General features: G+C 40.4%; 12 protein-coding genes and 2 long non-coding RNA genes across 29 annotated transcripts; 5 read left to right on the top strand and 9 right to left on the bottom strand.

Annotated features, from left to right (window-relative positions):
* Nucleotides 1-130,692: 130,692 nt before the first annotated feature.
* rspo3 (R-spondin 3) lies at nt 130,693-147,076 on the top strand. Its single transcript, XM_044206719.1, has 6 exons — nt 130,693-131,631; nt 136,910-137,104; nt 137,731-137,874; nt 138,086-138,232; nt 138,511-138,696; nt 145,995-147,076. Exons 1-6 carry the CDS (start codon nt 131,532-131,534, stop codon nt 146,216-146,218), a joined length of 996 nt encoding a protein of 331 aa, XP_044062654.1. The 5' UTR covers nt 130,693-131,531; the 3' UTR covers nt 146,219-147,076.
* A 777-nt stretch (nt 147,077-147,853) lies between these two features.
* On the bottom strand, nt 147,854-149,430 carry mdh2 (malate dehydrogenase 2, NAD (mitochondrial)). The gene has a single exon (XM_044206718.1). It carries the CDS (start codon nt 149,300-149,302, stop codon nt 148,289-148,291), a length of 1,014 nt encoding a protein of 337 aa, XP_044062653.1. The 5' UTR covers nt 149,303-149,430; the 3' UTR covers nt 147,854-148,288.
* Nucleotides 149,431-149,469: 39 nt separating this feature from the next.
* On the top strand, nt 149,470-153,692 carry LOC122881051 (E3 ubiquitin-protein ligase rnf146-like). 3 transcript variants are annotated; one of them, XM_044206709.1, is made up of 3 exons: nt 149,470-149,616; nt 150,329-150,389; nt 150,766-153,692. In XM_044206709.1, the coding sequence occupies exon 3, from the start codon at nt 150,778-150,780 to the stop codon at nt 151,939-151,941; it is 1,164 nt and encodes a 387-aa protein (XP_044062644.1). In that variant the 5' UTR covers nt 149,470-149,616; nt 150,329-150,389; nt 150,766-150,777; the 3' UTR covers nt 151,942-153,692. The 3 variants fall into 3 exon arrangements, with proteins under 3 accessions (XP_044062644.1, XP_044062645.1, XP_044062646.1); XM_044206710.1 differs by having other exon boundaries at nt 149,488-149,621; XM_044206711.1 differs by lacking the exon at nt 149,470-149,616 and adding an exon at nt 149,740-149,821.
* Nucleotides 153,693-154,958: 1,266 nt separating this feature from the next.
* echdc1 (enoyl CoA hydratase domain containing 1) lies at nt 154,959-159,106 on the bottom strand. 5 transcript variants are annotated; one of them, XM_044206715.1, is made up of 7 exons: nt 159,018-159,106; nt 157,898-157,963; nt 156,951-157,126; nt 156,653-156,795; nt 156,498-156,550; nt 156,268-156,348; nt 154,959-156,155 (listed from the first exon to the last, which is right to left on the bottom strand). In XM_044206715.1, exons 2-7 carry the CDS (start codon nt 157,960-157,962, stop codon nt 155,738-155,740), a joined length of 936 nt encoding a protein of 311 aa, XP_044062650.1. In that variant the 5' UTR covers nt 157,963; nt 159,018-159,106; the 3' UTR covers nt 154,959-155,737. The 5 variants fall into 5 exon arrangements, with proteins under 5 accessions (XP_044062650.1, XP_044062651.1, XP_044062652.1 ...); XM_044206716.1 differs by having other exon boundaries at nt 157,898-158,013; nt 159,018-159,036; XM_044206717.1 differs by lacking the exon at nt 159,018-159,106 and adding an exon at nt 158,228-158,897.
* Nucleotides 159,107-164,216: 5,110 nt separating this feature from the next.
* Nucleotides 164,217-189,139, bottom strand: LOC122881567 (protein SOGA3-like). 5 transcript variants are annotated; one of them, XM_044207895.1, is made up of 12 exons: nt 188,972-189,139; nt 187,072-187,881; nt 186,608-186,832; nt 186,344-186,502; nt 185,488-185,559; nt 184,789-185,108; nt 184,371-184,530; nt 183,839-183,908; nt 183,074-183,620; nt 182,812-182,941; nt 182,355-182,471; nt 178,816-178,951 (listed from the first exon to the last, which is right to left on the bottom strand). In XM_044207895.1, exons 2-11 carry the CDS (start codon nt 187,819-187,821, stop codon nt 182,355-182,357), a joined length of 2,550 nt encoding a protein of 849 aa, XP_044063830.1. In that variant the 5' UTR covers nt 187,822-187,881; nt 188,972-189,139; the 3' UTR covers nt 178,816-178,951. The 5 variants fall into 5 exon arrangements, with proteins under 5 accessions (XP_044063829.1, XP_044063826.1, XP_044063827.1 ...); XM_044207896.1 differs by having other exon boundaries at nt 178,920-178,951; nt 182,355-182,677; nt 188,972-189,135; XM_044207892.1 differs by lacking the exons at nt 182,355-182,471; nt 182,812-182,941; nt 183,074-183,620; ... (6 more) ...; nt 187,072-187,881; nt 188,972-189,139 and adding exons at nt 165,420-165,561; nt 165,645-165,680; nt 166,571-168,416; ... (2 more) ...; nt 171,290-171,592; nt 179,283-180,293 and having other exon boundaries at nt 178,784-178,951.
* On the top strand, nt 180,464-183,241 carry LOC122881568. Its single transcript, XR_006379180.1, has 4 exons — nt 180,464-180,599; nt 181,274-181,354; nt 182,814-183,019; nt 183,100-183,241. It is a non-coding gene; the product is annotated as an uncharacterized LOC122881568 (long non-coding RNA).
* Nucleotides 189,140-194,702: 5,563 nt separating the features above from the next.
* elovl4a (ELOVL fatty acid elongase 4a) lies at nt 194,703-201,257 on the bottom strand. 2 transcript variants are annotated; one of them, XM_044206569.1, is made up of 7 exons: nt 200,997-201,257; nt 199,923-200,005; nt 199,187-199,374; nt 198,814-198,894; nt 197,945-198,116; nt 197,023-197,150; nt 194,703-196,835 (listed from the first exon to the last, which is right to left on the bottom strand). In XM_044206569.1, exons 2-7 carry the CDS (start codon nt 199,987-199,989, stop codon nt 196,521-196,523), a joined length of 951 nt encoding a protein of 316 aa, XP_044062504.1. In that variant the 5' UTR covers nt 199,990-200,005; nt 200,997-201,257; the 3' UTR covers nt 194,703-196,520. The 2 variants fall into 2 exon arrangements, with proteins under 2 accessions (XP_044062504.1, XP_044062503.1); XM_044206568.1 differs by having other exon boundaries at nt 201,002-201,257.
* Nucleotides 201,258-201,987: 730 nt separating this feature from the next.
* Nucleotides 201,988-205,910, top strand: prelid3a (PRELI domain containing 3A). 3 transcript variants are annotated; one of them, XM_044206573.1, is made up of 7 exons: nt 201,989-202,366; nt 202,843-203,011; nt 203,221-203,310; nt 203,631-203,701; nt 203,831-203,933; nt 204,214-204,288; nt 204,453-204,593. In XM_044206573.1, the coding sequence occupies exons 1-6, from the start codon at nt 202,335-202,337 to the stop codon at nt 204,271-204,273; spliced, it is 525 nt and encodes a 174-aa protein (XP_044062508.1). In that variant the 5' UTR covers nt 201,989-202,334; the 3' UTR covers nt 204,274-204,288; nt 204,453-204,593. The 3 variants fall into 3 exon arrangements, with proteins under 3 accessions (XP_044062506.1, XP_044062507.1, XP_044062508.1); XM_044206571.1 differs by lacking the exon at nt 204,214-204,288 and having other exon boundaries at nt 201,988-202,366; nt 204,453-205,910; XM_044206572.1 differs by having other exon boundaries at nt 201,988-202,366; nt 204,214-205,910.
* A 575-nt stretch (nt 205,911-206,485) lies between these two features.
* Nucleotides 206,486-214,077, bottom strand: fbxo32 (F-box protein 32). Its single transcript, XM_044206567.1, has 9 exons — nt 213,829-214,077; nt 213,117-213,235; nt 212,702-212,751; nt 212,483-212,575; nt 209,793-209,886; nt 208,953-209,137; nt 208,673-208,855; nt 207,991-208,134; nt 206,486-207,852 (listed from the first exon to the last, which is right to left on the bottom strand). Exons 1-9 carry the CDS (start codon nt 213,939-213,941, stop codon nt 207,763-207,765), a joined length of 1,071 nt encoding a protein of 356 aa, XP_044062502.1. The 5' UTR covers nt 213,942-214,077; the 3' UTR covers nt 206,486-207,762.
* Nucleotides 214,078-214,098: 21 nt separating this feature from the next.
* Nucleotides 214,099-241,256, top strand: LOC122880985. Its single transcript, XR_006379079.1, has 2 exons — nt 214,099-214,228; nt 236,958-241,256. It is a non-coding gene; the product is annotated as an uncharacterized LOC122880985 (long non-coding RNA).
* On the bottom strand, nt 218,844-223,418 carry LOC122880981 (kelch-like protein 38). 2 transcript variants are annotated; one of them, XM_044206565.1, is made up of 5 exons: nt 223,070-223,418; nt 220,709-222,785; nt 220,484-220,625; nt 220,269-220,374; nt 218,844-220,077 (listed from the first exon to the last, which is right to left on the bottom strand). In XM_044206565.1, exons 2-5 carry the CDS (start codon nt 221,950-221,952, stop codon nt 219,788-219,790), a joined length of 1,782 nt encoding a protein of 593 aa, XP_044062500.1. In that variant the 5' UTR covers nt 221,953-222,785; nt 223,070-223,418; the 3' UTR covers nt 218,844-219,787. The 2 variants fall into 2 exon arrangements, with proteins under 2 accessions (XP_044062500.1, XP_044062501.1); XM_044206566.1 differs by having other exon boundaries at nt 220,709-221,935; nt 223,070-223,417.
* Nucleotides 241,257-248,588: 7,332 nt separating the features above from the next.
* lratd2b (LRAT domain containing 2b) lies at nt 248,589-250,999 on the bottom strand. Of its 2 annotated transcripts, none has more exons than XM_044206562.1 (2): nt 250,814-250,999; nt 248,589-250,488 (listed from the first exon to the last, which is right to left on the bottom strand). In XM_044206562.1, exon 2 carries the CDS (start codon nt 250,274-250,276, stop codon nt 249,449-249,451), a length of 828 nt encoding a protein of 275 aa, XP_044062497.1. In that variant the 5' UTR covers nt 250,277-250,488; nt 250,814-250,999; the 3' UTR covers nt 248,589-249,448. The 2 variants fall into 2 exon arrangements, with proteins under 2 accessions (XP_044062497.1, XP_044062498.1); XM_044206563.1 differs by having other exon boundaries at nt 250,708-250,842.
* A 2,645-nt stretch (nt 251,000-253,644) lies between these two features.
* Nucleotides 253,645-257,898, bottom strand: nsmce2 (NSE2 (MMS21) homolog, SMC5-SMC6 complex SUMO ligase). The gene is made up of 6 exons (XM_044206564.1): nt 257,476-257,898; nt 256,661-256,773; nt 256,195-256,348; nt 254,879-254,970; nt 254,555-254,661; nt 253,645-254,037 (listed from the first exon to the last, which is right to left on the bottom strand). Exons 1-6 carry the CDS (start codon nt 257,588-257,590, stop codon nt 253,926-253,928), a joined length of 693 nt encoding a protein of 230 aa, XP_044062499.1. The 5' UTR covers nt 257,591-257,898; the 3' UTR covers nt 253,645-253,925.
* Nucleotides 257,899-257,954: 56 nt separating this feature from the next.
* washc5 (WASH complex subunit 5) lies at nt 257,955-271,309 on the bottom strand. Its single transcript, XM_044206560.1, has 29 exons — nt 271,162-271,309; nt 269,718-269,995; nt 269,127-269,272; nt 268,800-268,884; nt 268,480-268,580; nt 267,728-267,920; nt 267,397-267,549; nt 267,085-267,198; nt 266,507-266,678; nt 266,159-266,286; nt 265,731-265,860; nt 265,241-265,353; nt 264,522-264,688; nt 264,045-264,120; nt 263,773-263,883; nt 263,179-263,319; nt 262,489-262,569; nt 262,215-262,316; nt 261,826-262,005; nt 261,575-261,699; nt 261,221-261,383; nt 260,939-261,041; nt 260,776-260,855; nt 260,439-260,542; nt 259,898-260,027; nt 259,632-259,728; nt 258,975-259,128; nt 258,702-258,789; nt 257,955-258,398 (listed from the first exon to the last, which is right to left on the bottom strand). Exons 1-29 carry the CDS (start codon nt 271,241-271,243, stop codon nt 258,342-258,344), a joined length of 3,654 nt encoding a protein of 1,217 aa, XP_044062495.1. The 5' UTR covers nt 271,244-271,309; the 3' UTR covers nt 257,955-258,341.
* Between the last annotated feature and the right edge of the window lie 5,093 nt (nt 271,310-276,402).

Below are 276,402 nucleotides of genomic sequence, written 5' to 3'. Positions count from 1 at the left end.
CTCCTGATTAAACTCCCCTCTGTCTGAAAGTGACCTTTAGACTGCTGAATCAGCTGGTACACTATAGCATCCTTAGGACACACACACACACATATACACACAACCAAGATGTAACTTAAAACTAAACCTAAACCTAATTTTAACCTTAAACTAAAATCATCTACTAGCCTTAAAACAGCTCCTTGAAGAAGAGGACCAGTCAAAATGTCTGCACTTTGCAAATATGTCCTTACGCTGAAGATCTCAAACTCATTTGTTTTTAGATCGAAGCACAAGATACATGCACACACATCACTACTGACATCTTTTACAGGCCAGAGGATTTGGAGAACAGGGCAAGAAACAAACACAAAACCACACCACAACTGGTAAAGGAATAGTTCAGCATTTTGGGAAATGAGATTATTCGCTTTCTTGCTGAGAATTAGATGAGAAGACAGATCCCACTCTCATGTCTGTATGCTTAATGTAAAACTACCACCAGCAGACAATTAGCAAAGCTTAGCATAAAGACTGGAAGCAGGTACTAAAAACAAAGTGTATAAACAATTGCAGTCAGAGGGGGAGGTGTATCTATCATGATGTCCTTTTCAGATCTGATGAAAAGACACTCCACACATCTGTTAGCCACTGACAGATAGCAAGTGATTAGACACCTATTGACCCATAACACTACCTGACACACTGATTCATTTTCACAGAAGTGTGTGTGGCACTTGATGGACTATATATGTAAGAGTGTGTGTTGCAGGGAGATTGTATGTGAAGGCTGTGTGGGTGTTTTAGGAGGCAGGGTGGTAAGTGTGTGAAGGCGAGAGAGAGAAACTTCATAGTGCACAGCTGGTATTCAGGAGTGTCCAAGCTTCACACACACACACGCACACACACACGCACACACACATGTGATTAACTGAACATATGTGGCACAGGTGCAGTGCACCTGTACATAGCCAGGGGAGTTTGGACACCTGCAAGTCCTCCACCCCTTCTCGCCTTGCCTCCCCCGCCCTCAGGTCACCCCGGTGCCCTCATCCACCCCGGGAAGCCCTCCGCAGCCCTTCAGTTGTTGATCGAGGTAAGGTGAGAGCTGTTATCTCAATGTCTGGGAGGAGAAGCACAGCAGAGGAAGAGCCATTATAGTGCTACAAATCACCACAGGACTCCCAACAGCTGTGTGTAACTCTAACCATGCTCAGAATAAAGTAGAAGAGGAATACAAGGAATGAAGAGGGAGCAGTCAGAGAAGAGAGGAGAGCAGAATAGCTTAAGATTATTGGTTTTCCTATTATTTTACAATCAGGAATACAGCAATGTCAGTGCATCTTTTTCCAGCATTGTTGAATTCAGTGCCACTAGATGACAGCCTTGAGCAGAGAAAGCATTCAAAGTGACAGCCAGAGTTCCTGCGTGAGCTGTGTGTACTTTACTCCAGCCTACAGACTGTTTGCCATACAATCAATGCTGTGCAGCTTGTAAACAAACAGTTCAGAGGCTAAGCTTTTGAAGTGATGGAGCTGTGGTTGAGAAAGTGCAGAGCAGTTCCGAACACACAACATCCTCTTTAAATATACTCATCTATAAGTGGTGAGGGTTGTTGGCCCAGGAAGTAAAGGGGGTGACTGAACGACTTGTCACACAACTTCCTCATCCTTCTTTCACCTATCCACGGCCCCAATCACAATGACCATATTTGAGTGTTGTATTGTGGTTTGTGCAGCTCCTTGTTTTCCCGTTATTTTTCTAACATGTGACCCTAAAGTCCTCCAGAGCACTTCACACATGCATTGTTGATTTTGTAAAATGACGTGTTTGTCTGTGTGTGGATGTATTTATGTGTGTTTATGGGGTCATCACACTTAATACGACCGGAAAGAAGAAGAAAAAAAGTGTTTGTAGCAGAGAGCAGCAGGGAGCAAAAAGCCAGAGACGAGAAGACAAACAGTCAATGGGTGTATTTGGATGTGCGCATTTGTGCCTTATTTTGTGTTTAGTGTTTGTGTGTATGTGTGGGTTTTTGCGGTTGCCAGTGCTGTTCTTCATTAATGACAAGAAACCGCTGGATGGCTCCCTCACGCCCTTTTTTAATGACTCTTAACTGCCAAGTGGGTACACACACATTCAATCACACACACACACACACACACACACACACAGCCAAGATGGCAAACTGCGGTTGTGACACATTTCCTCTTTTACTCTTGCATGTAAGCACTAATCTATCTAACTGGAACTAATATAAGACACCAGTGAGGATGTAGCCATTAGGAGAACATTTTTCATCCATTCCTACATTTTCCGTAGCTTCCTCTTCAGGGATACTGGGAGCCTATCCCAGCATGCATTGGACTGAAGGCTTGGAAACAGCCTGGACAGGTTACTAGTCTGTCATAGAGCAAATACAGACACACCCCCTCACACTGAAATTCAAACTAATGAGCAAATTTGAGTCTCCAGTCTCACCAGACTTGCATTTGCAAAGTGGGAGGAAACTGGAGCTGCCAAAGGAAATATCTGAACACAGGAAGAACACCACAGAAAGGAAAAATCAATATCCTCTGTGCTTTACATGATATATCTAGTTTGTGGCTGTTTTAAAAATGACTCTTTCATGCACTACATGGCAAGTACCTCTTTCTAGAACCTCCCTTCTACATTATAAGACTAAATCGTTCACACTCTAATATTCAAAAGTACCAGCAGATGCCCATTCCTCTATTTCTTTTTATTCCTGAAGTGCCCTCATTATCTCTTCCACCTCCAACCCACGTTCCATGGTCCCTGCATCCCCCACATCTTCCCTCTCCCTGAGAAATTACATCTTTCAGGATGAGCTGCTCTGCCTCTCAGCAGTGAAGAGTGCTGGTCCGTGCTGGGTTTGAATTTCAGCGATGCACCTCAGTGCCTCTTGAGAGGGTCTGACTGAGGTGTAGGGGTACCGTGTGTGTGTGTGTGTGTGTACTATAGGCAGTTGTGTGTCCGTGAGCATCCCTGGCTGCGTAGATACGTACTTTGCCGATCACACCGACCGCTCTCACGGCTGTTTAGCTGAGTGGAATGTGTTATCCATGGGGGTGTGCGTTAGTCAGGGCCAGGATACATGCATGGTGCTCAAATGTTTTCTGCTCTGGGACCCACGGAGACTATCATACCCCTATCACTGCTGGGTGAATTTGTGAGGTGCCTCCTGGCTACCAACACACTCACACCTGTCCTTTCTGAGGTGAGCCTGCTAAGGACCGGCTAAGTCCTGCTCACCTGCATGCCTGCCTGGCTGTGTTTTTCTGAGTCAATGTATGTCAGTCTGTATCTGTATTGTGTCTATTTTGCTTTGTCTTTGTCTAACCACACTTTCTCTGTCACTTTGACGTTTTCCTTTTTCTCTCGCATTGTTCTGTGTGAATCTTGAACCTTATTTACATTGAACTGTCCAGTGATATTTGAAATCTTACACAAAATGCAAGTTCTGTTATCTAGGTTGACATTAGAGGAGTAGTTCAACATTCTAGAAAATTTGCGTATTTGCTTTCAGAATAAGATGGAACGATCAATGCCACTCTCATATCTGTCCATTAAAAGAAGTTACGGGCAGGAGGTTTATAGGAGATGGTTTATAGGCAGCTGTGTGCTGAACAATTTCTTGGTCAGGCGCAGTGACTTCCGGGAGTCTGTGCTGGTTGCTTGGCAATGTCACAGTCACAACAAGACTTGTTTTTATTCTTCTGTTGTTGTGCAGATTAAACTAACAAAACAGAACGTGTTAATTAGTGAGCTTTAGAGCTGCTGGTATAAGCAGATGTTTTTAACCTTTGGACAGAGCCAGGCTAACTGTCCTATTTCTGGTTTTTATGCAAAGCTAAGCTAACCAGCTGCTGGCTAGCTTCATATTTAAGGGACAGAAATGAGAAATACACTTATTTGGAAAGAAAGCACATTTCACAAAATGTTGAACTACTAAACAATATTCTGAATATTGAAGGTAGTTACATCAGGGAATGCATGCACAATAAAATGGAAAATATTCACAGAGTCAATCATATTTCATGCTCTCTAAATACACAAAAAAGGAAATACAACACATTTATAAGAAGACAACTTTAGACATCTTAATCATATTTTTTCCATTCAGCTTTTCTGATCTGATAAATTAGCTCATATAAAAGTGCTTGGATGAAGCACTTTTCTAACTTCATTTTCCTTTCTGCTGTGTGGCCAAAAACGACCTCGCCAGTATCTGACAGTGTGGAACTCAAACCAAATAAACCCTGTAGATTTGAGTTAGTGCTTGTTCTTGTTGTTACAGCTTTTTGGCTTGGCGCAGGCCAGGACCAACACTGACTTTCATCCATGTAGCATTCAGAGCTGCCCAGAGCTGTAACGACTTTGTTTTATATTGCAAGGCAGCGAGGGAAATTACAGTATAATGCTGGTAAAATGTAAAAGCTGTCTATAAGTTGTCTGTCTAAACAGACAATAAACAATAAAGGGCATCTCAAGTTTCAATTGTCTGTTAAGTATAATTGTCTATACTCAAATCCAATGCAAGTATTTTGTGAAATGTGTTTAGGTTCTTTAATTTCCCCTCTGAGCAACGATAGGAGCAGTGCTGAAGGAAGAAGATTCGTGAGGTATTTTAAATGGTTGATATAAAATTAAGTGTTACGTGCACATTAACACAAAAAAAAAAACATTTTCAAACAAACCACAAGAAATGCTGTTTATTTTTTTCCTTTTCTTACTGTTTTTAAACAGTGTTGCTATGCTACATGTACCTCTTCTTGCCGTTACACCATAAACAATTTGCAGACCGCAAAAGACCCTGCTGATGGCTCAGGGCTTGTTTGTTGGGCTGCCAGGTTGCTGGGATATACAGTACATATAAAATGCATATGTTTCTTGAGTTTCTGGTTCTACAGACTTAGTACACACTTGGTAAATGTGGATGAGACAGGGAACAACAGAAAACCTTATGAACAAAGCCTAACTCACTCTTTCACCTGGAAACCAAGACATGGGCTTTGATGTGAATGTAGGTGGCATGTTACAATCTATAGTTTGTAATATGAAGCTGGTGGGAAGTTGATTTCAATTGTTTACTGTGTGTGTTTGGATATTGCATGATGAAAAGTTTGTTGCTGTTGTTTTTTATTTCATTCTTGCATAGCTTTTGTTGAACATTTTGAGGTTTTATGAATCTAAATAAATAAAATGTGTGTTTGTGTAAGCTTCTGCGTGTGCATGCAGAAGCATGTTAGTGTGTGTAGGTGTATGCACACCCATGACTGTGTTTGTGTGCCTGTGTATGTGTGAGTGCTTTTGACTATCTGTGCAATTTGTATCGTAGGGGCTTTCCAGAACATCTCTCTCTTCGCTCGCAAATTTTCCTTCCAGCTACTGCCATTGAAATCTGCACTCTTCTTGTTTTCCTCCCCCTCTGATGCTTTTTACCTCCCACCTGCCAGACTCATGCAATGATTCAACATCTGCCATAAAACAGCAACCAGCCCTGGTAGTCTAAAAACCACCACTCTGTTTTATTTGGATTTGATTTGAATCAAGGTGTAACATGTTCATTCTTTGTGGCCCAGGGTTTTTCCACATGCAAAGCAAAAATGTTTCATATTTATGAAAAAATGTCACACATTGGATCATGCATGGCACGAATCTGGTCTTTTACCATTATTCCTTTCAAAATATTGTAACTGTATGCATTGTGTTAGAGTTTATAGCAGTTTTGTGTTTAAAATGAAAAGGTACATTTCTTTATTCTGTAATTGCTATGTATTCTTATGGCAAATATCCAAACAGAAATGGCCTGGACACTAACCTCTTGCTTTCTGTAGGCAGGCTCCAGACATCTATACACTTCAAAGTTGGTGATGGTTCCTCTGAGAATTGAGCCAGATGGTTCTTGATTCCAGCAACACAGCAGGATGTTGAGAGAGACATCATGAAGGACCGGTCCAAAGGCGGGTGACAGGTGTTCAGATGAAAGCACATCATTGTGACGGGTTCTCGGAACGATCATTTGATAAAATATATATTTTTTGCTGTAAACTTCGAACTAATATGTTAATTTTTGTGGTTATGTGTGTGTGTGTCGGTGAGTGAAAAGCCTGAAGTATCTATGAAGTAACAAACGAAGCCCCTCTATTAAATCTAGAAATTGGACCACCATTGAGCTCTCCATTTTCTCATATACTGTACCACAAGCACAGGATCCAGTAGTGCAAACAACAATAGGAGGTGAATGGCTTTCCTCAGTTGTACTTTCTGGACTATTCTGGCAATGCAGTTGACCATAGTCATTAAGTGAGCAAATAACAAATGTGACTTTTTACTCACCAACCTCTCTTGCCTGCAGAGAGGGGAAAGCTGATGGTTTAGTTGCTTAAAAACACAGAAATTTAAGTGGGTCTAGTGAGCATCTGTGCCGCCAGTTAGAACTGGACACATTCCTTGGCAAATGATAAAGAGATTGTTAAATAGAATGGAAGGAGTCGTGTCCTGATTTAAGGAGTTTAATCTCACCCTTTATTAGACACTTAGCACCTCATCAGAGCTTTCCAGACAGAGTTGTTGTGAAAAAGGATGATTGGAGACTTGCCAAACTGCAGCCGTGAGCATGACTGGCAGGTGTTGGTGGGTGTTTCCACTGATGGCATTTCCCGGTATGGTCCACACTGGGAACCGGCTGCATCTGTTTTAAAAGTGGCTATACCATGATCTGAGCGGTCAACACAAAGGCTTTCTGAAAGGTTTTGTACTTTCATGAGGCATAACGGATTTTAATGATGATGGCAGCCATGCTCTTTTTTGTCTTTCAAGTTATCAGATATTTGATGTTTGTCTGAAAAACTCTAAGAAACAAAACTAATCAGTCCAGGTCTACAACACACTGCTTCACACATTTAGACCAACACCACATGCAAAGCACACAGTTGTGTTAACAGGAGGGAGTAGGGTGAGATATTCCTCTCTGACTTCATAAACATTGAAGTAATTTTTCTTGAAATCTGATGTCATTCAGTCAAATAAACTGAACAATTAACCTTTCGTCTTGAAGGAACTTTTATTTTTAAGGGCGAAAAATAGGACTTCATCCCTCTTCCACCTCACCAGCCTCATACCTCTCAACCCTCCCTCCATTCCTCATCAAAGGTGCATGTGCCCGCAGTATAACACTATGTGTGCCTCCAACAGTCATTTATCATCATATACTTATTTCCAAAAAAGAACCATTTGTGCAATGAAAGCTTAGAGGGAAAAATCTTTTAACCTGTAATAAAAAACAGACATGCCATGTAGGAGGCGAGGAGGTGACGTCTCATTTGCTGCCAGCACTCCCCAAGGTGGTGGTGGGGGAAATGTCCCATTATAAGGAATGAATTAAGGCTTGGATGCAAAGAGGGAGCTTTAGATGCTCTTCGCTTTTATGAGGCTGCAAGCAGAACCGAACGCACCGTTAATGGGTTGGCTCTTAATAGCTGAATGCTCTTGTGGCATCACCACCGACTGCCATGTTCCCAGAACTGAGGTACATTTTTCCACTGTTAAGATGTCACCAAACAAATGTTGAGAATGTATGCCTAGCAGAAGGCAGATGTCTCTGGAAAGACCGTTAAGAAGAGGCAGAAAGGGTCAGTGAGGGAACATCTGCAAGGAAACAATGTTTAAACATGTTTAAATTTTGCAGATTTGGACAAATAATGATTTTTAATCCTTTTTTTCTATTACAGCACATTATGTTAGAAACTCATTAAAAAGTATGGGGAACAAACAAATGGCTACTATTTAATTATTGCAATAGTTTATCTGTGTCAATATGCATTTCTTTTAACATAGCAAAGCATTTTTTTTAAGTGAAAGTGGCACAAAATACATTACGCTTTCATAATTATAATAACACCATGTGGGGGTGGTAGGGAGTGGGACATAATTTTTGTACTTTGTTGTTCTGTTCTTACTTTTTTTGTTTATTGTGTCTTTGAGTCTACAGCCATGCAAACATGCTCACAGTGACAGTGCTAACATGCTGATGCAACTGTAAGCAGGAATAATGTTTACCATGTTCACCATCTTAGTTTAGCATGTTAGCATGCTAACATTTGTTAATTAGCACTAAACAAAAAGTAGAGCTGCGGCTGATGGGAAGGTCATTAGTTCTGAAGACATTTAGTCATAAACCAAAGTTTTGGAGAAACAGATATTTTGACTTGATGATGGCGCTAGAGGTTAAGAGCACAAATCATTCTGAAGAGGACATGAATGACTGTACCAAATTTCATGTCAATCCATCCAGTAGTTGTCAAGTCATATCACCAGGGAGAGTACTCAAATATATTATTCAAGTAAAACTGAAATTACTTGTGTAAAATTTACTAAAAAAGTACAAAGCAATGCAGTGGTTGTATGATCTGGAGAGAGAGTTAACATCCGTCAGTGAATTTGTAGCCTAATCACCTCTCTGAACAACATTCTCCGAGAAGCGTGAAGTCCTCCAGAATCTACTTTTCTGCTTGTTCATTCTCAAAGCTTATTACAACCGGTCCACTCAGCCTCTCTGTCCCACTCTGCTCCTCAAAGTTTTCAAAAACTTTTGAGCTGAATGAGGCTCTGCAGCCACAACTGTGACTAGGATTAACAGTCAAAATCAGCAGAAAGGCCTCACACACCGCACTGAAGGTAAAAGTTCCAAAGTAAACGTAGAACTCACTGCTAGAGGATCCACTATGAGCATGTTAGCATTCAGCAGAATGACTTCAAAAATGACTTTGTTACAGTAACGAGAGTAATTTGTTACTTTCACCCCTGCATGTCTATAATAGCTAGCCAAAAAAGGTTAATCTCATGGTGGCACTAGAGGAAAAGTCAGGGGATCACCAAAGTCAGTAGGCTTCATCATCTGGGGACCATGAATGTTTGCACATAATTTCATGGCAATTCATCCTGTAGTTGTTGAGATCTTTCAGAAGTGTTGGACCAACGGGCCGACATTAAGCTGGTGCAATGCCGCTAGCCTGGCTAAAAATGCTTTCATAATCACATTACTATCTTTGAGAGAAGTGTGTAAAAAAGTGTATAATCATCACTGGATTCTAACGTAAAGGTTACATTGTCCATTACTAACATTATTCATCTATAATGCAGACATGCATATAATCCTTGTTAATGCTTGCATCTTGCATGGTGGAGAAGTGTGAAATTCTAAAAACCTGAGGAGTGCTGGTCCAGGATGTGAAGCAGACAGGAGTGGAAGAGCAGGTCATTCTCATAAAAGTGACTTATACATGGTTAGGTCAATGCAAACAGATGGATTTTTAACTCTATTACCTTGGATAATCCTGAACAGGTGAGCAGTGGGTTCTCCTCAAGTGTTGCAAAGTTTGAGCAGCAGTCACGGGGGATCGTGGTCCTGTTTACGCAGGGACCCCCATGATGGACTACAGTATTTTAAAAAAAGAGAGAGATCGTAGCAGTTAAGATGAAAACATTTGATAAACCTGGTTCAATCAAATGTTAATCTCACTCAAACAGCAAAATTAAATGCCATTATTGTGAATTCAGATTTTTACCTGTAACCATTCACCCTGGCAACTAGACAAAGTTGGCTTTGTGAATACCTTCAGTAATTGGCACAAAATACCCTCTAAAATCCACATTGTGCCTATTATTATACAGCAAAAGCTTTGAAGCCATGAGGTAATGGACTACTGTGCTGTATTTCTTCTTGACACCCTATTTAGCAGGGAATCAGATCCAGCACATGTGCTGGCAATGAAAGCTCTGTGATTTAACGTTCAGTTAACTGACAGTAATGGTTGGTAATTGATCGTTTGCGTTATTTATCGAGCGTAACAAATTAACAGTTTGCAAATTCATCCACACCTTGTTTTCTTATCTCTGCAGAGGGCATTGACCCATGAATGTGCATGAGTAGGGGTAACACTTATTAGACTGAAACATACACACACTCATGCACGCATAATGTGCACAGCAAAATCGGTATTTAACTCTTGAAACTGAACTCAGGCAAGGCTTTTGGATTACTGGTGAGGGGAAAAAAGAAGAAAACATTAACTTGGAAAGAACTGTTTGTCTTTTGCAAGTGTGAGGTGTTCTCTTCAGCTCCTGTGAGCTGATCCGAGGGGCAACAGACCATCTCTGGAAGAGTCGAAGAACTTTTACAGTGGTTTATGGAGTCAACATAAACATAAGCTTGTATATGGTAGATATATGCAGAGGCTTCATTTTGTTTACGATCCATCCATAACTTCTAAACTTCCCTTGTTTAGTTTTATGTTCCAACTTGCAGATGATAGTAACTTTATTCTCTATTTAAAACCTCTTGGTCTGTCCAATCTCCGTCTCATTTTATCCCCCAATATTTTCCTGCTTCTTCGCTTGGATTTTTCCCCTCTCCTCTCACCACAAGACTGGCTACTGCTGTCACTAAGGATAACCAGAGAAAGTTATGAGATGGAGAAGAGTGCTACTGTGAGACTGGGGCTGGTCATGGTTCCCTTCAAGCAGCAGGTCCTGGATCATTTCAGCAGTTGTCCCTAAATGTTGAGTGTACAGTATGGTATGTTTGGGGGTGAAGTAAGCTGATCCCAGTACAGCACTCAGCTGAGTGATAGTAGCCAAGACACCAACACTGGCATCAGCTACACATTTGTGTTTGCAGAAACGCACACACAAACACACCATATCAGGACATTCGTGTGTAGCCGACCTCATTAGGGAAAAACAATCAGAGATGACATCCCTTCTTGGGCTCAGAAGAAGGACTTGTGGTGAAGGTGTCTGTGAAAAGAAACAATGAAAATAAATAATTGAAGCTTCCTCTGCATTAGATTATTTTCTTCTCTTTTTTTTTTTTACTTGTGCTGTTGATGCAATGACATAATGAGGCAAAAATTATTATAGTGTCGAGGTTAGAGGATATACAGATGGGTGACAAATTAAAGGAAAAACCAACATGAAGTGTCTTAGTATGGAGTCAGGCCACCACAAGCCTCCAGAACAGCTTCAGTGCTCCTCGCCAAGTCTGTGGAACTCTATTGGAGGGATGAACACCATTCCCATTAATCCCATTGATATCAAGATCTCTTTTGCAATAGAGGCCTGAGTCCAGCAGATCGAAAGAAAAACAAACATAGCCAGACAAAAGGACATATGGCATCAGAGACAGCCACAGACATCACTGAATAGATTTGAAGATGAAAGATTATATTATATCATTTGGTTTTATGGAGATGGTGGTGGAGAGCATTGTCACGTTGAGATCTGGTGACTGTAAAGGCTGTAGCATTTTATTCACATCATTTTCATACTCAAACCATTCACTGAGCCCTCTTGCATGGAAGCATTTACATTTGATATGTTTCTCATCTCTTTTACTCAGGTTTTTCCTTTAATTTGGGTTATCATTAGACAAAATAGAGAACTTATCATTCTGTTGTTGAAACTTCTGAGGTTTGTGAGAGACTTGATCTCCTTTACATCTGATCCACACTGAGGACTAACAATCAGCACTGATATGCACAGATACTACTGTGCATCTGTGTCAGCAGTTCTAACAGAATCGTTACATGCGGAATTCTGCAGATACATTTTACACATACACAGAAAACACCAACAAATGCATTTAGAGCAGAATTAGGCAGATTCCCATTAATAATCAACGTTGTGCTAAAAATGTTTAATCACCTTAAATCCAGCCCCCTAGACACCCTCCATTCCAAAGCCCTCCAAACCCAAGAGCTGAGCCCAGAAAAGAGTCCCCTATGTCAGTTGGTGCTGAGACTAACTGCCCCTCTCAGACACACTCTGACCAGTCTCACAACAACACTGCTTTCCAAACACCAATCAGAGTAAACCAAATTATTATGTAAAGAGACCTATTTGGAACACTGGAAAGAAGAAACTAAAAGCCAAAGTAGATCAGAATGTTATCTGACCCTAAAAGGAGATTATGAATTTGCAGAATATCTCTCTACTGTCAGAGACAGAAAGCAGAGACAGATCCTAACCGAGTACAGGCTCAGTGACCACAAACTGGCAATCGAAAAAGGAAGACCAACCAAAAGAAAACTGAATTATGTGGCCACTGTTCGACAGGTGAGTTTGAGACAGAGATGCACTTCCTACTACAATGTAAAACTTTAACAAGTTCAACTCTGTAATTTCAAATTTCAAAGAACTTATACTAGAATACTCCTAGGAGGAGTGCTGCCCAATATGTATCAACATGCCACAACCTGAGAGACAATGCAGTGAGCCTCAGCGACACACAGCACACGCATGTGTTCACATGCATGCACACACAAATACATGCATAGGATATACTATATATATAATTAATATATATCAATATGTATGTTGTGTTAATGGTCACATTACTGTTATTGGGTGCTGTCCAAATATTTGGACAAATTATATTTTGATGCTTTGGGAACATTGTTCATACGAATAAATCCATTTGAATTGAATTGATTTATTTTGCATCTAATGTGTCATCTGCTATGTCTTAGAGGGGACAGAGGCTACATATGGCATCTTGAGACATGTTTTCTTTGAGATTTATAGAAGTACAATAACTGTAGGGTTGAAACATTTATGATGAATGGCAGAACACATTTTTAATGGCTATGTACTTTTCTCATTAGCTGTATCATTGCTTTTATTAAACTATTGGTCATATCAACATGATATACTTGGATTTTATTACTGAAAATTAACATTTATGTTGTGTTAGCAGGATACAATACATAGATCCATACAGCAAATATGTGTACATGCATGCATGCTCTTGGAAAATATTCCCTCAAGACCTCAAAAGAGAGGACAGTTAATACATTTTAACAATAAATGGCTCCTTGTTTTTATTTTAGAATATATAGAAATCTTCTTCAACAGGATGAATCCACAGTTTGGATTTGGTTCATATCATTCTAAATGTGTATTTGAGAGCTGAGGATTCCACAGATAGTGTCTCAGAAACTAAAGCAGACGTTGGATCAGATGAGGATCTGACTTCAAAGTTATATTATGTGCCGAGCTCTGTCATGATCTGCTTCACAACCAAGTGGAAAACATTACCTCAGTTACTTAAGAGTGTTTCACAACATAGCAAGCAACAATGTTTATATAAAAAAAGACAAACCACAAAGAGCACATCAGGCTTGCAACACAGGTGCTCACATGTGGGAGAAACACAGAAAAAAGTAGTAAATGCCTCTTTCTAAGAGTATAGAGATACATTTTGACCTTATCAATGTATTTTATATGTAACATGTCCTTAGTAAAGAGGGCAAATGAAAAATAAAAACTATTATTCATCTTGATCTGTGACATGTGTTACAGATCACGAAGAAAACAGGCTTTATATAGACCACACCTACAAGGGCAAACAAGTGCAATCAAATTAATAGATCACAGATGATGTTCACTTTACCTTATCAAAGTTTGCCCCAAACTATACATACTTTATTTTGAAGACTCACACAGATTCACCCGCTAACCCCCTTTCTGTACCCCTTTGCAACTACATATCATTATTTGATCTAGATGTAGATGTTTTTTCATGTTTTTTTCCCATTGGATGCACAAAAAGAGGCTAAGAGACATCTAAAGAAAACAAATACAGAATTCAAACCAAGAATTTTGCAAACTTGATGGTTAAAAATTGTCCCCATCATGAAATGCTGATCTACTGTACTGACGCTGAAATTGGATGTATTTATTTATTTATATATTTATTATTTCTTTCTTCCTTCGTCTGCAGCCATGAGGTTATATGGCATAGAGGGTAAGGGGTTACCGACATTGGGTCTGTATCTATGTTGATCATTTGCTGCAAATTAGGTTTTCCATATTTCCATATTGTAAAGATCTAGGACAGAGATGATTGTACATTTTGTCTAGGTTTTTGGTGAGAATGTACTGTATGAATGTATTTAAATATGCAGTTTATGCTGTCTGTATGAGTGCCTACAAATCTCCTTTATGTCATGTCCCTAAACAACATGCGAAAATGAGAATGATCAAAATTAATAAATTAAAATCACAACAAAGATAAAGTAGCTGTCATTTTAATGAGAAAGTATGTTTTCATTCATGAGGTTATTTCATGTCCAGTTTCAGCCTCTTGCAGGAAGTGCACACCTATTGTTTCCCTAATTGCAAGTGTTCGCCTCTGTAGGTGTGGCCTATAAAAGGCCTGTTTGCCTGCTGTTCCGTGACACCCTGATGAAAGCACACAACAGAAACATGCTGGTAGTTTTTAGGCTTCCTTTTCCCTCTCTAAGACTTTTTACTTGCTTGAATCTATTGTGTGTGCTTAAGGGCTTATTGGCTTTTCTGCAAATATGCCAAAATTGCTAATAAACCCATGCAGAATGATAGCAAAGATAATATATTTTTCAGCCATAACAAATGAAAAAAGCTTGCTAGATTTGCAAAAATGTATATCAGTCATTATGCTTTTTTATTGTCATCATCCACATGAACACCATATTAGCTTTAATATAGGGTCTTGAAAGGATAGTCATGAAGTATCATTGCAACCTGCTGTGTGTTACAAACTGGTGTTTTCACTGACATGAGGGCAGGGAGATAATGATAATTTTTTCCTTTCTGAGATGGAGTCCTTTTAACAATCAATACAAAGAGTTTTGGGTGAACTACCCCTTTAGCATAAAAAAGAACAACACATACAGATACTTCACATGCACTGATGGTTACTCTTACCCATGGATTTGTAGGGGAGTTTGAGGTTGGAGCACAAATTGGAAACAAACGGCAAGAAAAATGATCTTGGTAAATTCAGTTTTAGTTTGGATGTTCACATGAGGTCTCAAATTACACAAGGTTCATTGGGTTCAGCTTTATGATACAGTGTGAGAAAACCTAAAATGGGAAAAAGCATAATGTTAGCACTGAGTTGCTTTTGGGAAAGCGGGATGAGGCATGGTTTGTTTTCATTTGCACACACTGAGGTATCGCAAGCACATAAACACATCTGACCTCTATCACTCAATCTCTCTGACATATTGATCTCTAAAAAGCACAGAGGCTCTCTGCCTTTTCAAGCTCTGTTGCAGTGTTATGATTCACTGTCTTCATCCATATGCCAGACAGAACCAAATGAAAAACTATCACATTTAGAAAATGTCATCTACTTGGCTCATTTTCAAATTGAAGTCAGCACCATGCTTTTGCCTTGCAACCTTTTATTTCTTTGTGTTGAACGCTTCCTTCAAGTTGAAGAAGTTTAACATTTTTGCTGTTTTAGAGCAGCAAAATGCATTTACTTTGCTATAGATTAAAGGTTAGACATGCAGATATTTGTGCTTGTGAGTGAGCTTTGGTATGTCTATTTGCGTGTGTGTTGTGGCTGCAAATGGTGTGTTAAGTATGCATTGGCTGCTGCTATGAAGCACCTGGCATACCCCCACTGTCTTGCTAACAGGGCCTGACAGGTCTGCTTCATGCAGGTCCAGAAGAGGAAAACACTTTAAGATGGGTCTTAAATTATGATGAGTAGGCAAGTCATTACTAGTATCTCCATGGGATCCCTACATCAGCCAGATGAGCTATGAGCAAGGGCAGAACTTAAGCATTTTGGGCACTTAAAATATTATAATAATAATATTTTTCTAAGCCCACATTCATGTTATGGCTAATGAGGACAAGTTTGCACTAGTGTCTAAATTACAAGGCTGTGATGCACAAAGAATGATTGACGTATAAACTGGATCACTACATGACAGTATGAGGTTTGAATGATAGAGAAAGACCAATTTGTTCAAAGTAGTACTGGGGACAAAAAGGGGACGAGTTGCATAATTTATGCTTATACCACTTATTCTTTTTGTGTGTGCTTGAATGCATGCATCCTCCTACCCGTAATGCTACATGTTGGTGTGTTCCTGACTCTGTGTGTTTGTGTGTGTCTGTAATGTATCGTGTGCACATATGTTCTTGCATATTTTATGATTTTGTGTGTGCATGTATTTTTTACGATCTAAGCCCCCGTCTTTGATGTGCCCTACCTGAGTTGAAAGGGTAACATGAGAACTCAGGAGCCACAATGCTGCTCTCACCTGTGTCCTTTGATGATAGGACAGAGGCTAAGTAGACCAAACCGTGGATGTCTCTGTCATGAAACACACTCATGCACATACACACAGATATTATCCCAGACCTTTTTATTGTGGTGAGTGCGCAACTCAAACCAGTCCAGCTGCCTTTGTTGGCCGTCGCTCTGATGCGCTCCTGTTACGATGGTGGATGGATGGGTGTCATACAGAGGTGAAGGCTGTGCTCTCCTCTGTCCATCACTCAGCCCTCGCTGTAGGAGCCACTGAAAACTCTGGACAACACTATTACTTCCAGACCACTGCTCCTTCTCCATACATCATCCTACATACTCTTCATGCCTCTCTGTTTACTTAAAGTGTTACTCTTTTTCACCTCCTGCTCCCTTTCACTCCAAGCTTTGCTTGAGAAATGATTGCTACAACCAGACACATTTGCTGTAGTTTCACTGAGAAACATGGTTCTATACTACATTCATATCAAAACACTTTTCTACTACCAGGACATTCTTTCTTTGATTTTAGGATTTGCTTGAGCATCAATTTATTAACTCAAGACTTTTTACAGCAAATACAACAAAAAACACAACATTCTCATTCTCAAACAGATGTTGAATGCATTAACTTAACAGAAGTGCTCAAGTCTGTACTGTATACTGTAGGTTGTGAACAAATTAAAACAACTGAAACAAACCTTACCTTGTTCAGTACAGATTCACTCTCACAATTTCTTTATATGCACAAGTAAATTGGAGATGAGATTGACACTGTCATATGTGAGTGCTTTGCCCACAGGAGGGAGTAAAAGGGCCATTTCCATTATCAACCTAGCATCATTAGAGGTTCCATATCTATCTATCTGGCTCTACTGGGCATAAATTCATTATCTAAATCCTTCTACACATACCGTATTTATGTTAATCTCGCTTATTTCAAAGTTGTTGCAAACAATAGCTAATAGTCCCATTTTTCTGTCCAGTCAGCAGCCACAAAGGTATAATGGTTGGACAGAGAGTGATGAGTTGACAGCAGCATGAGGAGATCCCCTGTGGACAGGTAAACCAGATACTGGCTCAGGTCAGTACAAGGTCAAAGCACAGAGCGAGAGAAGGGATCTGTGTGTGTCTGTGCATGTGTGTATGTGGAGGATAGTGCTTCCATGAGGTAACAACTCTTCCTTCCTCCTGACCCCTCCCTCCACACACAAACCCACCGTTTAGTCAGGCAGAAGCAACCCATTGTCAAACCAAAGAGGCGCTGAAGGGTCCTGTCCTCCGGTCACTTCATCCCTCCCTTCATCCCTCCACCCCTCCGTGGGGGTGACAATGACCTCTGTCTGAAACAGAATAGGTGCTGCACCTGTGGAGAGAGGAGGTCCCGTGCGGGCTGGTTTGATTCACTTCTTTTCTTTTAGCCTCATTATCAGTGTCACACAGCACCAGGTCTCAAACGCTAAGTCCAGAATAGATCACAGACGTTCCTGTGTTGGGTCTTTTGCATAAGTGAAGCACTTTCCTGTTCTTTTCAGATGATCTTTGGTCCCATACTGAGTGTAAATACTCAGTCTGAGTATCAGCCAAGTTGAAAAGGGTTAAAAAGTTTGAATTGAATGAAAGGTTAAAAATCCCTGTGGGATAAAAGGTCATTGCAGCAAAATGACAGTGATACATTAAATAAAATTGTGTCTTTTTAGCAAAGTAGTAGTAGTAGTAGATGCCAATTTCTCCTACTTCTGTGTCAGTGTTATGGATGCAACAAGGCTGGGCACTGCAGGAAATGTAGAAAAGAACTAGGGTTCAAATCAAAGGGTAATGCGGTGAAAGTTACCTCTCCTGAGAAAGACTAACTATTGGAATGGATTGAGCAATGCCGATTGATGGACAGAAATTGAAAGGTGGAATTTTCCTTTAATAGTCTGTATATCACAAGATCTAAACAGATGTATTGGCCTATCACTCGCCATATACTGTCAAGCAAACAGCATGCATAGACAGTGCACACTTGCAAAGTGACTTCTGCTCGAGTCAAAAGTCATGATAACCAAATCAAATCAAATCAACCACCTTTCATTTCTCATCAAGACAACCTCACTTCTGTTATATATCTGTTTGCATATCCTCATCTCTTTCTCCTCCCTCTTGTCCCTCCTTTAACCAGTCCCCTTCTTCCTAACCTTCATACTTCCTTTCTTTTTACCTATCTCCCTCCTGCCCCCTCCCTCACTCCCACTGCTGTCTCCATGCCAGCCCCAGTCTGTCTCCAGTGACCTAGCCTGAACCAACAGAGCTCTAATCCCAGGATCACCTCTCATCGCTGGGTGACAGAGAGCGGGATCAGCCTTCCTCCCACCTCCAGGAATCTCTAGTCCAACTCCCATGGCTGTACACTGACACATGCGTCATATATTGTCTATGTAATTAGAATCAAAGTAGTGGCTGCTATTTATTGACACAACTGAGCCTTTGTGTATTGTGTGTGTAATTGTCAGTCTGGTACTTTGGGGGTACAAGGTGAACAAGGCTTGTGGCAGCATTTCCCTCATAGCTGCTGTCTGTGGCTTCTCCTCTGTAATGGTGAGCTATACTTCACACATGCACTTTAATACAGCAGATCAGCCTGCAACAACAGATGGAGGCTTAACATGATGGATCACATCAGACACACACATCAGCTTAAAAGGCTAACATGGGTCAAGCACTGACCATAGTCCATAGTCTGTATTTGATTTTGGGATGCTTTTATTATTATTTTGTAGTAATGACAAGCAAAAATCATAGTGTAGGTTTTTGTGGTATTACATGCTGGACATTCACACATACTTAAACATACGGTCCTATATACACACAGCATGAGAGCACACACAAAGATCATGCAGCTCTAGTGCAAACTTGACACATGCTATTAGATTTCCAATATTAAGCAATCCAGTTCTCTTTAAACGGCCCTACAAGAAAGAGTTAATAGTTAATAATGAGTCTGGTCATCCCCGCTATTGCACTGACAGCTGCTGTTACTGAGGGGTTGACTTTGGTAGCACTGTATAGTCCACTGAATAGTCCAAGAATGGCATTTTGTTTTAAGGTATCATCAGTAACACATAGATTGTTTAATTGTCTATGACAGAATAGTCTGGCAACATTGTTAAGTATTCTATGATGTGGCAAACAGGCTTATCTTGCTGCATGAGTGTGTATCAGTGGTGGGATTCTAACCAAAAACACCAAGCCTGAATCTGATTTCCTGTAGGCCAGACCCCGAGGAAACTGAGTCATTAAGCCTACCTCCAATAGGCATCTGCTCAACGTCAAAGCTCAGACATTTTGTCATCAGGTTATTATATTACCATTACACAAAATCCTGCAGTTAATGAGGTATCAAGTAGTATTGAAAATCAAATTCAGGCTGAACCTCTGAGTCCTGTGGGTTTCCAGTAGCTCTGTGTCATGACAAGATAAAATGCAGCACATCTGCTTAGTGTCAGCGATCTGCCACGACAGAGGGTTGGAGGGATGAACTAGTTGAGGGGAGTGTGTGACAGTGGTGGGTGATTTAAACTCATAAGCTTATGGCTCTGCTCTTCCTCTTTTGGAAAAGTGGGGCGGCTAAAAACACAGCAGGCTGAATGTACACCTCAGATTTTGAGTGCGGAATGGAGTACTTGTAATGGCATTACATAATATAGTATTCTGTTATTGATCAGATTCTTCGATTACTTTGGAGGTGCTTTGATTTGCACATGCTTTCCATTAATGGCGCCCAACTACACTGGAAAGTTCCACATCATCCAGAAATCTTGTGCTATGACCGCCCGCTCTGCTTGGGACAGGAAGGCAACAAACTCACACGTTGCTACAGCCCAATCTGTAACTTGCCGCTGTACTTTACTGCAAAGATCCAAAAGCGTGGAATGCTAGACCAATGCGGACCCTCATTGCAGTATGAATGGAACCGTGTGCGTATCTGCGCAACCAGTACAAGTCTGCAGCTGTCCGCAGATGCAGAATGTGGAAAGTATGTTCGAGCCTTAATAGGTTTAGGTTTATCACCATGTCATTAGCACTTCTCACCACTGGATGTTTTACACAGTCAAATTAAGTCTCTCTGGAACTGAACATTGTTGGTTTCAAACCACAGACCTGTTTGGGGAAAAAAAGACGGAAAGTGAGTGCGTTTTCCCTCTTACCTCCGCACCCACAATGGTGCCCATGAGCAAGGCACTTTATCCATTGCTTCTAATTTGCTTGTCAACATAGATGAAAATAAATGTGTTCATCTGTCACTGTCAACAGGTCATAAAAATATAAGGGGACAATTTGGAGAGGCTAAGTTGTATTAATCATAGAATCACTTGTTCTGCTTGAAGAAACCAGACTCATTGTGTGTGTGTGTGTGTGTGTGTGTGTGTTTATGGGGGTATACACCACGTAATCTATGGTATATAAAGTAGAAGCTGCTAAGGAGTTTCATTTTATCACAGGATCTAAGAAAAGAGCAGACTGCTTACCAACATGATACATATACTATAACAGAGTGTGTAATAAAGTATAAATATAGAAGAGTGTGGGCAATTACAGAACAGGATAAATGAGACTGAAGAACGACCACATCATTTGTTTCAGTGCCCCAAACAACATATGTTTACGTTAAGCTGACAAAACCCTCTAGTGGCAGGACAAATGATGTTGTCCTGCCGATAGGGACATCAGAACAGAAAACACTTCTGTCTGTTGTTCTAGAGGGCATAGACAAACAAAAAATTATGTTGTTTAATTTTGTTGTTAACCTGATGCTCCTTTAGTAAAGTTAGTGTAGCACACTATTATTTGCTACAACTGTGTGATAGATTATACAATAGATAGGCAATTACATTACATCAAAGTTATTACAACAGGGATATAAAATCCAGAATGTTGAGTTATATCATGAAGCTTTGTGACATGTGCCATATGACACATTGTGTACCTTCATAACCACATTTATATTTGAATATTTTTTTACATTAGGAATGTAGCTGAAAGCAAAATCAAAGACAGTCAACACCCACTTTTTCAGCTGCCATAAAATTTCATTATGACAACTGCAAAGTCGACATAATTATCAATCATAAGTTAGAAGAAGAACAAGGAAGGGAGAACAAACCATTATGCCATACCTTTTTGAAAACTGAATCATGTTTCATTCATATATCTGGTTGCTTATGTTATTACCAATAGGGGGTCCTAGTTTAACTACTTTTCAACCACATTTTTTATTGTAATTTCATTTTTTTATGAATGTACTGTATGCCTTCTGTATATTGTTGCCCCCTCATCAATGCGGGATGAAATGATAAAGAGGAGGTCAGGCTGGGTGCAGTTTAAGATTACTCATAGTGTGATGAAACACTGAAATGAGAAAAAGCTTTACAAAATATCTCCCCCATGTTACTCTTTCTATCTTTGCTCGCTCCCTTTCTACCAAAGGCCAGTCCCCTCTCACTCCCAACGTGTCAAATACGCCTGTTTGGTCAGTGGCCATATGCGTTAAACTATTACGCTGTAGGTATCCATTAGCGTAATTTCTGGATATGCCTGTCTAGCATAATATTTTCATGTGCCGTCAAAGTCAGATGAGCGAGAAAAGTCCATGTAGGGAGGTGGTCGTGGTTGGATGGGTCAAACACAAGATTTTCACCCAGTAGACCGCTGTTCGTTTCCCGTGTAATACCAATAGTCAACGTTGACTACTTTTTAACTTAAGTACATAACATAAGTTGCATACCTTAACTTAAGTAACTAACGTACTTATTTTAATCCAAGCCATGATCTTTTCCAAAACCTAACCAAGTAGTTTTGGTGCCTAAGCCTAACCAAACTGCGACTGTTTCACAACGTTAACCACGTGTGACAAAATGTTTCTCAGCAAGCTTTATTTTGAAAGTCTAACTGAACATATTTATTATTGCTAACTTGACCGCAGAGCCCTGCACATGCAAAACTGATGCTAAGGGGTACCTACAGCGGCATAGCTTGAAGCATATGGGCAGTGACCAAGCAGCTGCATTTGACAGGTTGGGAGTGAGAACGTGTTGCAAAGGCAGGACCTCTGCATTGCACAACATCCCTGGAACATGGCACTGCCAAGCAGGCGAAACTCACATGTGAACATGCGAGCACACTGAGGGATTTTTTCTGTCTCATTCTCCGCATCTCCTTTTATTGCATTTGCCCCCTCTGTCACGCAAGCCCTTTCTCATATGTTTCATTAACACAGCTAAATTACTTGAAAAATTATCTTAGAAATTGGGAGGATTTATGGAAAAGTTGAATACAAACCTTCCTTAAGAACATGGGCTCACTTGTTTAAGTCATATTTTTGGTCTTAAAAACCAAAATTGTCATTTTATGAATATCCTTTTCTGTGTGTCTGTGTTAAAGTAACTGCTTGCATGTACAACCCCATGGGTCTACTTCAGATTTCCCATCCATCTTTCAATGTGTGTGTGTGTGTGTGTGTGTGTGTGTGTGTGTGTGTGTGTGTGCATGCGTTCAAGAACTGGATGTATGCATCTGTATGTGTGTGTTTATATGTGCCTGTGAGCGTGTGTCTATGTATGTGTTACCTGGGGTCATAACTCTGCCCAGGACAGTTTTATAAAGTGCGGTACAGCCAGCAAAGCAGCAGTAAATCAGTTTTATTTGCTGTGTGTTTGGGGGTCAGCTCTCTTGACACCCCTGGACCATGACACTACAGGAATGGACTGGTTGGATTTTGCTATTGCAGCTGTGTTGTTGTAGGCTGGTAGTTAAGGGGGATTTATTCTTGTATGGACGCGATTCACCTGAGGAAAAAGAGTGGTTGCCATTGCTTTTTGCAATATTTAGTTTGGTTTGGACCAGACGCAGCGGCAGAAGCAAATTAGGGGATGGGTATTTCATTTTCATGGTGGGGGCTATTTGTGACATCCAACATAAACTATTGCTAAAACAGTTTCACTGCATTTCCAATAGCCTACCTACTATTAATTTATTGTTTAGGCTAAGGAGGATATTCTATGTTACAGCCATACAGCGGTGGTCTAACATGTTAATTATTGAGCTTTAGAGGTGCTGGTAGATACATTTTGTTACCTTTGGACAGAGCCAAAGCTGTTTCCCCTTGTTTCCAGTCTTTATACTAAGCTAACTAGCTGCTGGCTGTAGCTTCATATTGAAGGGGAAGAAAGTGAATTAGCATATTTCCCCAAATGTCAAACTATTCCTTTAAGGCACAGTATAAGTTTACTCAAAACTTGCAGAATTTCATATTTTAACACATGCACACATGGATTTTTTTTTGTCAAGCCAAAAAACATTACTTATACTAACAAAACTCTTCTGAGACAACAGTGATGATCTGCAAAACACAACCAACTGAAATAGACCAAAAGGGCATATCGGTAGAGGTTTGTGACAAGACAGACTTAGCACTTTCATATATCTATCCTTTCTATGGAGTCGGTCTACCACAAACAGTTGAAATTATTTACTACAAGACATAAACTTTTTTTTAAAAATCAGACAAAATGAATAAAGTAGATTATGTTATTACTTTTTGGTAAACATGTTTCCCATAACTGAATATGGAATAAAAGTTTGTTGTTCAGAAAAGTAAACTGTATTGAATTTTGTGAATGAAATATCTTTGGGCCACATCATGTCAGGTCTAATGGTTTCACTTTGCTGTCAGAGACTCGCCCCAAGTCCTAGAGATCATGATTCTCACACACACTCTCTTGCACACACACACACACACACACACAGACACAGTCCTAGAGAGCAGGGTTGTGCTGTGTGGCACACCAATGATATAAACACTATGTGGGAATGCAAACAAACTCCCTCACTAGTTCTCTCTTTCTCTTTCAGCAAACCTCTTCTCAAAAGGTAATTTTCTTGGAGTTCTAGGTTCTAACTTCTCCATTTCAAACTTACCAGATCTAACAAAAACTTCTTAGCAATTCAACACTCAAATAAGCAAACTACTGATTAATTGAATTATACAATTAAAAGAATTTACGATGAAGTATGCTAATGGCATGCCAGGCGGGAAAAAATAAATGCATGTATGACCATATGTAAATCAATAGGAGACAAGAATGATCTGATTTTGGAAATGTTCTTGAGCTGTATGAAGCAAGACTGGACAATGCTCCATGACCCTCAAAATAGAGATCTGCATCAAAATTGACACCAAGATTTCTATCAGCCTGCTTAATATTTGTAGTCAGTGTAGTCATTACCTCAGATTTACCATCATTCAGTTTTAAAAAGTTTTGGGAAATCCAACATTTAATAGCGCTAAGACACACATGGAGATTATCCAAATTGCTGGAGTTAATAGATTGGAGAGGGACATATAGTTGTGTGTCATCTGCATAACAGTGATGAGAAACACCATGCTTCTGCATGATCTGGCTGAGAGGAACCATGTAGTGGGCCAAGAATGGACCCTTGAGGAACACCACAGTTATAATGAGCAACAGAGGAACTGGCATTTGCTATAACAGAAAAAGTTTGATTAGACAGGTATGAACGTAGCAGATGTAAAACAGTTCCTTTAAGACCAACCCAGGTTTCTAGAAGGTGCAGGAAAACAGTGTGGTCATTCGTGTCTATCTGCTGTTAAAAGTAGGTCATTAGAAACCTTTGTGTGCTCTCTGTTATGGCGAGCTCTAAAACCTGACTGAAAACTATTGATCTATTGAACTATTGGTGAGCAGTGATCTGTTGATATTGACCGATCATAAAATCCAACATGAAATCGTTATTTGTTTTCCTTAAATAGCTTTTGCAAAGACACATCTTGTGTTGTGACAACTTGTTTGATTATACATCAGAAATGTCTGTGTGAGATGAGGAGTCAAATTCTTACTCTGAGCACCAATGCGGGGTCCTTCTTCTCTGTCCATTTTAGCTAAAAAGATACAACAAATAAAATAATATCTTAAATCCACATTACCATATTGTCTATACTCATTATTTACGTTTCATATTTTCAATACATTACAGTATTGTCTACTCTACCTCAGTAAAAAAAGATAATAATTCTATCACTACAAACCCTCACATTATGCGTTTGGCACATTAAATGGAGCTATCTAGCAGAGTTTCAGGAGCAGGACCACACCTCAGTTGCGCCACTTTCAGCGTTCCTATAAATACCCACCTAACCCTTTCCTCCTCTTTCGCTCTCGTATTCTGCACCAGAGCTGAGACCAGGCAATATCGCCTTTTGCACACTCAGAAAAGTAAGCTACTGTTCCATCCTACGAGCAACTTCATCTGAAATCAGAACAACCACGTTCAAAGTTTCCATCAACCCACGGCAGCAGACCCAAACACAACTTCTCTGCTGCCTCTGTGCCTGAGACCCCGCTTTCTGTAATTATAGGCCTATAGACTTACCTAAACTCAAGGAAACTGGTCAGTAAAACACAAATTACAGACCTGTCAAAGTATTTGGTTGCAGAAATACAAATATTTCTTAAGAATTGTTTGCCTCCGTAGAAAATGTGGAGTGATACAATGTCGTATCTGTTTGCAATATCTTATGATATTGTGATATATGTTCACTGTGAAACATCAGTGTCATAAGATGACATCACAATACATGTGAGTTCCAGAGCTTTTAACTGCTTAATTTCTTTGCATGTGGACCTTTTCATAAGAAAACAACATATAAACATAAACACATTTAGAATGTATATGTTTACAAAGTTTTGCTTTTCTATTTTGAGTTAACTCAGTTCTAAGTTCTTATTTTATCTTAGTTAGGCCTTTTTTAAGGGAGCAGTGTGTAGAATTTAGTGGCATCTAGCAGGAAAATTGTAGATTACAACCATTTGAATACTGCTCGCCTCACCCTCCCCTTCCAAGTGTGTAGGAGAAACTACGATGGCTGTGAAAGGCCCTATCTAGAGCCAGTGTTTGGTTTGTCTGTTCTGGGCTACTGTAGAAACATTGCAGTGCAACATAGCTACTCCATGGAAGGGGACCCACTCACTCAAATTCCACAAACCAATATGTAATCACTCCTTTTTTCAAGTCCTTTAACAGTCCATGAGTCCCACTGCATGTTGCAGCAAAGCACTGAGGAATAATGGTTTAGTCCTACCACGAATCACATGAACAAAGGAATGTCCTTATCCTTGGAGAGCAGGTAGCAGAAGTAGGTAGATGTCTATCCATCGTGATTCCTCCTATGGGAGGGTGATTTTGCAGCGATGGCGTGTAAAGCCCAGATGATTGTCACAACTAAAAAAACTGGCCTGTTGTGCAGCAATGTACAGAGCCCGGGATATGTCATGGAGAATAAAAAAACAAATTTGTGCTCTTGAATTTAATCATTTGTGCTCTTGATGCAATCATTTGTGTTCTCATTGTGTTCTAAGAACCTTACAGTCGTTTGTTGCAGTTCATACCCTCTCTTTCCTGTCTTTCTTTGATATATGTTATCTAATAAATAAGAAAGATGAAGAAATTATTTTTCACACCAGACAAGTGGAATCATTAGACCCCCTGCTGTTTCTAAAACCATGACAAATGGCTCTCCCTGCATCTGCCTACTATAGAAATTCATACATGTATACTCAACTGGGGGTAGACTGACTCTCTGATGCTGTAGGCTTTGTGAGATAAGATTAATGAAACACCAGTTTATAAGTTCATCCGGTTGCCAAAAAAGAAGATAAAATGCTATACAGTGCTTTGACTGATCTCACATTTAATCTGAGCCTGAAATACAATGTACTATATGTTGTAAAGTGATCTGAGATATACCCGTGAGGAAATTTCATGATAAAATGAAAGAAGTAACAATAATGTGTACTTTACACTTTGGCCTCCTGCTGAGAAAAGAGTATTGGATTAATAAAGTATATATTACATAAATAAATTATTCCTGTAGCATCCTATTTCCTTTATGTTTTTATCCACGTTTGCCATGGGACAGCATAGAAAGTCACATCTAAATAGTGATCAACTGGACAAAATGAAGAGCACTTTCAATTTTTCAATTCAATGTTATTTATATAGCGCCAATTTGTAACAGAAGTTATCTCATTGAACTTTTCCTATAGAGCAGGTCTAGACCGTACTCTTTATAATAACTAAAATTTCACAGGTTGATTCATTCAGAGTTCCATATATTAGTCTCATCCCACAAGCAGCACTGGCTAAGAACACTTCTAACCAATATCAACATTGTTCACCAACAGTGGTTCAAACGATGCCCACACACCTCTGCACATGTGCTTTGGTGTTTAGAATAAGATGCATTGATATTCAACAGTGCCTGGAAAAATCCCCCTTCACACATTCTCTGTAAGAATCTGGGGGCCATTTCCTCTCTCTGTGTGTGTGTGTGTGTGTGTGTGTGTGTGTGTGTGTGTGTGTGTGTGTGTGTGTTTGCATCCACCTGTTTTATGTTTCTTAGCTATCAACTCTGGAGGTCTTTCGAAGCAGGTTGCAGAATCCAATAGTCAACAGATGCCTTCTCACAGGGTCAAGATAAGCCTACAGGCTGTGTGTGTAAGAGAGACAACAGCCTTTTCATGTGTACATCTGACCCTAATTTAACTTTTCTCCATGATAGGCTCAGAAATGAAATACAATAAACTTAAAACACAAGATTCATCACACACGTACATGTGGACAAATACAGTACAGGTGGTCTGTTTGTTTGATTTAGTTGTTGTTTTTGTGCTTAATTAGGATGTATGTACATATTTTGGTAATCATGAGTGTAGGTGAGTGAGTTGCACTTTCATCTGCTGGAGGGCCCTAATTGGAGTAGACACAGCACTTGTCACACATTTAACCAATCAGTTTGTGAAGCCCTCTGGCAAGGAAGAATCGTGTGTGTGTGTGTGTGTGGTATGACCTCAGGTTGCCAATTCTTGGACCCAAATGACATCCAGAAGCACTCAATCAGGCCTCTCACAGAGGACTGGAAACCATTTCACCTCAATAGGCCCAAAGTAAGAGCAAGGGGTTTTAACACCTGAGAGCGAGAGCGCAAGAGAGAGAGGAAAGGTATATATGGATATATTGAAAACCAAGTCAAGTCATGTTTGGACTCAGAAATGCTCCCTCTAGACTTTTGTGTAACACTTGGGTGACAAAGGACATATGTAAGTGTTAATTAATGTATGGTATTTGTCAACAGTTCTTATGAAGACATTTATTATGTATTATATTATTATCCGCTTACAGCTACATTATATTGTGTTAAAGTTTTTAAAATACTTTTTTTTAAATGGTGAACTGAGATCACACAGCACAGTGATGCTTGTAAAACAAACAAAAGATGACAACACAAACATATTAACTCACAACACAACAACATTAAGCCACAACGCTGGGGACACAGCAAGAGCAAGAGGTTCATTTATTTTCTGGCTTGTTTAGCCTTCAAAATAAAAGAGCAAAAGGTTAAACAGGAAAAATACTGAATCAACCATTATCTCCAAATAATCAAAACAACATCCAAGAGCCCAAACTGCTGTTTGTTGTCATGGTATATGGTATCTTTCCAAAAATGAAAATTAACAATAACAGAAAATATCACAGACTTACATTGTCCAAATTCCCCCCAAAATACCAACCAATATGCATCATTTTATGCAAGTTAACATTTCAGCATAAAATTCCATTTTTCATAATGTTATGGTTATCAAGTATGATATCAAACAGTTCTCACTTTTTTGAGATATTATTTTTACCTTCAGATGGATAAATTAAGTGCAATAATTGACTTTGTTTCCAAAATATTAACTTTTAGGTAAGAGATGACAAACTTGACATTCTACAGTCTAATCAAAACTGTAGGAGACATGCGTTCATGTATCATCTATAGCAACACTATTCAGCATCCCTTATGCATGGTGGGCTGACAGAAGTTTCCACAAGTACTGTGAGTATGGACAGACTACCAGAACAATGCTCATAACAAAATGCTGCTATTAAGCAGCTAAGGGAAAAGTTAGTGTTTGCTTCAGATTGAGCTCCTAACCTCAGGGTTAGCCAATGGCATCACTAGCCAAGCCCACTTATAAACTGGTTACTTAAAGTATGTGATTGAATTACCACAAACCCAGAAATCCCACTATAGTACAGTAGACCAAAACTAGTACATTTGTATTTCTACCGTGATATCTATTTATAATATATGATTATTGTTATGATTTACATAATCATAAGAGAATAAAATATGTGAAAGAATAGTAGTACAAAAAGTGTGACCATATAACATGTAATGTCATTAAAATAGTATACACATGTGAAAGAGCATGTGATTGAACACCATTAAAGGATTTATTAGATTACACTGTTTATAAATATGGAAGGAGCAGTTGAACTATTGAAATACAGAGTTTGTTCCATTGTTCCACTCCAGGTATACTGTTATCATTCATTATATCTATGAGGAAGAGATTGGGTGTTCTCTTAACTGAAAGAAGTTATTCTGGGTGAGTGCAAAAATCCAGGAGAATTCAGGAAGGGTGTCAAAACTGGCAACAGCCAGTTGTTATGGCAACACTTCCTGGTTAATGGTGTATGAAGAACCTTTGATCGCTTTTCAGAGCCTTAAGCCACCATCACTGCAAAGCAGAAAGTAGAAAATGTATTGAGGCCAGCAAATGACTTGCTAATTATCAAAAATACCCTTTTTTGTATAGCGGTTATCTACAAAATAAGTTTAAAATAGTTTCCTTAGGCTGTCCAAACACATGCAATGTGAATGAATTAAACTCTAACAATCTCTTAAGAACATGCACGCCTGTCTGAGTGTTTTTGATCATTAGTACATTTTCATTTTCAGCATCACAGTTTACTGTGCCATTGGCTTTGAGTGACTATTTGATTTATGTTAAAGATAAAACACGACGAGCAGCTGCTACCAAGCTGCTCTTTTCTCAACCAAACTGAGAAACTATATTTGAACATTTCCATAACCTTTCATCAGGAATACGGTATGTGATACCATCTGTGGTGTATAAATGGCCTTTATTAAAGGTCAGATTCCTTTTTTCTGCCTGCTTATAAAAGTTGCATCTATATAAAAGCAATGAAAAAAGCAATGAAATGTGAAATCTGTTCACTACACACAGTACACTCAGATATTGGATGATATCACTAATAAGTTCAAAAACACTACAGCAAATATCAATTGTAGGCTGAATTACAAATTATGTATGAAATATACGATATCAATTGGAAAGCTTTAGAAGTACCAAGTGTTGGTATCAGTAAATCTTAACAGCAGTGTTGGAAGTTTGAGTTTTCATGCTTGAGTTGTGTTTCCGTAAGAGCATTAATGTCTTATCAGGCTTCTTATCATCCACTGCTGGTATGCATAGCTGGAACATTAAATTCACACTTAATTTAACCTCTTACCAGACACGGACACATTTGCACTTCAAGCTCAGTAATTTAGGACGGAAAAAGTGAGGCAGAAAAAACCTCCGGCTCCAATATGTATTTTTATTAGTAAATATGATGTATTTTGCCCAGGGCTAGTCTCTTTCATTTCAGCCTGCTGCCAAACGCCAAAGTCCAGGGTAAATTAATACAAACCATGAAGCCATGTGCCATTAAACTGGACTCAAAATACTGGCAGAGCACCAGATGCCCATTATTATTTATTAATTTATTTTTAATTCTGCAAATGCTTTGCAGATGTTTCACATACCTCATGTTTTTTGGGAGACGATGTGAAAGAATAGTAGTGGTACCTAACATGTGCTGAATGTTTTTTTTTCCTATCACTTACTTGCAGCAGAGAAAAATGGTGCAGCTTTTAAAATGTAGTCTGTTTTAGTTTATTTTCAGGTGCATGTCTATCTGGAATTCTCCTGTACCATCTGTGGTTGTGTGAGATAGAATTTGTACTGATCTAAGTAAGAAACCATGAATCATTCTGGCTTTTGTTTTTCCTCCGTTACTTTGTATTTTGGACATGGAAGATGATATTAGGATTAAATGAGAGTTCAGGAGAATGTAACTATAAGGAAGCTTATATTCAGTGTGTTAGAATCCTGGTTTAAATACATTTTAACCCTGTGCTTTTAGGGTTAAAAAAGCCTGCCAACATAGTATAAAACATTGTGTTGTGTGACTAAATGTTATGTCACCACTTTGTTCTATAGGTCTGAAAACCATCTTTCCTCTGAAAAGGTTGGATTGGGTCATTAATTCCGTGATGCAGTGCATCTATGTACTTACATATGAGAATAAAAACACATTAAAGACATGTGCCTACACAAACACACAGTGATCCAGTCAAAGTACAGTACAATCATAATGCCTAACTTTGACCACATTAATACTGTAGAACACCAATCAGACCACAACAGTCCAAACCAGAACTGTTTATAGAGACCATACTGTTTTCTCCTAAACCATAGCAGAAGACCGCTTCTGTAATGGATGCTTTTTGAAGTCCTTAATCACTTTTTAATGGTATGGAGTGAGGTGGATATTAACTACTACATGTGTGGTTTTATGGTTACTTGCCATTGCAGTAGTTTGCGTGCTATATTAAGCCATGCCAGATGCACTTAACCCACAGCCTGTTCAGATAGCTGGCTAATGATAGTAATAAGCAGGTGCTCTGCAAAATATTTTCTCTTTTCTAAAGCAGAATCTGACATTTAGTTCCTCCAAATGGCTGCAACTGTTGGCCCGTTATTTTGGAAGAAGAATTAGAGAATGCTGTCTGTTACCATGTGCGGCCATTAGAGAGGTCAGTGACGGTTTGTGGATGAATTTTTGTATTTTACTTTGTACATATAGCCTGAATGATTGGAAGGGCAGTGATGACTCAAGTTACGAGACACACACACACACACACATATATATATATAATGTGGTAAATGTGGTTTTTGTTCTGCATGTATATGTAGATGTGTATCCACTTTTTGGCAGTGTCTAAGTCAGTCTTACTGGAACTTGGCAGCCTCGGTGGTTAGCGGTTCACTCGTATGCACAACGACAGAAAGTTGTTTGAAAAGGGGGCACAACAAAACTAAAACACTAAAGCCATGCTATCAGCTCTGAAAGGCTGTGCATAGGCACAGCTGTGCTTTGAGCTACAGCAAATGCTAATGTCAACATGCAAACATAGTAAACAGAAAGTATAGCTGATGCTGATGGGAATGTCATTAGTCTGTAGGCATTTGTTCATAAACCAATTTAAGTCATTAGGATACATCCCCATGGGACCATGAATGTCTGTTAAAAAGTTCACAGCAATCCATCCAATAGTTGTTGAGATGTTTCAATCTGGACCAAAGTGGTGGACCGCCGGATGGCCTGACATTGCCATCCGTACAGCCCCACTACTAACAAGGTTAATAAGGTTACCAAAGATGCCTCGTTACCTGTCGGCCTTACAGGCTTGCTTATTTACCAGCTTTCTGATGTGTTGTTTCACCTGCTTATAATTTTCTCTGTGTCTAAGAGCTCTGTCTTTCTGACTTCCTTTCTCTCTCTGTAATGTAATGAGTTAAATTCATCTGTCTAGGGCCAGCTGGCTGGACTTTATAGGCCTTGAGGTGGAGACCCCTGTTGCATGTAAAAGGAGACCCTGTCTGCAAGGTGCAGTGCTGTACAGGGGTCTAATCCAGCAATAAAGTTATAGAAGAGAGAAAAACAGTTAATGTTCTTTTACATCAGCCCACTCTTTCCTTCACACTGGTTTGATCTAGCCTCCGGTGCCATAAGGTTTAACATATTTTTCCATGATTTAATTGGCATTTGTTTGCCTCCAGTTTTTACACTCAGGGTCATGGGGTTCGTTAAAAATTAGCAACTGTTCCGTCCTATTTATACCTCTGTAAGTACCTACCTAGTGAGACCTAGCTCTTTTCTGGCCATAAGTCTCCCCCCAAAAATATTAATTGTATGCCTGGACATATGATTTTATGGATAATGGTAGCAGGTAATAGCCATTCACTCTAATCTTATGTCACTGCTGTCAGTCCAGCATTTGTGTTCATATTTCTGCTGTTACTAGAAAGCAAGTACTAAAAAACTTTTGTGGTACTGGGTTTAAAAATGAACACAATGTTCAAAATGAATGCAGTTTGTTCATTTAGATACTAAACCTGAAAGTCCAGTCCCTTTCTCACAAAAGGCTTATAGCAGTTTCATTTCCAGTTTAATAATTTAGCAGATTTCCCTCAGCATCTACAAAATAAATTGCCGTAATCTTGTACATTATAAATACACAATACAATGATCACAAAAGACCTAAAACAGTGGACGCTTCAGATGTGAAGTGAAAAGGTGCTGACTTCTACAAATGAGCAAATGTCACGATGTAGTCTCCCACAGCATACTTTCATCTGAGTCCTGCTGCTGAGGCCTGTCCTGTGTTTATACGTGCTGAGCTTTCAGGGTGGTTGCAGTGGCTTTGGGCTCGTTCTGTTGTTTTCCCTCTGCACTGGCATGGCTTCGGCCACGTTTGATGGTTGATTGAACACGAAAACAATTGGCTGCATTCTGCGAGGAAGCCGTGAAACTGTCAGCCTCCCTTCCTTCTGTGTAGTCGAGTCAAGACTGACAGTGGTGGACAGATGGATGATCCTCTAGACCTCAACACTCTAAACTTAACAATCCCATGTTGACAACCAGTAGAGAAGTGCTGAGTAGTAATTGGATGAGTTTTGGGAAATGAGAGTCGGTCTACTTCTCAGGGTTCTTCACATTCAGCCCTCCCTCTCTCTCTCTGCAGGTCATCAGTCACACCCAGGTTAATGAGAGTTTACGGAGCCCTGTGTGCTTGTTTACTCTCTCAAAACAGAGCTCTTAATGGAAAGCAGTGGTGTGCTTAGGTGGTTCTACCATTTCTAGGTGTGAATTTATTTTTAATACATTATGCTTCTTCTGCTTGTGGGGAATCATCTGAGAATCTTGAGGAAAAACATAGCAAATATATATAATAATAATAATAAATATAAAATTATTTCTGTAAATTAAGTCAGATTGCTCCAAGTTATGAAAAGAGGGCACAAGGAGGTGAGAAATGCTTCTTTTGCATACTGAAAATCAACAGGATGGAAATTACTTAATCAGGAAATTAATCAGTCTAAGGCTGCTGTTTGATTTTAGCTGACATGTTTTAATGCTTTATGGTTGATGTTGATTGTGTTTCCTCTAGAATTTATATATATTTGTATTGTTATATGTAGTCTGATTATTCAGTTTTAAATGACAATAAAAACTACATTCTCTGCTACACTGATATAACTGATACAACTTCTGACTCTAAACAAACAGGCTTAGTTTACATAGATCACAGCTATTCTTGTCACTCTCATCTTGCCTGTCAGTCTTCATTGTATACTTTGATAAAACAAGTGCCAAAAAATCACCTTTGATTTGATGGTGTAACTCTAACCAGACTCCAAGCTTTGATTATCTCCCAGGCCAGACTAAACTCTGCTTTGCAGCCAGCTGTTGGGGAAATATCCAGACACCCCAGAGATGACCCCACAATTATGAAAATGAAGTATTAATAGCTTGAAATTGCACCCAAATGGCTATCATGCAGGCACACAAGAAAAACCTGTTTGTTTTTTCTTTCCATTGAAATCATTAGCAGAGTTTGGAAAATTTTCTTGGATGAGGTTCAGAGGTATTCTGGACATTTGCAATGTGTTAAACCGGGTAATGTGTGTGTGTGCATGTAAACCTGCCCATATTTTTTCAGTATCTAACATCTCAAACCTTAAAGCTCAATCTGACAAATATCTGGCAAATATGCTGCTGCCAAGTTAATGTCAAATTTGGGCAATCTATGGTTGTGTGTGTGTATGTGTGTGTGTGTGTGTACGCACGCTCAGAGCAGGGGGAGACCTCAGCTCATGTTGAGGGCTTTATCTACATATTTTCTCTGTCCATTCCATCAAACAAGCATCAAGGCTAATGCATTTGACCAATCAATGAAAAAGTATTTCCAAAGCAAAAAAGACAATGTTGGGCTGTGTTGTCTAAAAGCCTCAAAAGAAGCAATGTATGTGATGCTTCTTGTTTCCCCAGTTGTAGAATGAAAGGGCCTTGTTATATTTCTACAATGTTTCAACTCAGTTTCAATTAGCTTTGCAGGGCTTCAAAGTGAAGTAATAGAAGGGAAACTAAGAGAGTCAGTGCACTGAAGAAACACTGAATGGGCAGGGGAGCAGGCTTTCATAATTTAATAGATAGCAATTAGAGAAAAACTTTCTTAGACATTGCATGCCTTTGGAATGCATTCTCTCTTGGCTGAGAGAGAGATATTTATTACTGATTTAAGTTAAAACCTGCTTTGTTTCTTCATTCTTAGAATAAAAGAGTCAGAGAGATGTACTCCTCAGCATGACTAAGCAGCCTTATCAATCTGATTTTTATTCAACTGAAATGTTAAATAAAACAAAGGTCACACATGCACCTTTTTTATAATTACCTCAGTGCTGTCCTCTTTTGTACACAAGGGTCAAGATACCGAGGACTGTTTGGTTCATGAGTTGAATGACCAGATCAATCCAGATAGTTTGATTAAGGAAGTCACTCGTGTTTCTGTTGTAAACATGTATTTGAGTGGACCTGTCTTAGTCCGGGCCCTGTGCAGCTCCTGTGTGGAACCCCAGCTCAGCCTCTCGTGTGGAGCCGGGGTAAGATGGATGAGAGCCTGAAAACAAGACAATTTCCTGGTCAAATCCCAGGTGGAGGCAAAGAATGGTGAGACTGGAGGAGATCCAGCAGTGTGCGTGTGTTTACTAGTGTCTTTATGTGTGGCATAGTTTTTAGCATTCATAGTATTAATGCAGACCACCCAAGGATTCCCAGTCCCTTACAAACCAGTGGCTGTATTCTTACACATTTTAATGAAAAATGTTAAGGCTTAAAGGGGTGGTTTGACATTTTGGGAAATAGACTTATTTACTTACTTACTTGCTGGACTTTTTCTTGGCCGGATGATGTGCCTGTTTTTTAAGCAGTGCCTTACTTTCTGATTTAAGAGAAAATCCTAAAAATGAAAGGACAATCATCCTTAATTATAAGACTCATAAGTTTTTGGTCTAAAAGTAAATCACAAAGCTCTCAGCAGCTTAACTGTTTTGGTGCCATTTAGAGGAAATTCTAGTGGTAAGTTAGAATACTTACCCCCAACCATAAGTTTAAAGCTAATAAAACTTATTTGATTCATACAAAATGATATGTTCACAACAGCTAATAAGGGAGTCAGCTTTACAGGCACTAGATGCTTGGTCATTATTACTGTAGACTGAACATGCTTTGAAACTTAACAAGATTGATGCTGTATCCAATGTGTATTAGTATTCTTTCTTACTTTGAACTTTTTTTCTTCTTTCCAAAAAAACCCCACTGTGGCTACATAATGTGAGGTTACTATAGCTGATTTTATGGCCCATTTCCTCTTCTTTCTCACTCTCTATTTCACTTATTACTCCAGCGCTCATGAGGAACATGTTGCATCTTGACAGGGACAGGCAGCATTACCTTCTTTTCGATGGGAGCTACCTCCAGCATGAGTGGCCAAAGAGAGAGAGTGAGATTGAGTTTCCAAGTCACATATTAATTTAAACATGCAGCATTGTTAACAGATGTCACTGTAGGGCGCCTGGCCCATTGATCCTTCATCAGCATGTGTTACTGCAATCAATACCCTCATTAGTGAGCTGTCAGGGCCAAGGAAATGCTTAGAGAGAAGGCCTTTTTCATGTTCGATTACACTGCGAGCACTGAGCCGCTGTCCAACTTTGGTGCTGGCTGAGCTTTCAGTGAGCTCTGGGAGTGTTTCACGTCACACGAGGGATTTCAGACTGAAACAAGAAACATTATTTTATATTTGTTGGAGAGTCTGAGAAAAGAACAATGCCTACGCCCATGCTGTGGGCTGATTGTAATGGAGTCTCTGATGATTCCTGAGACAGATGCATTTGCACACATACACACTAAACTGCTTCTGTCGTGCACAGTACACACATTAAAACATGCATAGTTGGTGTTTTGGTGCAGACGCAGGCTCTAGCAGACTGTGATATATTTAAATAGAGTAATGTACATGTGGAACACATACAAACACATTTCACAAGAAATGTTTCATAGCAGAAATACTGTACTTAGAATGGCTTTTGGAAAAAGGTGCTTTTCATGTGTAGTTTAATTTATCACTTGCTACTGATAACACATCCATCACCCTATAAGCCTGTACACCTGACGCTCATTATCTCTGGTTTTTTTTTATCTCACTCTGATCAGCGGTTCACTGAATCCTTTTATCTCAGTCAAAAAAAATTTTTATTGAATGCCTTTAGTTTTTGGACTTTATACATGAGGACTTCTACTGTGTTCTACTGTGTGAACAGCAATCTGATCGGTTGCCTGGAGCAGATGTGTGAGTTGGCCTGGTCCTTTCTTGATGTTTGACTTCACACGAGGATTCTGTGATTCTGGTTATTGTGAATTTAGTTTAAAGCAATGCTACTGCAAAACCACTTACATTTGTATTACCACAGACAAAACGAGAGTGTCAAACACCTGTATCCTCATGTGTCTCTAGACACGTAAGAAATGTTGGTGCATGTACATGTGCATGCCCTCTTGCCTACTGACGGACATTATCAGATTTGTGTATCTGCAGGCAGCCCTCTCTGGCCTAATGTATTTGGATTTCACTATTACTTAATAGCTGCTAATAAACAATTTATGCCACTTAACTGGGATAATACATTATATCCTGACACACGGTTGAGTAACCATCTTGACTTTCTCTCCCTTTCCTCTTCCATTTGTGGAAAACAAAATACTTGGCGCTTGTCCACAGACAACACTGAGGCCCATTATCTTCTGCATGCTCGCTAAGGCAGCTTTGAAACGAGAAAAGTTCAGTGAGGCCTTTCTTGCTGACCAGGTATTAGGTATTGAATAACTGACCACCATGGTAATGAAATATGGATAGTGTATTGCTAATGAAACATGGATACTGTGAGGCTGTGAGGCTGCAGGCACAATCACCACATTTTGTAGATTTGTAACAGACTTTGCAGCAATTGCAGAAATGTAATATCAGTCCAGATCATTTGTCAGCGTGTAATGCAAATCTTAAACATTATTATAGCTCGATAAAATAGACATAACTTATATGTGACTTGCATATGAGAACATGTCTCTGGGCGTCCAGAAGTTCCAGATGATAGAAAGTTATAATGATCGATTGTAATGATATGATGATGGATTATATGGTAATTCAATACACCTGAAGAGGTCCAGAGGATTTAGTAGAGAGGGTAACATATGCGTGTTTTCTGCTTGCACCAGTGCACATGTATGAACAAGCGTGCCTGCACAGACACACGTTGCACACACAAATGCCCCATCCGGCCCTCACACATGTCTAAGGAAAACAAATGATTTTTCCCTGTACTCCCCTTCTACACACACATGTACATGTTCACACGCACTCCTCTATGTGCTATCAGTCCTGTGTGTGTCTCCAGAGGGAAACTGTATCAGACAACAGAGTTCACGTGACCTGGGGAGTCAGCCTTCCTTAATCCTACTGTCAGCCCTAATTGGGCAGTAGGGGATTGATCTAGTATGCCTTCTGCGTGTGTGTGTGTGTGCCCTAAATGGCCTCATAGCTGAAGTTCATTCACAGATAGACTCCTGATTCCACAGTCTATAGAAGCTATACAGGAGTAAAAGAAAGACAAAGAAGTGCCTTTTTGTCATTTGGTCATATTTATTAATAATTGAGTGATAAGTTCAGTTGGTATTTAGAGTCTAATTTTTTCTATCTGTCTAACTGATGGTTACCACCATCATACAGCACATCATATCTAAAATCAAATGTCTATTGCACTTCACCAGTAGAGGGCAATACTGTTAAAACTAAGGTGACCAATGTCCAACTCCCTCTCAAACACACAAATCACATCTATTATCTGTGTTGTTTCAGGAAGGTTGAAAGCGTTGCTTTCAGAGAAGACATATATTTGTTGAACAAAGACGGAAACTATAACAAATGATGCTGTGATGTGTCTTGTAACAGCAGAGATACAGGGGAGGCGGCCATAAATCATGACACACATGACCCGTCATTGCATTCAAGGCCAAAGGAATTCAAAATTCCAGCTAAGATCTTCCCCATCCCCATTGCCTGGACCACCATTCATCTATGTGCTCTTTACTTTGTGACGGAAGTGGCTGTGTCTCAGCCTGAATTATGCATTTTTAGAGAGCTAGAGGTGAGAAGCTTAAAGCAAGACACAAGATGCAAGAAAAAATAAATGGATGAAAAAGTGACCAGCTGGGTAAAACTAACCAGACTTGGCACTGCAAATCGCCAAAGACATCCATCAAAACCAGCAAACTCCAACACATATGTTTTTACTGCTATTCTTTCTCCTCTTTCAACATTTGGAAGGTTTTATTCTGTCTGTGGATTCTTTTTCACAATTTGGCTGAAGGACAACAACTGTAGTCACACAGTAAACGTCAGGAACACTGTGCTTACCACTAAAACTGGATACCCCCACTTCATGTTAGTTAGTTTAATCATTCTCTTGCTAATACATTTTAAGAGAAATTAATTTCCTTTGCTTTTTTATTTGATGCCTGCTGAGGTTCCATTGTAAACCCTGCAAAAAGCAACTCAACCTTTGTATGACATCATGGGTACAATTACACATTTTGATTGGCTATTAGAGACCTATTCCAGTCATCATGATGACCAGGAAAAATGAGGCATATCCAACACTTTGGAAATAATTAGTTTTTGCAGAGACCAACAAAATAATCTTGCAAGGCGTAAGAATGTGGGATGACACTTGTACTCTCCGCAGCTGTCCAACAATGAAACAAAAACCCAAACTAAACTAATATATAATCAGTAAATTAAATTGTTTCCAACTCTAAAATAAAGTGAACATCATAAACTAGACACAACACTCTGCCATTTGTGACAAATTACTTCAAGTGTCTTCTTCAGATACCCTGCAGTCTTCTCTTCTATTATCCAATGTTTTTGTCTGTGAGTGTCCTCTCATCTAATCTAATACAGGCCATTCACATGGTATTGTTCATAACATTTAGTGAAAGAGTTGTTATGTTGCACATGATCTAATGATCTGCACTTTGAAGACTCTACACTATAACGTCCCCTGAAACCTCTTTTGTTTTTTTTTATTTCCTGTTTCAACCATCACACAACACAGATCAGTTTTGTCATTTCTTTTACCCACAACCAGAGATTATGTACCCAAGAAACATCACTTTATAGATGTCAGACAGATATTTTGCTTCATTAACCTTTACATTTAGTTGCATTAATGTACATGTTGTTAAAAGTATGCTCATTATTAAATCAATTACTATCACCTTATTGGGATGAGCAGACATCCAACTACCATTACTTCCAATTTTTCAAAGTTGAAAGTTCATAAAAATATGAAATATTTACCTAAATTACAATCAAATTTGTTTTTGAGAAGAAGAAGAAGAAGAAAAAAAAATTCTTGATATGCACTTGCAGTTTTTGCCATGAATGAATGAACCCCAGCGTTGTACATAGAGCTGTTGTTTAGACAGGTAATGGTCTGAGAGAAACACGACAGCAGAAACCACTGTTGCGCCTGATCTGGTTACATACCAGTGTGTGTGTGTGTGTGTGTGTGTGTTTGCATCTGCCTCTGTGCATGTGTGCAGGCATGTGTGTAAGCATCAATGTGTCCGTGCATGTTATTCTGTGTATGTGTGTAAGTGCTGGTATGATTGTTCACATAGCTCATATGTGTGCAAATTGTGTGTGTGTGTGTGTGTGTGTGTGTGTGTGTGTGTGTGTAAGTAAGTAAGTCTGTGTGCCCTCACCATAACATTACAGCAGGTTATGAGGTGCCTGTGTTTATTTGTTTGCCTAGCAGATGCCCTTATGCAGGGCACACAGCTTGTGGTTCATTTAACACATCCACATATTTACACAGCTGGATATGAACTGATAGGGAGAGGCTTATGGTCAAGAAGTTTAATGTTAAAGGGAAGGCAGAAAAGAGGTTTGACACATTTTCTTTCTTTCTTTCTTTCTTTCTTTCTTTCTTTCTTTCTTTCTTTCTTTCTTTCTTTCTTTCTTTCTTTCTTTCTTTCAACTTCTTGACATATGACAACTCTGCAGTGTGAGAGTCAAGAAGCTATGACTTCAGTTCCACATGGACTCCACTGTCTCTCCCATCATCCGTCCCTCCTTTTCCCCGAACAATCTAGCACCAGGTGCTTTTCTCCACCACCTCTATGCCCAGATGCACTGCTCCACATTTCCTTCCCATATAGCCATCTCCTTCTTCCTCTTCTGCACTTCAATTCCCACCTCTCTCTCCATGGTCTGTCGCTCAATTCTTTCTCCTTCACTCTCCCACCTCTATGCCCACTACATCCACCTTACACTCCTCTGTTCTACCTTTCCCAATTTTTCCACCTCCTATATCCCTCTCTCCTCCTCCCAGTTTCACCCTCCCTCTTGCTTTTTTCTCCATACTTACAAAAGCCACATGGAGGGCCTGCTTCTAATCTTCACATGCTGGGTCTCCATTTGTTTAGCTTGTCCAGGGACCCCACAATGCAGTTTCCAGGGCCCGGGACCCACTGATTGCAGATTTAATTAGATAAGGCGAATGGTGGAAGGAGCTGGAGAATTGAAATTGGACATGGGGGTTTTACAAGGAGGGCTGGTTGGTCTTTGGCACTGCATGAGCCCAGCACAACAATGCACTTCACACTGAGAGGGGCAATGAGAAAGTAGAAAGCAAGGGGGAATGAGAATGAAGAATGGAGATGGCATACTTAACTCTACCCTGGTAGTCTCTAAGGGTGTGTTTGGCTATTGTGCAGCCAGTCTATAGGCTGCTGGTGCCACACCACCTCATGCCACTGAGCTTGTCAGTCTCAAAAATTGTGAAAAATGCAGACTGTGTGTTATGCGTAATGAATGATGTGACATTAAGTACATTCCAACACCACACAAGTAATATGTGCCGCAGTCATTACAAAATGTTTCACAAGCATTGTTTACAACAGCCAGATTTGGAGACACTGCTTTTACATGCACAAAGCTTGGTTAGTTATTTGTTTTAAGGCAAGTTAAGTTATCACTCAAAGTTAAATAAGAAGAAAACCTTAAGGAGAATGAGAAGAATTTTATCCAGATTCTCAGAGATTAAGGCCTGTAAGAACTGTAGACACTAAAGCAGACACCAGCCAACTGTATAGGACTGGTTTCTTGCATTTGCTGCTTTTTGTTATTTAAGTGCTGCCGATATGGTTTGTGCAGTTTTTTTTTCCTTTACAGGTGTTTGTCTTAATGTACATGAAAGACATGGGTTGCAGTTTGTATCAACCTATTGTAGGGGTTATGAAGAGGTCTGTTTAGTGTGTGATTGGGTATTAAACAATTACTAAAGACCAGATCATGCAGAGATAATTGTGTGTGTTTTAGAGTGTACTTAACTTCAGTAAAAGTGGAAGTCCAGTGGCACAGTGTGTCTTTATAGATACTTGCAGAATTGGACTGAATATAATGTCACCCCGGATGTCCACTGGTTACATTCCGGTTGTCACGTCTCAGTCGCAGTTCTAATGTCCACTGAAAGCATTTTACAAGTTGAGTGTATTGAAGCAGTCTGTTGCTTCGCAGGTACATTTCTAATATTGTTTTAATAATAATAATAATGATAATAATGATCTTAATGTATTTATCTAACCTCTCTGTCCATGATTCACTTGTTAATAGTTTAATATTTTTTTAATCTAATGCTCATGCCATAACCCTACTGTGACCAAGAGTCCAACAAACATAAACAAAATCAATGAGCTCTGCAGGAAACTACTGTAAGTGATAAAGAAAAGTTTTGTTTGAGACCCTATAAGCCTAAATATTTTGGCCCTGAATCTGTTTTGGCTGGTGTTTTCCTTTGTATAAAACAACATATTTGTTGTGGGTTGTTTGTGTTTTTTACCTTCTGTGACACTATACAGGTCCTTGGTCATGTAGATTTTAAAAAATACACAAAAACAATTGCAAAAATGCATATCAGCCAGCTCAAAATCAGTGCAGTTTTCTGCAAAGTTGGCTCTTGGTAGGTACAACATCTTTAATGAATGAAACAATATGTCTTCGTAGAGCTTGATTCGTCAGTACTGCACTCAGGTCACAAACTCAAGTTATTTGCTGTGTGTGATGTCAAAATATTATGATGTTGACATCCAAGGGTACTCATTCTCCTGCCTGTCATCACAGATTCACATTTATGTCTAGACAACAAAATAACAAATAGACATGGGAGAGTGGACGAAAAGCAGAGATGCATGGATAGAGGGAGTCTAGAGTGAATGAGGGACACAGGGTTATGTATGTGTGAGGAGGAAGACAGAATGGAGATGTGAAAACATTGGATAGAGAAAAAAAGTGTTTTGTATCTTTGATGGGGAATGAAGGTCTGCACGAAAATGAGCATAATGAGTGTTTAGTGGCTGTTGTGACCCTGGGCAAAAACCCTGCCATCATGTAACTGCAGCTGCTGCATTTCTTAGCCAGACTACGACTATTAGCAGCACGATTCAGCTGGGTTTGATTACAGAGCACGGGCTGTACCAGATAGTCACTTAGATTATTGGTTTTCAGTTGGCAGGTAGAGGATGTTTTGATATCATTGCTGTTGATTCTTAATGAACATAATTGTTTTTCCCGATTTTAACCATGACTAATTTAGAAAAAGAAAGAGTCTTCCTGCACATGCCTGCACTTTTTCATTATCAGTCTATTATACACACTTGCAGCAGCACACTGCCACAGTAGTGAGATGAAGACTGTAAAGTGACATGTTTGACATTATTTGTGGTTCCAATTAGTTCAAGGTCTTTCTTGAAAGTATTATTGGCAGCACATGTAGTTTCAGGCAGGTCTGCCGAACGATCCACCTCACTTAACCAATATACTGAACTCTCTGTGCCATTGTAGCTGTTGTGATGTACTGCTCCTTGTTGTTCATCCCCTGCCAGGCTTAATGGTGAATTACGGCGGTTTTGACTAAACAAGAGACAATCGCACTACAAGGGCTGCAGCATAATTATGGAGCATCCTGTGCCCTGTGGTCTGAAACAGGGTATGCCATTGTCTTTCCTTCACTGCCCTAAAGCCCCCCATGTCCATGTGTTACAAAGTGTTTTATCTTTCTTTTCTGTTGAGGAACTCTCCCTGTTGATTCTCCTCTCCTCCTTACTCTTCCCTGTGTTTTCTCCCTCCTCCTCTTTAGCAGTTTACCTCAATGTTGATCCATCCGTCAGCCAGACTCTACGGGGCCCCCATCAGTTAGCTTCCTATCAAAACTTTTCCAACCATGTACACACACACACACACACACACACACACACACAGAGAGAGAGAGAGAGAGAGAGAGAGAGAGAGAGAGAGAGAGAGAGCTTCAAAACACAGATGCTATCTTTTATACACTTTGCAATTTTATTTGCATTGTCTTTCTTTGGGAGTATAAAGTGTCATGTGGTCATTTGTGGGTTTTTTTTAAACTGTGACATTTACCGCTTACTGTGCTGAATGTGTGTTTGTGTGTAATGCGTACAAATCCTTTGGGCACCAATGAGAACTAAAGACCAGGGATTCCCCCCCGGGGGGTCCAGCTGGTCAATACGAACTTTTAACTACTCAATGCAGACTCTATTTGGTGAAATGCGTGTCCAATCTTCAGCCTGGTGTCTGACCTGCAGTGCAGCCACACATTAGCACCTGATTGTGACTGACTGAGCTGTTTGTCTCTACTTTTCCCAACTTGTAAAAACTCAGAATGTTAGGGCTGCTGGCATGAATAACTGTGAAGCAAACGTACGATGTGATCGATCAATCACCTGCTGAACTAAATTAGTCAGATTCTGATGCATCTTACCTCATTATCAGAGTAGTTACTTGAAGTCACTCCTTAAATGCATGGCTTTTGCTGTGTGATGTACTACCACTGCTCGTTTTCCCTAAAGCTTAAAGTCACAGTGAAACGGAAGCAAGAGTCTTTAGCTTCAGTAATGGGACAAATTTCCAAGTGAAATTAAATCCTACAGATTTGATTGGATTGCTCGGATATAAATTAGACCTCCTACTAAAATATATCAGAAAGTCAGTTCTACTTCTTTGAGTGCATTATAACAGCAATAACTTGTCAGTACAGTATATGGATGATTTCCCTTTGTCTTGTATTTCTTAGTCAAACATCCATCTGAGTATCACATATTCCAGGAATAGAACAGGAAGCGTCTTCTAATGATAAAAGTAGTTGTCTCACACTTTGAAAGCCCAATACACAAGTATCACTTTTCCGCCGTCAGACATCACAGACTTGTTGTTTTGTGTGAACTGTTCTCTCTGTTTATCTTTACAGATTCCAGACGAACTCTTGCTGAAACGACAGTGGCCAAACATCTGTGTGCTGGCACTGAGCAGCGACAGGTCTGCTGCAGTTTGGTAATGTGCATGGAAAAACATGCGGGCACACTCACATACACACACTTCTGTATACAGACAAATGCTTCACGCACACATATTCACGTACAGGGTCATATACCCTAAATACACATTCATAATCACACCCAAAAACCCTATTTAGCAGGTGCTCAATAGGCCAGCTTTCAGCACAGACATGGAGAGGTGCAGCTGGAGACACATAGTAAGAGTCATGCTCACCTTCCATCAACTGAAAGATAAAAATTAGGCAAAGCACGACAAATCCTAGCTACTATGTCCTTGAAACTAGAACCTCAAGATGTGAAAGTAAAATTAGGTTAGAAAGACTACAAAAGCAGGAAAAAGGTTATCGCCTAATTTCCAGGACACAGATGTGATTGTTTTAGCTGTGATACTGTTCCAGTTGGCAGCTGTTCTCAGGACTAAAGATGTTATTAAGCCTCTCCCCCTCATGTTTTCCTTTTCAAACCATGCTTTTCTTTTATGAAGGTTGTATATCTACGACTGAAACCATTTTCCACTGTTTGGGATGACATGGAACACCTGCTGTTCATGCACTGTGCTGAACTCCATTCCAACATAAAGATTTTTCTTGTTCTCACTGTTTCAAAGTCAAGGACACTGAAAGACAGACCGTGATAGTGATGATGTTAACCAAACTCAAATCTTTTCATACTTCTGTCGTTTTCTGCCGACTTCTCTCTCCTTTTTGGCTGCAGTAAAACACATCATGTCAAGAAACTAGATGTGATGACTATTCAGAGCCAAGGTAAAAACACTGAGGACAAGCCATGGTAGTTGATATTCACAGACCGCTGCATAATCATATTCTTAAAGAGCCCAAGTAACGTTGATCTGACAGCATTGTTTTGATGTTCTCTTTTTTCCCCCTTGAAAAACAGCAGGTTTGTGTTTGGGCAGATGGACGGGAGTTGGCTGATGCTCCCTGGGGATGAAATCAACTCTGCCGTAGACCGAGGTCCATGTTTATCTTTGGGCTTTATTAGATGTTGATGTTGGCCGTGTGAGAGAACCACTTGTATAAAAAAAAACTATTTTTAAGGGAAAAGGGGAAAGAGAAAGAAGCGGGCTCTGGAGAGGGAGGGAGAGAGAGACAGCAAGAGTACGTTTTTAGATTTCATCAAGTGTACATGTAGATAAAAAGACAAAGATGAACATAGGAATATAGTGTCTTGTTTTACACATATAGTGCATGTTGTATCACATGTTGTATAAAGGAATGTAGCTGAGAGATAGGATTTGTATATGAAAGGAAGACTATGTCTGAGGCTATGTTCCACAACCTGAGAAACCAGGTTTAACCCAGCCTCAAGTCACTTGTGACCTACTGGACTGGTGTCTTAAGCTATATGTCTGATTAAAGTTGATGAAGTCTATTATATTCTCATCTCCGGGAGACGTGCTATCCTTGGAAGGCTCAGCCAGTGGTGCAGCTGTCGGTCACACTGCTGGAGACACGACTTATGAACTTGGGCCTTAACACTCAATGCAGTGCTTAATTTGACCCAGTGTTGGCCCTGTGTGTGTAAGTGTATTACACTATGTGTGCTTTGTCAGCACTTGGAAAACACACTGGTCTGAACTACACCTACAGCGGGACCGTGAGAGATGTTTTTGGTTGCCTTCCATTTAAACAAGCATTAGTCATGTTTGTTCAAACCACGTGTAGAAAGCAGCCTTCTCGCAGCACGCCAGGGCATTTTTGACCTTGCAGCATGCAATAGCAAAACATAAGGACTCTGATATTTAATAGTGGATTTTTTTTTTTAAATAACTCATATCTTTTGCTCATAATGACATTGTTTATTGTGAAGGACTTGTTTTTACCCAACCAAACACCAACCAGCGGTGCTGTTTCTGAGGACAGGAATTTCCATACACAGTTGAAAAAGAGCTGCCTAAGGATTTTTAGGGGTATCATTATACAAATCACCTGCGTGACTTGGACACAGAGGTCTGGTTGTGCAAGATTGCCACTATCCTGGATATATAAAGTAAAAGCTAGGGTTAAAGATGAAGAAGAGCAAAAAAAAAAATGAAATTATTAAATTGGATGAGAGATGGGACAAGCAGAAAAGAAGACGAGAGGGAAAAAAAATAGGTGAAGGGGGTGGGGTGTATTTCTGTTTGCCAGAGGTGCACCTGAACACGGTTTAATGATGAGTCATGGGAAAACAAACTGTGGATCCAATGGGCTGGGGCCACAGCTGGCAGACCTTTGGCTGCTGCTGCCATGTTGTGTCAAACTGCAGTGATGTGGGGAGACACCAGAGGAGGGAGCATTACTTACTCTTCTCTCTGTTGCAGGCATTACATGTTGATACAAAAAGCTGCAATTAGTGCACCAAAATGTTGCCCATAGCTGCCACCAGTACTATTTTATGACCACACTAAATAAATGCTTATTTCTGTGGCCACTGTGACAGAGAGACAGAGAGTCAAATGGATGGAGAGAGAAGCAGGTGGCTGACAAACATGCAAATTAATTTTCAGATGGACAGAGAGACAAACAGGAAGACAGGCAGGCACACAGACAGACAAGCTGATGGGAAGTCTGTGAGAGGGGCAAGTACAAACACACACGCAAAATAACAAAGTGAAAAATCGCAGGGTGAATGGATGGATGGAGAGCTGAGTGAGGAATGTGGAAATGATGGATCAACTGATGGATGTGAGAAGACAGATTAACACGCCAAATGAAAGACGAATGGAGTTTAATGGCAGGATGCAGTGGCACACTAACACACTGACAGACAAACGGGGACCTACTCTACACACACAGGTGCACCAAAAATGTAATTATCCCATCATTTTACATGCAGTGAAAATGCTGTTGATGTTCTCTGACAAGTGATGGTGTTTGGCCTGACCAGAAAGACATGCATTTTTAGAAGCAACTCTCTGATTCTCTTGAGAGAAAGCTCTTGTGCATTGTGGGTTTGTCCACATGGTCAACAGTGAATATGTCACCTGCCCAGCAGCTGGTGTTAGGATACAGTGTGCCAAAATGCAGAATTAGGAGAGAGTGTGTGTTTGCACTTATGCCTGCTGCCTTGTGTATGTATGTGTGTGGATAGACACATGAGCTTGTGCAAAATACATCTATGTCATTGTGTGTACAAGCTGGTTTTCATGCTTGTTCAGTCCAAGACAGAACATGTTTGGCCATGACTAGAGGTCAAGTCTGGTGCCAAACTAAATAAAGAAGTGTATCTGCTTTCCCTGCAAAAAAAAAAAAAAAAAAAAAACTGGCAGCACTCTGGTGTCCATTGGATTTAGTTCAAACTTGCTCTGTTTTTTCACAGTGGATCCTGTTGTTAGCGCCTTGCAGAAATTGGATCAATTAGCTCTCAGTTCTAACAATGGGATTGTTGAGTTTGAATATAAATATTTGTCATTCAGAAAGTTTACACTGTACACTAGCTTACTAGCATATCCAATCACCAGAACACTTTATGACTTAATGCAGAATATAAAATGCTAGAATTTCAAGTTTTGGGTTACATCCATTTCTCACAGCTATTAAACAAACACAGTTTTCAATATTCTGTTTCAGAGGCCACCGTGCTGGGAAAATATGCTTCTCATACTGCTGGTGCTCAAGCTGAAAGCTCTGCAACTTGATGGAAATGACATAAGATGTTTTTGTGATATATTATAAGTGGTAGTAATGGGTGACCACAGTTTAAGAGGAAGGAGGGGTAAAAGAAGATGTATTGGTCCATGAGGTCATTACTGATGGTTGCTAAAATGAACATCTCTGTTTTCCTTCTCACCCTCTCCCCCTGTCCATCTGTCCACCCCCACCTTCCATATCTGTCATCCTGGTGTTATTTATTGCCTCTGTCCTCAATCCCCAGGGTTTATTTACCTGCTTTGAAACCCCTGTACCAAATGTGTGTGTGTGTGTGCGAGGTGGTGTATTAATGGGGTGTCGAAGGCAAAAGGATAGCCGAGGGGAGTCGATGTACATGAGGTTAGAGTTCCTGTTTGTCTCTTTACTGTTTGTTAACATGTTCCTCATGTCTCTCCATCACCACCCCAAACTGCCCACACAGAGACACACCCAGTCCATCAGATCAGGATTGTGATGTGAGGTACTATGAGTAAATTCCTGTATATTATGGTGTAATAAGAGATCTTCTTAAAGAATTAATTGCAACCTTCTTGCCGGACAAGATTAATAGGGTTGCAAAAGACAATAGGACCAGAAAGTTCTGTTAATCACAGGTAAAGGTTTATTTTGTAAGCTATTTGTTGCATTTGACTTTCAAATGCATCATGTTGCAGAAAATCTCACATAACTACGGTATGGTTAAGGTAAGGGAAAGATTGTGGTTATGGCTAAGACGGTGTAGTCTCTCATTCGTCCAGGAGTGTTCTATCGTAGAAAAGGTTTCAGTCGTAGTCATCTGGACACTGTTTTCAGAATCAAGATGTTTCCGGATGGGAGCTGAAACGTCTTGATTCTGAAAACAGTGTCCAGATGACTACGACTGAAACCTTTTCTACGTTATGGCTAAGGTATGGATAAGATTAGGCAATTCAAACACTTGTTAAATAAGTAGTTTGACGAGAGTTAGATGAGAAGATTGTTACTGCTCTCAATATCTGTGCTGTAAATATAAAGACTTCAAAACAGCCAGCAGCTGGCTAACTTAGCTTAGCACAGAGACTGGAAACAGTGGGAAACAGGGGTGTGGCTCTATCCAAAGGTAACACAATCTGCCTACCAGCGCCTCTAAAAATCACTAATTAACACATATCTCGTTTGTTTAATCCCCACAAAAACCAAGTATAAAAATGACAATTAGTAGTTTTACAGGGATTTGTTTGCCATACTATTTCTTGGCCAGGCAACCATTGGAGACTGCAGGAAGTAACTGGTCCCAGCCAAGAAACAGTAGCGAATCAGCATATTTCCTAAAATGTTGAACTTTTCCTTTAAATTTAATCTGTAATCTGTAATAAGATATGTGATGGGATACAAACTTCTGTCTCCTGCATGAAAGTCACATATGCAACTGAACATGCCCATCCACCATCTCAACCTCCACGCCCTTACTTTCCGCTTCACTACATATCAGGCACACTATCTCTTGCGTTTGCACTAGACGTAAATCGTAAGGTGCGGAATCATCCAATATGGACCAAACTCCTAAGGAAACTGTGGGCTGAACTCTGCTCTGTCTTGTCATATTGTACCATATCATGTTATATATATATATGATGATATGATACATGTGTCATGCAATAGCTCGCTTCCAGTCAAACTGTGACAAAGCACAGGCACATGATGCATTTCTCCGCAGTGTTTGAGCATTTCCAAAGACTAATTGGCTCAAAAGGGATGCTTTTATTATAGGGAAAAGACTTAGAGGACATAGTGGTTCCAGATTGATTTCATCATTTGCTGTCAACATGTTTACTGTTTTCTTATGATGTCACAACATGTTTCCAAGACTCCCTGTACATGTCACACAACTGGCAGAGAAGTGACTGATTGTGAAATGGTGCACTTTCTTGGTAACCAGTCCCACACACACTCATACAACACACATACACACACATACATGCATAACCCCCCTTCTCACCCCATCTGTGGCCCATGAAATAAAGGTGCTGATGAGCAGCCCCTATCAGCAGATGCCATCTTGGCCTTGTCATCAGTGGCTTGCATGGTCACAGAGAAGGGGGCTGACGGCTTCGCCTTTCAAAGGCTCTTCACCAGCCACTGCCTCCCCTCAAATTCCTTCGCTCTCCATCTCTTTATGCTACATTTATTACTTGCACTTAGATAATATCCTGTCTGATCGTCCTTTTTTTCCCTTTCAGGTCAAATTGCAGTGACTCCGAAACCACCAGCCTTCAGAATAAATAGAGCTGTTGAAAACTTGACATTACCATCATGGCCACCATTCTCCCTCATTCACATGAATTTTCTCAGAATAAGTAGCAGAATAGCATTATTAGCTTGGATCAGTGTACTTGTGTTGTCAGTGTCATCCATATTACAGTTGATATATTAATATCATATCTAATAGTGCAGTATATATGGACTATGTGGGTTACAGTCATATAGTAATCTATATTCATTGTGTTAGTATAAAAGTGAGAGTAAAGCAATTTGGCATCCTCATGAGTACAAAAACAGCAACATAAGGCTGTATGTCTTTGCATACATGCGTCAGTCCATCTGGTTCTTGCATTTGTCTGTACAAGAATCTGCATACATGTTTGTCCGCTTAGTCTGTCAAACGATGTGTTTGTGTCTGTGTCTGGCACACACTGTTTCATCTGGTCTGTGTGAGTGTTTGTGGGCAGTCAGTGTGTATGAGTTGAACTAAAAGTGTCAGTGTCAGCACCACAGGAAGACGATTTGAACACTGTGCCCATCTGGTCCCTGGGCTCCACAGGAAACAAACGTTTTCAGAAGACACCTGGTACCTGTTTCCTCTTCAAATGTTTGAAGAAAAACAAACACCTGAGTGGGAAGGCAGGGGATTTCGCTCCACTGGCCTCCATGACGTCAAACAGGGCCTCTGGTCCTCATCGCCCAGCATAACTGACGCTTACAGAAAGAGGGAGATAAATAAAAGAAAAAAATGACCATATTGTCTGTGGAGAAAATACTGAACAAGTGCTTTACAAAGTTACAGGCTAAATTCTAAATTCTCTCTAAATTCTCTGATAAATTCTCAGTAATGAATACTTCTTCAACTAAAACTCATTAGGAGTGCCATGCTGATTTTCATTTTTATTATATCTGACCTCAGAAGGATAAAACAAAAATTAGAATAAATATTCAGCCACATTGCTCTTCAAACACACTTGTCAACTGTGTAAGCTCAGCGAGGATATCAGTTTTGTCTCTCTACATTCTGTGTAGAGACTTCTGCGGAACATTAGTTTGGTCCAGGGGCTGGAGTGTAAGGAGGTGGTTAGCCTCTACCAAAAGAGGAGAAATGGAAACCGGAGATGCACCTCACATTCAAGGTTGACTTATGTAAATGTTGTATCTTCTTAGCTGGCTTGCTAACGTGAGCCGCTTGCAAGCCTATCATTCGTGAATCAACTGGTTTTGTTCAGAGTTGGAGGGTGTGTTAACCCCACGGCTTCAATGTGAGGACGGAACATGACCACTGCGTGCACTGGGGCTAACATTAAGCTAGCCTTTTATGGTTAGTAAATACCTGCAAACTATAGGCTGGCTACTTGTTAAACTAAGATGTCTCATTTTCAGTTTCTACACCTAAAAAAAACAGCATGTGGTCAGGTGTAGAGGCGTTTACACTCATCATATTGGCACTCCTCAACACAAAGTGATCAAAGTTGGATTGAGTCTATTGTCATCTGGGAAATTTGACAGTTAGGAGATTTGCCTTTTGACCCACTCTTTCCCATTAAGAACATGTTAAACGCATGATATTTATGACTGGAATCTGAGCAATTGATGTCACAGATATGATGTGGAGAAATAATATTTTAAAGAGCTGCCTAAAATAAACAATAAATCTGTTGTCTGCCATGGATGAGATAGTGTTATTTTGTTCCAGTTAGTCCAGGTTTCAGTGGAGAGCATCTAACCTCTAACTTTCGTGCTTGTTGCCCATGTCTCTCCATCCACCATTTCACCCAAATTATAGCTTTTTCATCTGTTTCTTTGGCTTTTCCACCCAAAGTGCAGCATGAGTGAGCAAGGCTAATTGGTTTTTAATGAATGTGCATTTCTCGTTACAGTCACACGCAGGTGTGCTTAGCGTGTGCCTAGTCATAGTCTACGTGTCAATCATGTGTTTTGTACTGTTTTCACTAAGTTGTTCAATGGCTGCAATAACTCGTTACATGTGGGTTGTCTAGTATTTGTAGTTTCTATAATTTTCAGGTCTGTTCCCAGCTCAACACACTCAGTCCCTTGAGAATACCCACTAAACTGCTGCAGTTGTCTTATGACACAGTTGAAATGACTCAACAGCATCATCTCCTCCACAGTGGGAAAGTCACGAATACAACAAAGATGCATCATCTTTTAACTTATGAGAGTTTGTCGTGTCACTGTAAATTTTCTTGTGCAACAGCAGAGAAAGAGAAAAGGACAGGAGGCCAACCATCTCACATGAATTTATTCCAGAAACATAACCACAAAGGACTCACTAACACTTCAAGAAACAGTATGATAGAAGTGTGATGGAGATTTCGGAGGTTTTAATGTGTGTGTGTGTGTAGCCAGAATATGAATCCAAGGGCTAAAAGACAAAACTATAATTTTGTGTTTCAAGGACAAACCATTCCAACTGAATGTATTTAACAACTAAGACCGAATATACTACTGCAGATAGCTGTTGACTCATGGGTCTTACGTGCTGAATATTGTGTTGTTTTACAGTAATTAAATGTTGTGCTGCTATTGCTTAGACTGGCTGGGGACCAATTTGGACACTAAATGAAGGATATGTTACATGTTTCAAGCATTTTGAATTTAAATCACATGCAATTCATGCTTTGCATCTGTAAACAGATACCCTCTGTTCATGTACCTACAATAGGTAAACATGCAAAAGAAATTTAAAAAGTTAAATCACGAGCAGGCGTGTCTTCTTGGCCAAGATAAAAGTCAGGTCCTCAATTTCAGAATCAGGACCGATCGTTGCACGGCTGTCAGCTGCAGGGTCTGTGACTGTGTAGGCGTGACGGCCACACACACTTCCACCAGTGTACCACACACACATACACTCAAGCAAGAACACGCTATAAGCGTCCCTAAAACTGCCATGCCCCACCATGAGGAAAGGCACTTCCTACCATGTGCTGCAGAACAAATTTTATAGACAGTGGTTTAGTACTTTAACTCTTAGACACTCAGAGACACGAACACATTAATGATCACACGTGTTTGTAAATAGAAGGTTTGATTTCATTATATGGCATGTTCATGCATGACAACATGAAAGAAGAGCTGCATTCCCTACAAAGGCTCTAAACTGTGAGGGACAAATGAGTTAGCATGGTGGTCACAACCACAGATCCACTGCTTCCTCCCATCGTCTTGCCTTTATCCGGTTCACATCGGGCAGCCTCACCACACAGGAGGATGACTACCTTGCTCAGAAATTAATCTTATTTACCTCTATAGACTACAGATGTAGCTTTTCTTTATCCTACTTCCGAATGCTGCACTGCCCCCGGAAAGAATGAAAAGAAAACTCAAACCTGCTGATTTTCTTATCAGCCGACCGATTTATTTCTAAGTCATCTGGTTAAAAACTAAATAATACAGAGATGCACATTCATACACTGGAAACTGTCTGAGCCAGGGATTCTTAGTACAAGCCCTCTCCCACCATGAGGAAATCTCACACAGACACATACACACTTTTCCTGACTTCATAACTCATCCTGATGAGATCAAAACTGTACCAAAGTGTAAGCCCATGTACATGCAACATTCTACCACACAGGCATACACACACACATAAGGGTTCACCAACAGATCAAGGTAAATCCAAGTCTATACCAGCACTCCAGGAAATAGATGTTTTCTAGCGTAGCCTTGATGTGAGCAAGTCTGACCAAATGCAAGAGGTGACTCGGATCTACCGTACTGGTGTCATGATACCAGAATTTTGACTTCAACACACATTTTTTTCAAGGGTTTTCAGATGGTGGTTGAATGTTGTTGCTACTGGCATTGGTTTGTGAGCTAGTGGTCATTGGACCAGCAGACTGTTTGATGCTGTTGTCATGTTTTCAACAGTTTGAAATCCACTGAATTTTTCACTGACTACAGCAGTTGCTACTGCTAGAAGCCACACTATGGCTCAGTCTCTTTAGTACTTCTCTACATACAGTCTGCAGGTGAAATGTCAGCTTACAGAGTCCATTTTATGGTAGTACTGATCATTTACCAAATTCAATATTGATCCAATCCATTGCATTGTTATAATTATGGTTTAGATCTAGTGAAACTAGCACTCAGTTGAAGGATCATTGCTGAATTCATGAATATAAATCACAAATTATAGTGTCAAACAACTATAAACAGTAAAATATTCATTAGTTTAAAGTAGTAACATTAAAATTATTAGCTTGATTTTTGGTGATAAGAGGTTGTTGCTGTAGGCAGCGCTCTCTGTCTCTTGATCCATTGTGGCTATTGTTGTTCCAACTTGCTTCTCTTCTTCTTCTCTTCAGTTATTCCAAACAAATAACTGTTAGTGCTGACGCACAGTCCCTGTACGCAAACAGATTTTTCACAGTTAACACTTTCTGTTTATAAGGGCAAAAGATTACAGGTTGAGTCACTGCTGTGTTATATCAATATGTACAGCATAGTTTTCTGATCCCAGGGTTCCAGAGCTGCAGCAGTGCAATAAGCCTGTGAAACTTTGCATTTTCACAATAGCTTCATCTGTAGGTGTTCCCAGGCCACAAAGAGCCTTACAGGCTAATCAGATAGGTGTAAAAGACATAAAAGTACACTTCCTGCTGTTTTGTTGCTCTGTGGGCCATACCTGTGGGGGTTGTATGGGGGGTATTGTCTACACGTGGGTGCCCACACTGCATAGGAGAGAGAGCCAGGGTATAGCCAAGGCATGTGTGTTTGTGCATCTCCTCTTTGACTTGAAGGGATTTATGTAAGAGTGTGTAGTAGTATATATAGTAGGTCTGTCTGACTGCATTTAAGTGTGTGTGCATGTTGGGGATGGCCTGGGGTAGCTGACTGGGCTAGTAAACAGTTGAGAGAGTAGTAATTAAATACAGTTAAAGCTGCTGGTTCTGCTATGCCGCCGCCTGACAAAGCATAGCCCACCCCTGGAGACTAGCATGTTAGCACAATATTAGTGTTAATGCGCTTTTATTGAGACAGGGGCGTTAGTGTGCATCTGTGTGTGTGGTGAGTGAGGAAGAGAGAGAGAAAAGGCCTGATTCAGACTAGTGTGATTGCTTTTTTCACTTACTTGCTGTGTTTCCTTTTTATTAGTAGTTTAAGTAGATTTTTAAAAACGTTAATCCTATATTCATAACACAATGAAGGCTTGAATCATGTGAAATCAAGCTTTACTCATCATTAAATTTTATAGACAAAATGGTGGGAGGAAGGAAGGAAAAGTCAGGGGACTACCAAAGTCAGTAGGATTCATCCCCTTGGGACCACAAATATCTGTATCTAACAACATTTTGTGCCAATCCATCCCATAGGTGTTGAGATATTTTAGTCTGGACCAAAATGGTGGTCGAACCAACTGACCGTGCCATTCCTATAGCCATGGCACTAGCATGGCTACAAACACTGTACGGAAAAAAGTGTAAAAACATGACAGAAAAGAAAGAACAATATAAATAGACCCTACAATTTCAAAAATTGATATGTGAGACAGCGGTGTGTGTGTGCGCACGTGCGTGTGTGTGTGTGTGTGTGTGTGTGTGTCTGTATGACCTGCTGTGTAATTAGCCCTGTGGTCACTAGAGGTGACAAGGAGAGCAGGCCCTGGAATCCCCTCCCTTATGTCTGCGATCCCAAAAGAACTCTTACACACACACACATGCTCTCTGTCTCTCCACCTCGAAGAGCTCCTGCTGCCCAGTCTTCATTACCCTCCAGCCCCCCTGAGGACCACGAGGAGGTGGAGGCAGACAGAGCTCAATCTCCCCTTCTATCCTGATCCCTGGGGCTGCACTGGAATTTACACCCCTGGCCCTGAGAACGGACGGGATCCACACTCCTCCACTCTCCCATTGTTGAGGTGGAGGAGGAGGAAAAGGGGAAGCAATAGGCCTACATATAGGAGGAGGAGGAGGACAGTGGGAACACACAGAGAGGAGTAACTGATTTCCCATGTCCTGGAGGGGGCTTTAGTGATCATGCCTCTCAGGGGTTCTGAAAGCTGAAGGGATGGAGCTCAGCAATGGGAAAAGTCTCATTTCATTGCACATGTCTCTTTTTCCTCATCTTTCAACAAACCTTCTCCTTTAAAGGCTCCCCTTTCCTCCCTTTTTTTCACACCCCTTTGCCTTCTCCTCACTGTATGTCTCCATAGCAGTTTTCCAAAATTGTACCACAAATGTTTTAACCCACAACATTTCTAATTTTCCTTCACTTAACAGGCCACATTACACCCATAATAACTTTAAAAAGTAAAGTGAAAATTAGATTAATACCATCATTTGCTGTCTTTGAACTACAGTGTACACGGGGAGTCTATTGTGAATTCTTCTGTAAAGAAATTTACATTGTTCTGAATTCATTAGTTTACACTCACTTTGTGTGTCTGTGTGTACTGCCAGAGAGGCCCATAAAAAAGCACTTCCCCTGTAATTGAGGATGGTATCATCCCCTCCCCTCCTGTTAAAAACAAACTGAGCAGTCAGACAGAATGAGAGAGAAGAAGGGAGGGAGGGAGAGCGAGAGTGAGCGATCTCCTACCACCTGAGGTCTGTGTGTGCGTGCTGGCCTGCTAACCATGGGTAAACACAGTAAATGGTTTTGACTGTAAAAGCTTAAGTTTGGCTGCCCTTTCTCACGAGGAGGGAGCAACCGAGCCCTGTGCCTTGCACCGGCCAGCCTAGACAGACTCAGACAAGCTCTATGAAATTACAATTCAATGATGGATGGATCGGCATTGTCACTGACGCTGACTGTGCTTTGCTCAAGTTGACGTCATTGCAGATGTCCTGGGTGGGCTTGTCTCATCTTAGCTTGATGCCTTTGAAAGCACTCATTCCTCACAACTTCTGTGCTTTTGGACTCTCAATGTAGAGTGCTCTTCACATAAAATATAGTAGGCCTATATTTCTGAATGATTTTCTGGAAACACAGAGCCTTCATGCTGTTGACGCCTGTGTTTAATTCTACTTACTGAGAGTTTCCTGTTCAAGTCTATTTAATGCATTGTGAAGCCAACTCATTGTGCAATGTTTACACCAACACACTGGAACACGGGGCCCCATTGTGCCTAGTCCCGGCCCTAGAGCTCACGTACTGAGTTATACCACCGGCTGGGCCAGAGTGCCCCATTAGCCTAATGGCCGTCTAGGATTTCACAGGGGATGTATTGCTGTTATGGCTGAGAGCTTTGCGTTTCCCTTTTTATGGCTCCTTCAGATTCACAACACCCAGAAATAGGGGTTAGAGAGAAGAGGAGGAGAAGGAGGAGGAAGAGGTGGAGAAAACAAAACAAAACAAACATAGAGGCAACTTTACACCAGCTGGGGTTGGGCTTGGCAGACAAGTCAGGGAGGGAGAGATGGTGCAAGGAAGAGCAACGGAGGAAGAGACAGGAAACAAAAAAGGGAAACGGAGAGAGTGAAGGAAAAGACTTCACAATACCAAAATAATAAAACAAAGTAAATACTGTGTGGAGGGGAAAAAATGGAGGTTGCTGTTTTATGTTTTAGCAAAGAGTCCTGAATCTCAAGAGTTTCTCTTGAAGTGTCTCTCTTGGGTATTGACTGACTAAACAACTGATGACCTGATTCTCTTTCCCATAGCTTTGACTTTTGACCTTGGTGACTTCCCCAGCTGGTCAAAAAGCAATAGGAACGGAGGGTCAAGTTTCAAGTGGTGCATGTGACATTCAGCATTTCATTTGTTTGACTGCCAGTTTTCTTTTTCATGTATATCAGAGAATAGATATAGAAATATGCAAATGTCTTCATTGACTTACTCTTGACAAATGTGGGGATTTTAACTTCATTAACATGAATGAAACTTCCTTCATTAAATTCGTCATTCATTTATTTATATTGTTCATCCTTTCCTTCTTTCCCTCATTTTATCTTTAGTTTGTAGTACACATGTACAAAAATCTAAAAAGAATCCAGACACTCAGAATACATCATATCATCCAAACATGATGTAGACTACAATAAATGACCCATTCTCTCATCCTTTATCAATAGCCTTATATTAAAACTGTGATTTATACTTTTTTTAGTCCAGATGGGATGTAGAATTGACAGCTGATACCTTTTTTGAACAGACATTGATCAATAGCTCCATTATAAACTAGCATTCCTTTTTCATGAAAACCACTCTGCACGCTCTACTTCAATAACTGTAAGCAGGCATTTGGATGCCACAGAGGGTATTTGTATTGGTTGGATTATAAGGGTCAAGTACATACTGTCTTGTACATCTTATGATATGTTATTTGACGCTGTTGCCAAGCACGATGACCATCTACACTGGCAGTGAATGTATTCAGTCAAATGTTAGGCATCATCATTCATTTAAGGATCCACAGTATCATATCTGCTTGGCATATATTGGGCACATAGCCAAAGCTATTGAGGCTACATTTGTCCTTCTATACGAAGTAACTTGATACTATTATAGGGTTCTGTGGATTGTGAACTAGGTAACTGGCCATCTGGTAGGCATTAAGGCAAAATGATCATGATGAATTTGCTTTTATTTGAAGATAAGGCAATGTGTAAGGTGATACTACAGCAGCACCGATGGTACCAAAGATGGTTCCAATAACACTTTTTATAATTAGTTTTTAGCAGTTTTTTTTTATCCTATCAGGATATCAACCAAAATCCACTTAGTGAATAGTGAATAATGGCTTAGAAATATAACATTTAAAGGAATAGTTAAAACATTGGGAAATACGTTTTTTTTTTTTTTTTTTTTTTTACTTCCTGTCCCAGAGTTAGGTGAAAAGATTAATACCACTCTCATAAAGACTGGAAGCTGGGGGAAACAGCTAGCCTGGCTCTGTCCAAAAGTAACAAAATCTGCCTACCAGCATCTCTAAAGCTCACTAATTGGATCTCAACACATTGTATCTCTTTTATTTAATTCATACACAAACAGAAATGTAAAAACATCATGCTGTGGTTTTACAGGGATTATGTTCTGTAACTACTTCCAGTGGCTTCCAGTCTTAAAGTTAAATTGCATTTTTTTGTCTGCTACAGCATGCATATCTGCTCTGTAAATCACTTGTCCTGTGTTCTCCTTTGAGAAAAAATCAGGGTAACCAAAAGGGTTAAATTTATATTTTATATGTTTTGGTTTCATGATGGCACCCCCTAGTTTTGCATTAATTAAACGGAATACTATTCCGGTAACTGTCTACGTAGATGGAAACATTATTTCAATACAGCCAATCAAATCTTGCATAAAGCAGCAATGTCAGCGTTCATGGTTCTATCATAGGCAGGTCAGTTTGCAGGCTAGATAGCTAATCAGCTGCTCAGCTGCAGCACATTAAACAGCATGTAAACGTACCTGCAAATGTCAGATGCTGGTGTTGTCCTTACTCTTCAGTACCACTAACAACACTCTGTCTGCCCATGAATTGTAGGCTACAGCGCAAGTTTGTTTACATTGTCTCTCTTTGCCTATGGTGTAACACCGACACTCTGGCAGCCTGCCAAATGCTGTCAATCAAACACAGACACACCTCTCCAGTCGGCTGAGATGAAAAGTAGCATTTCTGATATTTCTCCTTTTAAGACCCTCTTTCTTCCTTTTAATAATAAAAAAACTGTTAACAATACAGTTTAAAAAATGACATTATTGACATTATGTTGACTACAAAAAGGGATGTCTAATGTGATTTCAGTTGGACTTTAATGCTAAGTTAATCACCTCCAACCTCTAGCTTCATAATTAAAGGGGTACAAAAGGTGATTTGATTTGATGGCATTATTCTTTATGGACAGACATGAGAGTGGTATTTTCATCTATTGTTAGACAAGAAAACGAATATATATAGTCGGAAACTACTTCTACTTCTATAGCGTCTGAGTAAGACCATGATCTGAATATCGTTTATCTCTCTGAACATATATGTATATTGATTTATTTCTTACATTTCCAAACCCTTACATATTCTGAAAAGATATCTCTCTCCTCACAGAGATACAAAAACTGCAGAGTGGAATACAATTTTCATATCAGTTCACTCATTTTATTTTGTTTTTTTCCACCCCTTAGGACTCGGTTTTCAAATCAGGAGATTATACTTGCTCAAGGTCAAGACATTTGGTAAACATGAAGAAAGATGGAGTGACTAACCTATGATTTTTTTTACAGCCCAAATGGTCACAGTGGGCATCTGATGGTGGAAATCATAAGCATTAAAGAAGGATATTAAAGATAATATGGGATGATACAGTACTTAAAGAGGACGAGCCATTTTTCTTCATGTTTAGATCTGTGGGCCAACCAACTTGCTTGATATATCTAGCATGGAGCACAATGTGGTTATTGAACTTTAGTGAGCATCTGCTTGTCATTGAGAACATGTGACTGTGATTTATGACTTAGATTCAACATCAAGACATGAATGGGACGGGACAAGAGATGACATCAGGGAATCATTCAATCCAATTGTATTCTTCATATTTACCTTCATGAACCAAGGTCAAATGTTGTATCGTTAGTATGACGTAAATCTTATGATACAAATCAGCATAGGATACTGTGATAAATGATCATACCAAGATGAGATCACGATTGCATTGTCATTAAAGGCAGAGAGATGTTACTAAAGGGAGACGTGTCAGTTGTATTTTGTCAATTGTACCTACTGACTCACACAGACTACAGAGTATTAGGCTGTGAGCCATCAGTTGATGTTATTATACCACAGCCATAATTCAATAAGCAGCTGGTCTGATCTGTGTCTCTGACAGTGTTGACATTTTGTGAAAGAAACAACACTGAAGTGAAAGTAAAAGCTACATTTTTCTAGTGACCCAAAGGAACAAACTCCAGTAGCCTTTTAAAACATTTTTCATTTCAGTACCCCTCCACTCAAAAATTAGTTTTTTTGTTTAAGTCCCCAAAAATCTCAGACCTTGACTTTACTGACTTGTATCGACCAAGTGCAAAGTTTGTCACTAGAGAGGTGTTTTCACATTCCTCTACTGAAGGGGGAGATGTCTGTACACTGCCCTAAAGTCTGAGATTCAAACGTACTCTAGGCAAGCTAGATTTGGTACGTCACAAATTTGAAAGCCAGTCACAGTGCCACCGGCAAAGAAACCTGAAACCTCCAGCGCAGAGCAGACTTGTCAGTACAGAGAGCGAGAGCTTGCACTAAGTTAGCATAGTTCTGACAGCAAACATGGTACAGTCTGCAGTTTTTGGATGTATACCGGACCCTGGAGCTTCCTTCAACTATCTACTAATGTTACGTAATAACAATGTAAACACACTGTAACATCGTAGCAGATATTATTGTATTTCACAACCACTAACGCTGTGTTAGCCATTGCCAGCTGCAAGCTAACAAGCTAACAAACAACATAAACAAATAAAATATGCTAACTACACTTACCATTCTGATACTTCTTCTAGTGTTTTGTTGCACAACTCATCTGGGTCTGACTGAGGCTCAAACATGTAAGGCTGAATCTCTCCGATGTTTCCTCTAACTCTAGCCATCTTGACGCCCACCGCTTTCTTACCCACATCCATGCTCTCACTGGTACCGGTCGTGGGCAGGCATTCATAGATCCAGAATTTCTCAATGAGGGAGAAAGAGTAGATGTGCTTCCAGCCACTTTTCAGAGTTTTCTTTTACTTTTTATGTGGGATAACCATGTTAAACAAAATATTAATCATATTGTCTGGAGGGGAACTTTTATGTTTGTTTTGCTATGAATGGTAGATATGATTCTTAAAGGTGGGGTATGCGATTCTAATCCAATACACGTCTTTTTGTCAAATTCAGTGAATGTCTCCTCACGGTCCGCTAGCTGTCCATTCTGTGTGTGCGCTGAAAAAAAATCTGTTGTGTTTGTACACAGCCCTGGCTCTGTAAATGGGAAATAAACAAAGTGGCTCAGACCGGGCCACACAACATTATTCCAGCCATGATTTGTGTGTCAGGAAATGATAAATTACTTGCCCACAGACAATTTAACATGTAAAATATGCTGTTGCTGTGATGTTAGCTATAGTAGCAGGAGAGTTGTGAGTATCGCTGTCTGGAGCTGGTGTGCTGCTCTGGGAAACCGCCTCGTCCTCTCTGGCTGTTAGTTTCGCAGCTGCAACTGTAGGGACAGTTTGCTAACCCACAACCTAGCTAATGTTGGTTATATTACTTGTTGTGTCGCTGTTCGCTCTGTATGTATTTGTCATGATATTGGATTTCTCCAGAATCGCATACCCCACCTTTAATTTCCATGATCTTTCAACTCATTGACATTATTTATTGTTACTTTCTAAAGTAGACTTTTATAAGAGGCAAAACACAAGTATTGTGATCAATACAAGTTTTACAGTAATAATTTGATGGCAAAGACTTTTGGGAACTGAAGAACATGAATTCACAGCTAGTCATCCTGTTTAAATAGATATTGTAGTATAGTAATGGCAAAGTTAAAAAGCATCAACAAATTACCTGCTAACTCCCCTCCTTTGTAAATCTAAAAATGATGTTTCATTCTGAAAAGTCAGCTTTTCAAAAACCAATATGGCTCAGTTCAAAATTTTGTTTCAAAACAAAACTCATCTCTTCTCTGACATGATTTTGAGATTGGATGAGTTGCTAACACACATGCACTGTACTGCATTGAAAAGAGTTAAGTCCACTAAGAATAGCCTGTGTGCATACTAACTTCCACAACAAGTACTCAAGCTGTAAAGACTGACAATTACACCTTGAGGTGGACGGCCAGTCCCTGCCTTTTACTTCAAAAGTTTACAAACTTTTGTTTGTAAACAGTGTCACAGCTCTTGTCAATCAGATTTATTTGTCTTTCTAAAAACTGATGCAGGATACAAATTCATACCGGTATTATACATACATATATGTATATTCTGTAGAAGGGGTATATTGTCCGGTATGTCAAACATAGTTGCATACCTCCTTTTCACTTGTCTATTGTCTCGGTTTTTTTTTCTGTCTTAATATTAAAAAACTGAAATAGTCTACTACTGAAATGATCTTTAAAGCATCCAGTTACAACATTTTGAAAAAGGAAGAGTTTTCTGCCACCTTTATGTACTGAAAAATAGCTGTTTGATGGAGAACAGCGACATTCGGCCTATCAATAATGTTGTGATGATTAACATGTGGGTTAGGTCAACACTTCACCTTCTGTACCACTACAGGGACAGATGGAGGTCCATCCACTTGATACCACTCAATAGGACGTCAATTGTCCCCACTTGAATTTTATAGTAAGCGCCTTCCTTTTCTTCCTTCTGTTCATCTTTTATTCTTTCCTTCTAAACTGTCCTTTGGCATGCTTGGTTGTCTGGATTAAAAAACCTTGATTGTCGGGAATAAGAAGGATCACTGGGATAGAATAGAGCCATAAATGGCTGCATTCACATACCTTACCCAAGTTGACTTCAGTCTTTGGTACCACCACAAAGCAGAACTGTGTACTTGGATCCAGTAAATAACACCAGTGGTTTGTCATTCGATAGAGGGCTTGAGTGTGAGAAGCATCGGTACACAATAACATTTGGACATATTTTGTCATGATAGGGTCTAGCTCAACTGGTCTAACCCAAGCTGGGATTAAACATGTCACTTATTATCAAGATAACAGATGTGGTAAACTTTAGAATACACTGTACTGTGAAATGGATGAATGCTCATTCTGCTTCACTGAATGCTTTATTTATTTTTACAAAAAGACTGACTAATTTCTCAACATATGATTAAGCTATTAACTGAGAAATGTTTTATGTCCTTAGCCTTGAGTAAAAAAAAAAAATATATTATGCTCAAAGTGAAAGCAGTATTTGGGCTATTTCGAATTGATATGGGACAAATGAACAACGAAGACTACTGCATATAATCATAGTTAATTGCAAATTTGACCATCTGTATTGTGTGTCATTTCCTTCAGAGCTTCTGAGCTCAGTGTCACAAATAACTATTTATCGGCCGTCGGCTGTAAGTGGCAGAGCAGCCAGGGCAGCTCTATCAGACCGGCACTCTTGACCTTGCATGACTCTGCTTGAGTACCAGTTCCTCTGGCCAATAGCCAGGACAGCTTAGACCACTTTAGCCAGTCTGCTACAGCAGAGTAATAATAGGAGGTATCAACAAGATGAAGCTTGGAGGGTTGCAACAGGAATACAGGTATCCATCATTAACGTAAATTATGTTATTTGAAAATGTTTCTTTTTATTCTGAGGAAATAAAGAACATTTAAGTCTGCAAACAAAAGGATGAGTAAATGTAGGAAACTGGAGATAAAGGTATAAAAATCATGGATACTCTCAGTTCTAATAATCATACTAGTTGTGCCCATCTTACTATCTTTCTCACTGCTTATTAAAACTAATCCTGGTTTGCTCATTCACCATCTCCGCATTCCTTCTTCTCACTTTTGTCCTATGTCATTGTTTCATTCCTTTTTTCTTTCTTCTCTGCCTTCTCCTTAGCTAACTCTTTATCTCTTTTCATTTACGTATTGTTGTCTTTAAGTTAAGTTTCTATTTTCCTCTCGCTGCCTGTTTCTCCCACCTCTCTCTCAGCTCACTACCCTGACACCTCACCATCAGGAAGCTGTGCTAATCTTTTTGACCTGCCACATCCTCCACAGGCTCTTCCACCAGCTTAAGTAGGGGCTCTACTACAATATGTGCGTGTCTGTTGGGGAGTCTGTGATGAGTTTGTTGATGTTGTGATGTGTCTTTCTGTAGTTGTAGAGGCCTGTTTGCACGCCTCTCGGGGTCACTGAGCTCTTGGTCATGTAAGCAACATCAGAAAAGAGCAGACAGTTCTCTCTTTGAAAAGCACATGGGGCAAACACAGTGAAATCTGTTAACTCAGTGGTTCAAAAATGCAAATTTTCGATAACATCATCTCAGAATCTCTGATTATCAAAGCTAGTCTGGGAATTTTTTTTTTTACTTTGAGGATGATTTACAATTATTATTATTCATGGTACACTAGTCTTAGCACAGCCTTAAGAGTATTTCCCTACACATATTGTTTGTTAAACCCTTGAATAAACCTCTGATTCCTTTGATATCTAAAACAACAACTTGCAAAACTGACAATAAGTAATTCCTAAATACAAAGTGAGATTTGAGAAAAATGAGAAAAATATATAATTATTGTGATATCAAAATAGAAACAGCATTAAGGCAAAAAAGGAAGATGGAAGAAGAGAAAACCATTTAAGTTAACTAAGAATTGTGTGTGTGTGTGTGTGTGTGTGTGTGTGTGTGTGTGTGTGTGTGTGTGTGTGCGCGTGTGTGTGTTTGTGCATGTATTTATATGTTTGAAGGGCCAGCCTGATGTTATGATTTATGAGCTGAGAACAAATTCTATCTCTAACTGACTTTTACACTTTGTCACCAGTGATAAACGAGCAGGTCACACACTTTCACCCCTAAATGAGCTAAATCTTCCTCACAAAAACACACATCCCTCGCTCTTTCACATTTTACATACAGTACATATACGCACATACACACAAAAGCACAGTCCCATATCAACCGTGGACACAAACAAATGCACAAAAAATCTAGACACAAGTACTCTCCTCAACCCATAAACACACGTTCACACACACTTTTCACTCATTACCCAGAACTCTCTTACCCCCCGAGCCACCGTCCACTGACAGGCGCTCGCCCCGACTTCTCTCTGACACGTCCCCCACGGTCAAAGGCCACTTCAGTAGTGTGAAGAGCAGGGGGGTGTTGAGGGCCCTGTGGTGCGGTTGGGGGGATCAGACCAGGGAGTGCAGTCATATTCCTTTTGGTTTCTTGTGGAGCAAAGGGCCAGGGGGACTGAAAGGGGGCACATTGTTGAAGAATGCTTGTGATAATGATGTTATTTGGGTACTTGCAAGGCCTGCTCAGCAGCTGTTGACAGTAATGATGTAGTGTGTGAGCTTGTGTGTGTGTGTGTGTGTAATTAATGATTCTCACAGCTCTCCTACATACCAGCTGCTGACTGAGGCAGGAAGTGGATGATTGATGGGAATTATTGATACCTCTCTCCCTCAAACACACACATACATGTAGCATTTCCATACTGCCCAGGGTAGCTGAATCCTTGATAGGGTTTATAGTTTGTTGCTTTTTCTCCACCTATTCACGAATGGACTCATCAGTCATTGGTGAAGGAATGTCAATACTCCTCTGTGTTTTAAGTTACCATCTCCCATATGCTCTGTTTTTCCCCTCCAATACTCAGTGTATACTGAGTCTTTCTAATATAACAACATTTTACATTTTATTTGTGATAAAAGCCACAGAAATGGCAGGTATATATAATGGAAAGAAAACCACCCATGAAGGATGTTTAATTGAATTTGGTCAGAATGGTAAACATGACCACATAACGTGTCACTAAACAAAAGGATGCAAAAACATGAGATATGCTTGAAAACATACAGTTGATTTTTTTAATTAATAAAATGGTTAAAAAGGAACCAATCATGCATACAACCATAAGACCATATATTGGCAAACTCGCTGGTCCTCCTGTGATTAAAATCCCAACCAGAGTGGGATTTTAAAGGGGCTTTATACCTCAATTACTCTTCGACAGTACATGCACCTCCGCTTATTAGTATTATTTATTACATAATTAGTTACATTGTATTTTATACTGTACCTTCATCATCAACCAGTAAACCCACTTGGTACTCGACACTTAGTTTATCTTATACTTATACCGACATGATACTTAATTTATTTCTGACCTGTTTTATAGTGTTTACAGTGTATCATATCGTTTTCTAGTACTTTCTCCTGTGTGCACTGACGTAAAGACGAGCTACTGTAACAAAGAGTTTCCCTACGGGGATCAATAAAGTGATTCTGATTCTGATTTAAAGTTTTTTCCACAGAGCTGCTTGTTATTCTACTTCATTTTTCAGCATCCCATCTGAATGGGGCTTTAGACTAACATTTTGAACCCATGATTTGTTAGTAAACAGAGGATTGTGTTAAACACCTGCTGCTGTGTCTGCTACCATAGCTGTAGATTTTGGAATAATAATAATAATTTGTATTATTAATAGTAATGACAATATTAATATCTGTAAGTTCTAATTTTAGTCATGAGATAGATTTCCATCCTTCCACCTGATTTTGGTGAGCAGAGTGTTTGCAGTGGAAATGTCTATACATCCACCTTTAAGCTCAGGTCACAAATCTCTAACTGCGCCCCTTAGACAAAAAAGAATGTAGGTACAAACTGAAGGTAACCAGGGTGTCCAGCTTTTAATCTTGTACTCTGGCCACTGTAATCACTGTTTTCATATGCGTAATCAGTTAATCAATTCCTCTTTGCAGGGCATGACAGTGAGGGACATGGAGGTTATCCATTTTGATTTAATTCTATGTGATCCCAACCACTGCTAAGGAATATTCATTAATTGCATAGTACAGTCCCTGCATCATGTGCTCCACTTGTAAACATTTACTGTACATTGCACAAAATGTTCAATCCTTTGCATTTTGATAGAAGTCCAATTTAAATACATCTTGACAAGTTGAATTAAGGGACTATATTTAGATGTTGACCTTTGACCTGATCTGGGTCTAGATTTGCAAAACCATGCAGGATAACACTGCTCACATCCAGGGAGTTACAAATCAATACTGGGACATGGGGAACTGATAAAGCGATAGAAAAAAAACAGGGGAAGCTTACACATGGCTCTACATTAGTATGTGTGTCTGTATGTGTGTGTGGGTTTGTGTGTGTGAGTGTGTGTATTTACAGTAAGACAGATCCTGGAACATGTGGCTGCTATTATCAACACAACCCGTGGTCAGTGCAGAGGACCCACCGCCTCTTGTGTGAGCATGTGTGTGTTTGTGTTAGACCCATCTAAGCTGTGAGAGAGCTGTGATTGAGCTCTGGATCGCATTTATAGCACATTATTATGCTTAAGACATACATCATCAACCTGCGGTTCTAGGTTTTGTTATAATTAAGTCTCTTTTTTTATGTGTAGATGTTGCTATCGCTGTCAATAAGTAGGCTACTTTCACTCTTCACTCAAAATATATCAATTGTCAGTGTTGGAGATGGTAACATAAGCACCCTGACACCCAATACACTGTAAACATCACTAAGTGAAAGAAAGGAGAGATACAGAGATGGACAGATACAGTAAAGTTTAAGAAAAACAGATAAAGACAGAAGGTAAAGTTGTGGTGTGTAAAAGATAAGGACTGAGAGAAATAGAAGAAATTCATCAAGAAATCCTCATGTGAAAAACACCGCCTGTGTTTATTCCAACGCCCAACACCCTGTCTGTCTTCTAGCAGGTCATAAAGTGGAAAGTCTCTGGTGAATCTGCAGCATTTTAATGGATGTGATAATTTAAAGTGATGTGATGCACATGCAGCGTTGGCAGGAATACTCAACTCACAACCTCAACTTGTAGACCTGTCCAGTTTTTAATGTCCTATAGAGATACTGGAGGGGGATTACTAAACTCAAACACAAAATGTGATATCCAAGTGTTTTAGTTGCCTTACCCTAACGATACCTTAACCATAATTTATTTGCCATGCTCAGATACGGTAAAAAGTGAGAGTTAAAAAAAATGTTGGCAATGGACATTAGAAAATTGATAAAACATCCTCACTGTATGTAATCCAGGGTTTTGCAGAATTGTCCGATAATGAAAGGGTTGGGCTAACATGTAAAAAAGACAAAAAGAGGAAACTGGAACTCACACAGAAAAAAGAAAAGTCACAGAGACAGAGGGAGAACATATAAATCTACACAGCCAGCTGTGTAGGGCTCAAACCCAGCGCCTTCTTGCTGGCTGTGGGGTGACATACTGTGTAAAACTATAAAGACATGTGAATCAGAGCTATATATACATTAGCTAGTACACTACCAGGCATCTGTCTCCCTGATACTGTACATTGTAAATAGGATTTTTTTTAAACAGCCATCGCACACAAAGCATTTTCAGAATTAGAAGTGGGCACCAAGTAAAACCCACTTAACTCATACTAGAAGCTTCAGTAGCTACAGTACATCTACAGCTTGTATTCAATGTACGGTCTCTGTCTTGCATATACTGTTGACAGCCAGTTGGTAAAATCAGACATCAAACAGCGAGGCCTGATGTTCGTCTGCTACATATGTATCAGTGCTGTTCACTGTTTATTGTTTCATCTCTACTTTATTTACTGTTGGCTCAATTATTTCCATGTTTGATCTTTTGAGGGATGTTGGGGGCAGCCATTTTCCTCACAGTCACACACGGCAAGTCGAGAGTGTGTGCATACATCCACTGTCCCCCACACACGCGCGCACGCACACACACACACACACACCCACACACACACTCTCCTGTTCACTTGCAGTGCAGGTGATAGAGACCTCAACCACAAGATGGATGACTGTCTGACTGCGACATCTTAAACCTGTTACCTCTGAGTGGATGTTTATTTGAATTCTCCTCCCCACTGTATCACATACAGGGGGGAATTCTCTTGAACTGCAGCAACAGGAGTGTAAATATTATGGGGAAAGCCACTGAGACATGAAATGTAGCTTTAATTACAACATTGATATATCGAGGTCAGTCTCTCAGCGCATGTGGAGGGAACTTGACCTTTCCTTTTTCTGTCCATGATTTCTTGTTTGATTTGGTGTACACATTGATTAAACAAATGTATATACTGTATTATATATAGTACAATGTGTTTGTATAAGGGCAAGATATATGATGAAGGCTAAACGGGCTGCTGGGGGCTGACTTTAAGGGAAAGCCACGTTTGTGCAACTGAATGAGATATCAAAGACAAGTTATGTAAAGCAATGAAATGATTCATGAAATTTGTTCAAGCTAATGGTTCCCTTTTAGCAAGTAGGTATATGAGTAAAACAGGTTTCCACGGGTTAAAAGTATTCATAAATAATTAATGAATAAAATAAAATAATAAGCTACTGGATGAAATTTGCACGGGAGGCTATAATTAATTCATTTTAGCTGGCACGTGTTTACATAAATTATTTCTGATTGAAGGAGTTGATGGAAATGTGATTTTGTGTAATCAAAACTGTCCTATTGAAGAAGTTACAGTAAAACGATGAAGTAAGTTAAAAGATGTTATAAATATTTGCTTCAGGCTATGCTTTAGAAATAAAAGCATACCTCTTCTCATTTCTCACTGTATCAGTGTGTCAAACATCCAATTACAGGTTTATTTGAAATGATCAGACCAATAAGCTTGACCTTAGAATGGGGCTAAATATCAAATAGACATGATTAAAATCCATTTTCCTGCAAGAAATTCAAGGCAGTATTATTGTAAGGCCTGTTAAACATGTGGTGTGCTTTAAAGCCCCAAGAAACATAAGTATTTCTCTATAACATCAAATAGTCATGACTAAATAAGCAACAATCAAAGTTAAAGTTCAGAAAAAAACATCCATATTATTATTTACCAAGACATTCAAAAACTCGACTAATCTACGTCATACGTACCTTGTGGGTGTGGTTTGATCAGATTTGATTGATAGTGCCCAACAGCTATAACCAGATTTTGATTCAAATGACTGATTGGTGCATGGACACACTTGACATCAGCTTTTTCCAACTGAGCACCGCCCACTTCAAACCAGTAAGAAGAGCAAAGAGAAAACAAAATAAACAAAAAAAAATCTTGTGTAATGGCAGAAAATGTTATGTTCGTGTGTGACCCCATCGTTCTTAGTAAGAAGCTTCTAGGGCCTTTAAAAACTTGTGTATTTTGAAGCACTGTAATATGTTTTACTTGATGTTCCTCCAGGTTGCTACTGTACCCCGTGCCTTAAAGGTTACATGTGGATGTGAGATATTGCCCTGGTTTATCTGAGCCCTCAGTTTACACTGTAGAAACTTGATAACCATCGCCACCACCTCTATACTATGAAGATTAAACCTCTACCAGTAAAAAGAGGTGTTTAATGAAATGTTCAATGTGGGACTGGCAGCCATCTATCTATTTCTACTCCTTTCTATCTTTGGCATGAATAGGAAGCCATGGCATATTGTAGCGTGAGGGTATGTTTTGATAAACATGTTTAACTTTTTTTTTCATTTTCACTTTACTTTCCACTTAACATTTCTGATGCTGCAAAGGTAACCAAGACTGTACATGTATGATTTTTTTTTTTTTCAAGTGAAAAATAAAGACTTGAAGACTTTATGGGAACATAATAAAACAAGTATTTGTATCATATTGATTTTAGAAAAGCAACTTTTTGTACACACAGCAAGTCATTGTTCAGCAGTGAGGAACGAGGAGGCTTTCTCTCAGGCTGCAGGTGTGTTTTCATGTGGGGTCTTGTACGTTTAAAAGCACAGACAGGCACATCAACTCCCCTAGCTTATTGACCAGGCTTTATGCTGGTCCCCAAGGGCAAAAAAATTCCTCCCCCTATTCCCAAAAGGACACAATATAAACTTAGAGGGTTGAAAGTATGTCAGAAATACCGCTTGTTGTCATGCCTACTTCATAATTTAATAAGACATAAACCAAATGGATGAGCTGCAATAAAGATGGTATTTACTTCCCCCGCTTACATGCTCGTAACCCAATACTCAGCGCTGGTGGAATTTAAGACTTGGTCTGGGCCAAGCTGGGCCGGACCAGTCCCGGATATGCCTGCTCTAAGGCTCAGGGAACTGACAGGCTCTCACACACATAAGAAGGGACTCTTGTGATGCTTCATGGAGGAGGTCTGGTTTGATTGTGTTTTGGAAAGAGTTCAAGTAGGGCACAATGTCAAAAAGCCATAACACATGAGGCATCTGATACTCTGCCCCTTACTATTTTGACTTAACATGTTCTCTGGGTTTCCTCTGGGTGATAAACAGGAACACTTAAGTGCTTGCTCATGGTGTGATTTGTTGGGTCTCTGTAAATAATATTATAAAGAGTACAGTCTAGACCTGTTCTATTGGAAAAGTGCAATGAGATAATTTCTGTTATGAATTGGTGCTCTGCCAACATGCTGTATTAACAAGGCGGAAACAAAAGAGAACATAATCCATTGGTAAGTGTATCTCACCCTCGACCAAAACACTGTGACGAAATGAAAGGTTCCACATCAGTCTCAGAGTTTCCTCAAAGTTACTGAATTTGCAAGGACAAGAGAAGATTGCTTATTTAAATGGTTGGATTTGGAGACATGTTCAGCAGACAAATCATTATCATGTGAGACACGATTCCCAGTGGATGAATGTAATAAGGACGTACATAAAGTACCCTACCGATCCATCAATTAAACTTTACTCTAACCATCAGCATTCAAGCATCAATCAAGTATTTAAAAAGAGCAACTGTTACTGTAGAGGACATGCAGTGGAGAATCTGACGGCAAATAAACAGCTCAGCTTTATGGGCACAAAGTTTTCCTTTCCCCAGTGGCTGTCTTGTGGTTGAGGAAAACACAATGGGATGCTTCTAACACAATGGGTAAGCCAACAAACATAATGCTGCTTCAGTGTACCATAAAGAATGCGTATCAGTCATTTGGGCACATTTTAAAGCAAGATAGTCCATGTGAAAATTCTTTGCAATATAAACCACAAGATCGATGTCTCCATTTAGGTTCAATTCATTTCAATTTTATTTATATAGCGCCAAATCATAACAGAAGTTATCTCAGGGCACTTTTCATATAGAGCAGGTCTAGACCATACTTTTTATAATATTGTTAACAGAGACCCATCAATTCCCACCATGAGCAAGCACTTGGCAATGGAGGCAAGGAAAAACCTCCCTTTTAACAGGCAGAAATCTTGAGCAACTATACTGTATATAGCACAGATTTATCAATTTAGACATGGTGAGTATTCATTTCAGCTCAGCTGAAATATTGTAAATTTCCACATAGACTATTCGGGCTAATCGAAAGTTTCAGTGGCTGTACTGTGTAATCAATCATCCTCCAGCCAGAACAAAATGGTAAAACAGCATTAACCTCACAAGATTCAAACAGTGCCTGTTTCATATTTGGACCAAAAGTATAAATCACATTAGATTTTAACAATGTGACATTTCTATATGAGGTTTATTCAATTGAGCTGGACCTGCCAGATTGTGGATTTCACTTTGAGGAAATGTGAAAGTGTAGCCATGTCTATTGTCCTGATAGTCTTTTATCCCAATAACATGGACCTACTGTGGTGTATGGAGGAGATAAACAGTCACATAGCTGGGAAGCCACCACGACTGTTTTCTATAACTCATAATGATGCAGGGATCCCATTACAAAACAGATGGATTGAGAAACAGGGAAAGAGAGGAAGCCAGGGGGAAAGAGAACAATCAGAGAAAAAGGGTTTAGACAAAGATTTAGAAATAGGATCTGAGCATTCGAAGGGTTGTCCTGATTTGGAATTGTCTAAATAAAACGTAATGTCTGCTGACTTTTGCAGTGAAGGGTAACACAGTGCATTATGCAACCCACATCCGTAACTAAACCAAGTATTGTCACTATATCCGATAAATAAATGTGCCCAATTAGAAGCCAATTTCTTCAAATGAAATACACAAATTAGATCGCGGTACCCCACTATACACACACATACTGTTCAACAACCTTGTCCTCAGTGCTACCCCCTACCCCCTGACAAGACTGTTCTTACAGTCATGTTAGAGGCTCTGAAAGGTTGCAGACACAGAGGTGCTTTGAGCTAGATGCTAACATGCTCACAATTACAATGCTAATATGATGTGGATGTTTAGCAGATATTTACCATGATCGCAATTGCTGATTAGCACAAAACCCACAAGTAATGGTGAGGATGATGGGAATGTCATTAGTTTTGCAAGTATTTGGTGACTGGTCAAATTAAACATTTGGCCTAATGATGGCGCTAGATGAAAAGTCAGGTGATCACCAAAAGTCAGAATGGAACATGAATGTCTGTAACTAATTTCATGGTAATCAATCCAATAGTTGTCCAGACATTTCATTCAAACCACAAATGTCAACCTCATTGTGGGGCTAGAGGAAAAATCAATGGATCACTAAAGTCATTAGGACACATTGTCTCGCAACCAGGAATGTTTCTACCAAATTTCATGGCACCACATGCAATAGTTGTTGCATGCATTTCAGTCTGGACCAAAGTGGCAGACTGACCGACAGATCAAACATTGCCTTCTCTAGAGACACACTGCTAGCATGGTTAAACAAATCTGCAGTATCTCTAGCATGAAATATATATATATATATATATAAATGAAGACTTTGGAGCGGCCTAGTCAAAGTCCTGACCTGAATCCTATTGAGATGCTGTGGCATGACCTTCATGCTCGAAAACCCTCCAATTCTGCAAAGATGAGTGGGCCAAAATTCCTCCACAGCACTGTAAAAGACTCATTGCAAGTTATCACAAACACTTGATTGCAGTTGTTGCTGCTAAGGGTGGCCCAACCAGTTATTAGGTTTAGGGGGCAATCGCTATTTCACACAGGGCCATGTAGGTTTGGATTTTGTTTTCCCTTAATAATAACAACCTTCATTTAAAAACTGCATTTTGTGCTGCACTTGTGTTATCTTTGACTGATATTTATCTAATATTTGTTTGTTGATCTGAAACATTTAAGTGTGAGAAACATGCAAAAAAAATAGAAATCAGGAAGGGGGCAAACACTTTTTCATACCACTGTATATATGAAGCATGGATTTTCCTGGCACATTGTTCTGAAATAGTTTTTGGAAATGGCCAAGTTCTGGCTATTTCTTCTACAGATCTTCTCGTAGCTAATCCTTGTTTTCCTCCCTTTTGGCCTCAGGAAGGTGCATGGTCCGAGTGCTTTTCCCTGCACTGAAAAGGTTTGGGTGATTGTTGATATACATCCCTGTGTGACAGATGTTTCCTCTCATCTGTCAGTGGTTTGACCAAAACACAGGAGTTAACCACATTTGGGTCCTGTTTGATACGTCAATCAGGGTGGGGACGCAGCAGTAAAACATGCCTATTAGTTTGGTGTGGTTTTTTAATTGCTTGATCACCAGTGGTCTGTACCGGTGACCATTGTTGCCCATCTTGCAACACATGCTTTCATCTTTACTAGCAAGCCCACCACACCCATTCCCACCAGCCTCCAATCCCCCACCTGCCATTGACCTCCAATCTCCATGGTGGATGCACAGCTAAAGAGCCTGGGAGGCCAGGGTCACTGCTCCTGACAGGCAGCCTTCACTGATCTGTCTGTTGGCTAGACACATTGACAGGGATTTGGTTACTGTCAACGGAGTACTTCAGAGGACGAGCCGACACACACACACACACACACACACACACACACACACACACACACACACACACACAGAGCAAGACACACATAGTAGTATGTGTGTATGAATGGATGAACACATTCTCTCTCTGTCTCACAGACACAAATGCACATTTCTTCTCCAATTTTGACACATAAACACTCACATTCACACTCATCCCACTCCAAATTGCTACACAAACGTACACATACACACACACAGAGGGAAGGAGCTTGGAGGATATGAGCAAGCAGGCCTGAGGTTTAATCCTGATTACCACATGAACAGATGTTACCTGCTACCAATTAACAGCTTATGTCATTGCTGCTGAAATAGATGCACCAGCCTCACACCAACACTATTTCCATCATGACCTTTTCCCAGTAGCTGTTTTTTTTAGGCAGTTTTGTTGCCGCGAGCTCTTCTGAGCAGGAGCTGGGTGTGTTGCGCCTGTTACATCAAGAGTGTTGACAGTCTAACTCTCCAACATGCTAAAAGCATGACTCTATATAAATTGGAAATTTAGATGAGTGGAAGTTAGTGGAATTTCCTGGTTCTGAACCTGATGTCTTTAAGTGTTCCAGCCTGCAGAACTGCAGATCTGACATTTATTCCAAACAACTGATTTAATGGAAATTATGACAGTGTCAGGCTTTATAAAACGTGCACTGACATTGTTAATTTCAGTAAGTGCTGCAGTCTACAGTATCTTGAGTTTCTGCTTGAAATACATACACCATACTGTATTTATAATTGGAATTATGTCAAAGAAACCTCTTATCTGTCACCTGCATCAGTTTGGTCAGAGTGCACCTGTGCAAGGTTAGCTACCTCAACTGGAATGTTTCAGAGATATAATCGGAAATACAGTACTTCATTTGTTCATATTCCTTCTTTGTCATATAGACACCAGAGTACATTCCAAAACAGAAATGCTTACTTATGCTTATATAATTTTTTATAATTTTAACATTTCTCCCTGCTCTCTCCCTCTGTCCCTTTGAGCTTTCTTTCCTTTGCTCTGGTAACCCAATAGCTGTGAATCACCAGGTGATAAATGATCATTTCTTTCCAACATAGTACGGGTGGCTTCGCCTGACCCTGCAGCTCAACCTCGCTCAAACAGACACACAGAGAGAGAGACAGCAGAACAACAAACTGCCATTGTCTTGAACTGGTGCTGTAAGCTCCCAGCTTTCTCTTCTAAACACCAGGTATATCTGTCACACAAGAGTCAACAGCAACAGAGATTTTGTTGTGTGAAGAAGTGAAGATCAAAGTCAAGATTCTTGAACTTTTTCAAGAATCTGGCTGCATGACTTTAGGATGCAGAGGAGAGAACATTCTTATACAGGGCAATTAAAACATATCACTATTGACCCAATGACCTGTTGCAACCTGATGTTAAGAAACAATAGTAAAAATGATGGTCATTTACTGTGTACACATATATTTAAAAATAAACAGGCATTTCCTTTAGGACTGATTTGTTTGGGTTTATCAGTACTTTACACCTATCTACAGCTTCTCTCTAGATATAAATGTATGGTTCAATACTCAAGAATCCAGTCATGGCTGAAATAGTTCTTGAAATTATTTTGTAGACACAAATGTATATATACTTATGGCCATTAACAGAGTAGTACAATACAGTCAGTTGCAAAGATCTCGTTTCAGGCAATGGAAATGATTTTCCTGTTTTTTCCTCCCATATGTTGCTGATTTCCATTATCTTCCATTTGGTTTCTGAGGAGCATGTTACTTCCTTGATGCACGTTTCTCTGGTATATGTATGTAGCCTATCAATATAATTAGATTCAACTGAGGCATGCATCCCTGGGAAAGACTTTCCTGAAACTACATGTGCACACAATGTTATCAGGTCTTTCCATCTGCGATTTCAACACAGCACAGGTTTTCTAGACAAAAACAAGCAAAGGAGGCTCACAAACTTTGAACCAGTGTCGATATACTGTAAATACCCTCCAATTTCCATCCCGATAAACCTGACATGCCCTATTGAGTGTAACACCCCTTGATCCAGTTTGAAAATTTTAATCAGGAGTGACAAATGGATGTATTGGACTGCAAGAGCAGTGGAAAATTCATGATTGATCTCAGTTATACAACATCAAAGTCACTTAACCTGTGCAGGATGCATTTTTTTCACCATGAAAAAGGAAAAATAAGATCTTGGACATATAAATTGAATATCAGAAACCATGATGAAGAAACGAAACTGCCACAGGAAACTGGTGTACACTTAAACAATGGAATTAAGTTTTCAGTGCACCTGTAAGATTTCTCAATATGACGTCTGCCCTTCAGTATGCCTGTCATGCATGGTTCATGGGTGGCACAGCCGTGGGAAGCAGTGGTTCCTGGTCCGACACGCATTCCTGTCCCTGAGTGTGCACATGAACACACACCTAGACAAAAACACGCACACAGACACACACAGACACACTCCCCCAGCCCGCCCACCTGGGCTGGATGACCCCCTAAACAGCTCCAATTACCAGGCACTGACAGACAGACAGATTAGGTCTGAACACGGGTGCTGAGGCCTGCACAGACAGACAGACAGACAGACAGGAAAGGCAGGCAGACAGAGACAAAGAGACAGACAGACACAGACAGAAAAGCAGGTAAAAACAGCAATATGGCTGCCCCAGACAGCTACGGAGAATGATGGGAGAGAAGGAGAATTCACAAGGGAATTCTGTCATTAATTACAATGAGTATGTTTACATGAAGCCTTCATCAGACCAAACCAAGGTGGAGATTAGTTTGCTCTTTCACCATGACTGAGGTTCCCATGTGCCTCCCTCTACCTCCCCTTTGTGCACACAGTCACACACACAAAGCAATTTTCTTCCTTGAGGCAGCCACCTTCACCCTGCAGCCACCTTCACCCACGACCTAAAGCAGATTATAACAAAACCTATGTTAATGTGAGCCTGAAGGCCCTGAATCTAACACACACACACACATACACGGACACACTCCCTCTCTGTGTCACTCTGAGTTCACAAACTGTCTGACCAACAGCAGAATAATCACTTTTCATTTATGAAAGTTTTTCTACTGACATAGAGGGAATGAAAAAGGGAGGGAAGGGAAAACTAATTCAAAGGGTTAAATGCCAGGCCTCAGGAACAAACAGGGCATTTTCAGGGTTTAAGTGAAGGCCAACCAATAAATTGACTCCCAACCACATTGACAGTGAGAAGGTACTGAGGCAGTTTTTATGATTTATTATTCAGAGAATTTGGACCTTTTTCTGTGTTTTGGCTTGTTTGGTCAGCAAAATGTTTCTTTTTTTTCAAGACTGAGAAAATTGCTGCTCATGGTGGAATTTCTTTCCAATTAAGCCAGCGTTTACGCAGTAGTGGATGAGGTGATGACAGAGCACACACTATGTGTTTAGACATGGGGGTGGGGGAAAGACTGCACTTCTCATAAGGATTTTGGGGAGCAATATAAAACAGTGAGTTTATTGTTTGGAGAGGCTTACATGATACAGCTGATCCCCCTTATTCCAACCCGACCACTAACCCACTCTGGTATAGAAACACACACACATACACAAACATTGATTCCTCACAGAGCTCAAAGTGATCTCTGCCTCTAATCATGAGGGCAACTCCGTGACAATCATCTGACAGCCTGTAAAAAACATTAAATCATGTTGTCCCCAGCAACGGGTCGTGCTCAAAACAGCAGCAGCGGAAATGTCAAGTGTAAAGCTTTTTTTTCCTCTAATAGATCTCATGTGTGGCTTTGGGTTCTCTCAAATATCTCTTTCTTTGCCTTTTTGTTATTTTCTATGGCTGTGATATTGAATGTTTTGCATTTTGTGCTTTGTTTCTTCCCTTTTGTATGTTACACCAGGGAATGAAACTGAGGCCTATATAGGGTTCAGCATTTAAAGGGAAAGTCAGAATGTGGGTTACTAGCTATTAGTAGTGCTAGTAGCATTACTAGCAATGCCCAGTTATTTAATTGCTGAAACAGTGGTTCTCAAACTTTTTCTTTGTGTCCCCCTTTAGAGGCCAAAACAAATTGAATTAATATTATCTAGATATGGTTGAGAGCATATCTTGCTGTGCTCCAAATTTTTGAGCGGATGGATAAACTGTCACTTGTCAAGAAATAGCAACAGTTGCCTTCCACTTCCTGTTTTCTGCTTAATGCTCAGATAAGAGAGTGGTATAGATCTTCTCATCTAACTCTTGCAAAGAAAGTGCACAATAGTGTTTCCAAAAATGTTGAACTATTTCTTTAAACGTCTTTTCTGGGGACTACCAGGTTTTGGGGAACACATCTGAAATAACATTTGAGTTACATTTTATTACTGATAACATTTCTTATTAATAGAAATGGTAACTGATGAGAGCAGGTTTCAATATTCATTGGCCACAGCGAAAATGACTAATGTTGCTAACAATATTCAGGGTAACTTAAGGACAAATGGTTTCTTTAAGGACATGGCAAGCACCTTAGTGGGAGATACAATGTAACTAACTTTAATTAAAAATCTCAATGTATCCCTGATTTGAAAAGGTTTGAAAAGCTGTTCAGAATGAATTTAAGGTGTTTCAAGAGTGTCTGGCCAAGAAAGACTGGCTCAGCAAAGTGTCTGATTAGAACCATATTTTCTCTGCTAAGTGGAAGATCGATTGAAACAGAAAATGGAGAAAAGGGAGGGAGCAAGAAGACAAGGACAAGAGAACTGAAAGAACCCGAGAGCAGAAGGCATGAGAAGGTTAATGAAAGAGACCCAGAACAAAGAGCAGGAGAAAGAGAGAACTGAGTTTGTGTAACTCTGTCAGGGAGCCCCTTCAACAAGTTCAACAAGCAGACTTTCTCTAAGCAGCTCATTGGATCCAGATGACAACTTCTTCACTCTGTCCAGCTCGGTGTAGTACTGATCAGCCAGGACACCCACACTTGGCAGAAAAAAAGTGCTGCTTCTGAAAACCCAAATCAGTCATTATTTGGATTTTACCTTTATATGTTTTATGCTATGATGTATTGACAAATTGCTAGATTTTTCACTAAGTTTAACAGATCTTAGAGGCTCTGTGGTCAAAGCACTATGGAAACAGCTGTAGAAATTGGATGGATTACAAAACATTTGTTGTACGCACGTGCCTATTGCTTGATTTCTGTCTTTCTTGTGTTTCTTGTGATAGAAAGGGGTTTACGAGACAAATCTTGCTGCCTTGATGTGGGTTTTTGAAGTTTATTGAGCATTCAATCACTTTATATATGCTTTAAATAAGATATCCAGTGTAAGAGCTTGGACAGACACAAATACATCACAGAGATATGACGTGATGTGTTTGAAGAAAAAAGAATGACCTAGCTGGATAGGATATATAAAGGAAAATATAGATTTACAACATGAAATAGATTGTTGCTAATATTAGCTAAGGTTATGAATAGGTGACCAACTGATTTATATCATCTAATCTTTGATCTAGTTTCTAAACCTTGTCATTTAAAACTTCTTGGGAAATTCTGTCTTGAGCTCCACTTATCACTCTCAACAGGACATGTATGTTTTTTGCTTGTTGTCCAAAGTCCAGTTGAGTTTCCATCTGATTTATTGTCTTCAGTGTCAGTGAAGCAACAGTTTTCTTCCCAACATTCCTGATTTGTTAGTGGCCTAAGATCTTCATGTCATCCTGGAGTCTTTGAGAAAGAAAAAGGCTTCTTAAATTAAATTATAATTAAATTGTGATTGGTTGGTGGCTGTTGCTTGGCAGAGCACCAAGGTATCTTAATGGTATCTACTTTTGCTTTACACCATTTAATCAGCATGTTTTAACATGGTACTGTTTTGTGTCATGTCAAGGGAGATCTATGGTATTACAGCCACTACGACAACAGCCAGTGTCAATGAAGTCAGTTACTATGTTAAAACCAACTCAGATATTTTCTCAACAAGGCTTTGCCGTATATCTATATCTAGATTTGACTTTTTTTGGTATACATTTTGGGTGTGTGAACTTTCACTTTCAAATGTTAGAAGGAAAGAAGTGCAGAAGACCACACAGCACCAAAATAATGTGCAGACAAAACATGCTCATTGACATTTAGGTTAACCACAAACTTGCAACATGTCATCGTTGTATCACTGTTGTATGAACAATCACTCATGCTGGACCCTCACATTGGCTCAGATCACAGTTTTGTTACACTTAAAACAACCTGAAAATTCTGAAAATTTGACAAGAGTTGCCATTTTTACAGTTAAAGGTAGGGTATGTGATTCTAATCCAATACCCGTCTTTTTGTCGAATTCAGCAAATATCTCCTCACAGTCCGCTAGCTGTCCATTCTGTGTGTGCGCTGAAAAAAACTACAGTGTTTGTACACAGCCCTGGCTCTGCAAATGGGAAATAAACAAAGTTTCTCGGACAGAGTCACACAACACTATTCCAGCCATGATTTGTGTGTGGTAACGTTAAATGACTTGCCCACGGACATTCAGCTTACTTTCTAGTTTGCCAAGATATGCTGTTGTTGTGATGTTAGCTATAGTAGCAGGAGAGTTGTGAGTATCGCTGTCTGGAGCTGGTGTGCTGGCTCTGGGAAACATCTCGTCCTCTCTGACTGTTAGCTTTGCAGCAGCACCGTTTGCTAAACCATAACCTAGCCAACATAGGTTACATTACTTGCTGTGTCGCTGTTCGCTCTATATCATGGTATTTGTCATTGTATTGGATTTCTCCAGAATCGCATACCCCACCTTTAAGTAATACAGCAGTGAAATTAATCGGAAATCAGTCTGCACCGCATAATCATTCACACACAAGCAAGTTGCAAGTGTCTACAAATTCATTTTGTATCATATGGAAACATACAGTAATATATAAACATTTTAGGTCTGCAGTAATGTAAATGACACCTGATTTGTTGTAAATAGGCTAAAACCTATTCATTCATAAAGGCTGTCAGTGGCAAAATGAGAAAAATGTCAGTTATTGTTCCAAAAACTTTGTGCTCGTAAGTTTAATTTTTTAAGCGTTGAACTGCTTCCAAGACAGGTTTTCCCCTTAGTGGGTTTTCAAGTGCTTAGTAAGTAAAAGTAGACCTGCAGTGGTCCAAACCTTTGTAAATAATTATTTTTCTTTGGTTGATGATTCAGACATCTCTGCCAGTGTATGACAACAACACCAAACATTACTGTCATTGCCACCAGAATCGTGTCCTGTCTATGATGTGTTACTGTAACCGTTTGCTGATTGCTGCTATTTTAGTTTCACAACAAGGTTTTGTAGGTGTTTTTTGCTTAAGACCATCATCCTTCATGCAAAATATTGTTTAATTGTTAAAGCTTTCCAATACTAGAATTTAAAATTGTATTACCTTTGAAATCTGAGGCTTTGCAGTGTAAGCATTTATTTATCTTCAAGCAAAAAATTAATCTTAGTAACTTAAAACAAGATAAAAGAATTAAGAAAGCATGAAAAGTTTTCGAACAAAGGGTAAACCATCATGAACATTCAATATATGGAAAAAAGTGGAGATACATGGTTTTCATCGGACAGCAACAATATAGTACCATTTACCATTAAACAAATATGGTGAGATAGAAAAATGCATAATATTGGTTTGCAATACCATAAATGGTGATATTACTCACCTAACTCTTTTTTTCTTCCCCCATCAGTCTCTTGTATGGGAAGAGATTAGTGCCACAAAAGTCTACATCTGACTTATATTTGATTTTGCCAGTGATGTAAAAAAAACGCAATTTGTGGAATGAATACCTTCAAAAATGTATTATGGAATGAACAATTGATAACTGAATAGGATGGGTTGGGATTGAAAATATAAGATTGTGATTTCAGAATTTTACTTTTTAAATTAGCTTTGCCCAAATAAGGGTTTCTTAATTTAGATTCAGTTTCGTGAGACACATCCAAGGCTAGCAACAATGGCCATGTCATAAAGGCCAAGGTGATATAAATACTATGGTCATGGATGCAATGTGTTTTTCTAAGCAAGCTGTGGCTTAGTGGACAAGGCACTAACTGAGGTTGGCTGGATACTCACTGAAGGCTCTGACAGCTGCTTGCTTTGACATGGCATAAATACTCTAAATACTATTTTTGTTCTATACACATCTTTTCTTTTTCCTGCTTTGTATCTTCTATTACATGTTGTACTCTTCCTTGTTCTGCAAACTAAAAGGACGGTGATTCACACAATCCTCAGTGGCATAAAGGACCACATAATAGCCCCGCCTCATGTTTGTCTTATCTGGGAAAAAAGAAACAGTGTGTTTACAGAGGCGCTGCACTTAGTCAGAGACCTTAATTGAAGGTGAGTGTTGGTATCTGGCCCTGGCCAAAAGAATGCGCATGGCCCCAAAGACTCATGGGATGTCACGCCCACTCCTTGGGTTGGTTTCAGCTGCTTTGCATGTCTAAAACAAACCACTACATCTGTTTTTACTTCATGTTTTGTTTGCGGATTGAAAAGAGAAAAAACAGTGGCTTCAGTAAAAAATAATTACATTGGTTTTATTCTCCTGGATCTCCTGGACTGAAACGGGAGAGTGATTGGTTGAAAGATACAAAGGAGGAGAGAGGAAGAGGAGCAATTGGGATGAATAGAGATTTCTAGAGAGAGGGTCATGAAAAGAGGAAGAACTGACCAGTTTGTATGACCGTGCACATGTGCACACACACATGCTTAAACACAGATGGACTTTCCTGAGAGTGGAAACATCAAGACATCTCTGCCTTATTCAGCACTGCTGGAACACATTGAGGTTTACACAGGATCTGAACATTCAAGACATTCAAGGGTAAAACTTCCCCTTTCTCTACACTATGTCATACCCAACAACTGCTACCTACACAGAATTAGTTTTAAAGACGGTGCATTAAATTCAATCAATGAACGATCAGCTAAACCACCTCTAGTCACATCTTTCATCAGCTAGTGCTTGTTTAAATTACATCATCAGCTTTCTATCCAATAAAAATAAACAGGTTTTGTGACCTCATGCCTTGATATAAGGCAAAACCCATCTCTCAAACATAATTGCAAACCTCTAACATATAATTAAGTACTTTCTTAACTGTGTATATGTGGTCCCTCCAAACCATCCGTTGCTGTAATATCAACACGCTTAGAAACCAAACCTTCACTATGCACTTGTCAGATCTTCCATGCACGACTGACAGGTGCACAAAAAGATAAAAATCAGTTTTTCCCATTGAATTTATCATCTGGTTTTATATGAACACCACACTGCTGCAAAAAAGATTTATAGTTCTCTCTCACAACTCTACTCAAACACGTACACACAATAGTTTGGCTGTTCTTCATCTGGCTCTCCGCACGACCTATCTGCCTATCAATCAGTATTTTGAAATACTTTGGATTTAATATGGCTGTACAGCTCATAGACAGGCATCGCATTGATTTGTGTAATGACCACATGAAATATCCATCAAACGCCTAGCTCAATATCTGTTGCTGGTTTTGAAAACTTTGGCTAAATTTCACTTACAATTACAGTCACCAGTGGATTAAAAGCAACACTACCTCATACCAAAATATTCTTTTGAAAGACACTAAAAAAAGACGTGAGCAGTTTCTGAAATATGCCTATTTTAAGTGTTTTTCAGATTTTCAGAACAGTTTTGTAAAGGTTAGTGACAGCTATATGAAATAAAATAGACATCCATCTGACATTGAATTTGGACCAAAACTAAACTGTTAATGACCAGCTTTTGGCTAAATAATGTGAACCTACTATATGTTCCATATTTAGCCAATAAAATCAACCTCAAACTTTTTTGGTCCACACTTTAAATGATGGACAGGGGATCATGTCACTGTATCTTCATGTGAGTTTGTATCATTAAGTACCTTACTTAACTTCTTATTACATACCTTAGATGTGAGGTATACGTTAGTATTTGGTCTACCTGGACTCTGGGGCTTAAAAGGAAACACACTCTAAAAGGATTATAATTTTGTTTTCTCTATCATCCACAAAAATGTGTAATATTGAGAGCCACTACTCTTTAACTGACTGTCAGCTGGTTTGTTGATCCATCAGTGAACTTTCATCTTGGAGAGAGAAAAGGTGGAGAGGGTGGAGTACATGGCTCTCAGCCCCAGCTGTTGCTGTTTGCATTGAGTGGATAGTACTTGCACACACGCACCCACATACACACATACAAATATTGCAGTTGGCATTCAAATGGACAACTAAATACAGAAATCCTGACATGGCATGTGATTATAATGATAAGTGTTGAAAGTAAAGTCTGACATGCAGTAAATATACTGTACCCCTTGTGGTTTCAAGTATCCTTCTGGTTATAACAGAGTCTGTGATGGGACATACACACAAATACACACACACATATCATACAGAAGACATCTTTGTTTCATATGGGAGAAAGTCATTTATTACCGTAACTTTGATCTGTGTCAAAAGAAAGAAATAAACCATACTTTATGCTCAAGTATAATTTTGTGTGCACATGGTCCACATGTGAATTCATAATGAAAGTAGATGCAGGAGTGTACACACACACACACACACACACACACACACACACACACAGAGAATGTCTCAAGTCACAGGTGTGGAGAGAATTTTGTTTGTTTGGAAAGATTTAACTCCCTCCTACTTCTCCTCTCACATTTCTCCACCTCCTCCTCTTCCCTTTTCCTTTTTCACCCCTTCTCTGCTTTCTTCACATCCTCTCAACCACCTGTTCTCTCACCTCCTTGAAGCAGCTTCTCTGGTCCTCTCTCCTTTTCCACATTTCTAAAATACCAGTTCATCTCTTTTCATTCTTCTCTCCTTTGACAACTGTTCTTTCTCACCTCATGCTTGTTTTTATCCTCTCCCCTGCCCTGACACACACTTTCACACACACACAAATTTGGAGGAATGTTAGGAATGTGTCCGTTCCTGCAGCATCATGTTGTTGTTACACATATGACTGCAACCCCAGAACCTGAGGAGTGTGAGTGTTTTTCCAGAGCTCATGGATGGACGGACGGATGGATGGAGGCATAGAATGATTGATGAAGAAGTGGGACAGTGTTGACGCAGCCCTTAAAGGCTCTGAGCTTAATCCAAACGTAAACAACAAGGTGCCACCCCAGCAAATGAAAGTGCAGCTTTTTCCTGTGGAACGATGCCTCACAACACACAAATACTTGTGGAAAGTAGGAAGTAGCGGCAGATTTATACACATACACCCACAAAGGCTTCAGAAAATGGAAATTGGCAGATTGACACATAATGATTATCTTAGCTTATGATATGCTTGGGATTTTCTTCATTTTTCAAAAAACATTCAAATTCCCACATTGACGACACTGATGACAATGTCACATGTTCTTTATCTGTTTGTTTCAAGGATTATCTGTAGCAATACCATGCTTATATTGAGTTAAATATTTGATATGTTGCACATAATTTCATACACATTGTCCAGTCATTCAGCACTGATTATTCTTATTTTCTTCTACATAGGCCTGTGGGTCTCAAAAATGTTTAGATGTTAAGATTTTGTAAAAAGCTTTGATAAAGACAAGTTTTTGTCAGTTAAGCTCACTGTAAACAATACACACAACTCTCTATCAGTTTATTAAAGCTGCCCAGTGTAGGTCCAATTAGCACAGTCCCAAACCCAGACATGCCTCAGACCTCCTCCAGCGTGGGATGGAGAGGAGATTTATCTGGCTCCATGGATGGCTAACCTGATGGAAATGGAGATAACCTGCCTGCTCATCCTTGCTTGACTGAGGAAGCTAAAACTTCTGTCTTCACTGGTCTAACAGCTGGTGTAAACAAATATCTGTCCGTTAATGTGCATTTAGTTGGCAAGCAACACATGACTTGCTTACTTTAAGCCATCTGATTACTGCAGGATGTAACGGATGTAAAACAATAAATATAAAACAACAAGCAACAGCAAATGTTTCCTTCTGGATAAACACCGGAATGCTCAAATGTCCTCTGTATGAAATAGTTCCTCCACTCAGACTTTATAAAATACAGTACTTTCTTGAGTTATGCATGATTATTTCCATTTTGTAAATTTAGTTACCTAGCAGAAGCTAAGCTAACTTTCATCATAAAACAACACCAAGCAGCGCACGTAACGTTAATCTTCAATATGCTGTATTGCATATGCAATACAGCAATATGCAATATGCTGTAGCATCATTGTATGAACTTGACAGTAGCTAAAGCATTTTAGCCGGCAAACTAACCCCAACAAAGTTACTTACTTACAATAGAAGTTGAGACACTGTGCTTCTATCTTCATAACATTATCTTCATCGTAAAGTGCATGTGTTTTGTCTTCATAAAATGAAAATAAGTCCTGGACTTTACTGTGTCATCCTTGACATTTTGTGTGTGATTTATTGGCTCTTTTCTCATAATGTTAATGTCAAACAAACTAATCTAAAAATCTATAGCATCAACTATCTTGTTAACTAAAATGCTTTAGTAGTTGTAAATTCATTTGCAATATTTAAATCTCCTTCTGTTTATTTTACATCCTGTGAGCCCAGTCTCACTGGCAAAATTATGACACACACTGCATGCCTCCTTATCAAATCACCAGTATCCAAATCCCCATCCTAAGCTCTCTGGTTGAATGGGGAGTTCATTTTTGAGTGGCTGATGATAGTAAGCACCTCACCTCCCATCTCTCTTATCAGCTAGCTTAGCTAGCTGAGAGATGGAGGAGTCCATCTAACTGGATTTAAGCTTGTCTCCTTGTTTATCCCTCCGATTGATAACGTTCATCTGCTGAACTCTGCTCTGCATTCTCTCCACTGGTGTTTTACAATCATGGTGACAGTCTCGAAGGCACAGTTCATTTGGACTATAAAATATTTTACAGTTAAAGATGTCTTGTTGAGAACTGGACAGATATAACTGGGTGCTGTATTATTCTGCATTGACATGCACTGCATTATTCTACCTTAAAGGAATCCCCCATTCGTTTTTTAACTTCACATCACAGAACTTATTGTGCATCAATTTAGCATCCTAAGGAAAAATATATTCAAGATGCAACAATTGAAACAAAACAGTTCTGTTTTATTTTCCATCCATTCTTTTTTTTTAAATCCAGATCGAGGATTGGTGGCAGCAGACTCAAACTTCTCCAAAGCCTTCCCAGGCCAACTGAAATGTTGAATCCCTCTATGTACTGGTTTGTCCACTCAGACTGGCTATGCATACCTTCACAGTCAGGCTTTTATGGTAGGAGACATCCTAATCAGAAACAACTCCTAAATACATTACACAATAGAATGTCTCTATTCAACATAAAAGAGCAATGACTCTACCGAGCCCCTCCTGGCTTTATCCCTAAAGCTGTGTCCAAAAACCCTGTGACCCAGCTGCTTGTGCCTGGAATCTTATCATACAGCTTCCACCCAAAAGCTTGACCATAAAACTGATGGTAATTGATAAATCATTAGCTTTACCACACCAGTCTGGTAAATGGCCCACAAAACTGCAGTTGCAGTGCAGATCCACCTGTTCCACCAGCTCCATTTTACATTTTATTGGTCACAATAAACTCAATTGGCCCTGAGGTTTTACACATTGCAGCAATTCAGACTCAGTGAGTGTCAGAGGTCAAGGGTAGGGTATATCATAAGCCTGCTTATGTCCACAACACACATAAAGACTGGTTGAGGAAAAACTCACTTGACAGTAACCGATATGAATGCAAGGTTAAAGCCCTGTCTCTCCCTTATACGTACATAAACCTAAAAAATCTGAGTAATAATTTTGATCATTTGCTTTGGCACTAATGATTGGCCTCTGCTTTAATCTTCAAGTTAAAATGTTTAAAGTAAATAACATTTGCCTCATTTGCAGCTGTTTGCACATACGTGCTTGTCTGGTGGAAGAAATATCAGCAACAGCTCAGCCTGGCATCACCAACATATACGCCACAGCACATCCTAGGGCCGTAAACTTGTATAACCAAAAGAAGATGAAGACACAAGGTTATGAAAACCTCTTGCTTCTCATCCTGTCCAAACTCTTTGCTTGTGGGCAGCTACCAGAATTAGACCCTGAACCTTTTTGGATCCAGATCTGAAGGTTATGAAAATATCTGCAGTTTTAATGTGATTCTTACATTGTAACGTTCTGAGAAGAATTGCTTGTGTTGGTATACTGTGGATTGTGCGACAGTGGATGTATGAATGTATTTTTTACAACATTGAGCTTGTAACCCAATGAGACCAAAATATAAATAAAACTATGGAAAAACTCAGAAATCAGACAAATTACAGGGTACTGCGAGATGCAGCTGTAAACCAAACTATTTCAAACCGTTCAGAGTGTGGTTATTCTGTGTAAAAATAAGGCAGATTTTTATTACCTGAAAATGAATGATTTCCATTGCATCTGATTGCATCTGATTTGCTGGGTAAAACTATCACAAAACAAAGATTGTGCTCATTCCTGAATCTCCAATTGTGTACCACATACTTTATTGTGCAAGTTTGTGTTGCAGTTGCAAGTACATACAGAGAGGAGAAGAAGATGTAGTACACTGTCAGGGACAGATGTGTGCACACCCCAACTGTACAGTGCATGTACAGCCATGGCATGCATGTACTTAATATTAATCCAAAATGAAGTGTCTCATGTGGTATAAAATCAGACAGATCAGCTCTGGAATGTGTTTAGCTGGTCTGCTCTGTTTTGTCTGAGGTCTAAATGATCTTGATTGGAATGCAAGTGTTCATAATTTATTAAGCAAACTCAAAACGAAGTCACGGGCAACACACAATAACACTGAAGGACTCAACCCGAGCGAAAAACACCAAGCCAAGGATTTTTTTCAAGGTTTTGGCTGACCTTCCAGACCAAAGAGCTGTTTATCTTAAATGTTAGGAAATGAAACCATTTGTGTTTGCTTGAATTATCCCTGATTGGAGCCAGATATACCAAATTTAATGCTAGAAAAATGTTTCTCATTCAAGGTGAAATAACATTTTAGATAAAGTTCCATTGTTTTTTCCCTCTATCTCTGTTTATTGATAACAATCTTTTAGAGCTATTCAATATACCTGTCAAAGCAAACAAAATACAAAACACATTAAGATCATTCACAATTACTATTATTATATTTATTTGATGTTTCATTTAAGGGATCAAGCTGAATAAAAAAATATGTATGTTTTGTTTTAAACTCAGATCGGCAAATTCCAAAGACACCAAAAACCTTACTTGTATGGTTTTATACTGCTGGTTTGAGAGGACAAGGGAAGTTGTAGAGATGACATATATAGATATGTCTATCAGTCATCTCTTCATGTAGAATTGAAAATGTGTGTGTGGAGCTGATTTTGTTACAGCAAAGAAAGATCCTTTTATGGACTTTATGAACACACAAGATCAAATAGCAAGACCAAATTTAGCAAAGTCAATTTATTGAATGCAGTGGATACATATGTACATAAAGAAAATTCAGTAACAAGACAGATGAGAGGGAAAAAATTGTTTTAGGACAATTTACACAGATCCAAAAATCAGTCAGCTTTGCCTGAATTATGAAAGCCAGGGAAAGCCCCAGGAATTTTTCCCCACAAAGTTAAACAAAGACGATTATGCATGGGATTCTGGAAGCTATGTCCACGACATATTTGAACAGTTTCCCATTTAACATCAATTAGCTCGTACTCACTAACCACTTCTCACATTCTTGTCTCTTCATTCCAGGGCTTAATGAGTCTCACATATACTGTAAAATTATGTATCTCTTATTAATTCTATGCAATCATTCATGCCATGCCAAGATGATCTGCATCACACTTTCACTTGATGGAAGTAATAATGATGGTGCCCTCTGTAATTTTCTTTGATTGATTCATTCATTTTGACATTATGCATTTATTGTGTAGAATAATTGAAACCATTTGAACACTGTGATAAAAACCACAATTTTTAAAGTCTGATTGATTAGGGCAGTTTTGGCTGAGATAGTTTTCCTAGCGTTCCTGCTCTCAGCAAAACTACCCTGGTTAAATAAAGATTAAAAGTATGTACATTTTTTTTTTCAGTTTCTTTATTGCATTTCTCTTAATAATCTATGTGGCAACCAAGCGGGAACAGGGCAAAAGTTTCATTGTCTGAAAACAGAATTCCTTGAATCATGACCCGTCATTAGAGACACTATCACTATAATGTGGAAATGTAGTGCGACTATGGTATGTTTCACAGTATTTTGAGGAGAAACCTGCTGAAGTTTAGTTCACACACAAAGTTTGTCTTTATTAGCCTGTGGTTTCTATGAATACCATACAGAAAACCACAATAAAAACAGATCATTGCTGATTTTTACACTATAATATGGAAAAATGTTCCATTGTGGTACTGTAAAAACAACCTGATGTTAATTCTTATTCGACAAAGAATGCTTGTTTATTAACTTGAGGTTCTTCCCATGCTTCTTGGTTGTTTTGCATCTTTGTTTTGTTGTCCAGCTGGGTTACACTCCTTTGTCCTTTGCTGGAATCCATTGTTCTCTATAATCTATTTTGTGGTAGTATAACTTTCTGTGACAATTTTGTGACCGATTGGAGGACTGATAGAGAGAAAAGAGACACATGGTTTGACTGGAGAAACCTGAATCTGCTCTCCTTGCAGCCGATGCCTGCAACGTGTGCAAAAAGGTCTCCATTCTAAAAAAGAAAACCCCACTCCGTTTCCCTTACAAGTCTATTGTATAAACCTTTGAGGCTCGCTATACAGTGAGCTCCGATTGCTATGTCAAACAAACGCAAACTGATATAATGTCTGAGAGAAGAAGTTTATCCTTTGAGGAAGTGATGCAGTCTGAGTACAATATGTCCTACATTGTGAGGGCTGCACACTGCCCCTGTTCACTGAGACAAACCTTCAATTCCAATATAAACCCAAATTGGCTTTAACACTTTCTATTGAGCCTGGCAATAGTTACATCTTATCAGTCGAGTTTGGACTGAGTTTAAGGAAGAAACAGATGAATGACTAAGACCATTTACTGTAAAAAGTTCTAGATTATCTGTTTCAAAACTTCACAGATATACAATCCTGAATGTACCTATCTGCTGTGGGGCATGATTCTGACAGAGGAAGTGGTTTTCAGGCCTAAACACTGAGGTCAATGCCTTTAAACCTCTACATGTGTCAGTGATTGTGGTTTAACAGGGTGACGGCCCACTTGGCTCTGAACAAATACTCAACAATGTTGTCATGCTTTAGCTTCCTATTTGACATGGAACTGGGATTATTAACATGCCGAAGGGAAGGAACTGAGGGTTTATGGGTGGTTGTGAGCGTAGTAAGAAACCAAGAATGTCAAGTGTAGGGCAGAGATTTACATCCTGTTTTTGTTGTGGCAATAAGGTGAATCACTCATCCATGTCCAACAGGTAAAAGGCTTCCTCTGTTACTGTAAGGACTTTACAGGAGACAGTTTTATGAAACAGGTGCTTCTGTTACAGACAGTTACAATCTGTTCAGAAGTCAGGAACCTAGTGTGCGTCTGTGTGCAATGATTGTGCAGTTGTGCCTGAATGTATATGATACGCACTGATGTATTTGGACATGGAAATGAATGAATATACAGAATATATACAGTATAATTGGTTACTTTAATAAGCAAATAAGTATGACTACTGAAATAAGTATGCGTTTGTCTCTTGAGCAAGTTACAAGTTGCATTTTACAATATCATCATCAAATTCTGATCAAAAGAGATAGAGGGAGGGAGCTAAAGATGAGATACAAGGGAAAATGAAAAGTTAAACTGTATCAGGCTTAGCAACCAGGCTAATTGCTGCAAAAGAAGACAACAAGTTGACCCCTGGAGAACATGAGACCAGCAACGAAGCTTTCAGTCAGCAGGAAAACTGTCAAACACATGGCAGTCCTAATCAGAAAACAGAAGAAATATGTGTGTTTCTTTGTGTGTTTCACATTTTGGAAGAAGTGGCTAAAAAGCAGATATTCCTGCTGGCAGAGCTTGGAAGGGACCTGTCCCTCTGAATTTCCTGGTCAGACAGTAGAAGCTGTAGATATGGTTACCCCGCAGAAAGCTGAGGGGACTACACTCCAATTAGACTGAGCTGCTGCTGGCCTTGATGGCTCTCAATAGGAGAGGCAGATGGAACTGATATGTGTATGTGTGTGTGTGTGTGTGTGTGTGTGTGTGTGTGTGTGTGTGTGTGTGCATGCATGTGCGTGTGCATTCAACAAACCTCATCCTGGACATTGCCACAGTTTTCCAACAATGCTAAAAGCATACATCCGTAGAAATCTAATAAAATCCATAAATTGTTCTGGTGGAATGCTGCGGTGCAATGTATGGCGAGCAGGCCACAGGAAGCAAATGAAAACCACCCACCAAAGACAGAGAGACCAAGTGTGTGTGTCTGTGTACACTTAATATGAGCACATGTGTATGCTTACGGTGCCAATATAAATCAACCAAACTAAACGTGCTGAAAGCAACACAATAACTGTGTTTACTTGTGTTCTAGCCAGTGTGTTGATAAAACCCTGTAATGGAAGGATGAGAGGAAATAACTCACCATTATCATTAATGTGTTTTATACAAATATTTGTTCTTTCCAAATTTGTTAGGTATATTTTGTATTCATAATGAGGAAAACATTCAAATTCAAGATTTGATTAACATCACTTTAACACTTAAAGTTAAAAGTCAGATGACAGATTAAGAAAACTAAAGCCCTCTTCAAGTTTGAACAATCATTTGTAGCACTGGTGCCGGTGAGAGTAATGTGCAGCTTGTGCTGGTTTTACAATGACCTCAGTCTGTCAAGAATTTCAAATAAATATCAAAATGCAGATAAAACTCAACCCTATCAGCCATAAATACGGAGTAAATCATTAAATGAAAACAGTGTATGGACAAGAACACTATTACAGCTTTGCAAATGCAATAAGACCAGAATGAAGTGCAACTGTATTGGAATACAGCCAGTATCTGAAACATTTAGAGTACAGATGTGCACGCTGTTTCTGGATAGATGCTGTGGTTAAAGTGATTACACTGTAGTTCATGTTTTGACTGCTTTCATTCACTTCAGTGAGGGAACCAGAAAATGAGCCTACTGACAACAGTAAATATTGCCAAACATTTTTAAAGCATACAATGGTCTTTGGTGGTTAATTGTGTGTGTTTTTACCTTACCTTTCCTGGTAGCTATTCAGTACAATATAAAAATCAACTCAGACTTGAAAAGTTTTTGAGCCAGGTATAAATTACAGTGAATATACGGTATTTTATTTCATCACAGTGACTGCAGCATTACATGTTAAGGCAGCATTGCAAGGTACATTGTAGAAAAATAAAACCCAAGACACACTGAAAACACAAAATCAAAAGGACAATGTGAATTTGACAGTGGCACTGTTCATAATGATGTTCAGCATCATTATTGTTGTTGTTATATCTTATTCATTTAACACAGGCATGAGACTGTAGAACAATGACTTCAATCCATCAATGACAAAAAGAAACATAAACATGTTCATCTCTATTTTTTCTAAGGATTTTTCTTTTCTGTTTTTCAGCAATATAAAAGCAAATATTGTTGCTCTGTGCTGTTTTTCAATGGATTAAAAAAGTGCTATTAAAGGGTTACTACAGCAATTATGTATTGCTCTTGAAAATGCTCACAAGAGGCAGATTTTAACAAGAATTGTCAAAATTGGTGCAGCAGAGGCCATATCCTGACTTTTGGTCTCTAGTATGGGTCAACCTCCAAAAATACTGAATCAGTCCCACAATTCCCATAATGCACCCTGACGTCATTAGGGTTATTTTGTTAAACTTTGGAAAGCGCGATACAGAGCTGCAGAACAAGGCGCATTGCACCCACGGGTGTTACAGGTGTTGTGACACCCTCATTTTCTCACATGATTCCATCCCCCCCACTTTTTCCTGAGATGAAACGAAATGAAAATCTGTCAAATCAGTACTCCAGAGAATGAGTTACCCAAACATGCAAACCTATTGGTCCAGTTAGATTGATTGAACGGCCATCCAGCCATTTGGCCAAACGATCCAGCCAGGAAAGAGTTAACAGTTGACGGTATGTAAACAGGGCTTCTGTCTTTGAGAATAAGAATAATTCCGACGTTATTTAACTAGTTAGTAATGTAAAATGTTCTTTTGTAACTTTGTGTTGTTATGTGATATCTCAGCTAACATTAACCAGTCAACATAAAATGAAATCCTAACCTATCCTAGTTGTTGTGCTAGCTGCTACCTCAATCATTCCAAATGCAAGCCAGCTGGCCAACACACTTAACGCCAGGGCGCTGGATTCATTTCAGAAGTGGGGAGGCCAAGTACCAATTCATGTGAATTTTCACATGAACAAGTAGCCTATTCAATTTGTGTAACAACAAAGCCACCTGAGCTTTTGTTTCCCACATCCAACCATCTACTCCGGTTATGGGCTTTAAATGAGGTTTAAGTTCACACAATTTCTACTTGCTGTCCCTCAATATTAGCCTAAATAATAAAAAATTGCTACAGCGTGTGTAGCCTACTAATGATGCGCAGATCGGCTGTGACATCATCCAAATCCACATGGAGCCAATGCATAAATCATCCGCCCGCCACCCACCCGAACAAATTATTTTCTCCGATTTAGAGACCCGCACCTGCATGGACATTTCTCTCCACCTCTACCGGTCCCTGGTATTGATGTATGAGTGTTTTCTTTAATGATTTACTTTAATGATTAGAGAGGCTGCTGTCAGTCATTTCGAATGTTTCCATGTGCACAGTAATGTCACAGCAAACATTGTGGGACTTTTAAGCAGTAAAACTAAAAACTGTAGTTATAAACTTGACAGGACAGAGGAAAGTCTTCAGAGGAAGAACATGGGATGGGCTGTGATGGAGCTCAGAATTTATCAGGAGGACGGGCTGCTTTACTCCAAACAATTTCACTGTATGAACCTGGACTGTGTGTGTGACTTTTTGGATGTGTAGAAGAGCACATAATATTAATTAACATTGGATCCTGACCGATCCTGTCAGTGTGTCGCGAGATTTAAATAATCAGTGAAGTTAAGCTGCTGTACCTCGTGCATATTTCCACAGCGTATTCGCACAGTCAATCAAATCACCAAATTTGGAGATACATGTTTTTCACTCATTCACTGGACAGGAAGGGGATAAAAAAAATTGTAGTCTGAAAGGTAACTAACTTTAAAGTGTGTTATCTAACAGACAGTCTAAAGTCATTGCTTAATACCATGGGATGTTGGATGCTGGTGAATATAGTATTTTTGGGTGAAGGGCGTGGTGCTACAATGTACATTTTGTGCTATTATTTGTATATGGTGGATACTGGAATGGAGGCCAAAGACAGGAGGGCTTGCAGTGGTCACCGCCCACCCCTAGAACCCCCACACTTTCAAAATCACTGCTCCACCCCTGAGCAGAACACATTGTCCAACTGTTTTTAGAGGCACAGTACTCTTCAGCAAACTGAAGTTTGTGTATTTTTTTCTGAAAAGGTCAACATTCGGCAATATATGTGCTGCATCTCACCAGTTTAAAATTGAAACTACCTGCTCATTCTCACTTGATTCAATAGTTATTTGAATCTCTATCATAAGTAGCATTATATCTTTAACTCTTACATTGATTTTCAGGATGCATCCCTGTGGGTACATACATTTTGGTGTTGCTGAAACACTGAAGGTGTCAGTCAGCCCCTAACTACAAGTTCAGCCTCCCATTGAAACAGAATTCCCAGTCACAAGAGCGCAGAGGAATACTTTACCAGGACAATTAAACTCAAAGGAAATGAGCCGGACAGAGCAGTACATTATTTCTCTTGCAGGCTCAATCTGCTCAGCAATTCATCACGAGTTTGAGCCGCACGGCTCAGCTCAACATCAGTTTTTCAACAAAGAATGACGTTTGGGCTTGATGGTAAGACACACAAACATCCTGATGGCCTCTCTGTGAAATATAGCATCAGTCAGAACTACATTTAAGGGAGGAGATGAGTGAGGAGCCAAAACCTCTTAAATGCTATTTAATCACTTGAAGCAGCAGCAGTAACCATGCAATCTAGCACTTTGACTCCCCCTTGCTGTTTATCTCATCTTAATAATTGAGAAGAAGGTTGATGGATGCGCTTAATAGCTGGAGAGAACAAGACCACTTACGTGGCCCATCAATCACAACCTGCTAGGGGTGAAAAAAGACAAGAGCCTTCTCCATATCCAAGGGATTTGGCTGCACCTTTTAAGGAGCTTTTCTCAGATACATCGAGACAAAATGAGTCTTTTTTGGGGGGAGAGGACGCCAAGACACAAAGGACGAAGAATGAGAAGAAGAGGAAGGGGAGGTGAGAGGGTGGGAGAGGTGGTTGGAGAGGTGGTTGGAGGAATGAGGGGAGATGGAGAGTGAAGATGAGGAAGGAGAGATATGAATTCAAGAAGGTGAGTTTGCTGGATTTCTCTAGTGCAGGAAGTGCAGTGGATTTGAAAAGAAGCATTACATCCATTTCCTTACTGTGCTACTTTGAGTTCAGGGGTACAGTCGCAGGGAAAAGGGAAAACTGGGGACAGGCAGGAAGAGTAGAAGGAAGAGAGAAGAGACACATTTGCTGAAAAAGTTACCACTAGGATCATTCATTTCAAGCTGATCTGAAATACGAGGTGTAACATACCGAGAACCTTGAGTCCTGGCACCTTCTGTCTTCTTTTCATTTTGTTTACAACAGAGAGAACATACTGTGTAATTCCAACATTTTTTCTGTCATGGTTTAACACACAAGCATATCAAATGAATTGATTTTAAGCATGAGAGCCGAATTAAACCTCGCCAAGCAGCGATAAAAAGCTTTACATGAAAACAAAAGGTATAATTGGTGTAACAAATGTGGAATATTCAAAGGTAAAAGTGTTTTTACACACACAGGTTGAGTAATGCAAATATTGCATTCTAAGACTGACAAGGGCCTACTTGAGGAAACCCAACTATGATCACGTGTCACAAAGTGTAGCCAGGAAGCTAGTGTTTTGCATGTTATTTTCAGAGTATATATTCTTGAGTTTCACTTTTCCTTTTGTTGTTTTTTTCTGCTTTGCCTGGCAGGCAATTAAGACACTCCCCAAGCACACCTGAGGCAGATCACATAGATGCGTGGGACTTAACAATACTGATAAGCGCTCTGCACAACAACATGACTGTGTTGTCAGGCACACAGAGACACCGCGGTGGCGTACACACACTCTGCCTTCTCACCTCGACTCAACCGGCACATCTTCACCACCTGTACATGTGGATTGTGTAAATTAGCAAAGTCTGGAAATAAAGCCAGTGACAGCTCTCGCACAATCGCTACACTCTATATCCTCATTATCAGTCCTAATCATAATGCAGGCCAAGCATAACAAAGCCACCATAAAGATGTGTTTACCTGTCAAACTTCCATCTTCAAATGATATCCCAGGGTGGTGGATAATAATGCATTGATGCCATTTTGGCAAGGTGTGAAGTAATCAGTATGATTGCTGTAAACATATAAATACTGAGGTGACATTCATGCATAATGCTGCATGATGGATGCCCTGGCACTGCAGAGGACAACGCGACGGGAAGGATATGGGAACAAGTATTCAAGATTTCCTGGCCCGTGATGATGACTGGCTAATAGGTCTACACCAATTAAGTTTCCCTAGAGCCATGATCTTGGATCTATGTGCTGAACTCGGTCCAGCATTAGACAGACCGAATGCACCATCCCAGTACAAAAACAAGTTGGCTACTAACCACCTTGGGGTTTCTGGCAACCACTGTCACCAGCAGGAATTATCCGACAGGTCTGTGTTTGATATGATCAACAATATAATGTTTACCAATCTGTCTAAAGCCCCTTTTGGGAATAAAATAATTATGTTAAACATTTCTGCGTCATTTTTTTCGTTTTCCTCTCGGCTGTTGTTGCCCTGATTCACAGTAAGCAGGCTCATTTATATGCATCAATATTCATGTGGTGCTTTCCACTGACCATTTATGGTTGAATGTGGGCATTTAGGGGGCGTGATATGAAGCTGATCCCCCTGCACACATTTCCAGGTGGACTGTGATTTATAAAGGGAAAGTTGCCTGCAGGTGTGTGTATGCACGATTTTATAAATCTGATTTCTATTTTAGGCACCCACCATTTTTGGCTTTTGTGCGCTCATACGGACGGATCCTCCGCACTATTTTATAAATGATGCCCCTGGTGTGGCACGGGTCATGGAGAACAGCAGACAAACACCTAGACATCCAGCATGACAAACAACTGGGCTGGCGTGGACAATGCTGCCGGTGACTCAGAAGAGAAACGGCAAACTATTGGACAGAAAAGAGCACGGACCAAGGACATTTGGAAGGATCGGGATACCAGAAAGAAGATGGCCTCTCCAACCAGTAAGAGTGAAGTAAGTAAACGAGGCCCCCTCCTCCCCCACCTATGGGAAGCGGTAGTGTAAAGACCAGGTCTTATTCCTTTTTACTGAGCTTAAAAAACAGTTTGCACTGCTTTTTGCCCCTCTACTATTGTTTATGCAAAATAAATTGTTTAATTGCTGCTGCCTCCTTTTAAAAGACATATAAAGATATTTTAAAGCCAGATCTTTGCTGTGTGTGTGAATCAAGACTGGGGTCCGAAAAGTAATCAGGTAGTGTCTACTTTTTGACACTAATTTTTCGTGGCATAAGTGGCAGGATTCCCCAGTTCTTGAGCACACCTTATTGAATATGGACAGCCAGGTGGCAGCTAGCTCACAGGCCCCTAACATGATGTGGCTGTGGTATACGGGGGTTCCACTGGCCCTGAAATTTAATGGTAAGAACGTAATGCAATAGGGAGATTGGTAAAGTAGAATGAAAGCCCTTCTTAGGGCTCAAGGATTTACAGAAGAGAAAAGAAAAGAAAATTGACTATTTAGTGTTATAGAAGGTGATGCCAATTGTTAGAGGGTCAACAAAGAGACACTGCTGACAAAATATTTGACTTTCTTTGATGTCTGTATGGAGTGCAGGCCTCTACTGCTGATCTCCAAATTAACTTTTTTAATCTTAATGTGTGGCAGAGGCACTGGAAGACATAGCCTTCGGTTAAGAGAAGCCTTCCAAAAATGGGGGGCTGTACCAGTTGGGCTGGCAGTTGAATGCCCTCACCCATAAGGACCCCTTGCCATGCATCGAGGAGTCTCTTACCACCTTGTCCTTGGATCTTGCCAGTGGCTTCTGGCAGTTTGAAATGGACCCAGCTGACCGAGAGAAGACCACTTTTACCACACCACTGGGGCTGTTTTTGAGAGGATGCCATTTAGACTATGCAATGCACCAGCCACGTTCCAGTGGTTGATGCAGCAATGTCTGGGTTCAGAGGTAAATGATTCCCTCTTAATTTACCTGGATGATATGATTGTGTAGTCAGAGACATTCCTTCCTGGGACTCCAGTTGCCAAGAAGCCTTTGAAGCCTCGAAGAGCAAGTTGGTGAGTGCTCATATTTTGGATTATGCAAATTTTAACCTGCCTTTTACACTGTACACTGATGCTAGTTTTAGGGCTTGGGGGCAGTCCTTTCCCAGGTGCAGGAGAACAAGGAACAGGTAATTGCTTATGCAAGCCCATCCCTAATCCCTAATGATCAAAATGACAAGAAATACAGCTCATTTAAATTGGAACTGCTGGCCCTTAATTGGGCCGTGACAGAAAAATTCAAAGACTATCTGTGGGGCTCTGAGATTACTGTGTTTACTGACAATAATCCACTGGTACATTTGAACACTGCAAATCTTAGGGCAGCTGAGAAGAGGTGGGTTGCACAATTGGCAAACTTTAACTATGTCCCTAAATATCGGCCCGGGAAAGAAAATAGCAATGCGGACGCCTTGTCACGGAGACCACCACAGGCCTCTGCCATCATCGCAGCAGAAGGAGTCTTGGGCAGCACGCCAGCAAGAGGACCCGCATTAGATCTTGTGAAAGCCCTGATACTGGAAGGTAAATAGATTTCAGAGCACACTCAGGAACACAGGGTAAAGTTGTTGCAGCCCTATGCCAGGTCTTGGGCCCAGTTGAGTCTAAAGGGGGGGGTGTTCTAATGCAGACTGCAAAGGACAAAGACACTGAACTGCTTGAGCAAATTTTAGTGCCCCCAGGGTGGAGAAGACTGGTATAGAAACAGTACCATGAAGCTGTTGGTCATTGGGCTGGCACAAAGACATTATCTGTGTTGCAGCGCAGGTTCTATTGGCCAGGGCAGGGGGAGGATGTCCACCAATGGTCAACCAACTGTGGCCACTGCAGTGGATATGTTTTCCAGGTTTGTGTGGGCCGTACCAACAAGGGACCAGATGGCTGGCGCGACGTCCTAAGTACTGTGGACACACATCATCCAGTTTAGCTGCCCATAAAAGATGCGTTTAGACCGGAGGGCAGCTTTTGAATCAGCGGTCTTCTCAGAACTGTGCCAGATGTACAGAGCAAGGAAGAGTCGTACAACCCCATACCACCCCCAGGGGAACAGCTCTGATTTTCTGGCTCATGCAAAGAATTTTTTAAATTCTATGAAATAAAGTTAAAGAGTGGTAAAAAAGTTAAATGTTAATATAAACAAATGTTTAGGTTATTTTAAGCGAGCTATGTAACTTTTGAAATAAGAAATACCACATTCTTGCTCTTACAAATAAAAAGTTGAAATTACTGGCAATAAAATGCACAATTGCTGAATTCAATACACTGGCTGGCACAGCCTATATGGTCTGGTATGACTCTTCTCTTCTTGTGCTGCTGTTATACCATATTTACCATTACCCTGTAATTGCCACTTATTGTCCCTGTTAAGCAAAAGTTACATAGGATTGCTTTAAATCTAACCTTAAACCTAATCATAATCACTCTCTTAACCAATATGTTCATGCAATCTTGTGTTCATGAAAAGTAAAACCTTTTAATCCATCTTTCCCACTTCATGTCTCAAAATAAACACTCTGAAATGTTTCCCTCACTTGCAGCATAAATTAATTGCATCCCAGTCTGGCTGGCCGTCAAATTCCACATTACTCTGCTCATAGCTCCCCTCCTTTGCTTTGCTTAGTAAAGAAATAATATGACTGTGATGATATGAATGTGTGACTATTTAAGAGTAAGTGGTGAGGTATTGACAGGGAACAAGAGTAATACTAATCTAATTTCCTGGTTGTGCATGCTCAGGTCAACATTGGTTTAGAAAATTAGTTTAAACCAGGGATGTTTTTGGTACATTCTGAGCAAATGTTACTCTTTTACTCGCATGAGGTGGGGGGTAAAGGAGGGAGGTTATGGGGGTAGCAGGAGGAGAGAAACACCTGCTTGCAATTTTACAGAAAAGAGAAAAAAATCTTCAATCTGGGCTTGGATGGCTGGCTGGCATAGGAACACGGCATCATTTTTCAGATCAATCCGATATTAAGCCTACATAAATGCCAACTTCTCTGGATAACTGGGCATGTGTTGACATTTTTGACATATGGCCAGAAGCCCTTGTAAGTAGGGCTACTCTCAGAAAAATGTTATAAATGTCTTTAACAACTTTCGCACTATTGGATATTCAGTTTGTCCATATGTACATTCCAGGCAAAGCTGAGTGTCATAAAATATCAAAAGAAGACAAGCTGTCTATGCCACTGTTCAGCTGTTAAGTGTTTGATGTGATTTAAAATGGGTGGGGTGGTATTTTGGTGGGTCCCCACAATAAAAGAGTTGTTTAATCGTCCCATGGGACATTAAATCCAGTCAAGTCAAGTCTAAAAGAATAAGAATCCATTGTCTCTGTGAATCACTCACTCTGTGACACTTTCAATAATTATGGAAATATCTTCGCTTACTATTCTGCAACATGCCAGATCTTAAGAAGATAATAGTTCCTTTCATAAAAGGGTGATTAGATTTATAGATTACATATCAACAGAGTGACACAACAACTAAAACTATGAAGGCCGTTATTACATTCCCACATTCAATTACCAACATTCCCTTTTGGTAAAATCTGAAAACCAGTTTTGATTTCGCTAGCTCGTCCTTTGAGCTAAAACATTTTTTCAGCTGCATGTGGTTGAGTGTCTGTATGAGTCTGTTTGTATGTGTATGTGGATATTGTTTGTAATTCTTGTGAGTGCATTATGTATCTGTGTATGTACTGTACACTGTATGTGTGGATGCATCTGTTTATTCAAGCATCCAGAGCCTGCTGTAGGTTTGAAGATTTGAAGCAACCTAAACCACTGTGATGTGGACCTCTGTCTTCATCTCAGGCTGTAGTCTGACTTTCTGGCCTCTTCGAGAGAGAAGATATCAAAGGACAGCCATCTGGTTCTCTCAGCCATTCCTCCCTCCGTGCCTCTGTCTCTGTTACTCCACATGTAGTGATAGAGAATACAAGTTGAGGATTCCCTGAGCTGACTTGTGGGAAGTGATCTTATCTTGATATGACAATCGAAAGGACCAAAGTATATTACTCCCTCCCAGGCAAGAGAAAAAAATAAAATTAATATACTATGTGAGAAGAACCAATGTAGGGAACTTAAACCTAAGTAATAATTAAACAATTCTTTTTCTATGCAGTGACAGAAAATAAATGTTATGTGATATTCAGTAAGAAAACAACAGTACCTTTATTAATTTTTGTAAGATAGTAAAGCAAAAGTAAAAATACTAACAATGCAAAGCGTAGCTTGAACACATGAGTGAGTGACTGACATAGACATTGCACACAATGATGTGTTTATCCAAGCCTTGCTCTGGTTCACAAACATTTGAATTCACAAATGCATGCACACACAAACCATTACACAGCTGTCAGACACAAATACACACATACAGATCTCATCTCCACCTGGAAGCAGATCCTCCAGCATCCACGTGGTGAACTATGTGTAAAGCTTTCATGGTGACTGCACTTAGTGTACATTTCTCTGGAGCTGGACCACGACCTGCAGCAGGGCTGCTGCCTGCCACAGCTCTGCAGTTTAGCCTATCTTTAACTGATAAGAAGAATCTTCCAGAACAATGCATCCAGTTGTGTGCATAAGGATCTGCAGGGTGACTGAGGAGTCGTGCAGATATGCACACATCCAGCTTTAAGGAACTATGAAAACAAACACATTTTTAGGACTATTAATGCATTCCTTTTTCAGTGAGTTATTTGACAGTGTATATGTCTCTAATAAAACCTCAGAGCTGCAGAACCATCAGAGAGAAGGGGAGACAGTAAGTGTTTATTCAGGCAGCCACAGGTTCATTCTGATGCTTAAGCCAAGAAGTAGAATATTTTTAGCTTTTAAAAAACTAAGTAGCAGAAGCAGTGTTTAAGTACCAGCCAAGGATGAGGAACATCACATAAGTTGCTTGGAGGGTATCTAAAACATCTTATGGTTCCAGGACACTATATGCTATTAGAACCACACAATGTCAATGATATGCAATGTTATGACAAATCTTGGGCCCTCTCTCTCTTTAACATCAGGTATATACAGTATGCCCTATTAGCACATAACTCAGCACCCTGGACAGCGAATATGCAATTATCCAATACATGAAAAATAAAATGAAAAATCTAAAAGCTAATTTAGCGCATAGTATGAGCACATTTGTTGCCATTTTAAAATATTCAAGCACACATGAAACAATTTTGATAAATCCCGGATGTTATTACAAAACTTCCTTGTTGATCCATTGGAATTCATTTACAATTCACTCAGTGTCTTTTAAGCCAGATTGCAATAATTGTAAAGTCTATCGTGCTTACACAAATAATGAATTCAGGAAACTGCTTTGGCTGCTTTGACAGTGAAAAAGTAGTAAAAAAGCCATAGATTAGTGAAAGCAGCAACTCCCCAAAGTAAGCTGCAATACACAGATACTCTTTCTATATACTAATATTTTGAAGGGCTGTCACAGGTGGTTAATATGCTGAGGTAAGTAAGCACGAAAATGTTAGACAAATATACTGTAGATATTTCAGTAAATATTTTTGAATTTTTAAACAAGAAGGGTAGTCTTTTTTTAATCAGAATTAACACAGCTTGTGTGCACAATTTTATCTGAAATCTGACATGCTGAACAACGTGGAGTTGTTGCTACAATCTCGTCTCTGACATGAGTTCTGTACACAGGTCTCCACACATCTCGTTGCAGACAGAGATCTCTGGAGGCATTATCAGTCAGACCACTTAAGCACTTGGGCCTGGGAACATTGAGTCTCTTCACAATTCTCTGTAAATTTTTGCAAGATAAAGCTCTTCTAGCTTCCCTTTTTGTGACAACAGACACCAGTATATGAGTAGAGATGAAAGGATAGTCTTTCAACACTGAATGGAAACAAACAGGCTGAAGAGCCCAAGCATACCTCCAACCCCCTCCTCGATCCACTTCGCCCTCCGCTCCTCTCCTACATTCTCTCTTTCCATCAGTCATAGGGGAGTCCTCCAAATCATCAGTCATGCATGCACCGGGTTGATGCAAGGATGTTAGCTGTTACTCTGAGGGTGCTTGGGGCTTTGTTTCAATCATCTAACGTTACCTGGATGTACAAGATTTCCTGAATTAGTGTAGCGCAAAGTTCCCTTTTTTTTTGTTTGGTTTTTTTGTTGTTGTTTATGGCATTCATAGAATCCACATGACAGAAATCATTCTTTTTATGGAAATATTTAAGCACTGTTTCACAAAAACAGGATTTTTATAAGTAATTTAAACAAATTAGTATAACTATAAAATTAAAGGAAAGCCATTATACCACTGGCTAAACACAGTACACAAACAGGGGACAGATAGGAGATCAAGCACACATACACACATCTAATGCACAATAGCACAAAAGATATAGCTTGTGTATGGATATGATTGTTGGTACATAATAATAATTTATCGTCACACAAGGGCAACAGAACAGGACTGGAATAACACAGTCCCAAAATATTTCTGGGACTTTCCTGGTACTTGATTGCAGCACATGGATACAGATAGTATCGCCATTTTCCAGAAATTTTGGCTGCCAACAGTAGCTGACACAGAATACAGCCAATAACACATTCTCCCATTCTTACTCACTGCACTTACTCATCCTTGCTGGAAATAATGTTAATTTGGTTAAAGAATGTTTTTGTCTAGGTTTAAAAAAAATGTCTGCATTAAGGTTAGTTTGTGGTGTTGGTGGTTGTTATTTCTGTGTTTTAATTTTTTACTATTCTAACTGATCTGGAATTGCCAATTTCCTAGAGTCTTGGTCACTGTTAACTCCACTGTTGGGGAGGATGCAGACATCCATGTGCCCCATGTGACACATGGAGACCTGCCAGCAAATAAATGTCACTGGGAGAGTATAACATGAGCAGAGGTTCACAATATTTTCCTTAGTCACACCACCTCTCCTTCATGCAGGTGCCCCAACAAAACAGTAGAGCTCACCATGCAGTTACCCACAGTTAGTGCAAGGCCATGATCCCATACTGGCTTCTCACCCACCCAAGTCTGCCATGTTTGATAAATTGCACAAGGTGGGGGAGTGTGTTTTTGTGTTGCTGTTGATCTAATGTTTGCTGTTGCACACCATTATATTTGGTTCATTACTGAGAAAAATGTACCAAATCTGACTTTTATTTGGAATGGTATTTTATTTGCCTGTTAATTTGGTAATAGGTGCGACAGTGAAATACACACTATAAGAAAAAGTCAACAACAAGGATACTGTGAGTGCTAGAATAAATGGATTACACCCAAACAACTTGCCAGCCTACATTACCAGATATGTATATTTTATTCAGTGTAACATATTGAATATTATGATGAGCTATTTAGAAAACAGGAGATAGTGTGTCACAGTTTAGAGGGGTGGATGGACATGTTAACATTTACATGCACAATAGTAGGGCCCAACATGACACACACGAACATTATACTGACCTATTACATATACTATTTGTGGAGTAAGGAGTGACATTCCTGAACACACTATAGACAAAAGATGGCTTAGACACACTTTTACAAGTAGCTTTAATCTCCCAGTTTCCTGTGATGCAGTCAGTACACTACAGATGTGTAATAAGAGCTTTCCCTGTAATTCACATAAAAAAATAATGAACTTAAAGACATTTCAAAAGCATATTTAACCTTTCGACATCTTGAAGGCCTGGTCACAGCGAAATTCATCATTTTTGTCTTCACATGTGTGAACACGTGGTTCTAGAAGCTTGGTGACTACTGTAGCTGGTGAGCTAACCGCTAACATGCTAGCCAGCCTGGAACATTCTAGCACTAGTGAGTCTCAATAGCTTCCCAAGCTTCTTTTTATATTCTCATTAGCTCGGTTGCTAACAGTACAATAAGCTCTCACAGTTTATTCAAAAAGTGTATTTGTACCATCGACTCCTGTCTCATAACTGTCACACCATTCCTCTTTTATGGAACCATTTAAAATGTAATTTTATTTATAAAGCACTTTTCAAGCATTAAGCAGAAAGTGCTTTCCAAGGTGAGGAAATTCAAAACAAAAGCAACATTAGGGGCAATTGCAAGATGTAAATAATGAAATACACACACACACACACAAAATTATAAAACTCTCAATGAAAGAAATAAAAACCAACAGCTCATGACCTCAGTAGGGTAGTCTGTCAGCTGTTAGGAAAAGCCATACTGTAAAAGTAAGTTTTAAGATGAGATTTAAAAGCAGCAACAGAGTCAGCTGAACTCAGTGGAAGGCTTTTCCAGAGCTGAGGAGCCACTACTGCAAAGGCTCGATCCCCTTTTGCTTTTAACCTGGACTCTGGAATAGTTAAGACCCAGACTGGAAGACCTGAGGGGCCTGTTCATACAGTACGGTGTGAGAAGCTCAGTTATGTGCTCCAGCGCCAGATCATTCAGAGCCTTGTATGTGATTAAAAGCACTTTAAAATGGATTCTAATGTGATTGTTCGTGATTGTTTTAGTCTATTTAGTCCAAGAATTTGGAGCTGCTACGGAGCTCGATTGGCAGGAGGGTATAAGATCATATGTAATTTTCTCTGTGTTACTGAGGGACAGAAATGATGTTGGAGATATTCCTCAGTTGATAAAAACATGACTGAGACGTGTTCAGGGCTGATGATGAGAACTTCTGTCTTGTTAGTGTTCAATTTTAAGAAGTTTTGGGACATCCAGCTTTTTATGTCATATAGGCAGCTATATAGTGAAGCAAATTTACTGGTGTCAGGAGGTTTATCATCCGCATAGCTATGGTAGGAGATGTTGTGATGATGGATTATCTGTCCCAAGGGTAACATGTACAGGGTGAAAACATATTCCATGTTTAGTCTGAGCAGTTTGTGAGGTAAATTCACCAACAGAAACAAAAAAATGTCCTGTTGGCTTAGTACAAGGAAAATCAGTCCAGAGCAGTTCCAGTAATACCCGCCCACTGTTTTAGTCTGTCTATAAGGACAGAATGGTCGATGGTGACATATAATGCACTGAAGTCAAGCAATAGTAACACAGAACATGCACCAGAGTCTACAGCCATCAGTAAGTCATTTGTGACTCTAAGGAGGGTAGTTTCTGTGCTATGTAGCTTGCGGAACCCAGAATGAAACTAAATATTGTTGTTTTTAAGTGACTGTAGTTGGTCCAGCACCAGCTTTTTGTTTGTTTGGAAATTGGCCTGAAGTTTTTTAAGTCTGTGGGATCTAAACTGGGTCCCTTCAGCAGCGGTTGAACACAAGTAGTTTTAAAAAGATCTGGTACAACTCCAGAGGTTGGAGAGTTATATGTGATGGTCAGCAGTGCAGGACCGATTGACTCTATTACTTCTTTAAGCAGTTTTGTCGGAATAATATCAAGAGGACTCGATGAGGGTCTCATAAGTGACACTGTTTTCCTAAGATCCTGCATTGATATTGGTCTAAAACAATCCAACACATCCAAGGAGGGGCAAGGGAGGTTGACTGCAGAGGTGGGAGGAGTGATATTTGCCATAATATGATCAAGCTTTTCTATAAAGAAGGTAAAAATTTTGTCGCAGTCGGCTGGAGAAGAAATGTCAGCAGTAGGGGGAGGAGTGTTTACAAGCTGATTGATGGTCTTAAGCAGGATTCTGGGGTTGTGCTGGTTGGCAGAGATTAGCTGTGAGAAATACTGGTCCCTGGCTTCCTTTACCTTACAACTGTATGAAGTTAGAAGTTCTTTGAGCAGCGAGTAATGAGCCTGCAATTTACTGGATTTCCACCTGTGTTCAACTTTTGCTTGTAGAACTGTATTAAGCAGGATACACATATGGTCAGAGACAGCAAGATCTCTAATGGACAGACTAGTTTCTAGTTTCACTAGATCTAGTGTGTGTCCACAGTTGTGGGTTGGACCATGCACATGTTGGATAAAATCGTAGGACTTAGTAATATTTTAAAACTCGATTGTAGCCACATGCCTTAGAGGAGCTGAAGAATTCATAATTTGGAGGACAGAGTTCATTTAACTGGCTGTGATTGAACTGGTGAACTGGTCTTAACTATGTTTCTATTAAAAATAAAAAATCAAGGTCGTCCGTAATAATACAATCATTAAAAACAAAGATTTTGCTGGAGACTGACCTCACATTAAGCAAAGCGATTTTTGCTTAAATGGATTCTGGAACTTTAATTGCAGTGGGAAGCAATATGCAATACAGTAGGTTCTGATGGTTAATACCACCAAACTTTAAATATAGGGTCCTTGGTCTTGTAACAGTAGGGATCCTTTGAGGATATTTGGGACTTGAGACGTATATGAAAATCTGATGATAGTGCAGAACTATCCCTTGAGGATATTTAATATTCAATCAGTATATTATACTTAGAGGAGGTAAACTGAAAGTGGATGGTGCCACAAAGCTAATAAGCCACAACAGCTTCCTCCATTTTGGAATCTCGAGCTCTCTGTTCCCTTAGTGGTCAACACTAGACAGCTTGCTATTCGTCAACAGTGCAAATTTGCAGATCAAAGTTAATTTGGTGAACTTCACAGTGCAAATTCACTGATCACTGTGATTCCATTGGTATATTTTGCTGCTGCTAAATACTGGTGTGGCCCGGCCTTAATGCAGGATTTATGCAGGACAGTTTAAAGGTAAGGACTCAGTGCAAGCTGTTAAACACTCTCTTCTACCAATTATTTCTCCTATCAACCTCTCATTGTTTGCCATGACCTCAAAGACTTTTCCACAACTTCCACACTAACTTCATTCAGTGATTCAGACAGTCTCAAGCTCTCCTGTCATGAGGAAGCTATGTACATATGCTAGAAAGAAGGCAAAAGATGAAAGCGTGACACATCACTCCAGAGAGCTTCATTTTGCTCTGCAACGCACTCTGCTCATCAATGAAGGGCTTTGACTTCAAAAAATCACAGTCCAGCCAGAGAATGACATGCAGGAAAACAAGGCTCCACTCAGGGACTTCTGATCCTGTCAGAATCTGTCCAATTCACCCAACAATAGCTTGAAAGAGATTGCTTTTAACAGCCAAGTTAAAGTCTGAGCACTAAGGTAGCAAACATTTGCTGTCATACAAAACACTTCTAGATTTCATTCAGATTTTTTGTGCATCCTTGAATGTGCAACTTTAAGTAAATGTTATCAATAATGAGTGAAATAGATTTTTTTTTTCTTGAAAAGACAACAAATGAGTTAGACTTAAGTAAGTAAAGTAAAGACTTTTTAAATGTTCACTTTTTTCAGCCAGCATCATGGGCATCTTTTTATATTTCAGTGTTTTACTTTAGTTATACCTCTTTTCTGCAGGGGAAATAGCATTAAGCGTGCTTTAGTCAAAATCCAGCATGAATGAATGGAGATCTTGTTTGATTTCATTCCTAAGCAATTATCCTATTGGTAAGGAAACTACTGCTTTTAATCACAGAGGAGAAAAACAATTCAGACAGGATTACTTTCTCTTAGACAAACCTCCCTCCAGACAAGAGCATTTAGACTGTCTACTTGTTCACCAAAGACTATTTAATATCCGTCTGATTCTTACCATCCCCTGGCTGCTCTGCTTATCTGTACTCATATTTTCCGCTGTCCAGCTTCAATTTCAACAATCGACCTCAGTGCTAAAGCAAACCCACAGCACTCAAAATCAAACCTGGGAAATGTTTTAGATTGCTCCCAAACACAGAGTTCAGGTGAGCATCTCCTCTGCGTTATCTCCTTCAGTTTGATTGTCATTTCTCTACAAAGCGAGAACCAGCCCATCAGCCAGCATGGAGGATCACTCCTGGTGATGTGCCCTGCTTCCTAAATGTGGAACTGATTCAGGAAGCAGAGAGACATGGTGGTTGGCTCATGGCGGTGTCACACTTGGTGATAGAGCCCATGGGTCTTATGTCTGCCAACAGTAGTCAATCAACCTCAACAATCTCAAACCCAAACAAATGCTGAATATTAAAAATATTTTTACAAAAAAAAAGTCTTCACCTGCATTAAAATAAGAAAGAAATGAACTATTTTCACCTTGTTTCCTCCGCCTCCTTTGTCTCTCTGGAGCATGCAATCTCAAATGCAGTCACAGACTGAATTACCGCTGGCACCACATGGTTGCTTGTAACAGAAAGTGTCAACTTTAGCAAGGTGGAAGTGTTCCTAAGACTTTTGATGATGTTTAAGTATTTATAACCATATTATTGTGTGATGCAGCCATCCTCACCTTAGTCAAAAGTACAACAGAAGCAATCAATAAGTGCTAACAAGTGTTGAATTATTAATAAGGGAATGGACAAACATGCTTTATTCACATGTGATAGCATTCATCACCATCTCTTTTTTCATGAAATAGTCCATTTTAAGTGTCTTAATTTCTGTCAATAGTGTGTTGGTAGGTGTAAAATAGGTGTTTTCTCCCATTTTATCTGAAGGTAATGCATCATTCAGTCGACTTAAATGGTAGTGTAAGTAGTAAGCCATTCATTTTGAGTTTAGTGTGAAACTTGTTACAACGTAGCAGTTAGTGTTGACTTAGCACTTAGCTGGCCCTCAATTGTCCATTTTCAGATCTACGTGAAAGTCCCAATTTGGAAAACAAATACCAACACCTTGCCTGGCTGCCTCATCTGGATGGAGCTCCCATCTATTTTGGTCTTCCTCCACTTTTGCACCATGCAGGGAGAGTCAACTTATATTTACATAGCTTTGTGCTAATAAGAAGTGCCTATTTGATAACACAATCTGAGTCCATATCAGAACATCACTGCACAACATCTCTTGTGATGTTTCCTTGACCTGTTTATGATGTCACACGATGTCGTACAGTCCCTTGGCAAACTGCAGTTTAAACCAAAATTTAATTTGGGGACTCACAACGGACTCAAAGGACTCACTTGTTCTGTGTTCAACTTATGGATCCTCAGTCAATAAAAAACACAGTCCTAGCTGACACTGACATCCTGAATCAGTGATTCTCAAGCTCAGCAAGGGGGCCATACTACTGATTCCACGCATACCTTCTCTCCAGGACACCTCCTTTTCACATCACACCAGCAAGTGCACAACAACTTTCCCTCTGCAACTAATTTAATGTTGTGTTTTGTTTTTTCTTGCCCTCTAACAGGTTGTCTAAATGGCTGACGTTGATGAATGCATGTAAAGGATACGCTGCAGGTAGGATATGGTTACAAGCTAAGCTGGGAGGGAGGAAGGGATGAAGGGATAAGAGGGAGGAATAGAGGGAGGCATAGTTTATAGATGGGCCTGGGGCAGTGGTGGGGGTGTGTGGAGGGTCAGGATGTTTGTCTTCCAATGAGCCGTGAATCTGAGAGAAAGAGGAGGGGAGAGTGAGATGAGAGAGGAGAGGAGGGTGACAAGAGATGAAGGGAGGGAGATTAACGGAGAGTGCCTCAGCATCTTCATTGACAAGGCAGGGGGAGGTGAAAAGATATGAATTTAAAGGGAGTTTTTATGTACCTGACTGTATTATTCCTGATTATACTGAATAATATGTTGTCCAGTCATTTAATTGCGCTTTTCTTATTTTTGTCTGTCCAGACTGTGTGGTAGTGAGTGATAGAAATGAACAGAGAGAGAGAGAGAGAGATACACTGACAGATAAATGAACAGCAGGAGAGAAAGTGAATGTCTGTGTTGGAGTGTGTGTGCCATTGCTTGGAGGGATTGTAGAGTTTGTTTATTTGTTTTTTCTAGATGGCTCATAAAATGCGTGTGCGCGTCTGTGTCTGCTTATGTGCACGTTTCTCTTAGGGCATGTACAGGGCAAAGAGAGTGTGTCATTGTAGGTGTGGAAACAGATCACGGCCTGAGAGTCCTAGTGGAGATTCGCTTTGCACCCTCAGGCAATCTCGTTCCAAACCAATTAAACTTATACCCATACACACACATTTCACTTTCTCTTCACAAACACGCACACAAGAGCACACAAGAATGCTGACATTAAAAAGGCACTGATAATGTACACACATTTACTTACATAGTAACATAGTAACATAGTAAACATAATGAGTGTAACATGTGGAAACAACATTCATGTCATTTTGACTTTAAGTATAATCATTCAAATTATTCCCACATAAAATACGCAGTAAGGCTTAGAAATGGTGTAAAGGAAAGTGACATCTTTTAGATTTTTTATAAAAACATTTGCAAGAAAATATCCAAAAGGCACTGAATTGAAATTTAAATGCATTGAAACGGTTCCAAAAGTTCCAAAAAAACTGAGGTCTTTGGACTTGACTACATGTTGACTACAAGTATTTAAAACAAAAATCTGCAATAATCAAATAAACTAAATGAATACTTGATGTGCCTTTATAAAACAAAATTTAAGTGGGATGCTCTGCAGAGTAGACAAGCAGTTAGGTGGCTTCACCTGTACTCATAGAACTCGACATACAATGTGCAGCCTTTAATCCTCATTCTGACCCCCACCCTAACCCCTGACCATGTGTCACTGTTCTCACAATCCCTGCCACCTTACCGCTCAGGAGTTTGCTTACTGACAACCTCCAAAAAGAAGAGGGGATGACATCACCTGCGCAGCACCTCTTACCTTGGACATCTCAGTTGCCCTTTCAAGATATTTTGGCACCATAAAGATCACGTCTAGAGTGAGCCCAGTTACATCCAGTCCGTACCCCTTCTCTTCCCCCACATATATTATATATTATATTTATATTTCATTTTACCTTTCCAAGGATCACAAATTGTGGGTTATCTTAACAGTCATGTTATGCTTTTTTGAGCTGTACCAACCAGGCTGTAAGATGAACCTAACAGGGGCTTGCTAACTGTATTTATGTACCTGCCATAAATTCATGCTCTTCTGTATTGAGAATGCTAAGATATATTAGAAATGTGGGCAACTGTACGTCTGATGATTATCTCCCATGCTGGTTTCTTTACCATTCGAAAGAATAATGTATTATTCAGCATTAAAATAGTAACCATTATCATAAATCTTAGGATGTGCAGTTCTTTCCCAGCTGCCCTTTATTACATGAAGTTTGAAATAGGCCATCTTTTCTCAAAAGCACATTTGCGCGTGGAGTAAAAGGTTGTTTAATACAGCAAGTGAATATAGGAGTGTGTGCATAAGAAGCTACATAGTTAGAGAAAATAGAACAAAGCAACAGGAATGCTAAAATGAGCACAAGAATGTGCTCCAGATACCACTTTTTTCCACATAAAAATTACAATGTGTGGCTTTTTTTAATCACAGCAAACTAGAGAAACTATTTGGAAGAATATTTATTTCAGTGATGAAGATTAATTCATCTGACACCTTTGAAGGTCTTCAAGGGTCTGGCTGTAAAGTTTGAAAAATAAAACTTGTCACCGTAGATTCACAGGTACCAGTTAAAGTGTGTGCATGCATGTTCGCATCTGTGTGCCCTGAAGCACATGAAATTGTGAGTCTACTGTGTTTGTCTTCACTAGTGGTGTTCATGCTAAATAAATGCTTTGCGTTGTTTTGCCAAGGCGCCCTGGCACCTGTTATCCACTAACTCCACTTGGTTCGGAGTATTTGTTTACCCAGTTGCTGATGAAAACACTACTGGGATGTGTTGCTGCGTTACGACTCCACACATATTTACTGCAGCGGATATTCTTCCAAGAGTGTGTGCATTCTCTGTGTGTGTTCTCTCTTGTATACACATAGACTTGTCTGCATAGCCGTAAGGTGTTCAGGATCAAATTTATGGGCTAATATTTCTGTTCAGAGTCGTTATGTTACAGCTGTAAATGAGGAGACAGATGATACAGGATGGAGGGAGCAGCTTGATAGAGAGAATGAGATGCAGAGAGAGGTACAGCTCAACCCAAACCTGTCAGTCTCATCCGCATTGCTCTGCTTCATGCCGGGTTCAGCAAAGCTATGTTTTTCCTTTCTCACGCAACACCTCTCTACACACCCATAACTCTCCACCACTTAACTACCAGCACTAAAACATCTCTGATTAAATAGCTGGAAGACAACTCCTTATACTGCAGAATGAGAGAGAGAGTATCCGTCTTTATGGCCAGTCTCCTCTCAGATTGTCATCCAGTGGGGTCGTGCTTTGTGGGATTTGATCTGCAGTTGCTAAAAGTTTATTTATCAGAAATGTCTGCGCTGTAATAACTGAACTTAAGTCAGTTGCTGTGTGACTTATGCTACATTGTCACCACTCACTTTGGCACAGAAGGATGTTGTGGGTGTTTGATTTATTTGCAGACACATGCCATTTCATCTTTCCTCCACCCTCTCTGTCTCTTCTTGCATTCCTCTTCTCTTTCTCAGCTTTCCGTTCTGTCTCCCACTCTTTCTCTTTGCTTGTGTCTTTGATTAGACATTGTTCAGTTGTGGTTGTGGAATTCAGCATGAATCATAAATTGTGGAGTAATGTAAACAGCATGGATATTAATTCAGGGAAACTACTTTTTAATGATAAATGTTCCAAATGGTTTAGTGTTAAAAAATAAAAACAGTCCAATGTGCAGGTATTTCAAAAACTAAAATAACACATTACATCCAGTGTTTTTTAGAGTATTACACCTTTTCTGAGAAGAGCCAGGTAATTTGCTTTGCCATCTCTGGTGTCAAATAGTGGTTCTTCCAGATGTAAATAATTCCACAATCAGTGCTGTAAAGTTGTTTTTAAGCCACGATGAAGGCAAAAGACCATAGAGACCATCAATTCTCCTTAGCACAGAGAACAGATGGAGAAAACGTTTTTATCTCTCAAAATCAAACATACACAACACGACAGCACCGGGGAGTTGAGCCGCAAGTCTTGTCTTGTAAAAAATGATTATAGCCTAATAACTTTGATTGAACACCTTATAACAAACACATAAATCAACTAACTCACTCTCGGCCACAGCTGCTGGCAGCTATTTGTTCAGCAATTTGTTTTCTTTAAGTGAAAGATTGTTTCACCTCAAAAAATACTGTTCACTACTGGTCGGTCTTAAGAAAAGTTATAGGGTGAGCTTAGAGAAGTGTAAATGGCAAATGGAGAAGGCAGTAGAAAAGGAAAGCAATGATTCATGTGACAAAGCATACAAGAAGTTCTGTTTGGTTTAAACTACAGTGACTATAATCCCACTGAGACTGAGGAAGCTGTTGTTAACCACAACTACAGCACTGCAAAAGAATAGTATCAATTGTTAGTCTATTGTGTTTTTTTAGCGTGAGTGTTTGAGTATATACATCACATATGACATATACTATCATATCTGTGCATTGTAACATTTACGCTATAGCTTGTCAGGCCTAGCCATGTGTGTGCCTGTGTTTCCTAAACCACATTACATATTTTGTTCTTTTGTTCAGGAGGTTACACATACACACATTTCTGTGTGTAAGCCACCTGTTGATAATTTTAACATTCCAGTAAGTTCCACATTGAAATGACAATGAGTCATCTCTTGTGAAGATTAATGACTTTATATTATGGTGATATCCACTATATATATGTGTGTGTGTGTGTGTGTGTGCGTGTGCTTGTGCAACCCCACCCCCAAGCTTTTGGTACTTCACCACAGTTTTTCTGTTCAGTGAGGTTATATTTTTGTGTGTACACACATGCATGATTATAATATATATATATATATATATATATATATATATATATATATATATATATATATATATATATATATATATATATATATATATATATATATATATATATATATATACTAAATAAATGTAAGGTAAGTGGTATTTCCTGGCTTGAACCATCAGAGACAACTCATTTCATTCACGATCAAAGACGGGAATATTTACTGCCAAATAAATGATCCAAGTACAACAAACCTGCCCATATCGCTCACATCCAAGCGCAGTCCCTCAGCGCCCCCAAATCTGTGCTGCATTAGCCCTTCCCAATAGCCAATCCCGCATTGCATGTATGTGTCCAGAGAAGTTTGCCCTTTGATCTGGATGAGAGTTCTTCTGAGGACATAAAGGTCCACTGATTGAAAGAATGGTCTATGCCAAGGTTTTACAAAACACTTTTTCTGGTCAGGGTCCAATCAAAGTAAATTCAGCCTCATCCTGGATCTCAGGCTCATTAAAATACATCAGGACTCATGTCATTTGGGGACTGTGCAAAAACCATTTTAGGCTCCAACCCAAAGTTTAAGACACATTTAAATCAACCTGACCGTGGCGTAGGACACTGAACCTCCAGTGATGATTGTAATAGCAATCAGTAATTATTCACCTCTGGGAGAATATTTTTCTCATGTTTTCACCAAAAAGCCCTACTAAATAAAAGCCTCTCTCAGTACCATTTGGATCTGACTGCGATGGGATTCTCATAGCGTGATTCTGCCTTGTCCTCTGTCGTGTAATTACAGAAATGAAAACAACTGAAATATAGGAAGGTGAGTCTATTTGCCGGATGGTGAAGTTTGTCTTCCATGTGGACACAGTTCGGCTGGCTAAGAATGACAAAGATTTTTGACAGAATGACTAACTGTGGCTGGTCATTCAAACAAAAAAAAACAACATAATGTTCCTGTAATAACTGAATCATCAAAATATTAGAAATAATAGACTTTACATGAGCACAAAAAGAAGATGTGCTTTCACTAACACAAAGGAGAAGAGATTTCAGAGGAGGTTTTGAACTCCTGTGGCATTTCCATTGACCATATTTACCTTTGTCTTGCCCTTATCCACCAATAGATACGTTTATTGCATCTATGTATTTGGGGATGCAAAATGGTGCAAAACGTTCACAAACCACACACCAGTAGTTTTAGTTCCCTAAACACAACCCTACTTTAGGCTTTAGTTGCCAGAGGTTATTACATGGAAATCTTTGAAAAAAGGTTCTTGCTAATATGTTCCCACTGAATGTACCTCCATAAATGTTGACAGTTAGTATGAATGTTTTGTCTGATACGTCAATTTAAAAAATGTTGCATTCAGCAGCACTTTGCATCATGCACCTTGTTTTACGAAATAACCGCCCAATGTCACAAACTCACTAGCATAATTAGCTCACTGTTGCTTTTATATGGAGGCCATTATCACTGGCTATAAACAGCCACTGTAACCAGTCGCCCCTCTCTTTTGGTCAGATACAGGATCAGTCATGTTTTACTGGCCTCATGTGCTTCACATACGTCGAACATGTGTGCTGTCCAACTCCACTCAAGTTCTCTGTGGGTAAATACTGTAGGTGTATTTCACATCGAATCAGGGATCACATTCAGGAGGAATGAAGAAATATCATCTCCAGTGTGGGCACTGATTATGATTTGTAACACAATTAGATTCTGGGAAACATCACAGACAACAGAGTTTTACTTCACCCTAATTGTTGTGGTTTGTTTCACTGATGTTGTTTAAAAACAGTTTGCAAACACTGGTGATTTTATATTTTTTCATTTCCATTGAACCATTACATGCTTGCCTTTGGGTTCAAAAAGATTTTCCAACTTACTTACGTCATCAGAGGTTTTATGAAACTTATAATGTCGTAAATGTATTTTGATCGAGGTGAAACAATGCTGTTATTCTTAGTTTCTCAAAAGTTACTAATATACAATATTTTAAGATAACAATAAAATATATAACACCACATATACTGTGAGAAATTATATGCCAATAAAATATAACCATTTCTTATATTATTTATATACATAATATATTATAACATACTGTATCATTGGAACTGAATGATTCATTGCTTTATAATGCATCATCATAATATATAGCACTTCTTTATACATTTGCTTAGAAACTTTGGTTGCCACTCCAGTACTTAAACCCCATCTTGAGTTGGTCCATGAGATCAAACCATACAGAATGCCAAATTACAATCAGACCAGCTCTGCACTTACAGGCTTGGCTCAACAACAGGGACAGTCCAAGACACTGTACCCTCCCTCTTGCTCATATTTGAACCTCCCAGTTGTTGTTGATGTTTTTCTTATTTTATCTTACTTTATTTTATTTTCCACAGCCGCTGCAGATCACATCAGTTGAATTTACCCTGTGTGGAGCACACATGTACTGTCCCTGCTAAACACTCCTACTCTGGTCATTAGCAGGAATGAGCTTTGGCTTTAATTATAAAAACACCAGCCCTTTAATCCTGCTGTTTTATGGGTCCTGGGTATTTTTATATGACTGGTTTTCAAACTTGAAATGGATTACTTGTGTGTGAATAATCAACACTTGTTAATTTTTTAGAGCCTCCGGCCTCTGGGAGGAGAGATTCTTTCGCTTTTGTTGGTTACTATAACAATGTGTGACTAAAATTAAACAGAATCAGAGCTGTGACAGATAATTGATGTTATTTTCTTCATAAACATCACAGCCTGCTTGTATTTGGGTTTCTGACATTTACAAATGTAATGTGTAATCTCTTCTAGAATACGTAACAAAGGACATCAAAGACATCCTGAATGCCAAGAGGAGGACCTTTACCAATGGTAAAAGGGAGGAGGTGAGGGCAATGACCTGAAGGTGAAGATCAGGGAGGCCAAGGAGAAGTACAGGAGGAAGCAGGAGTGGAAACTCCAGCAGAACAACACGAGAGAGGTCTGGAGCGGCATGAAGAGCATCACTGGCTTTAGACCGACTGGCAGCAGAGGAGTTGAAGGCAACTTGGACAGGGCCATGAACTTAATCTGTTCTTTAACAGATTCGACACACCGGCTCCTGCTCATCCCCCCTCTAACTCAGCTGCTGTCTGCCCTCAGACTCCTCTGAGTCCACTGCGCCCCCCTCCTCCATCTTCCTGGGAGAGTCCTACTCCCCCCTCAACCAGCTCTCAGGCTAAGGCCCTCTCCAGACTGACGACTCCCCCCCTCCCCCGCCTGTAACCTCTGCTGTGTGCCTGACGACTGACCAGGTGAGAGGATAGCTGATGAAACTCCACTCAAACAAGGCTGCAGGCTCTGATGGCGTTTGCCCCGGGGTGCTAAAAGCCTGTGCCCCCCAGCTATGTGGAGTCCTTCAACATGTCTTCAGCTTGAGCCTGAGTCTTCAAAGGGTCCCTGTTCTGTGGAAGACATCTTGCCTCGTTCCTGTGCCGAAGATGCCGCGTCCCAGTGGCTCCAAGGACTACAGACCAGTGGCACTGACCTCCCACATAATGAAGACTCTGGAGAGACTGGTGCTGGAACAGCTGCTGCCCATGGTCAGACCCCTCCTGGACCCCCTTCAGTTCGCCTACCAGCCTCAGCTGGGAGTTGAGGATGCCATCCTCTTCCTGCTGACAGCATGGTCAGCAACACTGGGGCCCCTCAGGGGACTGTCCTCTCTCCCTTCCTCTTCACCATCTACACCACAGACTTCAGCTACCACACAGAGTCCTGCCACCTTCAGAAGTTTTCTGATGACTCTGCTGTGGTGGGATGTATCAGTGGTGGTGATGAGTCTGAGAACAGGGCTGTGGTGGGGAACTTTGTCTCATGTTGTGAGCAGAACCATCTGCAGCTCAATGCGACAAAGTCCAAGGAGCTGGTTGTAGACCTACGAAGGGCCAAGGCACCAGTGACCCCGGTTTCCATCCAGGGGGTCAGTGTGGACATTATAGAGGATTACAAGTATCTGGGAGTACACATGGACAATAAACTGGACTGGGCTAAGAACACTCAAGCTGTTTACAGGAAGGGCCAGAGCCGCCTCTATTTTCTGAGTAGGCTGAGGTCCTTCAACATCTGCCAGACAATGCTGAGAATGTTTTATGAGTCTGTGGTGGCCAGTGCTATCATGTATGCTGTTGCATGCTGGGGCAGCAGGTTGAGGGTAGCAGACGCTAACACGATGCTGGTCTAACTACATGCCATCTTGGACAGTGTCTCCCACCCACTCCATGACGTGCTGGTCAAACAAAGGAGTACCTTCAGCGAAAGACTCATCCCCCCAAAATGCACCACGGAGCGCCACAGGAAGTCATTCCTGCCTGTGGCCATCAAACTCTTTAACTCCTCCCTCTAAGTCTACATGACCCTAAGTCACTAAACTGGACATTGATCATTAACTGATCACTGTAATACTTGAAATAATTGTGCAATTTTCTCTGTTTAATACTCCTGTGCAATATATTCTGTTTTCAGTTAAAAAAATCCCTATTTATTGACATTTACTCATACTTCTATTACTGCTGTGCAATATCCACTGTCTCATAATATCTAATAAGCTACACTTAACTTGACAGTACTCATTATTGCGCTTTTACTTATTACTTATATACTTATATTATTACATTGTATTATACTGTACATACTTATCAACCTCTAAATCCACTTGGTACTTACACTTATTTTAGCTTTTATACTTTATATCCACTTTGTACTTAATTTATCTTACCTGTATTATAGCGTCTTATATTTTGATTTGCTTAGTACTTCTATTCCTTCTATTCTCAAGTGTGCATTGATGTGATAGTGAGCAGCTGTAACGAAAGAGTTTCCCCTTGGGGATCAATAAAGTATTTCTGATTCTGATTCATTTCTGGGGCAGAATGGCAAGAAACACTCATTGTTCATTTATTCAACATACTAGACATCTAGAAAAACACTTCATGTTGTTTTTTAGCCACACTGGCTCTAGGGATGGCAATGTTAGCCGGCCCAGACTGAAATATCTCAACATATTTGGTACACATGAATCCTACTGACTTTGGTGATCCTCTGACTTGCCATCATAAGGCTGACATTTTTAAGGCTGACTATTGGATAGATTGCCATAAAATTTGGTACGCATGTTCCCCATGGGATGAGTTGTAATACTTTTATACTAATATTAACTTTTCCTCTAACACCATCATCAGGTCAAAATTTGTCCATAACTTAGCCTACTTTGTGTTTAGTGGTATTTGGCAAATGTTAGCATGCTAACTCGCTAAACTAAGATGTTGATGGTAAACATTATACACGCTAAACATAAGTATGTTAGCATTGTCATTGTAAATATGTTAACATGCTGACATTAGCATTTAGTGTCACTGTGCCTAAGTATAGCCTCATAGAGCCACTAGAGAAGAATAAGTCTCAATTTTGTTTGTATTAGGTGGAAGCTGTCTGCTCTTGGCTTAATATGGAACAGTTAGTTTATGTGTATCCAATTCAACCTACAATTTTGTCATACTATTATACTTCCTTTGCAACAAGATCCTTGAATCAACTCAAAACAATGTGGAAAAAAGAAACATTCAGGCGTTAACCTTCAAAAGTGTTCCAAGTGCTCCAGCATGATATTATGTGGTGCATTTGAGAGAGGAGAGGCATCACTCCAATGTGTTAATGTTTGGAACATCTGAGAATCTATTTGTTGACTGTTAAAACCACACGGTCTCAACAGTTCCTGAAATCAACAACCTAACATTAGCCACTGGTAATCCAGCAGAACAGATTTGGCCAACGCTGAGCTTTGCTGGAAGAGGGAAGGAGTCCTAATATTTTCGCTGGATGGAAAAATGTCTGTATTCATTTGCTTCATAAAAAGACTAATTCTCTTTTCAGTGAGGTTCGCCGGGGTTGCTCTGCCTGGGTGAGAAATGAAGGGGTAAATTGTACTTTCACACATGTTTTAATTCAGGGTCTTTCCATTAGAACCTCTTAGATTGAGAGGAAATTGTTCACTAGAAAAATAAAGCTCAGGCCATCTGCCTTCTTTCAACTTTCGATAGCCAGTAATCTTGAAGTTTCTTGAGTGCTGTTCCTGGACCATATGTTCTGTAAAAAGTCAACAAAAATGATTTACAGTATTTGCATGACAAACTAGATTTTTTTTCTGAGAGATGCAGCTTTGCAAACTTTCCAGAATGATTACAGTGCTCTGTAACTCTCACACATACCCACACCTACTCTCACACAGGCTCTCTTTGAGGGGGATGCCTGACATGGGTTCCCGCAGAGCTGAATGATCACAGGACAAAAGTCTAGGGCAGACGGGCTGCCTGCTATAAAGAAAGAGCAGAAAGGGTTTTATCAGGGAGAAAAAGAAAAGACTCCCCATGCAGATTAATAAAATAACCCCAAGGTTCTTCTATACACACCCTGATCTGCACCCCCTCCCATTCCCCTACCAGAAATACCACAAACAAATACAGAATATCTGTGGTCTGCCTCACCTGTTGCCTGGCAACAACCGATGGGAAAAAAAGCTGGTGGTGCTCCGGTGATTAAAATTTCCCGGGTAGCAGTGTTTGATCCCCAGTATGCTGTCATTGTCTCTCCACAGCTTCATAAGAGACCCAACACTGGGGTAGCAAGAGAGGGAAGAGAATATATAAACTTTCTCACTCTTGTCAAGAGGTGGCTGGCTTTGCTCACTGACTTTTCCTCTAATTTCTTGAGGATAAAGAAGCCCCCCCCCCCCAAAATCCCAAACTCAAGTGAACTCAGGACTTTCTTTATTTTTCCCCCTTCTGTCATACTAGTCACTTTGACAATTCACTGGTCAGTCACGTATTTCAAAGAGACTAAAAAGAAGAGGAAATACATCAATTGAGGTCGAACTGAGGGTCAGACAGAGAAAGCGGTGGCCTTTCTTAACAGTCCTTTGCTCAGTTTATTTAAAGTGTTGCTGTCAAGGGGAAGAGGGAAGTGGAGACACCGCTTCGGAAGGAATGTGTAGTTAATGCCACGCTCATGGCCAAATTAGTCAGGCCTGCTGAGGGGATTCCTCCTGGGGTCACTTCCGGTAAAGCTCAACGCACATACACTTCAGTACATCCACATTAAGTGGATATTTCCATACTACATGCAAATACACATCCATCGTCTATAAACAAATACACTCACACACCGGGAATGTTGTGCTAACATGCATGAGAAGACCCTGATGGACAACAAGGTTAGTGTGAGTAGCATTCACAAAAACCCTCAAGTCCAGGCAGTGTACCATTTCAGAAAATGCAGGCTTAAAGGAATAGTTTGACATTTTTTTAGTTTGACGGTCAAGATGGTGAATCAGTGATAATTGCCCTCATTCACCACACACACACACACACACACAGTACCCTTCTCTTTTGACCTTCTCTATACAAAACTCTGACCTGCTTTCCTTCTGTGTGTACAGCTGACAGCTCTTGCTTACAGTGATTATCTGTCCTTGACTACCTTCTCAATCCCTCTTCCTATGAAATGATCCCCTCAATCACCCTACTGACAGAAATGCAGCCACACAAACATGCACACACATTTAACATAAGGTTGCCCCACCTGCCGGTCCCCAAAACACATGCACCTGTCTTATCCTTGTTTATATTAATCTAATCCTCCCTTTCTATATGTATAATAGAATTTTAAGAATCAATAATTATTTATTAGAACTTCTTGATCATGTATTTATGTATGTGTGTATGTGTGTATGAGTGTGCTCACGCATGTCTATTTTCATAACATTGTACACCCTCTGCTGCCCCGTGTCACTGTCTCTCTCTGCTTGCTTCATGCTGAGAGAATGTGCAGGATTGCCACTGGGATATTTGCAGCTTTAATAGATGCAACGTCAGAAAAACCTGCATATAAGGCCACAGACTGAGCCACTCTGTTTTCACAGACCCCAGTGAGGCACGCGCTATCAATTGCTGTCCACACTGAGCCCAGCCTAATTCATTAGCTGATGACAGAATAGTGGATCAACGTTGTCACTGTCATCTGGGAATTTTATGAGTTATAGGCCGGGGAATGAACAGTTTGGAGATCACAGACATGAGCTTTGTGGTGTAGTGGTATGTATACTCTGATGCGGTTGAGGATTAAGGGCATGATTTTCTTGATAAGGTTGAGGTAAATGGATTTGTACAATGTCATGTAAATATAACAAAGAGGACATCTGCTTAACTGAATGAAATTAGTTGTTTAAACTGGGGAATGATAAGTGTAATTAGCTTCTGATACACTTTGAACTCCAGCCTCTCAAGCCCTGACATTCCCTTTAAAGGTTCCATGTGGAGTTTCCTTGTAAACAAGCAAAAGTTATGTTTACATTCAGCGTTATTCACCAAAACACATTGTGTGTATCCTTGAGGTCTAACAGAGGTAGTGCATTTCCTACCTCATAAAACATTTGCAGAGCTGATTTTTGAAGTTTCAACTCTGCATTGTTTACATTCATGTTTACTAGCTGGCACGTCTTCTTCGCCTTTGTTAGCACGACAAACAAAATGCTCTGATATACCGACTGTACACCACCTACCCAGCACCAAAAGAGAGACAGACAGAGTTTGCAACTGGTGAACATAGTGGAGCATTTGGAAGCTAAAGAGTTAAAAAAAAAAAAAGAGTGAATGTTGGACTTATATTTGTCTGGTGGCCAGAAACACCACACCAAATGAATGTTAATGTTGCTCTGTTTGGTGGATGTGTAAATAGGCAACTGTTTGCTAACATGTTTGCTATAAGAACTTTACATGATGATAATAGTGTTGTGTTTACAGCTTGACGCACTTCCCCCAAGTGGCCAAAAAATCTATTAATGCAGCTTTAAAATTCCCCTAAGTAGCTTCAAAGTGAAAGAAAGGAAGAAAATTAACAAAAGAACATTTTTGACACACATCTTCTTGTCCCAGTGCTTAATTGAAGCTGTGTAATTTTGCTGTGTAAAACACCTAAGGTGCCATTTATAAGGCTGCACCATCAAATGGAAAAGTCTACAAGTCTTGTGCATAATTTTATATGTATCACCCTGTACTTCAGCCTTGAATATTTGGTATTTTTCAAAATTTTGAGATTTGATAGTTTAACTGCATAGCTGCTTTGCAGTTAACTTGTACAAGAAGCAAGTCACAAGGTCAGAAGGCTGAGAAAGTACTGTATTTGCAATGGACTAAAAACTTCAATCCAGGTTTTCATTCTTTTTTTTCCTCTGCCGTAGTATTTTCACTGAGGCTGCCATGCACTGGAATTTTCCTTTTTCATTCAACGTCAGTGATAATATATTATGTTAGGGCTTGTGTCCAAATCATGAAACAAAAAACACAAGAAATAGTTGCGGCGGACTACATAATTCTATGCTTTGTGTTAACTTTCATTTGTGCCAAAATTTATGTCAGCAAGGATGATGCCATACACTTGCCCCCCTTAGCTCAAGGCCTAAATTAGAGTAAGGCTAAAATAGGACTAAATGTGGTATTAGAAAAAAAGAAGTTGTAGTGTGTGTCCATCCCTGGTCGGGAGGGTTTATGCACCTGCCCAACTTCATTTACAGGTGTCGACTGATTCTCTCACTGGACGGTCACAGGGACTGACCAAGTGACCTTAACCTTCCACACCCCAATGCCACATACACACACACACACACACGTGCTCCTACCCCCAGGGGATGATGGGGCTGGTTCAGACTGGGACACAAAGACGAGCATTATTCTTCGACATCCCTTACACCAAACTGCCGGGAGGGAAGTAGTGGGAGGAGGGAGATTTCATTATTTTTCATAACATTTCATCATAATATTTTACTTTTTGCAAAAACATGTTAATTTAACACACATGAGTGGACATGTGATATTAAATTTAATGGCTTGACATAGTCTAACAGAGGCATTACAGTGCTTTTTTCAAACATAAATCTATACAGAATGTCTTGACAATTGTAATGCATAACTTAATATCATTGGTAAAGTTTGGACTCAGCAGTCTGTCCCATGGAGGTGAAAGGGTTTAAACCAACGCATCAATCTCTGCAATGTTTCGCTGTCCTGGTCCTGAGTTAGTACAGGGCAAGGGAAGTATTCCCATAAAGAAAGAGCCCACATTGTGTTTGCATTGCTTTCCTCAGCACAGTGACTGATGAAAGATCAGAAGCCACAGCAATGAGAAGCACTAGAGTCGTGCATACTGTTGCCCTAAACATCAACACACTAGCTAGACAAATGAGGTTTAAGCCCCCCGTTACACCGCTCTGCTCCAATCTCCAGAGGCCGCAATTCGCTAAACCTAGAGGTAAACAGCTAAGTCTCTGCATTTAAGGCCAATTATCACCAAACCTAAACTGATGATTGATGATGGACAAGGCATTATTATTTGCTCAATGTGATGAAATACTTTTAGGGGAAAACAAGTCCTGAATGCTCCTTTCATGTGGTTTCTAAGATATGTATTTTCAATTTTTAATGACTAGTTTTCTCTCGATCTTTCCTCTATATTGTAACAATACAAATAACATCATTTGGACTTAGCAGGGAAAGGTCAAGTGCTACAGTTTACCATAACTCACTGATGCCCGTGTTTGTCTGTTATGACAATGTGCCTCAAGCTTTTATGGAACTAACTCCCTCTAGAGGTAATAAGATGAGATGCTGCTGCTTCTTTGGCTGATGACAACTGGGGGATTTTCTTTTTTCTCACACCAAACCACTGAACTCAAAGAGAGGAATAGAAGGTGATAAGACCATCTCGTACCTCTGCCCTTATCTTCCGTATCCTATAAGCCACCTGGTGCATGAAACAATTGCTTTCCAGTATACTGGTACATCTTTACAGTAGGTGCATTTTTGCAGATCAATCTCAAATCATAATTGAAAATATATACAAGACACACTGCAGACTTACTGCATGGCCACACTATTCAAGCAGCTTTTTCCTGGAGACATTTTAGAAACGTATGCACTAATATATATTCTTAAAAAACAAATAACAATAAGGTCACTGTAAAGTCAGTAATATTTGTGCTAATCTCTCATTGTCAAGGTGGATAAATTATAATCTCAGTCAGAATAAGGACTTCAAAAAGAAACCTCTACCTCTCTACACAAACTCTACAAACATTTGGAGGAAAGGAGTCAAAGGAGGAGGAATCTTGATTAACACCTGCTTATGATGGATCTCTTCTTTTACTCATTCAGCACTGGTGTAATCTGGCTGAACGTCCAGAATGTTAAAATTCTGTAAATCCTGTAAAATTAAAATGATTGTCAAGGACTTTATTGATTAAAATGTATTTTTTTTGCTGGAAAAACACTTCCCCTGTTAGCTGTAGAAATACATTTTCACACAAATAGCATGGAAGAATCATGATTAGTTTGAAAAGAAGAGTTGGCAGCAGGTGAGTCCATTCATTTCAATCACATCATTTTTACATTCAGTTCATGTTAAACGAAGCGCATTTAAAGTACTGGATGCACAATGCCAGACAGGAATCAGAGAGAAGATACAGTACACATTTTAAACCCTCGTTGAAATAACTTCAGTATGTTCTCTCTCTCTCTCTCTCTCTCTCTCTCTCTCTCTCTCTCTCTCTCTCTCTCTCTCTCTACGCGGGGGGCTTGCCCTCTAAATAAACTTTGGAGCTCATAGGGGGAGAGAGAGACAGAGAGACAGCAGAGGGCTGAAGTCATCAGCCGGCCGGCAGGAAGGGAGTGAATGGGTCCTGCACGCAAAGCAGAAAAGCGCTGAAACTGCGGAGATTTACTTGGTTGAGTTGCCTGCCGCCGACAGCGAGCGAGAGGTGGTGTGTGTTTGACAGCCAGAAGAACTACGAAACCTTCAGATTAGAGATTTGTTTTGTGAGTACTAGTTTTGGTCCTGTGGTGGCTTTTACTTTTTGTGCTTTAGCTGATGCTGAGATGAAGCCGAGACCCTCAGCGCGCCTGGCACATTAGGGTATCCACACACACCGGGACGCACGGCGCATCTCCACTGAGAGAGGCGGGGAGAGGAGGAGAAAGGTCAATTTGGAGTTCTACACATGGATATTATAGGCCTATCTCAAACTTTTTCAGAGCCATGTTAATCATAAATAATAATTCTATTCCTCTTGTTGACCAACACTAATGATTGTTTTTGCTTTCCTCCTGCGCGCACCGGATGAGAATCGAGCTTTTTGTTTGTTGTTTGTTTTTTGGAGGTAATGTTCTTTATCACAGCACGGATAACGGATCCCTGACTCACTCTGGCTTTCTTGGCACATATGAAGTTCCTATCCAGGATGTTACAGTCTAAACGGCCCAGACATCATTGGGCCACAGTACACTACCATCACCACATATCACCACATAGCTGGGGGTCCTGCTGTGTCTAGGAATTATCTACCCTCCACACTCTGCCTCCGTCTGGGGGAAGAAAGCGGAATCTTATCCAATAAGTGATTTGGTGAACATTGACATTGGCTTTACGAGTCTCATCTCTGGGCTACTATGCAATTACAACTGATCTCCTTTGTTTTGATCATCTTGCACTGCATGGATTACACTGGTTGTCAGCAGCACAGCAGCTCCAGGCAACGGCAACATAAACGTGAGTAGGTTAAAGTGCGGTACGATGGTGCCTGGTGTTTAGTGCACACACTCAGCACGGTCTTAATGTTCCTTTTTCTTTTCTTAATTTTGAATTTAGCCTTTATTGGCCTGTTTCACTCAGAGAGCCGTCAAATGTCTTCAGCCTACATTCTACATCTTTTGCCAGCAAAACTAAGAATCCAACATTCATTCTATTCTAAATATCTAAATTAATGACTGGCGACAGGCACATTGTTATTTGGTCAGTGTGGTAAATTGGTAGACTTGTACCTGTAGGCCAAATAATCCTACACAGGCGCACAACTGGGAGCACAGGTCAGAGTCACAGTGATGTGAGTTTTTCTAAATGTGACAAAATAAACTGCAGTTGATCTTTGCTGGGGGTTCTCTCTCCATTATATCATTTTAAAGTACAAGATCAAAACTCAACTCACTTGTGGCAGATTATAACAGTGAATGTATTTATTTCCCAGATTATTTTTGATTATTAAAGCTCTTCAAGATAATAGACATAGTATCATCCATTTCCACACTCCTAACCCTACTTCTTTACTGCATTATTAGGTTTATGCACTCCAACTGTTTAACTTATTAAAGAGTTTCCCTACGGGGATCAATAAAGTATTTCTGATTCTGATTATTAAATTGCTTTAATAAAATGGGGAGTTATTCTTAAATTGGTTGGTAGGTTCCAGCGCATGCTCCAGCCTGTTAGCTCTTTGATTGTATGGTCCTTGTATGGTCCATCCATGATACCTGCAGTAATTTCACCATCTATTGTCCACTTTCAATATGCTTCATTTGAACCTTAATTGGATTAATTAATTGTTCTGCTTGTCACCTGAAGCCTGCAGTCGCTGCTCTTTGCGCTCAGTCTCCTGGTTCCCGTCGCTCTCTAGCGGTCAGAGCGGCAGACTTCAGGCACGGAGTGTGCTGCCCGTATCAGGGCTGATTAGTGTTCAAATGGATATTCACAGCTTTAGTTTCCATATTTGGTGAAGTAACCTCCATGTTCTATTTCCTTAGGCTGCCACATTTTTGAATTCATGGGGGAAAGTTTCTTCTGATGTTGGCCCAGATCACATAGAGTAGAGTGGGGTTCATATTCATGCCAGTCAGAAATTGAACTCAGTATCATAATTTGAAATCATGTCCCATCTTGTTCTTATTACTGTTCAAAATCTGATTTAATGCAAATTTGATAGCAGGCTCCATCAAAACACCAGAAATGTTCCATACTGAAAACACTCTTAACTTTGATAGTATTTCATCTCCCATATATCTCCTCTGGGTCCAACATTATGTCTCATCTCTTGAGTTATGACCAGCCTTTTTCCAAGACACTATGAAATACGTATCGATAAAGTATATTTTTCTATTCTTCTTAGCACACTTGAGGGTCTCCAGATGTGCTTTGTGACTAAGTCTGTTAGAGAAGAGCAGTGATAGCTGGAATATTCCATGTATCACTTGCCAGCGTGGCTGAAAACTGTCTGTGATCTACAACAATAGACCTTCGAAGTGATGTTGTTATCCCTGCCACCTGGGGCTGAAACCTCTCTCTACATCCCCTTCTCTTTACATCTAATCACAGGGCTCAGATCTGTAGACAGCACCCGAAAGAGGACCATTTTTTGTTATTAATTTTTCCCTGCATGACCACCAACGTGGATTTTTTTTTTTTAAAGCAGAGAGGTGCATCACCTAGGGTTAACTGTGTGTTATTATGTAGTTTTAAAGGGGTCCTGGGGTTACCTTTGCACTTGACTGCTCTGTTCAGTGTAGTTTATGTCAGACCTAAAGAACAAAGTATGGCTCGTTTTGCTGTTCAGCAGAGTGACACAGCCTTTATAGGTCTTTTTTTTTTTAAATGCAAGCAACATATAGATCAGACATGAGACAAGGAAATACACACTGTACAGTATGTAATAGGTTGATTATTCTCACTTAAATTGTGTTTGTGCTGTACTAATGTAGGATATATAGATGTTGTATGCTTCATACCCTACGCTGCGTCAAGACACACAGATTCTCTCTTTTAAATGTATATTTCCCCCTAAGCAATGTTAAAGAGCCTCTCAACACAGTGTGACAGAGGGGGGAGCAGGAGGGTTTACTGAGAGTACTCCAGCGCCTGGTTTCTTAAATTATGTACTGAGGCTGAAAACAGTGTCAACAGTGTGCTTTTTGTGAAATTTGAATTATTTAAATTAGTATGAATTTGTTTTTATTCGAGATGAGATGCTGAAATTGTGTTTTATGGACTAAAAAAGATTTTCTTTTAACATTTTATCATACAGCATATCCACATACTCACCCATGATGTAATTTAGTTCTGATATGGTAGCACTGAAGCATTAATTAATTTCTGTCGAAGCTGAATGTTTAGTTCACGTTCTACAGTAACAGTATCAGTATCTAACACTTGCAGAGATATCAGGGAGGATGGAGGGATTAGTTGGTGAAGGGGTGAATGAGTACAGACTTCAGAGGGAAAGAAGGGGGTAAGAGTGAGTTGGGAGTCAATGACCATTGAGTCAATTGGCCAAAGTTACCATGCAGAGACTGAACCCGAGCTCCGAGCTTCCTGTCTGTGACGATGCATCCAAAAATGAAGGCGTGTGGGTGCCTGGGTGGGAAATATATACATTATATAGTTTATCAAGACATGACAGCTCAGTGGAAGATGTAGATGGGTTGATTTAGGTCTTGATTTAAAGCTAAAGATAGGATACAGATTGTAAAAGGGAAATCAAGTGTGATGGAATCCTATAAAGAGGTAGACAACAGACATTCAATACTTAAGGCAAAATGTCTGGGTTTTTTTCCATGTCACTTCTATTTTGTTGCACAATTCTATTTTCTCCATGAACCATCTGTGTTTGTGTGTGTGAAGGCATGTGAATGTGTTTATTCATATGTGACTCTGTTGGTATGTTATGCAAGATACCACTGTCCAACTGAGGTTTTGTCGGTGCAAGTGCGAGGGCAAGGCCAAATTCCTGCGTCTTAAGACTTCTGTGAATCAGGGCAGCTTGGCAGGAACACATGTGGGCAAATGGACAGCAGTTGTAAAGATTGTCGAGATATTTCAAACAAAGAACCCATGATCTATGGTAAACTGGCAGCTAAACCCCGAACTTAGAGAACAAGGAAGAGCGCCAGCTTAAACCAGTGGCATGAGATGCCAAGGCTGGAGAGAAAAAACAATTCCTTGGGCACTTACAGGGGTTGCTTATGATTTACCTATCATACTACTGATACAGCAGTGACTACTGCAACATTTCCAAACAATGCCTTTGGGTGCACAAGTATGTAAAACATGGAGCTTCTCTCATGGCTATTGCCTACATATTGACTCTATGTCACAGGTGTCACTCCTGGTATGGGTATATAAGTAGACTGTAACATGTTCATCCCTGAGTTGATTTTCTCATTCCCAAAAGCCCTGTACCACTTTCTGGATTTAACTAAAGCATGGTATTTCTAACAGAGAACTGAAACATTGGTACCAGAAGCTAAAAACATTCTCTCTGAACTACCCAACATCATGGAACCTATATACAACATATATACATCCCCATCCAACTTCCCCAACCCTCTTTGTTACTGTTTTTGTCCACCAAGTGCAATCAAATACCGAAATGGGTGATATACAAGCTTTTCCAGGATGCTGACCGCAAGAAATCACACTGAATTTATTCCTTCTTCTTTAATACAGTTAGTTCTTTAAGCCTTTAACCCCTGTTAGTTTTTATAATCGTAAGCTTAAACAAACTTTGAAATACGCATGCTGTAACTAGGGAGAGATTCAAAATGTCTGCAACACAGCTGTCAACATCCAATTAAATTGATTAAAACCTACAACCACAGCTTTCATCCATGGCAGACAAAGTCTGGTGAACCATCCCACACATCAGTGAAGAGTGAGGGATACAAAAACCCTACTGTAAAATATAGCAACATAAACTAAACACTACAGTTTTTATGTACATAAACAGGATTGTAAACATAGTACAAATAGCTGTCATTGGCATTGTGCTATCAGTCACTGTGCTGAGACAGTACGTGATTAGTCCTATATGATATTATAATTAAACACGTATGCATGTGAAATAATTACCCTTCATGAAACTGTTCACGTTCTGTTTTCCCTTTGGCCTCATTCTTGAAGAACATGACACAACAACACTTGACTGAAATATTTCAATACTTAAAATAATAAACTTAAATGTATATCAAATGTTAAGAAAAACACGCAGTTTCGGATTGCTTCCTCATTTGAAAAGAATTGTGGACACCTACGAAAATGGAATATTTAAAGCCATTTTCTTTTTATTTGTAGCACAGCGCAGTCTTTTTGTTACTGATTTGCTCACTGAAACTGGTTATGCAACATACACCTACAGAATATTTTAACTCTTTGAAGAGTGATAGGTGAGACATAACAAACACTAATATCATAATGTAACATTGTTGGTCCATCATTAAACATAATAGTGTTCTTTGAAAATCCAGCAGTGCATCAAGAATTAGGTGCTATCACTGAAATACGGACGTTGTAGAGCCAAGCATACAGCAGGCACAGTGGTGCCACAGGACAGTCTGACCTGACATCTCCACTGAAACTCCACTGTTTGAAATGTATAAACCCTCATAACTTCCACAATCTGGGTTGAACTTTCAAGATTAGCTTCATCAGCCTGTTCCTGTTTTGTGCAGGGCACCATAACAAAAAAAATCATTAAACCATGTGCAAAAAATGTTAATATTCCATTGTACTCTGCACGACTGATAGTTATACCATATGGTACACATCCTCTAAAGTCTAGTGTCTGTCAAAACTTTTAGGTCAGGTTTTGATTGCTGGTTGTGTCTTATTGTCTAGGACTTAAAATGGGTCTCTTGGGGCTACATTTGGGTCCCTAGCTGAAAAAATATGAGGACACTGGATATATATTTCCTTCCTTAAATGTTCTAGTGATAAATTAATTACATTTTTACAGCAAGACTGCCAAAAGGTTACTGTGTCCATCCTTGGCACCAAGAGCATGGTGAATTCCTGCTATGAGCTTTGAATAAGAGGGAGGCTGATATTACTAGCATGATATCTACAAGCACTACCAAAGTGTCTGGCATTTATTATCATTCAAGTCATCCATTAAGATAAATTACACTTTCAAAGTTTAAAATGCCCAAAAAGTAATATTAACAATAGTTTTCCTAGTATAGCACATGAAATTCATACTTAAACATCCCTTTGCTCCTGTCAACAGAGATCTCTGGTGTGAGCTCAGGGTGCCAGCAGGGTGGCTGTCTGACCTGCTCTGATTACAATGGCTGCCTGTCCTGCAAGCCGCGCTTCTTCATGCATTTGGAGAGGATTGGGATGAAGCAGATCGGGGTGTGCATGACTTCCTGTCCTCCGGGCTTTTACGGCACACGTTCCCCAGAAAGAAACATCTGCACAAGTAAGCCATAATGAGTAACAATATAGTAGACTGATATTTATGAAAATATTCCTTGCATTGCATGTTCCCAATTTAAGTGTACTGTAGGCGTAGTATTAATAGCCAGACTTTGGTGTAATTAATTGTCCTGTGATTCAGTATAATCCTCTGTCATAACAGACACGCACACAAAAGTATCTCACACTTGTCTTGAGTTAAATGTGGCCTCTTAACAGTGTGTTGTTTCACTTACATGTGACAAGCATAAGCACAAGAAGTCTTGTCAGCTCCAAGACATTGTCAAAATATGTGTCCTCCCTCCATATACACTTCTTTACAAGCAACAGTTGCAAGACCTGCTTGTGAAATATGGCATTATGTGAAAAACTTGATACCTGTGAGTTTTTGGTGCTTTTGGTGACATTAATATAAATCAAGTGTTGCTTTACTTAAAATCATATATCACAAGACATCAACCTGACTGCAGTAGTCAATATTCTTGACTATATTCCCAGTGAGACATGCACACACAAAAACACACACACACACACACACACTGACACCCTGTATATTTAACATGCAGGACACAGTCGATAACTTGTGCGGTTTAAATAAACGCTGGCGGTGGGTCTGTGTTTCTCTGTCAGAGTGCAGGTCTGAGTGCGACTCCTGCTTCAACAAGAACTTCTGCACACGCTGCCGAGCAGGATTCTACCTTCACTTGGGCAAGTGCCAGGAGAACTGCCCTGAGGGGCTGATCTGCAGCGACATACAGAGGGAGTGTGTTCCCAGTGAGTGTTTAGAGTTCACATTTATCAGGGACAGGGATAAAACGATCCACATTTGCTCATTATTCAACTCTATTTACCTTGTATTTATCCCACATTAGCCATGCAGAATTTAACAAATAATTCTGACTTTGGAATGAAGCATAGCTGTCACATGTTAATGTGTTAAATTTGCCCACTATAATCACTGATACATTGTGCTTTTGTCTTACAGAGTGCCCTGCGGAGTGTGAGTCGTGTGTGAACAGTGAGACATGTACGCGGTGCCGGCCAGGCCTGTACCAGCTCAGTGGGAGGTGCCACCATGTCTGTCCAGAGGACTACGAGCCCAATGACAAACTCATGGAGTGCACAGCACAAGGTCAGTCCAGTGTGTGTGTGTGTGTGTGTGTGTGTGTGTGTGTGTGTGTGTGTGTGTGTGTATGTGTATGTCAGGAAAAAAATAACCGCCTAAGATGCTTGTCTTGTTGGTAGGGGCCCATGCCACATTTTTGGCCCTTGATGTAGCATGGCTACGACTGGCAAATAAGCTTGAAGAAAAGAGAGTAACACCATTTCCAACTTTAGAAAACGTATTCACATAAAATGACAATGAGGTTTCTCACCCTCACTTCTCTTTCTAAATGTTTCCCCTGTTAGTGCACTGCGAGGTGGGTGAGTGGAGCGAGTGGAGCTCCTGCTCACGGTCCGGTAGAACTTGTGGGTTCAAGCGGGGCCAGGAGACCCGCACACGGCAGGTCCTCCAGTATCCATCACCCTTTGGCAAACCCTGCCCTGAGATCTCAGAGATCAAAGAGTGCCTGGTCAAGAGGAGGAAATGTCCAGGTAAAAAAACATTAGTCACACTGTAGAGTGTTTGTGTTCCAGCTATGTGTCAAATCCTGACTCCATATCCTTGTGATCCAGCATTTGAAATAAAAAAACAGAAATTGTAAAATGGGTACATTCTAGACATTGTCTGTTGTAGTTGCTGTTGAACCATCACACTCACTGCCAACATTGTATTTGTGACACATGGCACGGTTTCTACTCTCTATGAATTCCAGACCTTGCTGCTTCAGCTTGTACAATCAGAGGTAGTCGTTCTTCCGCTCAGGACTACAACTGTTTACTCAGAGGATTGTCATTGTGGTTAGAGTGAGGACAGTGGGGGGAACACACATGTGTGATGTTGCAATGGGTATGTTGTGTGTTTTCCCATGAGATCTCTTTGGATTTTAAACATTAAAACCACTTTCTCTGCTCCTAGTAAACAGGGAATAGCGTGATCATTTCTAATGAACAGAGTGAAAACTGCTTTCAGACGGGGCTTGTCTCTGTATAAAACCTGATGCTGTGGCGCATTTACAATTGCTTTGTGTTATGTGTGAACTGCGTGTGTGTGGTTACTGAGCTGGTTGGCGGCTAGGGCTGGTTGTTTTTTAGCCTGGGCTCTGTAGTGTTAAATGACAGATCGCAGACAGGGTAGGAGGCTGAGATCCAGCCCCCTGGGGCCTCACACTTACAGAACAAACAGTGTGTGTGTGTGTGTGTGTGTGCATGTGCGTGTTTCTGTGCATGTGTGTCTGTGTGTGATGCAGCAGAAAAGCAGTTGACTCTGGAGCAGAAACAGCCAGCTCAACATCAACATCCTCCCCCTGGGAGGCACGCGGCGACCAGGGGATCAGTATTGGTTTATCCCCACAGCTGCCAATACACACACACACACACACACACATACATGCAAACCAACACATGCACACACAAATCCAGATACAGATACACCCTCTCCATTTCAAACAAGTCAGACAAACACACACACCATCTTTGTCTCACTAAAATAACTACACAGCCGTTGCTGATGGTGGTAATTTGTGAAGAGAGTCAACTGGGTCGACGTGATTTCTAAGGCATTCTGTCACCCCCGCTATCCCTCTCTCTCTCACTTTCTATCTGTATCTCTCTACTGAGCCATTCCCCCATCGTCGTCCCCTGCACACACACACACACACACACACACACACACACACACACACACACACACACACACACACACACACACACTCCCTACCACACCAAAGAAAACATAGACCCCCATATAAGCTCTCTGTTGGCACTCCGGGTCAGTTGGGTTGGGGCCGAGACTTCAGTGTGTAGTCGACAGCTCTGTTGATCTAGCGTGAGCCTGGTGGTTGGGGGGGGGGGTTACAGACAGAAGAGAGAGGAATTGAAAGAAAGAAAGAAAGAAAGAAAGAAAGAAAGAAAGAAAGAAAGAAAGAAAGAAAGAAAGAAAGAAAGATGTGTGTAGTCTCACACACCACAGACCCCGTTTATCAAGGTTTCCCCCACTCCAATAGCATCCATGGTGAATGAGAACTAATTATCTGCTTTGGCGAGTCCTCTCCTCGCTGTTTACGTTCTGCACACGCTAGGGGGTCAGTGGTCCGATCTCTGAGAGCCCCCGGTAATCCTCCAGCAGCCCTCAGACACTGATACATCCTCCTCCTTTTCCTTTCCTCCTCTTTTGCACTTTCTCCTTTCGCCTTCTCCTCCCCCTCTGTCCTGCTTCTCCTCCTCCCGTTCTTCTCCTTGCAATATCGTTTTACTCCAACGCATGGGTCTACTAAGCCTTTGCTCATTTCATCCTCAACCCAAAACCCCTCTATGTTTCTCTTCTTTCTCCTGTTGCCTCTAATCCTGACAATCTATACACACCTCGAAATATAGAAATGATCTAAGGTCTCTCTGTCTCACATGACGGAATTTTATGCTAAAAAGACTGTAACTTTGGAAGCCACTTGATCTGACTAACTTCAGATAAACTTTTCAATACATTTATGCACAGAATGAGGACTGTGGATTTTGTCCCCCATCACTTACATTGGAAGCACATTAGGAAGGGATCTCTTAATGGCCAGTATGAATAGGAAGAATAATTACAGCAACCCTGTTCACATGGGCACATGACTGTTGTTTTAAGACAGACTTGAAAAGGTGTGAACCCATACTTTAAGACTTTTCAGACTCAAACTATGACCTTGTGTCTCTCAAATAGTGTAAAAGTGCTTCCAATTGATACTCATGTCACTTTTGATTTAAAAATACAGATTTGTCTGTCCTAACTCATTCACAGTCATTCTTTCTTAAAGGATGTTTAAGTTTAGTTTGACATTTTGGGTAATACAACTGCTTTCTTGCCAAGAGTTAAATGAGAAGATCGATACCACCCTTATGTCTGTCAGTTAAAGCTTGAGCCAGCAGGCTTAGCTTAGCATAAAGACTTGAAGCAAAGGGAAACAGCTAGCCTGTTCAATCCACCGACTAGCACCTTTAAAGCTCACTAATTAACACATATCTTTGTTTGACCCATACACAAATAAAAAACGGCAAGTTGTTGTTCTTTGGGGAGTGACACGCTTAAACAATTTTTTGGTGCTGGTATGCGACTTCTCACAACAAAACCAGACTAGCTTGTTTCCACTTCTTATGGCCTGTATGCTAAACTACAGTAATCTGCTATCTGGCCTCTGCTGGCTCCCGTTTCATATTTAATGCACAGATATGACAGTGGTATCAATCTTGTCATTTAACTCTCGGCAAGAAAGCGCATTTCACAAAATGTTTAACTCTTCCTATAAGTGTAGACTTAAGCCTCCAGCCTGTTACAGCCTCCAGTTCTACAGAACCACTGAAAAATCACAACTTCCAGTTGGTCCTGATTAACCCCTAAACAATGTTTTAAGACATCACATCAGAAAAGCTGTAAAACTGTAGCAAACATGCTGACATATTCAGATATTAGAGTCAGAAAAACTTGGCTCTGTTCCTCCGTTATCCACAGCTAGAGATTGTGAATGTTTACACACACATCCTCATCCTCAGCCAGTTAATGCTGGCTAATTTGTCCTTCAATGGAACCTGCTGTTGACCTCTCTATCTCTGTAGCCGGATAGACCGTGTGCCCTCTGCAAACCCTTTAACTCCCACACACACACACACACATACAGACACTCACACAGACCTATTACACACAAAGAAACATACAGTTAAGCAAGCTAGCATCAGCTAGTCAGTGAGGGGGGAGTGATACACACACACACACACACACACACACACACACACACACTGACACATCCAGAAGCCCCCTCATGACATCCTGGCGGCCATGCGGCAGGCATTCCACTTGTGGGACAGCCCATAGCCTTTAATCCCAGCCTGGCTCCCGCCAAAAGCTCCCCGGACGACAGAACGCCTGTCACGGAGGATGTGCCACCATAAAACACACAGTGCTCCTCCAACCGCACGCACACACACACGCACACACAACTCCCCTTACCCTCAGTGCCCTCTCCTCTCTCATTTGATCTCTCATGTCTACTTTCACCTTCTTCTTTAGTTCATTCAATAATCTCTCTGGATTGTTATTCATCTCTTCTACTGCTCTCTTTCTCTCTCCATGTCTCTTTCACCAGCATACTCACTCACTCATTGTGTCAGCACACACACACAGCGTGTAGTGTCCCACCCAGTAAAGCCCCTCTCTGTGCTCTCAGTACAGTTTACTGACTCCTGTGCTTTGTGAATGCGCTGCAACAGATTTCTAGAAATTATATTGCAGCCACAGACAATTCAGCAGGTCCGCACTAGTAGCTGTGTTTACACGGTGCAGGCATGGAGTTCAGGGGAATAACAGGATGAAAAAGATAATACATTTCTGCATACATTCTCCCTCATTAGATTATAGCAAATGTTCTTAGTTTGTACTGATAACAAATACTTGTCATCTGTTAACTGAATGTGGCACATGGAATCTAAGAGAAGTTACAGACTAGGCCTTGACTAGATCCAGATTTACTATAATATGAAATGAATGTCAGTGTTTTTATTGTATTGGTCATAATAAATCGTTACCAGCATATCCAGTTCTAGTACAAATAACAAAATCTTAAGTGACATACATGAGTGACAGGTTAAAGAGTGACTACAGAGATTTACAAGTGTTCTCTTACATAACACCGTTATTGGTGTTTTTGTGTAGTATTTTTGTACTTACAAAATACACAGGGGCTTGGTGTTAAATAAATGTTTCAGTTGCTTCACAGTTGTGGCAGTTAAATCAACTGAAACTACATTAAAGGAATAGTTTGACATTTTGGGAAATAGGTTTATTTGTTATCTTTGCGAGAATTAGATGAAAAGATTGATGCCACTCTCATATCTCCAGAGTCTCCGCCTACCAGCACTTCTAAATCTCACTAATTAACACATTGTATCGTGGTTGTTTAATCCGTACGCAAATAGAAAAGTAAAAGCAACATTTTGTGGATTTATGGGGAGTTACTTGGTGCAACTATTTCCAGGCAACCAGTGCAGACATCAGGAAGTCACTGCACCTGTGCTGGTTGCCAAGAAATAGTTACAGTCTTAAGTGTGTGTTGGTAGGTGCATTGTTAAACATTGGACAGAGCCAGGCTAGCAGCTTCCCATTGCTTTCAGTCTTTCTGCTTAGCATAGCTAATCGCCTCCTGGCTCCAGCTCAATACTGAACAGACAGACATGAGAGTGGTACTAATCTTCTCATTTAACTCTTGTAAAGAAAGCGAATAAGTGGGTGTCCCAAAATGTCAAACTATACCTCTAAGAGATGTTGCATTATTTCCCTTTTATAGCATTTAGAATAATTCAACTTGTACCAATAGGAAGCCCTTATAACATCCATGCAACGGTCCAAACAGAATCATTTCACTTGAAAAACGTTGTTCACATATTTAGTTTGGTACAACTTTACTGTTGCTTTTGAATTTGAATAATGCAGTATGACTGCATTTCTTCAATACTTATTGTACCCACAATGACCTAACATCACACTCTGTGTACAGACTGTACAAATGTTATGTCCTAAAATGCATACTCACAAAATGCTTGATACAATATGAAGTAATAGTATACATCATTTGTCTGTGCAAAATAAACTGTGCCAAGTATTATAATTCCTGAGCAATCTTACTATGCACTTTTGGAAAAATTTCAGTTGAAGACACATGGATTCCCCAAAACACTCACAACAACATCACCAGTTGCAACTCTTATTTTGTAAGGGAAATGTATGTAGTATATTCTTGTGAAGTGCTTTTGCATCCTTACAGCATATTGTACAAGTCTCGGCCAAGACAGGACTAATTGGTCATGTCCTCACTGCTCTCTTAAGAGCAGCTCCACTTTTAATTAAGGCAAACATGGAAGCTTTTCTTAAACTTTTACATTCAAATGAAGCTATATCACCGCAGGTACAGAGTCCAGTTGATAACATGACTGAAAGATTTTCATGTGTTGTCCCCAGAGCCAACCACTCATTCACTGCCATCCCCAAACTCTTGATGACATTATTCATTAAAACGTGTTTTTTGGGAATGTGCTAAATGTCCATTGAAAATGTTCCAAAACCTCCAAAGGTGTCTCATTTGGGGACCATTACACACATGTCAACACACAGTTTACAAAAAGCCCATCAGAAACTGTTCCAACTAACCAAATGCAGGTTGGTTTGATAAACATTCTCCTAATCATCTCAACACTGGCATGGATTAGGTTTCTCCTCTGGCTTGACAAAAGCACGGGGGCTACAGTATGACTAATCCACTGAACTTGTAAATAATTGTAAATGGTGTCAGGGCAGCGAAAACAATGAGAGTGTAGTGGACTTCCTGTGTTTATAGAGGACACGGGGCAGACCCTGAATGAGTCAGTGCACCAGATTACTCCGTCTGTCCATCCATTCATCCATGTACCCACCTATCTTCGACTTGAATCTATTTTACTCACTTATTACTGTCTTGCATTTAAACTACTGTATGTGAACACTGTGCATATTGTGTTTGTGCAAATGTTCACATATGCACAAAAAAAACCTCCTGTCGTCTTGTCCTTTCATTATTTCTAGAAGACGAGATTAAGCGGGTAGAGAGCTTGGTATCACTAAGCCTTAATGTGTGGGCCAGACTTGGTCTCTGGTCCAAACATTAATGAACAGAAACACAGAGGGAGAGGATGAGCCTAGGGGGCCGAACAGGAGAGAGACAAGAGAGAGAGCTCTCTTTCTCTCTCTCCCTGTGTCTGTGCCTACTGCCTACTTCAGCAGTTTCACAATCCCCGACTGTCCGGCCAACCAGCCAAGCAGGCCGTGCTGCTCCGTTCCACTCACACATGAACAGCAGCAGTACAACAACAGGAAAGGGCCTCCTCTGCTTTCACTTGCAGGTCCTGTCTCCAACCTCTCTGGGGGTGGATCTTGTTATTATCATTAACAACTGTAGCTCGAGCAGAGATAAACCTCCAGCATTCCAAAACTCTTGGTTTTGTTTATGAGATGGTGTTGCAAGAACAGATAAATTGGGGCTTTCTTTAAAGGTTTTCTATTTTGGACAAAGGTCTGCTCATCACAGGGAGAGGGCTGCTATCTGTAATTAAAGACCGACATCTAGTGGTGAATGCAGAGCATTGCATTAACTGGTGTTGCACTTTAAAGGAAAACTGCATCCTGTGATGTGTTTGTAGTGTGTTCACTCTCCCTAAATAAGTCTTGCTACTTTTACTTAAAATTATTTTTTGATATGTGGTGGTTTTCATTACTTACAGGCTGATGCATGGATTAGTTGAAGCTGTAAATCACAGATCTCCCAGTAATTAGGGGTTTGCCAGACAAAAATCAACAGCAGTAAACTAGCATGAACTAAAAGATTACAGCTTTAATACTTTGAGCCAGAGCAAAATCTTGTTTTTGAGGTAAGTTGAAATTCCTTAAATAAATGAACAATATTCATTAAGACGCTAACCATACTGTATATGTTACGAGACATACAGTAGGCAAATGCATAACAATTGGTACTATTTTACATGCAGCCCTGCATTTTGGACGTGTTCTATGGCTGTATTAATTACATTATGTGCTACAAGTACATCATTTTCAACATTCAACATTCTTTATTGAAAATATTGATTAGCAATATGAAAATTATGCAAAGTAAAACATTTCTTAACTGAACACTACCTCCTGAAATTATGTGTGGGTGGGGAGAAGATGGAGAGCTGTACCTTCTCCCCTTCTTTACTAATTATTATTGTTATTTCATTTTCTTAACTTCCAGGAGGACGGAGGAAGAATGAACGAAGAGAACGGAGGAATCGCAACAACCGGAAAGATAAGGAGAACCAGGAGGGGCGACAGGAGAGGAAGCGAGACAGGGAGCGAGAGAGGGCGAGAGACACAGGTGAACGCGAAGACTCTGATAACAGGAATAAAACGGAGCACAGGCATCGCAGAGGCCATGACACAGAACCAGTCTCCCCTGAAGACGGCCTTGTACAGTAGTGCTCTGGACAGACAAAGTCTAGCACCTCCCCATCCTTCTCCTGTTATCCTCCCGTTCTTCCCTCTCCAAAACTTCCCCACCCTCACCCACTATTCACCCCCCTCGACCCCTCTCTGCAGGGGTGTTGCTGCTACCTGTATGATTTGAATATAATGTTTATGCACAAGCGGGATGGGGCACATTCAGCCACAAGGCTTGGGCCACTATGGACTTTATAAAGTCTTCTTTTCTACCCTGTAGCCTCTACTCCTTCACTTCCACCACTGAGAGTGTCTGTCTTGAAAAGTGCAGGAGACACTGCTGAGACTGCTGTCGGGACTGAAGAACAAAGTGAGAAATGTCTGTGACTGTGTGGAGGACTGGCAGACAGACGGACAGAGAGACAAAGACGTTATACTATGTGCTTGTTGATATGGTTATTTAATGGGGCCCTGGTACAACATTGCGCGTCTTGGTTTTTTGAATGTAGATTTTGCAACATTATGTAGAACAATTGTTTATTATTGTTGTTCCTATTCCTTTAGATCTCTTTACTTTATTTTATTTGGTGCAGAATATGTAAAGAAAAAATAAGTGAGTTTGCTATTGCCATCTTGTGACATCTTCATAATCACTACAAATGACAGATGTAGGAGAATCTGCATGCTGTGAATCAAAGGAGTATGGTCAAAAACCAAAAACCATTACCATTTGTTCTGTATGTCTTAGACAAAAGCTAGTTGTTATCCAAATAAGTGATAAATCTAATCTATCACTGGTTTTTCTTTTTGTGTAAATGGCATCTATGCTCTCAGTAAAGCTCCTTGACTAGCAACCAAAAGCACCTGTATGTCAAATAAAACTATAATGGGTTTGTACCTGTCTGTTATCTGTTTTCTCCTCTGACTGCCATCTTGTGCAGTCCACTTGAACATGCTCAAAACCCTCTCAGAGCAAAAGAAAAGTGAAACTCAGTACGGTACGCAGTGATTCAAAGGTTGCCATGGGCTCTTCTGGGTGAAAACTGTAGCTGTTGTAGATACTGATATCCATCTGTTAGCATCACTAAAGTAAAACAACAAATATTCTGTGGCAATTGAGAAACAACAAAAAAATAATAGTGGTATTGTCCATGGCAGCAAGGAAGGTCTATAAAAGTTTTCCATAACATTTCTAATATACCTACTATAACTTGTGCCTCAGCACCTATTGTGAATCATCAAACATGCAGCTGAAATAAATCAAGCTACCTGCACTCATTATTTAAGTTAAAATCCCCAACAGTGATTATTTATTAGTTTGATTTTTACAGGGACAATAGGCCCCCCTTTTATTATTCTGCAAATAAGCAACTATCATCATGTAGCGCCAACTTCACAGCAAGATATATATTGTCTAACTGAATTAATTCAAGTGTATAATTAATTTGAATCACTTCTCTAAGATTAAGTTGTATGCATTTGAACCCATATCAAAACTATTTCAGTGCTTATAAAGTTTGTCAATGAACCAGATTTGACATGTGAAATGAGGGATCTGGATTAACCTACTTAGTTTCATTTAAAGTGTCAGTGGTCCTAAACATTTGGTCACAGTTTCAGTTGTACACTGTCAACCCAAATTATTTTTGTAAAACAAAACCAAGAAATAAAGAATCATTTTTTAAAGCTGTTTATTGGTGAAGTATTTTGCTTATCAATAACATCTATTTTCATCAGCGGGCATGATAACAGTATTTCCTCATTCATTCAGCAGCGAAATCCCCACTAATACAGACTGTACATGAAAATATATGAAATTTTGTTTAAATTTGACATTTGCAAAATATAGATAAGTCACAGTACAGTATGTACACAAATCAGAGGTGCAAGATAAAGCCACATTTGAAAAGGTACAGGAAATGATACATAACAAAAAGGGCCATGGTTAAAACCAGGATATTTGAATTAACATGACCCTACTGCTAAAATAAAAACAAAAAGAGGAAACACTGTGACAGATCTTGTGATTTACCCAGAGGCCTTTTAAGTTCAGATGAAACAAATTATCATTCACAGCTGTTTGTTTTAAACTAAGTTAATGCGCCCTGTTCACTTCATATTAGCCACAAAATCCTCGCCCTTTTTGATAGAAGACTTCAGCTCATCCATGGCGTCAGCCACCAGCTTCTCCTCAAAGGCAGTCAGCTTGCCCAGCCCAAGGTTCTTCTCAATGCCGTTCTTCCCCAGGAGAAGAGGTGTGGAGAAATACTTGCACTCTGTCTCCTCAGACCTGACATAGGAGCACTCCACCACACCCTCCTTTCCATTCATGGCGTCCAGGACGGAGAAGGTGAAGCGGGCACCAGCATAGGCCATGGAGAGGGTAGCAGATCCGGCTCCGGCCTTGGCCTTCACCACCTCTGTGCCGGCCTCCTGGATCCTGCCGGTCAGAGCAGACAGCTGGTCAGCAGGGAACTCTACTTTTGGTGTGCACTGGGAAATGAGGGGAATGATGGTCTTCCCAGCGTGACCTCCAATGACTGGTACATTGACACGAGCCGGGTCAAGGCCTTTGAGCTCTGCCACGAAGGCGTTTGCTCTGACAATGTCCAGGGTTGTGACACCAAACACTCTGTTGGGGTTGTACACTCCATGCTTCTTCATGACCTCTGATGTAATAGGGATGGTGGAGTTAACGGGGTTGGCAATTATGCAGATCATAGCTTCGGGGCAGTTGCGGGCGCAGGCATCGGCCAAGGTGGCTACAATGGTGGCGTTGGTGTTGAAGAGGTCATCACGGGTCATGCCAGGTTTTCTGGGCACACCGGCGGGTATGACCACGACGTCGCAGCCCTGAAGTGCAGCATCAAGCTGGTCGGGACCCATGTGGCCGGACACCTGGGCCCTTGTCTCGATGTGGCTAAGGTCTGCAGCCACCCCGGGGGTGTGGGCAATATCAAACAGGGAGAGGTGACTCACCAGGGGGCTATTCTTGAGAAGCAGAGATAGCGGCTGGCCTATGCCGCCTGAAGCTCCCAGCACCGCCACCTTGGCGTTGTTCTGCGAAGAGGTGGACAAGCTCCGGGCAAGGCTAACTGTAGGTCTCACGGCACGGGAAAACATTTTGTTTCTGTTACTTCTTTTCTTACTTTAGTGAAAATATAAATACCTATAGAGCCCCTCTCCTCTGTGACACCAACGTCCTCTAGCCACGAGCGAACAGGAAGACTGTAAATTGTCATGCGTAGAGGATAAGGGTCGTGCGATATTACGTCAAATTGCGTCAGCGCGTACTGCTACGCCGTCCTCTTTATATCAGCCTCTTTTTTCGGAGGAAAACAAAGCCAGTTAACATTGGAAGTCGGTAAATTAGCATTGGAAATTAATGCCGTTACGAATTGTAACTTTACACCAGACCAACACAGCAAGATTTGACGGTACGGTGCGTCCGCAGTTGTTGAATTGTCTCTGTCGTGAGAAAATGATTCTCCTTGCTGTTTATGTCGCCTTGCTAAAATAAGCTAGCGCCGTCATATGAACTCCGTCTATTTGCTGGAGTCAGAGTGCTGCCATCAGCCTAGCCAGCGTTAGCAACAACAGGTCTTATTGTTATGATAGCTTTGCTAGTCGAGAAATCCCTCTGTACGGTTTGACTTGTGTTTGTACTTGTAACGGTAACAAAAACGGATTTTAAGTAGTTGCTATTTATCTAACGTTAGCTAAACTAGTTTGCTTATAGACTGTCACCAGTTAGTGTGAATATTAGATCGTTAGCTGTTGATTTTATTAGAGTAACGTTAGCTGGCAGCGTCATAAGGCCAGCTTGGTTAACACAAACGTATAACACTTAGCTGGCATAGTTCACTGCTTGTAGTCAGTCTGTTAACGTTAACAGAGCAGCCCTTTGTTCGTAAACCCTTAGGTTACATTTCAGTCATAGCTAACATGAACGTGAATTAACGCTAACTTGTAGCTAATCCGTTTTAACACCTAATGTTAGGCTTAAAGTGCAACTTGTTTGTCACATAAGAGTTTGTTGTCAAGTAATGTTTACATAAGGAATAGCTTGATATTGTGTATCACAACTGTCCTTTCAGCACAGTCTGAAAACAAACATATTTTCACCGACTCTTCTTTTCCTTTTGACAGTGCCAAGTTTGAAAGTCAATCAAGCTCTCCTAATGATACATCAGCATTAAGGGTACTTCCAGTAAGTATTAAATAGCATGTCTGTCAGCCTTGTTTGAGGTTACCGGTGGCGTATAGATTATAGTATCATTCTGTATTTATAATTCTTAGCTTGACTCCGTCTTGGGACTGTTTTCTATTTAGTGACAGTGACTTGCAGTTGAGTGTTGTGTTGTGATCATATCACCATCAATAAAATAAAAAAAGTACTTTCATTGCAGATGATATACAGTTTCTCAATAGAATTTTTGATCATGTGTGGACCTAAAAAAAACTGCAATAATATAATCTTGAATACTGATTTGTCTTTTTCAAAATTAATAGTACTGATAAAAGAAAACATAATCCTAACATGCTCACTATGACCTGTTTTATTTACAATTATCCCCTTTCCTCAGAACTTCCTAAGGATGGCTAGTTGTGGGGAGGTAGACCACTCTGTTAGCTCACTTCCATCCAGTAAGAAAGGCAGCAACAGTGGTGGTGGAAGTGGGAACAGTGCAGAATCATCATGCTCTGGTTCCAGCAACTCATCCCCAGCCCTGTCTGTACCAGAGTGTGCCATCTGTCTGCAGAGCTGCGTCCACCCAGTCCAACTGCCATGCCATCACGTCTTCTGTTTTCTGTGTGTGAAGGGAGCATCCTGGCAGAGCAAACGCTGTGCTCTCTGCAGACAGGAAGTACCGGATGACTTCCTGGAAAGGCCTACACTTCTCTCTCCGGAGGATCTGAAAGCCTCGGCAGGAGGTCGGGGTGGGGCAGCAAGTGATCATGCCTGGTATTATGAGGGTCGTAATGGTTGGTGGCAGTATGATGAGCGAACCAGCCGCGAGCTGGAGGACGCTTTCTCCAAGGGCAAGAAAACAGCTGAAATGCTGATTGCTGGTTTTTTGTATGTAGCCGACTTGGAGAACATGGTACAGTACAGGCGCAATGAGCATGGTCGTAGACGCAAGATGAAGAGGGACATTTTGGATATCCCCAAGAAGGGAGTGGCAGGACTGCGTTTGGACACTGAAGGTGTTACTGGGGCCATTGGGACAGCAGGTCGAGAAAACTCTGCCGATGGGGCTGATACCACAGTAGCAGGTGTACAGCAGCAGGTTACAGGTATCCCCTCTACTGTTACAGCCCCTCCAGCCACTGCCAGACCTCCCACCTCCCTTGGTGGTCAACCTAGCAGCAGCAGCAGCCCCACTCTGGAAGATGCTCTCTCCCAGCTGCAAATCAGCCCCAGGCCCACACCTTCTCATGAGCGGTCTGAGGCTGGGGAAGGAGAGGAAGAAGATGAGGAAGAGGAGGCCTCACCCTCCAGGTCCTCTGACCCTCACACCTCTGTGGACGAGTCTGGCTCTGGCGACTGGAGCGATGATGAGGAAGAGGATGATGAAGAAGAAGAAGAGGGGGGAGATGGAGAGCGTGTGGAGCCCTGGGAGGATAGGCCACGGAGACAAAGACTGAATCCAGAGGACAGAGCCCCTCCTGGCGCAGAGTCCGCCTCTCCCCCTTCTTCATCCAGTAGCACTGGAAGGTCCAGAATGCCTGATGGCCAGTGTACAGTGACTGAAGTGTGAAGTCATCGTTGATACCATCATCACCAACTGGCTATGTTGCATTTCATTAATTTATTCCTCACTGTATGCTGTCGTTCACTCTGTCACGGATGGGATGTGGGTGGATTGCTTGGTACAAGAGAAATTAAGCATAACATACTTCATGTTTTTAGGTAAACAACTCAATTTTAGCAATCAAATTTGGTGCCTCTTTTTGGCTCACAATGATCTGGATGTATCTGTATGATTTGTTTGTCGGTCTCTTCCTATATACATATATACCCAGCAAGTAGAAGTAATATTGGGTTTTATGTTCTAGTTCTGAGACAGGAGGTAAAGCTTGGTAAACAGCCAGATGGATACAGCATGTTGTTGTGAGCCATGAAATCTCATATTTGTCAATCCAGCACATCATGTGAGGGAGGTGTGACAGACTTATTGTGGTGTTCAGCTGCCATTTGTCTGCTCACTTTTTGCCATTTGGTTTGCAGGCATATGGAGTCTGTTCTTTCTAAATTCCACAGAAGTGGAAGTTAAAAGGTAAAAGTGACTCGCCAACCTGCTTCTGCCAATCCTAGGTATTCTTGTGTTGAATTGAAAGTTATGATCTTAATACCCAGAGGGTTTCTGGGAGTCTCAGCCAGATCTGTGATGTTTTACAGAGAAAGCATAAATAGGGATGTTACTCCTGGAAATTATCATGAACGGCTGCATTCTAATCATCTACACTTTAACTCTCTCAGCTAACAAAGCACACAGAAATTGACTTGTTAGAGCTCAAGTCATCTGACTACTCTTGCAAAGAATTTAATCCTTGAAAACTTGTTCCCAACCTCCACCCTACCTAAATGATTTCCTTACTTCAGATTTAACTGATTGCGACGCCTTTCCTTCAAATTTCTGAAATGTAACTGTTAACTTTTGTAAGTGTGTCATTTCAGAGCAGATTGTGGTTTGAAGAAAATCTTCAGGTTGTTTATCCAGATGAAGAAAGGAAACAGAAGTACTTACTGACGCTCTTAAGCTATGTGGGTATTTAAATTTCACACTTAATGTGCAACAACATAGTAATGTAACTCAGGAGCCCACAAGATTATCTCGCTACTTATCTAGCATTTGTCTTTGATTTGATTTAAATTAACCTGCAGTGTTCTGAAATTCTAAAATCTGTAGAGTTTACAAATGTTTTAAGTCAATGTACATAATAGAAGTACATATCAAATTTATTTGAACCTGTCCCAGCTTTGAATAATTGGCATTTTAATGTGAAGTATCAGTGTTTTCCTTTTTAAAGCTGTTGAGGCCTCTGTAGCCTCAGTATTCTTATTGTCCCTGACTAAAGTATTCTCAATTGGTGTGTTTCTAAAGTTTTGTGATTTGTGCATGTTTGAAGAGAGAGTTATTTAAACACTACTGGTTGGCAGGATGTTAAGAATTCATATTTTTGGGTTGAGTTTGAGTAATTGTTTTTAATTCTGTTTTGTTTTTTTGGTTTTTGGTTTTTCTTTCTTTTGCATTTCTTATTGTTGTAAATCATACTACATCTGAGGCAGTAAGAGAACAAGAACATGCCATTGCTATTGGCCATCCTGCAGAGATTTCAAGTTATGTTATTTTTATATTTCTTACCTGCTTACATCATCAGCTCAGTCTTAGACTTTCCATTCTGAAAATAAAGTTTGTGTAACAGTTTTTGCTTGGCAAGTTTTTTTGTTACATGGTTTGTAATTTAAGAATAAATTGTCATTTCATCATCCTAAAAGGATAAAATATTTTTGTGCTCTTGTCTCTGATTGTTAGTGTATTTTTTGTCTTATTTTACTGCGTGATTAGTGTGCTTGTCAGTTTGGTTTTTCTTTTAAATATATGTCTTGAGTGTTACATAAGTAGGACTATCAATGGGCCCATTGTAAGATTTCACCTCTTTTTCTCCACACTACCACCTGTAGTGGGGAGACTTGGGGGGAAATCACATTCTTCTCTTGGATGAGGCACTGAAGTATTCAATACCTGTTCTTCATATAACAAAGCATCCTAAATAAGACTCAATGATACATGGACAAAAACATTGGGAAAAGTTATTGTGGTTTCCCGAAGTAGCTATAATTACATTATCAGAAAAGGCATGTAACAAGAAAGATACCATTTATTAATCCATAAAGTCCACAGTATGCAACACAGCCTCTTCTCTTTCTATCATTGGAGACCAGTTTATCAGAGATCTGTATATCATAATGAGACCAACTCTAGACTTTACCTCACTCACCTTGTAGGTGTTTGGTATTCTGACCACAGCAGCTATCAGCACTCAGCACTCACATCAGCTGGGTGTCTGGGAAACAGGAAACATGACCTCTGGAAAGGGAACAGGAGATAAAGGCCTGGCATCCTCCAGAGACCTGTCCTTTTTTATTTTTACCATTTCAGTCTGTGCATGTCTGCTTTTGCAATACCTAATTTGCTGTATGGACTCATTTTAAATGAGCTACAAATTGGTGCCAAACCTTACAAAAAATCAGTATGTACATTTCAACTGTTTAATTTGGCCATGTGCTTCAGTATCTATCAAGGTTCCACATACATAGATGAGCGCTATTGTGGAGAGTACTGAAAATCAGCCACATAATGTGCTTACCTACAGCTAAGAATCTCCCAATATAATAGAAACCGAGAGGGGATGTTCAAGGCCACGGTGACGCACCATGAGCACAGCAGAATCTGAACTAACCCACAAAACTGAGGTAAAGAGGAAAGGTGTGCAGCAGCATTACTCTCAATCCTGTTGACAGATGCTGATGCCCCATGCTCGTTTTGCCTAATCAGTGTCTGTCTGTATGCTGCTGCTATCTGTCTGCTTCAGTTAGGCTCAGCCTGGCATGATCTAATTTATACCATAATCACATTTTTAGGGGACCTAGAGGAAAGACTGTTCCTCTGCTTGACTGATGGGGACAGAAGGGATTTAGAAGATGAAGAATGTAGTCCTTTAGGTCCTTGTTTTCATTCATACTGAAAACATAAGACTATAATACCCATGGAACCATACAGCACATTCACTGTTTTATTACAGATATACTTTAATTGAGGGGATACATCTAAACAAAATAATATACAGTATCAGTCTACAGAGTACTGATGAGACAAGAGTTTCTCAGGTCAGCTGACAATGCACCACCACTGATAAATGCTTTGTTGTAAACAGGAGGCTGCAGAGTCCAATTTCTAAAATATAACCCCATGGGGACAGGGACATTTTTATTTATGGTGTAGATTCAGTTTTCATCCCTGAAAACACTACCCTCATTCCATCTTTTCCCACAGAGCTATGTTTGCAATATATGACCAAAAATAGCACATTATCTGCATCACTGTTTATGCATTTGTATCTCTGCTCCTACTCGTGTGATAAGTAGGCATGTCACATAGAGATACCAAACAACAACCATTACTTAAACAACCATTAAAGTATGTGACAATGAGCAATCTCTAATTATCAGTGTATTAGAGGCAATGAAGCAGCTTATTTATTGAAATTATAAAGTTTGTAGTCCTAACCAACAAAGAATAAACCCTTTATAATTTGTCTAGATTCCCAGAGTCTACACTGTAGACACAACAGTCAGCGTATTGCATGTAAAATTATTTATAAATGTCTTCAGCACACCAAAGAACTAAGTAAGTTTATTGATGTCAATCAAGAGTCAGTTTGTAGCAGTTCTCTTCCACACAATTTTGACCTGGACAGGGCTTTCCAAAAATGTCTCAGTAGAACATCTTGGCTGATCTGAGAAGCTCTTAGGAAAGTGAACACAGACACTCATTTGTGTTTGGACTTGCTGGCCAGAGCCTGCAGGTTAGCCGGACCGCCCCACACCGTGCCAAATACATCCTTCTCAGTCCTCAGAGCCTCTGACAAAGGGAGCTCTCTCCCTGACAACACTACCTTCTTCACAGCCTGGATCACTGGAGCAGGGCCTTTTATATAGTGACTGAGCCAGTTTTCAGCCCTCTGTAGGAGAGTCCCTGCACCCTCCTCTGCCTGGGGGACCTCCAGGACTCCATCTGCCAGTCCAATCTGCAGGCCAAGTTCAGGGTCCACCTTCAGAGCACCGCCAAGCAGCTTCAGTGCATTCTGGCTTCCGACGATGCGGACAAGTCGCGCGGCGCCGCCCCATCCTGGGACCAGGCCCATGTGTTTATGAACAAACTGGATCACACTGCCAGATGCCATTAACCTATGAGAGACAGACGACAGAAACAAGTTAGATTATCAGCAACGTTTGGATGGAAGGTGATAGGGTAGAAGAGATCCTTAGGTGTTTTTCTTTTATTGTATAAAAACATTACCTGAAATCGCAGGCAGTGGTGAGCTCTGCACCTCCTCCCAGCGCTCTCCCCTCCACCAGAGCAACAGACATCAGAGGTAGCCTGCAGTGAGAAAACTATTCTGTCAGCATACTGTAGTGCACATTACATAACTGCTAAAATCCAACTTCTTTAAGCTCAGACTGGTTGCTGCTGTTTTAGTCTGTGCTGATATTTACTAGAGTAGTAGAGAGGGAAATGAGAGCCCTTACCTGAGTAGTCTTGTAAGAGCATTCTGCATGAACATGCACATCTTCATCCCATCCTACAAGGCAAAAGAAACATCATTTAGAGATCTTCAGGCAAGTACACGACCAAGAGACACTGAGACTAAGAAAAGCCACAGCAAAGAGTTACTGTACTCTACCTGTGGGTTAGATATCGCCCTGACAGCGTTCAGGTCCGATCCAGAGCAAAAAGTTCCAGCTGCACCCTGAACAATCAGGCCTTTACCGTCTGTCCAGCTCTCCAGCTGGCTCACTGTCTCCTCCAGATCCACCATCATACTGCCTGGGAGGAAGGGAAAAACTCAAAACAATAAACTAGGCTGCAGCCTAATTTGTTTGTTTGTGTACAAGTGATTATGTGCAAATGAGTTTCATCCCGAGAATACCAAATCTGCACTAGTCAATCTGAAAATATACAGTGTTAAATGCACACCTTACCGGAGAAGGCATTCATGCGGGAGGGGTTGTTGATGGTCAGCACAGCGATGCCAGACTCCTGTTTGAGCAGATCAATGGAGCCTCCAGAAAAGGCGTGCAGCTTCTCTCTGATCTCCTCCTGGTTTAAGCCATGGATGCTGGAGTACACACAGCCCCTGCTCTGTCTCTGCAGCAGCCTTGGAGGAACAACATTTATAAAGTTTATTAAAATTAAATAAATCACATTCAATCAGTATACAGATCCAGCCCTTACAGAGTGTTAGAATGACAGGAACTGTTTAAAATGGAACCCTGATTCATTTAACTGCTACAACAGTACATACAGTTATGGTACATTACCAGTGAATTCAACAAGTAGGTTTTGACAGCATATGAATGTCCTCTGTCTTTTCACTATGTTGTTCTTTGCATGATCAGATGTTTGCTTTAAGCTAAGCAGAATCAGAAATATTTTACTGATCCCCAAGGGGAAACTCTCTAAATGCTAAGTTAATTCAAATCAAACTGAACATGCATATGTGAAATTGTAGTATAAAGAAATGGCATGCAAAACTTCCTCATGGAAATCAGACTGGTGTTGCTCAGGACTTAAAGTTAATGCTTGCACTCCCAAACAGCAATGAATGCTTTTAATACACTACCTTACATCTCGGTAAATCAGCCTGAAGGAGGTATGGTACCGAGCCACACAAATAAATTTGTAACACATAAGAATGAACCATTTTGACTTATTGTAGTCAGAATCAGAGATGTTATTACTTCTATAGATTAGCATTTCACAAATCTCAGCACCTCAGAAATGCATTTTGATTGTCTTGACTTGTCTATGTTTGTGATTTGTGAACGAATGATGTGGGTTCAACACAGTAGACTTGCTGTTCCTTTATTTATGACTTTACTTACTGTCACGAGCATGGTGATAAACAATGCTGGCTAGATTCCCTTACCTGGCCCAGGCTCCACAGCTGCCGCTGCTCCTCGGGAGTTGTCGCCTCACTGCACACAGTACCATCCTGCAGCAGCACGGAGATGGAGAAATGTGGGAGAAAATATTTACTTTTACCTTCATTGGGAGAAATTACATCAGACATATTACTTTATTAAAAAAGGAGTTGGGCACATGAAAGCAGGAACAAAGTATGAGGATAGGGAGCACTGCCAAGATTCCCTGCTGACTGAGTGTGAACGGCAGCAACTATTGTTTTTGAGCATGTTGCACAATGAAAATCATCAGTCCTGGTTTGCTATATAGCCATGATGGGGGAATTACTACACACACAGGTGTTTCCACTGCTGTTCCCTGATAGTTCCCTCAGTTTGTGACATCACGTAACTCCCAGCACAGCTCCACCCAACTTCAACCTGACTCCATGTCTAATTAGCTAGAGTAATTAAATACACCTGTGTTGGTGTTTGGGGCTTTTAGTCCCGATACACAAACAAACGAGAGCTCTGCGTTTTAACAGCATTTGAGTAAGAAAGTTTAAAAAGGCCTTGTTGAACATGTAAACTGGCGAAAAGACATAAAGAGAGAGGAGCACTTGAAAATATTCCTAGATAATAACCATAGGAACATTATGCTTCAGAAATATAGTGACTAGTTTTAGCTGTGAGCATAAAAGGCCGCTACCTTGAACTCTGACATTTAGATACTTACTTTCACATTCAAATACGCTGTTTTATTGATTAAATAATAGCACTACAATAGGCTGCTAAAGTTATCGAACAGGATATGAGGTCTGTAACATTTAGCTAGCTTACTGTGCGGCTATACATTTATTTTTACAGTAGCTCATTTCTGAATACTCTTCTGGTTGAAACCACTGCAAAAAGGAAGCAAACCTGTTACACAAACCATTCATAAAGAACCCTTTGAAGTTGTGAATGATTTTACAAACTCTTGTTTGGCAGTAAACCATTGAATCTTGTTCTTTCGAAACTAAATGTGTCCCATTCTAACGTGCGCATACAACGAGCGGCAGAGGAAAATTAATATTTCATGAAATATTTTTAACATGCCACTATAATAATTACAAACCATTTAGCAACAAAAATGTAAGCACCAACCTTGCTTAATGTATTGACAGTCGTGTGGTGTTACTCTGAAATCCGTCCCCCTGGAAACTCGTGTTCTTCGGAGGTAGACAATGCAACCCATGTAGTTTCTCAAAGTCCCCACAGGGGTCGGAATAATACCGCCAAGCAGTAAACATGTTTTGGGATTCATTTGTACAGCATCACCTCCTGCAAAAAGGCAAATATGTCCATTCATTGTGCAATTGTGATATTGGGCCATATACATTTTACACAACACTCTAAAAGCTATAATTTATTGTTCAACATGAACTGTAATATTCATCATTGGCTAATGCACTACACAGGGAGATCTGCTCTTTGTCACAACTCTGTAAACGCAGCATACTCAGGAACTGGCTTTACAGACATGGCCTTATTCAGTAGTATTGGCAGAGGGCTTTAAATAACATCTACAAGTTATAGTACAGCATTAGCACAGGCAGCTAGCAGTTTTATTAACATGTTCTATTTATTGTCAACTGAAGTTTTCATTATCCTACTGTGTCCGTGTGAAGGTAAAACTGCAAAATAGCAGATTTTTTTTGGTTCAAACACTAAAAACACCTTTTCTTGACACCAGTGAACTGACTCTCTGAGTCTTAAAAGTAATATCGCAGTGGACACTTCCAAGTCTAACAATGTGTCAACATCTTGTCAAACAAAAGCCTGCTCTGAGATTTGGTTTTATGTGTGGCCAAGCCAAACAACCGAAACTGTATTCATCTTCAATTGTCAGTGATAAATGGCATTTTCAAAGATATTAAATAAGGGGTTTGGAATACTATAACAACTGAGGTTAGAACTGAAGTTAAGACAAGACTGAGGCAAAATGTACTTTTACTATTGATTTAAGGGCAACAGTTGGGTTCTGGCTTTGCATTTTTGCCATCAAAAAACATCCTTAGAAGATGCAACCTTTGTTTCAGGAATGGTCTTGTTCAAGTCCTCCTAGAAACATGTAATATCATACCAAGAGAGACTACCACCTTTCTGAGGGGCCGTAAAAAGGGTGAATTGCTCTGGGATCATAGTACTGTGCAAACACAGACAGACATAAACTACTACAGACTTGTAGGCGTGTTATTAAAATAACTTAACATCCCTTATTTAAATAATTTGTCTGAGTATAACCAAAGCGTCTGTGTAAATACTGAGGTTTGTAAAGATTTGTACAATTTTATTTGTGTGTAAAGGAGACGGGTGGAAGGTTAGCCAGGGGACAAATGCAATGTTTGGTGAGTGAGAGTTAGAAATGAGGGCGTCCAGACAGTGAGACAAACTGGCATAAACAAACAACAACAAGATGATGATATAAAGACCACGAGATGTGCAGGAAAATGAGGGAAATGTGCCAAAACAGAGGGAGGTTGAGACACTTCCTGTCCTGTGCTCAGAGCTATGGCTACTGGGAGCATAAATCCTTCACTTCTATCCCCACATCCTCTAGCGCTACCCTGATTTGTGAAAACAAAATAAAGGAAACAAAAATACTTTTCTGTTTCATTTGGATCACTGAGGATTCCAAAGACATGCTGAATCAGAAGTCTCAAACAAATTAAGCGTCACAAAAGTGATTGTATCTTGTACCGTATTCACATACCAATAACCATCACTGACCTAATGTCTGTATGAAATCTACTTTGGAAGCACATTGTTTCACAATTACATTCAAAGGTATCACTCATGCCAAATACTTTGCACGCACCCTTTAAAATGCTATTATTTACTTTGATTAGCTATATAAGACACATTAGCACCATTGTATTAGGTTTGATCATATATTATGTGTGACTAATGACTAATTAAGGGTATTTTTCCCTGAATGGATGGCTTTTGTGGAACCAAGGTCCTTCATGACTGTACCGCAAACATAAAAGGTCATCAACAAGGATACAGTGCACTGCATCCAAGACTGCAATAGACACAACTAGGTTTAAAAGCCCACACCTCTCCGGTCTATTTAAAGTGGGGAAGGAATTCAAAAAGGTCGGTGGGACTCTTCCCAGGCAGGCATTCCAGACACGCTGACTCTCCTTCTTGCTCTGTACAGTACATTCAGCTAGGTCAGCTAGCCTGCAACCTGTCTCTAAATATCACTCTGTGAAGTGCAGCACCTGGAGGACATGGTGGCTTAGTGGAATTTGCATACATAGTAGTCTCTAAGTCACCCACAACTGTGTGTAAGTGATTGTCTGTCTGTGTTAGGTGTGTGAGTGTTTATACTCTTTTACAAACTTTCATTCCCAAACCGTTATCTCACTGTGCCTGTCCAGTTCCATTCATCCTCTCCTCAGCCCTTTCAGTCATTTTGATTAAAGTCAGCCCTGCTGTTTTATGATCCGCCCATCCGGATGTCAGTGATGCAGCTGCAGACTCCAGCTGATAATGGAAGCCTGTCTGAAATTACAACCTGGCTAATGGGAGAGAGAGAGAGAGAGAGATACACATTTAACACATTTGTCTATATGCATACACAAATGTCATTGCATGTATGTCTGTGTGTGTTTGAGTGTGTGGTTGTGTGTGTACTGAATGTGGCCTCTAAATTGATGCATCAGTGTACTGATCGATATGCAGCTGTCTGGGGCTCCACAGGAAGTCAGGGAATGCGCTGCAGTCAGCATGGCTCTAGACCAGCTCACCAAGATAAGAAAATAACACACACACACACACACACACACACACACACAGAGATCAGATAAGTGCCAGTAAGGGTCTATTTCAGGGAAGGAAGAATGGCAGGTTGGCAGGTGCCAGAGGCTCTCAGGGGCCTGGAGGTTTCCTGTGAGGAGTGTAGGGAAGTCAGTGGAGCTGGGGGGCAGAGATCCATGAGACACTGGAGGGCCAATGAACACTTTTCCACAGCAGCAGCAACTCAAAATGCACAACCATTAAAAGACAAAATGCAAACATTTTCTGTAATACTAATTGTATATGAAACCATACCTAAACTGTGAAAACATGACCTGATACCAAAAGCAGTAATTTAATATGACCATAATTTCTATTGGCATAAACAGAACATATTCTGCAAAGATGTACATAATAACCAAATATGACTAGCTAGTCATGTTTGGCCATGCACTGCAGTGGACATAAAGCTAATGATGGCCAAGAGCTTCTTTGCATGCCTGTCAGGCTTTACCATGTATACCCTCCAGGTTCTCCATGTTTGTACCGAAAACAAACAAGGCTGTGGATGCACAGAAAGCCGCTAGACAAATGTAGCCTTAAAACTAGTCAACAACCAAAAGGGCACAGCAGTAATTAGAAATCCTATGCTGTATTGTGAGTGAAAATTGTATCTCAGTTATTTTACTCAAGGCTGTAAGAGGAAGGAGATTACAGAAAGGACCTGCTTTGGTTTAGATGGATCAAATCAAATAGTGTGCATGGCCAACAGGTGATTTGTGTGTCTGTGTGGATGTGGAATTCTAATGGAGCATCAATGGAAACACACTGTTTCCATTAGTTTCTTGTCTCCAGCTGAAGTTGTGATAAAGAGTAAAATCATCCCCTGAAACCTGTGCATGGTGCATGCACATAGCTCTCAGTGGCACGTGGTTTTAAATGACAGCATAAAATATCCAAAGTTCAGATTTACTGGAAAACTGTTATTACATTACTTAAACTTTGAATTCCCATTATACATTTACTGTAATAAATATGTGAAAACAGGGAAAATGTTCTGGGAAAATGTCCTTTCTTCAATATCATGACAATCAGACAATCACTATTATTAACATCATGCCTAACAACATTATTATTTTGCCAATAGCTATTGGCAAAATAATGAATAGACAGTTTGAAGAAGCTGGTGTCTACACTTGATACAAGTGTACATTTGTTAAGTAACTGTAGTCACTCTATGTTTGTGTGATAAAATACAGATTGTTCCATAAATTCTTTCCAGTGTTAATGTGTTTTTAGCAGCACTGGAATCTAAACAGTTAGTACTGGTTATGTAAAGGTTTCAGCATCTGGAAGCCTCCAGACTTGAGCACAGGCCAGTACTTGGAATCTACACTCCTGCCCAACCTTGACGCAGGAAAACAGGGCGAGACAGCCAACACAGCGCTAGGCTGGGCATCAGGAGGAAAGGATGACAATATTTATATTTAAATCAGGGGTAGGATTTCTGGCACCATAACATCGCACCTGTTATTTCAGTCAGCCTAAGATGCCAGGTTTCAGGGTGAGGGGTTAGGTGTCCGTCCCTCTCAGGGCCAAGGGTGTGTATGGTTGTGTGTGCATGTGTGCACGTGTGTACCTTTGTATGTAAGTGAATGGGCATGTACATGTGTGTGTGCGCGCACACACAGGTGCAAAACTGATAATTTACCAGACAGTGCAGTAAGAATATGAAACAATAATGCAGGTATTTTCATGTTGTAGTCAGGCAAACAAAAAAGTGAGAAGCGAGATGGTGTTAGCTCATCACAGCACCTGATAAACTAAATCACACACATTTAGAAAAAGGAATGCATAAAACATTTATTGGGGGGAATGCATACACAAACACACAGCAGAAAAGCACAAAGACACACACCCACACTATCAAAGTAATGGAGGGTTCCTTTGCTGCTGTCACGGAGCTCTGCAGTGATCCCTCAGAGTAGAGATCACAGTGTCACCAAAGATGTCAGTAAACAAGATTGAAGGAGCCAGACAGTAGTTTGGTTCTGGTGCTTCATCTTTGTGAGTTGAACGGTCGCCTTGGATTCCTCTTGATGCCTTCACAGAAATATTTCTGTGCTGTTTGATTGATGCTCAGAACTTAATAAATTAGTCCTCCCACTCTACGCTGAGGATTGAAGAGGCCTGCACCGGGGCACGCAACTGCACAGCGGCAAGGTCAGTTTAGCTAGTTAACTAAACTACTGTAGTAAACTAAATGATTAGAGATTGGAGAAAATAATAATATGCAGGTTAAATAAGACTAAAAGGGTTTGTCTACATGGCTGCTTAACTTTTGAAATAGTACTTTATAATAATACTCCCTGTATAATGTTGTACTGGTGCTTTCACAGTCACCCTTCACAAATGGGTTTAAGCTGCCAAGAAACAATTTTGTGTAATTATTTGATAAACAAGTCAGTCAAAGCTGCACAGCATGACAACACCACATACAGTATAATACGTAACACAAATGTAGATACTTTGGTATGTGATGTAAAAAGAGAAGAGAAATCATTTAGTCCTTATGTTTATTACACAAAAAGAACAGCAAAGGCATCATCTTCATCATATGATTCACCACTCTGACCCACCACTCGGTACTACTTAGCTGAGTAATGTCCTGAAATGTGACCATTCAGAATTAGTAAAGGTAGAAAAAAGGCTTTTTTGACAAGCATCATTATTTATGTGTCATGAATGATGTTTAAGTATTTAACATGTATTTTGATTGGAAAACATCAGCAATGGGTGGACAGAAAAAATAAATGCCAATACAAACAATGCATTTAATTTTCAACTCAGGAAAATGCATATAAAGAAACCAGCCTTTGGTACAAAGTTATAAAAAAAGGAACTCACATTCACATTTTTGCATTACTGTAATCATGAAAAATGTAAAGCCGGTCATGAAAGTAAAGCAAAATGTCACAGGCAAGGTACAGTCCAGAAGGCAGAAAACCAACACTGCTTTATTCAGCACACAGAGTGATGCTAGGGGGAAATCTCAGAAACCAACATGATGCTGCATATTGTGTATTTAACATCATATTTTGTGCAAAAAGAACTCAAAACATGTTGTATAGTACATATTAAATACATCATTTTGGATTTCATTTGGTTAAAAGTTTTTTGATCATTTGATTATGAGCTAGCATCACTTTTAAGGTGTAAATACAGTATATAGAACAGAAGGAGTAGTGAAGTGTATGTCGTTGGTAGATCTGCAAGGCTACACTAGGCAAGGCTAGAATCCACACCTGAGCAAAGGCTATCCATTCAGATGGTTGGCATGAATGAATGATGCATTGGATGTGGGAAATTATGTTTTCACCGTCCTCTGAGGCTATGCATGGTGCCTGGCAGGTTAATCAGAGCATACTGCTGAATAACAGAAGCTGCTTCAGATCCTTTTCTTGCCTTCCTTGGTCAGTTAGGATCCACTGGATGCCACATACATTCTAAAAGATGAGTTGTTTAACTCACAACTAAAGCACTTCTGAGTCTGTAGGAGTGGAGAAGCAGTCTGGGTTTGGTTATGTACAATAGTAATGAAAAAAGGAAGGTTCAGTGTTCAGAGATTATCACTGAAGGCTTCTTGTTGGTTCACACAGTGAGGTGGAGATCAAATGATGACAGTCTCTATGTGAAAGGCGTGTGAGTAGGTAAAGGCGGTAGTGTGTTTCTGGAAGGGGAAGGATGGAGGCACAACTGGGGTGGTAGAGGGAGAGGAGGAGGTGGAGGAGGAAGTCGGGGAGCGGCTGGCCCATCGGGAGGGGAGGCGTCGGTTGGCTGGACGGGCAGGCCTCGAGAAGTTCTTCTGGACGGAGGAAGAGGAGACAGAAGACTCTTCATTCTCCTGTGGAGAAACAAATGAATTACCATTTAGGATTATTACACCGCTCCCAATAACAATCAAATGCACACACTCAGATACTTTACATTTTGTCACGTGTTCCATCTGTAGTCTTCTTGACCCTAGGGGAAACAACAGGCATATTTCAAACAGGAACACTAATAAATTCAGCACGCTCATGTGGAAAGGTCACACAAGTAGATCCAATTCCTTTTGGTGAAGAGAAAAGCATTTGAACTGAAATACCTGCACGTGCTGCTGCTACTTACCAGAACTTCAGAATCTGCAGCATTTTGTTTTGGACAGTGCACCTCGGCTGAGGTTAAACTAAAGTGGTGCCTGTAATTACATTCTTTTCATGAGGTCAGATAAAATTGGCTTGATAATCGCTCCCACAATTTCTTTAACATTTGCGTGACTTTAAAGCAGCGTAATCACTTCAGCTTTCTCATTTCCGTGGTCTGCCAAGGGCATTTAGTCAGCTGGCTAAAAACACCAGAAAAACACTTCCACTACGAGGCCCCATGGAAGGACGGAAAGATGAAAGACAAATTGATGAGGGTGACAGACCTCCTGCCTAGTTTAAACTTTATATGCCAACCAACCGGTTTCTTTTGTTAGGAGCCTTTAAGCAATGGAATGGCCCAGATGCCCAGATTATAATGGAGGCTCTGGCCTGCTTCTGTCTCTTAGCACATACCAGAAATAAACAACATTCCCACCAGAGCTGTCCTCAGTCAAAGGAAATCGCTTAGTGTTTCAGAATGGAATGAAACAGAACAAAATGTGCAAGTTCACCCAGGTCCACTGGTGTAATTGGCCTTGAAAATATAGTTTGACTTAAATGTATTTTAGTCAAAACAAAATGCCGACTTCTTTATTTTATTCCAAGAGAATGCTTCTAAATGTTAACATCTGTACAGGGAATAGCACACCTGCTGAGTGGCAAGCTGGATGCTTAAAGTATATGTGAAAGTGTGAATACAGGCTGTGTATATCGGACTCTACCCACCTGCACTGTTAGATGTATCTCTTTCACACCCATGGTACTGTGGCTGCTGAACTGTGCATGTGTGGTGTGCGTCTGTGAGGTGTGTGAAGTCTGTGTGTGTCTCAGAGTGGGTGGTAAGGGCAGAGGGTCCATGTCCAGCATGTCCAGTTCTGTGACATTCTGCTCCTGCCTGACACTGATGTTAGGACTTGAAGCCATCTCGTCCTGGTGGCTCTGGTTCTGTTGAGCCCGGGCTGCACTCTCATAATTCTTCAGAATCCTTTCCACTGCCCCATAGTTGGACCTGGATCCCTCAGGCCGTGGGTACGCAGCCAGAGTGAGGGGCTTCCAGGGATGGTCATTCATCATTCGAAGCCCAGGTCTGGAGGAGTCAGACTGGGAAGGAGGAACAGACACATGCCTTGGCTGTGCCCGGTGCCCTGGCTGTGTCATCTGTCTTTGTTTGTTCTCAGCAGACAGCTGCTGGAGTGGGACACCAACTCTGGCTGGCTGAGGCTTTGCTCCATTCATCTCATTCTTGGAGCTGGAACTGTCCACATTCTGACCTGGCTGGGTATTTGCAGGCAAGACAGGCTCAGAAAAGACAGCCTCTGTGGCTGCTCTGTGTTGTGTTTTCCTGGAAGGACTGCTTGCTGTTTGAACGTTGTGCTTGACCTCAGAATGGTGTGCAGGACTCTGAAAGGTTATTGTGGTTGCCTCGCTGAGTCCAATCTGCGGCTGTTCAGACGAAAGGTTCACTCTGACCTCTTGACCTTCAGGACCACATCTCGTCCGCCTTGGTTGGACTTCATGAATTGTGGAATCCAAGGTGGAGAGAGATAAAGTGACTTCAGGATGCGCACCCATGACGCTAGTGGTGACATCAGTACAATGTGGCTGAAGTATTGTCTCCCTGGGAGGTAAAACCTCATCTGATGCACAAGTTGCTGAAAAGACTGGTTGGCAAGCCACAGAGCAGGCATCTGTTACTGTAAAACTGTCTTGTTCCACTACGCCACGTCCCATCTCAGCCTGAAACAAAGTTCTGTTGAACTCAGCTGTTTTTTGTTCCAGCAATATGTTTCTTCTGGAGCCCTGGATGTTGAGGCTGGCAGGTGATATTTCAAGAGAGGACAAGAGCAAATCAACAGGTAATTCTTTGACAGTCTGAGGTATTTGTAGTTCAGGGCTTTTTAAGTTCCCAACACCAAAGTCTTTTCCAGCAGTCAATATGTTGACTTCAGAGAAGCTTTTCTGGACAGTCCCGTATGTAGACAACTTACTGCTAGTGAACTTGCTTGCATCACAGGACCAGCGGTTGTGGCAGCAGCCGATATTACAGTTAGCGTTAGCAGGTACAGAACACGATGTTACCACACCGTCTATTAAAACCTTTCCTTCATTTTCTTGTAGCATGGCCCCGAACTTCCTGACAATAGATGGGCTGCTGCACTTTCTGTCCACTAGAACACAGGGGCTATGGCACTTCCTCACTGTCGTCATGGGGGATTCTGGGATGTGGAGTTCTGTGTCTGGATGAGTGGGGGCACTCAGATTCCAGGAGGAGAAGCGGGGAGGGATGGGTGGAGCTGCTGTATCAATCTCAGTGAGTACTCCAGGGCTTGTCTGTGTTTCTCTGTAGCTGTCTGGTTCAGCTGTGTTTGTTCTCCAGGATTTGCTCGGCCCTCTGTTGGCCCGCCAGGGGTTACCTGGTGACAGGGTGATCCAGTTTTCCCTCTCCAAGGCCCGAAGGTCATCGTAAATCTGGCTGAGGTCGCAGGGAGCTTCATCCACCTCTAGTCGGGTTTCATCATGGCCAAACAGCATCTCGCTCTCCTTATGCAGGCACAGGGATTCAGATCGATTCCTGAAGGGAATTAAACAATAAAATGCATTTACTCCAGTCACTTTAATTATAATAAATCTATGTAATTTACACCTCATATATAAATGGCATTGAGATTATGTGCATAATAAGTACATCAAGACATGACATATGATCATAGTTCCATGTTGGCACAGGAAGTTAAGATAGCAAAGGGGATTTATTTACCTCCTATCCCCGCTCTTCTTTCTGATCTCATCCTGGTAGCTACAAAGCTCCTCGCTTACACGGGCTATCTCCTTCAGAGCCTGAGACACAGAGAAGGGGAGACAGAGATACAATGAGAAATGCTGGACACTGTGTATTGCTGAAGTACTATACAAATAAAACATAAAACTGAGGTCGATAAAGAGGATTATCTATTCAAAGAAACCGAGGAATGACAAAAACAGGACAGGAACACTGATGATCAAACTAATTTGTGTCAGCAGCGCAAAGCACAAAGTCAATCTAAGGAATGACAATGTCTGTAATGTATATAAATGTAGTGTTTTTAGCAAATAGAAAAATAGTTTGAAAGACTCACAGCATTGAGAGCAGTAGTGTTCTTCTTCTTGTCACTGCTGTAACTCAGCTCTGACCAAAGAGGTCTTTCTTGAGGGCTAACATGAACACTTTTTTCGTTTTCTTTAGAGACATTTTTCTGTTGCAGTCCACATCCAGGAGCTCCATGAAAAATAGCATCCAGCTCCGTTGTATCCACAGCTTCCTTGCTATCAGTGACCGAGTCTTGCTGCCAAGTGCATCTGGATCTTAACTCATCCACCAGCTCAGGTTGTGAATGGTCATTCTGAGTGAAATGACCACCACCATTAAATTCACAGAGGCTGTCTACTTGGAAGCAGGTCAAGTGGTGACTATCTGTGCCAACACAACCACTGCCACTGATGTTTCTGTTGTGAACAAAACCAGGTAAAGGTGAATGTCTGATTGGTTCTGACTGACTGCTGGTGCTGAGCGCCTCAGAGCGAGAGTTGTCACTGAGGAGACTGGAGCCAGTGCTGGTTGAGCGTACGCTGAGCCTATGTACGACATCATCGTCTCCCTGCCTCCCACTGTCCAGTTCGGTCCCCTCTCGCTTGGCCCTCACTTCACAGTACAGCTAGAAATAGGAAGAAGAAATAGAGGTCATAACTTTTTCAGCTTTACTGCAATAGTCTTATGTTGAATGAAGCAAACATTGCCCTTTTGTAATTTGAAATGTATTCTCTACAGTGAATTTCAACATTAGATTTTGCAATAATTGAGCAAAACCAATATTACATTAAATAAATCAACAATTATTATCTATTAGATCAAAAAGGTCAGTAAGTCAGAGTATTGGGGGCAAAGGGGCATACATTATGAGCCTACAGCATACATTATGCAATTACTCTACTCTCAATGGATGCTCAGAGGTTAAACACAGTATATGGGTCAAGAATGAAAGGATCAGACAATATAAACAATGTCAGTGGCATAATATGATTATACCAACAGTTCTATACTACATCTACTGCTCCTGTGTAATCACAAACTAATATAGGATGATGAGTAGTCCGGCAAGACAGCATAGCAACAAATCTTATGAACATATTTAGACCACAGAAGATTAAAACAACATTCAAAGAATTCTTTCAAATAAAACTGGATAACCTCTGGCCTCCTACCATGGAATCCCAAAATAGTAACTATTTCATGTCGACTGGGCTCCCTTCCCATCACGCAATGCCTAGATGGGACTACTGCCTTTTAGCCTGCTTTATTCCTCTGCTGTTTTCCTCTCTCATTTTCTGGTCTCGGAGGGGCAAATGAGAGCCACATGTTCTTTTCATAGCAAATTGTTCCAGTGCCTTCGCACTCTGTCCAACTACTTTTCTATGGCTACCCTCATTAAAAACACTAATCTGCTCTTCTGGGCATGTCAGATTTTGACTCTGGTTTTGTCACCACCCATGCCAAACTGTCTCATTCTTTACCTTTGTCCCTCTCTCTTATTAATTTGCTCTGAATTATTTCACTCTCACCTGTCTTGTCCTGTCATATTTCTTAAACACCACCTTTTTAAACCAACTAGCTGAAAAAGTTCAACTTTCTCATTAGGGCTGTTTGAAAAATGTCAATTAATCGATTATCAAAATTGTTGCAGATTCCTTTTTGGTCAATCGACCAATCATTTATTGACTAGTTGTTTCAGCTTTATTTCTCCTATTCCTAACACAATTCTGCTAAAGTATACAAACTAAAGTTAAAACAGATCTAATATTTTGTTAAACTGACATGATCAGGAATATTTCTAAACATGAACAGATCAAGACTCCCCTAAAGTTTAGTTTATTCATTCATTCAATTTTTCATTCAATTATTCATAATTTGACACAAAGATGGTACAAAGGGTGCCATATGAATGCATTTTCTAGTAACCAAACAAAATTTCAGATTATAGCCACATATGGAGGAGTATGTTTTTATCTATTAATCTCTCTCATAAATGTCTGTCTGTTGCATGCCAGCTTCTCTGTCTACATCACTCCCTCCTCCTTCCACACCTTCCTTTCCTCATACTCTGCAGCTGCACTGATCAGGGATATTGTTTTGACAGTGTTGATGGTGAACAGGATGTGTAGGAGGGAAGTGTTACACACTGTAGGCTACACAGTGCATAGGAAGCCGTATACTATACACAAAAAACACAGATTAGTTTCATAAGTTTTGGATATGGTATAACATATTTTGAGGGTTTTCCTTTAGTCATTCACTTGCTTTACTTTTACCTAAATCTAACCCTAATTCCAACTTTAACCCCAAACCAAATCACTAAACCTTGACAAAATGCAGAAATATTGTCATTCAGACACACAGTCAGAGCACCTTACCCCTTCTATTTTCCTCTGCATATCCTTCAGCTGGCTCTCCCACTCCCTCCTCTCCACGTCAAACCTCTCCAGCAGCTCGGCTTTCTCCCTTAACCAGTCCCTCTCATTGTGCTCCAGGCGACAGCGCAGGTCCATGGCTGTTGAATGTGTGTTCGCCAGGAGCCTCCGCTGCTCTTCCCTCTCCTGACGGAGCGTTGAGGTCTCGCCGTGCTGTTCTCGAGCACTCCGTGACGCCACAGAGCCAGGACCTGCTGCTGACTGGACGCCTCCACTGATCAATCCAGCACCCTCTCTAGCTTCCAACTGAAGAGAAAGAAACAGACAGGGAGTGTAGAGGGCACAGAGCAGGAGAGAAAAGAGAGCAGGGAGATGGAAAGGGAAAGAGTGGGAGTGACAGTCAGTGGTGATAAAGAATAGATTGCAGTTGGAGAAAAAGAGGATGAAAGCCAGATGACAAGACAAGCAAGCCAGGAGTAAGAGAAATTGTTTAAAGTGGAATTAGGAGAATGAAGGAGTGGCAGGAAGAGAAGGTGGAGGAAGTGGGGGAATAGTGCACCATTGGGACGAGTGTGAGTGGGTTCAGAGGAGGGAAGAGGGAGAAAAGAGAGAATATTGAAAGATGAAAATATCCTGTAAGAACTCACACACAGGGTTCAGGGTTCAAGTCTCTTTTCTATGGAAGTTCACTAACACAGGATACAGTGCAGGATATGGCAGATTCAGGCACAGCAAAATGTGTCTGCAGAGGATGCATGTGGCCTCAGTCAAACGATACTCTGGTGTACCAGTTTTTTAGAGAAACACAGATTCATACAGAGAGGATCTCTCAACACAAATAAGGTCAAACTTCTGATTCCTTTCAACAATGACATTATAAAAATGCCAGTTTTATTGGGTTCAATTAGACATTTTTGTTTTGATGAGAATATTTCTGAGTGCCCCTATTCAATGGCCTTTTCAAGTGAAATGCCCTGGCCATTTCCCCTGGGAATTTCACTGTGTTGGAGCCAAAAACTTAAGCCAAAAACATGGTGTCACTTTATTGAGAATGAATAAGAAACGTTGCAAAACCACACCCCGCTTTACATTGTGCTTCTAAGTCAAGAGTTCACTGTAAGAAAAAAAGAGCTTAAAAAACTGACTGAATCTGATGAAGTCTTGGTGTTCTGATATGTACCTCTAGATAAGATTATGGTGTTGTGAAAACTAATCTGAAATGTCCTCTACCAACAAGATAATACAATTTAGAGGCTTTCCTCTTTTATAGTATTTAAGAATAAGGGTATGTTTTAGTACATGGATCTGTACATTCTGTGGTAAACATGTGCATTTTTGTTGCTTGTAAACAGAGAAAAAAAAATTGCCTTTGGCACTGCAAAGAGCCTAAGACAATGTCTGTGCATGTGCATATATGCTTGTGCCTCTGTGTGTGTGTCTGTGTGTGTGTGTGTTTCATGTTCTTATATCCCAGTGGGGACTTTAACCTGAATGCACACTAACACATGGGGACTTGAATCACTGTGAAGTCCCCATGGGTAGAGACTGCTTTTTGAGGGTTAAGACTTCAGGTTCAGGTTACAATTAGGTTAAGGTTAGTGTAAGGGGCTAGGGAAAAAAATATGTCAATGACTGTCCCCCACGGGGATAGTGAAACAAACGGGTGTGTGTGTGTGTTAGAAAGAGGGAGAGAATGCATACGAGCATGCCTGAGTGTGTTATTTCAGTGTTCAGTCACAGACAGCGACCAAAGCCTTCTTACAAGCCTCAGTCGTGGTACTATTTCTGCCTGTGGCCTGGGGTCATGAAATTATGGTGTAGAAAAAACAAGTCACCCATTTCTGTCTGCCTGTGGCTCTTCTCAAAGTTCTCCACAATTACAGATGGATGATGATGGGTGCTGTCCACAGTCTATTTAAACATCCAAATGTAAACAAATACTGTAGTGAAAGTGCAAAACCAAGAGGGTTGGAGTCAAAATTGAAGAGCTGAAGAGCATTTTCATTGATTGAAACAGCAAAGAAGAACTGTCTTCTAAAAAGGAAATTCTGGAGGAACTTTACATGCAAACAGGAACACAGGTCAACATCATAACAGCCGGCTCCTGCTACCCTTGGACACCCTGTCTGTCACTGTATGGCACAGGGTATATGAAGGTAACTGTGTCACCACGGTGACCCACTATAAATAGCGGACACACAGCCTTGTACAATGTCACATTCCTAGGGGAGGTGGGGAAAGGAGGTAAAGGGAGGAGGGGGAGTTGGCTGCTAAGGCAGAATGAGATGTCTCCTGGCTGCCAGCAGCTTTCATAAATCAGTGGCATGCGGAGAAATATGCTTGGAAATATCCGGCCAAAGACCTCTGCCTGGGACCTTGGATGCTTGCTTGGTATTTGGTGGTAGAAGTGCCCAAAAAGGATGTGGAAACAACTTACAGTAGTTACATTCACAGCCACAGTCTACTGTGGAGAGAGGTGTGTAATTAAAATCTCAAGAATAGGACAAGCATGCAACTGTTGATAAGCTACAACTGTGTTGACGCTTAATTGACTCACTTGCGATTAGAACTCTAAATCTCTGGTACGGCAAAGAAATATGACACACAGTATCAACTAAGTCAAATTCAAAATTATATAATGATTTGGCTAAATTGTTTGTAGCTACAGAGCTTCAGTTTCTCAAGCAATCAAATGACCAACAAAGGGATGTAAACTAGCTGCTAACCACAGCTAAAAAATATGTAAAAATAGAAAGATGTAGAAATCTTATGCATGAAACTTCATTTATTCAGCAATTATGTAGCAGTTTAGTCCATGGATTTAAGCAGACTCTCCTGGTTAAGTACAGATAAGGTCATCTTCACCATGACAATGTGCAAATGCCATTTCACTTTGCTTTACTTAAAATGACCTCAAAATTCAAACTTACTGGACCCAGGTCCTTTAGTATCCACCACTTCTTCCATTCACTAACTTCAAGTTTGTATAATACACTTGGCTGCTTGGATAATCCTCTACAGTATTCTGGCCACCTGCCCTCGATTGTGTGCTACCGCTTTCAAAGCCTCTCTACAAAGTGCAATAATGAACGAACAAAAGCTAGCTGTCCAGCTAGCAGTGGAATATTAACAAGTTTATCATAGAAAACTGCAAGGAAGAGTTCAGTCGAGCCCTCTTTGACTATATTACTCATTCAGTTGCTCTTCTCGGACATACAGTGCATGCTAATTCTTACTTAATTCTTAAATCCTTTTCAGCTCAATGTTATTCTGGATTGTCATCAGTGTGATCAGTATCAGCATTCAAACTGCCTTAATAATCACCATCTACCTCCTTAACACCCTATGTTTTTGCTCTCTGTCTCAGCCAAAAACGGGATCTCCTCTGCACTGGTACAGTGAAACCAACATGTGGAAAATGACAGAGGAGTTTCTCACCCATACTGAAATTGTGCACGTTTCACTTCGAAGTGAAACAAAGTTACACTCTGCATTCTTGTCTGTTTTTTAGCCTGGTTGCAGACCTTCGAAATGCCACCCACAGCTGATTTGAAAAATGAATGAAGTGACATGAAATGGCAGTTCAGTCTGATTATCAGCCTACTATTTTTTGTGTTCTGTCTAAATGTAGCATTAAAGAGGGAATTACGGATTTTTAAAAGTGTTTTCAACAACCTTGTCTAAGATCAACAGCCAAATTACATTTAATGCTACTTTCTTGCTAAAAGAAGACCTGGGGTCTCATTTATAACCGTTGCATATGTACAAAACGGGGCCTGAAAGAGGCGTACGCCACTTCCCACACAAAAGTTGGGATCTATAAAAACAAAGTTGACGGAGAATGTGCACACCTGTAAGTAAACTCTGACCCATGCGTACGCACATTTTGGAGACAGGGGAAAGAAGCCAGATTGTATGTATGTTGCCTCTCACACATTTAATTTCAGTTAATATCAAACACTAATTATAGATCCACGTTATTAGCACTGGAGACACCTCGGTGGAGCACACACACTCTTCACCACCCGCACATATAGATTGTGTAAAATCTGAAAATAAAGTGACAGCTCTCGCACCATCACTATACTCCATATCCTCATTATCAGTCCTAATCATAATACAGGCCAAGCATAACAAAGCTGACATAAAAAATTTGTTTACCTGTCAAGCTTCCATCTTCAAATGATATCCCAGAATGGTGGATAATGATGCAGTCATTTTGGCAAGGTGTGAAGTAATCAGTATGATTGCTGTAAACATATAAATACTGAGGTGACATTCATGCATAATGCTGCATGATGGATGCCCTGGCACTGCAGAGGACAACGTGACGGGAAGGATATGGGAACAAGTATTCAAGATTTCCTGGCCCGTGATGATGACTGGCTAATAGGTCTACACCAATTAAGTTTCCCTAGAGCCATGATCTTGGATCTATGTGCTGAACTGGGTCCAGCATTAGACAGACCAACTGTGCCATCCCGGTACAAAAACAAGTTAGCTACTAACCACTCTGGGATTTCTGGCAACCACTGTTACCAGCGGGAATTATCCGACAGGTCTGTGTTTGATATGATCAACAATATAATGTTTACCAATCTGTCTAAAGCCCCTTTTGGGAATAAAATAATTATTTCTTTCTTTTGTTTGTGACCCCACTGCTGTGGCCATCAAACAATATATGCTTTCCAACCTCCACCTCACAAGCACCTAGATTTCTGTGTCATTTTTTTCGTTTTCCTCTCGGCTGTTGTTGCCCTGATTCACAGTAAGCAGGCTCATTTATATGCATCAATATTCATGTGGTGCTTTGCACTGACCATTTATGGTTGAATGTGGGCGTTTAGGGGGCGGGATATGAGGCTGATCCACCTGCGCACATTTCTAGTTGACTGTGATTTATAAAGGGAAAGTTGCCTGCAGGTGTGCGTATGCATAGTTTTATTAATCAGAATTATTTTTGGCACATGATATTTTCGGCTTTTGTGTGCACATACACTTTTAGTAAGGATCCTTCGCACTGTTTTATAAATGAGACCCCAGGTCTTTTGGTTATACACCTGTTACAAATGTACTCTAAACTGCTCCATGAGGGTTACAAGGTAGTTAGAAGTCTGTAAATTAGTCATTTGATTACTGAGCTACGAAAGATTTCAGAAAACATGACTTGATGAGCCTGATGAGCAACCCTCGATTAGCACTTGGTAAACATGTACCCAAAACTATAAACAGTGGCAGGATGTGGCATCAAGACAAAACAACTTTTACAATGGAGCTAACCCCACCCAGCATGGCTGAACTCACACTTCCCTTGGTCTGTTTGTGCAACCAATATAGAAATGACTGCATGCATATATGCATGCAATTTGCAAATATGTAAATTAATGAAACATCAAGACATATCTCCTGTCCCAATAAAAATAACCTGATCTTCCTGATTCTACAGAGTAGCAAGGCTCTCAGAAGTGGCAGGTAACTCAAATGCCTCTACCACAGATGCCTCACATGTACATCAGCATCTTGGCATAAACATCAGTGTGTGTGTGTGTGCGTGTGCGTGTGTGTGTGTGTGTGTGTGTGCGGCATCATGGTATAACCCCCTGCAGTAGATTAAGCCTCTTCTCCCACTGCCACACTGGGCAAACACTAACACAAAACAGAACAGTAAATGTCTCTGTTTTTATAAGGCTCTCTGTCACCCACAGTGTGAGAAGGCACAGAGCCAGCAGAACAAAGAGAAGAGCTGAACAGTAACATTGTGCCATTTACTCACACAGAGGGAATGACATTATGGCAGTTAAACCATCTGTGTGTGTGTGATCTGTGATCTGGGAAAACCATGTTACTATGTTGCATTCCCGTGTCATCAGTGCTCTTGTCCAACTGCACCGCAGTGTCGATTGCATCACCTTGTTAATTTCTAGCACCACATTATGGAATTTCTGAGCTTCATCACTTCACTCAGAGAACCATTTGATTTTCCTTGTAGCTTCGGAGGACAAACAAAAGGAGAGCTGTGTGCTGGGTGAATGCGTGACCAATCAGTCTGTGATAGGAATCATATGGGGCTCAACTGTAGGCCTGTCATGATAATTACCTTATCAACGTATCGAGGCCAGCAAAAATTATCTAGGTTAAATCCATATATCATACAATATTGCCTGTTGTGTTTACATGCATGTTTATTTGGATAAGAATGTCACCAACATTTTAACCAGAATAAACAGCAGGGTTTGCCCTACACACAAGTCTAGGGCACAACGCCTGAGTGTTTTTTTCACAGCGCATAAGACGAATGTAACAGAAAAAAAACTATATTCAGTCTGAGACACGTTTTGCTGTCATTTCTGGTCTCGCTGTTTCTCTCATCGTCTGCTCTCTGTGTCTGAGTTTCACCATGGACGGGACTCAGACAGCTTAAAAGTTCATTGCTCTTTGAAAGGGTGTACTTGCATTATTATGCTATTATATTATCATTATATGAGTGGCATAAAATTGGCTTAAAATGACAGTGATATAGTTTATTGCATTTTTTTCTGGGACAATGTTATCGTCCAACAAAAGTAGTTATCGTGACATGCCTACTCAACTGGCAGATAAAGACAAAGTCATCGCAACATCACAAAAAACTAGAGATACGACGAGCACTGAGACACGCAAAGACAGTCAACACACAGAGAAATCAAACTCTGAACAAACTTCAGAGTCAACAGTTTTCATTTTTTTTAAATTAACAAATGATGAACAAGTCTGACCAGGTTTAGACTTCTACTTTAAGGCAACCAAATAAATCCATCTTCTGATATAACCAGAAAAACATGCAAAATCCCTAAAGCCACATTGCTTTGAAGAATATGCATGGTCCTTCAAGTGATCCGTGCAATGCCTGACACAGCATGGCACTGGTATGCAAACTTAACTCTGTAAGTATTTTCAGCCCAAGAAACACTTAACAGTGGCTGTCAATGGCAACAATAGGTTAATATTTCATCTACTTTAGAGTTAGCTGCTAAAAGCCAAGATGGGTGTCTGGCTGAGCGGGGATAACTACGTTTGTCTCCTCAGTGCAAATCTTTTGTCTAAGCTGAGGCTTAAGTTGGATGGATGCCAAAGTGACTTATCACCCTGCAATGTGGGTGGCAAATGTGGCGAGCCCGATTTACACCAAACTGCCATGTACATGCACAAAAAACAATATTGATACTAATTGCAATAAAGTATTCTTTACATGCAGTACAATACTTAAGTATTGCTGTTAAACAAGATTAGTGTTACTTTGTATTTGGATAACTGCCCTCATAATGTGCATGCACCTGCACAGACAAGCACGCACACCAGACATGCAGAGCCATAAATAAAGTAATGCATACATTGCTCTACTAACACAATCACACACACTATCTAAAACTTTGCAACTGATTATTTGTTTGCAGATGCTTTTGAACACAGTCTTAAACCCCAAATCCCACCCACACATCATCATCATCCCTGAGTTACCTGTGCAATCCTGCATTTGAGATCGGCCTTCTCCAGCTCCCAGGCACATCTGTCTCTGGTGTACTGCAGCTGGAGCTCGCCCCTCTTCTCCTCCTCTCTCTTCACCTCCGCCTGCACTTCCTCCAAAACTGTCTTCAGGTCCAGCAGAATCCTCCTGTTCTCCCCTCCCTGCATGAAAACACAGTTGACAGCAATCTTGTACTGTAATAACTCTGATAAACTGGCATATTTGAACGTTACAGTATGACACTTCCAAGATGTAACTAAAGCTGAAGGAAATCCATACTTGATAATAAACTGACACTTACACCTGTGTATCAAATTATCAAATTTGAAGCCCCTAGGAATATTCTGGGAATATAAGAGATGACCACAAAACACAACAAATTCACTGTGAACTTATGTACTACTGCAACATATTTTGAGTACCACAGATGCACTAAAGGCACACACAGAAATATATTTAGCTTTCACACGGGTAGTAAATATTTCCAGTTACTTGTATGTCAGCCACTTCTCTCAACAACGACTCCTTCTCGCGCATCCATTCTTCCTTGTCCTGTATGTGTCTCTTTTTTAAATCCTCAAATTTCTTTTTAAGCCGGGTGTGTTGTGTTTGCTGCTCCTGCTGGGGTTCAGCACCCGGCCACATTTGTCCCCTGAGGACCTCAAGCTGTGTCCCTGCTCCACCTTCTCCGCCACCCGGTGAAGCACCGAACTGGGGCTCGTAGAGCTGACTGAAGACGGTGGGCGGAGAGGAGATCCTCCTCAGCGGGCTGCGGCTTTTGCCCCTGCCCCTATCTGCCCTATCCATCCTGGAGCACGGCACAAACTCCCATCCCTGAGACGGGACGTAGCCCCCACCAGCACCGCCCCCACCATGCAGTCCCGAGCCGTTTACAAACGCACTCCACATTCCTCCAGCGCATTAAAATAAAACATTTAAAACATTTTTTTAATTAATTATTAGAAACTGGCCACCAAACTATTTTGTAAGTATCCATTTCTGCGCTGTAAAGCATAAGATGAAATCATTTTGATACAGTTCAGCATACTTTCCCATCTTCAAAATCTGTTTTTCAGTTAGTGGCCGGTGGCGTAGCTACTGAAAGCGCCAATTATCCAAACCCGGCCAAATCCCCCGTCGGCCATACAGCAGCGTTCAGGGCAGCAGCCACCGCTGTGCTCATACAGGCGACGGGACGGGACGCTTTGGTCCCTTCCATAACCTCACGGAGACAAAGTCAAGCCGTCATTCTTGTGCCAGAGTCCCCACGGTGTCATGTTGTTATCTTTCAAAGACCTCCTCATCGCTGCACCCCTGGGCTGTTTTCCTTTTACATGTTTAGGCTATATCGAAATCTCTGGACGCACTGTGTCGTCTATCTCCCCTGCATAGGGTCTTTGTAGGCGACAATACAGAGCTGGCAAAGACAGACCCCCAGTAACCACTCCGACGCGAATGGGAGAAGTTCCCAAAAATATCACGGGGAGCACTGATGTAAGAGCAGGGGAGTATTTTTACCTACTGTAACCATGAGTTTATTTTCCTGAAGCCAGATAGCTGAGCGGCGTCTGGAAGAAGCAGTAGAGGAACATCCATTAATCAACACCGGGCTGCCCTAATTACGTCGCAGGATGCCACCTTGCGCTGTATCCACGGAAACAAATCAATTTACGCACCGCGTCGTGATCGACTCGTTGATTGCCAAAAAAACAACACCATGCTAACCTAATCTTAGAGGCAACAAACCACTTATTACCCTGACAGTAATAATGGTTACACTCAATGTCAGTTATTCTTGCAAAATATGCGGTAGGTGTCTTACCTTACCCGTAAAACAGCTAGTTTTCCTCTTTTCTCCTCCGTAGCAGGAGTAGGTGGCCTACTCCCACCCTTCTGCCATTTCTCATCTGCTATCTTAGCAAGAGGGGGATGACTATCACGAGGAAAGCAACGAGGGGTGGGATTTTATTTATCTTGATTTAAGAGATAACACAAGTAGCTAGCCACAATTGAACTACAGTAGCCTTTAACGTCAGGCCCAAAAAAGTAATTCGTTGCTACTGTTAACGTTACTCGCGACATAGTAACTAGTAGTAGGCTAATAGTAACGCGCGAATTAGCGTTCTACACAAAACTTGTGATTTTGACGGTTTTCTGATATCAGTTTTTGTCAAATGTTCCGCTCGAGCGCCAAACAAACTTGAATCGACCCACAGCTTCCACTGTCTCAAGCCATGCGAAGCACGTGCCATTTGGAATAATACACCCTTACCTCTTCCTCTAATATGGTCCTGAATGTTGCAATGAATGTCCTTGAAAAACAGCCACGAGAGCCTATATTTCAGCCAACGAAGTAGCTGAAATGAAGTCTGGACTGGAATGCAGTGGCTTAGTTAAAAACAACTGGAGAGCCTACAGCTTAAATGATGCTTTCATTAACGGGAATAAAATCCTCCTTTCTCTCTCTCTCTCTCTCTCCACAGCTGGCCCTAATATGTGACGTAAAACATCCCACCGGTGGGATGACAGAAGTGGACCGGTGCCGCCCCCGTCCTGGTGGTCAGGTCCGTTGGTTAAACATATCCACCAGCAGCACATTTTTGGCTGAATTTTTCAGACCCACCCAGTGGCATTTTTACACAATTCTGAATGTCACAGAACCAAAATCAAAACATGGGTAAAATGCCAATGCTCCTATCATATTCCACATGGACATCTGGATGATCTGTCACAGATTATGTTGACATTTTATCGTGACTCAGACGGTATAGTTGCCCATTAAAGTGGAACTTGCAAGAGACAGGCCTAATGTTTGTTTCAGTGTCAGATGGTGCGTGAGTGTATGAGTGTCAGTGTTATTACTGTGTCTGTGTGTGTGCTTGAGTGTGTGTACAGTCTCTGTGTGCATTGCCCTAACAGTATTAACACAAACTTAAGTATTTGCAATTTACTGCTCATAGATCTGGTTATTGCTGCTGTCTCGAGAAAACCTCATAAATACACATTTGCAGCAGTACCGGTTCGAGTAAAGGTTGTGTGGGTAAAGAAAATCATATTTTCACTAGATAAACTGAAAAAGATATGGTGCCCCAGCTACAAACAAGGCTGTTTTTCCGCTCTTCAGATTTGACTTGTCAGCAACATTATAGATTCTTAGCACTTACAGTGGTAACAGTGAAGTTTCTCCACAACATTTTAAAATCTAATTAAAGGCCCTGCACGCCCACACAGGCATTTTCTGTTATTGTAGCTGATTAGACCTCTGCTCAGGTTGGGAATTACATAATATCTTCAATCTCTGTGTGCTAATAATTAGGGAAAATACCATAAAGTAACAGGAAAGTGAGACAGATGTCATTCAAGCACAGTCAGTACACACCCACACAGTTGTGAGAATTGTCTAATTAGGAAGTGAACTTAAGTGAATTAAGTAAGTGAAAACACCTGTGTGGGTGTACTATGGGTGTGTAGGGCCTTTGAGACTGCAGCATTTTCAAAACTGGAACTCAGATTGTCAGCAAAAAGCTCATTACTCACAGTCAGAGAGTTTAATGACGCACTCACCTAACACTCCACTGTTGCTCCAAGGTGTCCGGTCTCCAATACATGTTGAAAGCATCTGAGTAATTGAGTGGCTTGGATCATACATGGAAAATGATAATGTCCTGTACCTTGAGTGACCTTATGTGACGTGTTCAACATAACAGAATTCAAATGAATGAATAAGTAAAAAGGAAATAATGAAAATGCACATAATATGATACTGAGTGTGTGCTTCACAGAACAAAGAACAGGGTGAAAAGGAATACCAATTTAAAAATGGTGGCATAAGAGAGCGAGGAAAACAGAACAAGGATGAGGATCAGCAAAATAATGGGCTGAAACATCTTGATGGATGACAGTTGTATGAAAAGGGGGAGGAGTGAGGGGAAGGTTGACAAGCAGTAAGAAAAGTGTATATTAGAGAACACAAAAATGACAGTCATTAAAGTAATTCATTGATGTGTTTGCATCATCTTACAGACAGCGGCTCCTCTGCCTGTTTATCCTCCTGCTTGGGGACATCCAGTCGGTCTATGAAGCTCTGCAACTCCTTCCTGAAGGCCTTCATCTGGGCGTTGATACGATACAGCAGCTCATGCTCTCTGATCCTGTGGAGCAGAGGAAGAGCATGTTTGGACTTAATGACTTGAAATATCACTTGAAATACTGTTATTAAACAACTAAGGGTGAGTTGAATGGGGAAATACTGGGATTCCTAACCATTGTCATGTGTTTATTACCTGCCACCTTCCTCATCCTCATCCAGCCTGGCAAAGAGCTCCCCGTTGGTGACGTACACTCGGGCCTCAGCGATGATAGTGCTGGTGTCAGCGATGAGCCTGTCGATGGTCCGACCCAGCCTCTCCGCCTCAATGCGGATGTCTATCATCTGCTGCCGGTCCTTCAGGCTTCTGGATAAAAAACGGCTGTCTACTGGTGAGTAAAGGGCACGTGTCGGGGTGAGGCAGCGGATGTTCCTCACCTCATCTGAGTCACTCTCCCCTCCAATAGGGCCCTCACGCTTGCGGTGGGGCGGGAGGAGGCGAGGGGAGGAGGCTGAGGCTGAGGGGGTGTCGTCGTCCCGTCCACAGTCGCTCTCCGCGTCACTGTCCCGAGGGCTGCCGCGGATGCCCAGGTGGGACGCCAGGTCGTAGCGCTGCATGTTGGAGAGGAGCACGCGGTTCTCGTACTGGAGCTGCATAACTTTGCCGCTCAGTTCATTGATCTGCAGACGCGCTGCTTTCAGCTCCTCCTGGAAGGCCTCCACTTTAGCGGGGTCAGCTCCTCCTGGGGTTGAAACAAGGCAACAATGAAAAGTGGAACGCCTCTGCAAATGAGACTTTAATGTGCAGCTCCTGGAGGCTTTCTGAGACACATTTTTCATCAGATACAGATTTATTGTGCTGGAAAAGAACAGAGACCTCTTGCTCTGCAGTGCAGTTGTTTTGTCTCCTGCAACAACGACTTACTGAAAGACTCACAGAAAAAATTAAAAACATACAAACCTCCTCCGTGTCTTGATCCAGGTTCATGGGATCCAGCCTTGTATTTCAGTTTATTGAGTTCACCTGTCACCTAAACATGAAACTGAGTGTTATTCCATGTGTATTTAGTGCTGCAAGTATGAATAGTTCACACATTTGAATTTTTTATGTATGAGGCTTAGATAACAGACAGCTTTTGTAAAGGGCCTCAAAGTCATTGATGATACCAAGAATAGCACCAGATACACAAGGACAGAGGAGAAAATTACATCTTACATCACTGAAATTAAAGCAGCATTGTGTTGTCTAGCATACGTCATATATTATTTACAGTCTGTTGCAATTTTACAATGCTTAACAAGGCTTCAAATAGAGGGCAAACAAAATAGATAGCAGTCCCAGACAGAGAAGCTAAAGTGGTGTATTTCTATTATAATTTATGAAGTAGTTACTGTATTGCAGTCATACTGTGGGTAGTTGGATCTTGCAATGAAAATGCAGCGGACCTGATGAGGAAATCTGCCCTTTTTGGAGCACAGTCTAAACCATCTACCTTTTTGTTTTCTTCTTCCACATCTGCTAAATTCCTGCGGAGAAGCTCAGCCTCGTCTTCCACCAGCTGAAGCTGCTGCCTCAGCTCTGACAGGGCCTCGCCCTGCTCTCTGCACTGTTGACCTCCGCTACCAGAGCCGTCCACTCCTGCTGCCACCAGACTAGGAGACGAGAGGAGAGAAGCTTTGATAACTGAAATGTAGCTTACAGCGCCGTCTTTTTGATTCCATTTTTGTGAAAACAATGGTTTCACCATGCAGCCAAGTTAAACTCAACCATGAAAACAATATTTTCCTCGTCACAAATAATTGAATTCTCCCTAATGTGGGAATATAATGCTTTTCCTTTCCATAATAACTATCACTACATTTCAACTTTTCAATCTTTTCTACTGTTTCAATGAAAAACATGGAAAGTACCTGTTCTCCCTCATGTCATCCAGTTCAGCCTTCAGCCCCCTGTTCTCCACCTCCAGCTCCACAATCTTCCTCCCCAAGATGTTCGCCTCCTCCTCCACCAGGCGTAAGCGTAGTTTCAGCTCTGATTCTCGGGTGGTGGGAGGCCCTCCAGCCTCACCTTTAGGTAGCGGGCTGTCCACGTCCCCGTAGAAGGAGCGGTACTTCTGCAGCTCCTGCTCCAGTCTGTCCTTCTCCTTGTCAATCTTTGCCATTTTTTTCCTCATCAAGATGGCTTCCTCCTTGATGAAGGCCAGCTGGCATTTCAAATCGTCATTTTCTTCCTGTGAGAAAAGAGTTTGTTTATTTGCCATTACTTTCAGTCTTCTGAGTGGTCAATTTAATTGCACTAAATCAAAATTGAAGAAAATACACTAGCAATGTAGTTTCTCCTTGTGTAAGTTGTAATTAGTTTGGCAGCGTGCTTAAACATCTGCATTCCTGGGAACAGTTTCATTGCCTCTGCACATATTGTAATTGGACGATGGTCATGTTTTTCCTTAATGTTACTTTCACTAACTACAAATTATGACTCTGTGATGCCTAGTTCTGCATATTACATTTTGTTTTAATTTGGCAATTGCATTGCAAAACAACCTCATTAATAAAGATCGCCACTCAAGTTTATAACTTTATAATCTAATAATGTAAATGCTGACGCACCTCGATTGGGGTCTGTGGAGCCTTTCTCTCTGCTTTCTGCCCATCCTTACTTCCTTTTCGTTTCAGTGAGAGCTGCAGGGAAACAGTGGTTACATCATCATCATCAGCTCACTGCTTTCTTGCTGAAGGCAGTGATATCATCCGGATTTATGGAACACTGAAGGCTCAGTAATGGAAAAATAGGGCCGTTTAAAGTCACCCACAAGAACATTTCTGGTAAAATATTCTAATTCAAATCACGGTGCTCTGAGTGCAATTGTGATTTTACAGGCTTGAAGTAAAAACCCCAAAAAGATCTTGCATTTGTTCAGTTATTCCTTTTATCATGTTTGTGAGTATGAATGAGTATCTCACAAATCTTAAAAAGGATATTAGGACATAAATCTGGGCAGTGGTGGACACTGCTGGGATTAACCAGGTTTATACGGCTTTGGGGGATTTTGTTTTTTAACTCAGTGAGACTTTCATTTCTAACTGCTATGGAAATTCTTTCAAATTCAAATTCCCTGCCAGCCTATAGTACATATAATATATGGGCTGTATTCCACTTTTATTCTATTTAGCCTATTATGTATTTATCAACAACATTAATATCTTTATTTTTACTGCACATTTCAAGTCCTGTACATGTATATTGTAAATATTGCCTTTACATCCGTGTGTGGCACCATTACTGCCTCAAAAACACTTTATTATCGCTCTGTTCACCCTCTCCCTAAACTTTTACAAGCAATGTTATACTCAAAGGGCATTTCACCTTTAATATGGTTCAAGCCATAACTTGCATTGCACTTTCACAAGCACACAGATGCAGAAGGTGAAACAAACATTAGACACACTCCCATAAGCCCCTCACCTCTTTTGTTTTGTCCAGTTCATTCTGCAGGGCCTGCTTGGTGACCTCCACCTCTATCAGCTGCTGCCTCAGCTTCTCATTCTCCTCCTCTGTCTTCATCCTCTTCTCCTCCACATTCTCCAGCTCATGGTGCAAGCGCACAGACACATCCTTTGCCACCTGCGAGAGGGGCCCAGACAGAGACAGAAGGAAAGGGAGATGTTGTTATTAATCACGAACATGTTAGAATATAATAGAATGATGCTCCACCCGCCATAGATTCACCTTGAGGTCTTGCTCCAGACTTCTGAGCAGCTCTCCATCCACCTGGCCACTTTCTGAGAACCGGAGCCTCTTCCTCTCGGCCTTCTTCAGTCGGTACTGAAGGATCCGACAGTTCTTGTTGGCTCTCTCCAGCTCTCTGCGCATGTCCTGCAGCTGGCAGGCGTCTTCCTCATAGAAGGTGTCCCGCATCTCATCCATCTCTGCCCGCATCTCCTCTATTTCAGTCTAAAACATGGAGAAATAATGCATCACACAATAATTAAATCCAATCTGGACCCACAAAGGAAAACTGGCCAGGGAGCTTTTAAAAGCATCTTTTTCCAAACAAAGCATGCAGCTACATGCAATAGTCATGCAGCCTGTAAGCAAATACAACAGGTGCGACCATTCAGCACGCTAAAAAAAAAAAAGAAATTCTATAAACAAATGTAAATTGTCAGGCTTGTAATATGTTAACAATTTACCTTTAGATCCTGGTTTTCATCCTCCAGCTTCTCTATCTCTTCTTGTAGTCTCTGGTCTGGCTGTGGAGCCGGTTGTGGACTGTCGGGCTCGGGGGACAGCTCCGGCTCTGAGGCCGGCGGTGATGCTGATTTCGTATGCATCTTTGTCCCTTTCTTCCCCAAGCTCTTATTCAAATGAAACTGTATTAGCTCGGATTGCAAGCATCCCTCCTTCCAGAAACCGGGTCCGCAGCCTACCGTGCTTTTGGAGCTCTTCTTGTTGCCGCTCGTCGCAGCGGCGGCCTCCCCACCTCTCGGGTTTTTGCTCCTCAGTTTGGGGGATTTGGATGCGCAAGGCTGGTCGGAGACGACGCGATTGGGATCTGCTCTGGAGGGTGAGGAGGCATCAGCGGTAAGGCGGGGGGAGTCTTCTGGTGTCTGGATGCCGCCTCTGTCTGCCGCCGCCGCGGGCCTGCTCAGCGTCGGGCTTTCAGCACCAGCAGCCTGGACAGCAGCCGCGCCTCTGATGGCAGGAGCTCCTCCGGCCTGCCGCTCCCTGCCTGCGGAAACGGGAGAATGTCCTCGGCTGTTTCTCCCTCCCCCTCCCCCTCCTCCTCCTTGCTTTGACGTGATGGGCTTTGACGAGTTGCTGCCCTTCTGTGTAGCTTTAGATCCACTGTCTTTGAGCCCGGCCGGAGACGACGACCGCTGCTGCTTCCGGCTGCTATTGTCTGGCTGCCGCGGTGAGTCGGCAGAGGATGGGTTCATCATGGTGTCAAAGGCTCAGCTCATCCTCAACAACGTCCATCCCCTTCACCAGTATCACTATAGCTGGAAAACAATTGACTTTTCAGACCTAAAAGCTACAAAAGATAGACAGAATCTAGGCAAAATAACACTCAATAAGAAAAGGTTATCCTCTACAGGTCGACCAAATAGTAACCTACTGAAAAGTACTAAAATAGTAGCCTACTGAGAAGCGAATGGGAATAATCTGGTTATTAAACGCACCATGCATTTTAGATGTGGGTTTTTTTTATATGGGCGAGGCTAATTAGGCTGCTGTCAGCGGAAGGCGCCCGGAGACAGGTATACGTGACCACCAGAGATTATGCAGTCCACACTCTGTTTGAATAGATGTGTGTGATCAGCTGCAGATCGGGCAATTAGACGATAATTTGCGTCATGTGCTCCGACGAAAGTGCAATGGGCCAGAGAGAGAGTAAAGAGAAGCCAATGTCATTGGCTATTAAACCTGAAGCAGCAGCCAGCCAATTAAACAGCGCTGTCTGTTCAGTTGACAGAAATGAGGTTCTGAGTGGCCTCTGTTCTGATCCTCGACCGACCAAAAAGAAACAAAGGGTGGTCCACCTTCTTGATATTAGATGAGAAACATCCAGGCACACAAGAGTACTGAGAGAGGCGTTTCCTGTCAGCCATCATCTTACTTCTCATATCCAACATTACCGATGACTCATTACTCAACTGGATGGAAGATGAGCCATAAAAGTGCCAGAAGCAACGGACACAACGTTTATTTTACCTGTTCCACAGTTGGTACAGTCCATGCATTTTTTCTTTTGTCTCTTTGGTTTTATAAACAGCAAACATCGACACACACAATCTCTCACCCAGTTCTGATTAGATAAAGACTATCAAATTAGTCTAAACAAGGAAAAAAGCATAGCTCCTTTGAGACTAATGTATTGCCCGGAGTGTTTTCTACATATAAACAACTGGGAGCAGCAACAGTAACTCACTCCACCTTGGAGGCCTGACAGGACAGAGCATAATGTGGACCACAGTCAGACATTTGCCCTTCATACAGGTTACTGTTGTCACGTCCATCTAAACATGCCTGTGTGCTCAAAGAAAGGGGATTATCACGTGGAAATCATGAAGCTCCAATTGAATTTCTTACCTTTTCTGGGTATTTTGTCGGATGCTGAAGGGTAGTGGTGATGGGGAGGCAGAAGGGATGCTGACTCGAGCGCCTGTCGAGCACCAAGCAACCTGTTTCAATATTCATGACATTACATCATCGCTGGGAGGGCAGGGGCTGCACGGAAACGAAGCTGCACGCAGCAGGCTGCTCTCATTGGAAGAAAACAGGAGACTCTCTCTCTCTCTCTCTCTCTCTCTCTCTCTCTCTCTCTCTCTCTCTCTCTCTATTCACCCTGTATTCAATCATTTGAATTGACCTTGAGTATCTGAATCAACCACTAGAAAGAATGTGATTGTTCCAAAATAAGTTTAATCATTTTTTCCCCAAAGGTACAGCAATGCACTTTATGTCAGGAGGACAATATGGCTGAGACCTCAGTGTACATTATTCAACAGCTATCATTGAACTTGAGCAAGTACAGCATATTTACAAAACAAAAATTAGGATTCTCAGCAGTACAGGATTGCCTAGCTCTTTTGTTTTTTGAGTTTTACAATAATGCATATCCTTATTGTACAGTTCCTTCTTGTCCTTGTCATAACATACAGTAAAAAGCTCATCAAATTAAGACCACATGTAAGGTCTTGTTTGCTTATGTTTAGACATTTATTTGACATCGATTTGTGACTTGGATTTCAGTGAAAAAGTTCAGCCTCATGAGGTTTTAGTTCAGCTCCAATGGCTGTTTCAAAACCTTTAAAAGCTTGGTAGTTTCTATATTGTTGTTTCTTGGCCGCTGCCCTTTTTCTCCCATCTCTCATCTTTCCTTCTCTCTGAAAACCCCAAACTGAAGCTGTTGAACTAAACTTTTCCACGAATGCCCAGGAATCATTTGTCAAGATATTTAGTGTTTGGAGAGGGGAGAATAGACCTTACTTAATTTTGTCAGGGGATAAATAATAAATTTCATTTGGAGTTCTGCCTGCCATTAATTTCTCCCAGAATTTGTTTGAATCTGTGTTGTAAGGAAATGGAAACGTGAAATTAGAGTGGATTTGGTTTGAAAACAGGTTCATGTGTGAGTTTTTCCAATGGAAATGGTTACTGAGGACCATGAATTCTGTTTGGAAACAGGCTCAACTCTCCTGAGTTCCTCATAAACTCAAGGCATCTTCACTTTGATTGAATTACATTGCGGTGGACCAGACCCATCTCGCCAGTCATTTGGAGCTTTTAATTCTTGGACCTGTGCCGACAAGATAAAGCACATACACACATCTGAAATGGCTCATGGTTGTTTAAAGATACACCGCAAATGAGATGGACTGGTGTTGCATACATGATTCTTGTGTGAGTAAAATAACAAGTAAGTTTGCAGGGCATGCCAGGGATTGACTTGGACTGAAAGCTAGGATTTGCTCTGCTCTGAAAGTTTTATGGCATGGATTTTAGCTTCTGTCAAGGCTTCAGTAACCATAGCCCTTAGCCTCCTACTGTACCTCTGTGCAACCCATTTGCTTCTGTCACTGCAGGCATTTACAATTCGATATCTTGATCCGTTCAGAAGCAAGACTGCTCTGTATTGTAATCACAGTATAATTGGCAGACAAGATGTTGCAGGGCCAATCAGCCAGCTTTGGGCAAGAATGATGATCCATTTTCTCTGAATAGGATAACAGATGTTTGGGGTCTTGCACTCCCTTTCACAGTGACACACACACACACACACAACACACACACACACACACACACACATTCACCACTCCCCCCACCTATCCTCTCATCTGCCCCAGGACTATTCAATCATTTGCTTGCATTAAAGTGACAGATGTCTGCATCGTGGAGGCTCCCATGTGCCAGACAAGATTACTGATTCTGCTTTGTCTAAAGTAAAACAAAAGGCGGTAATGTTTGGCTGAGGTGTCGTTTCATGCTATGTGAAGACATCAGTTTCTTTAATCACTAGGAAATGTTGAATCATCCCATGCTGTTTTTCTTTAATAGTCAGCATATTTTACATTTAATCAAGCAGTTTAATTAAAACATATATTCCAGTATGAATCCGTTTGGATGAGAAACATAAATTGGCTGTAATTTTCATACTGGATTGAATCACCTTATCTTTTCTTTTTTATTTCTGCACTAATCCTGAATCAAGTTGCCTGTCTGTATCTCATCCCGTTAGAAGAAATGTTGACCCGTTAAAGACTTGACATAAGATTGAATGACTTGTTAAGATGGACATTTTGTGCAGTGATAATGAGACAGCTCACTCTACCACAGTTCTTGCCAATGTTGTCACTATTGGGTTTTTTTTTCTTGTGTGTCCATCTTCTTGAACAGTAAATCTTCTTTCACCTTCCAGTACTTCATCCCACACCAGGCACTGGTGAGAGTGCAAGAGTAGCAGTGTGTGTGTGTGTGAGAGAGAGAGAGAGAGGCCCTGATTAACATCCATCTAAAAATATCACCCTCATTCATTTCACACTCTCAAGTCACTCTCTCATTCTCTCTTTCTCTATTATTCACAAACACCCTTACCCCAGATCATCACAGTAACACCATGTGTAGATGGAGATCCCAGGCAGTGTACTTGTCACTGTTTATACATAGTCTGGAATAATCTGCAGTGTCATGTTGTAGTTTGCGTGCTAGGTTTAAACTGCAATGTGTTATTTAAAATGGCCACAAATAATGTTTTTGCATCAATTAATCCTTTCCACATGGAATTTGATACATTAGCATGAATGGCTTATTAAATGTGATGGTGATAAAGCAGACTGGCAGCCTTACCAGGTCTCTGAATTTTACATAGAGATTGTTGGATTTTGCCTGAAAATGTAGCATAAACAAATGCAATAGAGCAAACAGCAGGGGGAGAACAACTCACATAAGAGGAGTCATATACAGAAATATTTATTGTTTCATTATTCATTAATAATCATGCTTAGACTAATGACATGCCCTGGATGAGGTAATGAAAAATCATAAATCTTTAAGCCTGTAGTCTGACAGGTAAGCAGTGGAGGGCTTTGTGAAGCTAGTGTCTTATTGGTGCAATACGTTTCTCCCACGAGGCATACAGAAACACGCCTGTCTCTGGTCTCAGTTGTTGTGCTCCAGATATCAACTGAGTTTCTGACAGGCAGGAAAATTGTTACTTTGCTGTGAGATCCACACAGGATTTCACTGAAGGAGGCACAGATACAGACACACATTCAAACTGACATATATGAATGCTGATGTAGTCAAACCTGTCAGCAGTGTACTGTATGCCTTACACAAACACATACAGTACATACAGATGAATATACACATTCTGCATATCTAGCTGTGGCTTTGTATTTGATTCTTATGCTCTATTCAAGAGGTGTGTGGCGATATAGAATATATATATATATATATATATATATATATATATATATATATATATATATATATATATATATATATATATATATATATAAGACCAACATTTGAATAAAAACATTACAATGACTGACATGAAATTGAAAAGCAACACATTAATAAGATTACGCTAATGATAGTTAAAACCAACACATGAACTGGCACAATGCGCTTGCCCTAATGCTAAGGATGCTAAGCAGGCCAAACCTGCCATTGTGTCCATTATAAAAGCTGTGTAATGGCTTAGTCTTTCAAGCACTGCAAGGCATTTGGGTGCCAATGCAAAATCTTAGTTTGGCCAAAATGTTAAAGGAGCTTTTGAGATTTCTACAAAACTTCAACTGTATTCTGCTGCAGATATCTGAAACTTATTTCACTGCCTGTAATTCATCAGCAGCTATAAATCATTTGCCCTTTAGAAACCTCATTGACAGAGCTATCTCACACTATAGAGATGTGTTTGTCAACCAGAAGAGACTGGAGGAAAGGGCTGAAACAGTTGGAAGGATATGGGGCCACCATCCAAGGGAAAGGTTGCTGATGAGGTTATGGTTTTCTGTTACAGGAGTTGTGAAATGATTGCTCTGGGTGGAAGAATAACACAGACATCATCCATGTGGTACCCCTCTGCTGATGGAGGCCTCCCACTCATAAACTCTGCGGGGGGATGTGTTTCTCAATCTCTCTACCTATTACACAAGCACACACACACATACACACACACACACACAAATGAAAAATCCACTCACTAATCCACCCACTCACACACACACACACACACACACATAAGCACTAAAACACTGTTAAATAGTTTATTGCGCCGGTGCTGTTTCCCACATGTACCCAGCTGATTCAAGAAGAAGAAGCAGGAGAGGGGGATGCAGTGGGTGGGGGTGGGAGGTCTTTGGAAGGATGAGGGGTGGGGGTGGGGGGTGTCAAACAGCTGCTGTGTACAGTTACCATGGAAACCTTTGTCTAACTTGAGAATTCGACAGGGATAAGCAGTGTTATAAATTAGATTTTAAGAGGTTTTTCTCTTTTTGTGTACAAAACAGAGATATGCCTTTAGCACAGTTTTTTAAGTATATCAGACAAGCAACATATGACGTGGCAGACATGACCCCACCCTACCACACTTCTATACCACGGCAGATTTTGATGCTTATTTGCTATAAATGTGGATTGCAGAGGGGGTAGGAGTCTTTTAAAGAATTGCAATGTTGATAACTTAGCAGTGTTCATAACCAAACAAAACTGGCAAACAGGCACAAATGGCAAAGAGAAGAGGTGAACAAAACATTGACAGTGACAACAATTTACAAATTAAACTCACTGTCTATTTTGGCTTCAGTCGTGGTGGAAGAAGTATTCAGATTCTTTGCGTACGTAAAAGCAGCAATACCACAATGAAAAAATACTCCATTACAAGTAAAAGTCGTGCATTCAAAACTTTGCTTAAGTAAAACTGTAGAAGTATTCTTACCAAAATGTACATAAAGTATCAAAACTAGTACTAAGTAGGCTAAATGAGTGTTCGAGTGTTAAAATATTATTTGTTATTTGATTATTATTGCTGATGCATTAATTAACATGCAAGCAGTGTTTTAATGTTGTAGGTGATCAGTTGGAGCTCAACTCTACTTTATATGTTTTGGGTAATCTATGACAATACATCATGTAATATGTTGTTCAAATTTTTGTCTGTAAAACCTTGAACTCCCAGGTAGCTCCAACAGTCAGACTAATGTTGTTGAGTAAAAAGTACAATATTTTTTGTCTCAAATGAGGTGGAAGTATAATGTAGCAGAAAGGAAAAATACTCAAGTAAAATGCAAAAACCTAAAAACAATTCACAGATAACACGGCGCAAAGAAACATTAGCGTGTGAAGGCTACCTCATACTTGGTGCTCCCTGAGTGAAATGAGTTTTGATAATACACCAAGACAAAACCAAACTGATAACCGGGAATTGAAGTTTATAATTCACATATGTCCATTAAAATGTTTGAGTGATTATGTCGCTCTCCTCCTATCATAAAAATTGATAAAGAAAAGTCATTTCCATAATTACAGTGGATGGTTCAAAACATGGGGAACATAGTGAGTATACCATATATATATAGTAACTGTGATGCAAATTTACTGTAATGTGACCATGGTGCCCTCTAGTGTTGGAAACCTACTCTGCACATCTGTTACCAATATTGTCTTTTTACAATAGCCAAACCACCAAGTCATTAATGTCAAAACACAGTCTTGATCCACATTGAAATTAAAATACTTTATATCCTTGTTAAAGACCCATGACATTTACTACATTAGGAAGTAGACAGTTAAATGAAGTGGCAAAAGGAATCCATCATTTGTACAGGCATTCGGTTTAATTTAATTTGAAGAGAGTTCAACGTTATGATACTTAAAATAAAAACACACAGAAGCAATGTGGACGTATAACTGTCCAAGTTAACAAGCTGGGAACATTCCCAAATGCGTAGTGTACAAAATATCACAATGTAATATGTACAACACAAAAAGAACACAAATACACAGACAAGCACTCTCAGCTACATGAAAATTGGTATTTACATAAAAATAAATAGAAAGAACCAATAAATAACATCAAAATGCATTGGTTGATGGATGACATGAAGCTGGATTTGCTGATATAGAGCCGACTGCTGACTTACACTCTATATACTACAGGCAGAGCAAAGTTATTCTTCATAGTGGTATAACATACAGAGGTTCGCCAGCTCTCTTGTGTATATAAATCATAATCTTTATCTTTTTAAATCCAAATTTTTCCCCTGATACATTTACATTCAATCTAGCTCAGGACACGGAATAAGTCTGAAAACTTTGACACAAAAAGACATTTGATTGAACATGGGAAGAACATGGCTCTTAAGGTCGGCTTAGTTAACTTGATAAAAACTGGCTGTTAGCTAGTTCTGAAATCTCCGTAAATACAAAGGGAACCCAGAACACCACCATTTCTTTGTTCGGCACACAACATTTTTCACCAGCATGTAAGACAAACAACGACACCAGAGAGGACATAATATAAAAAGACAGGTAAACATCAGCAAAGACAAAACTCCACCAGCTTTTCTGTCAAAACGGGGAACATTGAGATTATCATCAGATTCGTCATTTCTCTGGATAATATTCGTTACATTTCATTACATTACATACAAGTAGGGATATATAAAACCTGCTATGATTGTATACAGAAATAGACATTTTTAATTGTACCCTTCTATGAGCTATAGTTGATGATTATTCCATCATAAACCAGCGATGGAACAATCCCATCCAAGTCTCAAAGGGTTAGAAATCTATTTTTTCTATTTCTATGTACATCTTGCCTCTGGATATTGATTTATTTTCCTCCTTTAGAATGTAACTGCGCTAATGGGTGAAAGCTCAAAAGTGAGTGGCAGCACAACTCGAAATAAATACCCCAACTTAATGTTCACACATAAGTGGATAACTGCAGAGGTGTCTATTCAGTAGACACAAACTGTAAACTTAAGTCTCTCTCATGGAACATCAATAGTCACTTGAAAAAGATGAGGACAAAAATGACATGATACTGTACATCATCATCAGTTTTACATCTGTAAAGGAGAACAACAAAAAATAATAAGCTCAAATATTAATTGACGTGTGTGTGCGTGTGTTATGATGTGTATTCCTGTCTCAATACAGCAGTGATTGCTAATAATGAGGGTAAATAATCTTTTTTAAAGCAGCTCAGGTGCATTTATTGTAGCTTTCCCAGCATGCCAAATGGGCCTGGTAAACTCTTTGTTTCCTTTTTAGGCTCAGTTGTTAGTAGCTGAAAGTCACTTTTTGAACCAGATCTACAGTACTTGGCACCACAATAAAGAGAAGGAATACTAAGATCTATCCCGTACCATACACTACTGTATTTTGGGTTATTTGTGATAACGGTCACCTTAGGCATGACCTTTGACACCTAACAGAATGATCCTCTCTCAACACAAGCCTGTCTCATATTTTATCTACAACAACTCAGATCATGGCTTAAATAAACACATCACACCTTAACGCATCCATCCACCTAATTTTCCTCAAGTGAAGTCTTTCATGTTTTAGCACTATCAAGCTAGAACCCAAAGCAAGGCCCTCTACCTCTACCGCTCCGCATCCTCTAATCTCTTTTAGCTCTTCCTTTCCTCTTTCTCCTGCCAGAGTTCTCCTGGGGCTTCTCCTCTTTGCTCCCCATCACCACTGCTCCGTTGGCGGCCTTACTGAGCCCGTTGTGGGTCCCGTTAGAGAGTGCCTTGCCTGCTTTGGAGGCGTCACGTCTGGGCTGCTGGCGGCGGTAGGTCTGGTAGTAGAAGTTGCCGAAGAGGATGATGAAGGTGATGGCGTAGCAGATGAGGGAGTAGTGCATCCAGTGGGGGAAGTCGCAATTGACGTAGAGGGACAAGGCTGTGTGGCCGATGGTGACGTGGAACTGGATCTGAGACACAAAGAGGGAAACAAAATCACATTTTTGCAATGTAGAATTGTTTCACACCTTTTCCAAATGAGTTTCGTTAATTCAGTCAGAGATTCAGTGTAAGGAGCGAGGTAAGATTAACCCTCCAAAATGTGTTAAAGGAATACATTTCTATTGAAATTAGCCACACAGGGAGGTAATAGCTTACCATCTGGATGATGGTCAAGTACTTCTTCCACCACAGGTACTTCTGGATTTTAGGTCCACAGGAGGCCAGACCATAATACAGGTACATCAAGACGTGGATTGCTGCATTCATGTGTGCACCAAAGAATGCTGCAAATAAAAGAAAATGAAAACACTGATATTAGTTTCGTCATGCTACTTACGGTGCTAGAATACAGTTTTGTTACACAAATTTGTTTTTTATAAACCCTATTATTATTGTCCATTTAAGGACAATGCTGGCAGTTCTTCATATGTTACAAATTGTGAATACTTGACATTATTGAGAATCATTTTCCAGCTGAATTAACACACGGAGATTAACAAGAAATAATTTGGCAAATTGTCCACTGTGACGGATTACGTATCTATGTCTCTGCAAGATGTTTTTCATACTGTTGGCATGGACAGATTATAACACAAAGGGTCCCTGGGGACCGACATAGGAAGGTCCTACCTTCCAACCACAAAATGATCAAAAATGCTCAATATGGAAGGACTCAGTTCAAGATCAGGAACACAAAACACATGATCAAGAAATCCCTAGTTTTGACTGAGCCTTTTGACTCAAACAAGAAATGTTATTAACAGTCATTTTAAACATGGCTTCAGGGCCCCTTGACCCCTGTGGGCCCCTGGCCAATAAATGGAAGCCAATGGCTCCCTGAAAAATGGGAAATAAATCTTACAACCTATGCTACATTGTGGAAATTTGTGTAAACGCAGGTGATTAGTAGTTAACTGGCTAAAATGTGCAAAACACGCATTTCATATAGTAGAGAACTAAAGGAAATAGGAGGTAAAATCACAACTATTTTAACTGTTGGTTCAAAAATATATTACTTTATAGGTAAGAATAGGCATAGGGCATACTGTAGAAATCTATTGTAGCACGAGCTACTCACACTGTCCTCCTGCCACCCATTTGATGCCGATCCACCAGAGCGTGAACATGGTGCAGTGGTGGTAAACGTGCAGGAAAGTAACCTGGTTGAATTTTTTCCTCAGGATGAAAAACACTGTGTCCAGATACTCGATGCCCTTAGAGACGAAATACCACCACAGAGCTCCTGCCACCTGTCTCAGCCAGAACATGAAATGGGTTGAAGGGAGAAGACGGGTGGAGGAAGGAAATAGAAACAAATAGGGAAACACAGACAGTTAGAGAAAAGGAGAAGTAGTTCTTTTGGACTTTCTAACCTGTTGTATAATCAAATATAAAGCTGCATCGATTAATCTGAAACTTTCGGAAATATTTTCTATTCTTTTCTATTCTATTCTATTCTACAACATCTTAACCGCACCTGCAACCGACTGACTGTGTCAGATGTGTAACTACGTCATGGAGCAGTAGGAAGGAAGGTGAAACTGAACACCTTCCATGATCCCTCTTCCAGCTTGCACTTTTTCTGATAACAGGAGCAGGGTTCAAATGAATGGAGGCTGATCATGTTTCTAAAACCACTGAGACCAAAGCTTCCCTGGCACGCTGACAAGGATCATTTTGGGTACAGTAGAGCACTATAGTGATGAAGATTTATCTGTCAAGCATGTTACATTGTAGTAAATTAGCAGAGGTGTCTTGTTCCTTCTGGAAACTCTGAAAACTAAATATTGCACACATATAAACCATTAGACAGTAAGTTACATAATAGGGCAGGTGAGGTTCAATCCATTGTGATAAATGTTCCATTTTCATTTAATACAAGTGAGTGCGTGTTTTTACGTGTGTGTCTATGATCTCCTGCAAGCTGCCTCAGCTCCAAACACTCACCCTGACTTCATTGGGGTCATCTGAATAGTCCACCGGTTGACAAATGTAACTGTAGCTTGCCGCCCGCGCTGCCATAAACAGCTAAAAAAAACAAGAGAAAATCTCTGTTAAATCGCTGATATAAATGGACAAAGGCTGAGACACAGTGAGAGTGACAGAGGGAGGAAGAGAGACAGAGTGCAGGCAGAAAGCTGGATAACACTGTAATAAGGTTAGTCCAAACCCAGGGGGCAAAACTGCTACTGTAATGTACTCATCTGGATGGATAAGTTGGTTGGGATAAGACTTCCACAGATTCAACTTCCTCACTACAGTTTTTTCACACATGCAGGTAAACAGAAGAACCTCTAGCTAGTCTATAATAGTAACCCACCTCTTTAAAGATGAAGAAGTTGAGGAAGACCATGCTGAAGTTGTAGACAATGAGGGTTTTGCGGAGCTGGAAGGGCTCTCTGTTCTTCATGTATTTGGGCCCCAGCCAGAGGAACAGCAGGTAGGAGGTGCTGATGGCCAGCGTGGGCAGGGGGTTGTCCATCAGAGGCCATTTCTCCACTCGCTTGTCTGTGGGACAGATGTTCTCATAGTATTACATAACTATTCTTAATGTTCACATTACACTGACACAGTGTGGGTTCAATGTCAGTTTATTTTAAGGGGAGTGCAGGTCAGTCAGGTGCTGAGTACAGATGCCAGATTTTGTCCCGAGGTGACCTGTCTGGAGGTCAGTCTGATGTAGACACCCTTGTTTAATGGTGCATGTGATACGTTCAGAATGTTTTATATATATATATATATATATATATATAGTGTGAATTTTAATTCCATCCATCCCTACAGCATTTTTCATTACATCGATTTCGCAGGTGCATCAAAATGAAAGGTATGATCCTTCACTGATTTCATGTACTGATTCCAGTTCAGTTATAAAAAGCAGGTCTCTGACTCATTCTTTACTGACTCGAAGGAAAAACATACCTGCGAATGTACTCATAGCGTATACGAGTGCACACACAAGAAAATGTGTATTTAGTCACTTGTAAAACACCATTTCTCTCAAAAAGATCTCTTACACTGACTCTCAGAAATGACAAAAAATACAAGATTATTACCTGCAATAGTTAGGGTCCATTTGTAGAATTCTATGGTGTCATTAATTAAATGTGTGACAATCTCCATGGCTGTGGCCAGTGACCTGAAATTAAAGAGACAGGTGTGAGAATGGAGGCCTCTAAACTCTCAGCTTTTAACCAGCATTTAGTTAATAGAGCTGGATCCACTGAGTAAGACTGGTGCCATCTTCCAGGAGATCAGTAATCAACAATGTCACCCTAACCATGCTTATTTTTTAACTGATAAACATGATAATAATTCCATTTTATGCATTAGTTCAAAATTGTCCATCTTTAAAAAGTATGAAGCCCTAAATGAAACGAACCCAGGCCAAAAGAAGACCAGTTTTAAGCCTATAGGAGTCTGTGGCCCCATGAGGCCATGAGAGATGGGCTATAGGCTTCATTGCGCACAATGGCTGGGAGCACCGGCCGGCACAGCGCATGTGTCAGCAGATTTTTGGCTTGAGCACGACCACCAGCCAACCTGGTGGCCCTTATAATGAGGGGGAATGCCCGGTGCCCCACTTTTACATTGAAGTGGGTCATCGCCTATACAGTGCCAGACTGACGCATAGGGTGATAAGTAGCGAGATGCACACAGTGTGATTTAATGATCCTATAAGGATGACGCCCCCCCCGCCTCCCTCTCTCTCCAGCCCGGAGCGGATCAAGCGCTGCTGCAGCGTCTGCCTTTTCCCCTGCACGCGCTCTCCGCATAGACTGCTCTGAGAATAAACCATATGGCCTACATCACTGTTTGAATAAACGTTTAAACGCATATTTTATATGTCTAAAAGGCTTAGGCTAATGTATTTAAATCAGGATTATAAACAATCTGAATTGCGAATTTGCATTCTGCGGCATGCAGTTCGGCCTTCGACTAGGCTGCACGAGCAGTCCCATCATCAATATGATTTTCCCAAAACGCCGGAGCTGTTTCCGTAAAACAACATGATTACTGTCCATAAAAGATAAATATGGCCTCAAAATCAGACTGCACACAGGAAACATACAGTAGTCCATAATATCGACACCAGTCTCGCCTTCGGAGCGAATGAAGATGCTTATTACCTTACCGTGTCGGTGTTTTTAAAAAAATCCGTCTATAATGACATTCAGTGCAAGGTCATGCAGTGTGCGTTATCCCGGCGTGTAATCGACTGAGCTAGTTTTCTATGAATTGATTAATTGTTCCGTATCCAGGGTGAGATAAACGAGCCGCTGAAGGGTAAGCGATGGCATGAATTTCTCGTTAAGGGACCACACAAGCCACCACTGCGCGTCTTCTTCAATGAATTCCTCCTCTGATCCCCACAACGTCAGCGGAAAGGCAAAGAGAATACTCCTTACACTTCCGATCGAACTTTCAAAATAAAAAAGCATCAACATGCTGTATGTTGTCCTTACAGCACAGTAGAAAATGTGATCACAACATATTTGATGTTTCAAGACCATAAAAATAATTTGAATAACAATACAAAATAATAAGATACAATAATAACGATATTAATAATAATAATAACAATAATAATAATAATAATAATAATAATAATAATAATAATAATAATAAAAATTCAACCACACACTTGTTTTATCTCCTTAAGATCCTTACAGTTCCTTAAAGTTGACACTTAAATAACAACGTGAGGGGTTTTGTCAATAAGAATTGGTTACATTATTTATCTATAAGTGTTTTACTGCTGCAGTTTGAGCTCACGTTCCAGTTATTATTCTTCTAGTCTCCAAACCGACTCCTTTTATTTGAAAGTGGCATCACTGTGCTTCCTGCTTGCTTCTTGCTGTCTGTGTCTAGCTTGATGCAGCTCCACTCCTTTGGTGACACTTGACGGGGATGATAGAAAGATGCTATGCGCATGCCCAAACATGGAGGCGGATGCAGCAGCAGCGCTACATCAGCTTCGTCAAGTCAGCCAGACACAAGGAAAAACAGCGCTCATGCCTTCAAAGTAAAACAGTAGAAATGTGTCGGTTAAACAAAAGTTGCAATCACAACAGGGCATTAAAAGGGTTTTATTTTGAAATTCCTGACCAGACTCGTGTATCTCACACTGTCTGACTTGACGCTTGGTGCCTCCGTTGTTGCACCGGCTTTTCTCTTGTCCTTTACTGCACGAGCCATTTGTTACTGTCTATAAATTACGTGTTTTCTTCGTGTGTCTCCTGTGACACGGGGATCAGCAGAGCGTGGTGTGCAGTCTTCACGCAGGGTTGCTTTGCGAAGAAGATGCGCTCTCTGGACTCACTTCATTGATGGTCGTGAGCTTCCATCATAGGCCCTATTCTCCGATTACTGGAGCTAGTTCCTCATATGAAAATGGTCCGGTGAAATATAGTTTCGGATCACGGAGGGGTATTTTCAGGGATAAGGTCAAGACTACCTTTTGAAAAATGAAGATTTGGAGCACGGAACATGTTTTCAGGTTGGTCACACTGGGGTTTATTGTTTGGAGTATTTCATGAAGCACAATCAGCTGGTCTGTCACTGTAGAGCTAGGTTGATGGGACCTTCAACTTCATTACCTGAGTTTAATTTAATTAAACTCATGACTTTATGATTCTGGTCAGTCAATTCCACCTGCGCTATACTATAGCCCATGGAGTGATGGTGAGTCACCATAACATGCCTCATTTCCACTGCATGGTACCTGAGCATTTAACATCAGGAGTCAGCCACAACCACAGCCTCGCCAGTCACAGTTTTGTCCCAAAGAAGCCATAAGGAAAGTTTATTTGGTTGATTAAACGCTGACTTCAGTATCCCTGTGCACTTGACTTAATAAGGAGATCATGAAACATATTATACACACTAGTTAAGTCTTTGTCAGATTATTAAAAGCCAGTAGTGAAAGGTAATGTTTCTTCCCCTTCGTATTATTTTGTACTGTTTTGATTGCAGTTACCCATGGGAGACGGTGATCAAGGCTGCCATGAGGAAGTACCCAAATCCTATGAACCCTAACGTGGTCGGGGTGGACGTGCTGGATCGCAGTCTGGATGAAGTGGGGCGCCTGCACAGTCACAGACTCCTCAGCACAGAGTGGGGCCTCCCGGGCATTGTGCGAGCGGTCAGTCATCAACACACACATACACACACACACTGAGATGTATAGAACAAACAACAGCTTCTGGAATGTGTCGTTCACTGGTCTCTCCATCAAGGCTCCAAAGCAAGAAGCAGAAGTGGGTCCTGTAAAAGTTGTGTCATGCACATACACATGTCAAGTGCTATTTGGGCTCATTTTACTGTACTCACTGTGTATTATTGTGTTTGTAGATTCTGGGAACCAGCCATACGCAGACATATGTGAAGGAACATTCCATAGTCGACCCAGAGAAGAAAAAGATGGAGCTGTGCTCAACAAATGTAAGTTTATACTGACCAGCCATGACTTCAATCGGCATTAGTTACACAGTTCATTTAGCAATGGTGAGCCACAACATCGTCAAAATCTTCCACTGTTATTGGATAGACTGTGAAATCGAATATGTCATAATGCACTAAAATGTGCTACTTTTTCCAAAATGGGAATGTTCATAAACAATAAATAACAAAAAATAATTTACAGGAAATACTATGGTACGTTGTAATCTATTTCCAAATCAGTAGTATTCGCTGTGTTTGCATCATAATATTCCACGTAAATATCCCGTAATTAAGGAAATCCAAATGTATTTTATCTTCAGATTACTCTCACCAACCTGATTTCAGTGGATGAGAGGCTTCTTTACAGACCACACCCAGACAACCCTGAGGTGTAAGTACATTGTACAATGTATTCAACTTAACAGTGCACAGAGAGATAGGAACCAGAGTGAGCTAGACACTGTGTTCTTGCAGATATACAGTGTTATACTATTTGTTCATCTCTCTCTCTCTCTCTCAGTACCATCCTGACCCAGGAGGCCATCATTACAGTCAAGGGAGTGAGTCTAAGTAGTTACCTGGAGGGGATGATGGCTAGGAGAATGTCAGCTAACGCCAGGAAGGTAACACAAAATCAAAACAGTACATTTCGATTTATACACTTGATGCATCATTTGCATGTAGTCTGAACTTAGATGCAAGTAATAAAGCCTTTGCTGATGATTTCTTTGCATGTCTCTTCTATCTGGGACTGTACTGTCTCTGTTAGTTTTTCTGCTGTTCCAGGGCGAGTTTACTGGATAACAGTCAAAAGTTACTATGTCCAGTGGTGTTCACCTGCCTATCTCTGTGTATGGCCTTTGTCTCTTCTTTAATCGTCTGTTTCTCTGTGTGAATCTGCAGGGTTGGGATGCTATTGAGTGGATTATTCAGAACTCTGAAAGAGAGAACGTACCATTGTGACATTTACTAACTCTGGTAACTCTTCTCTTTCCTTTCCTTTGCACCTTTGTCTTTAAGTCTTACCAGATTGTTATAAGCATGCCACTCCTTTTTTTTCCTTGCTCAAAACCACAAAAATCAAAAGTCTTATTTTTGTGTATGCATGTGTCACATAATGCTCAGTGGTCATTTGTTTGCAGACACAGAACTGCAGTTATACAGTGATGACCACTTTCTCTGGCTTCACCACAATAAACTACTGGGGATCCTCAGCATCTCAGGATTCTCTGCAGTTGGTACTTATACCGTCTGGGAGGTTTTGTGGATGTTCACCCCACACCGCATCTCTCACCTCTGGAACGCATGCGCTGGGAGTTCAGACAGACAGTGAAATGGTGCCAAAGCTGAATGGTTATCAACGTGTGTTAGAGTTGGATTTAAGGGGTGTTGCTCCAAGTCTGGTAGGTGTGGCTCAATGCTAACTCAGTACTCAATAACCCATTAACAACTATTCTAATTAAGGCAGGTGAGGAGAACATGACAGTTTCCTTCCGTGAGTTAAACAAGCTCTCTAAATAAAAAGAAGGGTGCTGCTGTCAAGGAGTTGCATAAACATCATGAGCCTACCAGACTTAACTGGTTTGAATATAATGATCATACCCCACATTTCCTTTGCTCTCATGTCTTATCTTAGCATACTGTGGAAGAGATGCAGAAGAGGGATGCAGGAGGCATACGCACACAACTTTTTAGAAAGCAATGTAAAGACAATATGCAACAAACTTCATAACTTTTATTTGAAGTTATGTAACTCTTCTGTAATGTCAAACACTGGTGACTCCTATAGCAGGAGTTCAAATCAGAAAGTTGTTACTGGTGCTTATTATGTGTTTCAAGAGGCACAAACTGTAGATGATATGTTTGCATGATAGTAGTAAAAAAAGGGGGGGGGTTATTAAAGAAAATAGTGTGGTAGCTAGCTAGCCAGGTAGCTAGATATAAAATTGCTAATGCAGCTTTAGATAGATAGGAATTCAAAGAAATTCTAATGTTTTTCTCAGAAAAAAAGATAGGAATGTACTATTAACATTGCCACAGTACAGTAGCACCTTTTTGATGTAAAACTGATGGGTAATATTGCCTTAAACCAGCAGATTTGTAACTGGGTTAATGAGGAATATGAGGATGATATATTCAGCTTTTGTGATCAGTATAGTAAAAAGATAGATTGACTCTCTCTGTGGGCAGCATTACCTATTTATATGGCCTTAAAATGATGCCTGTGTATTATTGCTATCATTCATGCCTTTGCCAGTCTCACACATCATGCTGTCAAATGTTGACCTACTCTGTAAAAGTTACCTGTACACCCTGAGGAGCGGTGCAGTACTGTATGTACAATGCTGCAGTGGGAGACGCACACAATTACAATGACATGTGCTAAATCATATTTGTTGGTAAAAATTAATATTTACATAACATTTGTATAAATATTATTTATTTAAAAACATTGTGTAACCAGCATTGAATTATTACATTGTTTACACTGTCAGAGCATCATGCAAAAATTTGTTTTTTTAATTTGCTATTTTAATTTTGTTTCAACTTCAACCATTGTCCTACTGCAACAATTAAAACAACTGTTTGAGAAAATTACATTTTTCAAACTTGTGTACGCTGTTGTTGATCAAACAGAGCTCATGGTTTAACAACCCTAGTGTCACATTTGCCCAGTAATGCCCTGAAGTTATTTTTGGTTTAATGGCACTTGCATTTTAAGGTAGTTAGTGTCTCCCCTACCAGCATACGAGTGGGGTGAGGTGCTTTCCTTTTAAGAATGTCATTGGCTTTGTTTCTTATTACAGAGCCTCAGCTTTGGGTTTCATCATCACATTTGAATTTTCTGCCCCAGTCAGAAACATCCAGGTATGACCAGTGAAGGAAACTCCGAGAAAACATCATGTCTCATGGATAGTTTGTTGTAAGGATGTCCTGATGGTGTCAAGTACCACCAGTACCCATACCAGGATTTTTATTTATTTTATTTTTTTTAAACCTACTATCTTGCAGTTCATCATTTGTCCAACAGAGAGCAGGCAAACCTACAGAGCAGCTCAGTGTGCATAAAACTCCCTAAAGAGTGTTTAACAATTGTCCTACATAATGCTTCAGTGTGTGATGAGAGAAGTCACATTAAAAAGGTGTGATGACTACATGGAACTGATGATAGAAGTAAGGTTATTTTCTTTTATTTATTCAACAGAACATAAACAGAATGCATTGCATAGCATGTACATCATTCCTCACTGTCTGAACAGTGATATTGATATATTGATCAAATTGCACCTTTATACCAATACTTCCATTCATTCAAACCCAATAGTGCAAGCTGAGCCACTTGCCAGAATCTCAATAAATAAGTAAACACATTCAGCTGGGTGTTTAAAAAAAAATAAATTTAAAAAATCATGCAGGAGGCTGCAGAAAAAAAGATTTTTCAGACGGTCAACTTTGGTATCAGAGCCTCAGATCTTAAATAGCACTCCTCTGTGAGTGAGACATTTGTCGATGATAAAAACAGCATCAGGATCTGAAAACATTGCAAACAAGGATTAAGCTGTACTGATTTCAAGTTTCATGATAAAAAGGCACACACCATTGTTATACTGACTTCAATATCATTGGTAATACTGCACTCAGGTGCTGTTGCTATAGCAGCCACAGCAGACAATGAACACACAATTAATAAAAATAAAAGTCATATCAAATCTTTATAAAAGTGAAAAACAACAAAGAAAAATAGAAAACATTGTGGTGTGTCAACATATCAAAGAACCATCACTCAGTTTAATGATCAATTACCGATTCCCTTGCTTATATTCATTATCTCTTGCTTAATATCTCTTAGGTACCGCAGCCACTCAAGGTTACTCTCCGTCCCAGTGCCAAACACATCGAATACTCCCATGTGAGCAGGCCTTATAATATATTAAGCAAATCACAATTTCAAACATTAAACAGGTTTGAATAATCTTCCTACTTCCCATATTGGAAAAAAAAAAATAAAAAAAATTACAAGGTTTGAAAACCTAAAATAAAATAAAACCAAATTCTCCAAATTGGGAAAACAATTTGTGTACACATGTAAGGTCAAGAGGTGTGTTTCCTTTGGAAGTGTAAATTTAACCAAAAATAAAACCACATTAAACTAAGACTACACTCTGACAGCTGAGTGTTCCCTTTGCCCACTGCTCTTCCCTCCTCCACCCACAGGCCGACTGCCCCCACATCCTCTGTCACATTCACTTGCTTTCAACATTGAACTCTCCCAGAAGCCTCTGTACTCTTTCTAAAGAAACCCGATTGCATAATTGTCCCTGCCTGAGCCTCCTCCATTCATACCTCAACTAAATACACATATCAGGAATTGATTGCGCTATGAAACAAAAACAATATTGTACATTTCTATGTACAGTATGTACAGTCAGTTCATCTGGCTTTAGGGGGGGATCAGAAGTTGAAAAGGTTGATAAAGTCTTGAGGGGAGAGGGACATGGTGCAACTTTCTGGGTTGTTGGCGGTGCAGGGATGGTTTGTGTCCTGTGAAAAGACACAAACACACACAATGATCAATACTAAATGGGGTTTTATCTTCTAGGTGCAGCTTCACTAATGGTAACATGTAAAGTTTCATATCCACTTTGATCAAGTGCAAAGTGAAAGAGAAAAATACACTACCTTCCAGAAGAGGATGTGGCAGTGTGTGCAGAAGTGCAGGGTGTCACTGTATTGCTCTCTGCGAGGATAGCAGCGGCTCAACTTAAAGTACATCTTCTTCCACTCCAGTTGACCTTTATCCGACACCATCAGGCGCTTTCGGATCTAAAAGAAGAAAAAATAAATAAAAACAGACTTCAAGACATGACCCAAGGAGAGAAAAATACTTTGAAATATGTACTTTTAAATGTTAGCTTTCTTGAGAATATTTCTTTTGTACCCCATTTCACTACTACACACAAATTAACTACTCAAAAGGTAAGTAGTTTTACTAGCATTAAATCAATAGCGTTTTCCCCAAAACACAAACTAAATCTAAACCACTGTAGGAAAGCTTCACTGTAACCTACTTTAGCTTAAAGCCTGAGACTGCCTCACTCGCTTATCAAGAGCATGGTGCTAGGTTACTGTAGTGTCAGTATACACACACTGTGGCCTCCCATTTTCCAGTAGCAAGTCTTGTTTATCAGAGATGCTTGACGTGCTTGCAGAGTGATTTTAGGGCGTCTGAAGCAGTATCATAGTTTCACGACAATGAGGAAGACAACTAACCTGCCATGTAAGCAAATGAGTGTATGGGCAATGAAGAGTGCCTCATTCTACAGTATACATATTTAGGGATCATCCATTAATTTCTACATGCCTGTCTGTCTGTGAAGTGGTACTGGCAGAGTCTCTTCCACAGCAGCCGGTCCTCAGTCAGGGCCCCCAGATCAGGGCACACCTGGCCCAGGCTGACCAGGTCCCTGCCATCCGACAGACGCTGCATGATGTTCAACTGTAGACTGGCAGGCAGGTCAGTCAGAGTCATGCCTGTAGATGTGGGCTGAAGGAAACACGAGGCAGAAAAAGTCATGAATATAATGGAAATGTGCATTTTTGTGAATCCAGCTCCTCGTCCCGTATTTTGGGGAGATGCTTACCCTGTTGATCTGGATGTTGTCCAGCTGCTGCTGCCACTGCATGATGTTCTCCATGCGGTGCACCCAGGTGTTAATGTTCCCCACCAGGACAGATTTGCCCATGTCCTGAACAAGACCACACAGTGAGACGTAGAGCGTCTGCAGCAGCTCCTTGATGGGACGAACGTTCTGCTGGTCATCGAGAACTGAGGAGAAAATCAGAAGACATTCATTAAACTCAATTTATTACTCCAATCATGAGCGAAAAAAAGTGAGGTTTTAAAGCCTGGGTGTTACAGAGAGATTAGTCGCTACCAGGCAAATAGCTAAATATTTATTGTGACTCATCGAAAAGCACATTATTAAAAACAAATGTTTTGGAGTGGCTGTACTGTCCGTGGCTCCTATGACACTCATAATATTTGGCCAACAGGTTTCATAACGCGACCTCAACAACCTGAATTTCTGTTTAGCAGAGAGAACATTTAGTTTACACTGTGGGTTGCAGAGGGGTCTGGTGACTGTCAGTGTTTTTCACTGTGCCATTAAAGCACTAAATTCACTCCCTGGACTCCTTTAGATGTGGTCAGGGCTCATTTCCTCACCTACTGGTGCAAACAACAGAGCAGAAAGGCTTCATCTATGCTCTATTTACATAGTGTGTGTTAAAGTCTATAAGAAAGATGAGGATTCTACTTCTCTGTATATTTGATCCAACAATAAAGAAAATGAAATAGACTGAATGAGGGGCCAACTGTGCCACAGCAGAAAGATGAAACCCTTGGACACATAAAAAAGGAGAGAAACTGAGAGGCTAACTAGTTGTGACTTTAATAATAATGGAAGAGTGGCGGGGCTCACCTTTCTGCACCACTCTCTCCAGAATATTCATGTAGTTTTTCTGCGCCACTCCGCTGAGCGAGGGGAGCTGGGACTTGGCGATAAGCTCAAGGAGCTAGAGCAGAGAAAGAGACAGAAAGAAAGACGCACAACATAAATTTCATCCTGTCAACTGCTGAGACTCTCTGTTCTGTTGCCTCATTACTTAATGTTTGTTATGCTGCATTCTTACAAAGGCACTTGCTCTCCTAACAATATAAATGCTGTCTAGAACAAATCTGGAGCTGTTCCACCTGGTCATTAAAACTCAACCAAAGCTGGAGCCAACAACTATATAACAGCATTCTTGGCTCTGATCATTCTCTATCAGTCTCTTTAGGGGAAGAAGCTACTGGAAAGATGTTGGACAACAGCCCAGGTTGTCAACAATGACAGCCTCCACAAACAAGCTTTTAATCATTTGACTCCTGATCCTCCTGTCATGTGAATTAGCTGAATCATTTGACAGAGTGTGTGTCCACGCATGCTTGTGTGTGCGTGTATGTCTGCAAGAGTGTTGATTCTGGCTCGCGGGCAAACATCGGGTTCCAGGGTGGCACGTCTGGCATGTAACAGATGCTGTGACAGCATGGAGAAACTCAAGCTCCTCCTTGCTCAATTCTGATCAGAGCATGTGACCTCTGTCATCATATCAACATCAACATATTGCCGGGTACTTTCTGGTAAACTGGAGGGAATACTTAGCAGTGCTAGCAGGTAAGTTATGAGAGGTGTACAAAAGTAGACGGCGCATACTGTCCTCATTGCATAATTCTAATCTCATAAGAGTGGTTAAAGAAAAATGCAAGTTCATTACCACAAATGGCACCTACTGTAAGTAAGCATTCTGCCAAATCCTAAATGAAAAGTCGATGAGTTTGCGGGTCATAATAATACCCAACTTTGAACCAAATTACTTCTCTTCTACATCCTCAACCTGCCTGTCTGTTTTTTTTTTTTTACCAATTTTAAAGCTTATTCGCTCCCTCCTGGCCCCCTTCTTTCATTCTTTCCAGCTCCATTCCTAAAACCTAATCCCAGGCCTTTCTTCTTTTAGCAGCTCATCAAGCGTTCCTCTCTTTGTAGAGCAGCCACGCAGAACAATGTGCATTTTCCGTATCTACTTTTAGCCCCCGCTGTTCGCTAAACTGCACTTCATAAGTTGGCGTGCGGCTCGTACTTTTCCACAAACGCACCAACAGCCTTAGAAGCACTGCACCTTGTTATTGCTATCTAATGGCACTGCTAAAACAAGTTCATTTTAAAAGGTTTCTGTCTCCTTGAAATAACCTCCATTTGTCTGCTCTGAGAAAAGAGGAGACCACTTGTTGTCTCGTTGTGGAAGAACCTGATCTGTGTAACTGAGACGGAGTTAAATGAACCTGCAAATGCCATCAGACACAACCAGTGAAGAGCAGTGACCTAGGACACCATGTCCAGACTAGACGCTAGTGTTACACAGCCATATTGTTCTTAGGGCTTACCATGCTACACTGCACTTGTTAGCTGGAACCTGCACTAAAAGGTCAATCCAAAACTTCAACAGAGACAGAAACAAATGGCCAACTATCTGTGGAAAGTTATGTGTAAAGAGATTTAAAAAAAAAAAGTTAGCTCACTTGTATTCTGATATCTCAGGAATATTATAATGCTGATACGATCCCTACACTTGTGTGTGTGATTGTAGATTAAAAAAAACAGCCATAAAAACAAGATCCCCTGCAATTTCATTGTCCTGCCAAAATAGAAAATTGGTATGTCTCCTCCTGACTAAGCCTGAATAGGTACATCCCATCAGATTCATTAGGATGGCACTTAAATAGGAAAGACACAGAAGTTTTAGGGGTAGGACGAATGAGGAAATACAGAAAAGAGAGTAGGAGACAACACAAATGGAGGCAGCCTGAGTCTGGCAGAGATAAGTGTGTGTGTGTGTGTGTGTGTGTGTGTGTGTGTGGGGGTTTGAATCACCTGACAACCACCGGGTCTGGTTTCATAAACCCCTGTCGGGTGGTCTCACCTCACCGCGCAGCTGTCATCCCCCCCCCCCCAGCACAGGAGTACACGACTACATGCAGCCCTAAGCTCACATGGGAGCACATGTGGTGAGAGAGTGAGAGCTGGTGTTTGGTTCTGTGTGTGGGGACACTTTGATGTCGGGGGGGATATCTGTTGATATCCCATAATGCAATTACATTATTGATAATGATATAATGAATGTTGATGATGTCACATCTCCCCTCTAGTGGATATTTTTCACAAAGCCATTTGGCATCCCTAGTGTATATACTACAGGACGTTTTAAGGGTGCATCAGTTTTACACACTACTCATACTCATAAAATGCTTAAAGTAAATGAACTGCACTAGGTAGCAAATAGGAATTGATTTTAAAACACAGCTTTGCTTTAATTCAACTAAAGGGATGCCAAATGGCTTTAGCAATTATATTACAGCAAAATGTCAGTCTTACCCTACCACACACACATACACACACTGACTAGGTGTTGTCACCACTGAGAGGCCCTTGTCTGCAGAGCATTGATAAGAGCCTGGCAGAAGCCTACACACCCTCTTAACCTTAACTCCTTCTCTGCCACTAACAAAACATATCCCACAGAGGAACACAAATAAAAAGGACAGAAGAAACTGGAAGAAAAGAAAGAGACTCACTCTGACAACGTAATTAAATCTCCTCGTGTCCTTGATGGCACTGCAGAAATCTAAGCGGTTGAAGGCCTCTCCCAGTGTACAATATCCGTGGCGCTGGGAGAATTCAATTATCAGGGTATTAGATTGCGATCCTCGGCAGGAGTATAGGGTTTTCTCAGCATGTTTACATTAGCAATGATGATATGAAAAGTTGTGAAAATAAATGAGTTGGTTTGTTACCTCCTTGGTGCTTCCTTTATGAACATAAATCCACTTTTCCCTGTGGAAATCTGTGAGAAAGCAGAATGTTTATATTAGTGGCTTGCCCTCATTAAGCAGCTTATAAGCATTGTGACAAATGCACACGTCACAAATAAGATTCAGAGTGGGTATAGTTATTGAAATAAAGTTTAATGAAAAACTTGAAAACATAAACATTTAAATGATGGAAGATTAATCATAAACAATATTATTAGGTAAGTGTTCTCCTCATGAATGTTACGTAACATCCTCATAAACCTCTCCTGCTAATATGTTTGGTCCGGAACTTAACTTTGGTATATTATTATGCGATTTATAACCCCACGCATAAAAGTTTATCCTTTACATATTTCTACAATAAGTCAGACTGTGTGGTTCTTTCATTGTGACTCACAGGGGACCTTGGTGTTGTTGTTCATAAGGTCTTTTTTCCTCTTCTTGGCAGCCATGTCGTAGCTGAGGGAAAGCAGCAGGTTCTCCTTATTGAAACACTCCTCCTCAGCTTTGCAGAAGCTGGAAAAAAACAAGGACCCATATTTCATTAAAGGAATCATTTCACCACTTTATCTCAGCGCAGACTTTATATGCTGCACGTTTGATGCTTTTTCAGTAACATGACCTGTAGGTATTCTTCTGTGCAGAGAACACACTTTAGCATCAAAACAAAAAGATATCAAATACATCCTTGGTTATACATGTGCGTTAACCATAACCTTAGGCCATGTTAAAAGCAGGCTTTTCGTGAAGTGAGTGTAGTCATTTTGGAAAGTGGACAGACTCAACAGACGTGTGTTAATCCACTCACTTGTTGTGAGGTTATTAATAGCTTAGTGATTAGCCTGGAAAAGGAACATAGACCCAGAAAAACAAAGACATTGAGGTGGATGAGAAGAAACCACATGAAGGTGTAGGCCTGCTGTCTGTCTGTCTGTCTGTCTGTCTGTCCCCCTGCCTTTGTTCATGATGCTGTTTGGCCATCCTTGAAAATATCTACCCCTCTTTCCTCCGTCCATCTTTCTCTAACTAAATAGTGATGACGCATTTAAGAATTGCGCAATTTCATGATGGAGACAACGTCATTTATCAGGAATTGTTTAATGACCAACCTCTCCACGGAGACATTGTTGTTTTTGTCGTCTGCTGTTGTCTTTTTCCATCCCTCCTCGGTTTTAACCCAACTCTGACCCGGTGACCTCCAGTCCTGTCCGAGGAAAGGCATCCTGGTTCGATGACGTTGAGATAAATAAATCTAAAAATATCTGGAAATAGTCCTTTTTGAGTTAAGCTGTATCCTTTCTTGAACGCGATTTGTCCTGGACGTATTTCTAATCTACTGTTGACATTGCGCAGCTCTTCTTATATCCTCAACTCAGAACCCGGAAATACATGAGATCCGCCCACTTTGGAAACTTCTCTGCAACACGTGGCTTTGTTTATCAACTTGAGCGTTGCAAAACCCCTTGGAGAGAAGAGCAGAGGGAACAAAACTTTTCATGTCATGGAAAGGTAGGGGACACCAAGGAAATTCATTTAGAAGGATCTTAACACGATGATCCCTTAGGAAAGCATTTTCTAAATGTTAAACGGCTTGGAAGACAATTATTTAGTCTGGATTTACTCAAATACTGTATTTCATGTTAAGATACTTGGACATTTACTTGAGTATTTCTAATTCATGCTAGTTTGTTTTTGAACTCCACTACATTCCAGAGCAAAATATTGTACTTTTTACTTAACTACATTAACAGCATTAGTCATGGACAGATTATCAAACAATGGCCCCTGGGCACAGACATGTAAAAGCCCCCACCCCTCCTACATAAGAGCAAGACAAACAGATTCAAGAGGCACAAAACAACTACAAATGAGGCTGTGATTGTTTTGCATCTCTTTGTAGTTGTTTTGAGTCTTTTTGTAGTCGTTTGATTGACTTTACAACAACAAATTTTAACAGTCACTTCATAAAGAGGTTCTGGCCGAAAACATATGACCAACTAAAATATGATGCATTATTATATTTTAAAAGCCTTGCATACCCACACAGGTGTTTTGAGTCATGTGGCTGATCAGACATGCTCAGGTTTGAGTTGTGTAAAGCTATGTATGCTAATAAGAATGATAAAGTTCTAACTTCCCGAAATTAACAGGAGAGCCCCTGAAGTCCCAAAACATTTTTATTTTTTATCTTGTACGGACAAGATTAAAAAGATTTTTTTACTTAAGTAAGTGATCTGAATACTTCTTTCACCACTGGCTGTGACTGGGATTTATTGATGAGGAATGATCATTCTTACACACATCCCTATACACTCTCATCCGATATGTGATGGCAAATTCAAACTGCAGCCTACTTCTGACTTTGCCACAAACCCCATTCAGGACCTCACAATTTGAAAACCTCTGGACTATAACAATACTGTATCTCACTGCAGTTTTTAATGGCTAATGTATTGGAGTTGATATAAGTAATTAGTAATTACTTTGCCCAAGCTTATCAGTACTGGCTTTATGTCACTGTAAATATAAAGGAAAAGAAAACATTTAAGCCTCACAGTAACGTGGCTGTAAAGTCCCCTGATTGTTAGTCACTCTCAGTATTATAAATAGATATAGAGTATTGGGTTGCATTTTGGATTGCAAGTGTCGGAGGGAGGGGGGGGGTTATCATTGTATTTTAATTTTCCCAAAACACCATCATCTGATCGGTGAAGACTGGATCAGGGTATTTTGTGTATTTTGGACTGTGCCATTAAAGATAATGTGTAACTAAGTTTGTCCAGGCCACTGGGTCAACTCCTATCAGCTTAATTAAACACATGACATATTTACACACTCATCTGTGAAGCTTTTGGGAATCAAGTTCAAAGTTAATATCTGTTTGTTTATGGCTATAATAGCCTTTCTCATGTCATTTAACCTTGTGCTTCCACAGGCCATTACTAGGAAGCTCATTCAAAAAGTAAATGTCCATTGTTGTAGTGAAAGATCAGAAGGTGTTTTGATTTGGATTTTATATCAGCATACAGTAAGAATGATAACAAAGGCATCAATGAGGAAGTGCTGTTAATGTCTCACCTAAAACACACCGCGGTCTGATCATTGATGTCACGTGACTGCTGGTGTAAAGATCTAAAGTTCACTTCCTAAAAATCCTGCAGTAGGAGAAACACTTTGTTTCTGTAGTCATTCTCAGTAAAAAGTGTGTTTGTGTGTCTATCTATATCCATGAGAGTGAATGAGTGTATGCTCACATGTCTGCATTGAGAAGAGGGAGAGAGGGAGAGGGGATTTTCTGCGTCCTCATAATTCATGACACACTATACAATCTGCAAAACATGTCAGCAGCGGCACATGGTCTTCCACGAACCAGCAGGCCAGTGTTTCAGCACATCTAGTGCTTGTGTTGGGACACATCCTGTGTTTAGCATGACCAGGCTTGCTGATGCAGCTGATGTGGTTTTTGCATTGCAGATTCATCACTAATGGTTACAAACTACCCTGTAGTGCTATAAAGTAAACTTACTTTTGACAAGGGGTCTGTTGGTTCCTTTCCTTCTCTTCTATTCAGTTGGTTGCATTTGGTTTAGTTACAATATGGAAAGTGGTTCTCTCTCAGCAAAAATGTGTTTCACTCTCAGTTTTATTGAAATCATTGAATTCATTCAAACATTACTGCACTGTTCATTACAGATCCTGTGTTGCTGAAGCTTTTGGAACAGGTGCATCTGTCATGTTTGAGGTTTTAATGTAACACCCTGATATATGCAAAAGGTCAAAGAGCTCTGCACACACACCGCATATTAAAATCTGTCAACAAGACGTCACCTGAGAATATATCAAGCACATTGGGCATATATGTAGTCTGACTAGGTGTATTGATCATGACTTACAATTGCAGCCATTGCAGAAGTGATCCACTCTGAAATAGTTCAACAATTCCCCATACAGAGCCGCAGTGGTGTGTGTAAAAAGTGGAACTCAAAGACAAAAAAAGTATTATTGTGTGAACTACAGTGGGTATACAGTAGTGTTCATAGTGTTGTGAGTCCCTGAAGTCTAATTAGTCTATTTTCAGAGTAGGCCAAACTACAGGGTAACATGGAAAGTCCCAGCAAGTGCTCGGCCAGTTGGTGAATGACTGACTGAGAAGGAAGCTATGACCTAAGGCTCTAAAGAGTATCAGTTTAGGTTATTCAGTGAATCACAAACAATGAGGAATCACAGATGTGCTCTGTTTAGTGTTAGTCCAGCTAGAGGGAAGGTTAAGTAGTTTACACAGCTCCTACGCAAACAAGACAAAGTAAAAAGTCATAGTTTTTAGCCATGCCATCTAGGGATGGCAATTTCGGTTAGCAAGTCCATCACTTTGGTCCAACTATTGGATGGATTGCCATGAAATTTTGTACAGATATCCATGGTCCCCAGAGGATGAATCCTACTGACTGAGTTCATAGTTTTCACTTATCAATTGAAATATCTCAACATCTACTTAATGTATTACCAAAAACCTTTGTATACATATTCATGCTCCCAAGATGATGTATCCTAAAGATTTTGGTGATCCCCTGACTTCCCATCAGCCTCAGTTGTACTTTGTGTTTAAATGTTAGCATGCTAACATGTTAAACTAAGATAGTGAACATGGTAAATAATATACCTGCTAAACGTTAGCATTTTAGCACGTTGACATTAGCATTTAGCTCAAAGCACCAGCTAGCATGGCCGTAGACTCTTGGTCCTGTCGTAGTTGACATAAACAATGTGTATCAATATATGTTTTAGCAGCAATGCACATCTCAAGGTGAAGGATTTCCAAAATATAAATCTTGTCAATGTTTATATCAATATTGGATTCATGAGGCATCAAATTAGAACAATTTAAAAGGTTATTAGAGAATCATCTCTCTCCCTCTCTCTTCTCTGTCCATCATCCCTGTTTTTGTTGTGATGTTGTGACCAGACAGGACAGCTGGTCAGTCCTACCCGACCCCCCAAAAACCTTAATCACACACACACACACACACACACACACACACACACACACACACACACACACACACACACACACACACACACACACACACACACACACACACACATGCACACAGCCACTCACATATACACCTGTTGCTGCTCCTCCCGTTTGAGTTTCATCACTCGCTCAGATTCTCTGTTGTGAAACCCTGCTCATCAGTTTCTCGCTCTCTCTGGTCGTCTCTCACATCTGCCAGCTTGCATGGCAACCGACAGGACCAGATGCCTCACATGCTGTAACATTCGCCCTCTTTGTTTGTGTCTCAAAATAACATCAGATCACCTATAGTTTTTCCAGTCCCCCACCTTTTTACTCACTCCACCCACTGTCCCCTGGACTCTATTCGCTGGCAGGGAGCGACTGAAACATTTGACCCAGTGAGTGTAATAGCTCCTGGTCACATTATGTTTACTCCACACGAAATGGCTGACATTGGTCTCTGAAAGTCATTGATGAATGAAATTATGTAATCACTTACTGTTGCTGATCCTTACTTCTAAGAATCATTTAAAAGAAGATTGTGTAATTTTTTTCAGAGATCTGAATTACCTGCATCTCTTCATATTAACACTAAATGTCATTTTCAGGGAAAAGAATCCCAGCCCTCTAAATTGTGGTCCCATAAACACTTAACTAAATCACTACTGATCTTGCTTGGTAAACAGGCAGCTAAATCTGGTTGTGATGTCCTTACTTCACGTGTCTCTCATTTTCCTGTCCATCTCCATGTGCTTTCTGTATGAACAGAAACATAAAAATTCATGTCAGCCAGCTGAGACGTCCTGTGACACCCCTGGCTTTAATTTTACCTGCAACAGGTGCAGCAAAGCCATTTCAACATGTTCCCACTGGATGATATTTAAGGCTGTTCTTTGTAAAATGATACCTTTTCTATAGTATCTTCTGTGTACCCCAGTGTGTGGATGGTAGGAACCTGTCTGGTCTTGTAACAGTCCTGTGTGGACAGGAGTGTGATCGAGGTCAAACAGACACATGAAGACACATACAGGACACATGCTGCTCAGATTGCATTCGCTGTCAACTGACTAAGCACTGGTACCGATAGTTAGAGAGATGGAGAAAGGCCACGTGTCAACTCTTTATTGTAAAAATCAATTGTTAAAACCAGAAAAGCAGTACAAAAACATCAGAAAACCATTTAAAAAAGGTAAAATTGAATCTAACGGAATACAGAATTTGAGGCTATTCTTTTAGCAAAGTCAGTTGTTATTTCAGCATACAGTATATGATGATGCAGAACTATGTTGTGCATTATATCATACAAGGGTAATAGGTCCAAAGCAGTGAAAAAACTACAAAAACCAAAAACATTACCAATGGTTGTATTTTGTCTAAATACAGTCTAAAGCTACATTTTAAACAAATTCCTATGCTTTTATTTTGATTTCACCACTGCATGAAAATATCTGTTATCACAGTAATTTTATCATCATTTTGCATTGAAGCTACAGACAGTGATCCAAAGGTTCACCAGACACAGCAGCAGGTTCAGACCTAACAGCTGAGCATAGCTTTGACTTGCACCAAACAGTACACAGCCCCGGGATTTAAACATGACAAGTGAAATCTCATGATTTAGAGCAGGCCGAAAATAGCGCTTTCACCCTTTGTGAAGTCAGACAGGTTAAGAAGGGGCTGTGCAGCAGGATAGATTGTATTCATGGGTTTGGTTGACAAATAAAAACACAGAAAAGACATGGAATATTGAAAGGAACATTTTCAGTTATCAAAAAATTCATATATATATATATATATATATATATATATATATATATATATATATATACACATATATACTTGAATATTTGAATTATTGAGGTATGCATGATTCTATGTATCAGGGACTTTTAAATAAGTCCATCACTCATGAAAGTGTGAATAGTGGAGATCTGCTACAAAATGAAAGCACTGTATTTACAAATAGTCATTTTTTTCCCTGCTTGACAGTCGTTATATTTTAAATATATTGGTTTCAAACGAATAGCATTAAAATATGAATCAGACCTCAGCTATGATTTTGCCCATGTCTGTGAGACATACGTCAGAGTCAGGCAGCCATGGTCAAACAGTTTATACGGCAGAGTCCCCTTTGATGTCCAAGTGTCTGTCTTTGGGTCATAGCACTCGAAATTGTCCGAGTCCTCGATGATGTCGTGGCCGTTGACGTAACGTCCGCCGGTGACGTAGAGTTTGTTGTTGAGAATGGTGGCAGCGTGGTGCATCCTCCTCTCCTTCAGGTTGGCACACTTGATGAACCGGTTTGCCTTGGTGTCGTATGCGATCATTCTCCTGGTGTATCCTGTGACAGGGGAGACATTAATTTGAGAGGGGCGGCACGAGTGGCTCAAGCAGAATGTAGTGATGTAACTCTTCAATCTGATTCATCAGGAAATAAATCAGTACTAATGAATTAGAGCAAAATGAATATGGTTCTCTTTCTCTTTCTAGATTCCTTTCTGATTATTAGCCTTTGTCACTGCTATTATCTACCTCCAATGATATAGATTTTGTCATCCAAAACAGCAGCAGGAGCATACACATTCTTCACTGTTCTGTTCTCCATCTTAGACCACATGTTCCTGGCAATGTGATACACCTACAGAAGGGGAGAGGGAGGGAAGGGGAAATAGATTGAGTGAATGAGAATGGATAGACGAATGAAAACATAAACAGTGACTTAGTGATTGAACAACATCATGTCTTACCTGTGTTATTCTGACTGGGTTCTGCATGGCATCCTCTCCTCCAAACACATAGATCCTCTGGTTAGTAGCAGCCACCGCAGGGTGCAACACAGCTTCAGGCATGGGCACCATAGACTCCCATTGGTTGAACATACTGTTGTACCTGATAGCATTATTGAGAGATGTGTTATTATCCACATTTGTGTGTTTTTTGCTGTATGCATGGATGATGACGGTCCACCTCACCTCTCCACACTGTCTGTCAGTCGTCTGTCAGGCCCAAGGCCACCCAGGACAAAGATGAAGTGGAGGTAGGAGACACTCTGGTGGGCAAAACGCGGCTCCAGCATGGGCTCTGCCGTCCGCCACTGGTTGGTCTTGAGGGAGAGGGTGTAGACGGTCGTACTGACTTGGCTGTACTTTGTGTTTGTGGTCAGGCCTCCGATAACATACAAGACACTGTGAAGGGCGACATAGGAGGCTTTATACAGACGAATGGGCAGCTTGGCGAGCCACTGCCACTTCTCGCTCTTCTCATCAAAGACGAGGGCCTCCCTCGAGGTCTGCTCGTTGTTCTTCCTCCCTCCTACCACCACCAACATGTCATGGTAGGAGTATCGCCTCGGTGCCACCCAGAGAGGTTTGAAGTCAACTGCTGTCTCTCCAGTGCATTTTGTGCTGACAGAAAACATCAGGCGTCTCACAGATTCTATGAGCTCGGTGCAGAGAGTGGAGGACTGGATCAGAGGGTCGTTGGCTATGAATTGGAAGAGGTAGGTGGGATGGATGTGGCGAAGGCGAACTTTCTTGAAAAGGTCACTGATGGCACCACACCTAGATAAAGGATCGTGGTGGATCCAAGCAACAAGTGTTTCAAACACCTGCTCCTCCTCCGCACAAAGGCTATCATCCTCCAGGTATCCCATGAGCTCTGGTAAGGAGAGCTCACAAAGATCCTCAGACGCTGACACATCGGAGAAGCTCTTCCTGGCCATCTCCTTTGCTTTGTCTCTCAAACTGTTACAATTCATGATCTCAGAGAGTCTTATCATGCTCAAACAGTTGTCAGGGCTCAGTTGCTCCTGAAGGAAGCTCGAGCAGGCCTCAAAAAGGCGGCCATATTGCAACATGGATGCCGCCTGCATCAGAGGCAGCACAATATCCATGCTGATACTAATGAGTCCTGTGTAAACATAGTCAATGATACTGCTCAGAATGGCTGATGTAATGCCCTTCAAGTTAATCTTGGTCTGCTGCCTCTCCAAGAAGTTGTTGCAGAACATGGCTCTGAAGTAGGGGCTGCTGGAGACCAGGACATTACGATGGCATGGGAGTGGTATCTCGGTGTTATCTGAACACAGTGACACATCAGTCAGGATGTTCTCCTGCCTCAGTCTGTTGAGCTGCAGGAGCAGGTTGGAGGACTGCTCCTTGTCTTTGTAGTGGAAGACCTTGACTGCTGGTTGGTCCATGCTGAGGAGAGACACCATGGTGCTATTGTCAAATTATTTGATTTTCATGACTTGTTTTAATTTGTTGGGTTTTTTTGTATACGCAGTCACATACTTTTAAATAAAATTTCTAATTCAAGCATTTTAGCTATGTGGTTGCTCACTTAGTAGCCATTTGAGGGCTTGCTGTAAAATAATGATTAGTATCTCTACTTTAATGTGGGATCCACTTTCCCAAAACTGGATTAGATTTTATTTTAGTTTAGATTTTAGAGAGGAAGGTTTTGAGAAAAGGTATTCTGTATTCAATACAAGTATAATTCATAAGGTATTTTTGAATAGGCATTTTGATAATCATCCATACTGATCAAAATCATAAAGGATCATGGGTAGTGAAACAAACAGAAATTTAAACACATTATCACACAGCCAGGCTAGAGGAATTAGATTCAATATAGTCCTATGTCATGTATGCGAAATTTAACTGGCAAATATTCTTATTAAGCTTTTCCCAAAATCACAGCCTAAATGTCTAGTTTACAGCTACACAAGTAATTTGAAACCTGTTCAACTCATAACTATAACAGTAACTTTGTAATATGGCTTTAGAAGATTGCCTTTCAGCACATGGGCCTATTTTAGCACTGCTACACTCGTACGCCTGTCTGATTAGTTTGGAGACTAGTTGTCTAAGAAGATTACTGCAGAAAAAAACTGCACAACAATTTCTGCTATGGTATTGTCATTCATTGCCATGGAACAAGTGGTGCTTCTGTTGTGTGATGGTGTTTTATGTGGAGCCTCAAAAATGTTTTTGTTTTCATTTTGGCTTTTAAACTGGATGAATGTGACTGCAGCTTTTTCCTCTTCCACTGCATGAATTAGATATGAGTGCAAAATGTGCAAAATAACACAAATAAATGTATTAGTCTACATTTAAAGCATCATAATACAAAATGTCAACTTTAACAGACCATTGTACACACTTTGTACTTTGTAATTGTACTTCACCATGTAAGCTCAGTATTAAACAAGCTTATGTTTGATTAGTATTTATCATATCAATGTATTCAATGTCATGCCAACATCATATAGTGGACAAAACAAGTCCAATGCTCCTGGCAGCTCAGGAGCCTTACTGGAATACATCTCTTACCTGTTCCTCTTCTCTCTCTTTATATGTTTTCTTGGGTCCCTCTCTGTATTCAAAGCTCTCAGATCTCAGCAGAAATCTGATGTCTTGACATTTTCCTGTACTTTCTTCCTCTTTTCTCTTCTGTTGATGCTGTGTGACTATATGTTCCAAAGGGGGCTGTCTCTTTGTAGGAGCGTGTTGCGTACTGTTTGTTGTTATGGTCTCTTTCCACGAGGCCTCTGTGTACATTCCTCCCCTAAAAATAGAGCCTCTCTGTGGCAACACGGCTGCAGACTCACATGTGACATGTTAGAGCGCTTTCTCAGTGTATGTCTGTCTCCTTTACTTAATCTCTTTCTTTCTTTCTATTTCTCTTATTCTTTCTTTCCCGCTTCCTCTAATATCATATACTCTCTTCAGTACATCCCCTTGGTCTGATCTTTCCTTTCTTCTCTCTATAGCTTGCATTCCTGTTCACTCCATCACCTCTATCTCTGTCTGGCACATGATTGCAGCAGTAAAAACAGCACTGATACTTGATGACACTCATTTTGTTGGCTGCTCACACTGCCGGGTGGCTGGTTGAAAACACAGAGATACAAAAACAGGATTAGGTTACTGTAGCACACAGAGATATGATGAAGTCTGCATATGAGGAAAATAATCAGCCACATGTCAAACATACTGGCCGTAACTATTGACATTTAAAAAAAAAAGTCAGATTTACCTAGAGGCTTGGGTTAATCGAGAAAAATGAGAAGAATTTTACTCATGCCATGTGATGCACTGCTAAATGTTTTTGGCTTCATTTTTACAAATGGTTTTCATCCTTTAAGCATAAAGAAATATCCTAATTTAACTGTATGTCAACAACAGAAGGTTAGGTTTCCAATTGTTGTATTTGTTAAGCTCATTTCCATCTCATTTGTTTCATGTTCCCTGAAACAGATAAAGCTTAATCACTATAGTACCAGCTTTCATGGAGTACATCCCACAAGGTGGCAATGTGATTGTTTGCCCATTCCTTGAAGCTGGAGAAATAATCACAGCTTTCTGGGCTGGTTCACAAACGTGGGTACATAAAAACAACAAAACTAGAATGCATTTTCATTCGTCACAGATAGAGATGTGACATGTTTTTCTTGTACTCAGGCTTGTTTACAGAGCTCTGCAAATCAGACATAAATAGCTGCTTGAACTACCACGACCACTAGAGTGCCGTTCAATGTGGATTGCACAACAAAATCACTAGCTTAGACCATAAACTACTTGTGCTTACAAGCCATCTATGTGGACAGTTTGTCTTTTTGTTGTTTGTGAGCTACACAGCAGCAAATGCAAGCAAAAGACTGACATTACTAATAGACATGCATGAGGGGCACACATTTTTACAAAAAAGGAGCTATAAATCAAGGCAGACTGAAAAGTGTGATATTGAAAACTGAGGTCGCAATATTTCCATATGTGACACCATGAAACCAGGACTGCTGTCATGAAGCAAGCAGGCAAAACTAAACAGCACCATCTAGTGTTTGTGTCTACAAAAAGTCATTTTTGCAATTGTGAAAAACTGGTTCCCTTCCTAATGAACCCTAATGAACATTTTACATTTTTTAGTGTGTGGTCAGGGGGTTATTTTAAAGTAAAATACACAAAATAAGTTGTTATCTATACTTGCAGGACAATCCTGACTGTATCATACATTTTTGCATGATACTGGCATTAAAAGTATCTCCTCAATCTGTATAGTCAAGGGCAAAAGCTTGTTTGCCCAAAAGACTGCAGTACCATTTTATAACCCACATTCTCATATTCAAAGCTGTGATTGCATCCTTTAAAGTTAAGCACGTTGTGTGCTATCTCTGTTCCTTCACCTTGACAAAAAGGACTCATTAATGTCTGCCTTTAGGCAACAACTTATATTAAAAGTTAAGGCTTTGGCACACAGTTTGCAGCAGAGCATTTTCATGCAGCAGCATTACTGTTGCCACCCACCGCCCGGTGCTGTGTCTTCATATCACTAAATGATTATCTTCTCATAAGCACATGGTCTAATAGAGCCTATACCCAGGGGATTTAGATCTCACTGATTAGTATTGTGTGTGTGTGTGTGTGTGTGTGTGTGTGTGTGTGTGTGTGTGTGTGTGTGTGTGCATGTGTGTGCGCGCGCATGTGTGTGTGTGTGTATGAAGGGCAGACGGCTCTCCTTGGTCAAATAAAAGACCATTTAAGATGGACAGTGAGTTCACATTGAGTCTATTTTCTGTTCTGTACTTGACTTCATTTGATTGCACTCTACTCAGTGCAGGACTGCAGGTAATATTTTGTTTTGCATATTGAGCCCTTGTGTTTTTACCACTTGATCCTAATTTGGGAGTAATATTGAAATTATTTAAAAGGTTATGTGATACATGGGCTAAAGAAAACAAAGAGCACTGTCTATACATAGGAGAAAGGGGAACACTCATCCCTGTATAAGCCCAGATAACGAGTCCTTTTCGTCTGTGTTTGCTCAATTAAGGCCTTTTTTATTAAATCAATGTGAAAGTGAATGAGACCCTTTGTATCAGTGCTGGTCAGTGCTATTCCACAGCCCATCAGGGAATAGTTAAAAACCACTAAGGTATCCTGCAGACAATCATGATTTTCGATATTATAGTGCTCACCAGCACTTTATCCTGCCCACACAAAAACCAATTGTCTTTTCTGTTTGACTCTGTATGCTGCTGGTTTCTATCCCTCAATAATAAGTTTCTTCCTGAATCTCTTTCTTGTTGTTCTATGATAAATCTGAGGCTTGGTTTGAAGTATAGTGGTTTGTCACTTTGTCATGTCTGATTAGTTTAGATAACTTGCCCTGGCGCTGGGGCACCGATTCTGCGCTTGACTAAACTTGCTGAGACTTACAGCCCAAACAAGCCTTGCTTCCACAGCAGAGCTGACTTTTTCATGTGAAAATATTATTAACGACTCTCACATTGTCAATGGAGATGTATTGTTATCTGAGCTATACAAGGTCAATATAAAGTTTTATAAACAGTCAGAGTTTAGGTCAGGTTCTAGTTAAGCACTGAAAGTTGTAATCCTTAAGATTTCAGTTCTGGTTGATTGGCAACACCTGTGGTTACTGGTGGTAATGCTAAGAACGTCATAATAATACAAGTCAGTTCGAAATGACACATTTATTAATCACCAGGGAAGGAAACATGCTTTAAACTGTTATTCTGTCAGAAATACAACAGAAGAAGAAAATAAGTAACAACTAATAACTCACACAACTTGCGTATTGCAGTCGTTATACTTGTACTTAAGCAAAAATCTTTCTCTTCAAAATGACCGGGACTGGCTCTTCTGCTCTTGTAGACTATGTCATTACGTGAAACATGTGCACAAATTAGATGCAATGTGTGCATGCACTGGCTGCTGTCTGGACAAATTTCATCCAGTACGTGCATGCATCGTTTCCTCTGAATCTCTTGTGAGTTTGCCCGCCATTTGAATCCAGCGCAGGAATGGTGGACTCCGCCACTGACAATGCAAACTACTATATAGAGAGGAAATTAATGATTGTAAATACATTTAATGGATAAAGCAGAATAAATATCATCCATGAATAATATCAAAAATTGGTTTGATATGATGAAAATGTTAAAGATTAGATCTTTAAGATTACATGGCTTTTCTTCTGTACAACTTAATTTTCACTGTTAGTAACTATTGATTTGTCCTTATAAATGGTGACTGGGAGTTGTTTGCTGTCTCACAGAGCTGATATGGCTCTGGCTCAGGTGTTCAATACTATTTTGAAATGTTAAATGACCTGTATGGTTTGTAGGTGTAGATAGACTATTATACAGTACTTAATTTGTAGGCGTATAGTGCACAGACAGCTCTTCAAGAGCTGTAAACTCTGATGTCATATTGCAGCTGAATCAAGAGCGGGATTGTTGATTTTAAGAAAACAGATGGAGATGAGAAATCAATCTGACTTTCAGTGTCTTGCTGATACCCCTTTCAGACCAACATTACTGTATCCACTAGGTGTCAGGCCAACGTTATGCAAATTTAAGAGTGGTGAGAAGCTGACTTTGTCCCCTGTGACTTAAGTCACAGGGGACACAACAGATGCATAAACTGGTGAGATGAGAATTGTTTCCCAGTTATTATAGCCAAAACAATTGAAACAGACAGTGAGAATCATGTGATAACCTCTTAAGTCAATCGTAGGCTATTACTCCCAGGCACAAAGAGATCCATGCCAGGCACCACTGAGAGCAGTAATCTAGCTTTGATGGAAAGATGTCCACACGTAAATCAACAAAGAGTGGGGGCGGGGTAGGGCGGTCTGTGGTGGGAAAATAAGTGTGTGTGCGTGTGTTTCTGTACATACACACATGCTCAAGCAGGGATGAGGTCTCAAAGGGCTAACAGTTAGCTGCTTAAAATTCTTCTGATGTAACCAACACATGCAGGACGTGTTATTTGGAAAGAAAAAAAGTGCTTTGTAGCAACAAAATATGTGGCGGTAGAGGGGGAAAAACTTTGTGTTTACTATTTGTGCCCTCTACTGTAGCTCTCCCAAGGTTCCTCTCTTGTTGGTATGGTGGTCATTCAGTCGTCTACACTGTGCAGCATGGCAGATACAGCCTCCATTTATGTCTGCTCTATTAGAGTCAGCTACACTGTGGGTTAGTGGGTGGTGTGTGGATGGAGGAGGGTGTTTGTGGATATGTGTGTGCCTTCATATGTGCTATATGTTGCTACATGTGTGAGAGGGAGGGGTGAGTGTGTGTGTGTGTGTGTGTGTGTGTGTGTGTGTGTGTGTGTGTGTGTGTGTGTGTGTGTGTGTGTGTGTGTACAACAGATATTGATATTCCACTAGCAGCAGAAGCTGAAGCCAATGTCTTTAAAGTGTCAGCCCTAAGCCGCCAGCCAGGTGTACCCGAGGTACAGACGAGAGAGGGCGAGCAAGGAAAGGGAGTAAAGGGAGCAAGGGAGCGAGACAGAAATATAGAGAGAAAGAGAGAGGCCATGAAAGACAGCAGAAATACAAAGGCAGAGGAGATGAAGAGACAGACACAGAAAGGAAACCTCTACAGAGAGAGAGAGAGGAAGAGAGAAAAAATATTGAGAGGGGAGGGAGAGAAAGAACACTTTCTGGAGGTGAAATTACTCAGATGTCTTTGAAGGCATATGACTGTCTTCGCCCTGTGTATTCTGGGCATCAGGCAGACAGAGAGAGAAACAGATGGACACAGAGGGAGTGGTGGTGGATGCAGGGACAGACAGTGGAAATGTCAGGTTTCAAAACAGAGCAAATGAGTGATTTCAAGGTGCAGCGAGGGTCAGCGAATCCATGATAACACAAAGGAATAATTCACAAAGACATGAAAAAGCATGTTCTGCAACTGAACAGACCACAATCAAAAATGCTGCAATATTTCTATAAGGGTTTGATCTACTGATCTTATCATACCTTACTCTCTGGTATTTTGTATTTTCATTGGTGCTGGCCTGGTGTTTCAAACAGCAGGTAAACATACTATTTTCAGTCAGTCTTTCTCTAGTACACTATTTTGAATAGGTAAACTAAAGGTGCTTGGAGAGCAAGAACAAATAGCACCCATCTCTACAAAGGTGGTAACAAGTTTCTGATGGAAAAGAAGAATTCTCTTCCTTATCATCACTGTCTGGTGTATGATCAGGAAAAAAAAATTTAAAGCTGCTCCAATCAATATTTTTATATTGATAAAAATTACAATAGTACAATTGATCAAATGACTGTGTAATGTGAAAGGGGTTAAGCTCGTAGTGATGAAGCCACAATGAATTATCACCTGACTCTACAGTTCCCCTCAGCTCTACAAGGCATTTTAGCATCTTTAAGCTCATTGTTTTGGTTTTACAGTCTGCAACTTTACTGTTTTGATTCTCTCTCATGGCTCTCATAAGAGTCATTTCCAGTCACACTAAACAGCCGTTTTCAGCAAAAAAGCTCTAAAAACCCACTGCACACTAATTGCCTAGCACCAAATAGCTGACAGACAAAGTCATTAACTAGCTAGTGAACATAGTGGAGCACTTAGCAGCTAAACAGCCGGGATATTTTCCTCGGGAGTTAGTGGAGACCAAAAACAGAGCTAAAAGGAGAGTGAATACTGGACTTACAAGCCAAGTGGCCAGAAACACAACTCCAAATGAATGCTAATGCTGCAGCACATCTGCCTGATGTGTAAATAGGCAACTGTTTGGTAACAAGTCAATGTTGTGTTTACAGCTTGTTTCTGCTGCCCACAAGTGGTTAAAGTAGTTTATGCTGGTTTAACCTTTATTTATCTGGGGAAGTTTCACCAAGAGCATTCACACTCATAGAGTGAATGCCCCCCCCATGCCTCCCCATCACTTTAGAAATCTAGTACACTGCTCTTCTCCTCCCTCGTCTCATTCCTCTCGCACTGCCCACTCTTTCCTCCCCCTCATTGCCCCCCCTTCCATTTCTAAACACCGTCTACATTAATGGAATGTACTTTAGTGACATATAATGCAGCTTGGAGATAATGACTGTTCTGACCTTGTCTAAGATGGCGGCATTTTGTCAAACCAGACGCATTTGGTGACTGTGTATGGATTCACTCAAAAGGAACATCAGAAGCTAATCTTCTAAACACTGGTATAAGACTATCTGGAACAAATATTCCAGGAATGAAGCATGCCTCCTACTTGTGAAAGTACTCCTCAGCCCTAAATCTGTTTTGGACACATGTATCTCTTTCCTGGAATGGCTGCTTGATGTTACAGCTAATGTACTGGCTCAATTTCAGCATCCAAATACCATTCTTTATATTTGATAACAGCAGAAACAGCGTTATTAGAATAAAAAAAAAACAAGAGGAATAATAGTTGTTGTCGCTGAAAGACCCCTTTAAAGTTGTTGTGCCTCCTTGTCCTCAGGAGCTGTTCTCAGGTTTGTTTGATAGAGTGCAGTTAACTCAGTGAATGTATCAGTGGACCTACATTTGCAGCTTTGTCCCATCTGCACTCTGGTCTATTTCCTCCTGACCTCTAAGTGTATAATTGAGGACTGTGAAGCTGGCTTACTAAGGAAAACAGCACAGATAATTGCTATTTATCTACCTAAATTTTATTAGAATATCTGAGTGGGACCATTTGTGCTGAGCTGAATGCCAGTTTTCAATAACACTTGCTTTTTTGTTCCAGCAACATGTAGAGTTAGCCCTGACCTTGACCTGCTGTAGGAAAGAGGCCCATTGTTGACTAAGATATGATTTACATAACTAACATGTTTGCATTGCTGCTCAACTCCTTTAAGCCACTAAAGCGTCTTTTCAAATGCATTTCAAACAGAAGGAACAGTGTTTAAACGTGTTGCTCAACAACACCGATAAGAGGTTTATTGGTTGAGTTTTTTAGTTTAAACTCTATATAATGTCACAATTGTTTGCCTATGGGTTACTGAGGGTGAATATTAAAAATATCTCTACCTCTTTTATTATAAAGAACAGACTATACAAGACTTAACCTCAAATAACAACCCTGTCTTCTAGGAATTGGTTGCAAATAAAATAATATAGTAAACTTATATACTGTATTAAAATAAATTTTCACTCTGCATTTTCAAAAACAGAGGTTCACAAAGCGCTTAACAAAATGACAAAAAAAAAAAACAAAAGAATGCAGACTTAAAAGGTTAGAAAAATAAAACACAAAAGGATTTTTTAAAGGCTATGTTTAGGAAAATAACTGTTAGGCACAATAAAATAGGCAGAGTAAGACAATAAATACAGGTGAAGACTAAAAGGCGTAGCTATTACAAGTGAGTTTTTAGACCTGATTTAAACATATCAAAAGAATCAACCACTCTAACATGATATACTCAGGCACCGTATGCAAAGGCTCTCTAGTCTTTAGATTTAAGTTTAGTTGGTGGGAGGTCTTGGTGAGATGACTGTAGACATAGTGATAGGTAATTAAAATTAAAAGATTGATTCCAAAACTCAATTAGACCAAATGTAATGAGGTCAAAACTGGACCTATGTGAGCAGACCATTTGGTCTTTGTTAGAAGTCTGGTAGCAGAGTTATGAACAAGCTGGAGCGGTGATTTATTGAAGACTGACATACTGAATGTAAATGACAAATGCATTACAATAATCTCACCAGTTTGTCACAAAGGCATGGATGTCATGACCTGACAGAATGGATCTAATTTTTACAATTTTTAGAGATTAAGGAATCACAACTCTCAGTTTTATAATGTGTTGGTGAGATTTTTTTTCTCTTTTAAAAGACTTCCTGAATAAAAAGTAAAGCATAAATAAAACTTTACTAACTAAAATGTGAACATGAAACAAAATATAAACTTACATTTTTAATGTAGAGAATACTAAAATTTGTCACCCGTGGGAGTAGAGCCTATAATTAAAATCTCATCTTCGTCAGCATTCAACTCTTGAAGGTTTTGGGCCATCCATCCCTTGATGTCATGAAAAAAGTCTTTTGAGATCATTTGGATTAAAAAAAATTATGCAACTGGGTACCTGAATAAAAAGGTAGATTATAATCCAATTGTAACATAAAGTATAAAAACTACATATTTGGATCAAACATGGACTACTACACCAACTCCACAAAACTGGGTGAACAGATGAGGAATAGTTACTGACCAACACATAAAACTTCCTGTGGAAGAGGAAAAAGAAAATAAGATTGAGGGCAGAACCCCTGACACTGAACCACTGCTCGAGTCTATTAGTTAATATTTTATGGTCAATAGTGTTGAATGCAGCATTTAAAATTTACAGTACCTGTTAACTGAATAGATTGTTTTATTATAGGACATCCAGAAGCTCTGTTGAAACCACTTTTTCTAAGACTTTTTTAAAAATGACAAGTTTGGAGATGGGTGTGTAATTGTTGTGAAGCTGTTGGTCAAGGTTTTAGTCTTTTTAAAAATGGATGAACACCCACGTGCTTAAAATGTTATGATACAGAACCAGAGGAAAGATTGCTATCAATAATAAAATGCAGACTTGGGCCAATGCTTCTTTTAAATAATGAGTTGGCAAAACATCCACAGGGCTGGAGGAGATTTTTAACCATGTCAATAAAATGTAGGAGCTAGGTGGCTGACCCTGGATAAGTGTGGGGTATGTCAATGTGTGAGCCAACAGGAGGAGTCAGGACGGATAGAGTTCATCTTTTCTACAAAGAATAAGGCACACTTGTCACATTCCTTTGAGGAGGCAGATGGACCAGGGATCTGTGCAAATGCATCACATACTTTAAAAACAGTGATGTAATTGTGAGATCTTCAGGGAGCTTGACAAACCTGACAGTGGAGTCTCCACTCGGCAGAAATCTTGGCTAACTATTGTACCTAGCATCGTAAACTGTGATGTTAGGGCAGTGTCATAGCTAGCAGGAGAGTTAGCATTAGCAGAAACATGGTCAGTATGCTTTTTTTAAAAACTGCTTTTTTGGGTGGAGGCAAGAAGGTCTCACAATTACATCACTGTTTTTGAACTGCGTAAAACCTAAAACCCCCCCCTATCCCCCATTTCACCTTTCCAACACCGGCAGTGGTGGAACTGTGTCTGTAAATTTTGTAACTTCCCGAAACAGTCAATCCAAACAAGCCCGCCTATTTCACCCAACAATTGGCCGGGTGTGTGGTGGTGAGAAAGAATGTAGGTAGATTTGAACTTCTCTTTATTTTTATAACTTCTGTCACTTCTCATATGTACAAATGAGTGCAACACAATGCTAAATTGACTGTATAGGGCCTACAGTTTTCTGTGGTATGCGATGTATATTTGACATATACATCGCATACCATAGCAATGTTGTTTTTTTAGAGACAGCTTATATGTACTGAAGATAGTAAAGTATACAGTAAGTACTTGGCACAAGTAATACTACATGCTCTAGTACTGCACGGTTCTCTCTCCTGTGTGGGCGACCACGAGTGGCTCAGGCATTTTATCTTGAGAGGTCATTTAGGAAGGCCTCCCCCTTATTGCTACAAATTATGACCATTGTCCTTATTTCAAGTTGATATAAAAACAGAGCAACACTGGTCCACTATAATATCTCCCTAGTTAAATATGAACAAATGTGAGCACAGGGGGTGAACATTATTAAAAACGATCAGTCAGTCAGATTGCAACTCACACTCTCACTGCACTGCTGCCAGCCTAAAGCTGTACGTGTCTCTGTGGAGCCCCTGATATTGAATAAAGACATGCCACACTCACAGAAAATAGCAATGCTTTAATATGCAGCAGCAGTAGAAACTTTCCTTTCCCCCGAAGGCATTAGATTTGAGTGTGCCATACCCCGTAGTTCGATAGCCTGGTCTACATGGAAGCAGAGCCAAACAGAGATGGTTGATTCGAGGAAAGATTATGCAGGGTGAGGCAGACCAGTGTACTATATTCACACATCTTCTGTTTTTTTCATACATGTTTTTTCAGTGACACCTATACTGTATACTATACAGGTTTTAATGCAAATGTGGACAGTTGTCAACTCCAAACTATGTGATTTCACTTAATGGCAAATCTTTAGAGCAACTAAGGAGAGTGTTGAAGAGTGTTGAACATGAAATAGCCAAATCAGTCTCAAACCAAATCCTCATAAAAGTATCCCAATTTTTGTTTTCATTTTAGAGATGTTTTTTTTCATCCACATAATTTGATCTGGGGAGGTTGTGTTATGTAGCTGAACATGAGTGCAACAAGAAAAATAAAGCGTTGGGTCCTAGGACGCACTTCCAGTCCAAACCAAAAACCTGAGTTACAATAATGAAAAATCATTTGGATGACGTGACATTAAACATTAAAAGTTTTCATTTATGTGAACAGATGTAAGTCTTTTATTACAGAGCTATGACCGAACAATAGTCTGAATATGAAAAAAAGTTTCACTCTAGTTATAATGAGCTGAAATGACATTTGGTTTTGACGGTCATCATCAGTTATCAGTCACTGCGTGTCGAGCTGAGCCTGCTGAACTTATTGCCCTGTCAATCTCAATCATACTCAGAGGAGAGGAGGGGCAGATTTATTAGGAATTAGGAATATAGTCTAACTTTATGTAGAGGAAAACCACCCAAACAGTAGTCCAATCCACCCAAAACAAATTTTAACCTCCCAGTTAAATAAAAAGAAGCCTAATTGGATGGAAAACAGCCCAATCTGACTAAATATGGAAGGAACTGACCAGTGAACTCTGTTTGTTTGAATTGGTTGTACAGACCAGAGCTGTTTGTACCTCAGCTTTTTCTTGACACAATATGGTGTTTAGCAATAAGGGTTTAAGACAGGATGAAACTGACTAAAACTACATGTATGCCCGCCCAGGAAGAAAACATTCTCACCGACATCTAAACTATCTAAACCACTGGTTCCCAGTTTCAGCCCACAGTCCACAGAGCACTGATGGTTTTCGTTCCAACCAGCCAATTAATTGCATTCGCCTTGTGTCCCAGGCCTAAAACAGTCCTTCATTAGTTGGCCAAAATGAAAAACCAGCAGGATCAGGATTGAAGACCACCGATCCAAACAGTTACTGCCTCTCCCTCTCTTTGTCTCTCCCTCTCTTTCTCTCTATCTCTCTCTCTCCCTTCTCCCAACCTGTAATCCAGCGATCAGTTGTCCAGGCAACAGCACTGGCTACCGTTCCGCCACGTGCACAGTGCTGCCGGGTCAGGATGAAAGTGCCTGGAGGGGGCGATGCAAATCACCCATTGCACCCCACTGGAGACCCCCACAGAAATCCTGGGCATAAGCCTGCCCCGCGGTTTTTCTCCCAGCGATGGTGCAACACCTCTGTGTGTTATTAGTGCTCTTGTGTGAAAGAGCTCTGTCGTTCACATAAATAAATGAAAGTAATTCCAGAGCTGATATTTGTTTCACTTAAAACAGATCTTAGTGGTGTGTTTACAAGCAGTGTATGTATTTCTTGCTTATTTGCTGCTTTGTCAAATGAATATTTTATCACTACAAAAGATAATATTATTCCAGGGCTTAGTCCACATATCAACACCTTACAAGTCACATTGTAACTGTTTTTTTGAAAGTCAACATATTCATGCTATTTAGACTTGCACAATGTTGCTGTGTATCAACTGCTGAAATGATATACAGAGAGCGCAGGAGGAGGATGCGGTTGGAGTGTGGAAAGTTGAGTCTGTTGGTAACCACATAGCAGAGAATAAACATGTACATGTACATGTGCACATGCTGTACCTTGCATACCTCTATACTGTGACTCCACAATCATATGCTGCATGAAGGCAAGTACACACGTATAGTGTCTGCTTTCTTACATGGCATCAACAACACTCATCAGGCTCACTGCTGTTGAGGAATTAGCTCATAACCTTGTGCACTGCAGCTCTCAGGCTCCTGCATAATCTCTCCTGCAAACTTTGTGTGAACTCGGGTGCATATAATACCTTTATTCAGGAGTCAATGGCATATGGAACAGTAGCACAAAGCAGAATTTCTTTGTTTGTGGCAAAAACTGCCAAATAAATGCTCAGTGTTTGAAAGATTTTCTTTCCATATATGATTTCCTAATACTGCAGCAGGGGAGTCTCTGGGTGTGGACCTTCTCAAGATAGGCATATGCAGGTGGTAAATGTACAGCATATATACAAAAAAAGTCAAATCGGGACATATAGTCACAACACATTATGATATCTTCGTTAGACAAACTAAGTGTGATATCCAAGTGACCCACTTTAACATGATTTGAGATTAAGGTGGATGACATTACATGCGCTTTTAGTCTCTGAGTTTTCTTAGGAATTTCACATGCCTGCCCCTTTTTAAATATAGGTTTAAATTTGAATCAACATAATAGGGTAGAGTCAGCCTGGTCACTCTGGCAGTGGCACCAACTTCCTACTGTGAAAGACATTCGATGGGAAATGAAAGTGTTCTTTTCTTACAGCGTCTCGATTTTCCCAGTCTGTTTCTCTCATTCTCAGTCTTTCACCCTTCCCTCATACTGTCTGTCTGTTTACAGCCTTCTGTTTCTCTGTCTGAATCCTCTCTGACTGTGATCATAAGGACTGCTGCTTTTAGTTGTCAAACAAAAACAGATGCATGGTGCCTGATAGAAATTACAAACCCTTGTCAACAAACACTGAGCACGTTCCATTTTCCACTCGGGGGTGGTTAGAGTATATTTCCCTCCAACAAAGTGACACGAAAAAAAACAAAGAATATGTCATGCAGTGATGGCTGAAATTACAGTTTTGCAGTTTAATGAGAAGTGGAGACATAATTTGGCAATTTACTATTCAGTGAGCTGGTTTCACGAGCACCATAAGTGGTTTTATCTGTTTATGCAATACATTGTGGCGCTTGTGTATCACTTGTACAAGAAAAGAGTGAACATTTGGAGTTTAATGGTGTGTCTGTACAGCCTACAGTACACATAAATGAACAAACCCTTTAGGGCCTCTTCTCTTTACTTCTGTAATTTAGAGAGCTTAAACATTACAGGATTGCAAATGTACTTGATGTCACTCTGAAATGAACTTGATGAGTTCAACTCCCTCTGCGTCTCCTCTCTAGCAGTGGTCTTTTCAGCAGAATGGGTTCTGACACCTGTATCAGGGTTTCCACTCTTTGCTAACTCCACTCACACTGATTTGATTTGTGTCACTTTGTGAATCCTTTTTTTTTTCTCCCCACTGTTCTGTCACTGAGTACCAGACCTGTAAATACTCATCCTGACCTTGAATAGCCCGACAGCCGCCCGAGATAATCCCGCAGCCTCACAGAAGAGCAAAGAAACTGTGTAGAAAAATCCGCTGGGAGAGAGTGACTGTTGGAAAATTTTCACTGACTTCTTTTTCTTATTTATCTTTGTGACAGTGGGTCCAGAGAAGGGGATGACAGAGAGAGAGAGCAGTGTGGTGTGTTGGCCCTGCGTGTTAGGAGAGGCTGTGATCATGACTGGCAGTAGAGAGACAACAATGAAGGAAAGGAATGGAAGGGCCAGAGACAAGAGCTGGGATGGTAATGCATGTCACATCGATGAGGCCACGCCAAGAGAAGTTGGGAATGGGGTCAGCTCCACATCCTCTCCCAGTATCTCTGCTTGGGGCTCTAACTCCAATTTTCACTGCTATCATTTGTTTGGTCTTTTACTGTCTCTGTATTCGTCTTTTCTTTTCCCCTAATCTGCCTTTGCTTCACTGTGACTATTTTTCCCTCTACTTCTCTACTGTTTCTACAATGGACACTATTCATCTGTCACCCTTGTCTTTGTCTCACTCTTCTCTGAGTCTCTTCAAACTCTTTACAATTCACTAGTATGTTCTGGACTCTAAACTTTTTCTTGTAAAGGGAATGAAGCCAGGATTAACCAGGGGCCCTTTAAAGCCTGTTTGTGCTACACAGATAATAGTACGGTATGAGGCTGTCACTTTTTATTCTAAATAAAAATTAGATTTGTAATCATATGTTCAGATTCCAAATTTAAAGTGTATAAGCACAACAGCCCATGACTTGTAGTCAGTTTAAAATGTTCTGTTCGTCTGACCCATTGCATGTCCTGTTGTCTTAGTAAGCTAAGCTATAGTTTTTCTCTTTGCTAATGCAAAATGGAGAAAACTAGCCAGCCACGCTGAACCAAAATCATCTAAGAAGTAATGTGAAGAAGAATTTTGAATCCAACAACATGGATGGGAAAATCATGGATAAAGTTAATGCTATTTGCTGACTTAGAAAAATTCAACTGCCTTACAGTGAAGTTGTCACCAGTGGCAGCAGAGGCCTTAATTGAACAGAACAACGTTAATACTACAGCAGAGTTTAGGACTAGGCTGCATAGGTTGTGTTCGAATTAATTCGAGCAAATTAAGTTTTAGTTCTCATGTGTTTCAACTTGATTTTTAGAAAATGTGACAGCCCTAGTATCAAATAAGCAAATATGCAGTGGTGGAAAGTAACAAAGTACTATTACTCAAGCACTTTTGAGACTTTCTTAGTCCTCTACATTTGTTTGTGTTTGACAGTTAGAGTTGCTAGTTATGTCTGACTTAGCTTAAAGACTGGAAGCAGAGGCAAACAGCTAGCCTGGCTTTCTCTCTTCATCCATTCCGTTCATTGCGAAATATCTTGTTTGTTTAATTCAGACAAAAACAGAAATGTAAAAATGACCACTTGTGGTTTTAGGGGCGTTTGGGAGTTATGTGCTGTAACTATTTCCTGGTGAACAACCTAGCAGTGACTTCCCAGAGCCTTGTCATCACAGTGAGGTTGCCAGACAACCAACTCTATAGCCGGACATTCTCTAAAAAGAAGTGTTGGGCGGATGGATAAACTGTTGTTTGTCAAATAATTTTTTAACTTTGAACAGAGCCAAGCTAGATGTTACCCCTGCTTAAATGCTAAGCTATCTGGCTACCAGCTCCAACTTTGTATGTAATGCGCAGGCATGTGACAGTGGTATCTTCTCATCTCGTTCTTGGAAAGAAAGCGAAAAAGTGCATCTCCCAAAATGTTTAACTATTCCTCTACATCATCTGTAATAATAATACAATAATATATATAAAGTAACAGTATACCACCATGACAGGAACAGATTTGTATAGTGAGAAGTTGTCTTTTGATGCCTAAGAGCATTTTGCAAAAAAATGAATGCAGGATTTTAACTTGTAACAGAATATTTCTTATAGTATGCTATTTCTACTTTTACTTAAGAATCTGAAAACATTCTTTCACACCACTGTTGATAAGCTACACCTGCATTGTTTATTCTACATGTACACTCCGTCACACCCACAGAGTGCCAGACGGGTGGCATTAGTCTGGGTGGGCGACACCAAGGTGTCCAAAATCTCTCTGCAGCCCACTGCTCCACTGAGCTGAACAGAGGAGCTTAGGAAGAAAGAAAACAGTGCTAATCATTACCCACACCCTCACCCACCGCCCTTCCCTTTCCTCTTTGCTCCTTCCCACCTCCTTCCTCTCATTAAAATAAGTCCGAGAGAGCTGGCCTGCATACTGATGCATTGTTAAGCACTCTTAATTGAACTTGAGGATTCTTAATGTGCCATCATTCAAATGCTTAGTCTGTGTGCTCTCGGCTGCTTAGTCCGAATTGCCCTCTGTGCTGCATTTATCTCCACCTCCTCCACTGCACGTCCATTCAGCTTTTGGTGGAAGGGAGGAAGGGTTCTGTGGCAGATTTGTAATGTGCGGGCATGAGGGAAAAGGACATTGACTCTTTATACAACAGAGGGAACAAAAGCGTTCACTTGATGCCAACTGGGAGTTTCATCATCAGCACAGGAGAGAGAGAGGGCAAAGTGAGAAAGCGAGAGAGAAAGGAAGCAGTGGGAAAGAGCGAGAGAGTGAAAAAAAGTTATTGAACTGGATGGGGCAGGGTGACATCAATAGCATCCCAAGCAGGGCCACAAATTAGCCGGGCGAGAAGCGGCACAGCATGGGAGCAGACAGCTGGGGCCCCGCGCAATGCCACCAGGGGATTAGCAGGGTTTCAGGCTCTGACACAGAGGGGATGAGCGTCATAGGCAGAATAAAGAGCAACGCGGGGATTAGAGAGCTTCCCAACACTCCACCAACACTCATGAAGGGCTTAAAGGGCTATAGATATCATTAATGAATGGACAGAGAGAGAGGGAAAGAGAGAGAAGGTTGGGGGGTTGTCTTTTTGCTTTTATTCACCCTGACCCCCCTACATTGCCACTCAGATCATACATTCCACGTACATATATTAAAAGTCAATGAGAGGCGGGCCAAAGAGCCAAACTGCCCGTGTGTTGATCATTCAAAATAACACACAGCACACCAGACAGAGATGGCCGGCTCTGACTGGTGTATGTTCAATTCATGCCACCCTCTGAAGATTAGGCCTGAATTATTCATCTGAAAGTCGTGGTGAAAATGCCAAACATATATTTGAACGCTTTTGTGTGAGTATACTGGAACAACAAGATAGTATTCATTGTGGTGTGCAGGTGGGTGTGCTGTTGGGATACATGTAGGTATCAAATTCTGCATTCAGATGCTGGGTGTGGGGTGATTTGAGGGGCCACAAGGCTGTGTCTTGTTTTATAAAAAGGAAATTGCTGAGTTTTCTCTTATAAACAGACCGTGCCTTCAGATAAGGACAGCCCCAACAGCCTGTCTACACAACCACTGCAGGGATTGGCACCAAGATAACCTTTGTTTTTGTAACTCGCAACATACCAAAGATGAGACAAACTCATGGACCTAATGTGATTTTGGAGAGTGCCACACATAACTGAAAGTTTGCAGAATGTCAGCACGATCTGTGAACTTAAAAATACCCCCATGCAGCCTTTTCCATGATAATGATATTGAGCCTCCGAGCCAAATATGATATCCTGAACAGGAAGGCAGGGGAGAAGTACGCCTGTTGTTTAGGAACATGGAGTTATCATCGTACCCCTCCTCCACCTTCTCCTCCCCGCCAGAGCTCTGTGTGTAGCACTAATGGAGTCTTTATCATGAAAGAGTTAACTACTTATCACTGGTTCGCTGCTACGGATTGCTGAAGGGGCAGAATGCTCTTTGATGAACTTCAGTCAAAGTTTAATGAAAGCATATTTGCGTCCACGGTAAGGCCATGGCTTGCTCCTTTAGTAGAATCTCAGTCTGTGTGTACAGGATGGGTGTTTTGGGATGGAAGGTGCTGTATAAAATGCAAGCCCATGACGGAGCTCTGTTTGTCTGCTTGTGTGTGTGTGTGTGTGTCAATCCATCAGAAATAGATACACATGGTCATCGATTTTGTCACGTCTGAGGATAAAACAGATAATAAAGATCCTATGTGGAGCCTTTCTGTTCATTTTCTTCTTCACAGCGTGGACTTCCCTTCAGCGCTCTCAGTGTGCCCAGACGACCCACATCCAAGTTGTTTTGGAAATTAATCATTTGGTGCACTGGAGTCCCTGCCTCCCACTGTGTACAAACATATAAACTTGAATACTGCTGTGTCAGAGAAGCCACACCTTGTCCTTGTGAACAGTATCCCACCATTGTCCTTAGAGATCCCCTGAGATCCCCAGGAAGGGTGTGTGTCTGTGTGTGTGTGCCCCTCATTTCTCTAGCCTCTGAATGAACAAAGAGTGTATAACCTGTTGTAATATGCCTGAGGATAAAAGAATATAATACTCTGTATGTGAAGTTGTATTAATTTACTGTACTTCTTGTATCCTGATTGATGTTACACATCACACATTGCCTTGTTGCAATTATTGTGCTTCTGTACTCTTGTTGCGGCTGCACCGCACATTGCAGTATTCTTGGTGACAGGTGCGTAGGAGAGACTTGGCTAGAACTTAATTGACAAGCCGAAACTCTCATAAGTGAAACATTGCAAAACCAATAATAATAGTTTTGTGTAATTGCAATGATGATAGCGTAGGCAATTTTACAAACAATTTTGATTCGAAAGCCGCAATCACAAGGTGTAGAAATTTGAATGCAGCTTAATTGTTTCTTTGTTGTAAACACACTGTTAAAAATGGAATCTGGAGCTTTGTTGATAATAAATCTCAAACTCAGACCTTAAACTGAAGCAATAGTATTGCTTCAGAGCAAACAGTCAGGCTTGGGAAGGCAGTGGTGTAGTCATTACTGCCTCCCATTTTCACATTGAGATTTTAATCATCAGCAGTACAGTATTTCTGATTGATGTGTGTGCGTGAGTTTGTGTGTGTGTGTGTGTGTGTGTGTGTGTGTGTGTGTGTGTGTGTGTGTGTGTGTGTGTGTGTGTGAAATATGTGTACACACATATATCCATGCACACGGGGGGTTGTAATACATCTTCGTAATTAGTCTCATAATTATAAGGCAATAAACTGCAGTACACATGGGAGACTGATCCATCTCTGGGATACTGCAATTACCCTGCTAAGATGTGTTGCTGTGACAAATCTCCAGAAGCAAAGTGGAGCTCCGCACTGTTCTGCTTAAAACAACATGCAGAACATGTAGGCTTAGTTCAGGTTTGTTTTTACAAATGTGTGCGGGACATAAAAATGTGTCAAAACAAAGGGTTTACGTGACGTATTTGGCCTGTTTTTTGTGTGGACATGGTCTTAGAACCAAATAATTCCCCTGATTTGGTTTTAAATTCCAGTCCTGTTGCCACTTCTTCTCTTTGACATTTTTTTCCCAAAGGCTGTCTAGACTGTGCAATCCCAAGTCTTCAAATGCTGATGCACAACAGCTCGTCTTCGAGTTCTCGTCAATCTGGTCGATGTGGTGATATCACGCGGCTGCTGAGGGAGTCTAAATTGGCTTTGCCTCCATTAGCTCCAACAGTGCCTCATTATCAGCAGCCAACATCTAGCCTGCAGGGCCAGACCTCTGCTACTCCGCTACCCACTATTTCCATATCACACACACACGCACTGAACTCACAGGTATGTGCAAGCACACACACACATATAGGGATGTTCTCACTGTCTCTCACACTCACACGCATACACTCTTATACTTCCATCTCCATATCTTTGATTAAGCCAGCAGGATGTTCAGGTTGTTACTGAGCACACCTGCTTTTATAGTGGACACCCACAAAGAATGATGGGATGTTCATCAGCTGGAGATGGAATAGGAAATCACAGCTCTTCCCATTGGTGAGCAGCTGGGAGAGCGGGTGTGGTGAGGTTTTGTGACGACAACATGACGTGGAAATAAGTCATTTAATATGAATGAACGTGAGCGTCAAAACACAACCCCCTCTCTATTTGGTTAGGTTTGCTTAAATTACACGTACAACTACGTAGAAATTGATGTTTAGTGTTTAACCTTTTCTTTTTTTTGGGGGGGGGCATTTTTGCCTTTATTTGATTGTGCAGCTGAAGATAGAGGAGGGGGAGCGAGAGAGGGGATGACATGCAGCAAAGGGCCGCAGGCTGGAGTTGGTACATGGGGGTGGGGGCACGCTCCAGGTGAGCTACTGGGGCACCCCATAACCTTTTCTAAACAACATGTAGACCTTTTTTCCATTCAGCATCAGCGGTCACAGTCATGAACATAGATGTCATGCCTGCAAGTCAGACTGCAAAATAATGGATCAATGATTCATGCCTAAATCTATACTTTGTTTTCTTTAGTTAATACTTTAAAATCAAAGAGAGATCATACAGGAAGCTGCAGCTAATAGACGGGCAGGCTAGGATGAAGGCTTAAAATAATATTTAAAGGTCATTTGGATGTCATGGGCATGTTAATGTCTCTGGTCACTGTCACTAGTCATGTTTTATCATCAGTTCACCATTAGGCTCTCTTTAAATCCTCAGCAAGGAATCTTCCATTCATAAAGCAATTTCTGGTTATTGTTGAATTTGTTTATTAAGAACAACATTTTGGGAAATATGACTATTTGAAAAATATTGATACCCCTCTCATATCTGTCCAGTAAATATACGACTACAGCCAGTTGCTGGTTAGCTTAGCTTAGCAAAAAGACTGGAAACAGGAGGAAACATTTTGTTACCTTTGGACAGAGCCATGCCAGCTATTTCCCCCTGTTTCCAGTCTTTATGCTAAGCTAAGCTAATTGGCTGCTAGCTATAATCATATTCAATAGACATATTTCAGAGTGGTATCGATCCTCTCATCTAACTCTCAGCAAGAAAGCAAAATGTCAACTATTCCTTTAAGGCTTTGGTAGAACAATGCAGGAAGTGCAAGGACCTGCTCATGGGCTCCTCCTCACAACTGATAATGATTATGACTCTGTAGTCGGTCAAGTGTTGTATCAGTATCAGTTACTCAACTGCTTCTTTTTCTGTGTGGTGTGCAGGAGGGGCAGCACTAGTCATCTAAAATCTGCAATTCATACTTAGCATAAAAAGCAGATGTGAACATGTTTGAGCCACAAACTCCTCAAGATAAGACTAGCAGATGATAAGCAAGAAGGAAGCAAAATAGCTAACGAGGAAAGAAGGAGGCAAGGAACAAAGGCTGGAAAGCACATTAGAATGGGTTACCTGAATTTCTTCTTTTTTTCAATGAAGGGCATCAGAAAACACTGTCCCTAACAATTAAACCGACAGTGCACAGGAGCAGCGACATGGAATTAAAATTAAAGAAGATCAAGAATGTTGATAAGCGCTAATTTGATTCCCTGGGATCTGGGAGGAAGGTTTGAGAAGACAGCCGCTAGGGTAGGCGCTATTAATTGCCAAAAAAAGAGACTCTCAGGGGATTATGACTCTTGCTGCCAGGTGAAGCACACTCCACACACAAAACTGACACTTTTACAAATCTGTGTGGCTCCTTTGCCACTGTTTTTATGAGTCTAACCTGGTTATTTGTTTAGGGATTGTATATTTTAAGGTATATAAGTATATATTGGGTTAAGGAATATAAAAGTATTTCCTAGTAAAGTAATTCAAGATATTATGGCTTTTAATGTAACACAAGCTGAATTCTCTGTAAAGTAGTCAAATACTAAGATGCAGAACAGAAATAACAGGAAGAACAAAATTGAGTAAGTAAAAAAGGCCTATATAATTAGCATACTTGGACTAGCTTTAATTGTAATTTTGCCATATTTAACCTCTGGTAACCCACACGATGTTAGTCAGTATAGCTGAAGATGCAGGGCAGGATTTCCTGTGATGACTCAGGATAAGATGAATGTTGATAGCTATTGAATCAGCCTGCCATAAATAATTGAAGTGACAAACAGGTCAGAGTGTTTGAAGGCAACAATTCCCAGTCACATCTCAGTTCAAGTATGAGGGTTTAATAACCACCAGTGATTTCTGTTCGCTCTCTCTCTCAGGTCATAACTCAAGCCTCCTATCCCTCTCTTTCTTTCTTTTATTCATTCATCCATCACCATCCAAAGAAACAGGGTCAGTTTGTTGAAAGTTTCCTCGGGCCCTTTCTTGTTGTCTGGCTTTGCTTATGTAACCCAGACAGCCCTGGCTGACCGGACACCACAGCTCAAACTAGAATAGGGCCTGATTCCATTCTGACGAGCTCCTCATCAGCTCCTGTTGTCTAAGAATTTACGCTCTTCTTCTAGACACGACAATCAAATCAAAGATATTCTTACATCGTCCTACAAAGCTATCCTTTCACATGATCTTGTCTTGTATCTTGTATCTTCACCAAGCCTGACTTGCTACACTGGTATTCTTGTTTCCTTGTTATTTCCTTTGAACCATCATGATGTCTTTGAACTGATCATTTCTGAGCACAGCAATTCCCCAGTTCTGGCTTTTAACAGCAGCTTTACCTTCATAGCCTACTGCTCAGTCCTACAAAACCACATTTGTCAAGGAAAGTGAAAGAAACCACAAAGGAAGGAAGGGAACATTGGTTGCCTGCCTGTATGTGTGGTAGCATACAAACTAAATTCAACTGTTGTGCAGTGGAAAAGTAGCAGTTGAAGCACAAACAGAGTAAAACTAGGCTATGGGAATGTTGCTTTGAAACCTTAGAACTCCATGGAACTGGGAGGGAATGGACTTTGCCATTGTACAGCTAAAAAAACAAACGGTCATCCCACGCCGGGACACGAAAGAATCACAGCGCAGCGCCAGTCTGAAACAAACAGTAAACACAGTCCAGTCCAAGTCAAACTGGTGTCCCGTGTAAATTATTAACCCAATACAGGTGCTAGAAGTAAAGTTTACAGTGGAAATGTGGGGGGAAAAAGGTGTGTGAGTTGCAGCACTGTGGATCAATAATAGGCAATGAATGCAGTGTAGTTAATTTTAGTTAGAGTTACATTTTGGAGTTTCATTATACTACCAGTTTAATGGAACTGTCTCTCCAAACACAAGCATAAACATGATTCAGGTGAGTGGGCAGTGAAAATGGTCTGACAAACAAAACTCCACTGCACTCTGTCCCTGTCTATAGCAGATGGTTTTATAGATGAGGAAACAAATTCATATTTTTACAGTTAACTGTTAACATGACCAGAAAGTGGCCTCAAAGAGTATCAGACCCAATATTTAGATTAAAAACTGTTTGAAACATTCAATATGGCACTGCTAATCAAAGGCTGGTGCAATCTTGGTAATCTATTTTACTATCTTATCTTACAAGCACACTCTTTCCCAACAGCTGTTCATAAATCCCATTCTTTACTGCTTAAAGAGGAATCCTATCTATTGGCAAAAACCTTAGTAGTTCAGAGATGCTGTCTGAGCAGCAAAAGTGGCAAAAAAAAGCAATCTAATAAAAAACCCTGAGGTGAGATTCATATTCTAAAAAGTCAAGCACATAACCTGAAATTGTCAAATGTCCTCAAACTATCTATCTTTAAGCTAAACAGTGATTGTCCCACATGGATAACAATCTCACAGTGGCTTGAGGCCATGTCTAAAATACACTCCCACTTCCTGTAGGTTTGTCAGATAGAATCACTAGAATCTCATAAGCGCACTCCTCTAAAGTTCAGACATGTTTGCAAGTGGGAAGAAGTTTTTGTAGATAATGACATTTTGTAAACATAGGGTGGGTTGCCTGGATTACAGATACCCTGTGACATGAGTTTGTTACCACTAGCTTTTTGTATCATGCAAAGAGATCTCTCATGGTGGACTTTTTCTGAAGTCATTTGAGTTCAATCAGGGATGTATAATGGCTCAGCTTTCTTGAGCTATTGAGTGGGATTCCTGTGTAGACAGCCTTTACAGATACCCTGTTTTTACCACTAGCATCATGCATGTGGCCAGTTTCACACTATTCTGCTGATAATGAGCAAAGTACCGTAGCATTGCGTCAATAAAGGCAGTGAAGAAGACTGCAAGCTAGCAAACATGGATGCAAACAATACAGAAATAGAATTTATTTTAAATCAGTCGTACGATTGTTTAATACACACTAAATGTCTTGGTGAGCAACACTAAATGTAAACAGTAACTTTGTTTACAAGAAAATTCCACAGGGCAGCTTTAAAATTTCACTAACAAACAAGCTGCACAATAAAACATTATTTGAATTTATATTAATTTAGCTGACAGCTTGATGGCTTTTTCTTGTTTCTTGTTTTTCATTATATATTGCTCATGGTACAGTATATGTATGCCGAGAACACAGAAAACCAACAAATTCATGGAGAGAAAATCAAATTGAATGTAATATACTGTATGATGTAAGTATACTTCTATTTCAGCTTTGTCACACAAGATGAAACATGTGAGTTAATATTCACAATTACACAACTGGCAGCTGCTTTAACATTGTGTGCTTCACCCAATGCTGCTTGGATTCTGTTGGTGCTAAAAAAAAAAAATACGACTGATTATCATAAATATGCATCACATACACACACACACAACTTATATTTCATCACTGTGGTAGACAACAGAGGATTGAAGAAATGCTAATGTGTCCGGCAGCTTTCCTATTTGGTACCGGTGCTGACGATGATTCTGCTGTGGGTCCAGTGGGACCTTACCTGCAGCAAAATGACTACAGCATTATCTCCATGCAAATATTGCCAGAGGAAAACAAACAGGCAAAGTAACTCTACTCTACTGACTGGCTATGAGGGAGTCATCAGCTTCCTCTGTAACATGAAGTCTCACTGTTCAAAACAACCTCAGAGCCTGCTGTAATTTCCGTTGCAGCCTCTGTATGTGAATGTACTGTCAAGTGTTTTACAGGCTCTTACTGTTTCACATTACTGAGACATTGGCATCTAAATATTTGCATATATTTCCTGTTCTATATCTAAGATATATAATTTACTTTTATGGTCTATTTCTCCATAACAATTTTAACCTCAAATTATATTTTTATATGGAATTTTATCCATATTATTATAAGGATAAAATAAAAAAATGTATATCCATGTATATATTATCCTTTCTTATACTGTATCTTTATAGAAACTAAATGGAAATGTAATTTGGCCGAGTTAAAATTGAGCCTATTTGTGGGTGTACACAAACAAAACTGCACCTTTGCCTGAAATTTAATGAATGCTGTAATTCCAGTGGAAGGAAAAGCCAAACATACATTCTTAGCTTGTGGCTAAACTTTTTAAAAATGACTTATCTTCAGTCGGCAGAGGTGTAAACAAAGCAAAATGTCCAGCATGGTTGGAACACAACTTAAACCAAGCTAACAGAGCTGATGTTTAAGTGGTTTCAGGGAGCTGCTGCTCTGAGGCAAATGTTTAGATCAAAACTGGCAGCATTAGCAGATTTATCTGTATGGCAGCCAACGCTTTTCACAACACAACAACAAACAAAAAGCAGGGATCTTAACAGGTAGAGCCGTGGCTCCTCCAGTGAACTGGGGCTGTGATAGCGGTAGCGTAGTTGCTTTATAGTCTGTGCAGGGCAAATCAATGCTGGTGTTTCTGGTGTTTAGGATGCAGGGTTTGGTTAAAATATAGAATAACCTCTCCTACTTTTCCTGAGATTCATGATTTGAAATGATTGATCAGCATTGTATTGACATTCCCATAAATCATTTAAAAAAGGTCAGTCACAATCCGTCACTAAAAAGAAAAAAAAAAACTTGTTACTGTTCAAATATATATTTATTTCCATATTCCTTCATACAAACATCTTTGTTTTCAAAAAAATAAACTGTTGAAACGGATGAATCAATAAAAGTGCACAGTCATAGTTGTGAACATTGTCCACAATGTAGTCAAAGAGTGGGTAAAGCTGTGATGATGATGATTGGATAGAAAGCAACACAATGGATTCCTCAAGGTTGACACACAATAATAAAAGCAAGTAGTCATCTCTTTTCCACTCTGTATTGATCTCCAACACCTGAGTTGTACAGGAGCAAACGCTTTCAGCACTCTCGTCAGGTACAAGTACATTGGAGAGGTGTTGCTCCTCTGTGCAAAGATTCATTGGATTAGAAAGATAATTATGGGCAATTAAATTCTGACTTCATCCCCACATGATTAGACTGCAGGTGCAGCTCCAATGCAAATGTATCCATCATAACAAGTCACTTAATCTTGGGTTGAGTGAGTAAAATCTCATATTTCTTCGAAGGAGGGAGGAAATTTGCCGCCGTGCAATTTTCACTTGTTACCAATGCAAATCAACTTGTTTTGACCTTTGTGATCTGCTTTGCTAATGCACTTGAGAATGAAACAAGTGCCAGATGTCAGGGCTTTCCCTCTCATTTTGGAGAAAAGAAAGATCTTTAAGACGAATATTAACTCTCTGAAGATGCACGTCTGTTTGCAGTGTGGCACGTGCACCCAAGCCCACAGACAGAGCTCTTATTGGTTGACTGGAAGGATAAATGCTCCCTCCACAACACACATGCTTTGTTTTTAAGCATGAAAATTTTCCATTGAACATCTCCTTTAACCTAAAGCTCAAATCCGCACCAGATGACCAGAGCATCCACTTTCAGTTGACAAAATGCTCCTCTTTGATTTCATGTGTTGCGTTCAGGTGGTTGGCCAGCTCTTGCATCACAGCATCTTTGCCAATCTGATCGTTCCTCCTCTTTTCCATGATCACGTCCTCCAGGCTCTGAAACTCCAGGACGTGACTCTTCTTCTCTGAAAAGAGTAATTTTAACCTGTAGGGCTGCTTTCCTATCCTTATCTCCCCTCCGATTTTGAACTCCCGTTTGCCAAAGCGGCACCAGGCAGCAAAACACTCAGAGTTTCTCCAGTACAGCTCTCTGTCTCTCGACCCAACGTGGTCCAGGGCGTTGCGCACAATCACCTCCGGCGGGAGCGCACGGTACCTATAGAGGCCGTTCACTATCCTGCCTTTTTTGCCCTGGCTCACGTCGGTGAGAAAGTTGTTCTTTATCTCAGCCCTGTGCAAATGAACCACCTGGAAGTCCCCGACGTAAACAGCCCAATGTGGATACTGTCCAGTGGCCACAAACTCCAGCAGGTCTCCTGGTCTGCAATTGTTCAGGAGACTTTCTGCGGAGTGAGTCGCGGTTCCGCTGTTTCTCTCGTAGACGCACTCCTCTCGGTAGTAAATCGCGCACTCCAGCTCGTCCTGTGGGTCGAAGGGCTTCTCTACATGGTTTACCGTGTGGTTGACCGATGAAAAGTGGTTCAAATTGTCGTCCTGGTCGTCGTCGCCGTCGTCGTTGGAGAAAATGTAAGAGACGCCGATGCGCGGTCCGTCGTCGTCCGGGTCGAACCCATTTGGGTCAGACGTTGGCACCTCTGCGTAATTTAAATGCGTTAGTTTCTCCACCTGGTTCCCCATAAAGGTGAAAGGTGGACGAAGGTGGATAAAGCCGAGCACAGAAACAGGATCCACCTGTTCTTGGCGCACTCACTTCACCGGGGAGGAGAGGCGGAAAGAGGCGCAGGGTTGTGTAGTGTCTTTACTAAATCCAAAGCGGTGAAGACGGACACCAATAATCCATGACCAGCCGTAGCCTATATATCATCCAAATGAACACCAACTGCGCCGACCTGTACAGAAATAAATAGGACAGCAGCTTAAACATCGAGTTCAGAACACATTAGAAGCCTATCTGCAAGTCTAACTATTATGCGTAGTTTACATTCCCAACAGGTGTGACCTGACACACCTGTTGGCTCAGTCTCCTCGAAACTCACCAATATAACTACTGCTATTTATTTATTTATTTTACTTTTTATACCACCTCAGTACCGTGCGATATCACCTACACTTGTGCTGTCATGTTAGTCTTTCTCAGTTGTTCTCTAGAATTACTCCGGCTCATTCTCTTCAGACCAGTCCACAGTAAACTCTCTGGGCAGCAGACGGACTCACCTGCAGTTCAGCTCCCGACAGCAGCTTCCTCACACGCTCCTGTTGTCACATCAGCACAATAAACAGGATTTCAGTCTGCGCTGGCAGCTGCTCCTTCCTGTATGGTAGGCTGGTGTGTGGTTTGCTCTGCTGTACAGACAGTCTGTAGTATGAACCACAGTGTTTGTTGCAGTGAAACTCACCCAGGATCTAGTGACTGCTGGGAGGTGTTGTCGTTTAAAGCGACAGTACGCCTTTTTTTTTTGCCTCATTTACATATTTAGTCTCCATTTTACTTAAAATAAGTGTGTGTGTGTGGGGGGGGTAATACAGTAATTAATTAACTTTATCAATATAGTTTAATACATTTTACATATTCCGTTTTCTATGGGCTTACAAAAATAAAACAAACAAATATAAAGTATTTTTTTTCCATTGTAGTCTATAATACAGAGATGTGGAATGTTATAGGGATACATTTGAGATAGGGATTTTTTGAGAACTCACATAAATTTAACATGAGGTCCATGTGTGATCAATACAGTGATTTTTCAGGATATCTTTTAATGAACAAAAGCAGTTTTCATGCAATTCTACTTTGTGAGCCCATAAAAAAGCTGATAAGGAAATTATAAAAACATCAGAACTTTCATGAACAGAGAGTAGCAGACACATCCCGTATGAGGGAGGAAAAAAGGGAACGGTTGAGGATGAGGAGAAATACATCCATGTAGGCTGTTTGCATTCTGTCATGTGATGTAATCAACACTGGATAAATAATTATAGACACACAAAAAAATCTGTGCAAAATCCTGACTTTGTTTTACTTTAGGGCAGGTGACTGGTCAGTATACCAGTCCATAATTTCATTATTTCCAAACTCAGAAAGTTGTGTGCTATGAAGAAATGTGGTTTAAGAGTGAAATCGGATTATGTTTATAAGTGAAATCTCAATTTACATTGTTTGTATGTACAAGGACTCGTGATGGAATTTAAGTATTAGGATCATAAAGACTTTAAAATACTCCCATAAATACTGTTTTTTTTACATTTTGACTCCAAACCTCTTAAGCCATAAAGATCTACTCATCACTAATACCAGCTGGGATATCAAAACAGTGATAGTAAGTATCTCTGAAATGCACTCTGCCTAAATTAAACTTTACATAGCAGACATTTTGACTTGTCATAGTACGAAAAGCACAATACACACATAACATTAACAGTGGCTCTGTTGTATTCAAGTGTCCCAGTATGCCATGACAGTGTGACAGTGAGCCAGCATTCACAACACCAGGACCCTGAAACTGACACAGCTAAATGGAATTCAGGCATCATTTATTTTATTATTTACACCTGTGCTTTTCCTACGGTGACATGTCAAAATGTTATCCTAATGCAAGTAGTAGTTACATCAAGTACAGTAGTGTTGAACAATTTTTTGTTTGTGCACTATTCACCGTACTACCAGACTCCTTTTTCGACGAGAGTGTCAAACTGTTTGGCTTTAGCCCCAAGAAGCAGTGGGAGAAAAGCATGACAACTGGATCAAACCAGAATTGTGGAGCACCAGTCTCATCTAAGCCCCGCTGTTCTCTCCCGTCTCCATCCAGCTCTGGCACTGCCCCGACCAGGACTCCTGCGCCAGGAAGTGAGACTGTTCACTCCCAGCCAAAGGTAAAATCCTCCTTGGACAAGCCAGATATTGAGGCTTAAAGTGTCTTAGGCAGCCATTACACCTACTTCTTGGAGCTTCTGAACAGATGAATGTGAATTCCAGATCAAACATAACCAGAAGAAAGCAAACATCTATGGTGAATTGATTGGGGGGGGGGTTATTCTCAGCACTGCATTTCTGTACGATATTGTGATTGAATTTCTGAGGATATTTACAGCTCTGCAGCCATCCAAAGAGAAACAGCACAATGGCTCTGCCTGTGATATGGTAAATGCAATGCTGACGTGTTTGTGTGCACTTTCCACAAATTGAACTGTTGTGAAATTACCTGTGACTTAATATGTTGTGCAGTAAACAAGATTTGATTTGCAGAATGGTAATTCAAAATGAAGTAGAGTGGAGAGATTAATGAGTCAACATTAGCTAGATCACTTGTTGCCAGTTAATAATTTCGTTGGCGAAATGCTCTTAGTGCTGCGTGACGCACTGTTTGGAGGGAAAGAGCTATTAGAGATTTTTAAAAAGGCCTGATGCAAGGTTATTAAAAGATTAGCTTCACCTAGTTTCATCTCAACACTGCCATTGTTTGTTTCTCTTTGGAACAAAGACCCTTCACAGGGAGCGAGAGCAGGCAGGAAGAGATTTAATCACATAAGTGCATTCCCACGAATGTTAAAGAATGGTTTGTTTATGGCTCTTTCACATAACTGTTTTTTGAGGAAATTCTTCTGGTATCTCTAGTGTCCTACTTCAGTTATCTTCAATTAGAAGAAACTGCCTTATTTTAAAAAGGAGGATCACAAGTCACATACAGATTTCAACATTTCCAATATTCATTTATCTTAGTTCATAGATTGTATGTAAAGTACATATATGTATATTCTCACTAACATGAAGAAAGGCTAAAATGAAAACTTCCTGGGTTTATATTTGCCAGCAGTGGTCACAACTCTACTAATAATCCTAAACCATACCTGGAGCTGAGAATTTATAATTCAGGGATGAAAAATTGATTTCTTCTGTTCTGGCTCTACAGACTACATGAATCCTGTGTCCTTCTGCAGACGCTGCTCTCTTGTGGTTCTGTCAACTTACTGCATCATGTAGAACGGAAAATATTTGAAAATAGACTTTCCCATACTCCCAATTACAAATACAAGTTAGGTGGTATTAATTCATGAAAAGGTCTGCAGCTTTTATTTACATTCAACAAGACTGGAGTACACCAAAATGCTCCAGCTAAAATACAAACAAGTCATCGCGTCTTAAATTCTAATTTAACTTGACAGCAGAGTTTGCCTGAGGTACAAATCTCGGAATCAAAGCACAAACAGTACTGATGAAAACAACTGTCTCAAAATACCGCCAACAACATATTCCTTTCTTGATACAGAAATAATTACCAAAGCACAGGTTTTATGATGAATGATTCTGCCAATAAAAATGTGTAGAGTACTATGTCCGGTTGCCCTGTCTCTTTTGGCTCTGGATCTTTCTCCTCAGCATCTGGTCAGGAATCAGATCTGACTCTCTCACATCTGTGTTCCCACAGCCCACCACAGGACAGCTAGAGGACAGAGAAAGAGAGGCAAACTTAACACGTTTAAAGTCTATCTAAACACACAAATATAATATACAGATTCACACAAATGTGAGAAAAGTTAAGAGAGTTAAGAGAGAGTTAAAAAAAAATAAAAATCTCTGCATTGATACTCTTGAAGACTTGACTGACAGGCACCATAGGGACAAGCACAACAGTCTCATCAGTCATACACCTAATCACAATAAGGAAAGCTCTCTTGAGTATTGTTGCTATAATTGTGCATGTAAGGTGTGCACAGTGACCACAGTCAGGACTCAAGACAATAAGCAAGTTTCTTTGACAACAACATAGACCGGCACTGGGAGTTAATCAGTGTTCCTCTAGCACCAGCCACATTTAATTTCCTTCCAACATCAAAGCAGTATAATAAAGAAAATGTGAATTAAGGCAGACTGCTGGTCCCATGCCAGCCCGCCGAGTTGTTTACTGCTGCAAAACCTGACTCAACTTTCTAACAGTCCTCCAAGGGAGTGTGTCTTACCGGCATTTCTTTTTCTGGCTGTGTCTTGTTTTGATCAGGCCCAGTATGGCTACTTCATCATAGTGGTGGTTACACTTCTTATTCTTCACCGGATTCACCATGTCCACCTTGAATACAGACACACAGTGTGTTATATAATGAAACACACAGACCAAAAAACACAATTTAGCTGCTAAAACATTAAATCAAGGTGGTTTTCTACTGAAACTAATATGTTATTAAGTTGAAAATGTTCTAAAATAAGAAAAAGCATTTAACAGGAATACATAACAGCATGAGTTGCTGTAAAGTTAAATAACCCATCAGCAGGCTGGAGTGGTCTACCTGTGTGAGTGGGCAGGTGAAGTTGACTTGGCTCTGTGTAACAGCGATGTCCTCATCGAGCTCCTCCATGTTCTCTGCTGACTCTTGGTTGGCTGAAAACACAACATACATACAGTGTGCTTCAAAATGTCCAATCACAGTAATACATGATGAACTGGATCGATGACAAGATGGCAGGAGAATATCCAGCAGGCAAGGACATGGAACTTGGCTGAAACTGGATCAATGGAATACAGCAACATGTCCCACTTGGGTGGTTATAAATTCAGAGCTAATCCTAGTTAAATGCTACAAAAATATATATTTTTTACTACAAAAAAATATGCCACTGTCCACATGAAGAATTTGGTGTTTACTAGATTTTACCACCATTCACAAACGCTTACTTTGGCAGAAGGACACACAGCCACATAAATTTATAGTGGCACACATAGCCTTAAGATATTACACCAAGAGATGCACAGTTACCAACATGCACATACAAAAATCTGACACAGGCACACGGACGTCCAACACACCCACCCACACATGAAGCACTCTCTTTTTTAGCCCACATTCACATCTACTGTTGTTGTCCCAGCGCAGCTACAAATATCGAAAAGTGAAAGGTCATCCTGTGCTCAAGGTAGTTAAAAAAAAAAAAACTCTACATGATGCTTCCTTAAACTCTTCCAGGCGATAATGCAATGGCCCAGCCAATAGGGTTACGTATTTTAATTGCAGCCTTTAAGAGAGCACAATGTAAGCTTCATAAAGTATCCCTCAATAGGAACATGAGGTGATAGTTTTGCCGCTCATTCAATGAAAAATAATGAGGTTTGATGGGTTAAGCCTTCACAGAATACATTGACAGTATATGAAATCATCTCATATAATCACTTCAGTTCACACCTCAAAATATGTTTTCTCACACAATGCTACTTTTGGGACTGAGTCAGACTGGGAAAATAACATTGGTGCAGCAGCAATTTCACTTATAATGTCTACAGAGAACCTAAAAAAATGGAATTGTCTGTGTGTGGCAACCTTTTTAATAAGGGGTGTAATAAGGACAGCAATTATAAAGCAGAAAATAACAGTTACACCATGACAGGCAAACATAATTATTCAATAGTAAACAAAGGGAGTTGTGTATTTCAAATTAAGCTAATTATCCTGAAAGAAGGAGACAAGATTTTCTCTCTCCTTGGCTGAGAAGCCCTCCTGCAAGCACAGCTATAATCAAAGTCTATTATAAGCCCTGAATACATTGCATTGAGTCAAGCAGTGCATAAATTCAGACTATTTTTCTTATCTTTTCCCTCCACAGGCCTTACCTTGGTTGAGAGAGTTCTTGATGCTGTCCTTGAAGGCTACTACTTTCTGGTGATTGTGCAGATCAGCATCAGAGAGCCTGGTTATTCTCTCTGTGAACTGCTCCTTCACTTTGGCAGACAGGCTGAACATGGCCTCTGGCTGCTGTGTAGTAACCTACAGAAATTGAAGTAGGTTAGGCTGTTTCCTTGACTTTTACAATTAGAGTTAACTTCAGTGTTTTCCATGACATTTAAAACTAGCACCTTGACATTAAGACTTGCCACTCCAGAAAATCTGGGTGTACACAGCGTAGCAGGAGCCACCATGATTTGCTGAATGACCTTCCAAAGAGCCAGTCATCTATATGCACTTTTTGTGCATTTAAGTCCTTATCCCAGTAACACATCTTGAGGCTGACCTGTTTATTTAGTATAAGGGGAAAGGATGCTTTCCACTTGTGATTAGATCACGCCACGTTGCTCTCACCTCTGCTGTGACTTGTTGCACAACGTCAACAAAGTAGTTAATCTCCCTGTCCAGCCTGGCACACTCCAGAATCATGGCCTCCATCTCTTTGATGCCAGGGTTCACCTCTTCATCTGTAACATAACAGCACATGCAGTGATGGAAAAAATATTCAGATAATTTACTCAAGTAAAAGTAGCAATACCGCACTATAAAATACTCCTAACAGTAAGACTAAATGTTTTGCATTCAAAATCTTACATACATGAAGAAACAGAAGTATTACCAACAGATGTATCAAAAGTACAAGTACTCATTATGCAGAATGAAAATATAATATTATTATATTACTGGATCATTATCATTGATGCATTAACATGTAAGCGGTACTTAATGTTGTAGTTGGTCAAGGTGGAGTTTTTAAATACTTTTTATACAGCTGGGTAGTTTAATCTATACCAATGCATCATATAACTTATCATCGGTTTTGTTTATTAAAGATAATTTAAGTAACTAGTAGCTATAGCTGCCAAGTAATGTAGTGGAATAAAAAGTATAATTCCCTCTCAAATGTAGCGCAGTGTAAGTATAAAGTAAAATCGAAATACCCAAGTGACGCTAAAGTACAAGTAACTTATCTCAATATCATGGGTATATATACTTGTTACTTTCCACCACTGGACTACATCTATTAAATAATTAGCCCCATCATAACCAGGAGCTCTGATCCCTGGACACTATGGAGCGTTAAGTTAGACACAAAAAATGAAACAGATTGAAGGAAGACCAGCAAAGCTAATGAGGGTGACAAGCATACTTGTGCTTGTAATATTTACCCTGTGCTTCCGCCAGGTCCATAGCCACATCTGTCACTATGTCCATCCCCGTCCCGATGTCTGCCTGACATGACTTCAGGCTCGACAGAGTTCCGTGAACGGCGCTAAGAGACATTACGATGGCTATCTTTTATCCTCTGAGACCATATACACAACAAAATATAACGTTCAGCTAACTAACGTTACGTTAGCCTAGCTTGCTAACGTTATCTGCTTCGGATCTGGTTAGGTTAGCTAGCTAACTTACGAGCTACTGTATGAATGTGAAGTAGCAATGTCTTAATCTGTGTCAGTTTTTCTTTACTAGTGCTATTATGTAGATAAAAGTGAAATTACAGGAAAACACGCAAAACACCAATAACCGCCAATAAATAACTACAACAGTGGCTATGGCTAAGTCTGACTTCCGGGTTTATTTTTACAAAGTAAAAGCCTTGACCAAAAGATCCAATTATCAACTGCAAATAAATAAAACAATATATTATGAACAATCGTATTTATTAATGAATTTCTATCAATGTACAATCTATTATTAGTGCATTAAGACATTAATGGTCAATGAAAAGTGTAAATAAACAATTCAATAGGCTTTTTTCATGGAAGACTTTGAAGCACAGTTGAAATCATAAAATGAATGAAGGTTGAACTCCATTTAGCTGCTTCACTTTCAGGGTTCTGGTATTGTGCATCCTGGGTCACTGTCACACTGACATGGCTTACTGGAACACTTGAATAGAGTGAAGCAATCGTTAATGGTATTAGTAACACCTGTGCTTTTCCTAGCATGACAAGTCAAAATGTCTGCATTGAAAAAAACTTGTGGCAACAAAAGCATAATTTTCTGATGAAATGCTTCATCCAGATCTTCACAGTATTGTTCTGAACTCATCAAAAATGAAACTGGGCACGTGGGCTTCGGCCACCTTAAGAATACAGAGAAAATAAAAAGAAATACATGTTACTATCCCACGTTATCATCCCACAGTACATACAGTAAAAATGCAAAACATAGTGCTTAAATAGTTGTGTTTCATTCAGGGCATGGTGCTGGATGATTAACCATTTCTTACAGCTGATAGGTATTACATCTTACTCTAAAACAATACAGCCGCTAAACATATTAAGGTAGAATCATCAGATTAACCCCCAGGTTAATGTACATTGTTGTCATTTGCCACATTTCTACAACATTACTAGCAGGATTACTAAGATCAAAATTGTCCTACCTTGCGTGACAGTTTTGTGTACTTCACATAGTCTTCCAGGAGCATCAGAGCTCCCACCACATCTGAAGGCATGTCAGGGATCTTCTGGCTATGATGGGGTCAAATGGAAACTCAAATGTGAGTTCATAAAGCCACAACAGAAATTTCACAAAAGTATTTAGATCATGCAAACAAAAAGAGAAACAATATCTTTACTAAAAACGACACAAAAGGAAGTGTTTAAATATGTACATTGTAATAATTATTCCAAAAGAGTCAAGTCCGTTTTGTTACCTTGTGCACTGCTCCATGATAGAGCGGATGAACTGACCAATGAGAGCCAAGAACTGTTGTGTGTATCTGGAGTGGAACTGCTTGAGCAGGGTGAGCAGGCCAAGCACTAGCGGAGGCCAGTCAACTGGGTCTGTGGCTTTCCTACAGGTCATTCCTGGGAAAACACATCAGTCATGTGGTCATCTACATGTGGATACAGTCTTACATACCAGTAAGTCTGGCATACTGACGGAAAAATCCACCACATAAATTCTCACTTATATACCAAGAATCATTGCTTAAAACTTCCTGGTCCAAGTAGTGATTTCCTACATTTCCCAGAATAACACTCTGTGTGTGGTAAGTACAGTAAGTAGCCTACCCAATTTTTTTATTCAAACTGTAAGAGATAGAGCAGCCAATAATGTGGTCGGCAAAGGTCCCAGCTGAAAGTGACACCTACCCTCACACCTATAAACACATGTGCGGGAAACTGTGTAAGAAATACCTCTGATGATGGAATGGATAAACAGAACTAGAAAATTAAGTTTCTCTGAAACACCAACCATCACAGCACACTGGCTTGACCTGTTGCACTCACAAATTACAACTTAATAAATCATCAACAACAGTAGAATAAGAGCTGTAATTATAGTACTGAAATTGAAAAGAACTTGCCTTGGTTTTTGCTGTACTGAAGTTTAGGCAGTTGAGCAATAATAAACAGGAAGTTGATGATGGGGAAGTAAGGTAGGCGCTTTGTGGTGATGTAGATCTGTGAGAAACATAGACACACACCAACAACACAAACCAGAAAATAGACAGAGAGAGTGTAGGCAATAAGGTGAAATTGGCTTCAGTTTCTTTTTGGGTACTGAAAATCAATTATTATTTGTCAATCACTAATCACATTGTGTGGTAAGCAACACCCATAATCTCCAGACCTTGTTGAGTGGGTTGTGAATGCCGGCAGCCTCCAGGTAGGCAGTGATGTCATACAGAAGAGTGTTGTCCTCTTTAGGGTAGGGCAGGGATGGATCCTGGTAGTGAGCCTCAATGTCTGCCAGCAGAGACCTGGCAAGGTCACAATAAGAGTAAAATTTTGATTTAGAGCAATAATAATTTATCAACTAGTACTGTGTTTAAATAATAATTAAGAAAAGTCACATCACATATTTTCTTCTTAAATCAAACAGCAAGTGCATTAACATTAAGTCATTAATATACCACTAGTACTTGCCAAAATAAATGGTAATAATTAACATTTATATTCTGTATTACATAAATGTATCATGAATCTAAAGGCCATAAATATAAGCAACATTTTGGAGCAACATACAGCACCTACTGTATGAGTATCTCTTCATGATACTGAAACAAAGCAATACTTTCCCCTCAACAATAATGATAATAATTATATTGTAACAAAATTAGAGAGATGTTAGAGTGGTACTGTATGCTCTGATGTGGTGAGACTGGACTGACTTGTTGAGGTTTTCCAGGGCAGCAGCCAGGTGTTTGGAGTCAAACTTGCAGGAGTAGTTCAGCTCATTAGCGATCTGCTGTCTGAGAATCTGCATCTGACCAACCTACACCAAACACATTTATTCAACATTATTTTTATGGCCTCATGTCTCTATTGGCATTGGCAGATGGCAGACAATGAAGAGCAGCATGAAAATACAGGAGAGAGGGAGGGGGCCATTAAAGATTGTAAACACAAAGCTAACGTTTCATCTTCAAAGAATGCACATCACATGAACATCTAAATTCAAGTTATTAATAATTATTTTCTTTTCACAACAATATCATGGACCAATACCTTCATGATGGCCTCCAGGTATGCACCCCAGATCTTCTGGGTTTTGGCCACAGCACTGGCGTACACTTTGCTGGCATTAGCTGTTGCAGAAAAAACAAGTAGATTCTTCTCAAGGAATAAAAAGATCCTGACAGGTTGTAGGATTTCCTAAATGAATACTTACCCACGATGCCCTGGACTGGGTTGACAGCACCCAGCATGGCTTTAAAAACATCCACCACAACTTTATCCTTCAGGATGGTCTTCTGAATCATTGTCAGGAAGTTCTGATGGGAGAAACAGGTTGGTAACAGTGCAGATATATATCAGGTATGCATACAATGTGCAATGAAGATACCATACCTTACAGACCTGGAAGCAGTCATTTGTCGCCTCTGTTCATTTCAGTAAAAGCCTGGTGGTAGCTTTGTCGCACAGCGTGAGGCCTTTTTTATATGCTAATTACCTGAAGTTCCTTGACAATCATGAAGCAGAGCAAGCGGTCTAGTCCGTTGAGGCCAAATGTACCCAGGGTGTTCTGGATCTCAGAGAACAGCCTGTTGTTGGTGACCTCGTGGTGGCTCTTCAGGTCGTACCAGATGTTCATCTGGTCGATGTAGCACGTTACCCTGTAGAAAGGACCGATGTTTGTTAGGGAAGCTTATAAATGAACAAGATTCAGCATTTACAGATATGACCAAAGCTTGTATATCTCCATCTTCAGATTAAAGCCCAGTTGTTCTGAGAGAAAAAAAAACACTTAATAGGATTTCAAAAACTCTTCTATTTCAATTTCACTGTTATAATTGAGGAGACATACTTGGGATCAGTGATGCGGAGGATCTCTCTGCAGAGACGACCGATGAAGGTGGCAGACTCATCCACAGAGGGAAACTTTGGGATGGGGATGTGGGTGGACTGGTGCACACTCTGCCAGTCCTGGATCTGATTAGAAGCAAGGGAAGAACCAATCAATCAACTCTTGTTACTGACAAATAGACAAACAACCACAGCATTACTTATTGATTACAGAGGTAACGGTAAAAAGCATGCTACTGTCTTGAGCCTGACCTTGGTCCTGAGGAAGCTGTTGCATTCCTGTTCCACATTGTAGTTGATGATGCGGGACACTTCCTCCTGCCAGATTTTAAGGCCATAAATGCTGACGTAGTCCTGGATGTACTCAAATGACCGGTAGAACCCATCCATGGTGGCCGCCATCTCCTTCAACTTGGGCATCAGCTCACTAGGCTAAGAGAGTGAAAAAGTCTTGTTCAGTCCCATCTTCTAATTTTTCACTGCTGTGGAGAAACTTCTCCAGTTCTATTAATAATTCAGTGGTTTGATTTGACACATACCAAATATGTCACAAACTTTTCTCACTCAAGATTAATAATGCACTGAAAAATATAAACATAAAATTATGCAACAATCAACATATAGCCGATTTGATGTTTGACCTTAGCCTTGGGGTTGAAGATCAATCCTTTGTGCAGAGCATAAGCTACCCTTTTCACCAGCTCCTTCCTGATGCCATCCTCCAGAAGCTGCTTAGGATCCACCTAAAGCATCACAGTGTGTTAGTAAAGTAAAATCCACTAAAGTAACTTATTCTCGAACTCTACTGTGGCTGATGTCAACACTAAATCCCTGCCTACATGTTGGAACAAAGGCAAATGTGTTCTATCACCATGCTAAAAGGAAAGGTCCAAATAACTTTATCACATCATCTACCTTAATGATCCCAACTAGAGTGGTCTTCATCATCAGGATCCCCTCAGTGAAAATGGAGATTTCATGGGTGAGTTTAGCCACCTATAATCACACGAAGCAGAAGGATGTTTAGGCACACAAATGGCAGATAGAATCCAGTGCACCTTAAAGCAGTCCAATGTCAAAGTATTAGGATAAGATAAGAAGATTCGACATCAGTTTGTGTAAAGAGTGCCAGCAGACATTGTACTTGAACAGCATAAATAAAATTTGCAATGCTGTTTTGTTTCAAATTGAAATTCTAGTCAAAAGTTAACCTCTATAACGATCCCATTTAATTGAAGGCATTTGACTACATTACAAAATATGCCTTTTCAATATCAGCTTGACAAATTCTAATTAATGCAATTCAAGAAAGTCTCTGCCTGCACATCTGTTTCCATATCGAGCTTTCTTTTCTAATTAGCATTTCACATCAAAAGCTGCAAGTGAGATTGAAAAATGTTCAGACATGCCAGCTAGTATGACTGCCTCAGACTCATATACAGCAGATGAGTCGACATCAAAACGGAACAACTTTACTGGCTTTTGATTTCATAGAATATCTGAGGACTTTTTTCATTACTTCAATGACATTCTGAACAAAATGCCGGGAGCTACATGCACATTGTAAAGTCAGTGTGACTATTTCAACCAAAACAGTTGTTTTACTTCATAGCGAGCCCCGAGCTGGGAGTAGTCCTTTAGCTTGTCCTTATCTAGCCGTGTGGGCACCTCCATGATGTCATGGATCTGAAGCTTGATGATTTTGGCCAGAGAGGTAAACATGCTCTCCGGGATGATCTGCAGCACCTGGAAACAAGAAGATAAAATACCCAAACATGAATCTAACATATGTTTGGGGGGGGGGGTATTTTAAGACAGAAGATTTGAGATAAGTCTCCAAAAGCAGATGGTATACGATGCTGCAGATAAAAAAAAATCAGCTTGGAGAAGCAAATCCTCTCCTTACCAAAAGGTAACATGGCATGTGGCTGATGAAACCAGAAGGTAATAGCATCTTAAGTAGCTGTTTTTGGATAAATATAGCAAACAGATGGTTGTAGAAACATTAATCATGACTGCAGCTGTTAGTGAACAACAATTTGCAACATCCAGAGCTCATTTGTTAAAGTTGTGAAACTATTTTAAAACCATGTTCATTTATGAGTGCCACAGGAAATGTCAAAGAGTGTGTCATCTCTGCTAAAAACCTTTCGATACAGGAGCTACTTTTTTAAGAAACATGATTTTAATATACTGTACCTTCCGGACATAAGCCACCAACTCTCCAGAGTAGAACTGTGAAACGCTCAGCAGGTCAGCACTGTTGGCCTGGTTGATACGCAGCAACGGAAGGTCCAGTGCAGATGCCAGCTGGTCACACAAACACACACACACAAAATAATTATTTTAACATCACAGGTAACAATTCTCCAAAACAAGGCAAAGTTATGGGAATCATTTATTTATTGTTATTATTCTTTTGTCTATGTGTGAGCACGTGCGCATGTGTGTTGGGCACAAATAGTCCTCACCTTCAGAAATGTAGCTCTCAGTTTGGTAACCATGGACGGGTTGACTCTGATGTTCTCCTGCATAATTGATGTGAAGCTGCAGAATAAAACATAGGGCAGAAAAAACTGCTGAAATCTGCTATACAGACAAAAACTAAACAGAAGTGAGTTACATAAAAGTAAAAACAAACTGCAGCACTCTGGTCCTCTTGATGGTTTATATAGAAAGCTTAGCAGACTGTCTCACTATCTTTAGCTGACCATGTGAAAGACACATCTGTTACTACCTGCATGCTATTGAGGAGCTTCTAAGAGAAAATAATGTGTATTACTGTGAAAGTACAAAATATGCCAGAAAATCAGTTACTGGCACTTAACTGAACTGTGTAGCGACTGTGAGATTCATTTTCGGTGTATCCGTTTATTCATGGTTACTTTACCATCTTCTTCTTTACCAGTATTTTCGTATGGCTTTAATGTTTATCAGGGAGTAAGCACCTGTCAATTATCTGCCATGCGTAGGACAGGTCTCCAACTATCTGCATGGTAATGAGGACTTCTTCTTTGATATTGATGGTGCGGATCATTTGGTGCAGGAACTTCCTGGTGTCAGCCAGGAACTGACAGACCTGCAGGTTGGACTCCAACTGGTGGAACTCCTGGACCTGAAAAACAAGAGAAAAACATTTTTATAGATACACATAACTGTACGCAAAACAAACAACACTGCAATCACATATCTGTGTCCAAGGATTGTAAGCACTTGCCTGGCAGTATTTTCTTGATGTTTAAAAAAACAGTTCTCCATTGGTGCTTATTCAATTTCTGGCTCATGGGGATAATTTGGTTTTACAATATACTGTGGCAGGATAGACAGGCAAAAATGAGGGCATTTCAATCCAATAGCCAATAAGACATTTCTATTATGTATTCTGATGTGTCTCTATTTATATGCATTTCACAGCAGTTCATTTTGTCTCTTTGTTTTGCTACTGTTTGCATACATTGTTCTTGAATTCCTTTTTAGCTATATGCATGAAGCTAAGGCAATCAAAGTAACTCTGGAACTGCAAAACAGTATAAATGATTCAAGTAATGTTACCAATTTCAAATTCTAAGGTCAAAAGAGCTAATGAACTAATCAAATCTTGATGGTCAGCACTGTGAGTTTAATGTGAAAATGTAAAGTCAGACTGAAATATCATTATCTTACTCACCTCAACAAGAGCCTGTATGAGCTGGACTGTCTTCCTTCCAGCAGCTGTAGAGTCCTCATAGTTCAAAGACTCGATCTGCTTTGAGATTTCTCTGAACCAGGCCTGTAAGTTCTCTGTGAGGAGTAATTTAGGTGTGTAGTACAAGTGGAGAAAGAATGTATTAGAATGTAGAAGTATTTTTTACAAGCAGGTGGTTAAGAAAAATGGGTTTCTCTACTAGAGATAGAGTCACAACGACTCAAGTATGACTGATGTCAATTTAAATCAGCCTCTCCCTGCATGTGTGTCCTTGATGCATTTTTTCCATGTTGTTTCCCTGCCTCAACATTTTTCTCTGAGCAGCTTCAAGCTTAAACTCATTTGTGTTCCAACACTGAAATAATCCATGACAAAGCATGAAATGCTGCATGGCGGAGGTTCCTTTAGTCAGTACCACTTCTTTGCTGTGTGTGTAATCCTTCATCTTATCCATCCCAACAGTGAAACTCACCATTCTTCTCCACCCTGGTAAGAGGTTTGACGCCAGAGAAGACTTCGGCCAGCTCAGTCATTCTCTCTGATCCCTCTTTCTTATAGCTCTCCCATTTGATCTGCTTCTCCGACAGCATCTGCTTGAACATCTGGAAGAGGGACAGCACAGATGCTGAGTCGATGAGGAAGGATTAGTCTGATGAGATGTGTAATGAGAACATTAAATTTGTGTCCTCTCCTAGACATAGACTGGCTAGCCATATGCTGTCTCACTGTATGCTAACAGACGACAGAGCGGACACACCGAGAAACAGAGTTGGCTGGATCACTTTGGAATTATTCTGGCATGAATTTCACACTTTCACTCTGTCTACAAAAGAGACAGCGTTTTTCCCAAGTTTTCCCGGTCATCATTCACATTATCTAGTACTGAAGAGAGACTCTCACCTCTTTGAGTGTGAACTCAAACTGAGCAGTGTCTAGCAGAAGCTGGAACAGGATCTTGGGTTTGTACTTTGAGTCGTTGAATACTTGGTCTTTGATCTGACGCTGTCGCTTATTGTTTGGATCATAGGCTGTAAGAAAATTACTAATTTGAGTGAACTGTAAATTAAAAACATAGTACTATTAATATCATATTTCAAATGGTAAAGTCACAAATTTGGAAGTCTGGAGCAATGTACTATATGAACTTTCCAGCTCAAACTAACTAGAAATGGACAAAAGTGAAATAAAGGCTGCTTAGATAAAAGAAAACATACATTTCTAAAGGAAGAATCTGCTCAATATTCTCACCTGACTCTGCAGAGTGCAGCATCAGCCAGCGGATAGCAACATTGCAGTCCCTCAGACAGTTGAGTAGTTTGGGAATGTTGTCCAGGATGATCTCCTCCCTGAGGAAACCTTCCTTCAGCAGCTGCTGCACCTGAGGCCTCAGGGTCTCCATGCTAGATGCATATCGACAGGCCTAAACACACAGTGATGGTGGTGGCTTTGTTTTCTTATTCATTCACTCATTAGAAAGCATGGCAATGTCTGCAGATGACACACTAAACACGGATTATTCAGCTGCCTCCTCCTGCTATGGGTGCAGAGTTCTTCATGACTATGACTCTGTGCATCTTTGTTAGTACTTGTACTTCAGTTTGAGCTCATGTACATCACCATCTACAGACTTTTCAAGAATAAAAATGTCTTTGTAAAGTCACTGGTTTGATTAATCCCCTTGTATTTCAATTTAGATTCTCCGCAGTCACACTGGATGACTTTACAAATTCTGTAGACACAGTTATCAGTACCTGCATAAAATAGAGTGCCACACTGAAGGACTATACTACTGTGTGACATTGAAGCCCATCCAAATTTTTTAATACCTGCTCTTTGATGTTAGCAGAGTCCAGGGTGTAGTTGAGAGCAATCTTGGCAGCTTTGTATGGTTCCCAGGCCTCCACCAGGTTCACTGTGATCCCCATGTAGATACTGATAACCTGCAGTCAGACAACACAAACACTTCAGTACAAGTTTCACAATTAAAAACTGAGACAAAGCAAGATATGTGACTTAGTGCATGCCATAACATTTCATAGTTATTTATATTCATTTCTAATCTACCAGCATGACAATATTGGTGCAGATTAAGCCTACAGGATGTCCAGTAAAATCCTACCATAGAGCAAATGTCTTACCCAGTTGTCAGGGAAGTACTTGTCCACTATCTCCCTCATCTTGGCCTGCTGGGTTTGCAGTATGGAGGGGCTGAAGTAGAGGCAGACATACAGCATGGCTGCCTGGTTAGCCAGCGCTGTGCTACGATGCTCTGGTAGAGGGTACGCAGACACCTGATGGACAAGAAGACAAATGTGATTTTAGGTCTAGCCCATGACATTTGATACGCAAGTTGTAACAGTCTCATAAAATCTGTAACAAAAGAAAAACGGAACTCTAATCAGAAAGGACAAAATTTGTCATTTCAGTTTATTAAAAGTTCAAAATGTTAAAAAACCAAATGCTTCTCACTTGGTTGTATATGTCGTCTGAGCGCAGCCTCCCAATGACCATGCTAATAAAAGTGGTACTGATGGGAACTCTGTGAAAGTAGCTCTCTGGGTAGTTGGCTGGCCGTTTGGCTCCAGGCTGACTGGAGTAACCGGTGCTACGCAGGAGCTTGCAGATGTCATCTAGGTTGGAGTCGCCTGATGAACGGGCAGCACTGAAGAAAATGTCAAACAATAAAATAATGGGAGACAATTTAAAGACTGAGGCAAGTGAGGACAAAAGATGTGCGTTATTTCTTGCTATTAACATTGGTAAAGCATATTTTGATTATTGCATAATTTTGGATAATGGATTAAAATGTTCAATTCAACATGCTTCTGCGTGTGTTCTTCTCTACTGATTAACAAGAGGTCCATATGTCAAATATGAACATGTTAGCATTATATTTATATGTAAACTAATATTTTGATGTAAAAATAACGTCTCAAAACACTGCAAAAGGAGTCAAGAAAAGTAAGTGCAGTCACATCTTTACTATATCACATTTCAAGCATATTTACATGACGGGTGATATTTCAACTGAGAGGCAAAAGGAGATAAAAAAAGAGATCAGGTACACCAACTATAATGTTCACTCGTATGAGTCAAGTAAAGTGACTCAACTTTGCTGTGAGCGAGCTGACTGGCTAACGAGTGAATTGAGCACATCGAGCATGTGAGTCAGTGAGAGAATGTCGCATGTGTGTGTGTGGGAGTGTGAGTCACAAGCGCACCTGTATCTATAGTAGGAAACAAGCATCCTCTCTCTGACCTCCCCTTCAATTTTTTGGTCAATAACCAGCAACATGACTCCATAAAGGTAGAGAGCCTCACACTAGGTGGGGAAATAAAACATACACATCATCATCAACTTCTGTAGTGTCTTTTCAGTAAGTTTAAATGTGTAGTTTTAAGGGAAATCAATCTGCAAATCAGCAACACAGCCAATTAATTCTGATATGAACTAATCACAAACATATACTTAGAAGATGTAATGTTAGTTTGTTCCTGTAATGTTACAAAATTAAAACTGATCTGCATTTGTGTTACTTACTAAAAGCTGTTTCCCATCCTCATTTAGAAGCACAGTCTCCAGGGTCTGCTGAATATAAACACCCTCATATAGGTCATCCAGATATCTGAAGAGAGGAGAATATAATACAATAACATCTTGTAATATAGTCTTTATCGTGTTTTGTGGTTTAAAAAGGAGCAAAGGAGGTAGAGGGAGGGAGTGTGAATCAAGGTCATTGGCTATGTTTTTATTATCCATTTCAAAAGGACAGCTGAAAACATGTTTTCATATTCTGAAGAACTTTTACTCCTAAATTAACTTAAATGAAAGAAGAAAAAAATACTAAATAGCCCAGTCCTGTCTTACCTGTTAAGATCCACTATATATTTGTGGACACTCTCAAAAGCCAGATAGAACCTTGACAGAATCTCAATGTTGTTCTCTCTAAACTCTTCATCCAGGTCTTGAAGCTCAGGTTTGGCCTCCAGCTTCCCCTCGTAATACTCTGCACCCTGGAAAAAGAGCAACATCTTCAAACAAGTGCAATCGATACTCAATCGATACTCTATGTCTTTATGAAAATGTACATATAGCTCCCAACAACAGGGGCGAGGTAGAACAGCTGTTCCAATAAGAAAGCACTTATTTTCATAAATCATACACAGAGCTAAAATGTTTGTTTATGTCCTGAACTCTAGGAAAAACCATCAGCAGCCCTACAAAGCCAATGCTGATATGCAGTTATTACAACTGAAACAAAATTATGTCCACCTCCTATTACTTCCAATTAAATAATGACTTGAATATTGACTGCATCACAATTAGCATGCCTCATGTGCATGTACTTAGGTTGTCACTTCAGCACTTGTATGTTAAGCTTTGGCCCAAGGGTGAGACTGTAGCAAATTGTTCAAGGCCAAAAATGTCTTAGAACGCCTGCGCTGATCAAATCCATACCTTAAAGTAGCTGAAGTCACAGATAATGTCTCCATATTTCTGCTGGTCACTCTTATCCTTGAGCCTGAAAACTGCAGGGATGAAGTCAGAGAGGCGCAAGAGCTCGGCAATGATGGCATTTCCTCTAGAAACTATCCTGAGGATGGCCTGGCCACAATGGTTGTTCTCCGCCAGGAAGTCCACCATAGCGGCTGGAGGAAGAGGAGGAGGATGAAGCACAAAACAGCCACACCTTGACCCTGTGTTTTTGCAGCACCCTGACTGCTCGGATACTCCAGCTAAAAAAAAAAGAAAGGCAGCAAGGATGTTTGAAAAGAACAGATAATTCATTTCAAGACTTTTTGATGCTGTTTTTATTTTTATTAACCAAACAGACTAGTTTCATCCGCCCTGCCGATATGTCCTTGGGCAAGACACTGAATGCCTGCCATCACCCAGACTGGTCCTGAGTTCTGACTCCTCCTGAGAGAGGCAAATAGTAAGAGCATCCTCCCAACGGGTTTAGGTAGTAGCTTATTACATTAGTATTACCTTTACTTAATGTTTAGCAGGATCAGACTACATGAGAATGGAGGTTTTCTCACCGGAAATGCAGTGCGACAAACACTAATATTAAAACTATTTTATGGGTCTGGCCCCAAGCTACATAATGGAAATGTTGACCCCATATGAGCCAGCTCACAGCCTTAGATCCTCAGGTGGGGCCCCTCTGGCTGTTCCAAAGTCCAGGCTTAAATCTAAAGGTGACCGTGCTTTTGCCATCAGGGCCCCTCCACTGTGGAACGAGCTGTCTGAGGAGATCATGGCTCGCAGAATCAGTGCCTTCTTTTAAAATCACTAGTTAAAACTCATCTTTATAGACTTGCTTTTATGTGATGTCATCCTTTTATTTGCCTCTTTATTCCCTTTGTCATATTTTCGTTGTTTTTAAGTTGTCTTAATTTTTTTGTTTGGCATTTCTGTTTGGCTTTTTGCTGTTATATTGCTCTCTGGTTATCCTGTTTCTGCTATGCCTTGTCTGTCAAAGCACTTTGTAAACTCTGTTTTTAAAAAGGTGCTATTATTATTATTTTTTTTTAACGTTAGACCTAAAATGTTTGTAACATTTTAACACCTCTAGGTTTCACAGTGTCTATGTTTCAAAACACACTGAAAACGCTCGTTTAGCTTTTAATAGGCTTGCTGTGTGGTTTCTAAATGGAAGAATTTGAGGTGTGCAGTTGTTAAATGGTCATGCATTAGCTTACTTAAGTTAGCTCTTTCTATTACCACCAAGCTAACGTTAGCATTTAGCCTGCAAGCTACTTTGTTAGCCGTGATGCTGCAGTCGACAACACATATAAATATGCAGACATATCGTGGTACACAAACTTTTTTACGTCTTGATGATTTAATTTAAATAGCCGGGATTTCTAAAAGTCCAAGACTGTAGGAGAAAGCTTACCTCTTTGGATCTTCTCTTCCCTGTTTACTTCCTCATGACCAACCACATGACTCTGCCGCTGGGTGTGTTTGATTCTGTTCATTCAGCGCGCCGGAGAAGAGCGGTAACAAGTATGACCCATGCTTTGACTTCCACCACCAAAAGTAGATTTGCTATATTTTGAAATGACTCACAGTGATGCTACCTGCTAATGTAAATCAAAGATATTTATATAAGCCCGAATCACTGAGTAAACTCCATTCCACAAAGAAAAAATGGGTCAATTGAGGCATACTGGGTATACCTTCAAGGTGCACTCAACTCCTAAAACTCAGTTAGGTGTACATGTTTCTCTAGATGGCGCCAGAGATCCACTAAACCCTCAGTTTATCTATCTCACTGCTGATCCACTACACTGAGGGTCTGTGAGTGCAGATTTCTGGCTCCACAGGGATGCAGTGATTTGCAGCGATCGAGTAGTGAGAATAAGCTGAACTGAAATTAAACCAACCTACTGTGGAAAACCTCAGAGATAAATCCACAGGGGAGAAATACAACATCCTATAACTTTCAGGCAACTAATATCCTCCTAAAATATATTTTCTTTGAAGCCTCTGAAGGGACTTTCCATTCACTTTAATAGCAAACCACTCATTATTCATCATCTATGCAATAAAAATCAATTTGGCTGGAGAACAGCTGCTTGAAAACACTGGAGTCTACCACCCACTGTGTCTGACGTGGCTGAAAAAACTGACAACCTGCATGACCAACATGTGGTCAACGTGGATGAATAAGCACAAGCCCTCATGTTTCCTTCAAATTCTGATTGAATTGGACTTTTATTGCCAATAAGTCTAACGTGCTGGCAGGCACTTCCTTAAAGCAGTGTGAGCCAGAGGTTAATAACTGTCATATGGAGAGAGCTGTTTGTTTGACCTGCCACCTTTCTGTGTGGCAGAGCCAGGTTTCATCTCAATCCTGAACCGGTTGATGTCTCTATGTGCCGTAGTAGATTTTCTGTCCTCATTGTTCATATGGTAAAACGATTGTAAATCTTTTGATACAATACTGCTGCATCGCTTTAATTACATTTTAACTTTGATATGCAATGGAGTCTCTGCTTCAGGGTATTTTGTTTTTACAGATTATAACACTTTTACTTTAATCATTAGCAGAGTGGTGATTGACAGGGATCTGGAAGACAGAGGGTGTGACATATGGCAAGGTGAGCTGCGATTAACGTCCTGAATAACGTGTTTCTTATCTCCCTGAGCCACTGGAGAACCATTATATCAATGCATTTTATAGTGGGGACAAGGGAGAAACAGACAGACAGGTGCAATTTAGATTCATAGCTCGCCTCCGTATTGACCCGACTGTCCACAAACTACACACTGCGTCTCTGCGGCCTGAAGGATTTATTACCCATTTACCATCACACCAAGGTCACATTCTCAGCGGCACCTGGGTCAGCTATATGGGTTTCCTGGGAAGCATCATGAAAGGTTTTCACTAATGAGGTCACTCACTACACACCTTCTTTATTAACCTTCTGGTGCCTTAAGGGTTTCCTCTTCTCGTTATCACGATTGGTCTTTGTAGAATTTCATTTGAGAATTGCTTTTATTGTAAAATACTAGACTGCTAGACTTACCTGCAAATGCATATGCAGGTAAAGGACACCATATATACACAGCAACAGTCCAATCTTCCCTTTGGCCATCCCTTTGAGTAATATTCTAAACACGTATTGTTTATTCATGTAGCCATCAACTGAAGAGTGACCAAATGGCCCTCATGTCTCTGCCCATTAAGAGCACTGATGGATCTCAGCTCTCATTCCCTGAGTAGCCTGACGGCCATTGACTGTTGGATCAGGTAACGATCATTTGTCAGTGAAACCCGTGAATTGGCTGACATATGATGATTTCCTCTTACCTGTGAGCTACTTTGTGTGTTAACAAACTCACCAATTTAAGGACTTTAGATAACATTTTCCCGAAAGAGTAACTCAGAGATTTTTAAACTGGAGGTCATTATCAGTATTCAGCTGCTATATGTGGGTGATTTGAAAGTCCTGTGTGCACATGAATGCAAAAAATGGTCTGAATGCACAAATGCAAGATCATCCATGTATTTGTGTGTGTGCCTAGGTGCATTAGCAAATGTATGCATGTGTGCATGTGTCCCCTCAGGCCCTGTGTGCCCTTTATTAGCAGCAACTTGACTCTATTCAGCTTGGCTAGTGATTAAACCTTTTCATGGCGGGAACTTTCACACCGCTGTGAACTTTGTGAGGTGATTAAAGGCTGCTCAATTTGTAGTCTAGTCCCACTGCTATTCTTCCTCATTGATCTTTTTCAGGCCCTTGAAGTGAGAGCTGCCCGCAGCAGGCTTCTGTCATTGGAATAAGACAGGATACATACTCTGCCCTACTCCTTCTGTCTCTCTGCTCTCAAGTCAGCAAATATTTCACAGACATGTATCCAATCTAACTACAGCTAAAATTAGCTGCCATGTATGGCTGGTATTTAATAACGCTTATGTGATTAACTTTCTTTTGATATTGTTATATGAATTTAATTAATCTCTTTTATGTTGAACTGTATGCATTAATACATATCAAGCAAAACTCTATAAATTACATGTGCTCAGAGTGCTGGACTTCATTATATATGATACATAACTCAAGAGGAACAAATGTTACAACCACAGACGGTTTTAATCTTTCAAAAACTTTTGATTCAGAGTTTTTGTGCGCTACTAAACTTTGCATAGTCCGTGAAGGTACATTAAATCAAATTTGGAACCCCAGTAGGATTGAGTCTTCAGATAATTGCACTGCGTTGGCACACTTTTAGAAAAATATTCTACTGTTTTGACAAACAAAAGAATTCAGGGAAATATTTTTATTTCACCTTTGTTCTAACAAAGATCCTAAAACCATGTTAAATGCTAACACCAGCATGCCAACATGCTCACAATGACAATGCTAACATGCTGATGATTAAGCAAGTATGATGTTTACCATGTTCACCATTTTTGTTTAGCGTGTTGGTATGCTAACATTTGCTAATTAGCACTAAACACAATGTGTTTAGTGGCAAGAGGCTGATGAGAGTGTCATTTGTTTTGCAGGTATTTGGTCATAAAGTTCATCATTTGACCCGATGGTGGTACTAGATGAAAAATCAGGGGATCACTAAAGTTATTACAATTCTTCCTGAGGTAAACATGAATGTGTGTACCAAATTTCATGGCAATCCATACAACATTTGTCGAGACATTGATTTCACTCAAAACCACAAATGTCAACTTCATGCAGGTGCTAGAGGAAACGTTAGAGTCGTCCTCTGGGGAACATGAATGTCTGTACAAAATTTCATGACTATCCATCCAATAGTTGTTGAGATATTTCAGTTATATGTTTTCACTACTACTTTACTCTGTACATATGGCATCTATTACCAGTTTCTCCCTTTTTTCCGGCAAAAGGGTTTTTGGGAACCTTTCCCTATCCGAATTGAGGGTGTGAGGATGGACGCAGTTTTACCGTATATTGTTCCAATTTTAAAGCCCTCTAAGATAAATCTGTGATTTTGGTCCTTATAAATTAGACTGACTTGATTTGATTCCACAGCTAAAACACTAATACAGCTCACACTGCATAAAGACAAGAAAAAGGATTATTACATCACCCATGCTAGATGCCAAAACATTTCCCAAAAGGAGTTTAGAGGCTAACAAGTGCTTTCAGAACAAATAGCAAAGGCTGATTGTGGTAATTCACTAATATCAAATTTGATCAAGCAGCAGATGTATTTTTATTGCAAGTCATTACTGCTGTCATACTTATTAGCATACAAATGGTTTCTAGGCCTGTGGAGACCTAAAAGTTATTGGATGTGTAATTGAACCTGATCTCTACTCTGTGATTGAGATGTTCCAACACACATGCGTTGCCGTGCACACAAGGTGGTTATCATAATGTGCGCACGCACGCACACAATGTGCCTACACACACAAGTGATTTGTCTCTGTTCTTCTCATTTAGTCACAATCCTTTTTTTCTAATATATTAATACCAACAGTAGAAGAGAAAGAAGATGAGGAAGACAAATAGGAAAGAGGAATGTGATGATAATCATGGCGTCTATTATGGTGATTATGATCATGTCATTGATCAACACAACACATTAATCTCCTGTAGACTCTAACACAGTTTGGATGATGAATAACACATGAATGATGAAAACTGTAGTTTGTCTCTACATTAAATAACATTGTTGATTGAAAGGTTGATAGATATTACTGTCCCTTTTGAATGGGATCCTTTAATCCACTATTACACAGATGAAATTAGAAATCAATATTTTTATTTGCAAATGCAAAAGGAATTTAACAAATATTCTGTATAACTTTCTGCACAAGGATGTCTCTTCATTCTTTTCATTACCAAGAAGGAACATAATAATTAGCCTTCTATAGAACATGGCAATTCACTCTGAATTTCAACCGGGTCATAATAGGGTGGGAGCTTTTTGTTGCTGCCACTCAAATTTATGTGACAGGTCCTTGTGACTGTAGCACATCACAGAAATTATTGCTGGGAACAGGAGCAGACTTTCAAATTCCAATGGAGTCAACCGTTTATTGTGGCCTCATTGGCATTTTTGCGAATATATTATAATGAGATTCAAAATGAGGCAATAAGATCTTCAAATGATCCCTGAGATATTTTTCTCTGGGTACGGCAATGCTGGTCTGTCGGTCTGTCGGTCTGTCGGTCCACCACTATGGTCAAGACTATAATATCTCAACGACTCTGTAGTATGAACATTCATGGTCTCCAGAGGATGAAATTTGAATTTGTCCAGTACTTTGGTTTATGACCAAATACCTTCAAAACTAATGACATTCCCATCAGCCTTAGGTGTACTTAGTGCTAATTAGCAGATGTTAGCATGCAAACAAGCTAAATTAAGATGATCAGCATTTAGTTCTAAGCACCACTGTACTCTGCTTCACAGAGCCGCTGGCATAGCTTTAGACTCTTGTTTATCTTTAAGAGGGAAAGGTTTATTTAACCACTAAGTTAAATGTTTTGCCCAGGGATTTAGGACCATTTGTAAAATCTCAGTGAATGAGTGATATATTAAATCTTGGGGTGTATACCTACATTTACACTACCGCTCAAAAGTTTGGAGTTGCCTGCCACAAAAGCTTGATTCAGTACAGTCAGATGGCTGAGAGGAATAC

Source organism: Siniperca chuatsi, linkage group LG9 (assembly GCF_020085105.1).
Source record: "Siniperca chuatsi isolate FFG_IHB_CAS linkage group LG9, ASM2008510v1, whole genome shotgun sequence".
NCBI lineage: Eukaryota > Metazoa > Chordata > Actinopteri > Centrarchiformes > Sinipercidae > Siniperca > Siniperca chuatsi.
This window is presented reverse-complemented; position numbering and strand designations above follow the sequence as displayed.

Bases quoted from the DNA above. Each gene is read 5' to 3' on its own strand.
- mdh2 (XM_044206718.1), bottom strand. From the start codon at position 149,302: ATGTTTTCCCGTGCCGTGAGACCTACAGTTAGCCTTGCCCGGAGCTTG.
- LOC122881051 (XM_044206709.1), top strand. From the start codon at position 150,778: ATGGCTAGTTGTGGGGAGGTAGACCACTCTGTTAGCTCACTTCCATCC.
- washc5 (XM_044206560.1), bottom strand. From the start codon at position 271,243: ATGAACAGAATCAAACACACCCAGCGGCAGAGTCATGTGGTTGGTCAT. The intron at 261,384-261,574 runs GTATGTCTCCTC...TCCTTTCTACAG, and splicing joins CTCCGCATCACTGATCCCAA to GGTAACGTGCTACATCGACC. The intron at 259,729-259,897 runs GTCTGGAGATTA...TGTTTCTCACAG, and splicing joins TTCACAACCCACTCAACAAG to ATCTACATCACCACAAAGCG.
- lratd2b (XM_044206562.1), bottom strand. From the start codon at position 250,276: ATGGGGAACCAGGTGGAGAAACTAACGCATTTAAATTACGCAGAGGTG.
- elovl4a (XM_044206569.1), bottom strand. From the start codon at position 199,989: ATGGAGATTGTCACACATTTAATTAATGACACCATAGAATTCTACAAA. The intron at 198,117-198,813 runs GTGAGTGTTTGG...TGGCTGAGACAG, and splicing joins ATGACCCCAATGAAGTCAGG to GTGGCAGGAGCTCTGTGGTG. The intron at 197,151-197,944 runs GTGAGTAGCTCG...TTTTATTTGCAG, and splicing joins ATGGGTGGCAGGAGGACAGT to CATTCTTTGGTGCACACATG.
- fbxo32 (XM_044206567.1), bottom strand. From the start codon at position 213,941: ATGCCTTTCCTCGGACAGGACTGGAGGTCACCGGGTCAGAGTTGGGTT. The intron at 212,576-212,701 runs GTAACAAACCAA...GAATTCTCCCAG, and splicing joins ATAAAGGAAGCACCAAGGAG to CGCCACGGATATTGTACACT. The intron at 208,856-208,952 runs GTAAGCATCTCC...TGTTTCCTTCAG, and splicing joins ACAACATCCAGATCAACAGG to CCCACATCTACAGGCATGAC.
- rspo3 (XM_044206719.1), top strand. From the start codon at position 131,532: ATGCAATTACAACTGATCTCCTTTGTTTTGATCATCTTGCACTGCATG. The intron at 131,632-136,909 runs GTGAGTAGGTTA...TCCTGTCAACAG, and splicing joins CAGGCAACGGCAACATAAAC to AGATCTCTGGTGTGAGCTCA. The intron at 137,875-138,085 runs GTGAGTGTTTAG...TTTGTCTTACAG, and splicing joins ACAGAGGGAGTGTGTTCCCA to AGTGCCCTGCGGAGTGTGAG.
- echdc1 (XM_044206712.1), bottom strand. From the start codon at position 158,162: ATGCTCAAAAACAATAGTTGCTGCCGTTCACACTCAGTCAGCAGGGAA. The intron at 157,127-157,897 runs GTAAGGGAATCT...TGTTCCTCCAAG, and splicing joins AGCTGTGGAGCCTGGGCCAG to GCTGCTGCAGAGACAGAGCA. The intron at 156,551-156,652 runs GTAGAGTACAGT...TTTGCCTTGTAG, and splicing joins GGGCGATATCTAACCCACAG to GATGGGATGAAGATGTGCAT.
- LOC122880981 (XM_044206565.1), bottom strand. From the start codon at position 221,952: ATGGTGTCTCTCCTCAGCATGGACCAACCAGCAGTCAAGGTCTTCCAC. The intron at 220,626-220,708 runs GTGAGGTGGACC...TAATGCTATCAG, and splicing joins CTGACAGACAGTGTGGAGAG to GTACAACAGTATGTTCAACC. The intron at 220,375-220,483 runs GTAAGACATGAT...CCCCTTCTGTAG, and splicing joins ACCCAGTCAGAATAACACAG to GTGTATCACATTGCCAGGAA.
- LOC122881567 (XM_044207891.1), bottom strand. From the start codon at position 179,699: ATGTGGAGTGCGTTTGTAAACGGCTCGGGACTGCATGGTGGGGGCGGT. The intron at 169,537-171,289 runs GTAAGGTGCTCT...TCCTATTTCTAG, and splicing joins TGCAGAGGAAAATAGAAGGG to CTGTACTGTGAAGTGAGGGC. The intron at 165,562-166,570 runs GTGGGTAGAGTC...GTTTCTCCACAG, and splicing joins AGATACATCTAACAGTGCAG to GAGAATGAAGAGTCTTCTGT.
- nsmce2 (XM_044206564.1), bottom strand. From the start codon at position 257,590: ATGTCTCTTAGCGCCGTTCACGGAACTCTGTCGAGCCTGAAGTCATGT. The intron at 254,971-256,194 runs GTAAGGCCTGTG...TTGTGTTTTCAG, and splicing joins CAAGAACTCTCTCAACCAAG to CCAACCAAGAGTCAGCAGAG. The intron at 254,662-254,878 runs GTAGACCACTCC...TCTGTATTCAAG, and splicing joins TCACCTGCCCACTCACACAG to GTGGACATGGTGAATCCGGT.
- prelid3a (XM_044206571.1), top strand. From the start codon at position 202,335: ATGAAGATTTGGAGCACGGAACATGTTTTCAG. The intron at 203,311-203,630 runs GTAAGTTTATAC...TTTTATCTTCAG, and splicing joins TGGAGCTGTGCTCAACAAAT to ATTACTCTCACCAACCTGAT. The intron at 203,934-204,452 runs GTAACACAAAAT...ATTTGTTTGCAG, and splicing joins TGTCAGCTAACGCCAGGAAG to ACACAGAACTGCAGTTATAC.